Source organism: Tiliqua scincoides, chromosome 7 (genome assembly GCF_035046505.1).
Source record: "Tiliqua scincoides isolate rTilSci1 chromosome 7, rTilSci1.hap2, whole genome shotgun sequence".
Classification (NCBI taxonomy): domain Eukaryota; kingdom Metazoa; phylum Chordata; class Lepidosauria; order Squamata; family Scincidae; genus Tiliqua; species Tiliqua scincoides.
Window position 1 is genome coordinate 77,942,224 of NC_089827.1, and position 288,358 is coordinate 78,230,581.

At 45.1% G+C, this 288,358-nt stretch overlaps 4 protein-coding genes across 6 annotated transcripts; 3 read left to right on the forward strand and 1 right to left on the reverse strand.

Moving 5' to 3' along the window:
• Nucleotides 1-388: 388 nt before the first annotated feature.
• On the forward strand, nucleotides 389-54,324 carry TBC1D30 (TBC1 domain family member 30). 3 transcript variants are annotated; one of them, XM_066633473.1, is made up of 14 exons: nucleotides 389-448; nucleotides 7,204-7,368; nucleotides 23,184-23,245; nucleotides 23,661-23,726; nucleotides 28,450-28,575; nucleotides 31,226-31,411; nucleotides 33,201-33,369; nucleotides 34,029-34,197; nucleotides 37,721-37,826; nucleotides 50,334-50,440; nucleotides 50,872-51,011; nucleotides 51,497-51,697; nucleotides 51,900-51,956; nucleotides 53,419-54,324. In XM_066633473.1, the coding sequence occupies exons 2-14, from the start codon at nucleotides 7,218-7,220 to the stop codon at nucleotides 54,189-54,191; spliced, it is 2,313 nt and encodes a 770-aa protein (XP_066489570.1). In that variant the 5' UTR covers nucleotides 389-448; nucleotides 7,204-7,217; the 3' UTR covers nucleotides 54,192-54,324. The 3 variants fall into 3 exon arrangements, with proteins under 3 accessions (XP_066489570.1, XP_066489571.1, XP_066489569.1); XM_066633472.1 differs by lacking the exon at nucleotides 389-448 and adding an exon at nucleotides 548-626; XM_066633474.1 differs by lacking the exon at nucleotides 51,900-51,956 and having other exon boundaries at nucleotides 398-626.
• Nucleotides 54,325-105,003: 50,679 nt separating this feature from the next.
• WIF1 (WNT inhibitory factor 1) lies at nucleotides 105,004-141,291 on the reverse strand. Its single transcript, XM_066634516.1, has 10 exons — nucleotides 141,150-141,291; nucleotides 140,257-140,396; nucleotides 121,302-121,410; nucleotides 114,921-115,061; nucleotides 112,658-112,753; nucleotides 111,029-111,124; nucleotides 108,808-108,903; nucleotides 106,810-106,905; nucleotides 106,543-106,638; nucleotides 105,004-105,729 (listed from the first exon to the last, which is right to left on the reverse strand). Exons 1-10 carry the CDS (start codon nucleotides 141,289-141,291, stop codon nucleotides 105,608-105,610), a joined length of 1,134 nt encoding a protein of 377 aa, XP_066490613.1. The 3' UTR covers nucleotides 105,004-105,607.
• A 21,375-nt stretch (nucleotides 141,292-162,666) lies between these two features.
• On the forward strand, nucleotides 162,667-187,658 carry LEMD3 (LEM domain containing 3). The gene is made up of 13 exons (XM_066634517.1): nucleotides 162,667-163,771; nucleotides 168,683-168,717; nucleotides 171,093-171,156; nucleotides 172,146-172,213; nucleotides 177,183-177,262; nucleotides 177,712-177,860; nucleotides 180,062-180,163; nucleotides 180,690-180,792; nucleotides 180,947-181,125; nucleotides 183,615-183,696; nucleotides 185,091-185,196; nucleotides 185,282-185,360; nucleotides 185,547-187,658. The coding sequence occupies exons 1-13, from the start codon at nucleotides 162,667-162,669 to the stop codon at nucleotides 185,708-185,710; spliced, it is 2,316 nt and encodes a 771-aa protein (XP_066490614.1). The 3' UTR covers nucleotides 185,711-187,658.
• Nucleotides 187,659-188,792: 1,134 nt separating this feature from the next.
• Nucleotides 188,793-231,443, forward strand: MSRB3 (methionine sulfoxide reductase B3). Its single transcript, XM_066634518.1, has 3 exons — nucleotides 188,793-188,838; nucleotides 189,479-189,814; nucleotides 231,335-231,443. Exons 1-3 carry the CDS (start codon nucleotides 188,793-188,795, stop codon nucleotides 231,394-231,396), a joined length of 444 nt encoding a protein of 147 aa, XP_066490615.1. The 3' UTR covers nucleotides 231,397-231,443.
• Nucleotides 231,444-288,358: the final 56,915 nt, after the last annotated feature.

Here is a 288,358-nt window from a genome sequence, read left to right on the forward strand (position 1 = left end):
TGGGCGTGGGGCGAGGCAGTCACAGAGGCCTCCTCAAGAGAAGGGAGGGAACGTTTGTCCCCTTCCGTCGGTGCTGGAACGTGGGACAGGAGCGCCCGGCACGCGTGGCGGCTCCCTGCGAAGCTCAGTGCTTTGCAGCGGTTGCGGCTGCGCGTGGGGCGGGCGGGCGGGATGCAGGTGCGCTGCCCTCGCAGGTGGCGGCTGGGCGGGCCCAGCCCAGAGCCTCCTCCTCGTCCCGGGGACGATGGGCCGGACCCGGAACTCTGGCCCTGCTGCTGCTGCCGCCGCCGCGCAGAGCGAGGCGCTCCGCTCCGGTCCGGCCGGCGGGCGCATGGAGCTGGGCCGGGCGCCGGCGTCGGCCTGGGGCAAGCTGGGCACCAGCGCCGACAGCCTGGCCGAGGACGCGGAGGCGGCCCGGAGCAGCGGGGCCGGCCGCGCCTCCTCGCTGGTGAGCGGCCTCCTGGTGGAGCTGTACAGCGCGGGGCGCGGCGGCGGGGGCGGGGGCCTGGACAGCTCCACCGAGGCCTCCGACGCCGTGCCCGGGGGCCGGGGCGAGTCCCGCTTCCTGCAGGAGCTGCAGCGCGCGCCCAGCCAGCGGCACCAGAGGAAGTACCTGGCCCGGAAAGGTAGGGGGCGGCGGGCTGGAGGGGCCGTCCCCGCAGCAGCTGCCGCCGGCACAGAAGTAAGTCCTGTGGGGTGCGGTGGGGCTTACTCTCAGGAAAGTGTGGGTAGGATTGCAGCCTTCCTTACAGCCCAAGCCTATCCACACTTTCCTGGGAGTAAGCCCCATTGACTCTAATGGCACTTACTTCTGAGTAGACATGCATAGCATTGGGCTCTCAGCCTGCAGTTCTATGTACACTTACCAGGGAGTAAGTTCCATCGGACACGATGGGACTTGCTTCTGAGTAGACAGGCATGGGACTGGGCTGTTCCTCCAGCAGGAAGGCCAAGAGGCACATCCGCATGGATGACCCACCTTTGGGCTCTTGACAAGTTCCAGAACTGATGGCTCCATTCTTTGGCCCCCTCAAGTGCTTGTACTGAGTCAGACACTGACTGCCCAAGAGAAGGCTTCCCTCTCTTTTGGTGCCCACTATTCTGCATGGTTGGTCTGATGGGACTGAGCAGCTCCCCAAACCCTCCTTAAATCCTGTTCCTTCCAAGCAGCTTGTCAGGTGACTGGAACTGTGTGTCATGTTTGCTCTTCTCTAAGCGGTGCACAGACCCACCTGTCATGCAGGATGCTGGCAAGCCAAGTGGTAAAAGATGCCTCACCTCCAGTGCTTCCTTCCTGCTCTCTGTTGCCAAGTCCCTGGAGTAGTCCTGCTGTGGCATGCAAAACTGGCATCCGGGTTTACTGAGAAGCCACTGCAGCTGCTCCTTCTTACTTTCAGGCTGGTCACAGATGTTGCCAGAGATGGAAAACAAAGCTAGAAGACAGTGGTGTGAAATTGGGCAAATATTTCTCTTATTTCACTCTTGTTGTTTTCCCTCATTCTTCCAAGTATGCACTGCAAAACTTTAGCTCTGCCAACAACTGATGCCAAATCTGTAACTCTTTACAAGGGATTATGATTTTAGGCCTGTGTATCAGTCTATGATATCATCTTGACTTTCATACTTGCAACATTGACATCGTGACTTGGCTTGTTACACTGGAACTTGCATAGCTAATGATACAGATTATCTTTATTTAGAATATTTACATACCACTTTTCAGCAAACAACATTCACAGAGCAAAAGGAAGAAGATGGTTCCCTGCTCCAAAGAGCTCACAATAAAAAAAAAAGCAAGAGAGATAATAGCAAAGAGCAACTGAAAAAGACACTATGCTTGGCTAAACAGGGCGGTTGTGGTCTGCCTGCTAACTATAAGAGAGCCACCACTTAAGAGATGCTCTTTGTCTAGTTTCCTAGTCAAGTTTAGGTGTGAGCACTTGGTATCCCCAGTCACAGTTCCTTTCCTCTCAGCTGATTACATCCATCAAATCTTGCAAGCAGACTGACATCTTCAGGCCATGAGGTCAAACCTTGGTGTCCCTTATGGTCTCCAAGGTCAGTCAGTACAATTATAGCTTGCTGGGGATTGGACAAGTTTCTGGAGGAAAAATCCATTACGGGTTACAAGCCATGATGCATATGTGCAATCTCCTGATTTTAGAAATGGGCTATGTCAGAATGCCAGATGCAAGGGAGGGCACCAGAATGCAGGGCTCTTGCTGTCTTGTGTGCTCCCTGGGGCATTTGGTGGGCCTGTGAGATACAGGAAGCTGGACTAGATTGGCCTTTGGCCTGATCCAGTGGGGCTGTTCTTATGTTCTTATGGTTAGCTTTGTTGATTAAAGGGTGGTGCTAATACTAGCAGGGTCATTAATTCAGTCACTCTTACGCATAATTCTTTGGAAGGGTAAACCAGGAAGCCCAGAAAAAGGCTCTGAGTTCCATCTCTGGCATATCCACCAAAGGATATTGGGTAGCAGAGCTAGGAAACCAGAAATGCTTTGAGAGCTGGTGCTGGTCAGTTGATAGTGAGATGGATGAACGATCTGGCAGCCTCCTCTACTGACATGAAAAGTACCTTTATCATTAATAGTTCCTTCAAAACACTGTATTTTCTTTTTCTGCACTTGAGTATAACTATAACAGCAATGGGTGTTTTTCTTGGCAGTTACATTAGTGATAATTATGTTCTTGGGAGTGTGTAAATCCTACAGGTGTTCTGTCATAGTCACTAATGATATGTGGCACTTGGCATATTCCTGTATTACTATCATGTGATGATATTTTATTACCACCTCTAAAAGGAGTTATTAACAAATGTGGTATACTGCTTTGCCTACTGAATGTTGATGTATAGATATTATACTGTGCTCGTTAAGAGGCTTACCACAAAAATCACCAAAAATTGTGGGAGGGAAGAAAGGTATTGCTCAGATCATTCCTGGATCAGAGTTTGGTGCACTGCAAAAAGATGTTTAAAAGCCATTTCTGTCCAATGTTGCATATACACAACAGGGACCAAATATGTACACCTGTGGGCTGGGCAGGAATGGGTTAAACCAAACTTTCCTTCCCTGAAAACACAGGAGAAACTACAACCTGTATCTTCGGATCCTGTATCTGCAGTTTAACTTATCTGCAGATTAGGTGAGGAGTGACCAGAAAACAAGAGTAGGTGTCTTCAAGTCTTTTGTACCTGAATATAACATACAAAGAAAACAAGTTATGAAATGAATGGTTTCAGATAAGATGATCTAATAAGGCAGTGGTTCTCAAGCATTTACTGTTGGGACCCACTTTTTAGAATGAAAATCTGTCAGAACCCGCTGGAAGTGATCTCATGACCAAGTGACATCATCAAGCAGGAAAATTTTTAACAATCCTAGGCTGCAATCCTACCCACACTTACCCAGGAGTGACTATCTTTGTTAAAAGCATATATATATAGTAAAAGTACAGATCTGTAACATTTCCCCAAATGCAGTCACATCAATGTAATATATTAAAAATAAAATATTGAAATGAATGGGGACCCACCTGAAATTGGCTTGCGACCCACCTAGTGGGTCCTGACCCACAGTTTGAGAAACACTGTAATAAGGTGTAGTGGCTAAGGCTTCAGAATCACAAAGTCACTGGTTCATATCCCACCTCAGCTATACATTTATTAGATGGCTTTGTACACTATCTTTCAGCCTCTGTGTGCCATCTGTATCCCAAGGGATAATAATGCTGACCTCCATTACATGGTTGTGAGGACTATTGAGATGTATCATCACCATGCCTTAGGTAGTTGTTCACTCAAGAAAGAACTCTAGGAGGTTTCCCCATATGTAGCCTCGACATCCAGCCTCTGATCTCTAGTCCTTGACTCAGTTAACCAAATCACCCAAATAAGACTTTGGGTATCAGCCAGCCCTTCTGATCAACTTCATTTGATCTCCTCTTATCTTCTGTTACATTGAAACTTATCCTAGCATTGAAATTTTAAAGACCTTTCCAGTGAGTTTCTTATTACAAAGAGGTATTAAAGTGAGACTTGGAGGCTCTTCCCCATTTCTGTGTGCTCTTTGCAATCCTGTTGAATGCTCCTCCTCCTGTCCTTAGCTGTTTTCTTCCAATCAACCTCTACTGCCCTTGCTTCTTCCCCAGAAGCAAAAAGGCCAGAGTTTTATCACAGCACTAAGTGTTCATAATGGTCACTTACATTAAGTGCAGTTATTATTGTCAGTTACTGATTACAGATAGGACTCTTTTTTATTTGGTTTTGCTCATTTCCCAAACACTGACCAAGCTGTTCCTAGAACAGAAATTCAGGCTGGTCTCTGACACCTGCTTTTGTCCACTAGAGGGCACCTCGTGGATACATGTTATGTAAAGAAAATGTATTCAGTGTCAAGGGCAAGTTTGCGATGTTAAAATAGTGAAGAAGAACTCTGTAGCAGGGTTCCAATATGTGCACGATTCAGTTCCATTATAGTCTCCATTTAGTGCTTTAATCCCCTCTAAAACTTTGGTAAGAATGTCAAAAGCTCAGCATGCCTGTGTGTCTTGGAGAAAAATGTGACTAATAGCAGCTGATGAAAGGATTTAGATTGGAAGTGAAGGGGGAAAGCAGTTCAACCTCCCTGCCCTCCCATCTTGGCTCCAATCCAGATGACCCCTTCCCCTGCAGCTGCTTTTAGCAGGAAAAAAAGACACCTCCAATCTTTCATCAAATTTGTGAACCTGTTTTCACTTGGGATGGAATAAGTCCCATTGAACTTACTCAGACTAACTTCTAAACAGACATGCATAGGATAGCATTATAAGGGCCCAATCCTATCCAACTTTCCAGCCCTGGTGCAGCTGCAATTCAGCCCCTAGGCAAGGGAACAAGTGTTCCCTTACCTTGTGGAGGTTTCCATAACTACCCTCCCATCACAAGATGCAGCGCAAACCCCATTGGCACGGCTGCACCAGGGCTGGAAAGTTGGATAGGATTGGGTCCTAAGTAAACAGTATGTTAGATATTTTTATCTGTTTCTTTATGACTTATGAAGTGGTTTGCCCCCTCCTGAAAAAGCCCTCTCTGGACCCCTCTATATTGGATAATTATCGGCCAGTCTCGAACCTCCCATTTCTGGGTAAAGTGATCGAGTGGGTGGTGGTGTCTCAACTCCAGAGGATCCTGGATGAAGTGGATTATCTGGATCCCTTTCAATCTGGCTTCAGGCCTGGCTTTGGGACGGAGACGGCCTTGGTTGCCTTGGTGGATGACCTACGCTGAGGACTGGACAGAAGGAGTGCATCCTTGCTAGTCCTTTTGGACCTCTCAGTGGCTTTCGTCACCATTGACCATGGTGTCCTTCTGGGGTGGTTGACCAAGGTGGGGATCGAGGGCACAGTTTTGCAGTGGTTCTGATCCTTCTTGGCCGCCTGGTCCCAGATGGTGGTACTGGGGGACTCCTGTTCGGCACCCTGGCCCTTGAGGTGTGGGGTGCCACAGGGTTTTATATTGTCCCTTATGTTGTTTAACATTTACATGAAACCGCTGGGAGAGGTCATCTGGGGATTTGGAGTTGGGTGCCATCAGTATGCTGATGACACTCAGCTCTATCTCTCCTTTCCACCTGACTCCAGGGTGGCTGTCTCTGTCCTGGAGCATTGCCTGGAGGCAGTTGGGATCTGGATGAGGGCGAACAAGCTGAGATTAAATCCGGACAAGACAGAGGTCCTCCTGGTGCAGAAATCCACGATGCGGGTGCTGGACTATCGCCCTGCTCTGAATGGGGTTGCACTCCCCCTGAAAGAGCAGATTCGCAGCTTGGGGGTTTTCCTGGATTCGCAGCTCCTCCTGGATGTCCAGGTGTCAGCTGTGGCCAGGGGTGCCTTTGCCCAGCTTCTGCTGGTGCACCAGCTGTGGCCGTACCTGTCTCAGGCGGATCTGGCCACAGTGGTCCATGCCATAGTGACATCAAGATTAGATTATTGTAATGCGCTTTACGTGGGGCTGCCCCTGAAGACGGTCCGGAAGCTACAACTAGTGCAGAATGTGGCGGCTTGGATAGTTGCTGGGGGTCGGCAGTTTGACTCCGTCACACCACTACTCCGGAGGCTGTACTGGCTGCCCATTCGTTTCCGGGCTGAATTCAAGGTGCTGGTTATGACCTTTAAAGCCCTAAATGGCTTGGGACCAGCGTATTTGAGAGACCGCCTTCTTCCATATAATTCGGTCCGTTCTCTAAAGTCACCAGAAGGGGCCATGTTGGTTGTGCCGTCATTGAGAGTGGTGAAGGGAATGGCGGCCAGAAACAGGGCCTTTTCGGTGGTGGCACCTGCACTATGGAATTCCCTCCCCTTTGAATTGAGAGCAGCTTCCTCATTATTAACGCTCCAGCAGGGCCTGAAGTCTTTTTTATTCAGGAAAGCCTTCGAGGCACTATAAGGGCTGTTTTTATAAATTTATAATTTATGTCTTTTACTGCGTGCTTTTAGTCTGCTGCTATGTATTTTATCTTAATTGTTTTTAAGTGTTTTGTATTTTAATGTTTATTTGTATTTTTTAACTTGATTGTTAGCTGCCTTGGGTGCCCTCCAGGGAGAAAGGCGGAATACAAATCCAATAAATAAATAAATGAAGAATTTAAAGCTTTACCAAGTCCTCTTATGACTACCTCATAATAGGCAATCATGACCAAATGTTTTACTGTAGTCAAATTCTGCAAACACTTTAGCATTTTTATGCCACTTGGGGATATTTACAGAGTAATACACAGTTTAAACTATTTTTAAAATGGATTTTCGGAGAATGTGTGTCTCAAGATTAATAGTAAGTAAAAAAAAAATGTATAGAGCTATAGACAACATTCTAAGGTGTAAAGATTCCTATTCATCAATTGGCTGTTCTTTGGATTTGATTATACATTATTGATGTGATGAACTATGTTTGGTTTTGCTATGGTGCTTTGGGAGCTTTTGGGCAGATTTGTGAACTGTAAATAAATGATAAAAGCTGTTATTGGTTATTTTTCCATGGCATGCTTCTTAAGTTATGGCATACTACAAACTTGCAAATGAGGGTTGGATGACATTTTCCCAAGAGTATGAACTTATAGGATAAGACCTTTCGGAGGAATAGGACTGCAATTATATCATATTATATCAAGAAATGTATTCTCAAGGTAACCAATGGACTAACTTTTTTCTCTTTGTTGATAGATACTGGTGAATTAATGACGGTGATACGAGAGTTGAAATACAGAATTTTTGTGCTGTCTGCAAAATTGCTTCGCCTTCTGAAACAGAAGGACAGACTTTCACACAAAGTGCAGAAGAACTGTGATATTGTGACAGCCTGTTTGCAAGCAGTTTCACAGAAGCAGCGTAAGTATTGCTGTGTGCTTGGGCGCACCGCTGGGTAGCATGTATTTATTTCAAAATGTCATGTGTCTGTTAATAGCATTTTCAAAATTTTAAGTTATTTTGGTTAACAACTTTGGTTAATAAGTTAAGCAAAATTTTAAGTTATTTTGGTTTTGGTGTGAAAAATAGTTTGGCTTCTGTTACTATCTGGGTGGATAGAAGAGGTAGGCAAGTGCCATTCTGAACTGAAGCATTGGCTGTTCAGTGTATGTATCATGTATACAAAGCTAGCTTTGTAGGCTCTGTAGCCTATTGTTTTCAAAGAATTTCAACGCATGGACTTATTTTAAAATGGATTTGGTTAGAACTAAATATCTGCTTCTGAAATGTCTGACTACTTACAGAGAGGTTCTTGTACTTTTGTTTTGTTTTTAAAAGGAATTGTCTAAATGTACACATCACAATCTGTACACAGCACAATCCCATGCATGTTTGTTCAGCAGCAAATCAAGATTTCAAATGAAGACGAAAATAAGGTTTCAATGATTTCACTTCCCAGTAAGAGCGCAAAGGATTGAATCTTATTTATTTTCACAAGTTCTGCTATATTTGATACATAATGCGTGTTATGTGTGTCGCTATAATGCTACTATAATGTAGGTTATCTTTCATCATCTTTCTAAAGCTAATATTCTTTGTCTTGTATCTTTTTCATTAACATGCAGCATGGCAGTGTGTTATCCTCAGGTATAGTAACTGAAAATGCATGAACACTGCACTAAAGTGATCTTTCAAGTGCATGTAACTTAAAAAGATCTATGCCAGAAAGGGCCCTTTCTGGGGAAATGGGTAGGAAGAGTTATGCGTGGTTTTCCACATCTAAGTGAAATAGCTGTGTGGAATCTCAAAGCCTCCGATTCTGGGAGGCTGTACTTATTTCTGACTTCGAGTGCCTGAACTTTGCATGCTTTAAATCGTGAGTTCTTAACTGGGGATATTCATATCCCTTGGGGGTATGGGAATCAAATGATGGAAGTCAAGCTTGCAACAATATAAAAGAAATTGTTGTTAAATTAGTTTGACTGTCACCATTATCAATACGGTTGTTGCGTTCTGCTCCTAACTTTCCATATGTAAAGTACCATATTGACATATTATGAAGTTCTACTAGTACCTAACAGGACTGGTGGTGATGACCATTTCAACAGTCTGGCGAAGGAGGTCTGGGGACTCATTGCACAATCCAGTGTGGGTCTGTAATCATAAAAAACTTAAGAAGCCCTGCTCTAAACATTAGGTGTTGTCAGTCTTTGCTGTATTTGCTGGTCCTAAGATGACAAAATAACTTACTCCCCAAATATAATTGATGCAGATGTAGCCTGGCCATTGGCCTGGTAGTGTTCACTCTGGTTCAGTGGCATTGCTAGGGGGGTGCATGTGGTGCGGGCCGCACCAGGTGACACGCTCTGGGGGGTGACGTGCACTGGGGGGGGTCACGCTAGAATCGCAGTGCTTAGGAGTAATACCATGTTGGATGCAGAATTTCCAGCAGAATGCAATGCAAAAAAACTAGAGTGAAATATCTCCTTTTATATCAAAAGTTATAGTGAAAAAACGAAGAACAAAAAATGCATGAAGCCCTATGGAAAGTGAAACTGAGCTGTATCGTGTGTTTACTCCCGAGTAGGCAAACTTCCCTTAGTCCGTCAGAAAGGGCAGGCTGAGAGGAATTCAACAACACCAGAATGGTCCTGATCAGACCATTCATCAGAATGGTCCTGACGAACAGGCCTTGCTGAGGGAGAGTCAGCATGGCTTCTGTAAGGGTAAGTCTTGCCTCACAAACCTTATAGAATTCTTTGAAAAGGTCAACAGGCATGTGGATGTGGGAGAACCCGTGGACATTATATATCTGGACTTTCAGAAGGCGTTTGACACGGTCCCTCACCAAAGGCTACTGAAAAAACTCCACAGTCAGGGAATTAGAGGACAGGTCCTCTCGTGGATTGAGAACTGGTTGGAGGCCAGGAAGCAGAGAGTGGGTGTCAATGGGCAATTTTCACAATGGAGAGAGGTGAAAAGCGGTGTGCCCCAAGGATCTGTCCTGGGACCGGTGCTTTTCAACCTCTTCATAAATGACCTGGAGACAGGGTTGAGCAGTGAAGTGGCTAAGTTTGCAGACGACACCAAACTTTTCCGAGTGGTAAAGACCAGAAGTGATTGTGAGGAGCTCCAGAAGGATCTCTCCAGACTGGCAGAATGGGCAGCAAAATGGCAGATGCGCTTCAATGTCAGTAAGTGTAAAGTCATGCACATTGGGGCAAAAAATCAAAACTTTAGATATAGGCTGATGGGTTCTGAGCTGTGTGTGACAGATCAGGAGAGAGATCTTGGGGTGGTGGTGGACAGGTCGATGAAAGTGTCGACCCAATGTGCGGCGGCAGTGAAGAAGGCCAATTCTATGCTTGGGATCATTAGGAAGGGTATTGAGAACAAAACGGTTAGTATTATAATGCCATTGTACAAATCGATGGTAAGGCCACACCTGGAGTATTGTGTCCAGTTCTGGTCGCCGCATCTCAAAAAAGACATAGTGGAAATGGAAAAGGTGCAAAAGAGAGCAACTAAGATGATTACGGGGCTGGGGCACCTTCCTTATGAGGAAAGGCTACGGCGTTTGGGCCTCTTCAGCCTAGAAAAGAGACGCTTGAGGGGGGACATGATTGAGACATACAAAATTATGCAGGGGATGGACAGAGTGGATAGGGAGATGCTCTTTACACTCTCACATAATACCAGAACCAGGGGACATCCACTAAAATTGAGTGTTGGGCGGGTTAGGACAGACAAAAGAAAATATTTCTTTACTCAGCGCGTGGTCGGTCTGTGGAACTCCTTGCCACAGGATGTGGTGCTGGCGTCTAGCCTAGACGCCTTTAAAAAGGGATTGGACGAGTTTCTGGAGGAAAAATCCATTATGGGGTACAAGCCATGATGTGTATGCGCAACCTCCTGATTTTAGGAATGGGTTAAGTCAGAATGCCAGATGTAGGGGAGAGCACCAGGATGAGGTCTCTTGTTACCTGGTGTGCTCCCTGGGGCATTTGGTGGGCCGCTGTGAGATACAGGAAGCTGGACTAGATGGGCCTATGGCCTGATCCAGTGGGGCTGTTCTTATGTTCTTATGTTATGTTCTTATGATCCAATGAATGCAGCCCCCAAAAACACATGAGAAGGAAGTCCCTCCCTCCAAGCAGATGAATGTATTGAGCCCTATGGAAAGTCTAAGCCTCTAAGCCTCAGAGTCACGTTTACTTGTGAGTAAGCAAATGTGCCTTGGCTGGTGGTCAGCCCAGGCAAAGGGGAATGTGAAGCCACCAGAATGGTCCTGATCTGATGGAACTGGAGCTCAACAAATGCTGCAGAAGGCAGCCCCCCCTCCACTAAAAAGGATCAAAACAGAGGCTTCAGCTGATAAGGTGAACCTTTCTGAGACTTGCAAACCCAAGTGGATCCTGACAGTGATCTGGTTTAAACAAGTTCTTAAATTGAACTGGGCACTGGGTAGGGCTGAAAACCTTACTGATTTTGCGGGGGGGGGGGGTGTTATTGCAGGCAGGCTACAGAGGAAATTCACTTGGTGGAACAAGGCTGGCTTCTGCTTATTTAATTATTTGTTTTACTTTAATTATTTATACTTATTTATTTTAATTTGCCTGATGATGTTACTTCCACCATGACATCACTTTTGGTGGGTCTTGGACAGATTGTCATTGTAAAAAGTGGGTCCCAGTGCTAAAAGTTTGAGAACTGCTGCAATAAGGTGTTAGTAAGTTGACACACTGTGTGTGTGTGTGTGTGTGTGTGTGTGTGTGTGTGTGTGTGTGTGTGTGACACCACTAGTGACCAAATCACTAAAATCACAGTTTGGAAGAATAATACCATCATGTTATATATCAATCAATGCGTAACTTCATGCAGAATGTATTCTATCTGTGTTATATCAAAAGCTACTGCCAAAAAACCAGTGGGGGCAGAGTCATGGTACATCACCACACCCACCACCTGGGGTGTTGCCCCACCCACTGCATGGGGGGTGACGCACTGGTATCCTGAACCGGGTGACACGAATCCTAGTGATGACACTGCTCTGGTTCTTAACTTATGGTGGTTTTCCATGCCTTTTTTTGTGTGTGTTTGAGTTCACATATTAGAGTACGACAAACATGCACTAGATCAGTTGCCAAGGGTGCATGGATATGTTTGCTCTGAGCAAAGTGCAACTGATCTTTTGTGGTCTTTTTTTCCCTTCCTTGTCAGATTTATACAGGGATCTCAAAACAAATCTCCATGTGTCTTCATACATGAATATCTGTATCCATGAAATGGTAACATATGAAGCAACCCTAACATTATATACACATTCCAGTCCTATCCCACTTTCCATCGCTGATGCAGCCTTGTCAGCGGAGCCCTTCTATGAGCTCCCTTCCACTTGTTTGGATACAACCCACGATGGTCCTGCACACCTGCAAATTTGCCTTCCTTCCCCAGTTAAACCATGTTGCCAGTATGAGTGGGGAGGCACCAATGGAAAGAAAAGGAACTTAATAATATTGCTGGGGGGATCTGCCACCTGGGAGATGACCCTCCAAATACCCCATTCCTCAAGGAGATGGCAAAGGCAATTCCCTGTTTTCTCCTTTTCGGTAGCCACCCATGCCTTTGTGACATAACTGCCACTTCAGTCTCATCCTCATTTGAAAGTTGTTTGCATTACTAGAGTGTGAGATACTAACATATCTCACTATGGGAATCTCAAAGGCAGAAGTGTGAGATACTAACATATCTCACACCAAGGAAAAGGGGTAAAGTCTGCCTCCTTAACAGGGAGCAAAGGGTCAAGAATGTCTTTATTCAGCATGTGGTTGGTCTGTGGAACTCCTTGCCACAGGGTGTGGTGATGGCATCTGGCCTGGACGCCTTTAAAAGGGGATTGGACAAGTTTCTGGAGGAAAAATCCATTATGGGGTACAAGCCATGATGTGTATGTGCAACCTCCTGATTTTAGAAATGGGCTATGTCAGAATGCCAGATGCAAGGGAGGGCACCAGGATGAGGTCTCTTGTTATCTGGTGTGCTCCCTGGGGCATTTGGTGGGCCGCTGTGAGATACAGGAAGCTGGACTAGATGGGCCTATGGCCTGATCCAGTGGGGCAGTTCTTATGTTCTTATGACTGTGGTTGTCTATATGTGACCAACCACCATCATAGCTACTTTCTGGAAATAACTGCATTGACCATGCAGGACTTCACCGTAATCCTATGCATGTCTACTCACCAGTAGGTCTCATTGAGATGGTGAGATCTGCTGCCGAGATCTGCCCAGATAGGATCAGGTCCTTAATGAAGCAAAGATGCATTTTCCAAGCATTCAGGCAACCATGCTCGGTGTGTAAAGGCTTGTCCACCCATAGGCCATGTTTCCATACACATTGCTATGGTTTAGTGGGCACTCTCCTGTTTGATATTATAGTCAAGTGTCTGTTGTTCTGTGAAGCATGATGAATAACAAGAAAAAGCTAAATATGAGACTTCTATAAATAATACTTAAAGCTTTCATCTTAGAAAATTGCAGGCTCTTTGTTCTGAATGATGAAAGGAAAACAGCTCAGTTACTGTGAAGTTCCAGGGCAGGGAACAGCTGTTTGATCATTAACACTTGCAATGTACTGATTTATGGTGAATTGGGAAGTGCTAACTGATTTGAATTTGGATACATCCTGATGGAGAACAAGCACAAAATTAAGTGTAAATTGGCTGGATTTAACTCATAGTTACAACATTCCTATTTGCCTTTGAGATTCCCATAGTTACACTATGACTATATATAATGCTTTCAAATTCCTATCCCCCTGTCCTAATCTTGATCACGACACTGTAGAATCAGAAGGTATATGCTGGCAGTATGCCAGCCATTTCTTTTGAACTCAAGATTACTCTGAGGTATCTTTTTTGTATATCAAATCACTGCTTGTGCTGTTTGGCAAACAAGCACAGTGTGACTAGAGCCGCTGTGGCAGAAACTGCAGCCTTCAGATATATCAATTTTCTATTCTAGTCACTGCACCAAAAACAGTGAAGTGAAAAGTGTTACACATATAAAAGTGACTAAAATTGTTAGCTTCATCACATCATCATCATCATATCAAAAGGGTTTTGTGACTCAATCCAAGATTTCTCACAGCAATTTTTATCTTCTGATTGTGTAAATATTCTTAAAGCAGGTAATTTAAAAGAAATATTTCCTAGGCCAGGTTGAAGGGTGTTGTGTTTATCTTTCCTAACTGGTTGTTGCAATTAATCAGAGCTGAAAGGTAATTTGTGAATTCCCACATTGTTGCTTAGACCTAATAATACATTTTGTAGACATAGTGTAATGGTGCTGCACTTGTTAGACTTGGATAGTAAACCTTTATTGTATCTGACATAGCTGTCTGGACCAATTAAGCTGGCTATCAGCATGTATAAAGTGCTGCTTTAAACCAGCTCCTAAGCAAATAATGACATTTAGGTGACAAGAAAAAATATTTCAGAGTGTGGATCAATAAGACATTGCATACTTTGCACATAATCTATTAAACAATTTACAAGTAGGAGCTGTGAATATAGGGATTATTGATAACTATTTTCCAAGCAGTACTACAGTACTTTCCTATCTTTATTGGGTAATATTTCTAACAAGGGATTGCATAGGATTAAAGTAGCCTTTTATTGTTGTATATGTTGTATATGTGTGGCGTCTGACACACAGCAAACTTGTTTGTGTCACCTAAAATGTCCTGCATGTTAACAGTGGCGTAAGGAGCATGCTGGTTGCATGGCAGCTATAATATTGTTACAGAATTGAAGTGGGGTGTGAGCACAGAACATTACCGGAAGCAGCCTTTAGCATGTTGAAATTGAGAAATGAAAGAAGCCTTTGGCATTTACGTATGCAGTTGGCAGAGATTCCTCAAGCGCTCGTGCAAATTCCTCCACTTTTCTCTGATCCCGGGTCTTGCTCGTATCAATGCGAGGTCTTCCTTCCCTTTTCGTGTGATACAGTCGCTTTGTTTGCATTTTCACTCTGCTGCACACCAGCGAGTGGTCGGTGTCACAGGCAGCACCCTGATAGCTGCGTGTGATCTTGATGCTGGGAAGGCTGGAGCTTCTGGTGAGAATCAGGTCGAGCTGGTGCCAGTGCTTTGATCTTGGGTGTCTCCAAGAGACTCTATGTTGGGGCTTCGTGTTGAAGAACGTGTTGCTGACACAGAGACCGTGATGACAGCAAAACTCTAGCAGGCGTTGGCCATTTTCGTTCATCTTCCCAGTGCCAAACCGACCTAAGCAAGTGGGCCACGAACTGTTATCAGCACCAACTCTAGCGTTGAAATCGCCGAGGATGAACAATGGCTCTTTTATGGGGATCTTCTTGATAGTGGTGGCCAGGTCATCATAAAATCTCTCCAGGCCCGGTTGATGCAAACGCATCCAACAGATGGGAACATTTCAAGAATGCCGTTTACAACACCGCCTTGTCCATATTTGGCAAGAAGACCAACAAGACAGCAGACTGGTTTGAAGCCCACTCTGAGGAGTTGACACCAGTCATTGAGGAAAAGAGGAGAGCTCAAGCAGCATACAAGGCCTGTCCCAGTGAGCGCAACCTGCAGGTCCTCCGAGGTGCTCGCAGCAAAGTCCAGCAGACTGCCAGTAGATGTGCTAATGACTACTGGCTCCAGCTCTGTTCCGAGATACAGATAGCAGCTGACACGGGCAACATCAAGGGGATGTATGATGGTATCAAGCAGGCCCTAGGTCCAACACAGAAGAAAATTGCCCCTCTGAAATCTGCAACAGGCGAGGTCATCCAGGATCGGGCACAGCAGATGGAATGCTGGGTGCAGCACTACTCTGAGCTATATTCCAGAGAAAATGTAGTCACCGAAGAAGCGCTGAACAACATTGAGTGCCTGCCTGTGCTGAAGGAGCTTGACAGTGAACCAACCCTAGAAGAACTTCACGTGGCCCTGGACTCCCTTGCCTTTGGCAAGGCACCTGGAAAAGACAGCATCCCTGCTGAAGTCCTAAAGTGCTGCAAAGAGATCATCATCACTGAGCTGCATGAAATCCTTTGTCTCTGCTGGAGAGAAGGTGGAGTACCTCAAGACATGAGGGATGCAAACATCATCGCGGTGTACAAGAACAAAGGTGACAGGGGTGACTGCAACAACTACCGTGGCATCTCTCTCCTTAGCATTGTAGGAAAGTTGTTTGCCCGAGTTGCACTAAAGAGGCTCCAGGTACTTGCAGAGAGCGTTTATCCAGAATCACAGTGTGGATTCCGAGCCAACAGGTCACCACTGATATGGTATTCTCCCTTAGACAACTGCAGGAGAAATGCAGGGAACAACGACAGCCACTCTTTATAGCCTTCATAGATCTCACGAAGGCTTTCGACCTGGTCAGCAGGGATGGCCTCTTCAAGATTCTCCCCAAGATTGGATGTCCACCCAGGCTCCTCAGCATCATCAGATCCTTCCACAAGGACATGAAGGGCACTGTTGTCTTTGATGGCTCCACATCACACCCCTTTGACATCCGAAGCGGCATGAAGCAGGGCTGTGTTCTTGCACCAACCTTGTTTGGGATCTTCTTCGCTGTCCTGCTGAAGCAGGCCTTTGGAACTACAACAGAAGGCATCTATCTCCGGACCAGATCAGATGGAAAGCTCTTCAACCTCTCCAGACTGAGAGCAAAGTCCAAAGTCCAGCTGAAATGTCTGCGTGACTTCCTTTTTGCCGACGATGCAGCTATTACTACCCACTCTGCCAAAGATCTCCAGCAGCTTATGGATCGTTTTAGCAAGGCCTGCCAAGATTTTGGACTGACAATCAGCCTGAAGAAAACACAGGTCATGGTTCAGGATGTGGACTTACCTCCCTGCATTACAATCTCTGCGCATGAACTGGAGGTTGTCCATGACTTTGTGTACCTTGGCTCAACGATCTCCGACACTCTTTCTCTCGATACCGAACTAAACAAACGCATCGGTAAAGCAGCTACCACGTTTTCCAGACTCACAAAGAGAGTCTGGTCCAACAAGAAGCTGACGGAACATACCAAGATCCAGGTCTACAGAGCTTGTGTCCTGAGTACACTTCTGTACTGCAGCGAGTCACGGACTCTTCACTCACAACAGGAGAGGAAACTGAATGCTTTCCACATGCGCTGCCTCCGACGTATTCTCGGCATCACCTGGCAGGACAAAGTTTCAAACAACACAGTCCTGGAACGTGCTGGAATCCCTAGCATGTATGCACTACTGAAACAGAGACGCCTGCGTTGGCTTGGTCATGTCGTGAGAATGGATGATGGGTGGATCCCAAAGGATCTCCTCTATGGAGAACTCGTGCAAGGAAAGCGCCCTACAGGTAGACCACAGCTGCGATACAAGGACATCTGCAAGAGGGATCTGAAGGCCTTAGGAGTGGACCTCAACAAGTGGGAAACCCTGGCCTCTGAGCGGCCCGCTTGGAGGCAGGCTGTGCAACATGGCCTTTCCCAGTTTGAAGAGACACTTGGCCAACAGTCTGAGGCTAAGAGGCAAAGAAGGAAGGCCCATAGCCAGGGAGACAGGCCAGGGACAGACTGCACTTGCTCCCGATGTGGAAGGGATTGTCACTCCCGAATCGGCCTTTTCAGCCACACTAGACGCTGCTCCAGAACCACCTTTCAGAGCGCGATACCATAGTCTTTCGAGACTGAAGGTTGCCAACTAACTATGCAGTTGGCATTGTATGCCAGCATCAATGTTTGTGTTACCTGGAAACAGTCACATCTGAGAGCAACAGGAAAGCTTCCAAAGTGTTCTTCTCATCCCTGGCCTGTAACAAGTGCTGTGCTTGCTGAAATCATCCACTCTGGCTAGTGCTGGAAGCAGCAGGAAGTGAAGGTCCAGAACAGAGTTGAGAGCACCTTTTCTTGGTCAGGTCACATGACACACAACCATAGTGCTAAGAAACACAAACATTTCTAAGGTTGATGGAAAATTTATGAGTGACAGAAAGAGACCGAATATCTGCAGTCTAAGAATTAATACAGTCTTCATTGTTGAGGCTGCTAAGTGGAACCATGACTCATCTGTGGTCATTCTATCAGTTTTACAGTGTGGTTATTCTAGCCTTTCTGTTGACTTTTGGTTGATTTGTATATAAATATTCTTTAATCTTCCCTGTATAAACATATGCCATTGGTCTGTTGAGATCAGAACCACCTCCTCGGACTGTAAAAACTCTGGCATTTTGGGTTGGAGTCTTTCCCAGCCCTAATTTGAGAGACCAGGCATGAACCTTTTGCAAGTAAAACACATGCCCTATCACTGAGCTACAGTTTCTTTCACTCTTGAGAACCATCCTTTGTGCCTGTTTTGTCCACCTCTTATCAGGAAAACACAGAATGGTAACCTTTACAAACAACATTAATTCAGCACTTTGCATATAAATAGCAACAATCAACTAGGAGAAGCTTTACAAGAATAAATCCCAATCAAGAACTAATAAAACTTGCAACAATCAACATGAAGGCTAATGTCTACTGTTTGTACAGCTGAGCTTACTGTTCACAATGGAGTGATAGGACCTTTACTTACCTTCTCAAATATACTAGCATAATGAACATCTTGAACCAGGAAGTTTAGTTCCCCATTTATTTAGTGGCCTGCTGGTGTGTAGGAGCAGTGTTGCAAGCTATTGTTACATCCCACCACAAGTATGGTGCTTACATAGGGCAAAAATGCTCGCTACTGTATTTGCTGTATAGTTAATGACAATTTTTTTTACAGACTTGGGTGATTGATCAGCTTAAATTGGATCAGCAGAAATGGAGAGCAATCACTGTGATGTAAAGTGATAGCAATAGTGATAGCCTGGCTAAACCCTGCTTGAAATTAGTCTCCAAAGGCTGTAGTGGATGTTTCTCCTTTCTGTTTACCTTGATCGAAGGCTCAGTTCAGCATTTTACAGTGCTTGCTGTGGTTTATAACAGGAAGAGGGTTCAGAACAAGTGCAGATGTCATCAGCTGGTAGCAAGCAGTGCAGTAAATAGAATATGGTAGATTCAGGCAAGTCTCCTTGCAGGAATGCAGGTGCCATAGCTGTGTGTTGGGTGTGACGACCAGTTATTTGAATGTTGTGACATATCCTGGTCATGCAATGGCTGACCTAACCAATAGGGGGTGATTCTGGTGTGTGAAATAGCCAGGTTCACATAACTGATTGGCACCCCAAAATTCCACCTTAAAATGGCTTCACTGTTTGAATCACTGCTCCATGTGGTCATCTCAATCCACCCTCTGGACTGTATTGTATATAAAGGAAGCCCATCACAGAGCCAGAAATAAGCAACTCCTGAAAAGTCAGCTGTGATATGGGCCTGCGCTTTTGAAAGGCTCATGTATCCTCATATGGGAACGTGTAGCAGGGAGCCATAAGAGCAGCACTGCTGGATTGGTTCAAAGATCCATCCAGTCCAGCATCTTGTTTGGCCACCCAAATATTGGAATGAGCCAGTAGCCCTCTCCTGCTATTACTCAGGGGCATACCTGCCTTTGAACCATGAAGCAGCGTACAGCCATGGATAGTCATCCCCATTGAATGTACTGAACCTTTTTAAGGCCACCTGAGCTAGTTGCAACATCACCACACCTAGTGACAGTCAATTCCATACAGTGCTTTGTTTTGCCCATCTGCTGCCAATAAGTGTCACAGGAAGACCCTGGGTTCTATGATAAGGAGATGAAAGCTGCTCTGTCCATTTCTCCATCCCTATGATTGAGGTTAATTAATCCTCCATCATATTCCCACTGCTCTGCTTAGTCACCTGTTTTCTAAGCTGTGAAGGGATCTTCTTGGAGTTCTTCACAGTCTGCTGGGTTTTCACTTCACTGAATAACCCACTCAGCCCCCCCCCCCCCATTGGAAGAGGAAGTGTGGAGGAGAGAGGTGGGGCAAACTCTTCTCCACTCTTTTTCCTGGCCTCTTTTCTTCCGATCCAGGGAGGGGGGGAGCAGAGGGATGTGTGGTGGGTGGGGAGGCAGGTGAGGCAGGGCCTCCCCACCAGCGTCCTTTGAAAAGCGCCACTGCCGATGGAGGGTTGAGGGTGCTTGGTTGCCTCACCTGGCGGTGCTGCTTTTCGAAGGACGCCAGGGGGGGCTGCCCCACCTGCCTCTCCCCACCGCCGGCCCCTGGTCAGTAGGGCAGTTGCCTGGGGGAGGGGGAAGGCACTGGGGGGCTCGCCAGTTTGGGGATCTCCCCTGGAGATGCCTTGGAGCGCCCCTTGGAGGAGAAGAGCGGCTCTTGCAGGGCGCCAGTGGGGCGGCCCCTTCTGCCCGCCCCTCCTTTCCCCCCCCCCGCCGGCTGGCTGGCTGGCTGGGGGTGGAGCCAGAGCCGGAGGAGGGGCTGCGCGCGGCCCGCAGTGCAGAGGCCCCACTCGGGCGGGAGGGCAGGGAGGCAGCGCGGGCCATGCGGCAGGAGCGGGCGGCGGGCGCGCTGCGGCGCGGGGGCCGCGGCCTGAAGAGGCCGAGCGCGGCGGGCGGCGTGGGCGCCGTGCTGAGCAGCGTCCTGCGGAAGCGCAGCTGCATCTCGCGCGCCGCGCCGCGCCTGCTCTGCACCTTGGAGCCCGGTGAGCAGCGGGGGAGGGCGGCAGCGCGGCCCTTCCGGGACCCCTCCAGGCGAGGCGCGGCCCGATGGCGCCCTCTTGCGCGTGCCGGGGTGGCACGCAGGGAGCGGCCCCAGTCCCTGTGCCGGCGGGGCGCGGGGCCCTCCTGGAGGTCGGGGACGGGTCTTCCCTTCCCGGGGGCTGCGCTGCGGCCACCCCAGAGCCGGGAAGTCGGGTGGGACTGGGCCCATCTCTCTGTCCAGCACTTGGTCTCAAGGGGGCTCCTTCCCCGGGGGTCGGCAGCAGAGCGCGGGAGGGTCTTCGTCCTCACCTCGGCCAGCGTCCGGCTGCATGGAGTGCCGAGGGGTCCTGGAGTGCACATGTCCTCAAGAGATGACTCTCCTGGAAGGACTGCAGCCTGAGCTGGTGTGAATTCAGAGCAGAGATCCCCAGCAGTAAATCTGCTGTCCGCTGCCCTGAAGTCCCAGCGCAGGATGTCCTGCTAGATCCGAGCGACCAGGCACACTCTTGTCCTCTTCTTTAGCCTCGTGTCCTGGAAAAGAACTGAAATCGGGTCTGGTAGTAATGAAAACACAGGCTCAGATCTTTATGAAGCCCCTCAGAACGTCATACGCACAGTCGGTGTGGATTTTAAACCGTTTAATTCGCTTTGGGTCCTCAAGGCACACCAGAAATGCCTCCTTTGATGCCTGGATCTGTCAGGCCTGATTTCAGCACTCGGTTTTGGACAGCGACACTGTTTCTGTGGGAGAGATGCTGCTTATAGTGGACGCCCAGGATGCAACCTATAGAGTCTGCAGAGCGTTTCCTTCTCATAGTAAATGCAGGCTTGCCAAAAAACAGACAGCCTCTTGTTCTTAAGACCAGCTCAGCCATTTTAATCTTCATGAAGAAAAAGGTGTGACGGATCCACAATCTAGTTCTGACTGGGGTAGTAGCTTTTCCGTAGAGATGTATCTTAATTAGGTACCTTGACACTGTGCATTCTGTTTCTTTGCAAATTCAGTACTGGGCTGCAGTCCGTACACAACGGCCTGAGTAGGCATGCTAAGAATTATATTGTTACTTGGTTTTTAGGAGAAAATCCTAAATTCTGTGGGACTTGTGTCTAAGTAATTGTGGTTAGGACTGTAGTCTAAATGCTGTTTATGATGAAGTGCATCGAAATAGCCACTTTAATTGTGGTACTCAGACATAACCAACCAACTTTCCATGCAGATGCAGCTGCAATGTAACGTTCCCTTCCCTTGAGGAGACTTCCATGACTACCCCCCCCCCCCCAAATGCAGCGTGCACCCTGTTGGCATGGCTGCATTGGCACAGGAAAATTGGTTAGAATTGGGCTGATACATTGTCATTGCTAAATTAAAACTATGTTTTGAAAAACCATATTTGAATATTTTGAAGAAATCATCTGAAGTGCGTGTGTTATTTGTAAATATAGTTTTTATTCTTCAGGTATGAATACATTACTGTAAAGGTTTCTGCTGATTAGAGACGTTAGTGTATGAATAGGGCATTGCCTCCCCCCTCCCCCAACTGTTGCATGTGTCTCACCCTGCTTTCAGAGCCCACAGCAAGTGGCATTTTTGCAGGACACCTAATTGGAGAAATTAGCAGTACTTGGAGTAGAAGCTGGATCTGACTTAGCTGAAGCATTTCTGGACAGGGATCACTATTACATATTGAAACACCAGCTGTACTTCATTGCTCCTGTCACCCGAAGTGTGAGTCATGGCCAGGCCAGTCATGAAGCAACCTCATGTTGCTTGCATCAGGGGCAGGTGGCAGGGGGTGGTGAATTTGAGGTACCCTTCACCTTGACTCTGCTGCTGCCCCTCCCTAGCCTGTACAGGTGTGCATCATTTAATGGTGGGGATATGTTACCTGATCCCCACTGTTATGCGATTAGGTCAGTAAGCAAACATTCAGCACAATCTGGTGCCTTTGTTGTGTAAACAGACACTCCCTACCAGACACTAGCTGGCTGCAGGGGCTACTGGAGACAGATTGCCTCTTCTTTGCATTAACAGCCTCTTTGTGTAAACAAATACTCTGCTGCAGGCTATGGGAGGCCTGACTGCCTCATTAACAGGCTCTTTATTGTGCTTTGAACACATCCTATATGTGAGCCATCATTAAGGGAAGGTTGTTAAGTGTTGCACGCCTGTACAGTATAACTTTTGTTCCCGTCTAGAGAATAAATTTTCTTTAAGCAGAAATGTAATGGGTTGATGCTGCTTAAGACTAGAGTTAATTTCTATGCAGTGTCCTGAAGGATCTCCTCAGTGTTTGGGGCACAGCAGTGTTTACCGCTTCTCACCCCCTCTCCCACACACTGACAAAGCAATGGAGTGAGAGGTCTGTACATTTCTTGTATTCCTTGTCAATTCTCCCCTTTGCACATTCGGGCTGTATGAACTCCAGAGCTTGTGCAACTTGGACAAGTAGAAGGGGGCAGCTGGCTGAAGACTTGGAAGACATGTACAGAACTCCTGTTTGCAGTATCCTGGTATGATGCTTGTGCAGGAGAAGGGAACAAAACTGACCTTTGTTGCACTTAAGGCTTGTTCTTCAGACACTAATTGCACAGGAAAGGTGCAATCAAGCCTCTAATACAAAGTAATATCTAATTTTGCATTTTAAAAAGGACTCTTAATGTTTTTTACACATTCGTATGATAATGTTTATTCAGTGTAATGGTTTCTCAAAATTGAGTGTTGGGAGAGTTAGGACCCACAAAATAAAATATTTACTCAGCGTATGGTTGCTCTATGGAACTCCTTGCCACAGGATGTGGTGATGGCATCTGGCCTGGATGCCTTTAAAAGGGAATTGGACAAGTTTCTGGAGGAAAAATTCATTATGGGTTACAAGCCATGATGTGTATGTGCAACCTCCTGATTTTAGAAATGGGCTACATCAGAATGCCAGATGCAAGGGAGGGCGCCAGAATGAGGTCTCTTGTTGTCTGGTGTGCTCCCTGGGGCATTTGGTGGGCCGCTGTGAGATACAGGAAGCTGGACTAGATGGGCCTATGGCCTGATCCAGTGGGGCTGTTCTTATGTTCTTAATGGCTAAATCAGTATTTTAGGATTTTTTTTGTTTACTGCTCAGGTGTGGACACGAAGTTGAAGTTTACCCTAGAGCCATCTCTAGGTCAAAATGGCTTTCAGCAGGTAATTTATTTTTTTCTTTTAGATTTGAAAGGCTGAATAGTGTCTTCTGAGTACATTTGCAGTCTGCTTTGGTCTGGGAAGGAAAAATATATGCTTTTGTGCAAATTTATTGGTTTCATTTGGAAACCTTAACAACTGTTTCCTTTTCTGTAACAGCAGGTTGTTTGGTATGACTAAGAATTCAAAAGCATTAACATCAGTGGGCTTTTTTGCATTTTCTGTTATATGAATTATTAAAATGCTCCCCCCCCATTCTTCATTCTTCCATCGGATAATCTCATTTTGTATTTAAGTATTTCATGCCTACAAGTAGGTTGTAAGGTAGTGAACATAAATGATGGATGGGTATTTAATTTTATGTCTAATTGCATCTCTGAACTGGAATAATTAACCTTGTCTGGATGGTTGCTTTTAGTGGCATGATGCCCTCAAAGCAGTGGCTCGGCTGGCAACAGGGATACCAAAGGAGTGGAGGAGAAAGGTAGGTAGAGCTGGGCACCTTACAAAATACATTGTGGGGGGGGAGGGAGAGAGAGAGAGCAGGCACAAAGTGATATGTGAATTTTAGTGAGTGGATAGGTCACAGTCAGATAAGCATTTGGCCTCTAGTGTGAAGATGTGAAAGTGCACTTTACACCAATGGTGTCAGGGCCTGCAGAAGTTTTTATGCCCTGGAGTATACACTAGTGAAACTATCCCAGACAAAAGTATGATGGGTGTGAATGAGGCAGTGGAGAGGGTGAACTTAGGTTATGTATTTGAGGCTGCAGTCCTGTCCATACTTACCTAGGAGTAAGCCCCATTGACTACCATGGAATTTACTTCTGAGGAGATATGGATTGGGAAACAGATTGGAAAACATACTCGTTTCTATTGTGTAGCAGTGGAGGATATGAGTAGTAATGCCAAGTTAAACATAGTTACTGGGAAATGGCAAATTTTTAAAACAAAATTACTTTGCTTGGTGTTTCACCTAAACCAGGTGTCAGCAACCTTAAACACTCAAAGAGCCATTTGGACCCGTTTTCCGGAGGAAAAAAAACCTCAGGAGCCACAAAACCCTTTTGACATCTAAAATGAAGATAATACTGCATATATAGTTGTTTTTTTTTTTTAGCTTTATGCTCTTATAGGTCCCATTTTTATAATATAGCCCCCTCTTGTAGCTTTTAGTTAGTTTTGTCATACATTCTTGTCCTGTGTTTTCAGATGCCTGGTCCTCGATGGCATTTTGCCTGATTCCAAGGCCATTCTCTGCCTGGAGAATTATGCCCACTTTAAGCAAATTAGCTCCCCTTCTTTCCCCCAACAAATGACCCTGGTTCTGCCCTGCACTCCTGCTGGACCCCACCTCCAGGGTAGCTCGCCTGTTCAACCTGCAGAGGTCCTCTCGCCTGCCAGCAGCCTCCCGTCACTACAGCAGACCCTGGGTCCTCAGCAGATCTTGGGCACAGCAGCCACACACCAGACTCCAGTGTCTCCAGCAGTCCGTTAGACACAAAGTCAGTCAGAGCATCCAGGGCAGAGTCCAAAGTCAATAAGCCAAGTCACAGTCCAAGGTCAGATTCCAAAGTAAGTAAGTCAAATCAGTCAGAGTATCCAAGTCAAAGTTAATAAGCCCAGTCAGTCTTCTCTCCAACCTGCACTACTTCTACAACCCACACCCCCTTCCTGCCTCAGGTGCTCCTTATATCTCTGAGGGCCCTATTGCCTTCAAGTGGCTGCAGCTGTGCAGCACACTCTGCTGGATGCCCAGGCCTTACCCTTAAAGGGGCCACTGCTGACACCACATCTACCTCCTTGCCAGATCTTCCAGGATTCCAATACATATGGCAGTTATGACATCTGCTTATCTTACATGGATACTAAAGAACTCCCCCCACCTTCCAGAGGCACCCTGCTGGAAGGAAAAAAGGACACAGACTCCAGAGGTGGGGAAGAGAAGAAGCCAGAGCTGGGGGGGGGCAGCCACAGACCAGGTTCTGCCCTGCCTGCCTGCCTGCCTGCCCTCCCTCCCTTAGGCTGCAACCCTCTCCACACTATCCTGGGAGTAAGCCCCATTGACTACAATGGGACTTCTGAGCAGACAAGTTGGTTGGAGCTCTCAGGTTGCAGTCCTCTCCACACTTTCCTGGGAGGAAGCCTCACTGACTACTTGTGAGTAGACCTGCACAGGCTACAGCCCTCCACACCTTCCTGGGAGGAAGTCCCACTGACTACAGCTTACTTGTGAGTAGACCTGTACAGGAGGAGGCTGAGGCTACAGCCCTCCACACCTTCCTGGGAGTAGCCCAGGGACTACATCGGGGCTTACTCTGGAACAGACCTGCGCAGGCTCCCACTCACCCGTCCTTGAGCAGGCTCCAAGGCTGCCATCCCAGGCACCCTTTCCTGGGAGTAAGCTTCATCCGCTGTAATGGGGCTTACTACTGAGTAGACACACAGCATGTCTCCTCTGCTGTGGAGGAAAAGCCTCTCCTTGCACTGAGTGGGGACCTGCTCAGGGAAAGGCGGGCTGCAAGGGCTGGCAATGGCTGAGGAGGAGGGAGGTTCAGGATTGGCTGGTGGTCAGCCAGTGAAGGGCCCTGAGCCATTCCAACAGAAAAAGCCAGGAGCCTGCTGGATGCTGATTGGCTGAGCCTGCTGGAGAGTTGGGGAAGGGAAAAACAGGGAGCTGAAGCCCGCAGAGCGGGCAAAATTGAGAAGGGAAACCAATGCGGGGCAGGTGGGGGTGAAGGGAGAGGAGGGCAGTGAGCTCAGGGGGCAGAGGGAAGCAGCCTGCCCTCCCAACACAGGTGCCTCCTGTCACCCCCTTTGCCACTTTCACCAGAGGAGCCACAGCAGACAGCTGAAAGAGCCACATGTGGCTCTAGAGCAGCAGGTTGCCAACCCCTGACCTAAACCTTATAAATTAGCCCAGTGTAATTAGCCCAGTATAATTAGCTATACAACCATTTCTATTTGAAAGTTACACAATTGAATTTGGTGGACAGTTTTTGTTGTTGTTGTTGTTTTGGTCTTTTATTCACATAAGTTGAAGCACTTTCCTGGACAGGTAAATGAAGAAGCAAGCTGCAGGACCAAATGTGCCCCTTAAATGTTGCGAACGGCACTTGAATGAAGGAGAAGCATGGAAGGTTTCCCAGTGACTCACATGCTACAAAATAGATGTGTCCCATCTGGCATTTTTTACACAGTGGGCTTCATGCTCTGCTCACAGATAGCTGCATTTCTTGTGGAAAAGTAATTTAAACGACAAGTCCCTTGACATAGTTATTGTGTATAAAAGGCTTTGGGCTGTCAAAGGATCAGTTTGCATGACCAGCAAACTGTAGTTTGTTTTGGTCCAGAATGCAGCTTGAAGTCTCCAAGCTCTGCCCCCCATTCTGTTGTGATCCAACCTCTAGCAGTGATGTGGGCACGACTCGGCTGAAGAAGGACCTGCTAAAGTCCATAAAAGCACACAAGGCAAAGATACTGGTTTGGGTTTGTGGTGACACTAACAGCCCAATCCTGCCTGGGTTGGGCGGTGCGCCTCTTCCATTGGCATTGACTGCTGTAAAGCGCCAGTCGTAAAAGGCGCTTTAGCCGTGCATTCAGTTGCGTGCTGCCGAAATGCTAGTGCGAAGGTTGAAGCCTCCCACTGGAGCCGGTGGTCCACTGCTGCTTCCCACTGCCCACTGCTGAAGGTGGCGGGTGAGCCGGGAGGGGTTGGGGAGGGTGAAATGATGCAGCAGTGGAGGAGGATGAGGTTGGGGGTGGGCAGATTGTGGGCAGGTCCAATAGCAGCAGCCAAGTCTTAACCCCCTTCCCAGTCCCGACTCCATGGCGTGGATCCATGTGGACCTGCACCAAATATTTAGCTAGCTCAGGTCTGAGCAGACCACCTCATACCATGGAGGCTGACCCCCAGCAAGGGAATGATTGATTCCTTACCCAGAAGGGATCTCCGCAACTGCCCCCCCTCCGCAGGATGCAACAGTAGCCATTTTGGCACTACTGTGTTGGTGGAGGGGGAATGGATAGGATTGGGGTCTAAGTCTGAGTCCAGCTGCCAAAGACCTCCTAAACCTGAATCTAGCATCCAAAGACTTCTCAGAATAGAAACCTGCAGGGTAGATATTGAGGATTGAGCATCTCTACCCCAAGGGCCTTGCACTCCCTGTTTGCCATTGCAGACACCATTCCCGATGAGACAGTGGAGAGGTGCTGGCCTGCCATGCTCCAGGTCAAAGGGCTGGCCCTTTAAGCTTTTCCTTTCCCTAACTAGTGGGAGGGGGGAGCTGATGGGATTGTCAGGCCTGTAGAATATAGAAGAGCTCAGTTACCACCAAGCTCTAGTCAGAACAAGTGGCCTTCTCCTTGGGGCTTGTCCAAGGTTCTGAAGTTCTTGTGTCTGATTGTCCTTGACTCCTGCTTTGCCTGCTGTGAACCCACTGCCCTGCCCTGTTGATCCATTCCTCATGCTCCTCACTCCAACCCACAGTGCTCCCCATTCTCTTCCATGAGCTCAGCCTCTCCTGGACTGGACAGTCGCCTCCTGAACTCAGTGCAAAGGATGTCGGTTGACATCCTGGTTTGTTTAAATGATGGTGTGACTTGGCTGAAACCAGGATGTTGATGGCATAGTGACTGGAGAGAGAGGGGAGGAGGGAGCTTCAAGCTTCACAACTCAGTCTGTCCAACAGGCACAGTGTGAGGATGAAGGGGAGAGGAAAGAGCCTTTTCTTCCTGGTCAAAGTTTCTTAAGGCAGTTCCAGAAAGGGGTGTATAGAATTCACACTCCAGCATTTGATGTATCTTCATTGTACTTTGCATCTCCTATTTAATATGGAAGGGATAGCATAAGTTTGTTTTGAGTTTGACTATTCTTGTGTATTTTCTCTCTCTCTCTGTGCTTTTCTCTCAGGCATGTATTCACACATGCCTCTCAGGCATGAATTCACACAAGTCAAATGAGCCTAAGTCGAGGGGCAGCTGTATATTATGGTAACTTCTGTTTCTCTTGTTATACAGAACTGCTGGCTTCAACAGAAAGCCTTGCGTATTTCTTTTTACTATTAGACATTGATCCAATAACTGTGTATCCATCAACATAAAGCTTCTGGATTGATACTGAAATGTACTAAACTGGTAGATTATCTGTACACATTGGTATGCATAAAGTGTCTATTAAATAAACTGTGTTTGCCACCTCTTTTAAGGTCTGGCTCACCTTGGCAGACCACTACTTAAGGAGTATAGCGATTGACTGGGATAAGACTATGCGCTTCACTTTCAATGACAGAAGCAATCCTGATGATGACTCCATGGGTATTCAGATTGTAAAGGTACTGGGCAGTTGAGTTCACTGTAATCACATTTTGTGTGTTGGATCCAAAGAGCCACTTGGAGGCACCCCAGAGCTTGGGTATGTCCCACCCACCTGCTGTATTGCAGGCTGCTTTTCAAACCTTTCACAGGTGCAGAAGAGGTTTGCCATACAGCAGGGTGATAAGAACTGCTGATTAAGAATTTCAAGTTTAAATCCCCCTTGGGGCATACAGAATTAGTCAAGTAGTTCTTTGGTTCCAGGCCTGCATGTTCATGCAACAATGAAAGATACATCATCTGTTTATCCAAACTGATTTCTCACAAGTGTCTATATTAGATCTACATTGTCACAACTTGATTTCCTCCTCGCTGTTGCTCACAGTTTCCTTTATTTTTCCTGTTAATGACACACTTAACTTTCCATTTTGTAGATAGTGTTTGCTCATATGATTGGTTCTCAGAATGTTGAACAACTGATAAGAGGAGGCAGAGCAAACAGAGGAAGGAAACGGTGAAACCTTTATTTCCCAGATTGTCCTGCTCAACATTTGCAGAAGCAGGTTCATGATTCTCCACGTAGGCTCCCACAATGACAAAACAAACTTTAAATAAAGATTCCCCTTAAAATACCCACTCATGGAATTATTATGCTCCTTAGTAATACAGTTGAGTTGTTTGTTTTTTTTCTGCATTCCTAGCACTTACCTTTAGGTTGCAATCCTATATACACTTGCCTGGAAGTAAATCCAACTTAATTCAGTGGAGCTTACTTCCGAGTAGACATGCCTAGGATGGTGCAGTTAGCCATTTTAAGGCCATTTCACACATGTAAAATAGTCCATTAGCATGTTTGATCCAGACTTTTCTTTGAAGGTTTCCTGTATCATTTATTTAATATTTTGTCAGTGACTAACAGCTGCTTAGAGTTTACCAGTCTCTGATTTTTTGATGAAGCAGAACACCAGCATGTATACTAATGGTATATTCAGGTTGACTAGGTTGAATGCCTATTGAATCACATTCAAAATAGGGCTCCCCCCAGATAAGTTAGTGGATTCTACATACAGTCAACCCACATCTTATGCAGGGGTTACATTTCAAGATGATTTGCTCTTCCAGACAGTAAAAAACGAAGTTCTGTTGGAACCAGTCTTTTTGACGTATGTGGATGGGGAGTTCTTTCTGTGAGGAAGAAAATTCCCTCATATCATCCCCCAGACCTGTAGTGTGAACTGGTTCAGCTCTGTTGGCAACCTTCAGTCTCGAAAGACTATGGTATCGCGCTCTGAAAGGTGGTTCTGGAACAGCGTCTAGTGTGGCTGAAAAGGCCAATTCAGGAGCGACAATCCCTTCCACACTGGGAGCAAGTGCAGTCTGTCCCTGGTCTGTCTCCCTGGCTATGGGCCTTCCTTCTTTGTCTCTTAGCCTCAGACTGTTGGCCAAGTGTCTCTTCATACTGGGAAAGGCCATGCTGCACAGCCTGCCTCCAAGCGGGCCGTTCAGACACTAACAAACTACAGCTCAGACACTCACAGCTCAGACACAGCTCAGACACTAACAAACTAGCATAGGACAGATACTGGTTTATCCCATTAGTAAGAACTATGCCTTAGGATCCAACCAGAAACCTGTGATTAGGATCTCAAGTGGTTTTTATTTTAGGTGGCATAGAGCTGCTTTGAATATTCTGCACATGATCCTTTGGGAAGGAGTAACCCTTTTGTGCTCTTTTCCCAATTTAAGTAACCCCTTCTGCTGTTAGTTCTGTGGTGGTTGTGGTGGTGAAGGAAAAAGGACAGATACATCAGCTCTTTCTGTCTGCTCCTGTCCATGGAAAGTATCATAGCAAGTTTGTAGGAGAGGCAGTGGGGGGATGTCATTCTTCTAAGCAGCCTTTTGCTAATTAGTAAAACAAAAGTGTGGTAGGTCTACAACAAGGAACTTTCACATTGCATCTGTTTTGGGGCCCTTACAGCACAATCGTATGCATGTCTACTTAGAAGAAAGTTGCATTGTATTCAGTAGGGCCTGCTCCCAGGAAACTGTGCATAGGATTAGCAGCCTCAGTTTTATAATGGATGCAAAGTGCCTGTGTGTCTTCCTGGATATCTCTCTGAAAATACTGTCCTAATTGGTAACTGTAAATTATGGATCTTGTTCATACAGTTCGACGTTAAAAATTAATGTTGCATCTGCTTGCCTGTTCCTCACTAATGGTTTATAACCTCTGAAACAATGTAACTCGTGGGAAATAAAGATGTTTGGGTTTGGATTTTGTTTTCTACTCTGATGCAAATGCTGCGTGTTTCACTTCTTCACTTATTAATCTAAAATGCAATAATAAGTGATCGCATGTCAAGAAGAAGCACATCTAAGTGTTTTTCTGTCTCAATAAACACTGAGAAAATGGGTTCTTCACTGATACAGTTATGCTGTCTAGGCTTAGCCAGTGCAGGGGGCACACTTGCTGGTGGAGCTTGTGCAATGGTCACAACATACTTTGCTGTGGAACCGAAATGAACAACCATTTTTTTCACCTCTTAAGGCTGCTGTACCATTGAGAAGAGAGTGGTAGGTAGATGGAGAAAAAGGTGTAGTACCTACTCACCCTTTTAGAACCCAATCTTATTGGCACTCGATGCTCCAACCATCTTTTTCTTTCCTTAGGATCTTCATCGGACTGGATGCAGTTCCTACTGTGGCCAGGAGGCAGAGCAAGACAGGGTAGTGTTAAAGAGGGTGTTACTAGCCTATGCAAGGTGGAACAAATCTGTTGGCTATTGTCAAGGCTTCAATATCCTGGCTGCTCTCATCCTGGAGGTGATGGAAGGCAATGAGGGAGATGCTTTAAAAGTGAGTCAAGCCTACTCAGCATGTTTTTAACCACATTACATGTTGTTGACTTCAAATTAGCTTTTAAAACCCCCACAAAACTCAGCATGCTGTGTGTCGTCGTTTTAAATAATAACGCCAATTTCTGTCTTGGAGATGATAATTCTTAGCAGTTGTTTGGCACTTTCTGAGTGTGCAAAAGTTTCCTGAGTACTGTATTGGTGTAATCCTTCACATGAACCCTGTAAGGTATAGAAATATTATCCCCATATTGCAACTGAGGCTGAGAGGGATTGGTTAGCCTAAGGCCACTTAGTAAATTCATGGCAGAGGTGAGATTCCTAAGTTGCAATGTAGGCTGCAATTCTATACATGCTTACCTGGCAGAAGGTTCCATTGAACTCAGTGGGATATACTTCAGAGTAGAGATGCATAGGATTGGGCTATTAGTCTTTTAGCTCCTGTGCCACACCAACTCTTGGATCAGAGAACTGATATACTTGTAAATTTACTTGCTCGCAGCTGCATTTATAACCTAGGGAGGCAGATAAATATACCAATGAATAAAAACATTCAGATAAATAAAAAACAACTGATTTCCATGACAGATAATTTATCTTCAGTCCTATAGTAAAATCCCTTTTGAAAGTTTGGTACCAGTTAAAGAGAAAACTCGGTCATGTTACATCCCCTCTGAAATAGACCTGTATGGTTAACAATTGATAACAAATTCATTCAACAAGGGACAGATTTCATACAGGAATAGGAAATTACTGAATAAGATCAAAGTAGACATCGGTACTTTGGACTGAGCCTCTGGGCGTCCAGTAAGTTGGGAAAAAGAGGCATGAGAAAAGGTAACAGTTCAGTTGATACTATATAATCCAAATATGGCCGTATTTTCTGGATTATATTGGATTTTCATTGGACGTTTCAGAAAAACAGTTCATTGACATAAATGGAATCAAGATCTATATAAGGGTATAACATAAGAATATGAACCGTATTGATAAATTTTTCCAATTGTGGATCAAGTAGGTAGATGGATATGTTACATGAGTAGTTCATAGAATTATATATGACTTAAGTCAGGGGTGTCAAACCCGTTTCATACAGTAGGTTAGATAGCAATCATGGTACCTACTGAGGGCTGGAAGTGATGTAATTAAGCAGGAAGTGACATCATTAACCTGGTGAAGACCAGAAATAAGCACTTTGTTCTCACTTAGGAACTCATTAGCTGCATAGTGAGAAAGAGAAAGTATAATTTTCAGAAAATATAAAGCCGATAATTGGGCTTTTTCAGCACCTTGTCAGCTTCTCCCTTTCTCACCCCTCCTGGCCTACCTCCTTCCCACTGTTCCTTTCCTTCTAAGGCTTCCTTCCATCTCTTCCTCCCGGTGCCTTTGCAGAAGCGCTGCTAATGACAGGGTAGCCCACATGATAACTGGGCTGTCCCAGTGCCTCCCTTCCAGCAGCGACACTTCTGTGTTTCACTTCGCAGCTCAGCACCTGAGAGCAGCTGATTCTGGTGCTGGGAGAGCCCAATTATCACAAGGGCTGGATAAAGAGCTTCTGCAGGCCATATTTGACCCACAGGACACTCCTGACTTAAGCAGTATCTTATTAGATCTTGGAATGCATGCTTGTTACCTTTGGCATAAATTGTTTTATGTTTTTATATTGCACTTCATTTGTAATTTTAGATTTTAAGAATAAATATATTTTTAAAAGAAAAAATAGGTGTATTGTACTCCATTAGGTATATATGGCACTTTGTAATTATTGCCTTTTTCTACTTTATTTTCAGATCATGATTTACTTAATAGATAAAGTGCTGCCAGACAGCTATTTTGTCAACAACCTTCGAGCACTGTCTGTGGACATGGCTGTGTTCCGAGACCTCCTCAGGATGAACCTTCCTGAGCTCTCCCAGCATTTGGATGCTCTTCAGAGGGCTGCCAACAGAGAAGGTGGAGGTAGGTTTCTGTACAAATGCCATGCAATTGGTTTCCCTGCTCATGAAGTGAAACCATTACTGTGACTTTAAATAATGTTTGAGGCAAGATGAACAAACAAGAGTCTTTAAAACCCAATAAGCAATTAGACCAGCAGTGCCAGAAATTTTAGAGAGAGAGTGGATGGCTTTTTCTTTGTGGTCTGTGGGCCCAGTCCTATCCAATTTTCCAGTGCAGGTGCTGTTGTGCCAATGGGGTATGCCCTGCTTCCTGTGTTGGCGAGACAGTCACAGAGGTTCCCTTACCTCGGGGTTGCACTGCAGCTGCACCAGTGCTGGAAAGTTGGACAGGATTGGGCCCTATGTTGGTTTTGTTAGTTCAGCATCTTTGGATCTTCACTGATGAGTGCCATGAGGATCTTGTAGTGTAGACAGTGAAGGAGGCAACACAGGAAGGAAGAAGAAAGGCGAGAATAATGAGATGAACCAGCTAGTGAAAGCAGGTATATAGATGCAAAACTAACAGGAATCAGGGCAGTTTCCTGCTCTTCTTTTGTCCCTGCAAAGGGTGGATTTAGAAACATGGTGCTGTATTTTCCCCCCCTTTTTGCTGGATTAAGAAAAACACCTTTAAGGAAAAACTGTAGATGACTTTCAGTGTGGTGTTTTTGTTTGTTTCAGGTGGTTATGAACCCCCACTAACAAATGTTTTCACAATGCAGTGGTTCTTGACCCTGTTTGCTACATGTCTTCCAAATCATACAGTTCTAAAAATTTGGGATTCTGTCTTCTTTGAAGGGTCAGAAATTATACTGAGAGTAGCACTGGCTATTTGGGCAAAGCTAGGAGAGTAAGTATACTTTTCTACTATGCTTCAAGATTTCCACACTTTATGTGTACTTGGACAAAGTGCTTTTTGAAGTGGTTTTAAAGTGTTAAATATTCTGTTCCCCTTCCTTTTATAGAACTGTCCCCCCCATGTCTGTCTTTTTTCTTTCCCTGATCCATTTCCCAGACCAGTGCAATGGCAGAGCTGTGTGTAAGACAAGTGCCAGGAGCTGAATTGCTCCTTTCAGTGGTTAATAGAACCACAAGGAGACAAACCATTGCGCAGAAGGTTAACATGGCCATTTGTGCATAGTAACAAGCACTGGAGCAACAATCTCCACATCCATATCTGATGGGGCACAAACCCCCCCCCCCCCACAAATGGAAATGGCATAGTATTTGCACCACAACCTGTCAATAAATCAATCATGAAAGCTTAAGTAACAATCTGCTAATTATCTCCTTTATTTTCTTAAATATCTCCTATATTTAAGGGGATGGAAAAGTATGGTCTGTTGGTACAATACTAATAAATATTCTAGTGACTACCAGTTGATTTGAAAAGCTTATAGTTCGGACTTTGAAGATCAGTTCCATCTCTTTCGGGGAACATGAAAAGCTCTCAAACAAATTACCAAGTAAACGTGTTCAGATTTACATATGTTTTGTTTTCTTAAAAGGATACTTTGAACAACTCAACTTCTTTTCCCAATTAGTTACATTCAAAACAAAAGACCCTGTCCTCACAGAATTAACAAGTTTTTGTCATTGACTTCAAGGGTAATTGTAAGCAGAAGCCTGTTAATTCAGCTGGAAAATGCTTTGTTTGATTTTTGTGGTTGCTTCTGATCTTTTCTTCTGACACCCACATTTTTTCCCTTCCTACAAGGGCATTTGGATGCAGAAATTGACCCTGGAATAAAAAGGAAAAACAGCTAGTAAATAAAATCTGCTTTCAAAAAATTAAATTTAGTACTGATGATAATACCCATAGATCACGACATAAATTTTATCATAATAAAAATACATTTCTGCAGTAGATTTTGTTTTGTATTTTGCATTTGGAGAAATAATTTATAACTCTGTCTGTGTTTAAAATACCCAAATCCAGTATTCCAGTCATTGTCCCCCAACATGAGGTAGTGCAGTGGATAATTCCTTTCCTGTACTATGTTGTTAGAGATCAAGAGGAGGTTGCCATTCCAGGCAGTGAAGATTCACAGAATCCTGAAATGCCTTGACATTTCAAGTCAGGATGTATTTCTTTGGATCTGCTAGTGGTGTGCATGTAATTACACCAGGCACAATCCTGGTGATTTTCCCTTATTCAGATCTCATTTAAATAAATGGGACTTCTTTGCCATATGACTTAAAGCCCAATCTTAAACTTACCAGCCATTGTCAGGTCAGGCCTTGTGTAAGATGTAGGCCAACTTTATATTAAACTAATATATTGAGGTAAAGTAAGTTGGCATACTGATTACTGGTTGAGAATACATTAAAAATGGCTTTAATCTGGCTGTGCCACACTTTCTCTTCTTTTATAAAATAAAAGTTTTATACTTTTCCTGCAGTAAAGTCTTTTATAAGTCTTTTGAGTCAGGCTGGTGCAGTGGTTCAGGAGTTGGACTTAGACCTGGAAGATTCCTGCTCAAATCTTTACTCAGCTATGAAACTTCCTTGGTGACCTGGGATCAGTCACTCTCTCTGCTTCACCTACCTCACAGGGTTGTGAGGCCAAAAAGGAGGGAAGGAACCTTGTACACCACCCTGAGGTCCTTGCAGGAAGGGTAGTATAAAATTGGGAAAAATAAATAATAAAGTACTTCTTTATTCAGTTTATAGCTTGTCCTTAACATTTTCAAGGTTTTAACTGTGTTTAAACTTGCACATCTTTGGCTGCTGGCAGTCAAATGAAAGAAGAATCTTTGCTGCTTCTGGAAAAAATTAAGACTTAGGTTTGAGTGTCCAAGAAGGGTTTCATCCTCCTTCGATAACTAATGAGAGAAATTATGTTAATTACCAAAGTCAGTCTGCTGTTTATTCAACAGGCCATTGTCAGAGCAGCCATCAAGCTGTTGCTTACCTTCAGAAATCTAGCATTATGGTTCATAGAGTAAACTAGCAAGATGAAATGGAGGATGCAGCATAAACTCTAAGTAACACTTTGTTCTTTGTTTCCTTTAAGACTTATGTATTGTTACCTTGAATCACTGGCTTGCTGCCCTTTCTTTGACCTCCTAAGAGCACCCTAAGGAGTTCAGCTGTCTAAAGATCAATCCGATGCTATCTAAGAAAAATAGATGCTTGGAAAGAAAAAAATTCCTCTGTGGAAGTCAAAAGAAGGGCAGAAGGACTTCAAACACTGTTCTCTCACTGCACTGGAGCTTTGTAAATATACAGTTACACTGTCTTGAAAGTTTTGAATCCAAACTTGAGTAATCTTGAGAGTGTATGTTTGTGGAGATGTTTGCGATCCAGCTGTCTTTTTAAGATAAACAGCTAATTCTTTTCCATTGTGTAGTTTTGGGGCCCCATTTTCTCACGTGCTTCTTGATAACAGAAGGTTCCACTGCAGTTAGAACAGGCACTAAGTTAAGGAAATCACTGAGCGGAAACTAGACCTGTCTCTTCTTTCCTTTGCTTAAGTCATTGTTATTATTATTAAGAATATTTATTCTTAAATAAAATTTAATTGTATGAATATTGTAAAAAAAAATTTACAAAGTAGTTCAACACACAAAAATCAAATAATTGTTCCCTATCCCAAAAGGGCTCATACTCTAAAACGATGCAGAACACCACCAGGAATAGTCACTATTAAAAAAAAATACACTGTGCTGGAGAAAAAAGGAACAGTTACTCTTCCTCTGCTTTTAAATCCTATCAAACATATGGTAACCCATCCCTCCTCCATCCTGCTCAGTGTACTGGATTTGCTCTCTGTTCCCAGCATACCTGATCAGTTTGCTCGTAGTTCATTGATAATTGCTGATAGCTGATACCTGCTGTAGTTAACACAGGGTGAAAGTAAAAGATGCTGAGAATCCATAGTCCTAGTAACAGTTACTAGGAAGTAATAAGTGCCACTGAGCATAGTGGGTCTTACTTCTGAGTAAACGTGCATAGGATTGCACTTTGTGGAGGTGGGAATTTCAGCATGTGCATTTTGTCATATATGAGATAGCAAGCTACACCTGTTGAATTTTTGTCTTCATGGGTCCAGGAGCCCTAAAGTTGGAAGGTTGGCCTCCCCTGTACCAAAAGAATATACTTTGTTGGACAACTTGGACTATTTTCAAGTTAGACATTCCTAAGATTTTGTTCTTTCATTTTGAATGTAGCTTGTTGCTGAAGTGTAGCTGAATACAGTGAAAAACTATCCTGTGGTCCACTTGTACATTTGTGAATATCTGTCCTTTATTTCATTAGTATTGAGCTGCTTGAATAGAGGCTTTTTTTCTATAACAGACGTGACCTGCTATGCACTGACTCTGATTGTAGCATGCTGTTTAGATGATGGAAATATCTGTGTTGTGATGCAGGCAGATAGATGGCTGTGAAACTGCAGATGAATTCTATGGCACCATGGGAAAATTAACCCAAGAGATGCTGGAAGACAACCTCATTGATAGCAATGAACTCATGCAGGTTAGTAAGCACTAACTAAATAAAGATGCAAACAGGGTGGGATAGCCTTGCTCCAGCTGGACATATTAAAAAAATACAGTAGTTTTCAAATGCCCTGCCAAATTCTATTGAAGCAGAGTATTCTATTATTAATTTAACCCAGCCTTGTACAGTTTGCTTTCCTCACAACTTTGGCAAGAACATTAAAGGCAGAAAGAAAGCTTGTGAATAATGCAGCATTACTGTGCTGTTACAATAAAATGTGGTGGCTGCCCACATGCAGCTTGAAATAGGCTTGTACAATTCTTCACATGTCAGTCTGTGTATAGAGATGAGTGCGTTGAATGTCAGCTTCAAACAGCTGCCTACTCTGTTATGAATTTCAGTTGTTAGCTTGATGTGTGAAATGGAGAGATGACATTTGTCCTGACTGGAGTGATCCACTTTGGGATGGGCTATGAACTCGCAAATGTGTGACTGCTTTGTCCATGTATAACCAAAGGCAAATCGTAGCTGGTAGTATAAATTGCACAACTTGTGCCCCATCAAGGCAAACACATCCAGCAACCATGTGTGGTGGCTCACTAAGGAATTTATTAAGTCACCTGTTTTATAGCCTAACTAGGATTGCAAAAGCACAAACTGTCAAGGACCTGGCAGGCCATAAAATATAGCTGGTTGTGCTTAGTTTGATTGTGACCTGCTGAAGAGAAGAAAAGGGAGCAGTATGTGGATGCAATATGAATAATGAGTTCATCTTGCTGGTTTCTTCATCCTAGGGCCCAATTAATGTGAGGTGGTGGTTGTTTGCAAGCAAATACTAAGCATGCCATTGTATTACAGATGGGAGTATTTTGGAGACATTCTGGAGGAGGGTGGGGGTCAAGTGCAAAGTCTAGAATCCATTCATTGCAACCAAAATAAATCAAGCATTAAAGCCGTAGTTTTTATTCAAAACAGCAGCCTCTGGAAATCCACAAAAGTAGAAAATTTAATGGTACCATTTCATCTTGAGTTTTGGTATGGAACAGATTGCTGTTGACCTAAAGGGTATCAATTATTTCTAGATTGTCCTAGAATTCTGTTCCCTAGGGAACCAAACAAAGCCATGAAACAGGTGAGAGTGATCAGACTCCATTAAGGAGGAAGGGATGTTGGGTTGGATGTAGTGTTGGTTGTTTTTTTTTCAGTCTCACAGCCCTTGCACAGTGTTACTATTGAAGAACTCCTTTTTGTCCTCATGCTTGCAGGTGTAGTACCGATATGCAAATTGGAAAAGACACTTCATGTGGCAGGAGTTTGGGGCACACCCCTGGCTGTGGCAAGCCCCAAGGAGTTACATCTCCAGAATGTCTCACATTTAGTTGCTTGTGCTCACACACCAGAGCAATGGGGTATTTATCCCTTTTTGGTCAAGACATATAGCATTGGTTTCTATGGCAGCCTGTTTGTATTAGGTACAGGCCAAGCATGTTGCTCACTATTCATTCATTCATTCATTCATTCATTCAGGAATATCTCTTTATTGAGAGACATTGGCCAGCATTAATGCTTTCTGAGAATGCAGCTGGCATTGGTCTTTTTTGCAAAGCAACTGTTTATCATTATTTATGCCCTTTGTTCACTGTTTTGCTTTTATGTCATAGTAGCAATAAAAAGCAGTCGAGTGTTTCCGAATGAACACACACACGATTCTTTGGATTTTGGAGAGGCAATCAAACAGGCGACAGGAGAATTCAAAGGACTTCTTACGTTTACTCTCGTTTGCAAACGGGACCCTCCACAAACACACACACACACACGTGGAGAGACCCCGAACAATTATAATGATGCTGGTTTTATAGGGTAGACTAGGTAGGGGAGGAGGGACAAAAGAGCACACAAAGAGAGCAAAACACATCCATGGCAAGCATGGGAAAAATAACAGACCAACAGTCCCACAAACATTTGGCTTGGTTATCAGATCAACATCTTGATCCTCAGGATGTTCAGGAGGGCAATTCGATACACATCGGCAATTTGTTTACAGAGATATCCATTACAAAGGATCTGGTACTCTATGCATCCCTTTTATTAGTTTATGGCTCTTGTTTATGACTTTCTGTTTACCCTTGTGAATCTATACCACAGTTAGCCTGTTCTCTAAGAGGAATTTTAGATGCTGGCTTTTGGTCAGAGAAGAGCCTTATCGGTGAACTGGGCATCTTGGGATATTTCCATATTGTGAGCTGGGCATATTGGTATCAGTTTTCCCTCCTGATAAACAACAAGGTAAACAGAAAGTCAAATTAGCTTGGTAAACTTGGGCTGAACAAAACAAAAAATACATCAACACACATTTTACTTTGATAGGAATCATAAATCCAGAACACTTTTAGGTATACCAGGGTGGTGTAGTTTTAGTTCACTTTCTACAGGGCATTCTGAATACACAAGGGCAAAGAGTGAATTTAAAGTGCAAACATAGCTACTTGTCTGGGTGTCTGGTCTGTGAGCAGCCTGTACACCCTGGAGAGTGACTCTATGTTTGGGTGCTCAGGAGAGTAACTGTTTGCTAGCCAAACTCTCTTCGTTTTTAAGGATATTGAAAGGTTGCTTACATGTAGGCAGAATGTTTGGAGATAAATGTGAAAGTCAGGGTATGAATGGAGGGAATTCCCTTAATCACCCAGGATGTAGGTAAACAGGGCCAGTAGTGTCAGCTAAAATGCATATTAGCCCTTTGGTGCCAGAGCCTGTCTAGCAACTTTCAAGTGAGGTTTACCTAAGTTAATGCTAAATACAGGTATAATCCAATGTTTTGGTACAAAATACAGAAGTTACTGAAATTGCATTCAGGAAAGCAAACACAAACTGAAGATACAATGGAAAATAATAGAATGAATAGAAAATAAAAATACTACATTAAAACAGCTTCATCCAAAGAAATCATACATGCTCATAACAGCTCATTATTTATCTGCCATGAGTCCCTTCAGCAGGTCCAACTCCAACATATCTTTCAGCATCAGGTGAGCAAGGTGTTCTTCATCTTCCAGCAGCTGTCTTCTAGGCGACGTTGTGTGTAGTCAGGGACCTGACAAGTTGGTACCTCCCATGTTGAATCTCCATCTGGGGATGTATGGCGAGGGACTGGTGTATCTTCGATCTTGCCCTCGCTTCTTTCAGTGGGTGCACACAGGTTGAAGTCTCTTTCACAGCCAAGTTGCCTCCACCATTTGTCTCAGTCCAGAGGAGCACAGGCAGGAACCATCTTCAGGTCTGAACCATCGTTGGTTGGAAGTTAGGTCCATGTAGTGCTGGACTTGCGTGAGCTTGTCCAGTGGATGTGTTGGTTGGAGTTAGCTGCACTGACCCTGCTTTGGAGCTCACTGCAGATGATAATGGTAAAGCACTCATGATTTCTGAGTATAAAGCAGAAAAGAAAAGTTAGCAAAGCAAAACACATACTCAAGGGGTCAATGTGGTTTCTTAAGCAGTGAATTTCAGGGTACACTTTCTTTGGAACACATTTGAGACATCTCAAAAGGAGATATTGGAAATGGAAAAGGTACAAAAGAGAGCAACTAAGGTGATTGCTGGGCTGGGGGCACCTCCCCTATGAGGAAAGGCCACAGCGCCTGAGCTCCCTTAGCCCAGCAAAGAGACACCTGAGGGGGAACATGATTGAGACATACAAAATCATGCATGGGGAGGAGAAAGTGGACAGAGAGATACTCTCCGTGCACTCTCACATAACACCAGAACCAGGGGACATCCACTCAAAATTGAGTGTGGGGAGAGATGAGCTAGGACAGACAAAAGAAAATATTTGTTCACTCCGTGTGTGGTAGGTCTGTGGAACTCCCCGCCACAGGATGTGGTGACGGCATCTGGCCTGGATGCCTTCAAAAGGGAACCGGACAAGTTTCTGGAGGAAAATCCATCACGGGCCACAAGCCATCATGTGTATGTGCACCCTCCTGATTTTAGAAATGGGCTATGTGAGATGCAAGGGAGGGCACCAGGATGCAAGTCTCCTGCCACTAGGTGTGCTCCCTGGGGCATCCGGCGGAGCTGCTGTGAGATACAAGAAGCTGGACCAGATGGGCCCACGGCCTGATCCAGGGGGCTGTTTCTCATGTGGTCACAGACACAATGCTGGACATTTTGTTGGAACATAATACAGATTAGTGACAGAGGCTTATTTAGTTGTGTTTCTTAGATTGTGCCCCTACATTCAAACAGTTAAACACAACTAGCATAGCTATTAGAACTTGGAATAAATTAAAGGTTAAAGTTATTTTTAATACTTGTTACCACAACTTTTTAGTTAACTTGATCTTAGATGTTCAGGTCCTTTCTTTGTTTTCTCACCCTCCTTTATCTAGACACTCCTGTTGATATCAAACATTCAGATACTGCACCTACTTCAGACTCTTTTAGTTGCTTTTGTCTCAAAGATAAGATGCAACAATTTACTAAACATAGGAAACTTAAAACATTGTGAGAATAGCAGTTCAGGGAGTGCAATATTGGAATAGAGGCAATTTGATAGCTTTAAACCTGCACACAGACATTGATTTACAACAGACAATAAACAACAATACATATTTTTGGGGAAGGGGGCTTCCTGTATTTTTATCTAACCTCCTCGAAATACAATTGCGTGATTTGGCCCCTCCCACTATTGGCTATGTCTGGTACTTTTCCTTTGGTCAGTTTCTCTTAGCTCAAAGTTCCTTTGGTCAGGCCATGTGGCTCTTGATTCAATTTCTCTCTCTCTCTCTCTCTCTCTCTCTCTCTCTCTCTCTCTCTCTCTCTCTCTCTTTTTCTTGAACTGTTTAACCTTAAAGGGCTGGTGTTGTTACAGAACTCTGTACATGGCCTGCTTGTTGGTTGGTTTGCTGGAGGAACTAGAGAAGAGGTAACAACAGTACAGGAATACAAATACAGTACAAATACAGTAGCAGAAAGACACTGTGCTGACTTTGCTTACATTCTTGTTGAGCACAAAAGGTTAGGTGTTTTAACACATTCTCCACAGAGAAAGTAAACCAGTTGTCCAGGGCTACCTCTGATTGAGTGCAATTTCTTACCATTAAGACAGAGGAAAACTGGAACACATCATGAGCTTTACACACTACAGTCAGCCAAATCTGATTTTTTTTTCCACTTTTGCTTTTGTTTCTTTTCTTATTCACAACTCTTTTGATTCCCTGGGAGCTGGAGAGAACCTGGGTTTTTCCTTCAAGGAGGACTCAAGTTGGTTCTGCAAACACTTGCACAGCTCATTCCTCTTCGCTCCTTCCTTTTTTTTTTTTTTCTTAACATATAAGTAGAATTAAGAGAATGCAAAATATTAATTGCACCACAATAGTTTTTACAATGGGGTGAAATCTTAACATTAAGGGATTATTTGCTGAGGGACTGTAACCCTTGAAAATATTCATCATTGATGGAACAAAACGTTTTGTCATAAGAACATAAGAACATAAGAACAGCCCCACTGGATCAGGCCATAGGCCCATCTAGTCCAGCTTCCTGTATCTCACAGCGGCCCACCAAATGCCCCAGGGAGCACACCAGATAACAAGAGACCTCATCCTGGTGCTCTCCCCTACATCTGGCATTCTGACTTAACCCATTCCTAAAATCAGGAGGTTGCGCATACACATCATGGCTTGTACCCCATAATGGATTTTTCCTCCAGAAACTCATCCAATCCCCTTTTAAAGGCGTCTAGGCTAGACGCCAGCACCACATCCTGTGGCAAGGAGTTCCACAGACCGACCACGCGCTGAGTAAAGAAATATTTTCTTTTGTCTGTCCTAGCCCGCCCAACACTCAATTTTAGTGGATGTCCCCTGGTTCTGGTATTATGTGAGAGTGTAAAGAGCATCTCCCTATCCACTCTGTCCATCCCCTGCATAATTTTGTATGTCTCAATCATGTCCCCCCTCAAGCGTCTCTTTTCTAGGTTGAAGAGGCCCAAACGCCGTAGCCTTTCCTCATAAGGAAGGTGCCCCAGCCCCGTAATCATCTTAGTCGCTCTCTTTTGCACCTTTTCCATTTCCACTATGTCTTTTTTGAGATGCGGCGACCAGAACTGGACACAATACTCCAAGTGTGGCCTTACCATAGATTTATACAACGGCATTATAATACTAACCGTTTTGTTCTCAATACCCTTCCTAATGATCCCAAGCATAGAATTGGCCTTCTTCACTGCCACCGCACATTGGGTCGACACTTTCATCGACCTGTCCACCACCACCCCAAGATCTCTCTCCTGATCTGTCACAGACAGCTCAGAACCCATCAGCCTATATCTAAAGTTTTGATTTTTTGCCCCAATGTGCATGACTTTACACTTACTGACATTGAAGCGCATCTGCCATTTTGCTGCCCATTCTGCCAGTCTGGAGAGATCCTTCTGGAGCTCCTCACAATCACTTCTGGTCTTTACCACTCGGAAAAGTTTGGTGTCATCTGCAAACTTAGCCACTTCACTGCTCAACCCTGTCTCCAGGTCATTTATGAAGAGGTTGAAAAGCACCGGTCCCAGGACAGATCCTTGGGGCACACCGCTTTTCACCTCTCTCCATTGTGAAAATTGCCCATTGACACCCACTCTCTGCTTCCTGGCCTCCAACCAGTTCTCAGTCCACGAGAGGACCTGTCCTCTAATTCCCTGACTGTGGAGTTTTTTCAGTAGCCTTTGGTGAGGGACCGTGTCAAACGCCTTCTGAAAGTCCAGATATATAATGTCCACGGGTTCTCCCACATCCACATGCCTGTTGACCTTTTCAAAGAATTCTCTAAGGTTTGTGAGGCAAGACTTACCCTTACAGAAGCCATGCTGACTCTCCCTCAGCAAGGCCTGTTCGTCTATGTGTTTTGAGATCCTATCTTTGATGAGGCATTCCACCATCTTACCCGGTATGGATGTTAGGCTGACCGGCCTATAGTTTCCCGGGTCCCCCCTTTTCCCCTTTTTAAAAATAGCCGTGACATTTGCTATCCTCCAATCTTCTGGCACCGTGGCCGTTTTGAGGGACAAGTTGCATACCTTAGTCAAGAGATCTGCAACTTCATTTTTCAATTCCTTAATAACCCTTGGGTGTATGCCATCAGGGCCCGGTGACTTATTGATCTTTAATTTATCAATGAGGTCTGAAACATCTTCTCTTTTAACCTCTATCTGACTTAACTCCTCGGTTAGGAGGGGCCGTTCGGGCAGCGGTATCTGCCCGAGGTCTTCTGCCGTGAAGACAGATGCAAAGAACTCATTTAATTTCTCTGCCATCTCTAAGTCTCCTTTTATCTTCCTTTTTCCTCCCTCACCATCCAGAGGGCCAACCGCTTCTCTGGCGGGTTTCCTGCTTCTAACATATTTGAAGAAGCTTTTATTATTCCCCTTGATGTTGCTGGCCATGCGTTCCTCATAGTCTCGCTTGGCCTCCCCTATCACCTTCTTACATTTCTTTTGCCACAGTTTATGTTCCTTTTTATTCTCTTCATTAGGGCAAGACTTCCATTTACGGAAGGAAGCTTCCTTGCCCTTCACAGCCTCTCTAACTTGGCTGGTTAGCCATGCGGGCACCCAATTACCCAATTACCTTAGGGTAATTACCCAATTGTCCAATTACCTTAGGGTTATTCTTCATGTTCCCTCCCTCTAGGATGAGGGGGGGTTTGTGTGAAAAGAAAGCACATTTGATAAGAGTACTTTTACATGTTTAAAAACAGAAAAAAAGGAACCATGGTACCAAAAATGGTAATGAGCTCAATATACAAAAATAATAAAAATTGTTGCAACAAATATCAGGCCTATTACAGAAAGGAAGTCATGTGGGCTTCCGATAGACTTCACTATAAGTCAAAAACAAACAAGAACAAAGACCGACAAAGTGCTTCTTTCATACCACACACACACATCCAACAAACATATAGAACATTTTAGTATTTATATGTATATAAGCAGAGAACATAAGTTGAATTAAAAGAATTTGTCATGACAATCTTTCCATTAGAAAAAGAAATACTTGATTAGTGTTAAACCAAACTAAAATATATACAGATATAGGTGTCAGGGCTTAGATCCTGTAAAGGAAATGAGATTAAGTAAATTTTTCCTCTGGAGGGCAAATGCTGTTTTCTTTGTCTTTACTTGTTGCTGAAACAAAAAGGGTTAAAACAAAAGATAGCCATCACAAAGTTAGGCATTAGAGGCTTTCCTTTTTTTTTGGCTACTATTTTGCACTCTGTGCATTCCTTGAGGCACAAAGGCTAGGAGGGGTTCTCCAGCTTTCCCTTCTTTTGGGGAGGGGGAACACACAGACTTCCTGCATTGCACACCTGTGAAATCCAAAAGTTATTAAGAATGATTAAAGGTTGTATTTAAAGAGAAACACACTTTTGACAACTATCTAGGTTGGTTGCAGCTGCAATTAGTCTTTTTTTTTTTTTAGTTACTTAAATAGGTAGGAAGCAAATCATGGTTATTATTGTAGCTGGAAACTATACTTTGGGGTCTCTCTAAGTCACTCTGAGCATTTTTAGCTTGTATTCTAGGCCCCTGGGATCTCACTGACTCAGTTTTGCTGATCTATGTAATGGGCACATGTATTGTTTTGCAGGCTGTGTTTCTAAGCAAACATGCAGTGTAGTTTGCTTAGAAGTTTGCTTTTTCAATGCACTTAGTAGTAAGTGCCTTAAAAAACACTAAGTTCAAATGAGCCTGATCCTGAGCACCCATGAACAAAACAGCAAATTGTCTCTTGTCTCTCAGACAAGGGAAGACAGAACACATCATATGAAATTGCCAAGCAGATAGAAGAGAGGGATGTCAGGAACACTGAGGGGAAGGGGCAGGCAAGCAGAACACTGAGTACTTTGGAGGAGAGAAGGGAGGGGGCCTTGTTGAAACTCAGGAAAGATCCAATGTCTAATGCCCTCCTGAAACTACTGAGACCTGGTTAACAACATATGCCAGAACCACCATCCAGAGCGCGATACCATAGTCTTCCAAGACTGAAGGTTGCCAACAATACCAACTGCTGGCTCTTGAAATTCTGAGTTGGCCAGTAATTCGCCCATTCAGAAGGCTGGGGTTTCCCCTTCCCAGAGACTCAAAGTTATCCAAAATGCATTTCAAAGGGTTTCTTCCTTCAGGCTCTGAGTGCCTCATCTTAATTGTCACACAGGCTGGCCTCCTGTGTCTCAGCTGGACCGGCTGCCCAAAACAGTGACTCACTCATGGCCAATCCTTCAAAACCTGGGGGTTTGCTGCCTTGACACACACACACACACACACACACACACACACACTCATATTCTCATTCGTATCTCAGTCACACAACACTCAGTCAGGCAGAGAACCACATGGCCTTGCTCTGAAGCCATGGAGATGGGCGCACACACACAACACAGCAAAATGTACAATAATATACAATATGTACAGTAATTCAAACACAATCACCCTCCCCACTGAGGCTTCACACTAAAACCTCCCACAGAGAATTCTCACCTAAGCGCGCTGTACTTTCCCGCGGGTGAAGTTCCGTTCTCCTGGGCTCTTTCTTGCGCAGAAGGAGACGATCAGATCCAGAGTCAACCCAGCGCCAGGACGCACAACAAGGGGTTCGGGAGCCGACTCACTTTACCTTCTGGCGGTGCGCTGTCCCCTGCAGTGACTTCGTCTCGATCCCCGCAGAGCCTTGCCTTCCAATCCGAGTCACAAGGCACCAAAACTGTTTCCGAATGAACACACACACGATTCTTTGGATTTTGGAGAGGCAATCAAACAGGCGACAGGAGAATTCAAAGGACTTCTTACGTTTACTCTCATTTGCAAATGGGACCCTCCACAAACACACACACACACACACGTGGAGAGACCCCGAACAATTACAATGATGCTGGTTTTATAGGGTATACTAGGTAGAGGAGGAGGGACAAAAGAGCACACAAAGAGAGCAAAACACATCCATGGCAAGCATGGGAAAAATAACAGACCAACAGTCCCACAAACATTTGGCTTGGTTATCAGATCAACATCTTGATCCTCAGGATGTTCAGGAGGGCAATTCGATACACATCGGCAATTTGTTTACAGAGATATCCATTACAAAGGATCTGGTACTCTATGCATCCCTTTTATTAGTTTATGGCTCTTGTTTATGACTTTCTGTTTACCCTTGTGAATCTATACCACAGTTAGCCTGTTCTCTAAGAGGAATTTTAGATGCTGGCTTTTGGTCAGAGAAGAGCCTTATCGGTGAACTGGGCATCTTGGGATATTTCCATATTGTGAGCTGGGCATATTGGTATCACGAGCCTCCACATCTGTTACTTCATACTTCAGTTTACAATAGCTACAGCAGTGCTGTTTAAGTAGCAGGAGTCTTGGAACAGGGGCAGCACAGAAACCCGTTGTGCTTTTTTCTTCACACACTCCCGTGCTGCCAGCTATACAAGTCAACATAATTTCCAATTAAAATCAGATTACCAAATGCATTTATTTATTTAAAGCCTTTATAACCCACCCTTCAGCCATCAAAACTGCTAGAGTAGCTTACATAAAATCAAACAATGAGGAATTTATTGCAACACAAAAAGCTGGTGTTTGGGGATGTGCCTCATTGGCTCCTCTTCTTCCTCTTCATGGGGCAGTTCATGGTTCTGTGGCCTTTGTGTTGGGTGTAGTTCAGCTTCAGATTTGTTGCATCAAGTTTCTCAGTTCTTACAACAGAACTGGTGAGTTACTGAACAAAAACATCTGAGGGTCAAACCAGAGGTGCAGCAGAAGATTCACGACTGGGATTTCTCTTGTTTTATGTATGTGGGGGTTACTAATTGGTGGTTTATGTGGTTGCTTTGAGGATGGGGGAAGAGGTGCTGGGTAAAGGGGAGTGCAACTCAATCCTCTTGTGCCTTTTCCCTGATCTAAGTTGCCTTTCTGTTACCTCTTTGAGGAAGTGGGAACATATTGGGGAGAACATACAGGTAGGGCCAGCCCATCCATGATAAAACTGATGCAGCTCATGTTGATAGAAAGGGGGAGGGGAGAAAACTTGGGGTGTCATCTACCCTGCTGTGGAGGGAACTGGCTCCATCCATTTGCTTGACCCCTCACCTCACTCTTTCCTCACATTCTCTTGTCAGGAGGAGTTCTGTGGATTCTCTTGTATGTTGTTAAGCAGGAAATCCCACATTTCTAACAGAAAATATCCTTTATGCTTGACTCTGTCAGGTATCCGTTGGTCCACTGGGTCAGTACTGGAGAATATCTTAACTACCAATTAGTAAGGAAAATCTTCAGTTCAAAGTCAGCTAATGTTTTGGATTGTGAATTTTCTTCGAATGAACAAACTCAGCCTGTTGTGATGTTGCCTTAGTAAGACGATTTTCTTCATAAAAATGGGCCCCAGGATACCTGTCTTGAATTTCCAGTTTGGTTGAATGACTTCTCCTAGCCAAGGAGGGACCTTTCTTTTCCTTCTTTTGTTGTAAAGGTAACATGTGCCCAGGCAAACACAAAGACCATTCTGCCTCCTAACTTGGACTTGGCTTTGAATAACGGGTTTTGATTCCTTGAGCTAACTATACAGTCATGTGTGTGTCTCAGTTTCATCATCTGGAGGCAGCTGAGATGACCATTAGCTAGTTTTAGAAATATTTTCTTTCTTGTAAAAGTATATGCTATGGGATATCTGGTTTTTAGAATAAACACAATTCTGCTATTTTAATTGTAGTGTGCCTGCTGGATTAAAACTCTTCAAAGCCTATACCTGTTTACATTGTTGCTGTGCTTATACCACAAGTTAACAGATTTTGGTGGATTTTTATAAGAGAATTTGGGCTGTCCTTAGTGGTCAGACAGTTGGAGTGGTCCCAGAGAGTATGTTTTTTGAATGTTATTGAGAACCAATTGAAGATGCTGATCAAGGAGGATGGTCCAAAACTAAAACCATTCCTGCTTGATATTGGGTTCATGCAACAGGGGCTTTTGTTGAGAGTGCCAGCTAGCTATAGGAAGGTGTTTCAGTATATAAAATTTAAATAATAAAGTATATGTTCAGAAACACTACCAGCTGTCTTCATCCTTGCAAATATTTACTATCGATATGAACAGTTTCTTTAAAAAATAAATCAGAAATTTTCCGGCATGAAGGGTGTTTAAAGACATGCATTCTAAATATAGCGGAAGGGATTTGGACACATATTCTTTCCCCTAAAAAGAAAGGCTTCAGAATGCAGTGAATGCCGTTTCTTTATCCTAATGCTCTTGTTTCCTCTTCTGTCTGGTTTGAGAATTGCCTCGAATATGCTTCTTGGTTTAAAGGCATGCTTCTTTTGAGTCATTGTTTGTCTTTCCCACAGGAAATATCTGTTGCATCATTATCAAAGCTTTCACATTCTGCCTGTATGGAAATACATTGTCTAATCTTGCAGTCGTGTGAAATCCATCCTGCACTTGAATTTTTCTCTGAAACGACTTGGTTGAAAATGCTGCATTCCTTTTTCTTTCCTTTTTTTTTCTAGACTGTTTACTCCATGGCCCAGTTTCCTTTCCCACAACTAGCAGAATTAAGAGAGAAATATACATACAACATTACTCCTTTTCCTGCCTCAGTAAAATCAACTTCAGGGTACGTTTATTATTATTATTATTATTATTATTATTATTATTATTATTATTATTATTATTATTATTATTAAGTCTTTTGCAGTCCAATCCTGACCAGCTTTCCAGTACTGATGCAGCTTTGCCAACAGGGCACATCCTGTGGGGGGGGGATCATGGGGGCCTCCGTAAGGTAAGGGAACTTTGTTGCTGGAACAATGCTAGAAAGTTGGTTAGGATTGGGCTGTTGGGTTTAAATCACTTTGTGAACTATTTTGTTGTTGTTGTTGAAAAGGGCATATGAATATTTTTTGTAATAGTAATAATAATCTAGGCAAGAGAATGGCTTGAATACATTACAATCAATTATGTATCTGAGCCTGATGAACTGTTTAGCTAATTATGACTCCAAGACCTCTGAGATCACACTGTACCTTGTATGCTCTTGTTTTACAGGCGGCTGGGAAAAATGAGAGACAGTGATGAGGAAAATGACTTTGATGATGAAGATTCCATAGCCAATGCTATTGGTTGCCTTGGACCATTCAGTGGGTTTCTGACTCCAGAACTACAGAAGTATCAAAAGCAATTCAAAGGTGAAGATTGATGCTTTTTGGGTACCTTACAGTAGTGCTGTGAGAGCTGCTTTTCCATGAGTTCAGCTCACAGCACTGCTACACTGTGTGAAGACAAGATGTGAGTACTTAAGAGCATTGTGCATTGGGGAGATAGTGGGGTTTGCTCCTTTGCACCCACCTTTCTCTGCACTTTGAGAATGCTGCTGCTAAATTAATCTGGGATTTATATCAAACTGAATACATGGGAATATTATAGTTATGTGGATTTATTTTAAGAAAGGACCAGTAATTTGGTTGTTTTTTTGTTTTTGTTTTTATGATGTTGTATCATACATACCTGCTGCAAGTCTTTTAAACTTTCAAATTTAATAACCATCTATTTGCAAGCTTGGGCAGTTTCAGGGTATTTAAATCCATTGTTCATTTCACCTGAGTGAGAATGTACCATTACTGAATTACGTTCTCATGCATTTCTTTTTTTTCCCCCTTTCCATTTTTTATAGACCACAATGAAGAGCAGAGCCTAGGCTCTAGTAACATTGCAGAGCTAAGTCCTGGAGCAATAGATGCCTGCCAAAGTGAATACCACGCTGCGTTTAACAGTATGATGATGGAACGTATGAATACGGACATTTCTACATTGAAAAGACAGTATTCTCAGATAAAGAAGAGGCAGCAGGTTCATCAAGTGTGCATTAGAGCAGGTAATGGCTTGTGTTTTGGGTAGGTGCAAGGCAGGTTCAATTGTATGGAAGTAGCAGCACATGGTGTTTGTATACGCTCATATATAGAAGTAGAAGAGAATGAATGAAACTGCATTAGTAGCTGAAGGGATCCCATTTGGATATCTCTAAACAAGCATGGCATTTATAAAGATGATGGTGACTTTTGTTTTTGTTTTGCCAGGGTCTGAAGATGACGACCCTGGGATAATGTTAGATCTCAGGGACCAGCTGAATAATGGTATTTAAAGATATCTCTGCTAACTTGGGTATACAGCAACTGGTTTCACTGATTTCACTAACAGCTATGGCATCCTTGGATTTGGGATAAAATATTCCAAGTTTCCAATTAGTTAGCTGATGTGTCTATATCATCTTATATCACTTTATATATCAATGATGTGAATTAGCACTGAAAGACTTCCATTATAAATCCAGCTAATGTATATATATGGAAAAAGCATATGCATCTAGTCATGACTGAGGGTGATATTATCTGTGATTGAAAACTGTGCACTCAGACCCGAGGGCCTTGCTTCCTCACAGTGGCATGTGAGAAATTTCATGCCACAAGTGCCGTGCTTCCCAAGAAAAGGGTATGATCTTTCAGGATGGTTGGTCCTCCATCTTTCAAGGGCAGTAAATTTTCTATGAAATTCAGTTTTCACTATCTGGAAAATATAGTGTTTTACAAACCAGTTGTGCTTCCCAAACCAAAGTAATGAAGATGGCCTCCATTTCCCAGGATTGCCAGAACCTATTTTCACTCACCTCTGTCAGTTGTCTCATATCTCTCATTTAGCTCTCTGTCACCTTTGTCTGTCCCTGGACAGAATGATGGGCAATAATATGACTTGTCAATTTGCTAAGTGTACATTGTATAAACTTGAAATCTTACCCAGTTGATTATTGAAAACATGGTGTAGTTGGGTAAGTGGTAGAGAGTAAAGATAAGAGTCTAACATGGGACTGGGATTAAACAAATTTTCAGTAGTAGTAAATTAATCTCAGTACTATAGCGGAAACACTGTGTCTTCCTTCTACGGTTATCCTCTGAAATAACAAACAATTAACAATTTAATCTTCTAATTTGTTAGCCTCTATAATGTCACATACTTGCTTACTTGTTCTGATGATCATGTTCTGATTATCCTAGTCTTATAAAGAAGTCATGGATCCCTTTTATCAGCTTTTATGCAATGCCTTTCTTGGGATTTGTGGCAGAGTAAATTTGTTAAGAGATTCTGTCAGGCAAGCAGATTGCTCTTCTTTTGTGGCATTTATGTTTTTCAGTTACTAGTAAAACTGTACAGCCTGTTTCTCTGGCAGCTTTTAAGAAAGGAAGTGGCATGAGTTGAAATTTATACTCTCATCTTGGGTTCTGTCTGAATCTAAAGATGCAGGAAAGAGCAAGTGTGTAATTGATCTTCTCTTACAAACAGTTCTACAAATCTTTCTCTGTGATCTTTAAAAAATGATGATTGATACTGGAACATAATCAGAAATGGCACTGAGTTTTTGTGTGTGTGTGATTATTTAGACAAGTCTGAGTTCATAATTTTGGCGTTCTACTAACAAACACAGTATATAAACTGTGTTAGATTATAGATACTCAAGGGCAGTGAATTCAACATAATCAGCTACTGTGAGAAGATTCAGTATACATAACATCTTATTTAACTGCATATTTATTTTTTCTTCAGATAAAGGGCCAGTGACTAGTCTTCTGCCCTCTCAGGTAAACCATTCTCCAGTGATCAACCATCTTCTATTAGGAAAGAAGATGAAGCCAACAAACAGGTCTGCCAAAAATGCCATTATTCATATCCCAAGTCATGCAGGAGGCAGGATGTCGGATGAAGATCTCAAAGCCAAGCTCAACTCACCTTGGCGCACACACATCAGGGTGCACCGAAAGAACCTGGCGAGAGCCAAAGACCAAGTGGGCTACGGAGATACCATTGGCCTGATAGCTGAGCAGAGCGAAGGTGGGAAAACCAGCAGTCCCATTGCAAAAGAAGAGTCTCCAAGCAAATCTGAGCCCAGGGAAGGAGAAGGGAGCGATTCCGAAGCCAGGACTTCCAGGAAAGCCGATGGACAGTCTCCTGAACCAGCGTTCAAAGATGCCAACACCAACTTATCAGCCGTTCAGCTGAAGCTGGAAGCCCTGGAACTTATCCAAAGTGACAAAGATAATACTGAATCTGTATCGAGTTCGTTCTGTGAAACGCCTGTATCTGAATTGCAGAATTTGCCCACTGGGAGTGGGACGCTGGCGAAATCTCCCCAAGCCAGCAATCCGAAAACACAAGTCTTTAGCCCTTTTCCTAGTGTCAAGCCTCTCAGAAAATCAGCTGCAGCCAGAAATCTAGGATTGTATGGCCCAACCGAAAGAACCCCAACTGTACATTTCCCACAGATGAGCAGAAGCTTTAACAAACCCACTAGCAGTAGTAGTGGGTCTAAGAAACGATGATGTGTATATTCCATGGGCATATTTCTGTTATGGTTTAGTTATGCATATTTATTGGGTCCAAAGGAGTTTTTGAATAGTTTCAGTTGGAATTATGGAGAGGTGGCAACAAATGCATAAATCGTATTATCAAAAATCCTGTGGTTTTTTAATATTGTAGAATAGTTATACGACTATATACGACGTATAACTATAGTTATACGACTATACGACAGCACACACAATTTTCACACTAAGAAAATAAACATTGACTTGCAGCGTGGGAAACTTTTTCACTTCTTAAATGTTGCTTTTAGGAAAAGCTGTGGGAAGCTTCTCTTTCTGCTCTCTTCTGTCCTGCAATCACTGATGTGCAGAGATAATTTCTCCTCAGTGTTTTTCACCCCTCTATACTTTTTGTTGGATCTGCCACCTATATGGCGAGGTGGTTTTTTTTAGTAGGTCCTCTTAACTGCCTAGAAGAATTGCACTGAATTGGAAAATAATTGAGGCTGATTAAAAACATTGCTTACAATTGTATCACTGCACTAATATATTTGAGTAGCTGAGATGTAGGTCGTGCCTGTTTCTTTTCCAGTGCCACAGCTCCTTCATTTTTTGTTTTTGATCTAATTATTGGTTGGTGAGGGCCCAGTGCCAGGGTGGTGGGCAACTGCTGATGCCTCCTCCTCTCTCTCCCTGAAGAGGATTCAGCCCAGTTGACTGCCCCACTACAATTCTGCTGAGAACCAGTTCCTCCAGCATTCTATGCACAGTGTGAAGAAGATTGCCATGGGCTTTCAGTCCACTGTATACCTCCCCCCCTACTGCAGGTTCACACACACCCCATACACTTTTTTTTTGGGGGGGGGAAGCACAGTTCAAAGTAATGTGTTCAAAGTAACGGTTCAAAGGGAGGGCACCAGAATGAGGTCTCTTGTTATCTGGTGTGCTCCCTGGGGCACTTGGTAGGCTGCTGTGAGATACAGGAAGCTGGACTAGATGGGCCTATGGCCTGATCCAGTGGGGCTGTTCTTATGTTCTTAATGTGTGATTTGACCTTTTGCCTTTTTTGTAAGGGAAGTCACTTTTTAATGTAAATGAGCTGACGTTGCTTTGGCAGTGTATGCTATACCTAATGTGTGAGCTTCCTGATTAAACTCATTTTTGCCCTGCCCAGCCCACAGGTGTACACATCTGGTCCCTGTTGTTTATATGCAATGTTGAGCAGAAATGGTTTAAAGAAGATTCATAAGTGTAACCTGGTGATGTGAGATTTCTTTCAGTGTCCAGTACTTCTAACTTTTGGTCGGTGATGAAGATGTTTAATAGCTTCCTCCTGATCAAGTTCCTCATGCTCACATTTGTTGATCTGTTGATTGTCAAGAGTAAAAAAGACTGAAGTTGGCTTCTATTGTAGTATATTATGTAAAAAACAAAGAAATCAGATTGCCAGCATTTGCCAGGTGTCAGGGAATGTGGAGTCTTTCCCCTTCCTTAATCCCATTTTAGCAAAACAGAACATACAGTACAGGGATAGAACAAAGTTAGTGACCATTTTACCTCCAGACTTCGCCCCCCCCCAAACACAGCTAAAACGGCTGCAGTTCTAATTATTTTTAAAAAATAACGTTGCTATACAATAGGATTTCAGTGTTTGGTATTAATAGTGGGGTCCAATAACAGACTGAGGCCGCAATCCTATCTACACTTACCTGGGAATAAGCCCAATTGACTATAATGGAACTCACTTCTCTCTCTCTCTCTTTTTTTTAAATATATTTTATTCATTCATTACAGATACAGGAAAGGAAATAGGCTTAACTTTGGGTAGGGTACAACACAGGTTGCACATAAGGGTTGGCCCCAGATTCCAACATACACCATTCAGTTAACGCAAAAAACCCCACAATAATCATCAATACAAAGGTTCACATATTTATCAATATAGAAAAATTAATTTTTACGAAACACTCAATTTTATCTAACTAAATTTATCTACCCAATCACAAAAAAACTTCCAATATTTTCTTACTCTATCTAAATCTCTCTCTTTCATTCTTTCTGTTAAAACTTCCATTTCTGCTACTTCATAGATTTTATCTATTAAATCTTCTTTAGTTGGTACATCTATAGATTTCCATTTTTGTGCAAACAATATTCTTGCCACTGTAACAATATTTACAATAAGGTGTTTCTTAGGTTGATCTTTAATTTCTGATGTCACATTTAGGAGGAATATTTCTGGTTTGAATAGTAATACGCAATGTAATATCTCTTGCAACACTTTATGTATCATTTTCCAATATTTCTTTGCTTTTTCGCATGTCCACCACATATGATAAAAAGTTCCTTCTAGCTCATTACATTTCCAACACATCTTTGATAACCCAGAGTACATTTTCGCTAACTTCTCTGGTGTTAAATACCATCTATAAAACATTTTATATAAATTCTCTTTAAAAGTCACTGCTTTAGTTATCTTAATATTTATTTTCCAAATTTGATTCCAATCATCCATTAATATATTATATCCAAAAAATTTTGCCCACCGCAGCATTGCATCTTTAACTATCTCATCTTCCATTCTCATCTCCAGGAGAAAACTGTAATGACAAAGAACGATTAAAGGCATTTGGACTACAGATAACAAACAGAGTAAAATATTTAGGAATTACAATTACAAAAAAGACAAGTACATTAATGGAAGATAATTATATCAAATTAATGAAAGAAATAAAAAAAGATTTGGAGAAATATAATAAACTGCAACTATCTCTAATGGGAAGAATAGCTTTGTTGAAAATGAAAATATTACCAAAATTAATGTTTTTATTTCAGACTATTCCGATTATTTTGAAGAGAGCTTTTTTTGAAGAAATGAACAAAATTACTACAAAATTTGTTTGGCAAGGTAAAAAACCGAGAATAAGACTGAAATTATTGCAAGAAGATTAAAAAAAAGCAGGATTTGGATTACCAGACTGGGAATTATATTATCAAGCAGCAGCCTTAAACTGGATAAAAGATTGGGGACTTGTATTGAACGAAAAAATCTTAACATTGGAAGCACATGATTTACAAATAGGCTGGCATGCGTTCCTCCTTTATGATAAAGTTAAACAGCATGGATATTTTAAACAACATATTTTAAGAAGATCTCTAATTTGGATATGGGACCAGATAAAATAAAAGATATATTTTAAATTACCTAGATGGATAAAACCGCTCGAAATAGCAACTAATCCAAACTGGATTTAAAAAAATCAAAATAAACCATACAGTGACTTGCTGAATAATAAAGGAGAGATTTTAAGTAAGTTTGAGTTAGAAGAGAAAGGAATAAAGCTGGACTGGTGGAATGAAATGCAAATAAGAACAAGATTACGAGAAGACCAAAAAATAGGTCTATATGAAGAAGATATAAGTTTTGATAAAATATTTTTTATTTATGAGGGAAAGTATATAAGGAACTCACTTCTGAGTAGGTGTGCATAGAATTGGACTCTGACTGGGTCAACTTGGAAATGTTGTCACCTCTCTGCAACAGTTTTGCATCTGTCAGATGGGAGTAATACAGTCCTGCTTCCACAGGTTGTGAAGATAAAGGTGAGGGCTGCAAATGAAGTAAAGGCTAAATAAGTGCTTCCATAGCCGCAGAATGCAGGTGGCAGTCAAAGGGGTCATAGAAAAGAATCTCTTTATCCTACAACTGTATACTTCCACTCAGCTATGTGAAGGAAGAAAACACACATGTCTACAGTACTGTACTCAATTTACTCTTTCACTTGGTGGATTTTGCTGGTGGATGGACTGTTTAGGTCAGGGATGCCAATAAGTCAATCCCGATCTACCAGTCGATCGCCAGGCAAAACGAGTCGATCGCCAGGCAAAACACATTCTTGGGAGTGAGCCCCGCCCTGGGAGTGAGCCCCTCCCTGGGAGTGAAGCATCCCTGGGAGTGAGCCCCGCCCTGGGAGTGAGTAGTCCTGGAGTGAGTAGTCTACTGGGGCTGACTCATGAGTAGTCCTGGAGAGGAGCCACTGGCAGGCTTCTCTCCCATCCACGCATCCCTGGGAGTGAGCCCCGTTGACTCTCCTGGGGATGACTTACCTTTCCCCTGTTTTTGCACTGGTATGTATGGAGATCTGCCCCCCCCCCACTTCCATCTGTTGGTTCTGTGTGCAAGGGGTTTTGCACTGGTCTTGCTGTGATGCCTATATAGAGATCTTCCCTCCCCCACACCTTTCCCTTGTTTTTGCACTGGTCTGTATAGAGATCTGCTCCCCCCCCACTTGTATTGGAATCCAGGAAGATCTGGTGGGGAGGTAGATGTGGTGTCAGCAGAGGCCCCTTTAAGGGTAAGGCCTGGGCATCCAGCAGAGTGTGGCAATAGGCAATAGGGCCCTCAGGGATATAAGAGCACCTGAGGCAGGAAGGGCTCCACTTATTTATGTGAGTCAGCCTTTTCCTACATGAAGATCATGAAGTCCAAGTACCATTCCACCATGACTGATGAACATTTGGAAGTATGCTTGAGGCTGGCTGTCAGCAGCTACTGTCCGGCTGACTGCTGGCTGTCAGCAGCTACTGACTATGCATCCTTGGCTGATTTACTTCAGTGCAAGTCATCAAAGTAAACTCAAGTAATTACAAAAAATGTTTATAGTTAATTATGTTGTGTTGTGCAATATTGGCTCATGCGGTTATGCAAGGTACACCAACATACATTGTACACATAAATGTTATATGTTATGATGGCGCGAACATTGTAAAAAAACTCTGGTAGATCTCCGGGCCTTGCTGGGTTTCAAAGTAGCTCTCGCGCCAAAAAAGTGTGAGCACCCCTGGTTTAGGTGTTCTACAGTCCATTGCCATTAAATGCACCACTGCCCCATGTGTGTTGAAATTTCTATACTAAATGGTAGCTCTTGGGGGTCCCATTCTAGATAGGGACCATCTGCTTTTTGTGTGTGTGTGTGTGTATTCTGCTTCTGTCATCTAAAACCCTCTAGACATCTGTAGTAGTTACAGGGAATGTGGTTACAAATATGTTTACATTGTAAGAGACCAGAAAAGCATGTACAAACTAATAAATGTCAGTGAGATAATTAAAGTAGCCCGAAGCTAAAGAATCATGAAAGCAGTTCCTGTGCTGAAGTGTTAGAAGTAGGCTTTGGACTTGAGTCTCTATTCAGGAATTGCATCTGTTGCACAGGAGCAATTTCTGAGCTGAGAAAGGCTCAAAAACAAGTCCTTGTATAGGGTAGAAAGTGGGTTTGTCTGCTTTCCAGAAGAAAAAGTAAATAAAGCACTCCTGTGTGGTGCAAGTCCTTGGCTTAAGGATCAACCAAAGACCTCCTGGCATCTGAGGAAGCCTGTGAAGTGCTGCCCCACCTGACATGCCGATGTGTCAGCATCTGCTCTGTTGATGCTTGCCTAATAGATGGAGCTGGGATGCTTTGTCCCCCTTTCCCACCTCACAGTGGGAGAAGAAGGGCGGCGGCGGCAGCAGCAGAGGCAAATGGGTGGACAGAGATGACCCCCCCATCAATCTGCTGCCTGACAGCCCAATCCTATCCCCTGGGGTTACCTGGGGTTAAACCTCATTGACTCTAATGGGACTTACTTCTGAGTAGGCAGGCATAGGATTGGGCCGTAAGGTGGCTAACTCGGCCTCATGATTGGACTGACCAGCCATGCTTGGTCTTGTCTGAAGTGGCTCTTTGGGTCCCAGTCATTGATTACAAGGATCAGTAGAACTTCAAGAGCTATTTCCCATGTAATATATACCCATGTAATATATACATACACACACACACACACACACACAAATTGTATACACATATATATATATGTATATATATATATACACACACACACACAAATCGTATATATATATATATATATATATATATATATATATATATATATATATATATATATATATATATATATATACAAATCGTATACAAATATACAAATATATACATATTTGTAATATACAAATCATAACATTGAGTGCTAGAAGCAGTGGCCCAAAGTCAATTCATATTTTTGCTTTCAGTTTCAGTCTCTCTAGTTCCCTCCTCCAAATAAGGTCATCATCTTGTGTATCATCTTGTGTATCTGTCAAACCTCACTTTTGACACGTCTGGCTGCATGCTTCTGTTCTGAGCTTTGCACGTGCCCATGAGGCAGGAAAGAGCCACTCTGCGCTCCGATGCATAGACTGCTGCCTGGGTACTAAAGCCTCCCTCTCCCATGTATAGCATTTAGAGTTACTGGATTGGGTTGAGCACCTCTAACTTGACCCTACTGTCTATGTCGGATTGCTCTGTGTCCATTGGTGTTGACATTTGAGTGTGGATGCGTTCATGAAATAACCAGGCCCATTCTCTTCCTGGCCCGTTTCCTGTTATGCTGAACTTTAAGATACTTGGGTGTTAAAACTTTGTGTCACAAAAATTCCAATTGATGTATACAGTGTACTATAGCTTTTATTGTACAATACATTATAAATTCTATACAGGATGTACAAAATGGTGTGGTGTGGAAGAAATTTAATTTTTTTTGTCTCTATCGGTATTTGTTGGCATCCTTCAGTCTTGGGAGACTGGTATGGGGCTCTGAATGGTGATTCTGGAACAGTGTCCTCTCCAGTGCGTGAAGCCTGGGTAAAGTAGATATGAAGGATAGGCTGTTACCGATGCAACAAATCCTCCCTCTCCACGTCGCTGGAATGGTCCAATGGAAAGGCAGAAGCCAATACAGTTGGTTCCAGCAGCGTTGCAGGAGTTGCCAGAACGTGACTGTGTTCAGCCATGAACTGCCTCGGGGACTCCGGCTCCGGATTTTGCCTTGAGGTTGACTCCTGAAGCCTTTTCCATAACTGGATGTAGCCACAAGGCAGTGGAGGTTTGGGATCAGAGTTTTCCTTCTCTCAGATGAGCTGCCTTCCCAGGCTAAGGAGTCCCATCTACCTGGTGGCTGTTTAGTTGCCTCTTACGACAAGTACAGCCAAACTGAGGGCCTATTCTTATGGGTATATGGGTATACAGTAGTGGTTAACATTCCAAATTTTCTAGTGTTGTAAATAGGATGTTGTTACCAATGAATTGTTTAAAATACCTTTATTGTCTTCCCCCTAATTTCTTACAATGAGGCAAGATCACTCCTACCCAACCATTCTCTATAATAGCATATCCTATACCTTTCTAGGCAGTGAAAGGTGCCGGCATTTGAACACAAATAATCTCTTACAAATGTGGATCCAGTATCAAGTACACCAGATGTTGTGATATTGCAGATAATCTTACAAGGCAAGCCTATGGATGTCTATTTAAAAGTAAGTTCCATTGAGTTCAATGGGCTTACTCCCAGATAAATGGCATAGGGTGGCAGGCTTAATGTGCTTAAAATACAGTAGCAATGAGTTCCCACGTAAGTGTCTTAACTCCGTGAGAGCTTCTGAAATTATTCCTGTGGACACATGGCATGAGAATATCACATTGGAACGAAAACAACAAAATCTCATGGCACCTCACCAATCTCAAGGTCCCTCACCAAAGGCTACTTCAAAAACTCCACAGTCAGAGAATTAGAGGACAGGTCCTCTCATGGATTGAGAACTGGTTGAAGACCAGGAAACAGAGAGTGGGTGTCAATGGGCAATTTTCACAATGGAGAGAGGTGAAAAGCGGTGTGCCCCAAGGATCTGTCCTGGGACCGGTGCTCTTCAACCTCTTCATAAATGACCTGGAGGCAGGGGTGAGCAGTGAAGTGGCTAAGTTTGCAGATGACACCAAACTTTTCCGAGTGGTGAAGACCAGAAGTGATTGTGAGGAGCTCCAGAAGGATCTCCAGACTGGCAGAGTGGGCAGCAAAATGGCAGATGCTCTTCAATGTAAGAAAGTGTAAAGTCATGCACATTGGGGCAAAAAATCAAAACTTCACATATAGGCTGATGGGTTCTGAGCTGTCTGTGACAGATTAGGAGAGAGATCTTGGGGTGGTGGTGGACAGGTCGATGAAAGTGTCGACTCAATGTGCGGCGGCAGTGAAATAGGCCAATTCTATGCTTGGGATCATTAGAAAAGTTATTGAGAACAAAACAGCTAATATTATAATGCCGTTGTACAAATCTATGGTAAGGCCACACCTGGAGTATTGCATCCAGTTCTGGTCACCACATCTCAAAAAGGACATAGTAGAAATGGAAAAAGTGCAAAAGAGAGCAACTAAAATGATTATTGGGTTGGGGCACCTTCCTTATGAGGAAAGGCTATGGCGTTTGGGCCTCTTCAGCCTAGAAAAGCTGTGACATGATTGAGACATACAAAATTATGCATGGGAAGGATACAGTGGATAGAGAGATGCTCTTTACACTCTCACAGAACACCAGAACCAGGGGACATCCACTAAAATTGAGTGTTGGGCGGGTTAGGACAGACAAAAGAAAATATTTCTTTACTCAATGTGTGGTCGGTCTGTGGAACTCCTTGCCACAGGATGTGGTGACGGCATCTGGCCTGAATGCCTTTAAAAGAAGATTGGACCAGTTTCTGGAGGGAAAATCCATTACGGGTTACAAGGCATGATGTTTATGCGCAACCTCCTGATTTTAGAAATGGGCCAAGTCAGAATGCCAGATGCAAGGGAGGGCACCAGGATGAGGTCTCTTGTTATCTGGTGTGCTCCCTGGGGCATTTGGTGGGCTGCTGTGAGATACAGGAAGCTGGACTAGATGGGCCTATGGCCCGATCCAGAGGGGCTGTCCTTATGTTCTTATGTTCACCTTTAAAGCTTAACTGCAGTACACGCTTTTGTGGATTCAGGACTTGTAGCTGTTGAAGTGAGTGTATGTTGTGAGTGTACCATGCGAGTGTACCATGAAAGTGTATGTTCTAATAGTTTTTAGAACGAAGACTATTAGAATTAGTCATAAGACTCTCTGTTTTGCTGCAACTGACAAACAAGGCTGCCCTTCTGGATGCTGTCATGGTGATAAGTTATCTTTGCCATGTGCTCAAAGGCAATCCTGTGAACACTAGCTAGATAACAAGCAAGCAGCTTGTATTTGAACTAGTTGCTTCCAAACCACATGACCAAGTTTTGTCTGGTATTAAAACGTACCTTCCATACTAGCGTTGTCCACTGACCAATACAATGAGGACATCTCAGTAAGCAACATAGTCCTGAAGAGTTAAGAAGTGCCTCTAATTATGACAAAGTCTCTTTCTTGCAATTATGATGCTTCATGGATTCCCCTAAAGGAGAGAAAGACGTCAGGTGTAGAGAGACACAGGGATGCTGTATGCCTGGCAAACCAGCTCTAGCTCTGTGATTGCTCCTTTGTGACTAGTTAAATAACAGCTTTGTTCTAGAAGTGCAACCAACACCACAGAATGGTAGGGTTTCCCCTATTTTTCTTTTTTGTCACTTTTGGTCATATGCACATTGCAGCTGAACTTGCCTGTCATATGTCTGGATGTTTTTTTACTAGTTTTTTCTAGAAAATCTCTCTCACTACTTCTATTGTTGTGTCCTGGGCTTTAATGTTGGGAGGTTTCCCTGGTGAAAAATCTGTATGTGCTCTGCATAGAGGGAATTGCACTCCTGGTAGTACCCCTGGGGCTGAGCGACTTGCTGTTGTCAGCAACAGAGGACCAGCCGTCCCTGAGCGCTCTTGTGAGCCAAAGAATTCCCCTATGGAGTCTGGAAATCTTGGCATACAATAAAACACACTTGGTGCATTTGTTTATTTCACATAATCAAATGTAGACTTCAACTGCTGTTCTGGTTAAATTCATCACTCTTGAGTCTAGGGTGTGTGTGTGAGATACTACGAGTACACTTGATCTTAGCCAAGGCACGATGTTTTGCATCCAGGAGGAGAAATGTACTATTCCACTGCCCAACCCTTTATATGCAAACACCTGTGGAGCCTTTTTTGTTACAAAGAATCCCAGAGGTGCAAGATGCTACTGTCTCTAAAGCAAAACGAGGGGGGGATCTTATTAAGGAAGAACAGCAATGACTTTTCCACGATCACTAGATGCCACTCTTGGGCTAAAAATAAACCAATTTGCAGTGGAGAAAAATGCATGTTGGTGAGGAAAAACCCAAAGACACAGTTGAGTAATAGCTTTATTGGGATCCCTTAAAACAGCTCAGATTAATGAGCAAATGTCCGAGTTCTCCAGATCTCTTCCTCAGGCTGGACATTAAGCAAAACAGGGAGCGGGGAAATTCAGAGGAAGGCATGATGGAAGGCCTCCAGGGTCTGCAGATTGTAACTGTCTTGGGATGGAGGGCAGGAAGCTTGTGCAGACTTAACAGCCATCTCCTATGTGTGCCTGTCCAGAAATAAGTTCCACTGTGGACAGAGGGGCTTACTCCTTAGTCAGTGTGGGGAGGATTGCAGGCTGGTTTTGATTCATCTCTGCTGGGTGCAAGGCAAGTTTCAGGTTGCACTGAGGGCTACTGAGACAATGGAACAAATGTGTGTGTTTTTCATTTTGTTTTTGAATACCGGGTTGTCTCCCAGATGTTGCGGAGACCCAAGGGACCTGCCTTGCCATCTCCTTCCTAGGGCAGTCTTCTGCACCTCACTCCAGAGTCGCTCCTGAAGGTCAGAGGCCCTTCAAGAACAGGATGGGGAAGCCTTCAGGGGACTGCAGGGGGGTGTGCTGGAAACTGGATGGCAGCACCTTCTGACAGCATTGGTTCCAGCTTCCCTTCCAAATCAAATAGCAGTCACTGGCAGGGGGCATTTCAGCAGGAAAAATGGCAGGGGTAAATTGTGCCTCCCCCGGGGCAGGTTGCCTGTGTCAAAGTTGTGTGAGAAGCATGGCTTAAGAATTTGACACTTTACTCAGTAACGAATACAATGAATTCAATAATGAAAATCAGGTGAGTTTCCTCTTCCATTTAGGTGGGAAAATGCATAGGAGTTCTCTTTGTGACTGCATTGCACCAGGGGCGTGCGGTGGGTGAGGAGACAGATGAGGCAGAGCCTCCCTTCTGGCGTCCTTTGAAAAGCACCACCACTGCGCATGGGGCGCAAGCACTCATAACCCATGAGCTGCACACATGGGTTGTGTGTGCTTGTACACCTCACACATGGTGGCACTTTTTGAAGGATTCTGGTGGGAAGGCTCTACCTCCCAACCCACTGCACATCCCTGCATTGCGTAAAGTGATCTCTTTTTCTTTTCTTGTTTATGCCCACAAGAACCTTTAGGAAGTAACTTATGAGAGACCTAGTTACATGGTAAAGCACTGTGTCTTCTGATGTTGTTGTACCTCAGGCTACAGGGACATGGTTGTCACTCAGTGGCAAATCACCTGCTTTGCAGTTGGTGTGCAGAGAGGGTCTCCACTTTACTCCCTGGCATCTCCAGCTCAGGCCACCACTGAAACGTCCCCTGTATGTGCTCTGCTGTCTGGACAGACAGGTGGAAACTGCCATGACAGGGCTTCCGCCACTGGTATGAAATAGTTGGAGAGCTTCTCTGGCTTGAGACGCTTCCTGCGAAAGGTGCACCTTTAAAGCCTATATTAACATTTCTGCCCAACATTGCATCTATGCAACAGGGACCCAATGTGTGCACCTGTGGGCTGGGCAAAAATGGGTTAATAGGCTTTGAATAATAGCCTTGAATAATACCAAGCTGCTCACAGCACCACTTGGACTGTGAGCATACCAGTAAATGTTGTCAAGAACAGTAAATGATTGCGGACCCGAATCAGCACACTTTGTAACCATTCATAGAAAGAGATGAGAACTGGGAAGTGCTTTCCCCTTTTCTCTCCTGCAAAGACTGCTGGTTTCTATTGCAGGCAAACAAAGACGACAAAAAGCAAAGATGATTTTTGTGTGCATGTGGTCTTTGTAAGTGGAGATATTTGAGAAAGCACCAGATAGCGATAGCAAACACAAAGAAATGGAATTTCTTTCCACGTCTAATTGCTCTCAGATTTTCCCTGGATGAGTCAGCGTCTTTTTTAATGTTCCTTCAGTGCCTTGGTGGAACATGGTGTTTATCTACGATCCTGATCCAAATCATTCCCCTCATGCCCACCCCCCACTGAACCAGCATGGCTCAGCCACTGGCACAATCTATTCCATAATAAGTGAACCGGTGCGCGGACACCCTCACAAAAACCACACCGAGATGAGAAGTGACTTCTCACCTACTCCACCCAGCACAAAAATGCCCGGCCTATTATTCTCTTATATTTTCCCCATATGTCGTCTTTTTGCCGGCATCTCTCACAGCTGCCTATGTTATTGTCATCATCTGGGAGTTGGGCCGAGAGCAATAATCGGCTCCCTTTTATGTTGGTGAGACAGTGAGAATGTGGAGAAGGCATCCACCTGAGACCAGGAGCGATTCCCCTCTGGTCCCAGCACTTCTTACCTGGCACTTCCTGTTCCTGACCCAGCCTTGATTGTTCTGCTACTTGACCTACCTGCACTTAAGGATGTGTTCTCCTTGCATTCTGCTTTGTGGGCAACAAGGTTCTTCTGTTTTCTTTCTTCTTCTTTTAAGAATAACAACAGTATATGATTTGTGTCAAGCCAATGGACCTTTGAATTGGAAATAGTTCTCTCTTTGATTGGTCAGATTTTAACTTTGTTCAAAAGAACATGATGTTCACCGTGTGCGTCCGACAACCTGGCGGACCTCAAGTAGCAAGTACAACTTGGAGTGACTGCCTCGCATTGTCTGGCCTTCGCCTCAATGTCAAGAAGATGAAGTACATGACAATGGACCTCAATGAGCTCAGGACAATCCACACAAAGAGCATTGACCTGCCATGAGCTGAGATGTTCTGATAACTCGGCTCTCAACTATCACAGCTGATGGCAGCCTGAGTCACAAGCACTGTGTGAGTAAACGCAACCTGGACAAAGTGACAAACAATGACCGGTGTCCTTTGCAACAAGAAGATCAGCAACCATCTCAAGTCGAAGATCTACCAGACGGTCATCCAGCCAGTTGCACTCTGTGGAATGGAATGCTGGCTGACAACAAGAGAAGCCGAATGTCACCTCTGTGTCATGGAGACAAAGATGCTGTGCTGGATCAGTGGCATCGCTTGTTTTGACCACGCCCGCCATGACAACATCTGTCAGTGGTATGGCATCACTCCAATCACTGTCAAGTTGAGAGAAGCCTGGCTTCAATGGTATGGTCACATTCTGCATGCCGGTAGCAATATGCTGGCGCAGAAGGACCTTCAGTTGGAAGTCAATGGCAAATGACCGAAAGGCCGACTGAAGCAGCGCTGACTTGACATGCTGCAGGGTGACATGAAAATCACCCCCCCCCTATAGCCAGGCCAAACCCATGACTGAGAGAAATAGTGACTATGATCCAAAACAGCGGACCCCACCACCACACAGGACAAATGCTAAAGGAGAAGAAAAATAAGCACAACTTCTGCAAGGTCGCTGCCTGTCTTTCTCAGTCAAAACAGCTGATGCTTTGTCCTGGTTTGAACATTTACAGCTACTTTATACCACTTCAAGCCCTTGAACTATCAAGCTCAACACTGTTGACACTGATCGGTAGCAGCTTTCTAGAGTTTCAGACAGACGTCTTTTCCTACTCATACCTAGAGATGCTAAGAATGGGAACATGGCTGGCCCATCCATGAGGCCAACTGAACCAGTTGCCCCAGGCAGCAGACTGGCTCTTGCCTTCACTGGAAGGAGCAGAGGCATCCTTTGACCCACTGCAATTCTTAGGACTTAAATAAAATTTCCCCAAGGACAATGGCAATCATTAAAAAGGTACAATCTGGTGAGTAATTTAGAGATGATGAAAATTGCCAGCCTATGAACTTAGAAGCAACCCCCCCCCCCAAAACCCTTTCATCTTTTTATTTGCTTTAGAGCTGATACATGGTGCAATTGTAAAACTCCACAGCAGTGCGCTGATCTTGTTAAGTGATCACTGTTTTAAATTTTAAAGGGTACGGTCCTATAAAGAGGACATTTCTGAAATACACATGAGCATCTTTGATAAGACGATTAGACTCAGATCAAACAATCAAAACAGCATGTGAAATATGCTGAGTCCAAGAAGAGGAGACACTCTTTTTTTCATGTGTAAAAGGAAATGCCACTTGGCCCCATCTTACCCCCGGTAAGCTGACATGAGAGAAAGATGCCAACCATTTGCCATGACTTCAGCACTAAACAATCTCATTCTTTTATGAACACATGCCTCTGGTATTCAGTGGATTATGTTCTGATTAAAATCCAGCTATTTGTGCAGTTTAGTGCAAATTCCTGGTGTGATTCAATATTTCACAATGGCATCAAATTCCCTAGTTAATGATTCCACTCAATTAATTGGGAGGCTGGAATGGCCCTAAAAGGCTGCTGCAAAGTGAATGGTAGAGATCAGATAGGACAAGGAAGGTAACCTGGCTCAATGGCTTGCGGGCAGGAAGAGGAAAATGAATGATAAACTGAGGCTGCACTACTATACATACCTACCTGAGATTATGGCCCATTGAACTAGGGAGGATTTACTTCTGAGAAGACATGAATAGGATTATGCTGAAAAATTATCACTCATGGTTAAAAAGTAAAGGATCTATACCGGGGCGGCCAAAACACAACTCGTGAGCCACACACAGCTCTTTAACATTTAATGTGAGGCCCTGGCTGAACTTCTCTTTGCACCACAATTAATATTAAAGATACATTTTAAAAAATTCAAGTTTTATAATTATTTTCCCGGTATAAACTGAGGGTCCACTGGTTTAAAATGTTAGTTTAATGTTCAAGGTGAATAAATATATTTAAGAACTTAAATGCTTCTTAAATATTGCGGCTCTCAAGCATCTGAAGTTCATGCTGATGTATGTTACAGCTGAAACTCCAAATCTATCATTATTAGTTCTGACTAGTCAAAACTAGAAGCTCTGGGTGACATTGGAGCGGTGGTATAGCTAGAGGGGGTAGAAAGCATTACGTTTTTCAGGGAGCCTTACTGCCGCATGTAAGCTGCCCCTCCCCTCAGGAGCTATTCTGGATGGTGGGAGCAAAATGGAAGCATTTGTATTCACCTCTGTTTTGCTCCCACTGCCTGGAAAGGCTCCAAAGGGGAGGGATAGGGGCCGCTTGCTTGCTGTGGTGAGGCTCCCTGCAAAACATAGTGCTTTGCAACCCCCTCTAGCTTCACCACTGCATTGGAGGTTTCTAGTATTGCCTAGGAAGAACTGGAAACTACCAATTCTGTCCTGAGAAACTCATTCTGATTAGTCGGAACAAGGTGGTCCAGGCAGCATTCAAGTCTCAGCATTCAAGCATTCAAGTTTCTTGGGAACAAGAAACTAGTCCCAACTAGAAAAAACCTGAGAAGCCATGGACTTTTTCAATAGCCTGAGAATGGGTTCTGCCCAATTAGCATGGTACTACTTTTGATTAGGACAGACTAGTAACCTTGGACACCACCCAGACCTTTTTGTACTGGCTCAGTGCAGTCCAAATGCGGTTCTTCCTTCTTCCTGTAAATTTTCCCCTCCTGCTCCTTGTCCTTCTGTTCCCTGCTCCTCTACTGCTCTTAAGCCTTCTGCTTCCCTCTTCTTGTAAGAAAGTAATGAAAAGCTCCTGCACTTCATGATTCACCATGGCATCACTGAAGAAAAGCCAGTCATAACTCTCTCTCTCTCTCTCTCTCTCTCTCTCTCTCTCTGTGTGTGTGTGTGTGAGGACAACAGTTTTGTAACCACAATTTGAGAGACATGTTTTACAAGGTTGAAATCAAAGCCACTGTATTTGACTTTTCTGAACACCAGGAGTGATTTGAGAACCTCCACTGAAAGATCAGCTTATTAACAAGGACATGTAGTAGTCACATGTTTCCAGTTACATTAAGCACCGAGGCTAGTAGGGGCTCCCCCTTTCCCACATCTAAAGAGATCCTGTTTCATATTATGGGGAAGAACCTGATATGGAACGATAGATCTAACAGTGCCGTTTTTTGAACGATGAATGCCTAATACGTTTCACATTTCTGAAGTGCCACTGCTGGGCAGTGCTGTGATGAAAGGCTGACAGGTGCAGCCACTTTGGAAGCTCAGGGGAAATCTCCATTGGAGTGACTAAGCCCAGTGGCATGAGCCAAACTGCACATTTCTCTTCTGACTGCACTCTTTTCTGTTTCTGTTTCAATTTATTTGCTTAAAACCATAGGTCGTTGCAATAATTAAAAGAAGAACAACAAAATATATAACAATAGCCAATAAAAACACTCATCCTTAAGATTTATGGAGTTTCGCACAGATCTTTTTTGCGGCTTTGGCAAACTTTGCTACTTGATAAGTGATATTAACATCTGTACCCGCAAGCAAACTACATAGCTGAGCAGGCAAGGGTCTATCATGCAATAATCTAAGTATACCAGCAAGAAATTGATTCCTAGGATGTTCATACAAGGGACAATTAAATAAATAGTGAAAGATATCATCAATAACCCCTAGTCCACATAGACAAACTCTTGGATAAAAAGGGGTATTATTATATTTCCCCTCCAACCAGGCCGATGGCATACATTGAAAGCGGAGAGCCGTAAATGCTTTTCGTAATGGAGCAGCAGTTAAATTTATAAAATAATTTTCCAAACCAAAAGATGTTTTATAAACATGAAACCAAAATGCAGATGACATTTGGGGAATAGTACATAAATCCATCCTCTTAGAATAAAGGCTAATTTTTTCTTTGAGCAACTTCTTGATTTCATTAGTAATAAGAGTAGGAAGGGACTCTACATTGAGTCCATATTCATCCATTATAGGTCTAACCAAATTTGCCCAAGACTCTTGTGCAGGATTTTGAAGTTGTTCTAAAAAACATTTCTTTGGAAGGCGGGAATCATTCATGGAGTTCAATTTTAACCACTACCTGATGAGTGCAATATGACAGCTAGCTTCAATTGAAATCAATCCCACCTCAGCTCTTAAATATACAATTGGCGTTGCACGGGGAACAGATAAAAGAGATCGTATAAAAAAATTCTGGGCCAATTCCAAAATAGGGGACTTTGTGTATCCCCAGACCTCAGCCCCATAGGTTATTTGAGGAATTATTTTTTTGGCAAACACCTCAACAGCTGGAGCAACTAAACTTCCCCTGTGAACTCTAGTAAATTGAAGTAAAGATTGAGTAGAATGAGTTGCTTTCAAATTAACTGCATTAAAATGGTCCTTCTATGAGAGTTGAGCACTAAAATGGAGACCAAGATAACTAAAAACACCAAGCTGTTCTATAGGTTTTCCATCAAGGTTCCATCTATGAGTTTTTCTGTTCCTCCCAAAAACTACAACTTTAGTTTTGGCATAATTAATAGCCAAATATTCTCTTGTGCAAAACTGACTCAATTTGAGCAAAAGCCTCCGCATACCCACAAGAGTGGTAGAAATCATTGCAATATCATCAGCATATAAAAGAGTTGATAGCTTAACATCCCAAATTGAAGGTGGAAAAAAATCTGGGCCATTCAATTCCTTCACAATATCATTAATATAAAAATTAAAAAGAAAGGGAGCCAACAGGCATCCCTGCCGAACTCCTCTGTGTACAGGAATTGCCTCAGAAAGCAACCCATTCGCTCCTAATCTGACTCTAAGACTGGTATTTGAATGAAGCATCTGAATTAAAAACAACAATCTTCTATCAATATTAGTCGCAGCCAATTTTTGCCACAAATGGTCTCTATTAATAAGATCAAAGGCCGTGCTAAAATCCACAGAAGTGACATAAATCTTCTTTTTACCCAACTGGGAGTACTTTTGAATCAAATGATGGAGTACAAAGCATTGGTCTATAGTGGATTTTCCCTTTTGAAACCCAGCCTGTTCTTCTGCAATTATTGAATTCTCAGCGGCCCAATGCTCTAGTTTACTCAATAAATATTTAGAATACAATTTAGAAATTATACTAAGAAGACTAATAGGCCTAAAATTCTTTGGATCAGCCTTAGAGCCCTTTTTATGGATAGGGACAATAACACTAACTTGCCACCCCTGTGGTATTTTCCCAGACTGATTTATATAAGAAAACAACTTAGCAAGAACTGCGCTCCACCAATTAATGTTTGACTTAAACAATTCACCGGGAAGCATATCCTCTCCTGGCGCTTTGTTATTTGGCAGGGAAATGATCAGATTTTTTACTTCGTCCAAGGTGACTGGATCCCACTCAGGGAAGGATGAAAAAAGGTGATAATTTAAACCCAAATACAAACGTGGGCTATTCCCATAGGAAGAGGAACTGAAGAGCGATGTAAAATGGGTACGCCATTGTGTAGAAGTTATTTGATTATCTAGGGCTCCAGAATATCTCTTCATTCCCCTTGACACTATTGTCCAGAACCTGGCCGAATCTCTTTCCAGAGCTGCCAAACCAAGCTCTAGCCAAGTTTTCCTTATATACTCTTCCTTTTTCATCCATATCAAATTTTTATACTCTCTACGCAGTTGGACAAAAGAAGAAAAATTTTCCCGTGAATCCTCTTGTCTCAATCTCCTTATTGCCCCAGCCAAGATACGTTTTTGGGCAGCACATTGAGCATCAAACCATCCACCATAAGACTGAATTTCTGTATGGACGGGCTTAGAAGTGACTACAAAAGGTTTAATTTCTTGAACAATTTTTCCAAAAGCTTCCAAGGGATCTGGGGGAAAAAGAACCTGACCTCTTAAAGATAATAATCTAGGGGACAATAAAACAGAAGTTATTTTTTCTTGTAAATTTCCAGTCCAACGCAGCCTTCTCTCTCCCTGCACTACTAAGTTTTCTTCAAATAGTTTCTTTTCTGAGACTTTACTAATAGGCAGGGAGAGAAATAACTGTATTGGCATATGATCACTTTCAGGTCTAATAAGTACCTTAAAACTTTTGAAATGGGATAACATCGAGTGAGAAACTATCATATAATCTATCACACTTTTACCCCTTGGCCCAAAAAATGTATACAAGCCCGAATCTGGATCTAAATCTGTTCCATTACAAATATAAAGCTGATATTTGTAAGTAAGACTAAAAAGGTGTCCAGCTCTGTTTATCCCCAAATTCCTTGAAATCCTAGTGGGAAGATAAGTTAGATCTTCAGCTGAAAGGCCCAATTTTGCACCCATAACATAATTGTTTTCCCCTATTCTGCAGTTGAAGTCTCCTGCCAACAAAATTAAAGGATCATTATGCTGGTCAAACAAATTGGAGAGAACCAAATCTAATTCAGAAAATAATAAATTACCATCGCACCTTAAGATCTCTGGAGGGCAATACATATTCAACAAGAAAAGATTAAAACCTACAGGCCAAGAAACCTGTAAAGTTAAAATGTTGGAACTAGTGCCCATATTCAACTCTGCAAAAGTTGGATTTCCATCAACTGAAATTAAAGTAGCCAAGCCCCCCCTTGGTCGTCCTCTTGATTCCGATTTTGCAGCAGGGTGGAAACATACTGCAAACCCAGGGAGCGAAGGGAAGGCGGATGAGGAAACCCAGGTTTCTTGGAGAAAAATAATTTCAAAGTGAGAACAAAAGTCTTTAAAATCTTTCTCTGACAATTTAGAGCACCAACCAGCAATATTCCATGAAATGACTCTAATGGAGGATCTATAAGAATATGGAGGGGAAGACAGTCAATGCTGATCATTCCTTTCTGTAACCTCGCATGTATGAGAAGCCAAACTTATTTCAGTAAGCTTAGAATCTTGCTTCTTACTATTTATCAATAGCTCCTTCCAGAGCATTCCCACTTTCTGCGTGGTCTTTCGTTGTTCCTGATGAGGTAGAGCTCTGAATGCCTCCAGTGCCTCCCTAGTCAGCTTGTCCTCATCCACATCCGGTTGCGGCAACAGGTCCATAAGCTGGAAGCTTGTATCACAGCTGCAAGAACCAGGTTTTACAGGTGACCTCATTGTTTGTAAGGAGTCATAGGACAGATCTTGGGAGGCTTTATCAAAGATTGAAGGCTCTTCAGAGCTGGGCAAAGACCTTAAGGAGTGTTCCTTAGTGTATTCTTTGTCTGCCCCCTCAGTTGCAGGCTGTGGCTTATATGGTGAGAGAAGCAAGTCTGGGGCAAGGAGAGCTGTTATATTATCAAAGTGAGGATCTGGTGCCATCAGCAGACCTGGATGATTAGTTGTTATCTCTGTTTCTCCCACTTTGGATATTAAAGGGAGACTGGGGCTCCCCTGCAGCTCTCCAAAGCATATATCCTTTGCCATAGGATCTTGGACCATATTAGCAACTTCTATAACAGAGTTTGACAGCTTTTTGGAAGGTGGGCTCAGACCTATAGAGATATCAGACTCCATCAGCTCACTCACCTCACTTGTCATCTCAGATACCAGATCTTTTCCTTCATGCCTGCGATTAGGTTGTCTGCTTTGTTCCAAGAGACTACTAGTCTTATCTTCAGATCCACCAATTCATCATGCCCATGTGCTTGATATCTGACCTTCTCAATAGCTTGTCTTGCAGGAGAAATCCCATGGCGATCTGGATTACGTGTTATTGGCATAACTAGCATATTCCCAGATATGAAGTTAACACCAGCACTTTTAGCTTTTCCCCCGATTAATGTTCTGGTGCCTAGCTCTTTAAAGACACGCTGAGGGAGGATATCAAATCTTCTGAGCCACTGTGCTGAGTGAAATAACCGCAGAGGCACACTTGCTGAGCCGAAATCAAGAAAAAGTCTTTTGTACGTTAACTGGGAGGGTAAAAAATGAAAATGCTTTATGTCCGAAGGGACAACCTGGTGGTTCAAAAGTTGGGAGAGGGTCAAAAGTATTGTTTCTTTAGATTTCCAAAGATGGGCAACTCTTCTGGGGAAGTGGATTAATATCTGATTATTTTGGAATATTTGCTGCACTTTTCTTTGTTCTTCATGTTGTGCTCTGCTACAGCCTGTTGTCTCTGATATGGAGGAGAATGATTTAATGGTGTCCCCGGCAGCGTTAATTACCGGCGATTGGAACCTGGCAGCCTTCAAAGATAGCTGAGCTGGATTCTGAATTAAGGCTTCTAATTGCCCTTCTATTTTGTTTAGGTGACCTAATATCACTAGCAGTGTCTCTGCAGATATAAAGCAGATATCTCCCAATTGCTGAAAAGTACAACCAGAGGCAGGCTGCTTTATCTGGACGCCATTAGACTTTTGCTTCTGTCTGGGGGAAGATTGTTTTCCAGCTCTTCCAGTTTTCCCCCTCACTTCAGTTAGACACAAATTGATATTTGGAACCCCTATTACTGAGTCATCTATAAGTTCCACAGGTTCAGTTGCCAGGGCAGTGAGACTGTTGTTTATACTCACAGCACACACAGGTCCAGAGGGGGTGGAGGAGGGGAAGAAGCTTTCCATTCTCAGTTGTTTCTGTTTTCTCTTCTTCTTCAAATTTCACCCTTCTGGGCGGTCGAGGCATTCTGTGCACGGGCTTTTCCTCAGTCTTTTCCTCCCTTTGCCAGGTGTCCAGGTCTTGTTGGTCATATTTACTGTTCGATTTATCCTGACCTTGAGCAGGAGATACTGCCGCTGCTCCCATTTTTATTAAGAGAATCCATCGCACTCTTTTCAGAAGGTTCTTTCAGACCTTGCACTGACAGCAGCTGTTGGATGTGTGAGAACGACCATGCACACTCGGTTGCTTCGAATCACTCAGCAGTTTGCTGCGTACAACTCACTGGAAAGGCCCAGGGTAGAAAACCTCATATTAGTGAAATAGCTTATCGGTGAGTAGTCTCTGGCTAGTCCAAATGGGCCCAGGGACATTTGCAGATGTGCTCTCCATAGAGATAACCAGCTTGCTGCTGCTCTGCTTTTCCGCTTGCTGCCACACATGGAATTGCAGCATTCCTTCCACACTGCAGCAGATAGAGGGCATTTGAGGGCACAATGAACTGACCTGCCCACGTTTCCTGTTTCTGTGTCTGTTGGGTTCTGCTGTACCTAGGCGTGAAAAGGGATGAAACAGCCGTGCTGCTCTTCTCCAAAAAGTGGGGTTTCTGCATGAATAAATGTGATGGTTTAAGAGCAGGAAAAATACAGGTGGACAATGAATAGGTGAGGACAGTAGTGTAGCCATGGGGAGTGTGGTGTGGTAAGTACTGCAGGTGCCGCAATGTGCCATGTAAGCGGCCCACTTGCCATCAGAGCTTTTAGAGGCAGTGATCGCAACACACAGGCCTGCCCTCTGGCCGTGCTATTGGGTGAGGAGGCCAGGCAAACCGCCATGAAGAAGAAGTAAACAAAGTGTCAGTCCCAGGAGGGGAAAAAAAAAACCTGCTGCTTCCAGACAAGGTGTTCAGTTGGAAATAGCAGTGTGTTTCCCCTCACTTTTCATGGGGAATTCACATGGTGTCAATTCTAATTCTGCATTTCCTCTGCACTGAATCAAATTCTTCTTAGATGTCAGAAAACAATCCAATGTTGTGTTTTTCAATTGAGCAAAATAGTAGCTTGATCTCCAGAGGTCTAGACATCTCTTGTTCTTGTTGGCAACCTTCAGTCTCAAAAGACTATGGTATCGTGCTCTGAATGGTGGTTCTGGCACAGCGTCTAGTGTGGCTGAAAAGGCCGATTCGGGAGTGACAATCCCTTCCACACTGGGAGCAAGTGCAGTCTGTCCCTGGTCTGTCTCCCTGGCTGTGGGCATTTGCCTCTTTGCCTCAGTCTGTTGGTCAAGTGTCTCTTCAAACTGGGAAAGGCCATGCTGCACAGCCTGCCTCCAAGCGGGCCGCTCAGAGGCCAGGGTTTCCCACCTGTTGAGGTCCACTCCTAAGGCCTTCAGATCCCTCTTGCAGATGTCCTTGTATCGCAGCTGTGGTCTACCTGTAGGGCGCTTTCCTTGCACAAGTTCTCCATAGAGGAGATCCTTTGGGATCCGGCCGTCATCCATTCTCACGACATGACCGAGCCAACGCAGGTGTCTCTGTTTCAGCAGTGCATACATGCTAGGGATTCCAGCATGTTCCAGGACTGTGTTGTTTGGAACTTTGTTCTACCAGGTGATGCCGAGGATGCGTCGGAGGCAGCGCATGTGGAAAGCATTCAGTTGCCTCTCCTGTTGTGAGCGAAGAGTCCGTGACTCGTTGCAGTACAGAAGTGTACTCAGGACGCAAGCTCTGTAGACCTGGATCTTGGTATGTTCTGTCAGCTTCTTGTTGGACCAGACTTTCTTTGTGAGTCTGGAAAACATGGTAGCTGCTTTATCGATGCGTTTGTTTAGCTCGGTATTGAGAGAAAGAGGGTCGGAGATTGTTGAGCCAAGGTACACAAAGTCATGGATAACGTCCAGTTCATGCACAGAGATTGTAATGCAGGGAGGTGAGTCCACATCCTGAACCATGACCTGTGTTTTCTTCAGGCTGATCGTCAGTCCAAAATCTTGGCAGGCCTTGCTAAAACGATCCATGAGCTAGAGGAGGAGGTCTAGACATAAACAAGTGCAAACAAGGCACCTGGTAGGAAGAGCAGCCTAAGAGCAAGGCAGAGAGAAAGCTCCATCTTGCTCCACCCTCCCAGGCAGGCGTTGTGAAGTACTAGGCAGGGCAAGGTCTGGGAGATCCCATCCCACCTTCTCCAAATGGAATAAAATAAAATAAAAAATGTGCATGGATGCAGGAAGTGGGCTGTTCCCCAACCCTTGCTAAGATAATTGCAGGTGTTAAATAGGTGAAAAAGTCCCATTGTGCAAACAGAGGAATGATTGTAGACGGGGAGGGCAGGAGAAAGGCACAGATGGCACAAGTTTGTCGTTGAATGAACTACTGGTGTCTGCTGTTGGTGGCATAGCTAAGAGGGGCAGGGGGGTACGTTGCCCCAGATACCATGCCTTGAGGGAGTAAATATGGACTTTGGATCTAGAATCGCTTTGTGAACTTTTAGTTGAAAAGCGGTATATAAATACTGTTAATAATAATAATAGAATCGTCCTCCAAATCTTGCGATCTGTTGTTGCTGCTTTCAAGAATCTGCCTCGGTGTTGGGGACATGCCAACAGCAGCCTTGGGTGCACTTGAACTTCCTGTAGCTTGAAAAGAAAAGGAAACTAGAAATTCCACTTAAAATTCCAGCCTGGCTTGTTTGCATGATTGACAGCTCAGAGGAATTCCGGATGTTTAGCCCATTCTTTTGAACATATCATTTGATCTCATTTTAATTTCCTTCTCACCTCAACTCCACAAACCTTTATTAGGCATAGAAAATTTCCTTCTCATATCACCTGTTCCCTGTTTATTGAATGAAGACTTGCAGGTGGACATATCTGTTTTGTCATTGGGTCAAAACGGTTTATAGGAAATTGATGTTCACAGCTAGAACAAGATAAATGAAAGAGAAGTTCCATTTAGAAGTGGAAGTTCTAAAGTGGAAGTGGAAGAACTTCCACTTGGAAGTTCCATTCCAAGTTAGAATGATGCAGATTTTAATTATGCAAATTGTAATGCAAAAAATGCACCACTGTGTGTAACAAATGGATCAGATCCTTTAACTGCAGTGTGTAAGTTTTAAGTCTTACCTTAAGATGTATTAAGTCTTCCAGTAAAGTTTCAACAAGGTTAGCCCTTTGATCTAAAACTTGCCCAGTGACTCATACAAGAACAGGAGTTTTTAAGATTGCACCCACACCTATTTCTCATTAATTCTGCTTCCCTTCCTCTTTGCACAGCTGCCTTTGGATGTTGAGACTTTCTTTCTTTGTCAACCATGTTCTTAATTACCAGGGGGGGAGGACGCACCAAACCATAACGAAAAAACAATGATAGAAAAACCACAAAGGTACATTTAAATATTTTTATCCAGGCAACCACTAACCAAATTACAGTGTGTTTTTAACCCCAATAGCAGGGGTTTCTCCAAACCAGCAGGGCCTTTAAAAAATGTACTATATGTCTTTATTTTTTCATTCATTCATTTTGAGTGATCTGCTGCCAATATGGGGGCAGGGAGGGGGCCCAACACCATGCATTGTGGGATCTATGGAGTTTCTTGGGGTCGTTGTGCAAAATTTGTTCCTCATAAAAGATCTATGGTTGTCTGGAAAGATGTTTTGAGCTGTTCCCCCTGCCTGACCTATTGCCAGAAACATTCCCCTCCCACTACGGTGATGGTGCTGTCTGTTTCTTGTCGCAATGATTATCTTGTCCCACCTCCATTTTAAGAATCAAGTTCTTTCTGTTTGGGACTTAGGAATCAGGGCTCACTGAGAATGTGCCCTGGGGCTTCTGGCATGGTCCAAAAGCATTAGAATAACCAACATAATTTTTCTATTATTACTACTAAATATTGAACACACACTGTATTATGTTTGTAACTACAGTGTACCCGTTTTAACACATCTTGATTTCACAGATTTTGGAAATCAGGCATTGTCCAGTTCTTTAAAACTAGTCATATGTGTTTTGGGCACATACTGACATGTGGCATGTGCCTTGTCATAGATTTTATTTATTTATACAGGTATTTATATACTGCCTTTCTTTGGTCGTCAGATTTCTGCTCAGACTTTAATCCAAGGCGGTTTACGTAGGCAGGCTGTTCTAAACCCCCGTAGGAATTTTTACAATTGAATAGTTCTAGTCTTTCATAGAACTCCTTGTTCCAGCTGGATTCCTTCCTGGTCTGGCCTGCCTCTGGCACTTCACCTCCCTCACTCCACTTGACGGCCTCTCTGCCACCAAGGGTCAGCTCATCAGTATATCAGCATGTCGTCAGTTCTCGGGTACTTCCGGTTGTTTTGAACTGGCAGCCTCAGATCTTCAGGCATACAAGGCGGCAGCTCTACCAACTGAGCCAGACCTCCTGCCAGTGAGGTGCAGTGAAATTTAACAGACTTTTGGCATTAATAGGCACCCCTTCCCTGCTATTAGTTCATTAAATCAAGAGGTTTCTATAACTGATTCATGATCCAGGCCACTACTGAGAATGGTCTGAATTAATCATGGCCAAATACTCCATCCCAGGACCATCTGTAATAGTCTAACAAAGTTACCTTTCATTACTTTTCAGAGACCGAAGGGGTAGAAAGAATCATGCTGCAAACTTCTAAAATAATTCTATGTTCATGTAAGCAGATGCTGTAGTATTAGGGCACAATCCTAACCAGATCTACTCAGAAGTAAGTTCTATTGTGTTCAATGGGACTTACTCCCAGGAAAGTGAGTAGGATTGCAGCCTTACGGCCCAATCCTATTCCTGCCTACTCAAACGTAAGTCCCATTAGAGTCAATGAGGCTTACTCCCAGGTAAGCGGGGATAGGATTGGGCTGTCAGTTACTTAAATTCCTACAGGATTACAAGGGGTCCTGAAAGATTTCGCAGATTCCCATGTCACAAAATAAGGAGAGCACCTTTGAGCATGTGCAGAATGTGTTTCCACAGAGTGATTGCAAATAGCCCTCATCTGTGATTAGAATGCATGTCTTCCTGGTCAAAAGGCATGACTTCCATGTAGATGCTGTGAACCCTCTTGTTTTTGAAATTAAGCACAGTGTAGAGATATCTAGACAGTAATGCTGAAATTCTGCTCCAGATAGTCATGCACAAATTCCAGGGAACCCAGTGAGAGTGGTCATATGTAACTGTAAACATTTGTATCTTAAATCATTGTGCATGATGTGTTGGGACTCCTTGACAGCAATCGTATTTCCCCTTGAATAAGGTAATAATTCTGTGGAACATTCCACCTGGTGTCACATGGACTCTTCCCTAAAAAGGAGAAAACAAGTGCGTTTGTAGGAGAAGCATAATGTTCTGGGGCAGCCTGCATTTGATCCATCCAAGCATGAACGGGCTCATTTTCTGTTGTGGTGAGAGACTAAAATGGAAACTATTACTTTCACAGCAAAGCATTTTAATGTACTAGCGATGATTGGGTATTTTCTACAAACTCATTTGAAAGGTTTTGCTTGTTTTGCTCCAGGAGACAGAAAATCCATGCAAAGGCTCTGCCTTTGTGATGACCACGTACCCTTAGCTAAACTCACGCATGTTCTACATGCAGTCACAGGAATAAACAATAATTTGGGACGATTATGGGTTTTTTATGGGGAGAGAAGGTAGAGATATTATTTACCGTATTTTTCGCTCCATAAGACGCACCTGACCCATAAGACGCACCTAGTTTTTAGAGGAGGAAAACAGGGGAAAAAATATTCTGAACCAAATAGTGTAATAAAATATTTAATAAACTATAACAGAATAACATTTGAACCATGTAAAGTGAACAGCAGTCAACAGTGGCATTAAGAACCATTATCACTGTCATTAACAAATGGAGAGACTTAAAGGTTTGAGTACTCTAGTTTTCTGGAAACCCCAAGAACTCATCATCGATAGAGTCAGAATTTATGAAGCTCACAAAAGCAGGTGCACACAAATAGGGGATCACATTATCTTTCTGCTACAATGATGTTTTGCCAAATCCCAATCCACTGGGCCTTGTGCCCACTTAAGGCTGATCAGTCCCCCTTGTGCAACTCACCAGTGCAGCAAGCAAAAGTGAGTCCAGTTCCAGTCCACAGATTCCAAGTAAATCAGTCCCATCAATCAGAGTTGCCAAATCAGAGTCCAGAACCAATAAGCCAAATTACAGTCCAAGGTCAGTCAAACCCATCAGGGTATCCAAGTCCAGTCACAATCCACAGTCAGATTCCAAATTCAATAAACCCAATCAGTCTCCTCTCCTACCTCCAACCTGCACTCCTTCAAAACCCACAAACCCTTTCTGCCTCAGGTACTCCTTATATCCCTGAGGGCCCTATTGCCTTCCAGTGGCTGCAGCTTTGCAGCACACTCTGCTGAATGCCCAGGCCTTACCCTTAAAGGGGCCACTGCTGGCACCACATCTACCTCCTCGCCAGTTCTTCCGTGATTCCAATACAAATGAACAAGTGGAAAGTCCAACCACAACTTGAATTCTCAAGACACAACAAACCTCTGGATTTATGGTGAGAACCAAGCCTTACCTGGGGCTTGTGCAATAAGCAAACACTGGCATTCTGACCAAGGAGATGGGGGGGGCTTACATTCAGATGCTGGATGAGGTGAGTGAAAGCGCCCCTCCCCTGCTGTGTGAGTGAGTGTGTGGGGGGGGCAGAGCATCTGCGTGTGTAAGAGAAGGGGGCAGCCTGTGTGTGTGAGAGAGGGGGGAAAGTGCTTGTGTTGCAGAGAAGTTGCGATGCTCCAGGCTTGGGGTGGGGGGAAAGAGAAGCTGTGATGCTCCAGGCTTTGGGGGGGGGGAGAGAGAGGCTGTGATGCTCCAGGTTTGGGGGGCAGAAGAGAGAAGCTGTGATGCTCCAGGCTTGGGGGGAGAGAGGATGTGATGCTCCAGGCTTGGGGTGGGGGGGAAAGAGAGGCTGTGATGCTCCAGGCTTGGGGGGGAGAGAGAGGCTTTCCTGGGAGTAAGCCCCCCTGACTCTAATGGGACTTACTTCAGAGTAGGCATGCACAGGATTGGGCAGCGAGACTGCCACCCCACCCACGCTTTCCTGGGAGTGAGCCCCACTGACTCTGAGACTTACTTCTGAGTAGCCTCTGACTGCCCCGGGAAGCAGAGCAGAGGGAGCGGGCAGGGGGCGGGGCCAGGGCTGGGGCGGAGGTTTTGTTTTTTGTTTTTTTTTAGTATTTGCTCCATAAGATGCACACACTTTTCCCCCCACTTTTTTGGGGGGGAAAAGTGCGTCATGGGGCGAAAAATACGGTAGTTTGTTCCTTTATATTTAGATTTTTACCCTACTTTTTTTGGCTATATGACCTAAAAGTAGTTTATATTAAAAACAGACAAAATACAAAGCAAATGTAAAAGATATATTGGCAACCTTCAGTCTTGAAAGACTCTGGTATCGCGCTCTGAAAGGTGGTTCTGGAACAGCGTTTAGTGTGGCTGAAAAGGCCGATTCGGGAGAGACAATCCCTTCCACACTGGGAGCAAGTGCAGTCTGTCCCTGGTCTGTCTCCCTGGCTATGGGCCTTCCTTCTTTGCCTCTTTGCCTCAGACTGTTGGCCAAGTGTCTCTTCAAACTGGGAAAGGCCATGCTGCACAGCCTGCCTCCAAGTGGGCCGCTCAGAGGCCAGGGTTTCCCACCTGTTGAGGTCCATTCCTAAGGCGTTCAGATCCCTCTTATAGATGTCCTTGTATTGCAGCTGTGGTCTACCTGTAGGGCACTTTCCTTGCACAAGTTCCCCAAATAGGAGATCCTTTGGGATCCGGCCATCATCCATTCTCATGACATGACCAAGCCAACGCAGGCGTCTCTGTTTCAGCAGTGCATACATACTAGAGATTCCAGCACGTTCCAGGACTGTGTTGTTAGGAACTTTGTCCTGCCAGGTGATGCCAAGGATGCGTCAGAGGCAGCGCATGTGGAAAGCATTCAGTTTCCTCTCCTGTTGTGAGCGGAGAATCCATGACTCGCTGCAGTACAGAAGTGTACTCAGGACGCAAGCTCTGTAGACCTGGATCTTGGTATGTTCCGTCAGCTTCTTGTTGGACCAGACTCTCTTTGTGAGTCTGGAAAACGTAGTAGCTGCTTTACCGACGTGTTTGTTTAGCTCGGTATCGAGAGAAAGAGTGTCGGAGATCGTTGAGCCAAGGTACACAAAGTCATGGACAACCTCCAGTTCATGCGCAGAGATTGTAATGCAGGGAGGTGAGTCCACATCCTGAATCATGACCTGTGTTTTCTTTAAGCTGATCGTCAGTCCAAAATCTTGGCAGGCCTTGCTAAAACGATCCATGAGCTGCTGGAGATCTTTGGCAGAGTGGGTAGTGACAGCTGCATCGTTGGCAAAGAGGAAGTCACACAGACATTTCAGCTGGACTTTGGACTTTGCTCTCAGTCTGGAGAGGTTGAAGAGCTTTCTGTCTGATCTGGTCCGGAGATAGATGCCTTCTGTTGCGGTTCCAAAGGCCTGCTTCAGCATGACAGCGAAGAAAATCCCAAACAAGGTTGGTGCAAGAACACAGCCCTGCTTCACGCCACTTCGGATGTCAAAAGGGTCTGATGTGGAGCCATCGAAGACAACAGTGCCCTTCATGTTCTTGTGGAAGGATCTGATGATGCTGAGGAGCCTGGGTGGACATCAGATCTTGGGGAGAATCTTAGAGGCCGTCCCTGCTGACCAGATCGAAAGCCTTTGTGAGATCTATGAAGGCTATAAAGAGTGGCTGTCGTTGTTCCCTGCATTTCTCCTGCAGTTGTCTAAGGGAGAATACCATATCAGTGGTGGACCTGTTGGCTCGGAATCCGCACTGTGATTCTGGATAGACACTCTCTGCAAGTACCTGGAGCCTCTTTAGTGCAACTCGGGCAAACAACTTTCCTACAACGCTAAGGAGAGAGGTGCCACGGTAGTTGTTGCAGTCACCCCTGTTACCTTTGTTCTTGTACAGCATGATGATGTTTGCATCCCTCATGTCTTGAGGTACTTCACCTTCTCTCCAGCAGAGACAGAGGATTTCATGCAGCTCAGTGATGATGATCTCTTTGCAGCACTTTAGGACTTCAGCAGGCATGCTGTCTTTTCCAGGTGCCTTGCCAAAGGCAAGGGAGTCCAGGGCCACGTGAAGTTCTTCTAGGGTTGGTTCACTGTCAAGCTCCTCCAACACAGGCAGACACTCAATGTTGTTCAGCGCTTCTTCAGTGACTACATTTTCTCTGGAATATAGATCAGAGTAGTGCTGCACCCAGCGTTCCATCTGCTGCACCCTATCCTGGATGACCTCGCCTGTTGCAGACTTCAGAGGGGCAATTTTCTTCTGTGTTGGACCTAGGGCCTGCTTGATACCATCATACATCCCCTTGATGTTGCCGGTGTCAGCTGCTATCTGTATCTGGGAACAGAGCTGGAGCCAGTAGTCGTTAGCACATCTCCTGGCAGCCTGCTGGACTTTGCTGCAAGCAGCTCGGAGGACCTGCAGGTTGCGCTCACTGGGACAGGCCTTGTATGCTGCTTGAGCTCTCCTCTTTTCCTCAATGACTGGTGTCAACTCCTCAGAGTGGGCTTCAAACCAGTCTGCCGTCTTGTTGGTCCTCTTGCCGAATATGGACAAGGCGTTGTTGTAAACGGTATTCTTGAAATGTTCCCATCTGTTGGATGCGTTTGCATCGGCCGGGTCTGGAAGAGATTCCTCAAGTGCTCGTGCAAATTCCTCCACTTTTCTCTGATCCCTTTTCTCTGGGTCTTGCTGGTATCAATGCGAGGTCTTTCTTCCTTTTTCATGTGATACAGTCGCTTTGTTTGCAGTTTCACTCTGCTGCACACCAGCGAGTGGTCGGTGTCACAGGCAGCACCCTGATAGCTGCGTGTGATCTTGATGCTGGGAAGGCTGGAGCGTCTGGTGAGAATCAGGTCGAGCTGGTGCCAGTGCTTTGATCTTGGGTGTCTCCAGGAGACTCTATGTTGGGGCTTCGTGTTGAAGAATGTGTTGCTGACACAGAGACCATGAAGACAGCAAAACTCTAGCAGGCTTTGTAAAATGTAAATGTAAAAGACTGCAAAAATAATAGTCTATTATTTTTAAACCTATTGAAACTCAGGACAAAGCAGCTTAAAATAATGCAGTAATTGGTGCCAATGGAAATTTTGTTTCTATAAGAAGAGCCCTCTTGGCTCATATGAGAGGACCATTTAGCCCAGCATCTTGTTCCTCAAAGTAACCAGACAGATGCCTCTGGGAAGCTGTATGGCTCCATTTTGCTCCCCCTGCCAGGAATGGGTCTGAAGGGAGGGGGCCGCTTGCCCGCCCCGCTGAGCCCCCCCAGCTACGCCACTGATGGGCCACCATGACGTCGTTTGCCTCACTGACACAAGACATCATGGCTAGACACCCGCTGAACTAGAATAAGGAGCGGAGCCGACTCTTGGGACCTGGGAATTTTCTGAACTGAACTGCTAGGCTCCTGGTCTGAACGTGTAAGTTTCACTTTTCCATCTTTGAACTGTACTAATACATGCTGATGCTTGTGGAGAAGGCCTGGGTTGCATTTCCACTACAGCTTTAATGCACTTTCAATGCATTCTGTGGTGACTTTAGTTTGTTAAGGAATCTAAGAGCTGTTAGAGCTTCCCTTCACAAACTATACTCCACAGAACGTATTGGGGGAATAGAAGTGCATTGAACGTAGATTAAAGCTGTTGCGGAAATGCGACCCTGGATGGGCTGAGACAGAGGCACCCAAATTTGTAACACATTTTGTTTTGTCCTGTAGTTTGTTCTGTCATGGCCCAGGCACCCTGGAAGCCCAGGCCCCAGAGATTTTGCCCTCCTTCCCATTAAAACTCCATTATGAGTATTTGATGAGTGCCTTCATGGTGAGGCAGACGACACTAATGGAGGTGTACCTGTCCAGGCATGAATCTCCACAAACTAAGGGGGCAAGAGGAACGAGGACGTTGCATCACCAAGGGCCTGCATAACCATTTGCCAGCACTTGTTTGGTGTACACTTGTAAATTACTGTCGTTATAATTACCTGTTGTTGTTACATGGAAACAGAGGACTGGTTTTGTGTGCATTTGTAATTGTAATTTGTTCTTGTATTGGAAGGTGGGAAGCACACTGTGTAGGATTTATTTCAGAACATTTTCTAATAGGTAACATGGCAGTTTAAAAACAAACCCTTACTTGTTCCAAAAAAATCCCAAACTCTTTCATTGAGCTACCAATTCATCCAGCCCCTCACTGCTGAAGGAGCTGTAGAGTGTCTCTGATTCTTTTTGGCAGTAATTGTGCAGATCCAGCAGTGCCAACACTCTCCCCATTAGCCCACCGACTCTGTTCCATTCAGACAGGCTGCCTGGGGTCAATCAACAGAAAGTAGGAAGAGAACTTTCCTATTCAAGCCGGACCCACCAATTGTGTAAAATGCCTGTGGCTGATGTGTCTGTTGGTGGACAGATCTGCAAACTGAAACCAGGCAGTAGTAGTAATTTTCCACCCACAGACACTTATGGGGAGAACAGAACACATCTGGGTGTGAATTACTCACTCAAGTGAGGTATTTTATATATGTAAAGAGTTGGATTAGAGCATCTTGGGGCTTAGTTTTTCCTTAGGAACATTTAAGAATCTCAAAGCTGTGGAATGTGTGGTTCTCTCACCTCACTCTCCTTCCTTTGCTCATATCCCATGTCGCCCTGTCAGGGGAGTGACACTGGGGAGTGCCTGGCCAGCTGCCATTAAGCTGAAATGTGTGGTGTGTTTACCCCATGCTTATGCTTGTGTTGTCTTTTTGTCCACTCACTCCCTTCCCTGGTTCCAACCAGGGTAGGCTGTCCTGGTTTCCATGTACATTGACACTTTGTCACATGGAATAACTGCACACCTGGTGGGGGCCTACAACTAATCCTCTTTATCCTGGAATGGCCTGTCCAAGCACCAGATCTTCCATGGCCCAACACCATACCGACAGTGACACCAATTCTGCACCCCCACCTGTGCAGAAGACACGTTCTCCAACAGAGACCCAGACTAGCAATAGAGGTGACCAGAACATCTGTTCACCCCAAAAAACCACACCGACCAGAGCAAGGCAGCCCCCGACCATGCCCACAAAGAGCCACAGTGAAAGACACACCTGAAGTAACAAAACAACAAAACAACAGCCACTAAGTCACGAGGGCAAAGAAAAAGGAAGAGGAGGCTTCCCTCTCTGTGCCAGACCTGGTCTCCCAAGGATCCATCCCTCATATCCACCACCCACCCCTCTTCTTGAACTGATTCCATAAGGAACAACCCTTATAAAACTGTGCCATGCCTCCCATTTATTTCCATGATCCTGGTGCAGGAGAGAGCCCCACTAGATTGTGCTCCACATTTCATATTTCATAGGAGAATAATGAATTATTTCATATTTTCATATTCATATATTTCATATTTCATTGGAGAAGCCTCATCCATCAGGGACTGTTTTTGCCTGCAGTTCTCTTCTTCATTTTGATCACTTGAGTTTCTCTACAAATCCACTGGAGACTGGTTTGCCGTCGCGGTATGGACTTGCAATTTCTCCGTCTCCCCCAAAACATAATTGAATGTCCGTTGGAGGTGTCTCCCCTCCCCATCGAGACTGTTAAAGTGAATTCTCTGTAATGCCAACATTAGTTTACCATAGGAAAAGAACAATAATAAGGATCTGGAAATATAAGCTAACCGCATGTGCTGCGCCTGTCTCCCCACCGAAATGGAAGACTAGCTTGTAGGACTGTCAATTGCAGCTTTACATAACTACAGGCTTCCATTTCATTTTCCAGCCCTCGGCTGCCTAAGTTTATTCTGTGAAATGTTTAGCCCATTCTAAGGGCACAATCCTATCTTGTGCTGGAATAAGCAAGCCAGGAGGCTTGCGCTGTATCCAGCTTGAGATAGGTCTCCACAGTGGCTCAGCCAAAGGTAAGGGGAAACTCTTCCCTTTACCTCTGGGTAAGCCACTGCAGCCCCTATGGGTCTCCTCGAACTTGCACCACCTCCTGAGGTGGCACAAGTCTGAGGACAACGGAGTGGATTGAAGCCACTCCGTGCTGCTCTGGAAGAGGGGTTGGGATCTGGCATAATAGCTGGATCCCAGCCCCACCTCCCGCTCTCCACTCACCTGCCACCGGGACTGCCCTCCCCCCACCCTCAATTTCTAGGGAGAGTCTAGCAAACGGTTACACACACATACTATATGTAAAGTCCCTAGCAGCCTTGGGAGCACAGGATCCTAATTATTAATAATTAATAATTTTTATTATTAATAAATGAAAATATTTTTTCTAGATCTTTCTTTTTGGTCTAGTCACTTTAGTGGGTCACACAACAGATTGTCGTTTTAAAAAGTGGGTCCCAATGCTAAAAAGTTTGGGACACACTGCACTAGAAGAGAACTTTGTGACAGAGTCAGTTCAAGTAAGTTCAAGACTAAATGCCTGCTGCTTGAATGAAAATACCTTCACTTGTCTTCTTAAGGTCTGTTCAACTGGGGTCCAGTGAGCTTCTTTGGCGAGTGGGGTGCACCCACAGAATCCTGAAAAGGCCCTGCTCTGTGTTGTTCTTTACAAATGAATGGTTAAATTGATTTGAGGGAAATGGCTTATGTGGAAGAAGGCAGCCTTTATGGTGCCCTGGTCCCAGGTGGTATATGGTTCATTGGCTAATCATTTGCACCCTGAACTATACTTAGAAGCAAATAGGATTGTAGTAGAGTTATTCTTTGACACTTGAGACTTAAGAAGGAAATACATTCCACGCAAGGTGTTCAAAAGTCTTTTGGTGATCCTGTTAATCTCCGATCATTTCACGTTCCTGAGATCATACAGGCTGGCCTACCATTATAACCTCTGCCTGACCTGATGTCAATGTATGGATTGTCTGGGTTCCAATGATATGCTTTCCTTGCTAAGAAAAAAAGGGGGGGGGAGCGGAGAGACATTAAATAGAGAGAAGGCGGTGCAGTTTGCACACCAACATTTTCACAAGGAGAATCCATATATTATAGAAGGACTTGTTTCTAAATCTTGCAGGAAGTGACAATTTTCTAGGCCACTTTCCCAAGTGATGCCAAATCCTACAGCCTCGAGCAGGCAGACTGGGGCTAAGAGGTTGGGATGGACCTGAAAGATTTGCAATTTATGTAGGGCAGCGGATGTATCATTTCCCTGCTAATCTAAAGGGAGGGAGTAATGGAGGAATTGAATTAATGGTTAAATGACATCTTGATAAAAGGCAGGAATGGCCAAACTTCTGACATTAGGGGTCTTGCACAGCTAATAACTTTTTAAAAGTAAGAATTTCAGGAGCAGGTCATGTTTCAGTGTTGATGTAGTAGGTCTAATATCTTCCACATTCAACTCCTCTCTTCCCCTCACCATATAAAAATCTGGTGGTTTTGCATCCAAGGTGTTTAGCTGCTTTGCAAATGGAAAAGAATGACCTTCTAGGAGAGTCAATTCTGGCTCCTGGATTTCTGGATGGGAGCTCCTGCCAAATTAGTAGATCCCGTGTTAAAAAGAAAATAACAGGCTGAAGAAATAAAACGTGTTTTAAATTACACGATAGAACTAAATAGATAGATGGAAAGGGCTGGTTGCAAATGATTTCTGTTAACAGAAATGCATGTATTTTATTTCCTGTACCTCCCTCATCCTTCCTGAAATACAGAGTGCAGATTGGCTTCCATTCCTTGCCTTCTCCCCGTGCTAAAACACCACCCAGGTTGAGATCTGCTTTTCAGTCCACAGAATCCTGTGTCCTTGGACCATTCTCTAGGTTTGCACATGTCTGGAAAAACTTGGCTTTTATGACCCTGACATGAAAGTACCAGAGCAAACTGGTCTTTTTATTTGTGCTTTCAAACAACAACTGAGCATTTGTGAAATTCCAGTTCTCCTGAAATTGCTTCGGTGTTCTATCAAAACTGTAGTGATTTGGGATTCACTGTACCCGTCTTAATTAGTAGCATAATTTCAGATGTATCCTGAACATATTTCAAAATGTATCCTTTTGACAGGCTGCTTTAGAAAATGATACATTTGCTTTAATGTCAGTATGGAAAACAGAAGTTTCAGGTGGTTCTCCTCTGTTACGAGTTCAGCACTGGCCTTGGCTTGCTCAGTTCTGATTGCAGCAGTGCCTGCATTGAAAACATCTGGGAACCAGTATAAGCACTCCTGGAAACTGTGTTTGTACAATTCAAAGTGTCCCACTTTGAAGCGGGGCAAATGTTTCTGCTGACAGCCAGCGAGGCACCAAAATATTTAGAGATGGAAATTCTGAGTTAACCCAACCTTTGACACTTGTGGCTGCAGTGTGTGGGCCAAGTCAATCTGTTCCTGTTGCCCCTCCCTATCCTTCCTACCTTTGGGTCATCGTAGAATTGAGTAGTCCCATTGCAGGGCTACTTGCTTTACCCAGGGGAAGGGGACAAAAGTCTCCTTCTACCGAGGAGGCAGCGACAGCTGCCTGGGGAATGCTAGATGCAGCCCCAGCCAGTGGCATCGCTATTGAGGGTGCGGGGGGTGCGGACAGCACCAGGTGACGCACAGGGGCGGGGGTGATGCGGGGGGCAGGGGTGACGTGCTAAAATTGCAGCATTAGGAGCTACCGTGTTGTGCCATACACCGTTGGGTGCAGAATGTCCAGCAAAACACAGTGCAAAAAATGGAATTGAAATAGCTCATTTCCTTCAAAGGTTATGGCAAAAAAACCAGAAAGAAAAATGCATGGAGCACTATGGAACGTGAAAGTGAGCCATATCAAGCGTTTACTTGCGAATAAGCGTACTTGCCATAGTCCTTCAGAAAGGGCAGGCTGAGAGGAATCCAACAACACCAGAATGGTCCTGATCCAATGAATGCAGCCCCCCAAAAACACCCAAGAAGGTCTCTCCCTCCCAGCTGTGAGTCTATTGAGCCATATGGAAAGCAAACAAGCCTCACAGTTGCATTTACTCGTGAGTAGGCAGACTTGCCTTGGCTGGTGGTCAGGCCAGGCAAAGGGGAATGTGAGGACACCAGAATGTTTCCAATCTGATGGAGCAACAAATGCTCCAGAAGTCAGCCCCCCCCCCCCACTAAAAAGGACAAAAAAAGAGTCTTCAACTGGTAAGGGGAAAGTTTTCTATTTCGCAGTTGCAAAGCCAGGAGGGTCTTTATCTTGATATGCCTGAAATAGAAGAACTTTAAACTGGGCACTGGGAGGGCTGGAAATCTCCCTGATTCTTTTGGGGGGGGGGTGTTACTGCAGGCAAACTACAGAGTAAGCTCCATTGACCACTATGGGGCTTACTTCTGAGTAGACATGCATAGGCTTGAGCTCATAGGCTGCAATCCTACCCACACTTTCCTGAGAGTAAGCCCATTTGACCACAATAGGACTTACTTCAGAGTAGATTCACTTGGAACAGGACTGGCTCCCCCTTATTTAATTATTTCTTTTATTTTAATTTAATTATTTATAATTATTTATTTTAATTTGCTTGATGATGTCACTTCCGGCCATGACATCACTTCCAATGGGTCCTGGACAGACTGTCATTCTAAAAAGTGGGTCTCAGTGCTAAAAGTTTGAGAACTGCTGCAATAAGGTGTTAGTAAGTTGACACAGGGGTGTGTGTGTGTGACTCTACAAGTTTTCAAAATCACTAAAATCAGAATTTAGAGGAATAATACCATCATGTTCTATACCATCATTTCATGCAGAATGCAGTGAAACAAACCACATTGAAATATGTGTGTTCTAACAAAAGGTACAGCCAAAAAACCAGTGGGGGCAGGGTGATGGTACATCACCATGCCCACCACCTGGGGCGTTGCCCCGCCCACTGCATGGGGTGACGCGCAGGCTTCCCGCATCGGGTGATGCAAATCCTAGTGACGCCACTGGCCCCAGCCATTTTCAGTGCCGCTCAGCCCCGCGTGCCAGGCAGCTCAGGATTGGGCTGCCCGTCTCTCAGCCACGATGCTACACCAACTCTTAGGTATGGAGGACTCTTCCATTCTGTGAGTCCCCATCTACAGCCTGAAGTGGTACAGCCTATAAGTGGGTTCCCTCTTCATCTGTTGTTTGTGAGGACACAGTGTTGCTGACATTCCCTCTTCTACATTGTTCTTAAAGGTAGAGCAGCCCTGTTTTTGTTTCACCTGTTGACCCACCTGACAATTTGGAGGGCTCCCTTTTACAGTGAAATAATTTTTGAGACTCCAAGCATCGTGAAAAAAATGAAGAGAGTGGGCAATGCTGCTTCATTAAGGAGACCTTGATGGCTTGAAAATGATACCTTTAATTCACGTCTGCCAAAAAGACTATCATCTTAAACATTCCAAGCATTTTTGGGGTTCTTATTCTGGGAAGGGTTGGTCGATTTGAGTGGAAGAGAGCAATTATATTCCTCCACGGACTCCACCATCCCACACTGTCTTTAAAAAACGGAACACATTTTTGCTTCCCATCAGAGGCCACACTCAAATCTTGATAGCATATATTGTAACAGATGGATATTTTTGTACCAAAATGTAGCCGTCACCGCAAACCATATCTTGACATTTTGTTTACAACACTGTGACAGCCTTGAAGTTTTCCCTTTTTCCCTTTGAGTCCTGACAAACCCAAGATTGTTATATTAAAAACCAGGACAGAGAAGACTGTAGGGTGATTGTAGGCCCTGCTCTGCAAAATAGCCAGTGCAGACCGAAGAAACCCCATTGCAGGCCCTGGGGCTTTCCCCGGAGGAAGGGGATGAAAGTCCATTTCCCCCAGGAGACCATGGCTGTGCCATGTGCCAGTGGTAGCCATTTTGGTGCCACTGTACTTGGCGGTGCCACCAGGGACAGGATTGGGCTGTTAGTGGGAAGAGAATATCTAGATTGGAAAATACAGAGGTGTTCATCCTACTCAGAGGCATTTGGCAGCATACATACTGTAGGTTTGCTCAGCTCCTCCTTCAGCAGGAGCTGGGTACACAAAAATGTAGGCCGGTGAATCTTTCTGCACCACTAACCTCCATGCTGGAAAAAGCCGCAGTTATGGATTTCTGCACAACAGGTTTCTGTTAGAAACATAGGAATGGAGTCCATTACGAAAGTGGCAACCTGCAATGGGACCATCTGTGCTGCTGAAGCTCAAGTTTCCCAGAGGGCAAAGCTACTGGACTCCAAAGATTCAGTGATGTTGCAATGGCAGTGAACAGTCACACCTTCAACCCAGAGTGTCCTGTTTTGTGCTTATTGTGGATGGTGAACCCCAGCACAGAGTTTTTCTTGTAGGCAGTAGCTTAGCCGAGGGTGGTGGCACAATAATACAGCAGACGCCACAATGCACCGTGTAAGTGGCGCCTCCCACTCGCCATCAGAGCCAATCAGGGCAGTGAAAGCAATGCTCAGGCAAGCTATGTGGGCATTTGATGGGCCACTGTGAGACAGAGGAAGCGGAACTAGATGGGCCTTTGGCCTGATCCAGCAGGGCTCTTCTTAGGTTCTTATGTTATGCTGTTGCTGCCTCAAATGGCTCCAACGGTGAGTGGGAGGGGCCACTTACAGTGCATTGTGGCACCTACTGTGCCCTCTGGCTGCGCTATTACTTACAGGCAAATGAATTCCCAAGTCTATGGGGGAAGTTGCATTGCCTGTCTGAGCGGGAAAATAAGGAACGTTATGGAGCCTCTCTCCCGAGAAGTATTCAAGTGATCTGAGCACATGAGCCAATTCGAGGGTTTGGTGTAATTCAGTCCCAGAATTCTCTGCCCCAAACATTCTTAGTGGGTGGATCACAAAGGGGGGCCAGAGGAAACTTTGTTCTCCTTCCTCTTGCACCAACACCCCACCACCACATTCCTAGCCAGGCAGAATAAATCCTTCAGCAGCATTCTTTATCCCTGGCTGTTTGATTTCGTTCCAGCAACTTCAAACACAAGAACCATCCAGACTGCTTAAAGTCGCCGTGGCTGAGATTCCACTGTCAAGGGAACTGGCGAGAGCGACAATGCAGCCTGACGGTCAGGAGGGAAGGCGGGAAGGGAGACTCTCGCCCCCCTGCACAAGCCGCGCATGGAACCTCCCCAGCTCTGCTGCTTCCAGTGGGCCCGACGCGACATTTGCAAATGTGCTGCAAACAAAACAAGAGAAGCGACTCCTGAATAGTTTGACTGCTTTGCTCAAAGGAATGTGATGGGAACAGGAGCTCAGCACAAAGACACTTCCAGGAGCATCTGAAAGTGGTTGCTGTAAACAACAGTGTGGGGATGTGAAGGGCTTCGGCTGTGAGTCGGAAGCATTTTGCAGCACTCCTTTGTGGCGCTGGTGTTGCCTTGTGATTCCCAAAGGGCTGGCTCACTCCCTTGGGCTAAGACAGGCCCAACACTCCAGCAAGCGAGGCAGATCATTCTTTTATTATTAAGGATGTTTCCAAACCAAAACTAGTTCACAGAGCAGCTTACAGGGCCCGATCCTGTGCTTTGCACACCAGCTTACCACACACTGTTGCAAACGTGCCATAAGGCACATTTGTGAGCAGTACCACAGGCCCAGCACTGGAGCCTGTGCTGGACCAGTTCTGGCAATGGGCCCACATTCCGCTGTCTGATGCTTGCCCAGACTGCCAGGCAGTGGAGAGGTGAGTGGGGGTGTGAGGGAGGTGGGGGGAGGTGTTCTGGGATGGGGAAGGGTGGGGAGGAGGCACGGTGGGGGAGGGAGTAGGGCAGGAAGGGGCAGGACTGGTGGAGCTCAGCTCCTCCAGATCCAGAGCCCCTGTTGGGCCATGCAGCCCAACATGGGATTCCTTGAATCTGCATTACCTGGAGTTGCTGCAGAATTGAGTAGCTCTAGCCACATTGCGGGGCTGCTTTCCTTACTCAAGGGAAGGGAACAAATGTCCCCTTCTCCTAAGGAGTTGTTGGTGGCTGCACACAGGATACTGTGGCAATCATTTTTGGCACCTTGGCAGCCCCATGTGTCAGGCAGCTCAAGACTGGGCTGTAAATCAGTAAATGATTCCCTGCCCCCAAAGGGCTCACAGTTTTAAAAAAGTTGCAGAAGAGACACCAGCAACAGCCACCAGAAAAAATGCCACATTAAAGTGAAAAGTGCTCTCCCCTAAATAGCACACTGCTTGAAAAGATGTCTCTTTGCCCTGTTAGCAGGGGTTATCTTTTTGTTGGGCACCAGAAACTTTGGAGGCAAAAAGCAGGAGCTGGATCCTTGCCTTCTTGTCAGAGGAAGCACTGCCGAGCACAGACCACCCACTGCCTACTGCCTTGAGTCCATCACAGGAAGGGACCCCCAAGAAGTCACCAAACTGTATATTGTATTCTTGCCACACAATCCTATGCACATCTACTCAGAAGTAAGTTCCATTATGTTCAATGGGGCTTACTCCCAGCAAAGTGTATATAGGACTGCAGCCTGAATTCCTTATACCAGCAATTTTCAACTGGTGTGCCACATAAGATCCATGGGTGTGCCATGGGAGTTTGGAGCTCAGTGGTTGAAATGGCTGAAAAACTCTTCCGGATTCTGCATCTCTGTTTGTAGGGCAACAGCCTGTAGTAACAAATTGTCTGACTGCCTTCCTCCACTGGTGGAGACACACAATTCGTTACCACAGACAGTTGCCCCAGAACCTGGAAGAGTCTCCCAGAAGCCAGAAATGACATCACAAGAGGTGAAAACCATAGCGGTCAGTGTGCCATCAGAAGAAAAACTGCTGAACTAGATGAACTTTGAGGTCCCTTCCAATTTAAGTGTTAGAGAACACTTCCCTGCTCCTGGGGGTGGGGGTGCAGGGGACTGACTCAGGCCCCCAGCAGCCTGATGCTGACAATGACAACGGGGAAGTGAGCAGCTTTCCTGTTCAGCTTCCAGGTGTCCAAGCATAAGGGTGAGGGTAGCTTTAACTTCCTCCTGCTACTATTTGTGGACAAAGAGAAGCTGCTGGTTTCCAGCCCATAATTAGCATTCTGGTATCTTTCTGCACAACACAATTCACTTTGGGAGAATAAAAATCCAAAAGGAGAAACCCCAGATGAACTTCTCAGGAGCATCCGAGTTACAAAACTACTGAGTTTAAGACCTTGTTGAAAGCTGGTTGCTCTCATTACATGCGGTTGCACCGGGCCATTAACGTTCAACTACTTCAGTGTTGCGAATATATTGTGCTGCTTTCTGATTTTGTTTGTGGTTTAGCCATCACGCTTTTCAGGCTCTAGTTAAACGACTTACTGTACAACTTAATGCCTTTCAGCTGTCAGTCAGATCAAAGCGATCCCTAGAACAAGCTGCCAATGACAAAAAGCCAACACTTGTCCATGCCCAGAGTTTGGCTGTGAGTGGGAAGCTCAGTTTGGCAGAAGGTGCAAGAGGGAGTCATGGAACACTCTTTGATGTGCTTCTGATGCCCAGCAGAATAGAGCTTGTGCATGCGTGTGTCAGCAAGGCCTTTGTATTCACACACCTCCTCTTAAACCTCCTTGGAATCAAAGGCATGGAGGCTTGGCTTTGGCTTCTGCTCATAAGAACATAAGAACAGCCCCACTGGATCAGGCCATAGGCCCATCTAGTCCAGCTTCCTGTATCTCACAGCGGCCCACCAAATGCCCCAGGGAGCACACCAGATAACAAGAGACCTGCAAGGCTTCCTGGGAATTGTAGTTAAGAACATCAGAACAGCCCCACTGGATCAGGCCATAGGCCCATCTAGTCCAGCTTCCTGTATCTCACAGCGGCCCACCAGATGCCCCAGGGAGCACACCAGATAACAAGAGACCTCATCCTGGTGCCCTCCCTTGCATCTGGCATTCTGACATGCATCTGGCATTCCACTGGGGCTCATTTGATGCCCCCAGTGGAAGCATACTGTGCACATTTCATGCACAGGGTAGTTGTCATTTAATAATGCTGGATCATGGCTCCTGATCACCATGGGGTTTCACTCCCACTAGCCTAGACAAATTGGCTGTACCAAGTCGCAAGCACAAGAGCCAAGCTACTAATTACAGGACTGGGCAAAACTACCCCATGGTCACAGGCCAATCTAACCCAAGTGCCTTCCCAGCTCCAAGTCAAGTGGCCAGCTACACCCTGGCCATGAGCAAAGTCCATCTACAAAGTGTCCTCACAAACTTTGTGTTGGTCCTAAATGGTTTCCCTTGATGTTCTACCTAATTTTAAGTTTCTGAGCTGTGGTGATTCCTGCGGGCCAAATTACTGGTAGATGTGATGTTGGAGTCATATGCTTGGGGCTTCCAACATCTTTTTCTTTTATTTAAAAAAAGAAACACAAAACAAAACAGCAGCCAGGAGGGTCCATCTGAATATGTTGTGTGGGAGGAAATTTAACCCTTTCTTCCCATGTTATTTCCCTGCTGAAACCCTCGTGTTCATTTTTTGTGTGATGTTTTTCTCTGGTCTCAAATGGGACAGGGAGGTGCTCACGGAGTGCCGGCAACTCTTTTTGGTTGCACCCAGTTGTTTCATTTTAATTATTTACCTCTGCTAATTAAAAGAAGCCCCCCCCCCCCCCCGAGGACCACATAAGGAACAAATAAAACTGGTAGCAAATGCAAGAGCAATCAGAACCAAATGGAAAGATGAGCAGGGGGTATTTCATCTCCTGCTATCTTTTCTAATTTTGAACATTCCTGTGAAAACTTTTGAAATAAGTGAGTGAGGTTCTTCCATGTCATCCTCTTCCTCGGGTTGAATTAGCGATCATTGTCAAATCACTTAGCAAGTGAACATTGTCTATGTTTTCAATAAGATGTGTTCTCCCCTGTATTTCCACTGCCTTAGTGGATGTCCACCTTTGATTTTGCTGTTTATTTTTCCATTTGCTGCCAGAGAAAATGGATTGGCCATTCCCGGGAAAAACAGAGCCATCCAAATGATCAAAAGGAGTTTCCGTCTAAATACAGAGCAACAAACTGTTTTCTCCTAGTTCTGAAAATCCTCCAGTTATTGTGCAGGACTTGCCTTACGTCCCTCTGTGTGCCTGTGGGTGGTCTCAAGATACTCAGCAGGTTTTGGTGGAAACACATCACCAGGGGGAAACATAGAGCCAAAGAATTTATTACTCTAGTACTGAACGCTTTTTAAAAATGAGCAGCAAAGACTCGGACTTTGCCATTGTATATTGGGTCTGTATGCAGATTGTCCACGTACATAACCCCAAGTGCCGTTTTTAAAATTATATTATAAATCCAGGCATGATATAGAATGTGTATAGTATAAATAGAGAAAAAAAACAACCACATCTAATTTATGAAATAAAGAAGTAACATTGAACCACCATTGCCACATTGCCACAAGATGTGGTGATGGCATCTGGCCTGGACACCTATAAAAGGGGTTTGGACAAATTTCTGGAGGAAAAATTCATTACGGGTTACAAGCCATGATGTGTATGTGCAACCTCCTGATTTTAGAAATGGGCTATGTCGGAATGCCAGATACAAGGGAGGGCACCAGGATGCAGGTCTCTTGTTGTCTGGTATGCTCCCTGGGGCATTTGGTGGGCCACTGTGAGATGCAGGAAGCTGGACTAGATGGGCCTATGGCCTGATCCAGTGGGGCTGTTCTTATGTTCTGATGTTCTTTCCACAAGAATGCTATAAAATGTGGTTTACCATCCAGAACCACTGATGGAAGGCTTTATGGCTGGATAGTAAACCACATGCGTGGTTTGATGCGTGGCTTTATAAGCTGATGTTTCACAGTTACAATCATTCCATGGCTGCATTTCAGAGTAGTGAGATGCATGTAAGAAAGTTTATCAGTGTTCATGCATTCTTATTTTAGTGTTTTATTCAATTTGAAAAGTTGGCGAAACCTACACATATTTTGTATGTGCTTTTGGGGTGGGACTGGCTCAGGTCCATGACCACCAGGGGCTTGTCAGTTCAGATATGGTCCTGCACACCATGCTGGATACATGGTGTTAACACCTGGGCTGGCTGTGGAGGATATTAACATCACTGCTTTGCCATGAACATAAGAACATAAGAACATAAGAACAGCCCCACTGGATCAGGCCATAGGCCCATCTAGTCCAGCTTCCTGTATCTCACAGCGGCCCACCAAATGCCCCAGGGAGCACACCAGATAACAAGAGACCTCATCCTGGTGCTCTCCCCTACATCTGGCATTCTGACTTAACCCATTCCTAAAATCAGGAGGTTGCGCATACACATCATGGCTTGTACCCCATAATGGATTTTTCCTCCAGAAACTCGTCCAATCCCCTTTTAAAGGCGTCTAGGCTAGACGCCAGCACCACATCCTGTGGCAAGGAGTTCCACAGACCGACCACGCGCTGAGTAAAGAAATATTTTCTTTTGTCTGTCCTAACCCGCCCAACACTCAATTTTAGTGGATGTCCCCTGGTTCTGGTATTATGTGAGAGTGTAAAGAGCAACTCCCTATCCACTCTGTCCATCCCCTGCATAATTTTGTATGTCTCAATCATGTCCCCCCTCAAGCGTCTCTTTTCTAGGCTGAAGAGGCCCAAACGCCGTAGCCTTTCCTCATAAGGAAGGTGCCCCAGCCCCGTAATCATCTTAGTTGCTCTCTTTTGCACCTTTTCCATTTCCACTATGTCTTTTTTGAGATGCGGCGACCAGAACTGGACACAATACTCCAGGTGTGGCCTTACCATCGATTTGTACAACGGCATTATAATACTAACCGTTTTGTTCTCAATACCCTTCCTAATGATCCCAAGCATAGAATTGGCCTTCTTCACTGCCGCCGCACATTGGGTCGACACTTTCATCGACCTGTCCACCACCACCCCAAGATCTCTCTCCTGATCTGTCACAGACAGCTCAGAACCCATCAGCCTATATCTAAAGTTTTGATTTTTTGCCCCAATGTGCATGACTTTACACTTACTGACATTGAAGCGCATCTGCCATTTTGCTGCCCATTCTGCCAGTCTGGAGAGATCCTTCTGGAGCTCCTCACAATCACTTCTGGTCTTTACCACTCGGAAAAGTTTGGTGTCGTCTGCAAACTTAGCCACTTCACTGCTCAACCCTGTCTCCAGGTCATTTATGAAGAGGTTGAAAAGCACCGGTCCCAGGACAGATCCTTGGGGCACACCACTTTTCACCTCTCTCCATTGTGAAAATTGCCCATTGACACCCACTCTCTGCTTCCTGGCCTCCAACCAGCTCTCAATCCACGAGAGGACCTGTCCTCTAATTCCCTGACTGTGGAGTTTTTTCAGTAGCCTTTGGTGAGGGACCATGTCAAACGCCTTCTGAAAGTCCAGATATATAATGTCCACGGGTTCTCCCGCATCCACATGCCTGTTGACCTTTTCAAAGAATTCTATAAGGTTCGTGAGGCAAGACTTACCCTTACAGAAGCCATGCTGACTCTCCCTCAGCAAGGCCTGTTCGTCTATGTGTTTTGAGATCCTATCTTTGATGAGGCATTCCACCATCTTACCCGGTATGGATGTTAGGCTGACCGGCCTATAGTTTCCCGGGTCCCCCCTCTTTCCCTTTTTAAAAATAGGCGTGACATTTGCTATCCTCCAATCTTCTGGCACCGTGGCCGTTTTGAGGGACAAGTTGCATACCTTAGTCAAGAGATCTGCAACTTCATTCTTCAATTCCTTAATAACCCTTGGGTGTATGCCATCAGGGCCCGGTGACTTATTGATCTTTAATTTATCAATGAGGTCTGAAACATCTTCTCTTTTAACCTCTATCTGACTTAACTCCTCGGTTAGGAGGGGCCGTTCGGGCAGCGGTATCTGCCCGAGGTCTTCTGCCGTGAAGACAGATGCAAAGAACTCATTTAATTTCTCTGCCATCTCTAAGTCTCCTTTTATCTCCCCTTTCCCTCCCTCACCATCCAGAGGGCCAACCGCTTCTCTGGCGGGTTTCCTGCTTCTAACATATTTGAAGAAACTTTTATTATTCCCCTTAATGTTGCTGGCCATGCGTTCCTCATAGTCTCGCTTGGCCTCCCCTATCACCTTCTTACATTTCTTTTGCCACAGTTTATGTTCCTTTTTATTCTTTTCATTAGGGCAAGACTTCCATTTACGGAAGGAAGCTTCCTTGCCCTTCACAGCCTCTCTAACTTGGCTGGTTAGCCATGCGGGCACCCTCCTGGATTTAGTGGAACCCTTCTTTCTTTGCGGTATACACCTCTGCTGGGCCTCTAGTACTGTTGTTTTAAGCAGCCTCCATGCATTCTGGAGAGACTGGACTCTTTTTACCCTCCCTTTCAACCTCCTTCTAACCAGCCTCCTCATTTGAGGGAAGTCCGCCCGTCGGAAGTCAAGGGTTTTTGTTAGAGATTTGCCTGGTATTCTTCCCCCAACGTGCACGTCAAAACGGATCGCAGCATGATCACTGTTCCCCAATGGCTCAGTAACGTTTACATCTCTAACCAGGTCCTGCGTACCGCACAAAATTAAATCCAGAGTCACCTGTCCTCTGGTGGGCTCCGTGACTAGCTGATCTAAGCCACAGTCATTCAGCACGTCAAGAAATCCGGTTTCCTTATCGTGACCAGAACACAAATTGACCCAGTCAATATGAGGATAATTGAAGTCCCCCATGATTACAACCCTGTCCTTCCTTGTCACCTCCCTGATCTGTTTCCTCATTTCAAGGTCCCCATCAGATTTCTGGTCTGGAGGACGATAGCACGCCCCCAGTATTACATCGCTGCACAAGCCTGGTAATTTAACCCACAGAGATTCTACGGTGGAGTCGGACCCACCTTCAATCTCTACTTTGCTGGATTCTATCCCTTCCTTAACATAAAGGGCCACCCCACCTCCAACACGCCCCTGCCTGTCCCTCCTGTAGAGTTTATAGCCCAGGATTGCGGTATCCCACTGATTCTCCGCATTCCACCAGGTTTCCGCATTCCACCAGGTTCCATGGATAGATCACTACCTGGTGGGATTTAGATTTATTGGACTTTCTTTTCACTGTAGGGGTCGGTGACCTATTCCAAAGGTTCTCTCCCAGAGGCTTATGGATCCAGATGGCCCTGGGGGAATTTTCCTGCTGCTGTTAGGGCTCTGGTAACCCTGGACAAGCTCTGGAATGGGGAAATAGCTTGGGGCATTGATACAATTGCACTTGAGCTTCATCTGCCTAAGTGTAGAGCTAAGGCTGGAATTCTGTCCACACTTTCCTGGGATCAAGCCCCATAGAAAATAATGGAACTTGCTTCTGAGTAGACATGCATAGGATTGGGCTCTAAGTCAGCTCCCTGAGCAACTCTAGGCAGATGTCTTGAGTGATGATGAAAGCTTGAAAGAAATCCAGCTGAACACAGGCTAAGGCCCCTTTTAGGAACTACTCTACAACAATGATGGGCACAAAGGTCTAGTCCCTGCCATCACTGTGCCCTCAGAGAGTCATCCAGCAGAGCCGTTCCAAGTTGTGCAAGGTGCTTGAATTGGAAGAGGTGACCTAACTCTTCCTTAATGTTTATCTTGATAGTTTCAATCTGACTGTTGATCAGTGGTGTCGCTGGGAAGGTGCAGGTGGTGTGGAGGGAACCGAATTGCACGCACGGGGAGGTGACACCAGTACTGGCCAAAATTTTAAAAATCTAGATATTTTGAATAATACCATCATGTTATATATCACTTGATGTGTAATTTCATGCAGAATGCAATGAAACAAACCACATTGAAATATCTTTATTCTATCAAAAATTATAGTCAACAAAACAGCAGGAGTGGGGCGATGGTGCATCACCACACCTGCCGCCCGGGGCGTGGCCTGCCCACTGCATGTGAGCATTGCCTCTGCTTTGCTCTTATGGCCTGGAATGGCTCCGAGGGGGGAGGGGCCTCTTGTGTGCTGCAGTGAGGCTCCTTGCAAAACTTAGTTCTTTTCACCCCCTGGAGCTATGCCACTGCTGCAGCGCCTTTCCTTTGCCCAAGCACATGCTGAAGGTGGCTTGCAAAGCTTCATAAAACAAATTTACAATAAACAATAAAAATAAATGATAACAATTGAAAGCAATTAAAAACAGTTGGGGGACGGCTATCCAAACCAGAACAGGCAGTAAAACGAAACAGGAGGCACAGAGGGCAGATATCACCCATCATCCAAATGCCAAACAGAAACGTTTTGAGCCCTTACTGAAGAGCCATGAGGGTTGGGGTGGTGAAGTCCCCTGGAAGGGAATTCTATAACTGTGGGACCACTGCAAAGAAGGCTGGCCCTTAGGTGGTCGCAGTCCAATGCTATGCACATTCAATGAGAAAAAGTTTCTCTGTGGCTCACTCCCAAGAAAGTCTGCATAGGATTGCAGCCTTAATCATGGCTAGCTGTAGCTGGAGGTCCTGACGGGAAGACTGAGAGCTGGTGCCTCTGTTGCACAGATGTCAGTACTTTTCCTGAACTTCTTAAATTGGAACTATGAAAAAATGGCCTTATGGTATATGTCAGCAGCGAAGGCTGGCAGCTCATCAGTTACAAAAGGGAACGAGACATTAAAAACAAATAGAAAAAAAGCTGCTGGATAATCAGGACTCAGAACAAACCAGAGCACAAAACGCAAGGCACTCGCACAGTAGCCAGAACTGCTCCATAAAACACGGCAGCCAACGCTCTGTGAAGGAGAAGCTGTGCCAAGCCTCAGCCCTTTGTTTAGTAGCCATGGGACAGCCTCTGCGCAGTAGCATACTCTGGGGTGGTGGTGCGGTAAGTACCGTGGGTGCCACAACACATCATTGTAAGCGGCCCCTCCCACTCACTGTTGGAGCCATTCCAAGCTTAGGCAGCAACACATAGGCAGGTCTCCTTTGGTGGCGTGTGTCCAAGGGCAGCAAAGGGGCAGGGAGGCTTGAAATGGAGGGGATGACACTGCAAGCATCTGATGAGGTGAATCGGAGGTCATAACGAATACTTGTGCTGAATGAAGGTGTCACAAAACTCTGTTGTTTCTACTGGAGAAACAGAATTGACACATTCTGTTTGTGGGTCCCCTGGGACTGAAAGTATAGGGTGCCGTGTGAGGCACTCACCACTCTCACACAGTGGTGGCACTTTTTGAAGGACTCTGGTGGGAAACCTCTGCCCACCCGCCCACCTCATGTCTCTGATACGAGATGGAGGTGGGTTCTTGCACTGCAGCAAGTTGTCCCCTTGTGCGGCCGCCCTTATGGCCAATGTCCTTCAGCCTCACTGCAGGACAGCGTAACACCGGGCTGCTCATGAGCTCCTTACTCAGATCCATTGTGTCACCCTGTGTCACCACAACTCAGCACACAGAAACTAAAGCAGCATCTTTATTTAATACATAACAATCAGTATAAAAATGTTTATTACATAAGAGCTGTTTTGTGTCCAATATATTATATTGCTATATGCCAATGCAAAGACTAAATTCATACTCCTCATTCCACTTTGTCTCCAATATATTATATTGTTTCAATGCCACAACCACATTGTATTCAATATAGAGCATCCTGCAGAAATGGTAATTGGTTTTAAAAACAAAACAAAACAAAAAAAACAAACTTTTATTACACAAAACATCTAAAGAGTCACTTTGCCAAATAATTAAATGCTCTACTTGCTTAAACTACCCCAGGTACAATCTGGGAGAAGTTGCATATTCCAGGCCAGTATTTTCCAAATTCCCCCTTTTCAGTTTGTCAATTTGTTCAGAAGAATTTGTTACAGGAAAAAAAAAATCAACCTGATAAAGAATTGAAATACAGTACAAAAAGAAACTGGTCAAAAGCACTGAAAACAAGAAGCCTATATAACTGTGCTAGAGAAGTAAAACTTAAAAGGAATAGTAAATCTCAGCTCAGTGGTTTATAATGAAGCTCGTAAAATTCAGGTCAGTAATCTTAAAATGTAAGGAACAGCATTTCACCAGTCAACACATGAAAGGTTACTGAAGGCTGCGAACTTTGTGTAACATAAAACGTTGCAGATGTTGGAGTTCACCAGATATAATTGGATTCGGGTGGCGTTTGTCTCTCCTCCGTCCTCTTCGGTGAAGGCGTGTGCTGCCTGTGCTTGGTGCCTGTTGGCCTCAGGGCATTCAGAAGGTTGGCTCCGTACCCTGCAAAACGATCCAGTTCAAGAGGAACGAAAACGACCATTGGCTGCATGGGGACACTGGGAGGGTTAGTCCAAGTCCATGCACTGACAAAGGAAGTGCCAAGTGCCTGAGATTTCACTACAGGAAAAGAAATAACTTCCTTATGAGAATTATGGATCTCCCTTGTCCAGCAGCGTAGCTACGGTGGGGGGAGGGCAGTACTGCAGGCACTAAGGTGCTGTGTCACTGGTCCCCTCGGAACCGTTCTGGGCAGCAAGGGTGACGCTGCCATCACTGCCCAGAATGGATCCGATGGCGAGTGGGAGGGGCTAGTTATACGGTGCGTTGCGGTGTATGCAATAGGTACCGTGCCGCCCCCTGTAGTTATGCTACTGGCCTTGTCTGCTGTTTTCTGCGGCACGTGATCACTACTCTGCAAGTATCACCAGAACACTCTTCCTCCATGGTGAAACCGACGCAAGCTATTCATCTGGGCAGATTCTGGTTTACTGCATTCACTTGTTTGCAGGACCCGGGGTCATCACAATGTCCTGGTTCATCCATTTTTCAGATGTGTTCCCAGGACTTGGTGAGTGATGGCCTTAGCATGGAGTGGGATCCAAGCAGACATGACATTAAATGCATCTTTGCCTTTCTATCTGTTTTCCAGTTACCCAGGATGCAAACTATTCTTCGTGGCATCAGGACAGGAACTGCTAAATCACATATGCAGCCAATGCTCAATAGTAACTCTGCATGATGGAATTTGAATGGACTGCTGGGAGAGGATGTCATTATACCAACATCACTTAAAGCCATCACGGTACCACTTACTTTTATTGCAGTGCCTTCCGTGCCAGCCTTCTTGACACTGGCACTTGTTGGGCTCGGCACAGCTCCCATATAATCCACAACCAGGTTCACAGACCGCTGCGATAAAAGATTGACTGTCAATGTTTACACCGAGATATTTTCTGTTGAAGAATCTTCCCCATTTCTCCATTTAAGCATTTCTACTGCCTGGGCAACGTGGCCTCAGGGTGACTGTCACAAAATGCTGAAGTGGCTGTTTAAGAAAGATCAAGGTGATGCAGTACTTACGCTTTGAACAAAGGTCTCCTTGGTAGCCTTTGGCACACTTGCATTTATTTTTACCAGTACATTTGCCTCCATTTCTACAAGGCTGATGGCATTTGCCTAGAAATGCAATGGATGAAAACAGCATCTGTAACACCTTTGGTTAAACCTGGTCCAATGCTGAGACTGGACTGCTTACAAAACAGCAGGTATTATGACCAGTGAGAAGGAAATGAATGAAGTGACCAGTCCACTACCATGGTCAATAAACCCTGTATGATGATGTCAGGGGTTAAGCCTGGGGCTAACCCCATGCACGGCACATGCTCTATCCCTGAGCTACAATCCTCCTGTAGTCTCCTACTCTGCACAGAAAACAATTATGTGCTATTTGGGGCGGCGAAGGCCTCACATTTGAAAAACCCACAGGGTACCTAAAACCTAAAATGAGCACTAGAGAAGCTCTAGATCTCAGCCAAAGTTTCCACAGGGCTAACGACACACTATGTGCAAACCATACGAGAGTCCCAGTGCTACTTTCTTTTAAAGGAAAGCAACATCAGGAAGGGGGAATGGAATTCCCATCTGCCAATCCTCTGATCCAGCTCCTCTCAAAGTGGTCTTTTTTTTTAAAGAATGAAAACGTAATTAGCCTCTCTGCAACATCGGTTTCTAGTCTTTTCGCTCCAATAGCTTAGGGGTCAAACGAAACATGGCTATAACCACCTCACTGGCCCAGCCAGATTGGGACTGACTTAAAACCCCAATAGGGAATAGGCTTAAACTCTCCACCCCCCTCAGCAGTCTTGGATTGCTCCCTGCATGCTGTTTACACAAGAAAAAGCAGGCACCCACCAGGGCCAATGATGCAATCGAGGTTACATCTAGTTCAGTCCTAGATTGACTATTTTTCTGTAAAGTTGTGACTAAATTATTTCTTATCTATCTGCACATTGGTCCCTCTTAATCTAGATACATCAACGGTTTCCAAACTTTTTAGTACCAGGACCCACTTTTTAAAATGACACTCTATCAGGACCCATGTAGGTTTATGAGATTTTTTAAAAGGAGATCTAGGAAGAAATAGTATCTTTATTTATGTATAAGTAATAATAATCAGAAAAAGACCCTCAGACATTTATCTCCCTATATTTACACATGCTTGCAAACTGCAGGAGCTGAGCTCTTTGCAGGGTAATTAGCAGCTACAGTATCTGATTTTTGAATAGCCTCAGGGCTTGAGGCAATTTGTAATCTGATCTTTTCACTATCCTTTGGCAACCCACCCAAAATCAGGTTGTGACCCACCAGTGGATCCTGACCCACAATTTGGGAACCACTGAGCCACATTATATTGTAGGTCACATGGGTGAATCCTTATTGTTTTTCTATACGGAATTCATCACAGTGATTGATTTAGTGCAGGGGTGCCCAAACCCCGGCCCGGGGGCCACTTGCGGCCCTCAAGGCCTCTCTATGTGGCCCGCAGGGAGCCCCTAGCCTCCAATGATCCTCTGGCCCTCCAGAGATTTGTTGGAGCCCACACTGGCCTGATGCAACTGCTCTCAGCGTGAGGGCAACTGTTTGGCCTCTCAAGTGAGCTGTGGGATGAGGGCTCCCTCCACTGCTTGTTGTTTCACGTCTGTGATGCAGTAGGAGCAGCAAAGGAAAGGCCAGCCTTGCTTTGTTCAAGGCCTTTTATAGGCCTTGAACTACTGCAAGACCTTGATTCATTCATATAAGTTCATCTTTAATATATTCATTTATGTAAATTTATTCAAATTTGAAATGTAAATTAATTCGGCCCCCCACACAGTGTCAGAGAGATGATCTGGCCCTCCTGCCAAAAACTTGACACCCCTGATTTAGTGGATGCAGCATCTGATGGTCACCTACATCTTTAGCGAAGACACAAAACACAACCATCAGCAGCCTGTTCTGGCCATGTGTAGTTTTGTCACTTTAGGACCCTCAAGCACAATATTTTTGGTTTAGTTAAAATGATAGAAAACTGGGACTCACTATTTTCACACTGATCCCCCTCGAGTCCTGCAGCACAAATACATTTTCCTGGGTAAAAACATGTGCCTCCGTTGAAGCAGGTGGTTGTGCAGTTTGCTGAGGAAGATAATAATAATAATAATAATAAACTTTATTTCTATCCCGCCCTTCTCCCTAAAGGGACCCAGGGCGGCTTACAACATATAAAAACAGATTAAAACATAATTTCACAAACAGATAAAAACATATTAAAAACACATTAACAGAAACCATAAAAACTGTAGTCAGATAAAAGTCAGAATAAAAAAAAGAGCATAAAACAGCAGTTTTATGATGAAATCAAAGAGCAACATCAGAAGGACCTGTAGCTTTGATAAGGCACCACAAAGTTTCAGGTCTTTCTTATAAGCGGATTAATTCAATGACCTCTCAGTAAAGGTTGCTAGAAGCCCATGTGTGTTCAGGTGAACCTTTAGACCTCTGGCATCTCTTTGCATGCAAGGAATTGTCTTTTCCACAGAAATGAATGGAGAAGTCCCATAGGCAGCAAAATACTGTATGTGCTCTGGGTGCACGAAGAGGTTCATTCTCTGCTTGTGGTGGGAGTTGGGTGGGCCTTGCTGGCAAGATGTGAGGGGACATCCAAGAATGCTTACAGAAATTGCAGGGGTGCATTGTCTGGACCAAACACAGAGTGATGGTGGCAGACTCATGTTTCTGCTCATGTGTTTGGCCTGGAATTCACATGAAATGTAGGGGCAGGGTGAGGCCTTAACACTAAGTGGGTACCCAGGAAAATGGACCCTTCTCTGGTACCTGACTTCTCTTCAGACCACTGCTCCAGGCTCTCTGGAGCCAAGGGGGAGAAGAGTGCCTGGGGCTACTAACTGTAGGGAGAGAAGGGGTGAGCACATAAGCAATGTGTGCAAGGGGAGGGGAGATTCAGTGTCTCTCTCCCACAGATTTTTTTGACTGTTCAAGTAAGACACACACATCTTGTCTACATGTGAATACAGTGGACGGGTGAAGGACAGTGCAGTTGTGGCCCTCTGATAACAGCCCTCTGATAACAGCCTGGGTGGCGAACTGGGTGGTAGAGAACTATGAGTGTCCCCACTCCTTCTTCACCCTGCAGGCCTAAGACCAGAGGGCAGAAGGCTGAGGTGAAGAACCTTGGTTCTGGAGCCTGTGACTGTGACTGAGTTGCCCCCAGAGGAGTCACCTGCTTGCAGACCACCTCAACTTTGTCACCTTTGACTTGACTTTACAGTGTGTAAGAGGTGAAGAGGCTCTAGGACAGGGGTGCTCAATAGGTGGATCGCGATCTACCGGTAGATCGCGAGGCAAAATGAGTAGATCGCGGAGTGCCGATCCCCCCCCTTCAGGTGCCTCTGGGAGGAAACGCTAGGAGTAAGGCCCATTGTACTCAATGGGGCTTACTCCCAGGTAAGTGTGGCTAGGATTGCAACCTCACAGCCTAATCCTAGGCATGTCTACTCAGGAGTAAGTCCTGTTATACTCAGTGGGGCTCAAGGTACACCAACATACATTGTATACATAAATGTTATATGTTATGATGGCGCGAGCATTATAAAAAAAACTCTGGTAGATCTCCGGGCCTTGCTGGGTTTCAAAGTAGCTCTCGAGCCAAAAAAGTGTGAGCACCCCTGTTCTAGGACAACTCCCTGTCCATTGTCTTCATGGATCCTGACGAGCAAGACCAGTCAATAAAAGTGACTGATCTGTGCTGGCAGGAAAGGAAAACTTCATTCCTTGGTGTTTCACCTGTTTGTGTCTCAAGAACAGAAACTATTCTCCATGTAAATGATATACTAAAAATGGCCTCAAAAGTGAGCACATTCAAATCCAGTCGGTATGGTGAAAGGTCAGACTTACTCGCACAGTTTCAGCCTTGCTTTGCTCACTTCAGCTGCCTGTGGCTCTCACTGGCCTGCATGGTTCCCCATTAAAATGCAAAATATGTGTTTTCTGTGGTCAGGAACTGAAAGGAAATGGCAAGGGTTGTTTTTTTCCCCATCAAAGTGTGCATGGGGAGGAGGGAAGCGGGAGATCTGTGCAGACTGCTCAGTGGCTTGCCTTTCAAGAGCCCTGGGATCTGGCCTGTTCACAGCTCTGCCAATTAATACCTGGGGGGTCAAGCGGCAATTAAAGCATTAACAGCTTAGCCTACCGATTACAGTGGTGAAACTTGTAGGTCTGCTCATAATCCTTTGCAGCATACCTTTATCACAGTTGATGCCATAGAAGCCAGGTGGACAGATGCACTCTCCCGGCATGACGCAGAGCCCCCCATTCATGCAGTGCAGGGTACACAGAGCTGATGCAAAGAAAGGGAGAGGGAATCAAACTTGCAGCAAGAACCTGGGACGAAGGTGGAGATTAACACATCCACGCTGGCTAGAGGAAAACCCGGAATGCATCATACATCTCTTTATTATCTTTCAGCTCTTTCTTGTTAAGACAAGTCCACACGTCTCTTATGCAAATGAAGCAGTGGATTCAACGCCTTGGAATACGGTGGTGTCCACAAGCTGCTAGCCAAAAATTTGCCCTCCTTTACCTGATGATGCTCCAACCTCTGATTCCCTAGACCCTCACCTTTCCTCCCCACTTCCTTTCCTGCTCCATTCTCTTCTTCAGTTTCCAATCCGGGAAGCAGAAGGAGGAGGAAGAGCAGTGGAGACAAGTGGGTGGGCAGAGGTGAGCTCCCCCCGCCAATCTGCTTCCTGAAGTGATCAGCCGGCCTCATGGGTGGGCCAGCCCTACAAGGTGTTGGTGTGGCATTTTTCTGGCATCAGAAGTCTATCCATCATCTAAAGGGGGTTAGAACATGATGTATGTTGACTCTTCCATGTCCCTCCCACGTCCCTCCCATGTTATGCCTCAATCTCCTCCCTGTTTTGCCCTCTCTGCCAGTGGAGTTGTGCTGGCATCCAAGTGAAATATGAGCTATGACAGCACAATGTTTTTCTAGCACTTCGCTGGCATTCACGGCATGTCTGTTGGCCAGCAAACTTCTATGCCAGCAGGGCTGTCATTTCAACACAGAAATACACTGGTGTATCTGGAATATAGGGTTGGGCTGTAAGCCTGCAATCCCAGACACACTTACAAGTGAGTAAGTTCCCTTCAACACAAAGGGTCTTATTTCTGAGCAGGCACACATAGGCTTGCACTGTGAATGCGTGAGTGGCCCACTAATAGCATTTTTCAAATGTATGGGTTCCTGCAAGTTTTTGCCTGCTGAATGACAGTAGTTTGGTCTACAGGATTTGACCAAAAATTTCCCCCCAAAGCAACCAAGGGACAAATTAGAAGCAGTGAGGATTTCTTCGGCACAGAAACCAGAAACCCAGGATTCATCCTGTATACAGGGCCCAACGGAGTGATCACAATGAGACCTTGAGCTCTCTGCCACACAGACTCTTGGAGGCCTCTGCACTGATCTAGATTTGATTTTTTTAAATCAAAAATGGGAAACTGTCTTCAGTGACAAGAGCAGAGTTGAAGCATTGCAGTGCAGTGTTTTTCAGCAAGTGCGCAATGATGGCAACAACATTTCTACTTAATGTTTTGCCAGATGAAGGCTCATCTGGTTGGTGGTCAACTCGTTTCCATGTTTTAAACTCTCTCATGGAGACTTCTTTATCTTTTGTATAAACAAGCCCTGTTTTCTTAGAAGCCACAGCTCATAAAATATTTTTCTTCTGTGTTTAGATTTGATTTTTGGAAGCATCTTCACCACATCTGAAAACCTCTACAAAACAATGTTTTGAAAGGCAGAGACCGCTTGGTTCTGCTTACAGAATAAATAAATGCGTGCAGTAATTGAAGGAACCTTTGCGATTACCTTTTTCACAGTGAGGCCCATAAAATCCATCTGGACATTCACAGACATGCCTTTCATTGCAAAACCCTCCATTTCTGCATCCTCCAGGACATTCAGCTTCAAAGAAGAGATGAATAAAGACAAAATGAATTGCAGGTGTTCTGAATAATTTGATTATTTGTCTTTCGGGAAGAACATCGTATTCTATTGATGATACAACAGTAAAAGATATCTAGGCAGCAAATTCAACTTTCCAAATGGTTAACAGGGGTAGTTTGCTTCGGTGGAGATATTCTGATAAAATGTATATGAAAATTCAAGGTCAAACTCCTTTAACTACATAATCATCAGTAGCTTTTCAGGAAGTCTGACATGGCTAAGTAGCTAGAGGCTCAATCCTTTCCAACTTTCCAGCACCTGTACAGCGGCACTGCAGCCCTCAGGCGAGGGAACAAATGTCCCCTTACCTTGTGGAGGTCTCCATAACCACCCTCCTACCACAGGATGCAACACACACCCCATTGGCACAGCTACGCCAGGGCTGGAAAGTTGGTTAGGATTTGGTTGTAAGGCTGCAATCTTTTGCATATTTACTAGGTACCAAATTCCATTTAACTCAGTGAAGCTCTACGTCTAAGAAGATATACTTAGGATGGGGCCGCACATCCCACTGAAGTCAAGGAGATAAATTAGTCACCATTAACTTTGGTACTGCTGCTTTCATAGGAAGGAACAGCCCATTCCTATCCTCTACCACTAATGACGATACAGCCATGCCAATGGGGTGTGCGCTGCATCCAGTGGTGGGGGAAGTGAACAGGAGGCTTGGGAGAGGTAAGGAGAAATATTATTCCAGCTCTATTCCAGAAATAATATGCTAGTTATTTAACTGGCATTAGTCTGCAGCATGAAAATGGACGGGGCAGATTCAAAAAGAGAGGATAGGATCCTGGCACAAGTCAATGCCACTGGGATCCACCCCCTGCCCTCTCCCTTCCTGTCCATGACAATGGGCCCACCACCAACATACCAGCAGCGGCAGCACCTCTGAAAGCCACTGATGCACACACCATGCCATTGCCCATTTGTGCAGCAGCCCAGAAGTGTGAAAAGACAGGCCATTTTTTGCACTGTTGGAATGCAAGTTCTGGCAGTGCAAGGCCTAAACAGTATTTGGCCTTGATAGCCCAGTTCTATCCAAGGCCTATGCTAGTGGAATGCGTGTTCTGCCAGCACAGGCTGTCACATAAGCACCATAAAGAATGTTACAGCAGTGTGGGGAGGCCAGAGTCTTCCTGTGCGCACTGGTGGAGCGACAGAAGCCCACCAGAGCAGGTAAGCCCAGTGCAGGGAGAGGAAGGGGGCAGAGGAGGGTGTGTAGAGGAATGAATGGGGTGGGAAGATGGAGGAGATGGGGCAGGAATGGGCAGATAGGGTCCGAGAGGAGGTAGGCTCAGCAGTGGCATTGTATGCCCAATCCTGTCACCCTTTGTGGGCCTGATTCGCCTGCACAGATCAACACTGACTTATTGCTAGTATAGGTCTGAGTTGAAACACTGCAGCAGTTGGGGCCTACCCTGAGGCAAGGGGACAAATGTCCCCTTACCCCAAGGAGACCTCCAGCATTTGAAAATCCTGTGCTGGTGCCACTGCATTAGCTCCTTCACCCTAAGGAGACCCTGGCGGCAGCCTCAACACCTGCAGGATGCAGTGGTTGCCACTTTGCGCTCTGGGTGCTGCGGCATTCAGGATTGGGCTGTTAATATAGAGCTGTCTGTTATGCCTGACTTGAGCTGAGTTGGGGCCAAAGGAGGTTTGAATGACTGGAAGGCCATTTATTTGGATCCAAGTCCGAAATGTTTAGGAATCCCAGTCGCTAGAACAGCAAGTGCCAGATAGCAGGCTGAAGATAAATTCTGTCTTTGAACATCTCGCTCTAATGTTTGGATTCCCTTCTCTTATCTACGCTGATTTGGATTTTCAGACGGAGAAGGAAAAAGTGTTGTCCAGAAATTACTTTATAAGGAAGCAACAGAGGCAGCAATTGTGGTAATAAGGTTTTATCCATGTGAAAAAGTAGCCATATTCCAGTTGACTACTAGAAAGAAAGAAGGTGCTCACATGGATGATTCACTCAAGCACAATCAGCCTCTCATGCTGGGCCCTCAGAGTCACTTTGGTAAATGTTGCCTAAATGTGTGTCCTGACGGGCACTTGTGAGCTGTGGCTGAAACGCCCAGCATGCGAGGGCCTGGCACAGAACACAACTCTCTCTCCAGGGTACCTTGCTGGCATGTTTTGAAGAAGATGGCATTCTGCGGCGTTTGAAGGATGATGTTGCCCTCGGAATTCATTATAATGACTGTGACTTCAAAGGCCGCCACGCCGTCTTGTTTCCCAAGACAGGGAAATCCAACCTGCACAACTAAAAGAGAGGAGGGGAAATTTTAGCTCTTCAATAATATGTTAAGAGAACCTTCTTTTCTGTGAAAGGTGGAAGTGCTGTACGAGGATTAACTGCACATGAGAAGTATGTTCTCTCCCCCTAAACTCAATAGGACGTGCACCCTGGGACGTGTGTTTACAGCTGCAGTCGAAATTCTCTTTTCTAATGCAATGCTGCCCTGTTCGTTTCATTGTACATGTTTTGTGAATGCAGAACACAGTCATAAGAATAACAGAACCCCAGAACGTCAGATTTGGGAGGCACTTTGGAGGGCATCTAGTCCAACCCCCTGCTCAAAGCAGATGACTGCAAAAGCTTCCCTCACAAGTGGCCACCCAGCCTCTGCTTGAAAAGCTCGAAAGACCACTACTCCAGAGTCCACTACTGCAAGAGGCAGGCTGGTCCTGTGCTGGACAGCTCTTGCTATGAGGTCATTATTCCTCATGTCTAGTCTCATTCTCCTTCCCTACACAGCGACCCCTCAATTTAACAAACTTCAATTTAACTAACTTAACAAACAACAGACTTTTCTGCTTCATTAAAAAAATAACTAGCCATATATGTGTTGTGCTTATGCATCTCCACTGATCTGAATGCATTTGGATTTAATGGACTTCCAGCATTAAAGGCCTCCTTTCCCCTGTTAGTCCATTCAATCAAGAGTTCATTGTTGGTTCTAGTCCAAGGTTGACAGGAGCCACAGAGAGCAAGTTCTCCCCTTCTTCTGACAGACCTTCGGATACTTGAAGATGTCTGTCATAAAAACACTTAGTCCTCCAAGATAAACGTACCGACTTCTTTTAACTATTCCACATGGAGCTATGTACACTTCTAGATCAGTGTTCACAACACCATTAAGCTTGTTCTGCCACAGCAATGTTGCTTAGGATTGGGCTGTGAGTCCAGGCTAGTTGCCACCATGTTCCTTCCTCTATTTTCTGAATAATAAAGTTGTTAGCAAGGAAAGTCAAGAATTCATTGGACCTCCCACTCTGAGCTGAGTTAGATTTCCAGAAAACTTAAGGATGCAGCAGCAGACCCAGTGCTGGGCAAACGGGACAAATGCCCTGCGTACTGAGCATCATACCTCTAGGACTGTGTGGGAAGCCTTATTGAGGCTCCTGCCACGGTCGGAAACTGTACTTCAGGTTTTCTGGAAGTTCAATTTAAGGCTGTGGGGAAGCCTCAGAAGGCTTCCCTAGTCGGTCTCAAAGTCATGTGAGGCTCTGACTTTCAGAAGGCGTTCAACATGGTCCCTCACCAAAGGCTGCTGAGAAAACTCCACAGTCAGGGAATTAGAGGGCAGGTCCTCTCCTGGATTAGGAACTGGTTGAGGACCAGGAAGCAGAGAGTGGGTGTCAATGGGCAATTTTCACAATGGAGAGAGGTGAAAAGCGGTGTGCCCCAAGGATCTGTCCTGGGACCGGTGCTTTTCAACCTCTTCATAAATGACCTGGAGACAGGGTTGAGCAGTGAGGTGGCAAAGTTTGCGGATGACACCAAACTTTTCCGAGTGGTGAAGACCAGAAGTGATTGTGAGGAGCTTCAGAAGGATCTCTCCAGACTGGCAGAATGGGCAGCAAAATGGCAGATGCGCTTTAATGTCAGTAAGTGTAAAGTCATGCACATTGGGGCAAAAAATCAAAACTTTAGATATAGGCTGATGGGTTCTGAGCTGTCTGTGACAGATCAGGAGAGAGATCTTGGGGTGGTGGTGGACAGGTCGATGAAAGTGTCGACCCAATGTGCGGCGGCAGTGAAGAAGGCCAATTCAACCATTTCATAAACAGCTCACAAGAAACTGGGGTGGGTTTGGGGGGGGGACCAGAAGGATGCAGCAGCTTCAACCAAACTTATGTGTTCCAAACACAATGACTAGATGGAGATGGCTGCTTTCAATACCACCTTTATAACTACAAAGAGGCAATGAAAGGCAGTAAATCTGGAGTATTTTAATGAGGAGGAAGGCCTGGCAACCCAACAGCTGTGGAATGCCATTCGGTGGTCGTTACATCTGAAGACTGCTTGCGATTAATACTGACACTTATCGGGTTCCTTTATAACTAGCGTCTCACTGGTGCCTTCCAAAAACTGCTTCTGTTGCTTGCTTTCCTCTCTACACATCTTATATTATAGCGCATTGGAGATTGTATGGAAAATAATCTGCTAATAAAATGCATTTCTAGAAAAAAACCATTAAAGTTTTTTTAAAGTGCATCTGTGTTTGTGGGCGATGGTCTCATGGGTGATGTTCTTATGGTTTTCACAAACGGGAGATAGAAGCATTAATCAAAGCATTCAAAAATGCTTCATTGTAAGTGCCCTTTTGGCATCCGTTTTAAATCACAGCCTGAATCCTGCTGCATGCCATATGCAGTTACTTAGTGTGAGCTTATTATACACTGCAGACTGTAAATATATTTGTATGTCTGCACATGCCAGCCATATGGAAACACCAAGTCTATATCTCCACAACAGGCTTGGAACACAGTCACCAGGACAACAATTATGGCAAGCCGACTTCCATTCCATTCAGACCTCCCAAAATGATAGTTAGCAGAGCTCCTTGAAGTAAGAAGCCCTCGCCCTTTCCCAGGGCTGGTCATGAATTGGGGCAAGTTCTACAGTTCAGTGCAGAGAGCATGCCTTGTATGTAGGTTCAATCACTGGTATCCCCAAGAGAGACCTGGGAAAAGGCCGTGATTTGAAACTGTAGAGAGCCAGTGCCAGCCGGCCCTGACAATACAGACATCCCCCTATATCCGTGGATCCCATACTGTGGTTTCAATTATCCGTGGTTCTCAAATCTCCCTGTCACATTCATGACACACCTGTCTGCAAATGCAAATGTCTCACAGCTGCTACAGGAGGAGATAACAAGAAGTCCACTGCCGTCCACTTCCTGTTAGAGTTCTCACTGTCACCTCCTGTAGTGTTTCTCTAGCAGTTTCAAGTCTAGGTTTTCGTAAGAACATAAGAAGAGCCCCACTGGATCAGGCCATAGGCCCATCTAGTCCACCTTCCTGTATCTCACAGCGGTCCACCAAATGCCTCAGGGAATACACTAGACAACAAACCTGCGTCCTGGTGCACTCCCCTGCATCTGGCAATCAGAGGCAGCCTACCTTTACCTTGCACATACCTACTATGACTTGTAACGCGTGATGAACTTTTCCTCCAGAAATTTGGCCAATCGCCTCTTAAAGGCATCTAGGCAAGATGCCATCACTACCTCCTGTGGCAAGGAGTTCCACAGACTAATTACACGCTGGGTAAAGAAATGTTTTCTTCTGTCCTAACTCTCCCAACACTCAACTTTCGTGGATGTCCCCTGGTTCTGGTGTTATGTGTGAGAGAAAACAGCATCTCTCTCTATCCGCTCTATCCAGCCCCTGCATAATTTTGTGTGTTTCAGTGTCTCCCCTCAGGCAACTCTTTTCTAGTCTGAAGAGGCCCAAACGTTGTAGCCTTTCCTCATAGGGAAGTTGCCCCAGCCCCGTAATCATCTTAGTCGCTCTCTTTTGCACCTTTTCCACTTCCACTACATCCTTTTTGAGATGTGGTGACCAGAACTGGACACAATACTCCAGGTGTGGCCTTACCATAGATTTGTACAACGGCATTATAATATTAGGTGTTTTGTTCTCAATACCCTTCCTAATGATCCCAAGCAGTTAGCTGTTTTGTCCTCAATACCCTTCCTAATGATGCAGCCCTGAAGTTTGCACATTCTTTTCAGATGTGGGATATGCACTTACTGAAACAACCCCTCCTTGACATGTCTAATCAAATGGCTGCAAACTCAAGTCATGATTTGCATGTGTGAAGCAGGCACCACAGATCAAACACCAGCAACAGAACTTCACAGCATCTCACTTCTGATCAAACACAACACGTTTCAGCACAGGCAATTCCCACTCTCTGCTGAGGGTCATCAACAAGCATGTATGAGTGAATCAGCCCTACCTTTTGATCACCAAGGGCAGTAGTTCTCAGACTCTCTGGGAGAGTTTGAGAGCCACTAAGTACTTGCGTGGGCGGGGGGGGGGAGGCCACCCAGGGGGCTGCAGGGGCTTGGGTGCACTTACCCAAGCCTCCTGCAGTCTCCCCAGGCTGCGGAGAGCCCGGCGCAACCTGCAGCAGGGCTCCCCACAGCAGTGAAAGTAAATGCGGAGTGATCGTGCCCCGCCTCTGCTAATGCAATAATAAGGTTAACACTTTTCCCTTGGTTGCTTTTGCTCTTACTTTGCTGAGAACTTACGAAAGACAACGAGATATTTGTATATTTCATTCAGTTTTAAATTCACTTTCAACTTTGCTCTGGTCTTTAAAAAAAAACGATACTTCGACCCTCTCCTCGTCCTCTCACAGTGTCTCCAGAAACGCATCTTCTCAACACCCTCACAATATCCTCTCCTGGCTTCCTTCTCTCACTCATGTCTGCTTTATGGATTCCTACCCAGCCTCTCAACCTGAACCTCACGCCTTTCTGTCTGTTGTCCAGCTTGATCTTCCTCAGTCAAGCTTTGGTCTTCTCAGCCTGGCTGAAATCATTCATACCAAGGTTTTCAATGACACCTCCAAGCGAGTCAGATGAAGAAAGAACACTGGTCTTCCCATTCAGCACAACCAATGTTGCTCTTTGTGATTAAAATGGTTGGCAACCTTCAGTCTCGAAAGACTATGGTATAGGCCTACAGCACCCGGTATTCCTAGGCGGTCTCCCATCCAAGATTGGGTCGTATACAAAGATTCCACTCCTCCAATGGACAAGGCTTCCTCCAGAAGATGGAATTGTGGAGGACGTTTCCTCCAGTAGAAGAAGGAGATCTGTGAATACAATCCTTTGGATGTGACTACGGTCAGTGGTGCGGATACACAACTCAAAGCACTGAGAAGCCGAGGTCTCTGCACCTGGGAGCTCAGCAGCCCAGATATGCTGTTGGGCCACCACACAGCAGTCAAAGCGGGACTTTGAGAGGTAGCTCATGGTTTTCTACTCCAACTCTCATGAAACCTTTAAACCATATCCAGTTTGTTTCATTCCCTTTCCCCAGTGGTTGCCAAATGATGCATCTTCCTGTGCAATGTCTTCAGGCTCTGCCGTTTTCTAAAAGTTGGGTCTATGCAAGGCCAGCCTTCCCATGAAGCTGACTGAAACATCTGCACTGAATGGCAAGCTGGGGATGGCGGCAAACTGACGCTGGGCTACTCTGCTTCCCCCTCCAGCCTGGTGCCAACAGAGCCACTTCTGTCAGGGGGTAAGAAGATCATCTGGGCAGCATCACCCCCCCTCCCTCACAGCTGTGGGCCAGGTCATGGAGAGGTGCAGCCCCCCTTCCCTCCTCTTGTGCTGCTCTTAGGACAGCCTCATTGTCCTGCATCAGTCCTGTTCAGTTGGACAAGGAGGAGCACCATGGATTGCAACTGTGCTGAGAGCACAGCAAGGGAAGTAAAAGGGGTGTGTGAGCTCAGCTTCCTCTGCTCTCCTTAGTCACCAAGGGGAGGGGGCATGCACAAGACAGACGTTTTATGGGGTGAAGGGCAGCAATTCTGGATTGGTTCAGGCAGCACTCAAGCATCAGCCAGGCACATGCCTATGCTCCAGTCATCATTTGTCTAGACCAGTGAGTTTCAACCAGTGTGCCACAACACATTGGTGCGCTGCAGGAGTTTTGAGCACAGTAGTTGAAAATTGCTGAAAAACTCTTCTGGGGTCTTTAGCTGTTTCTAGGACGATTATAGTAACAAACTGTTGGCAGAGGAAGAGGGACAGATCATAACTACTGACAGTGTCTCCCAGAAGCTGGAAGGGACATCACAAGAGGTGAAGACCATAGAGGGGACCATAGAGGTCAGCGTGTCATGAGAAGACAAACATTGAAAATCACTGTTCTAGATGGCTGTACTCCCCATTGCTAACCTTCCGTCACACCACCTCTAAGACTAACAAGGTTGGCTTGTATAGAGAAAATGTCTTAAAAGACGCTATTCACAAGTCCTTTTAGAGGTGGTGTGACAAAAAATTCATTACCTCTGCATTACAACAAACTTTTCTCTGTATGTAACAGCTAAGTGTTACCTTTATTATCTTATTATATTATGTTTATTACTACTGATATTAATTAAATGTAACGACATTATTCTCTTTATTAACTGAAAAGGTGTTCCCTTTACAAGAACAGTGTGCTTGTACATTTGCCCACATGCACCACTAACCTGAGACTTTCTGAGGTACTGTTCCAAGCAGAGGGATGTTGACAGTTGGGTCAGCCATGATACCTTTATCCAAGGAGCGCAGGGACAGGAACTCATAAAAGTACTCAGCCTATAAGAAAACCATAAGAACATAAGAAGAGCCCCGCTGGATAAGGCCATAGGCCCATCTAGTCCAGCTTTCTGTATCTCACAGCAGCCCCCAAATGCCCCAGGGAGCACACCAGATAACAAGACCTGCAAGGCCTCCTGGGAATTGTAGTTTAAGAACATAAGAACAGCCCCACTGGATCAGGTCAAAGGCCCATCTAGTCCAGCTTCCTATATCTCACAGCGGCCCACCAAATGCCCCAGGGAGCACACCAGATAACAAGAGACCTGCAAGGCCTCCTGGGAATTGTAGTTAAGAACATAAGAACAGCCCCACTGGATCAGGCCAAAGGCCCATCTAGTCCAGCTTTCTGTATCTCACAGCAGCCCCCAAATGCCCCAGGGAGCACACCAGACAACAAGAGACCTGCAAGGCCTCCTGGGAATTGTAGTTAAGAACATAAGAACAGCCCCACTGGATCAGGCCATAGGCCCATCTAGTCCAGCTTCCTGTATCTCACAGCGGCCCACCAAATGTCCCAGGGAGCACACCAGATAACAAGAAGACCTGCAAGGCCTCCTGGGAATTGTAGTTAAGAACATAAGAACAGCCCCACTGGATCAGGCCATAGGCCCATCTAGTCCAGCTTCCTGTATCTCACAGCGGCCCACCAAATGTCCCAGGGAGCACACCAGATAACAAGAAGACCTGCAAGGCCTCCTGGGAATTGTAGTTAAGAACATAAGAACAGCCCCACTGGATCAGGCCATAGGCCCATCTAGTCCAGCTTCCTATATCTCACAGCGGCCCACCAAATGCCCCAGGGAGCACACCAGATAACAAGAGACCTGCAAGGCCTCCTGGGAATTGTAGTTAAGAACATCAGAACAGCCCCACTGGATCAGGCCATAGGCCCATCTAGTCCAGCTTCCTATATCTCACAGCGGCCCACCAAATGCCCCAGGGAGCACACCAGATAACAAGAGACCTGCAAGGCCTCCTGGGAATTGTAGTTAAGAACATCAGAACAGCCCCACTGGATCAGGCCATAGGCCCATCTAGTCCAGCTTCCTGTATCTCACAGCAGCCCCCCAAATGCCCCAGGGAGTGCACCAGATAACAAGAGACCTGCATCCTGTGGCCACTCCCAGGTATCTGGCATTTAGGGATAAGCTATTTCTAAAACCCGGAGGTTGCATATAGTCATCATGGCTTGTAACCAGTGATGGACTTCCATAAATCTGCCTTCTAATGTCTTCCAGGTCAGGTGCCATCACCACATCCTGTGGCATGGAGTCCCACAGATTAATTATGCACTGTTTCCTTTTGTCTGTTCTAACTCTCCTGCCAGTCAATTTGAGTGGGCAACTGCTGGTTCTAGTGTTGTACAAGAAGGAAAAGAACTTCCCTCTTTCCACTCTATCCAACCCAAGCATACTTTTATATTTCTCAATCATGTCCCCCCTCAGACGCCTTCTTAAACAGACCCAAACAATGTACGCTTTCCTCATAAAGGATGTGCCTCAACCCAGTAATCATTTTGGTCACTCTCTTCTGCATCTTTTCTAGTTCCACTATGACCTTTTTGAAATGTGGCAACCAAAACCTGGAGAACGCAGTACTCCAGGTGTGGCCTTGCCATTGATTTGTACAATGGCACTATAATATTGACTGTTTTATTCTCAAGAGAGATTTATTCTCTGTTAGTCATCATGTGACTCTGATGAGGACAATATAATTAAGAAAAATAATGTGTTTTTAGATTTTACAGCCATTGGAACTTATTTTATTGATATTGTAAAAATATTTGATACTTTATACAATCGCAAACAGAAGACCAGAATAAAGTCTGCACAAGCACATTTGTGAAGGACTGATGAACTGTGTACATGCAGTGTATACGGAGGTATGATCTTTACAGTCCGGTTATATCCTTTCCTTCACCACAGCATGCAGCTGTGCCAAAACGGACAGCACTGTGGAGGGGCAGATGGGGAGACTTGGGAGAGGCAGGGGGAAATATATTCCCTTGCCCCTCCATAAGCCTCTTGATTGCCAGTGGGTCTCCTCAGACCTGTGCCAGAGGAGACAAAGGGGGCGTGCTGGCTGCTATCAGAGGGGACAGCATCCAGTGCGTGTCACTTGCGCTGGGAACCACCCCCTCCCTCCTTTGTCACGTCCCCCTCCCCCTGTTCTGCCCTCCCTGCCAGCCGACCTTCATTGGCGGGTGTTCCATTTCCTGCTGCAGAGTGCAGGGTCACTCTGGTCTCTCCAGAAGCGGGTGGCTTTGCACTTTTAGAAAGCTGTTTACAACAGCCATAAAGCATGCGCCACTGCAGGAACGCTAAGGGGCCGTTAGCTGTTGTTCGGCTAGATCTGAACGTTCCCAGATCTGCCATTCAAATATTGATCCAAAATATTCACTCGAAATGTTAACACAGTCGTGCCTTTGATTGCTCTGATTTTTGCACAGATCAAATACAAAGTTATAAACCGCCAAATGTAAAATTTTAACGGCCCAGTCCTATCTCCCTCCCCCCACCAGCATAACTAGCGCTGTGCTGGTGGAGGCTGCTATATGAAGACCTGCCAGAGCACATCCTTACCCAGGGGATTGGAGGGAGGCGAGGAGGGGCAGGAGGTGGGTGGAATGGGGTGGAGCTGGCAGAGCGGGGTGGTGATGGTGTTGGGAGGAGGGCAGATCTGGTCCAGGAAGGGGATGGGTTCAGCGGTAGCAGCTCACATCAAATCCTGACCCTTTCCTGGGCCTGGTCTACCGTCACTAAATGGCTGATGCAATATTGCCGGTGGTCAGAAAAGGGGACTGGCTATTTTGTGTAGCTGGGCCACTGCCGCAAGCAGCAACCGGCCGTGTTCGTGCAATCAGCGGTTTGCAAAGAAGTCCCAGCAACAGTAAGATGATGCAGGGGGTGGTGGTCAGGGGGAGTGGGCAGAATGGGGAGAGGGAGGAATGGGGTGGAGACTGGGGCAGGGAAGGGGTGTGTTGAGACGGGGGGGGGTGGTTTCTAGCTTCAATCCGAATTCACTCAGACTTGGGCCGGTGAGTCACCTCATGGCAAATAGAAGGGGAAGAAATGGAAGCTGTGACAGAGTTTATCTTCTTAGGCTCCAAGATCACTGCAGATAGAGATTGCAGCCATGTAATTAAAAGACACTTGTTTTTTGGGAGGAAAGCTGTGATAAGCCTAGACAACTTAATGAAAAGCGGAGACATCATCGTGTCAACAAAGGTCCATATAGTCAACACTATGGTTTTCCCAGTTGTAATGTATGGCTGTGAGAGCTGGACCATAAGGAAGGCTGAGTGTCGAAGAATAGATGCTTTTGAATTATGGTGTTGGAGAAGACTTTTGAGAGTTCCCTGGACTGCAAGGAGATCAAATCAGTCAGTCCTACAGGAAATCAACCCTGACTGTTTCTTGGAAGGAGAGATACTGAAGTTGAAACTTAGTCATCTCATGAGAAGGGAGAAAAGACCCTGGTGCTGGGAAAAATGGAAGGCAAAAGGAGAAGGGGACAGCAGAGAATGAGATAGTGTCACGGGGGTAAAGAACATGAATTTGGACAAACTCCAGAAGTTAGTGGTAGACAGGGGGGCCTGGCGTGCTGTGGTCCATGGGGCCAGGAAGAGTTGGACATGACAACGACAAGCATACATGTGTGCTCTCTCTCTCTCTCTCTCTCTCTCTCTCTCTTTCTCTCATGCACACACACACACACTTTGGCCATGCTTCAAACCAGTGAGCCTTTGTTCTTAAGACTCAGAAAACAGCTTTGAAGTTTCGGCTAAAACTCCTCTACACACTGTTACCAAAGAACAACCTTCTGATTATGATCTCATGAAAGTATAATCAATAACTTACATAGGTGAAAAGTGTGGCTAGAAGCAAAGTTCTTGTAATTGGACCTTTATTGGTTCCACGTGTTTCTTGACTGGTTTAAGCTTGCCCTCCTGTACAATAAATATCTTTCCCCTGAATTTAAACTCCCTTAAAAGCTATGAAACATCAGCAGCTACGGCCGGCCACGAACTTACTCAGGCCATAAAGGAGACTTTTGTGGCATCTTTAAGGCATGCCGGACACATGTTGAAATCTAACCTGCAATAGACATCAACCATGGACAGAAAAAGTGAAATGCAAAATGCATATTAAAGAAGTGCAAAACCATTTATATTTACAAAACAAAATTCACCTATCATTTCATTTCTGATATTATATGATGCATATATTGAGATTAGGGGCCTATCTATATATGTGACGGAACAATCCTATGGGCCAGTTATGATAGCAGAAATTGCCTTCCCTTGCCATAAATGCAGTGGTGCACAAATAGTACACCAGTGCTGGGTGGTCTGGAGCTCCTGACAGAACTATTTGGCAACTTCACGCAGCCACCACTGAGGAGCCTGACCCCGCTGACCCAGGTAAGTTGGCAAAGAGGTTTGCAGGTGGTTAGGGGGAGATTTAGGGTGGAGAGGGGAAAGACAGGGGGCAGGGGGCAGCGAGCAGCTTGGAGGGGTGGATCTCGGCAGCAAAAACACAGGCCAGATCCTATCCCACATTTTCCAACCCATCTCACCCCTTTTTTCCCCTCAAACTTATACCAGCTACATATCTGGTGTGGGTCAAAGGAGACCCATAGGCGCCCAGAAGGCCTAACCAGAGGTGAGTCTTTTACTCACTTTTGATTGGCTTTCTGGTCGTCATCCCCACTGGACACAGCACACCTTCCATCAGCACAGCTGGATCATGTACAATAACGGGGAACAAGATTGGACCATTGGCGAAAACCCAACAAAACTATTTAGATTGTTCCTCATTTTTGGAAGTAGATTTTAATTTCAAAAATGAATCAAAAGCTTCCAAGTCCCAACATGCATTACAGATAAGATCACGTGAATGGTTAAAGATTAACTTTAACTTGGTTAAACTGATGGTTAACTGATCTTTTCTTTGCTAAATTTTTAAATTAACAAGATGCAGAACCAGCATTGAATCTTGGAGAATAATTTTGTGCAATGACGGCAAATATTTCACAGTTCTTCTGCTGTTTTCCTAAGGGCCCAATCCTTTGGTTGCTCTGCGCTACCAGAATGTCTGTTCTGGCACTGCAGGGCATTTTGCAGCGGTGCAAAAGCTGGGCTAGTGTTGTGCACTCCTGGGCTGCTGCCACAAATGGGGTGTGTGAAGCAGTGGCACCAGAGGCCCCTAGCGGTGCCAGTAAGTTGAAAGCGGAAGCAGGGCAGGGAAGGGGAGGAGAGGGCAGGGGAAGTTTGGAAGAGCACTGAGGTGAGAGCAGAGGGGGAGGGGGCAGGTGGTTCTCATCAGCACCAGCGTACGCCAGATCTCAGGCCTTCTTTCCCAACCCACTCCTTTTCTCTCCTTGGACATGGGCCACCATAATGGCTTCATTGGTGCCACTGCTGAGCGACAGAACTGGACAGTCAGTCTCTTTATGTGAATTAAAATATCTGGCATGAAAGCCACACGATGGTTCCAACATCTTCAGAAAAATGAATGTTACTGACATTCATTGAAAGTTAAAAATGATCTACAGCAGAGTTTCTCAAACTGTGGGTCCGGACCCACTAGGCGGGTCACGAGTCAATTTCAGGTGGGTCCCCACTCATTTCAATATTTTATTTTTAATATATTAGACTTGATGCTACCATGTATGTGACTGCATCTGGGGAAATGTTACAGCTCTGTACTTTAAGCAGGCTACTATGTATATGCTTTTAACAATGACAGTAAATGGGTAAGCGGGGGTAGGATTGCAGCCTAGGATTGTCAAAAATGTTCTTGCTTGATGATGTCACTTCCGGTCATGACAGCACTTCCGGTGGGTCCTGACAGATTCTCATTCTCAAACAGTGGGTCCCAGTGCTAAACTTCTGAGAACCACTGTTCTACAGTATATAGTCTCTTTCTTCCTATAAATCTGTTCCCCCCCCCCCCGAAAGTGTCTGGTTGCTTGTCTGTCAGGAGCAGCCTCTGCATCTAGAGCAGACTGTGCTTCAGAATAGGGAAGAGGTGAACCAGCTCCCCCTGCATTGGTCATGGTCTTCATTTTGTCTTTCTTTCTCAATCCCTCTCTCTGCTTCCTTCTCCTGCCCATCCAGTCGCTGTCATTTCCTGAGAGTCCCCATTCACAAGAACTGAGCCACAGATGTTGGGGACACAGGCTTTATCTGCTGTCCCTCGCCATGAATTGAAGGGACTGTCCAGGATACCTTTAAAAGTTGATTCCACCCACAAGATGTGTTTCAGCAAAGGATCACAAAGATGGAAAAAGCCGGCTTCTCCAGGGGAAAGCTCCAGACATGAAGGACCATGTATATGAAAGGCAGACCATTTATTTGGTGCCAAAAAGGACCTTTTGAAATCTCCCAACAAGTCTGGAGACTCTGTTTCTCTTGGCTGGTGAGCAGCAGGAAACTGAGGGGCGATCACAGTGACTCCAACCTTTCGCCAGCCCTTCTGCATTTTGTGAAACTTGACAGGCAGCCTCTGGCACGACTGGCGACCAGAAGAGCAGCCAGGAGTTGTCTGAATTGATGTCTATTGCGACTGGCTTGTGTGACATTGTCCCCCATATTGAGTGCTGACTGAGGAGGGCCAGGGAAGGGACAGTGCTAGTGAAAGCCCCCAGCCACCCTCCTGCTGAGGCTCTCACTGGGGAAGAACAGCTGCTGACAAGGGACACAGGAACAGCTAGAGATGGATGTGAATATGGGAAGCTTCCTGATCAAGCAGCCCAAGTCAATCCATCCCCCCTCCTGCGCTGATGCTGTAGGGCCGGCATGGTCCATGCAGCATCCTATGGGAGTTTTTGCAATGCTGCTGGCACCCTCAGGATAAGTCCTAGCCAGTGCAATGGGGTAACTCGGAGCTGCAGTTGCTTAAGGGCCGGTGCAAGTCTGCACTGCCTTATTACGGCGGATTGGGTCCAGGACAGGGGTTAGGATACGGCGCTTGCCAATGCCCTTGCAGGTCTGATCTGCCCACCCCCCACCTGCCCTGTTCTGCCTCCTGTATTGCTCATCCCTGATCCAATGCGCAGTCCTTCTGGATCTGGTGCCGGCGCCACCAACTTCTGGACTCTCACAACGTGCTTTATGGCACGTGACAGCCTGTCCTGGCGAAGCACACACACCACCAGTGCAGAGAGGAGTTAGGACTGGACCATGAGTCTGCCCAGTCCTGTCAACTCTGACTGGCAACGGCTGTCTGGTCTTTCCCCACCACCTCTAATCTGAACCTTCTAACTGCAGGTGCCAGAGACTGATGCCAGGCGCCAGAGTCCTCTGCATGTGCTCGCCACTAAGCGATGCCCCTTCCTCAAGCATGCACTGATCCACAATCAAGCACAGGCATGCGTTCTGTACAGACTGGTTGTTACTGTTAGAACAAGCCAGTCTAGGCCACTCTTTTCTGCCCTTAGCCCTGCCTTCAGCTCCACCGGGTTCCATCCCAGAACCTAAGATGATCAGAAGGCCTTGTTTGATCAAGCCAAGGGCCCATCTAGTCCAGGGCCCTCTTTTCAACAGCCAGATGCCTCCAGCAGGCTCACAAGTATGGCAGGAAGGCAGCAGCCGCCCCCTTCGTTTGTCCCTATCCCTGGTATTCAGAGGCAAATTGCCTGTGTGATGTAGAGGTGCCCATTTCACCATCAGGACTAATAGATCGAGCTTCCATGAATCCGTCTAATGCCCCTTGAAAGCCATCTAAGCCACAGGCAGTAATTATGCCATCATTAATTATGTGTTGTGTAAAGAATTACTTTCTTAGCATGTGTTGCCTTTATGACTCTCATGTGCCATTCATGAGGTGCTCTACCCAAAATAAAGTACACTGTCTCTGGACAGTGTAGAGGTTCCACTGAACTGTCGTGGCGACCAGCTGAGACAGACTTCTCTATCATTACATTTTTGACAAACCACATAGCAGAGAATTCCATGAGGTTGTTCCTGGAGTCCTGAGACAAAGGCAGTGTTCTCCCAGCATCAGGACCTAGGACAGCACACGGTGTGAGCCGGAGACAGGATTAAGTCTAACCATCAGCTCTTAGGTTAGAGATCAGCTAATCTTGAATTTGCTCCAGCATTGATCAGAAGATATCAAGGGATGAAATATACCTACAGGGAAGCTGGTGTCTTCTGAAGAAAATCAGCCCTTGTGAAAAGGGCATGCTTTGTATAGGGGGTGTGCTCTTTGGCAATGCTGGTGTGTCTCCTGATGCTTCAGGGGTTGCGTTGACTATACCAGGGGTCGGCAACCTTAAACACTCAAAGAGCCATTTGGACCCATTTTCCAGAGGAAAAAAAAACCTCAGGAGCCACAAAACCCTTTTGACGTCTAAAATGAAGATAATACTGCATATATAGTTTTTGTTTTTTTTACCTTTATGCTCTTATAGGTCCCGTTTTTATAATGTAGCCCTCTCTTGTAGCTTTTAGTTAGTTTTGTCATACATTCTTGTCCTGTGTTTTCAGACACCTGGTCCTCTATGGTGTTTTGCCTGATTCCAAGGCCATTCTCTGCCTGGAGAATTATGCCCACTTTAAGCAAATTAGCTCCCCTTCTTTCCCCCAACAAATGACCCTGGTTCTGCCCTGTAGTCCTGCTGGACCCCACCTCCAGGGTAGCTCGCCTGTTCAACCTGCAGAGGTCTTCTCGCCTGCCAGCAGCCTCCCACCACTACAGCAGCCCCTTGGTCCTCAGCAGGTCTTGGGCACAGTAGCCACACTTCAAACTCCAGTGTCTCCAGCAGTTAGTCACAAAGTCAGAGTATCCAGGGCAGAGTCCAAAGTCAATAAGCCAAGTCACAGTCCAAGGTCAGATTCCAAAGTAAGTAAGTCAAATCAGTCAGAGTATCCAAGTCAAAGTCAATAAGGCAAGTCAGTCTCCCCTCCAACCTGCACTCCTTCTCCAACCCACACCCCCTTCCTGCCTCAGGTGCTCCTTATACCCCTGAGGGCCCTATTGCCTTCAAGTGGCTGCAGCTGTGCAGCACACTCTGCTGGATGCCCAGGCCTTACCCTTAAAGGGGCCACTGCTGACACCACATCTACCTCCTCACCAGATCTTCCAGGATTCCAATACATATGGTGGTTATGTACCTGCTTATCTTACCTGCTTATCTTACATGGATACTAAAGAACTCCCCCCACCTTCCAGAGGCACCCTGCTGGAAGGAAAAAAGGACACAGACTCCAGAGGTGGGGAAGAGAAGAAGGGGGGGGCAACCACAGGCCAGCTTCTGCCCTGCCTGCCTGCCTGCCTGCCCTCCCTCCCTCAGGCTGCAACCCTCTCCACACTATCCTGGGAGTAAGCCCCATTGACTACAATGGGACTTCTGAGCAGACAAGTTGGTTGGAGCTCTCAGGTTGCAGTCCTCTCCACACTTTCCTGGGAGGAAGCCTCACTGACTACTTATGAGTAGACCTGCATAGGAGGGGGCTGAAGCTGCAGCCCTCTACACCTTCCTGGGAGGAAGCCTCACTGACTACAGTGGGGCTTACTTGTGAGTAGACCTGCACAGGAGGAGGCTGAGGCTACAGCCCTCCACACCTTCCTGGGAGTAGCCCAGGGACTACATTGGAACTTGCTACAATGCGACTTCTGAGCAGACAAGTTGGTTGGAGCTCTCAGGCTGCAGTCCTCTCCACACTTTCCTGGGAGGAAGCCTCACTGACTACTTATGAGTAGACCTGCATAGGAGGGGGCTGAGGCTGCAGCCCTCTACACCTTCCTGGGAGGAAGCCTCACTGACTACAGTGGGGCTTACTTGTGAGTAGACCTGCACAGGAGGAGGCTGAGGCTACAGCCCTCCACACCTTCCTGGGAGTAGCCCAGGGACTACATTGGAACTTGCTACAATGCGACTTCTGAGCAGACAAGTTGGTTGGAGCTCTCAGGCTGCAGTCCTCTCCACACTTTCCTGGGAGGAAGCCTCACTGACTACTTGTGAGTAGACCTGCATAGGAGGGGGCTGAGGCTGCAGCCCTCCACACCTTCCTGGGAGTAGCCCAAGGACTACATCGGGGCTTACTCTGGAACAGACCTGCTCGAGCTCCCACTCACCCGTCCTTGCGCTTGGCCTTGAGCAGGCTCCAAGACTGCCATCCCAGGCACCCTTTCCTGGGAGTAAGCTTCATCCTCTGTAATGGGGCTTACAACTGAGTAGACACGCATAGGAGCAGGCTCCACAGCTGCCATCCCAGGCACCCTTTCCTGGGAGTAAGCTTCATCCGCTTTAACGGGGCTTACTACTGAGTAGACACACAGGATGTCTCCTCTGCTGTGGAGGAAAAGCCTCTCCTTGCACTGAGTGGGGACCTGCTCAGGGAAAGGCGGGCTGCAAGGGCTGGCAATGGCTGAGGAGGAAGGCGGCTCAGGATTGGCTGGTGGTCAGCCAGTGAAGGGCCCTGAGCCATTCCAACAGAAAAAGCCAGGAGCCTGCTGGATGCTGATTGGCTGAGCCTGCTGGAGAGTTGGGGAAGGGAAAAACAGGGACCTTAAGCCTGCAGAGCGGGCAAAAGGGAAACCAATGCAGGGCAGGTGGGGGTGAAGGGAGAGGAGGGCAGTGAGCTCAGGGGGTGGAGGGAAGCAGCCTGCCCTCCCAACACAAGTGCCTCCTGTCACACTCTTTGCCACTTTCACCGGGAGGAGCCGCAGCAGACAGCTGAAAGAGCCGCATGCGGCTCTAGAAACGCAGGTTGCCGACCCCTGGACTATACTAAGGCAACTGCCTTATATGGAGTCAGACCACTGTTCCAGCAAGCTGTGCACTGATTCCACACCAGCAGTGGTCCAAATGCTTTTCAGACAGAGGTCTTTCCCCAGCTCACCTGGAGATGCCAGGGACTGCATACAAAGCATGTGCTCTGCCCATGAGATACAGCCCCACTAGTCCCCTCAGTGATGGCTTCCGAAGTCTCCTTGGAGACTTGTCTAAAGATGTCTCAAGACTCCTCTTTTGTGGAAGTGACTCATGCCTGGTCCTGAAACAAAACACCACCTGTGTTCGCCTCCATTTTGCTCCCACTGCTCCGAATGGCTCTGAAGGGGAGGGACTGCTTGCACACCATGGTGGTGACAGCAAGGTGACAGGATGTGGTGGAGGTCAGGTTGGGGAGAGGAGGACTGCTTCCTCTTTCTCAGCATTGGTGGTTGCTGCACCGATGCTCATCTGAGAGAGACAGTGGCCTCAGGACTGGCCACGGCGAGGTGACAGCAGTAGAGTTGTGGCGAGACAGTAGGCAGGTGCACACGGGGACCCCTCACAGTCTGCTGCCTGTCACACCACACTGCCTGGAAGCATCCTGGCAACTGAGGAAAGTCCTTTCCCTGTCCAAGCAGCAGCAACTACTCCACTAGTGCTCACCTGGGAGGAGCAGCAGTGCTGATGGCGGTGGCAGGGACAGCAGCCGCCACCAGGTAACTGTGGAGGGCTGTGGAGGTGGGGGCAGGTCAAGGAGGACCCCCCAATGCCCAGCAGTGAGGGTTACTGCCACCATTGTACAATGGGGCAGTGGAATCGTGATGAGGCAGCTGCCAAGGCCTGGATGGGCACAGGACACCAATCCACCGCCTGAGGCAATCACCTCACCAGGCCTGCAAAAGTTAGTGCTTTCCACCCCCTTTAGCTATGCCACTGGTCGAGACCACTATAGATACTGGCCTGCGATCTGGTTGCCTCCAGTGGTATGGTATCTAGAAGAACAAAAAAATATTGACAAGCAGTCCTAGAGGACTTCTCCGCAACAAAGCAAAGGCCAAGCCTGCTCTGGACTCTTTGGTGACGCCTGCACTCCCTTCCAGCCCGTTCTGTCAAGCTCTCTCTATCAACAAACAGTGCCTTGAAGTGTTCAAAGGCCCGGCCCGCTCTCTTTCATCCAGACCTCTTCCTCTGCCAAGCTGCTGAAAATAAAAGGAGCAGGCTAATGAAATTCTGCAGGGTAAAAAGGAAAATAAGCGGACTGTAACGAGATGCTCAAGTCACGTCAGCCCAGCGCTCCCCGTCTCCTCCTGCAGCCTCACATGTGCGTGGAAGAATTCAGAGTTGCAGCCCTGCAAGATCTTAGGTGAGAGCCCCAAGCAGAAAGTCAACATTTACTCAGCACCACACTCTGGAATCTCTCAGTCAGCAAAGGGAGAATTCCCTCTCTCCCCGGGAGCCGCTGGCCCAAGCTCAGGAAGCGTCAGCAGCACATCAGAAGCTGCCGGAATCACCTTCTGGGGTGGACATTTCAAGCAAATGCTCTAAAGTGGTGGGGCTTACTACCTCCAGTGACGCAAATACCACATGCATTAAGCGGACAAATACCACAAACCAAAGTCTGTGATCACAGGTTGAAACATCTGTCAGTCTTTGGTAATTTGTCTAACCAGATTTACAGCACAAGGCTGATATTTTGTGCGACCACCCCCCCAGTTGTTCCTCACAGTTACCCTCAAAGCTATATAATGGTTAATTTGAAATGCATATGTACTGAAATTAATTAGCATATGCCCGTAAACAGGACCTCACATTTTCCCTGGGGAATGCTGATAAAACTATTTTTAAAGTTAGGCTCTTGTGACGTCACACCCCCTTCAATTTCTTCATCCTTCTCAGCATCCACATCTTCAGAACTTGTTTGGAAGACAACACTCCTCCAAAGTGTTCTGAAGCCAATTAATTTGGGGCTTCCTCCCAAATAAATGTGCAGAACATTCGTTTGCTGGTCTGCGTCTTATAATGCTGTTCTTCTGCGGTTCACACAGCTTGTTTCCATTTAGCTTTGCACCAAGTGCGGTGCTATCTATCAGCTCTCATTGTGATGCTGCTCAGGTTTGGCTGTGTGATCCTTCACATCCACACACGTGTTGTCCACAAAGTGCTATTCTGAGGAACTTTCTAGGGCTAGTCTAGAAAGAAGAACACTGCTTAGAGCGCCACGGGTCAGAGGGCGGTGGAAGCACCAGAAAGAAGTACAGTCTGTCTCTAACCGCCCTTCATTCTCCTGCAATGGCCTGCCATCGGCCACCGCCATATCTTCTGTAACCTGCCACTATATTATTGGTGGCTGCACTCCCCTCCCCAGACTCTCTCAAGGTGTCAAACACATCACCTTTCAGTGGGGATGACCTTCAAACCACACGACCTTCAGACCACGCACACACTCCAACACAGCACTCAATTCCCGCCTCGCTTCACAATCAACTCTCTGCCTAAAACCTCTTCCTACGTTTCCATCCTCATCATGCCACAACCCTTACGCACCTCTCACCAAGACTTGGTATTTTCAAGTATTGTGCAATGAAAAACCAACAAGCAGCAGCACATATAGAAAAGCTGGGGAAATTATCACTATATAAAGTCTAGCTCCAGTTAATTAATTAACTGACCCTGGCCCCAAAAATAGTTCACAGAGAATTTTTCAGTGAACCAGAATTGAACCCAAACTGAAAATCTCTTCATTGCCTCGAATCTGAACCCAACCCTACTTCCTCAACACAACAAAGTTGTAACTGGTTCAAAATAAGTTGCTCAATAATTAAACACTCAATTTTCAATTGTAGGATTCCTGTTTTCTTATTTGTGCCACACTATCCCTTTACTGTAAACAAAAAGGTGTGATGTTATGGCACATTAAAACTATCTAAATCAATTCAAAACTCCGGTAGTTAAAAATGACTGAAATGTTGATGCATCTGAGTATTCACTCCAACGACAGATGAGATCAGAAGGACAGCACAGTTCTTCATCCCCAATGGCTTCAGACAGGAAGAGGATTCACAATTCTTCAATTGCTTCTCCTCCCTTGGGGTCACTTCCCTTGGCCAGCACTTCCCCATGCATTCAGCCAGCTTCTCCTTGGTTATCCTTGCCCTACTGCTTTGATAGGGCAAAGCAAGTTCTGCAGGCTGTCATGAGGAGAGGCCAACTCATTGGGGAGTCACAATGCTTTAAGGAGGTGGAGCGACCCCCCCCCCATCTTGGCAACAGGATCACATCCATGACCACAGAACTGGATTCTGTTGGGTGAGTCCAGTGCCCAGCCCGGGAGCCACTCACTCCATTTTTGGTCCAGTAGAGTCACCTTCTTCTTCTCATCCCTTACTCCTTGCTACTGTAAGCAATGGAGGAGTCATTCCCCTGGAGGCTTGAGATAAGAATAGGCCCTCAGTTTGGCTGTAGTTGTCGTAAGAGGCGACTAAACAGCCACCAGGTAGATTGGACTCCTTAGCCTGGGAAAGCAGCTCATCTGAGAGAAGGAAAACTCTGATCCCAAACCTCCACTGCCTTGTGGCTACATCCAGCTAGGGAAAAGGCTTCAGGAGTCAACCTCGAGGCAAAATCCGGAGCCGGAGTCCCTGAGGCAGTTCATGGCTGAACACAGTCACATTCTGGCAACTCCTGCGACGCTGCTGGAACCAACCGTACTGGCTTCTGCCTTTCCATTGGACCATTTCAGCGATGTGGAGAGGGGGGATTTGCTGCATGGGTAACAGCCTATCCTCCATACCTACTTTACCCAGGCGTCGCGCACTGGAGAGGACACTCTGTTCCAGAACCACCATTCAGAGCGCAATACCATAGTCTTCTGAGACTGAAGGATGCCAACAGAAGGAGTCATCCAACCAGTGGGCCATCTTTTCCATCCCTTTCCATCTCCAGTCCCCTTTTCCATCTCTTCATAATCCATGCTTGGGGGCAGAGCTTGGAAGCGGTACATCAGATCAGCTCTGCTGAATCAGGCCAAAGACCCATCTAGCCCAGCCTCCTGATTCTCACAGTGGCCAACCAGCTACCGCTGGGGAAGCCCCAAGCAGAGCAGAAAGACCCTTCTCTCCCACCACTGGTCCCCTGCAGCAGGTGTTCAGTAGCAGCCTGGGCCTGAATCTGGAAGGGTGATGGCCTTGGCCCACCTCTGGCTCTGGTTGGAGCAAATTGCTCACTGGAGCTCTCCAGGGTTCTGCAGTCCTGATCTGAGTTGCCTCACATGACCTTCTACCTGTCAGACCTCCAAGGCTCCTGCCTGGAGGATGAGCCAGGACAAGACAGCTGCCTGGTGCTGGTGCCAAGATCTGGCCCCGACAGCGACAGAACAGCCGTTGTCCAAAATTGCCCTCTAACGTTTCACATGATGCTACTGTGCTACAGGAGACTCTCCTCACTGCACAGAAAGTCACTGCTGCTGCTGAACATGAAGAGAGGCAGTCCCACCAAAAGGTATCCTAATGGCCCAATTCCATCAGGGACTCATGGAGGAGGATCTCACAATCCACCACTGCAAGTCCTGAAGTGATGGCATGAAAGTTGGGGAAAGCACCACCAGTGCTCAGAACCTCTGCTGGAGCAGGTAGGGCAGCAACGGAGGTCGGAATTAGGAGGAGGATCAGGGTGGAACAGGGTGAGGAGCAGTCTGGGCTGGAGAGGGAAGATCTTGGAAGCAGTCTTGCATGCTGAGGTCTTATCCCTCCTTCTCAGCCTAGACCCGCCCCCTCAGTCTTCTCGGACATGCACCACCTCGTAAATGGCTGGCATTGGTCCCAATCGGAGGCCAGGCAGCCTAAGAGGACGTAACAAAGACTTTGACTTGCATCTCCTGGGTCTGCTTCGTGCTTCCCCAAAGCATGCAGCACGTGCTCCATCACAGCACTGCATGTGATAAGCTGGTAGGATTGGGCCCTAATGGCCCTTTGTACCTATGGGAGTTGCAGGTGCAGGATTTAGGCAAGGAAGGCTTCCTTAAGAGAGATGCACTTGCAGAGCCTGCACTGAGGAGCCTTTTCCTCCTCTTGCAGGGCATCCGGTTCTTGTGGCTGCACAAGCCACTGCTTGCACGGGTGCCGCTACTGTGGCTGCGTCTGGCCATTCTGTGCACTCCCAGGGCTGTACGTTATGAAAACAGCTACCAAAACAGGCAAAGCAGTTGACTGCTTGTATATTTTTAGTCAAAGTCCCTTTTTTCTTTGTTTTGTAAAGATACGTACAGAAAAGAATCAATCCCAGGAAAGATTTTATTTGCCAAATGCTTGTGCTGTTGTGTGCACACACACAAAGTAATCCTGCAGTTTACATATATGCCATGTAAATGACTATGCAAACCAGATGCAGCTTACAAGGTGCCTTGTAACTCATCTCTGCTGAGCAATAAAGCTTTCTTGGCAAAAGTCGGAGAAACGTACTGCTGTTTTCTCTCAGCAGCCACAACAGATGGCTGGCACATGCCTGCACTGCTAAATGAAGTGGGATCTCAAGAGCACGATTCTTTGATCTGCGGTGGCATGTCCACAACACCAGGACGCAAAATACCACAGCAGAGCAGAATCAAAACATTAAACCTTCAGAGCTTTGCTTTTGAGATGAAGATCTCTTCATTTCTTTTCTGCCCTTTTAAAAAAGAAACTGTCCCCAAGAGCATATTTATGTTCCACATTGCTATTGCAGCCTGGAAGTCCAAAAAGAGATGGCTCCTGTTCGGTGACAAGAAAACACAGTGAAGACACTGCTCAGAGACTGAGTTACGCACAGCTGGATCTGTCACACCAGTGTTTCTCAGACTGTGGGTTGGGACCCACTAGGGGGGTCACAAGTCAATTTCAGGAGGGTCCCCAGTCATTTCAATATTTTATTTTTAATCTATTAGACTTGATGCTCCCATGGTATGTGACTGCACTGGGGGAAATGTGGCAGACCTGTACTCTCAACAAGCTACTATGTATATTCTTTTAACAACGATAGTTAATGGGACGTACTCCTGGATGGGTAGGATTGCAATCTAGGATTGTTAAAAATTTCCTGCTTGATGATGTCACTTCCAGTCATGACATCATTTCTGTTGGGTCCTGACAGATGCTCATTCTAAAAAGTGGGTCCGGGTTCTAAATGTGTGAGAACCACTGTGTCATACCATCCAGGACAGTCTTAAGACTGCAGCTACTGGTGCACATCTACTTGTGTGACTATGAGCTACAAGCCAAGCTGAAAACATAAGAAAGAAAGAATATTGGGGAAAATGGCACCTGCTGTGTTAGGGTCGCTCCAAGGGTTGTGACTCGAATCGATGACTTATGAGTACAAAAAATGGGAAAGGGATGGATACAAAATTCACCCAAGTGCGTTTAATATCATCGGAGTGTAATTTATGCACATCTAGCAAACCATTTTCAATCTTTTTCTTCTCAAGGCACATGATCTCTGTGGTCTTTGCCTTTTGTGATGTCACTTCTGCCTTCTGGGAGACTCTTCCGGGTTCTGCAGCTCTGTTTCTAGGGCAACTTTCTGTAGTCATGAATTGTCTATCCCTCTTTGTCCACTAGTTCCACCAGCAGAGGAAGAGGAAGAGGGACAGTTTGTGACTACAGAAGTTGCTCTACCCAGAAGAATTTTGCAGCGATTTCCAGTGGCTGTGCTCCAAATTCCCACAGCATACCTGTGGACCTTTTGTGGCACACCAATGCCATGGCACACTAGTTGAACATTGCTGATTTAGCCGTTTCTTTGGAAGAGTATGGGTACTGAAGCCCAACATCATACTTTTTTTAATGTCACAGCACTTACGAAAAAAAATTGACTTTCTCTGTTAACATCAATAGCGGACTATAAGTAATAGTCTCTTCAACATCAGCAGGAATGTCTGGGGTCCTGACAGTGGCATAGCCAGAGGGGGTGCAAAGCACTAAGTTTTTCAGGGAGCCTCACCACAGCGTGCAAGCGACCCCTCCCCTTCCCCTTTGGAGCCAGGTGTATGCCTCCATTTTGCTCCCACAGCTTGGCATGGCTCCAAAGGGGAGGGGGAGAAGCCCCTTGTATGCTGTGGTGAGGTTCCCTACAAAACTTATGTCTTTCTGTGTCTATTTAGATTGCATGCTTCCAGGTAGGGTTTTGTCATTCTCAATTTTAGGTTTGTACATTACTTTGTCTCTTAGGCAACCAATAAATATTCCTATTATTTTATTAGTTTTATTATTAGTTTTATTATTTTATTATTTATTATTACTAATAATAATGCTCCCCACTGTAATTTATCTCCTGAACCCCCCTACCCACAGCACTCAGTTTTTCATCTGCTGAAACATTATTTAATCTTAAAAAACGCAATTTCTTCTCATCTGTCATGAATATTTATAGCAGGGGTGCTCAATAGGTGGATCGCGATCTACCGGTAGATCGCGAGGCAAAATGAGTAGATCGCGGAGTGCCGACCCCCCCCTTCAGGTGCCTCTGGGAGGAAACGCTGGGAGTAAGGCCCATTGTACTCAATGGGGCTTACTCCCAGGTAAGTGTGGCTAGGATTGCAGCCTCAGCCTAATCCTAGGCATGTCTACTCAGGAGTAAGTCCTGTTATACTCAGTGGGGCTCAAGGTACACCAACATACATTGTATACATAAATGTTATATGTTATGATGGCGCGAACATTATAAAAAAAACTCTGGTAGATCTCCGGGCCTTGCTGGGTTTCAAAGTAGCTCTCGAGCCAAAAAAGTGTGAGCACCCCTGATTTATAGGATCACTCTTTCAAAGTGTACTTTCTTTGAAGAGTGTGTAGGTAGATTTCAGTTCCGCCCCCACCTGATGATATTTTCCACATCCAAATTGTGAAGCTTGGGGTTTAGGGATGGGAGTTTCATTGAATGAACACTGCACAGTTCAGCCTGCTATACAATTGCTTTATTTATATTTCTCCTGACAGATTAGTTAAGGCACCACTCTGGGGAGGCTTTTTGGCACATCTCTGAATGCGGTTCATAAATCTGTTTTATAAACTCAACATTTGCTCAAGCAAACATGTTGCTCCCCCCCCCCCCGAGTTCTACTGCTGTTTCCTAATCTAGGATTGCACCTACCCTTCCAGTTGCTTGCCAGGTAAAATTCATGGAGTGAATATTGACTGGGATTGCAGGCATCCTTTGTTGAGCTTTTCGGAAATCGTGAGTGAAGGGGGCCATCTTCCCCTCCGAAACAATCAGAATATCCTCTTCGAAGCCTGTAAAACAGAAACCAATTAACTAGAAACAGGTGGAACATGCATCCTACTGGAAAGGGGGGCGGGGAAGAAGAGTCACCCTGCAGACAAATGTTCACATGTGGGCATCTGCACCGGCAGCACTTGTGTGTGCAAGGGACTCCGCGTGTCAACCACCCACAGATCAGCACAGACCCATCCAGCCAGTAGCATGGCTGGAAGGGGTGCAAAGCACAAAGTTTTGCAGGCGCCTGAAGGTGCCACACAAGGAGCCCCTCCCCGTCCCTTTGGAGGTCACACACAACCCCATCCAGCCAGTAGCATAGCTAGCGGGGGTGCATAGCACTAAGGGCCCAATCTTCTGCAACTTTCCAGCGCCGATGCAGCTGTGCCAACAGGGCATGTGCTGCATACCATGGTAGGGGGCAGTTATGGAGGTCTCCTCAAAGTAAAGGATGTTTGTTCCCTTACCTCAGGGCTGCTTTGCAGTTGCACCTGCGTTGGAAAGTTGGACAGGATCGGGCCCTAAGTCTGGCAAGCACCAAGTTTTGCTTACGCTTCTGTTTTGCTCTCTCTGCTGGGAATGGCTCCGCAGGGGAGGGCCCCCGACGGCAAAGCTTAGTGCCTTGCCCCCCCCGCTACGCCACTGCACCCAGGAGGGCGACTGGTAGCCGCGGCTGCGTGCACCGAACCCTGTGCCCGCCGAGCCCGCTGGCGGGAGCGGGCTTCCTCTGCGCCGCCCAGAAGTCCCGCGGTGCCCCCCCCCCCACTCACCGATGAGCGCCCGGGCTTGCTGCGCGCCGATCCACAGGTAGAGCGTGTCCTGCTGGCGCGGCGCGGCGCTGGCCAGGCAGCAGCCCCAGCGCAGGGCGCCGCACAGCCCCAGCCCCAGCCAGAGCGCCGCCGCCCCGGCCATGCTGCTGCTCCGGCCCCGCGAGCTCGCTCCGCACCCAGCCACGGCCCGCTCCGTCCGATGCAGGCGGGCTGCAGCCGCGGCACTGGCGAGTAGACTCCCGGGAGGGCGAGCCCCCCACCCACAGGCGCTCCCGAGCAGCACCGCCAGGGGGCGCTGCGGCGCTAAGGAGCCTCCCTCCAGATCCCTTCGCAGAGAGGCAGGTGAGGCAGAGCCTCCCCACCGGAGTCACCGCGCCGCGAGAGGTGTGCGAGCGCTCGCAAGCCGTGCGCTGTGCGCTCTCCGTGCTCCGCGCGTGGGTTGGGAGTGTTCGCACATCTCGCGTGGCAGTGGGGCTTTTCAAAGCATTCCAGTGGGGAGGCTCTGCCTCACCAGCCCCACCCACCGTGCAGCCCTGCTGTTTAGGCGACCCTCCGTCCTCACTCCCCTCCTGTATCCCCCACGTGCTGCTCTTCCACTCATGCTTGACTTGCTTGTGTTGTTTAACCGATTTGCTTGCTTCCCCCCCCCCCCAGTGGCACAGCTAGCTGGCGCATAACATTAAAAAGATGGCAGAGCAGCTTTTAAACTGATCCCTGGGGGAAGGCCGACGGGAGCCAAGGGTTCTGGACTCCTCATCCCTATGGGATGAGGATGGGGAGGTTAGAGAACAACAAGACAAAGGCAGAGTAGGAGAAGAAATTGGGAAAGTAGTGTGATGGGATGTGATAGACGGTTTGGCACAATGAGAGGATGCGGGGACAAAGGAGCGATTAAGCAGCCCATCCTGGGGCATTCCGTGTATAAATGCTTTTATGCGAATGCCCGAAGTCTCCGAGCAAAGATGGGAGAACTGGAATGTCTGGTGACAAGGGAAAACATTGACATAGTGGGCATAACGGAAACCTGGTGGAATGCGGAGAATCAGTGGGATACTGCAATCCCGGGCTATAAACTCTACAGGAGGGACAGGCAGGGGCGTGTTGGAGGTGGGGTGGCCCTTTATGTTAAGGAAGGGATAGAATCCAGCAAAGTAGAGACTGAAGGTGGATCCGACTCCACTGTAGAATCTCTGTGGGTTAAATTACCAGGCTTGTGCAGCGATGTAATACTGGGGGCGTGCTATCGTCCTCCAGACCAGAAATCTGATGGGGACCTTGAAATGAGGAAACAGATCAGGGAGGTGACAAGGAGGGACAGGGTTGTAATCATGGGGGACTTCAATTATCCTCATATTGACTGGGTCAATTTGTGTTCTGGTCACGATAAGGAAACCGGATTTCTTGACGTGCTAAATGACTATGGCTTAGATCAGCTAGTCACGGAGCCCACCAGAGGACAGGTGACTCTGGATTTAATATTGTGCGGTACGCAGGACCTGGTTAGAGATGTAAACGTTACTGAGCCATTGGGGAACAGTGATCATGCTGCGATCCGTTTTGACGTGCACGTTGGGGGAAGAATACCAGGCAAATCTCTAACAAAAACCCTTGACTTCCGACGGGCGGACTTCCCTCAAATGAGGAGGCTGGTTAGAAGGAGGTTGAAAGGGAGGGTAAAAAGAGTCCAATCTCTCCAGAGTGCATGGAGGCTGCTTAAAACAACAGTAATAGAGGCCCAGCAGAGGTGTATACCGCAAAGAAAGAAGGGTTCCACTAAATCCAGGAGGGTGCCTGCATGGCTAACCAGCCAAGTTAGAGAGGCTGTGAAGGGCAAGGAAGCTTCCTTCCGTAAATGAAAGTCTTGCCCTAATGAGGAGAGTAAAAAGGAACATAATCTGTGACAAAAGAAATGTAAGAAGGTGATAGGGGAGGCCAAGCGAGACTATGAGGAACGCATGGCCAGCAACATTAAGGGGAATAATAAAAGCTTCTTCAAATATGTTAGAAGCAGGAAACCCGCCAGAGAAGCGGTTGGCCCTCTGGATGGTGAGGGAGGGAAAGGGGAGATAAAAGGAGGCTTAGAGATGGCAGAGAAATTAAATGAGTTCTTTGCATCTGTCTTCATGACAGAAGACCTCGGGCAGATACCGCTGCCCGAACGGCCCCTCCTGACCGAGGAGTTAAGTCAGATAGAGGTTAAAAGAGAAGATGTTTCAAACCTCATTGATAAATTAAAGATCAATAAGTCACCGGGCCCTGATGGCATCCACCCAAGAGTTATTAAGGAATTGAAGAATGAAGTTGCAGATCTCTTGACTAAGGTATGCAACTTGTCCCTCAAAACGGCCACGGTGCCAGAAGATTGGAGGATAGCAAATGTCACGCCTATTTTTAAAAAGGGAAAGAGGGGGGACCCGGGAAACTATAGGCCGGTCAGCCTAACATCCATACCGGGAAAGATGGTGGAATGCCTCATCAAAGATAGAATCTCAAAACACATAGACGAACAGGCCTTGCTGAGGGAGAGTCAGCATGGCTTCTGTAAGGGTAAGTCTTGCCTCACCAACCTTATAGAATTCTTTGAAAAGGTCAACAGGCATGTGGATGCGGGAGAACCTGTGGACATTATATATCTGGACTTTCAGAAGGCGTTTGACACAGTCCCTCACCAAAGGCTACTGAAAAATCTCCACAGTCAGGGAATTAGAGGAAAGGTACTCTCGTGGACTGAGAACTGGTTGGAGGCCAGGAAGCAGAGAGTGGGTGTCAATGGGCAATTTGCACAATGGAGAGAGGTGAAAAGCGGTGTGCCCCAAGGATCTGTCCTGGGACCGGTGCTTTTCAACCTCTTCATAAATGTCCAGGAGACAGGGTTGAGCAGTGAAGTGGCTACGTTTGCAGACGACACCAAACTTTTCCAAGTGGTGAAGACCAGAAGTGATTGTGAGGAGCTCCAGAAGGATCTCTCCAGACTGGCAGAATGGGCAGCAAATTGGCAGATGCGCTTCAATGTCAGTAAGTGTAAAGTCATGCACATTGGGGCAAAAAATCAAAACTTTAGATATAGGCTGATGGGCTCTGAGCTGTCTGTGACAGATCAGGAGAGAGATCTTGGGGTGGTGGTGGACAGGTCAATGAAAGTGTCGACCCAATGTGCGGTGGCAGTGAAGAAGGCCAATTCTATGCTTGGGATCATTAGGAAGGGTATTGAGAACAAAACGGCTAGTATTGTAATGCCGTTGTACAAATCTATGGTAAGGCAGCACCTGGAGTATTGTGTCCAGTTCTGGTCGCCCCATCCCAAAAAAGACATAGTGGAAATGGAAAAGGTGCAAAAGAGAGCGACTAAGATGATTACGGGACTGGGGCACCTTCCTTATGAGGAAAGGCTAAGGCGTTTGGGCCTCTTCAGCCTAGAAAAGAGACGCCTGAGGGGGGACATGATTGAGACATACAAAATTATGCAGGGGATGGACAGAGTGGATAGGGAGATGCTCTTTACACTCTCACATAATACCAGAACCAGGGGACATCCACTCAAATTGAGTGTTGGGCGGGTTAGGACAGACAAAAGAAAATATTTCTTTACTCAGCATGTGGTCGGTCTGTGGAACTCCTTGCCACAGGATGTGGTGCTGGCATCTAGCCTAGATGCCTTTAAAAGGGGATTGGACAAGTTTCTGGAGGAAAAATCTATTATGGGGTACAAGCCATGATGTGTATGCGCAACCTCCTGATTTTAGAAATGGGTTATGTCAGAATGCCAGATGCAAGGGAGGGCACCAGGATGAGGTCTCTTGTTATCTGGTGTGCTCCCTGGGGCATTTGGTGGGCCGCTGTGAGATACAAGAAGCTGGACTAGATGGGCCTATGGCCTGATCCAGTGGGGCTGTTCTTATGTTCTTATGGGTGCAAAGCACTGAGTTTTGCAGGGAGCCTCACTGCAGCGTGCAACTGGACCCTCCCCTTCAGAGCCATTTTGGGCAAGGGGGAGCCTCCAGGCTAACACTCCCCCCTCCATATGCAGTATACCCATGCAGAGAAATAAGCCTGCAAGCAAGGTGATCAACCAGCTGTTGTATTTTGGCTTGTTCTTCTCCCTCCTTGGGAGTCCTGGAAAATTGGGGAGCTGTTTGATACACTGATGTACTGGGGGGGCCAAGGGGGCAAATATCCTAGGGTGCCACACCTCCGGGGGAGCCTCTGGCAGTCCCAGCCCCATCCACATTGCCTCCAAATGCCCTCCAAAGGCCTTCTGAGGGCCAGGGAGGCTGCATGTGGCCTCCTCTAGAGGGCTTTTAAATGTCACTTTTGGTTTTCATCAGAAAACCAGAAGTGACGTTTAAAAGCCCTCCAGGGGCCTCTAGGGCAAATCAAAATATGTTCATTTCTTAGATGAGTCTTATATGTTTTTCTGAGGGATTTGAGCAGCTAAGAGCAATGTATAAAGAAATAGATGGAGTCCATGTCCTTTAAAGGGCTCAAGACAGAAGGGAGCATTGGAATTATGGTACTATTGTGGTATTATACCACAAACAGAATTTTGAACATATTCCATGCTGTCACAGGTCGTTGTTGGAGCTGCCAGACCAGCAGAGGTGGAAGCCTGGAGCAGTGAAATATATCCTGGAGGATAAATTTCATATATATCCTCCAGGATATTATATCCATAATATAAATTGTATTAAAGAGATCATTGGGTAAGTACCAGAGCTGTGGAGTAACTTCCATAAATACGTTGGGATATAACATATTATCAGGGTTGCTTACATATTAGTTGCAGCTCAGCTTAAGTTGACTCCGGGCCCAAACCTATCCAATTTTGCAATGCTAGTGCAATTGTGCCAGTGAGTGTGGGCTGCACCCTGTGGTGGAGGAGCAGTTACTGGGATCTTCTTAAGGTATGGGAACATATGTTCCCTTATCACAGAGCTGCATTGTAGCTACACTGGAGCTGGAAAGTTGGATAGTATTGTAGTAGTAGTAGTAGTAGTAGTAGTAGTAGTAGTAGTAGTAACTTTATTGTCATTGTGCTACAGCACAACGAAGTTTATGCACCTTTAAGATACAAGCATAAATATATATTACAATTCCAACAATCACACTCTACACACTCACCCACACGTTCTATTCACATGCATCATAATATAAAAACAGTATAACAGACCATAATGCCCAGGAGATTGGTAACAACTATATCGCCTTATTCAACATAATTATGGCTGTGGGATAGAAACTGTTCAGGAATCGTGTGGTGCTACTCTCATAGTTCTGCATCGTCTACCCGAAGGCAACAGTTCAAAGAACTTATGAGCTGGATGGAAGGGGTCTCTCAGAATACGATGTGACTTTTGCAGACAGTGAGATGAATAGATGTCCTCCAAAGCTCGTAGATGAAGGTTGATGATGTGCTGCGTGATCTTAATAATTCTCTGCAGAGCTTTTTTGTCCCCTGCAGAGCAATTTCCATACCACACCAAGATATCATAGGTTAGGACACTCTCAATGGTGCAACGATAGTAAGACACAAGCAGCTGCTGTGAAAAATTTAACCTCCCAAGCTTCTTCAGAAAATAGAACCGCTTTTGTGCCTTTTTTATCAACATGCTAATAGTCCATGAGAGGTCCTCTGTGATGTGAATACCTAGGAATTTGAAACTAGCAACTCTCTCCACCTCCTCACCATTTATGTATAATGGTGTGTGTACATCCCTCTTTTTCCAGAACTCAATTTTAAGTTCTTTAGTTTGTTTGATGTTAAGTGAGAGATTATTTTCTTTGCACCACAATAACAACTCCTGTACCTCCTTCCTATAAGCAGACTCATCATTCCCGCCAGCAAGCCCCTCCACTCTAGTATCATCTGCAAATTTTATAATTTCATTGGTGTTATGCGATGGGGTACAATCATGTGTATACAGGGAAGGGGCTCAGCACACAGCCTTGGGGTGCTCCTGTATTTAATATCAGAGTGTAAGAATGATAAGAGCCCATCCTTAACTGACTGTGGCCGTCACAGCCCAAACCAGCGCAAATTCCTACGCAGTGGTGCAGTGGAGCCAACTTAGGCCACACTGCATCTGGTGTGGGAATTTTGCAGGCTGGAGGTCTTCCCGAGGTAAGGGGGCGTTCATTCCCTTTCCCTGGGGAAAGCTCCAGTTTGTGCAATAGCTGTTGGCATCCTTTAGTCTCGGAAGACTATGGTATCGCGCTCTGAATGGTGGCTCTGGAACAGTGTCCTCTCCAGTACGCGAAGCCTGGGTAAAGTAGGTATGGAGGATAGGCTGTTACCCATGCAGCAAATCCCCCCTCTCCACGTCGCTGAAATGGTCCAATGGAAAGGCAGAAACCAATACGGTTGGTTCCAGCGGCGTCGCAGGAGTTGCCAGAACATGACTGTGTTCAGCCATGAACTGCCTCAGGGACTCCGGCTCCGGATTTTGCCTCGAGGTTGACTCCTGAAGCCTTTTCCTTAACTGGATGTAGCCACAAGGCAGTGGAGGTTTGGGATCAGAGTTTTCCTTCTCTCAGATGAGCTGCCTTCCCAGGCTGATGAGCCCCATCTACCCGGTGGCTGTTTAGTCGCCTCTTACGACAAGTACAGCCAAACTGAGGGCCTATTCTTATCCCCAGCCCCCAGGGGAATGCAATACATCTATTTGAATCTACATGAGTTTGTCTGGCACAAGTCTGCGTGCACTCATGCCAGTGGATCAGGCCCGGGAGGGCAAATAGGATGTGAGGGGTGCCACTGTGCCAATCCCACCCTCCATGGGCCTGATCTGCCCACCTCACCCTTGTTGCTGCCTTCTCCTGACCCATTTTGTCCCCTTATCATCATTCTTTCCCTTCACCCACCCCTGCGCTGCTCATTGTGGAACTTACCGTGTCCAGCATGTGCTGGGTCTTCTGCTGACATACATGAGCCAGTGCAGGACTTTTCACCAGCAACTGCTATGTCCTTACCAAGTACTTTAGGGCACTTTTGTGACAGACTGGTGCAGTCTATGCTGCACTGGCCAGCACATGGAACAGGATTGCACTGTCAAAGCTGGAAACCAGCACAGTCGCTAACTCTTGAATGTTGCTGAAGGAAAGTATGGACTGATATGTTGTTACACAAGATTTCTGCATATGGGCATTTGTGGGAAAGAATGATGCGTACAATCACATTTGTCAGTGCAACCACCACCTGTGTATTCAGTATTGAATCTGAATGCAACCAGGAGAACTGATTACAGTCCATATTTTGACTTTGATATGATTCTGTTGGAGTGTTATGAATGTTGGTTGCCCTTATATCTATGGACAAGGCTTGATTTTTGTTATGTTGGAGACGTGTGTTTCTATGTATATACCAAGATTAATAACTGGGAAAAATAACTTCCCTCATTGCTGCCATTTATTTAATAGTCTGTGGAACTCCTTGCCACAGGAAGTGGTGATAGCATCTCGCCTAGATGCCTTTAAGAGGGGATTGGACAAATTTCTGGAGGAGAAGAAAAATCAATCAATCACAGGTTATAAGTCATGATAGGCATGTGCAAGCTCCTGATTTTAGAAGTAGGCTACTTCAGAATGCCAGTTACAGGGGAGGGCACCAGGACGCAGGTTGTATCTTGCTGTCTTGTTGATCCCTGAAGCATTTGGTGGGCCACTGTGAGAAACAGAAAGCTGGACTAGATGGGACTTTGGCCTGATCCAGCAGGGCTCTTCTTATGTTCTTAGGATATCTGAACTCATGAACAATTGCTGTTGGTGTAAGATGGCCCTCTGGTGGTTGATATTCCTAATAGCACAAGAATGAGAAATTACCGTAGATAATTGTTGACCCCTATAAGTTGACCCCACAGATAAATCGAGGGCAAGTTTTAAGCCAACAATCATGGAATTTTCTATGACCCTTGTATAAGTCAGGGGTTAAACTTAGGGGGGTGTCTGACTATAGTTTTGTCTGATTTTACCCGAGGCCAGATCCTGAAAAATAACCTACCACTAATTGTTACTTAAGAACTGTAGTCTCTAATTTATTAAAAACATAGTAAAAGATCATAAGATACATTTTTATTCTTTTTTAAATTCTGGTCTTCACCATCTTTTTGTAAACACTATCAGAGTAAGTGCACTGTAAACTACATACCAGTGGTTCCCAACCTGGTATTCATCTACTCCCAGGGACACTCAACAGGACCTTTAGGGGTACTTGGAAAAAGAATGGAATAATGACAGAAAAAGGCAGGCTGTGCTCCAGAATGCATGGCCTGGAAGGGAGGTAGCTAGTTGGCTGTGAAAGCCCCACCAATAGCTAGTTTTTGGTCATCAATTCATGTATGAACCAGTGACTGAAAACCAGCACAGTAAAAAAGCTGAAACATAATATGGAAAGTGATCAATCACCCAGAATTTCTCAGCACACTTCTGGTGCAAATAGTGCAAAGGTAGAGTGTTCTGTTCTTCAAACAGATAAAAAGAGAAAATATGTGATGAATACATGAAGCGTGGGCTTTCATATGGAGGAGATGAAGGCTTGTATTATTAATTACAAACATTTTGCTAATATGAAGGGTACAATTTATGGAAATGGGCTGCCAAGGGTTATGCAAGTGAAAAAGGTTTGGAACCAACATGAATCAAATCCACCTGTAAGGTGTCTGGCTCTACATACAACATACAACCCATAACATAACTGAGAGTGTGCAATTCAATTTACAGCAGAGCATTTGCAAGCATTTGCAAAGCAGAACCAGGCTGCAGAATAAAAGGTTAACTTTGGCTGGAATGTCCCTGGAAAGTAACTGCAGGAACTAAGGAGGTGCCTGCCTGAGCTGAGCAATAGCTCAGCTGAGAAAGGAAACTGTTCAGAGTTGAAAGGCTCTGCCCTCTGAAAGACCCCGAGATCAGGCCAAGTGAGAATTGGAGCTGGATTACTTGGCAAAAATTTCATGTACTATATCTACGTACTGAGTATCTATGGTAGTTATTTTTGGAAAATAAGAACATAAGAACATAAGAACAGCCCCACTGGATCAGGCCATAGGCCCATCTAGTCCAGCTTCCTGTATCTCACAGCGGCCCACCAAAAGCCCCAGGGAGCACACCAGATAACAAGAGACCTCATCCTGGTGCCCTCCCCTGCATCTGGCATTCTGACATAACCCATTTCTAAAATCAGGAGGTTGCGCATACACATCATGGCTTGTACCCCATAATGGATTTTTCCTCCAGAAACTTGTCCAATCCCCTTTTAAAGGCGTCTAGGCTAGATGCCAGCACCACATCCTGTGGCAAGGAGTTCCACAGACCGACCACACACTGAGTAAAGAAATATTTTCTTTTGTCTGTCCTAACCCGCCCAACACTCAATTTGAGTGGATGTCCCCTGGTTCTGGTATTATGTGAGAGTGTAAAGAGCATCTCCCTATCCACTCTGTGTATTCCCTGCATAATTTTGTATGTCTCAATCATGTCCCCCCTCAAGCGTCTCTTTTCTAGGCTGAAGAGGCCCAAACGCCTTAGCCTTTCCTCATAAGGAAGGTGCCCCAGCCCCGTAATTATCTTAGTCGCTCTCTTTTGCACCTTTTCCATTTCCACTATGTCTTTTTTGGGATGCGGCGACCAGAACTGGACACAATATTCCAGGTGTGGCCTTACCATCGATTTGTACAACGGCATTATAATACTAGCCGTTTTGTTCTCAATACCCTTCCTAATGATCCCAAGCATAGAATTGGCCTTCTTCACTGCTGCCGCACATTGGGTCGACACTTTCATCGACCTGTCCACCACCACCCCAAGATCTCTCTCCTGATCTGTCACAGACAGCTCAGAACCCATCAGCCTATATCTAAAGTTTTGATTTTTTGCCCCAATGTGCATGACTTTACACTTACTGACATTGAAGCGCATCTGCCATTTTGCTGCCCATTCTGCCAGTCTGGAGAGATCCTTCTGGAGCTCCTCACAATCACTTCTGGTCTTTACCACTCGGAAAAGTTTGGTGTCGTCTGCAAACGTAGCCACTTCACTGCTCAACCCTGTCTCCAGGTCATTTATGAAGAGGTTGAAAAGCACCGGTCCCAGGACAGATCCTTGGGGCACACCACTTTTCACCTTTCTCCATTGTGCAAATTGCCCATTGACACCCACTCTCTGCTTCCTGGCCTCCAACCAGTTCTCAATCCACGAGAGGACCTGTCCTCTAATTCTCTAAATCTTACAAGCATTTTGAATCTCAAATCATAGGAACAGAGAAACCTGCCTTACACTGGGTCAAGGCTCTAGTCCATCAGTATTATTGATACCTGATGGTGGTTGTGGCTCTCTAGGGTCTCAGAAAGGAATTTTTCTCTGCCAGATCGGGAGGTGCAAAGACCTGAACCTGGCATCTCTGCATCTCCCTATCACTGAGCTGCGGCTCCTCCCTTAGATAAAATTAACCTATTTTGTTATTCAGCACATTTCTGTACATTTCACTTTCTCCTGAGAGATGTTGCAATATTTTCAGGAACTTAGACATGGTTTCCTATGTGGGACCCTTCCCCAAGAAGCTTTTACTTTAGATCAGGGGTCTCCAAACCCCAGCCCGGGGGCAAGATGCGGCCCAAGGTGAGCCTCTATCTGGCCCATAGCCAGCTTCTTATCCCCCAAAAGCCTCTGGCCCACTTGGCAGAACATGACTGGAGCTGTGCTATGGTTGCATCTGGAGGGTGTTCTAAGGGCCAGAAAGGATGAATGAATGAGCCCATTCATTCATTTATTCACTCATCTAAGTTTCATCTCTAATTTATTTATATAAATTTTATATTTAAATTTCTTTTCCGGCCCTCAACACCAAATCAGATATTTGATGTGGCCCTCTGGCCAAAAAGTTTGGTGACCCCTGCTTTAGCAACATACAAGGGATACAACAGAGGAAGGGATATCAAGGCAGTGTTGAAATGGGGAAGAAAGTACAGTACAATTGATTCCATTTTGCATACTTAAGCTTAGTTACAGTAGGAAAAGGGGACTGCAGCATCCTGGCACAGGTGAGTTCTAAAAAGGGATGAGCTATTAAGAGGGAGACAGTCATCTTGCTGAGGAGGAGATCTGGTTGGATATCACCTGAAAGGTCCACATATACTCCCTTCAGGTCCCCGATGGAAGCCAGGTAACCTACTAATTGAATGTGTAAATTAACCCACAGACAGTGTTGCTGAAAATTAAAATCAGCAGATTCACCAACTGGATTTTAACTTTGGTGAGACTCTGCCAGTTCCCCCATTCCACAACTCAAGAGTCACCTGTTTTAATCCCATGAACTACATAACTCCACAATACATACCTGCAATTAACAGCCTTAGCAGCACAAATGGAACTTTTCAGTGACTCACTGATGAATCCTTTCCCAGCCTATTGCTTAGGAAGAACTTTCATAAGTCCAGATGAGCTTGTGCTAAAAGAAATTCATGGGTGTTTAAGGTGCTACTTGACTGTTAGTTTTGCTACTACAGACCAACATTGCTACTGCTCTCGAGGCTGTAGAAAGCCAATTACTACTACTGCGGAAAAATCTGACAATAAGTGTGTGGTTTGGTTTGCACTAGTATAGAGTTACCAGATGTTTAGCCTGATCTTGTGCCTATTTTACTTGGAAGTAAATGTCACCAAGTTCACTGGAACTTACTCTTCACTTAATACCTGCAAAATCATTGCCCAAGCAGAAAATTCTTGAAAGTCTTTCTGTTCCAGAAAGACTCAGTGACAGGCCTGCATAAGGGAGGCCAATTGGGAGCCTGAGAGAGATGGGAATGTTGCAGTTTCGGTAACTTGCTACAAGGGGCAGCCAGTTATAGATCTTAAGACACTCAGCTCCAGCCCAGGCAACACTTAGTAACTTTGGGCCCAATCCTATCCATTCCAGTGCCGATTAAGCTGTGCCAATAGGACATGCACTGCATCCTGGGGGAGGGGGATAAGAGAGTCACAGAGGCCTCCTGAAGGTAAAGGAATGTTCCCTTGTCTTGGGGCTGCACTGAAGCTGCGTCAGTGCTGGAAAGTTGGACAGGATTGGGCCCTTTATTGGTGTTATAAATTACTGCTTACTCCTGAACTTAATGGCAGTGATGTGCCTCAATATCACACACTGTCTGCTTCTTCTGAAGACTCATTTTCATGACTGCGGTGCAACCCAAGCAGTAAAACCAAACTCTGACCATGTGCAAAGTAGATGTTTGAAACGGTTCTTTGTCAAACAAAAAACAATTTCCCTAGTTGTCCAAGGCTCCCAAATGCATAAGAAAAAGAAGAATGAAGCTGATGAGTTTTCTTCTTCTAAGCACAAATATCTGTCATTGGTTATGGATGCAATATGATTCCACAAACAATTCCCAAATGTGGCACTAGGGGGTGCTGTTTTCTTCATTAGTACAGCAACAGCGGTTATGGGCAAGCAACCTCTTAATTGTTTTGTTTCTAACACCCACCCATGGCAATTCACCTAGAACCAGACCACTCACATATCCTTTTTTCCCAGCCGACTGTTATTGTCCTCACAATGGCCTTGTTACGGAGTTTCTTCTAACTGTGCAGACAGTTTCCAGAAGTTCCTGAAATGAGAGACCTTCAGCCCCCAAAGCCAAAGCCAAGCAATCCTTATTGTGAATGCAGAATTAACATATTTTGTGGGAGAAAATATCTTTCTATAGCACAGACATCCACAAAGTCCTTGGTAACTCTGTGTTCTAGGATGTTCTCTTGTTCTAATGGCCAGCCCTGTTCTACATTGAGTATTCCTTTTATTTTCAACAAGACGGCTGGTCTCTCTCATGATGACCCTTAAAGCACATTTGCATTGGAGTAAGTTCTGAGTAACAGATTAAAACGCTGGCATCAAAGGTTCTGCAGAACTTCCCTGAAATGGGCAAAGTCATTAGAAAATACTGGAAGGGTATCAACTTTATGAGCAAATAGACAGTCCTCCCTTCTCTCTGCAGACTCTTGGATTCCCTGATCCCACATATGGAGAATGCATCATGCTGTATGTGGTTTAGCTGACCAGGGCCCTCAGGGGTACATTAATTCATGTAGTGGGGAGAGACATTTGACTTCAGTGTGCTGCATGAGAGGTAATTGTCATGGCTTTCTCTGCCAGTGCAATGAACAAAACTTTGGATTTCTTTCCTGTGTCCATATAAATTCATCTGAGATTGAATTAAATTAAAAGCACAGAGTGGTTGTCTTGGAAAACCTGCTGATGTAAACAACTTTTTAAATGCCTTTCCAAGAAACAACAAGCCAAGACTCCTGGCTGGGGTTACACATCACCATGTTCAAGTCCCTTCTAGAAGCCCACCTCACTAACTAGCTGGATGGGAGGATGAACTGGTGCCAGGGAAATCTGCACGTGCATGCTTTCATTCTTTGCCTGATCTAAGCCCTTTTAAAGTGGCACAAAAGTCTAGACATGTCCTAATAGCTTGCTAATGCCTACGCATTTGCAGTCAGACTTTCTGGAAGGACAGCTTCTGTGGAGCCAAGCACTTCCTTTCCTCTGGTCTAGCAGAGGTCTGTTGGCTTTCTTGAATTGCAAATCAATGGCAAAGTGAAAAGTGTTGCCCTTGGAGCAAAAAGTGGTTTCCAGGTAAAAACAGACAGGGGTTTGGAGGGCAATTGATATTACCAAATATCACTCAGTAAGAAAATGCTTCTACTTTCCTTCCCTGCCCCCACCCCCACCACCTGCCTTGATAATCCTGTATTTCTGCAACAGTGGTTTGAATTGCTGGGGCCCAGAGCTTGTCCTGAGCTTGTCCTGAGCCATTCTGGGAGACAGGGAGGGCTGCAAAAGACCAGAATCATGAGAGCAGAGATTTTCAACCACTGTGCCAGGGCACATTAGTGTGCTGTGAATGGTTCACAAGTGTGCCACAGGAGTGCCATTTATTTGTAGGACCTTTGGGGGAATGTGAAGCCTACACTGGCATTGCAGTGTGCCTTGTCAATTGTCAATAAACTGTTGGGTGTCCCTTAAGAACATAAGAACAGCCCCACTGGATCAGGCCATAGGCCCATCTAGTCCAGCTTCCTCTATCTCACAGCGGCCCACCAAATGCCCCAGGGAGCACGCCAGATAACAAGAGACCTCATCCTGGTGCCCTCCCTTGCATCTGGCATTCTGACTTAACCCATTCCTAAAATCAGGAGGTTGCGCATACACATCATGGCTTGTACCCCATAATGGATTTTTCCTCCAGAAACTCGTCCAATCCCATTTTAAAGGCGTCTAGGCTAGACGCCAGCACCACATCCTGTGGCAAGGAGTTCCACAGACCGACCACGCGCTGAGTAAAGAAATATTTTCTTTTGTCTGTCCTAACCCGCCCAACACTCAATTTTAGTGGATGTCCCCTGGTTCTGGTATTATGTGAGAGTGTAAAGAGCATCTCCCTATCCACTCTGTCCATCCCCTGCATAATTTTGTATGTCTCAATCATGTCCCCCCTCAAGCGTCTCTTTTCTAGGCTGAGGAGGCCCAAACGCCGTAGCCTTTCCTCATAAGGAAGGTGCCCCAGTCCCGTAATCATCTTAGTCGCTCTCTTTTGCACCTTTTCCATTTCCACTATGTCTTTTTTGAGATGCGGCGACCAGAACTGGACACAATACTCCAGGTGTGGCCTTACCATCGATTTGTACAACGGCATTATAATACTAGCCGTTTTGTTCTCAATACCCTTCCTAATGATTCCAAGCATAGAATTGGCCTTCTTCACTGCCGCCGCACATTGGGTCGACACTTTCATCGACCTGTCCACCACCACCCCAAGATCTCTCTCCTGATCTGTCATAGACAGCTCAGAACCCATCAGCCTATATCTAAAGTTTTGATTTTTTGCCCCAATGTGCATGACTTTACACTTACTGACATTGAAGCGCATCTGCCATTTTGCTGCCCATTCTGCCAGTCTGGAGAGATCCTTCTGGAGCTCCTCACAATTACTTCTGGTCTTTACCACTCGGAAAAGTTTGGTGTCGTCTGCAAACTTAGCCACTTCACTGCTCAACCCTGTCTCCAGGTCATTTATGAAGAGGTTGAAAAGCACCGGTCCCAGGACAGATCCTTGGGGCACACCGCTTTTCACCTCTCTCCATTGTGAAAATTGCCCATTGACACCCACTCTCTGCTTCCTGGCCTCCAACCAGTTCTCGGTCCAGGAGAGGACCTGTCCTCTAATTCCCTGACTGTGGAGTTTTTTCAGTAGCCTTTGGTGAGGGACCGTGTCAAACGCCTTCTGAAAGTCCAGATATATAATGTCCATGGGTTCTCCCGCATCCACATGCCTGTTGACCTTTTCAAAGAATTCTATAAGGTTGGTGAGGCAAGACTTACCCTTACAGAAGCCATGCTGACTCTCCCTCAGCAAGGCCTGTTCGTCTATGTGTTTTGAGATCCTATCTTTGATGAGGCATTTCACCATCTTACCCGGTATGGATGTTAGGCTGACCGGCCTATAGTTTCCCGGGTCCCCCCTCTTTCCCTTTTTAAAAATAGGCGTGACATTTGCTATCCTCCAATCTTCTGGCACTGTGGCCGTTTTGAGGGACAAGTTGCATACCTTAGTCAAGAGATCTGCAACTTCATTCTTCAATTCCTTAATAACCCTTGGGTGTATGCCATCAGGGCCCGGTGACTTATTGATCTTTAATTTATCAATGAGGTCTGAAACATCTTCTCTTTTAACCTCTATCTGACTTAACTCCTCGGTCAGGAGGGGCCGTTCGGGCAGCGGTATCTGCCCGAGGTCTTCTGCCATGAAGACAGATGCAAAGAACTCATTTAATTTCTCTGCCATCTCTAAGTCTCCTTTTATCTCCCCTTTCCCTCCCTCACCATCCAGAGGGCCAACCGCTTCTCTGGCGGGTTTCCTGCTTCTAACATATTTGAAGAAGCTTTTATTATTCCCCTTAATGTTGCTGGCCATGCGTTCCTCATAGTCTCGCTTGGCCTCCCCTATCACCTTCTTACATTTCTTTTGCCACAGTTTATGTTCCTTTTTATTCTCTTCATTAGGGCAAGACTTCCATTTACGGAAGGAAGCTTCCTTGCCCTTCACAGCCTCTCTAACTTGGCTGGTTAGCCATGCGGGCACTCTCCTGGATTTAGTGGAACCCTTCTTTCTTTGCGGTATACACCTCTGCTGGGCCTCTATTACTGTTGTTTTAAGCAGCCTCCATGCACTCTGGAGAGACTGGACTCTTTTTACCCTCCCTTTCAACCTCCTTCTAACCAGCCTCCTCATTTGAGGGAAGTCCGCCCGTCGGAAGTCAAGGGTTTTTGTTAGAGATCTTGTTAGAGATCAAGTTAACATCTTGTCAGTGTGCCATGAAATGAAAAAGGTTCATTAAAGGAATTCAGGTACTGCATGAGAGGAAATCCAGGTACTATAGCTTGGATTGGGAATTCAGACTGGTACTGGTCTATCATGGGCCTGCACCATCTCAGAATGCGTGGATAATACTATTTCACAGTGGTAGCATGCTTTCTGGGTGTGCTCACGACCACCCTCCCAGGTCAGTAAGTATTATGATTCCATATTGCACATATTGGGGCATATATTGCACATTATTACATATTGCACATACTGTATTGAGGCTGAAAGGGAGCAGCTTGCCAAAGGGCCACCTAGGGAGTTCATGGCAGAGAAGAGATATGCACTGGGAACTCCTGATTCATACTGCCATCTCTTGCAGCACATACCTAGGCATGTCTACTCAAAAGCAAGCCCTACTGTGTTACATGGGGCTTACTCTCAGATAAGTGTGTATAGGATTGTGGCCACAGCCACTTCACTCTACCGGCTCACAGAAGTCTCTTGCATGAAAATGCTCCCCACCCCGGCTCAGCTGACCTTTCTCTATCATGTGTAAGTTTATTCCATACTGAAAGCATTGGACACAGGGCACTTAAACAAGGAATCCATGAGGAACTCCATGTGCATTCTGAAATGCCCATGCCACCCCGTGGGGATGGGCACTAAGAAAAGTAACTGAGAAGCCAAGGTCATGCAGAAAGCTGTGATGTTCACAAGCAAAGGAGAATTTGTCCAAATTAGTCACCTTTTAGGAACCACTAAGGCTGCAATCCTACGCATGCTTACCTGAGAGTAGATCCTAATGAACTCAATGGAACTTACGTCAGAGTAAACATGCATAGGATTGGGCAGTAAATGAATGAAATCTTTTATAATGAAACTAAATAGACTCCCAAAAGAAGTGCACAGACAATCTTTTACACTCCTAGGAACAAGGGCTTGGATCAGGCAGGACTTTAAAGGTTAAAAACAGCACTTGGGGTTGTGCCCAGAAATCAGATGATACGGAGTGAAACTCTCCAGGTTTATGGTGGTCTCTTCAGCCAGTATGGTTCAGTGGTTAGAGTTCTAAATCATGGCTTTGGAAGACCTATGTTCAGCCGTGAAGGGCACTGAATGATCCTGGGCAAGTCACTATCTCACTGCCTAACCTATCTTACAAGGTGGTGGTGAGGATAAAATAAAAGGGGAGGGGCACTTGGATGCTGCCTGGAGCTCCTTGAAGGAAGGGTAGAATAGTTGTGCAGGGCTGGCCAAGACCTCCTGATCCTGGGACAGCATGCCAAATGCTGCCCCCTTGTCCAATGTTAGATATTAGATAAGGAACTGATAGTTTTCATGAGGAGCTTAGCTGCTGCTTGTGGAACAGTCTTCAAAGGCAGCCACATGTAGAGGTAGAAAGAATCTTTATGTATTAAAGGCTTTAGAGGTAAAAATATGGTGTTCAATAATTGCTACTATGGTGCAGTCATTATGCTATTATGACTTATGAGATGATTAGCAACAAGAGCATGGCTTGTTAGTAGACAATTATGTGGAGCAGGAAGTGTGGTACAAAAATGTGACAGACAGACAGACAGACAGAGTTGGAAGATATCCAGAAGGTCATCTAGTTCAGTGTCCTGCCAGTAGTATGAAATCCTACCAAAGGCTCCCAACTTTCTCAGTGCTACAACATGCCTTGTCCTCTGTGGTGAGTTATGACATGGGAATGACTTACTGTGAGAGTGGGGAGGCCTCTTCGGGGTTGGGTCAAGTCAGTGATCCACTCTGCTGATCTCTGCAGGCCTCAGAATGGCCCGTAGAAGCTTGAGAAAACCACTTCCAGTTTTTGGAAGCAAACTGGAAGTGGCTGAAACCCACAGAGGTCAGTAGAATGGGTTGCTGGCCTGGTGTGACCCAGAAAAGCCCTCCCCCATCTCCTGGTGACTAATTCGGTGAAACCGCCCTGTGAGTCAGACCATTTCCCAGATGTGACAGGAAGACTCTTTAGTGGCATCTGAGAGGTACAGTAAGGACCTCCTGACGTATTAAATTTGGGCATTAAATTTGATTTTGTTGTATGGGAAGGTGTTAAAAAGTTTTGAAGCTCAACAAAAGCTCCAGAAGGCAGTTCCCCCCTTCAGATGCTTGAGTGACTGGTAAAGTGAAACACTTTTTTCCTAGGCTCATAAACCTAGGTGGGCCCTGACAAAGTGTCATGTTACAACGTGGGTCCCAGCGCTAAAATTTTTGTAAACTATTGCTCTAAAAAGAAATGACTTAGGGCCCAATCCTATCCAACTTTCCATATCTGGTATAGCCACAATGCAGCCCTGTGGTAAATGAACACGTTTCAATACTTTGAGAAGGCCCCAGTGACTGCCCCTCCAACACAGGATGCAGCATACTCCACTGGCACAGCTAAACCAGTACTGGAGAATTGGGTAGGATTGGGCCCTTATTCTAGTATAGAGATACATAGAATTGCTGAAGAGAATGGAATACTGCCCATAATATTTGGCGGTATAAAGGGAGAACTGAATGACAAGTAGTGTCCAGTTGCTCAGATGTAAAATTTGGTCCCCAAACCACTGTTTATATAAGTGCTGAATATTACACTTCAGTTATCTTGCATCACAGTACATTACAATTTGCCCCACACACTGGGGGCTCAGCTTCTAAGATGAGAGGCCATCCTCTAGGCTCCCTTCCATCTCTAGACCTTCTCAGACCCTCCCATCTCTAGATTCCAGTGCCTCTCATCTTACCTGCCTGCCTGCAACATACACTCTGGTCTGGAAGCTAATTGTAGTTGCGTATGAGATGGCTGTGATGACTTAGGGCCCAATCCTATCCAATTTTCCAGCACTGGTGCAGCTGCAATGCAGCCCCAATATAAGGGAACAAATGTTCCCTTACCTTAAGGAGGCCTCTGTGACTGCCTCCCCACAAGATACAGTGCATGCCCCATTGGCACAGCTGCACTGGCACTGGCAAATTGGATAGGATTGGGCCCTTAGAGCTGAAGAAAATACACTCTGCAGATGTTCAGATATTGTTCATTTTTTAATTCAGTTCCAGCCCTGGTAAGCTCAGGATCAAATGAGAGAGGTGAACAGCAAGGCGGCCATGTTTCATATGACACCCAACTATTTAAGGGGGTGAAAGCCAAAGCAGATTGTGCAGAGCTCCAAAAGCATCTCTCCAAACTGCATGAATGAGTGTAAGTAAGCGAAAAGTAATAAATGTAAAGCAGTACACATTTGTTGTTGTTGGCAACCTTCAGTCTCGAAAGACTATGGTATCGCGCTCTGAATGGTGGTTCTGGAACAGCGTCTAGTGTGGCTGAAAAGGCCAATTCGGGAGTGACAATCCCTTCCACACTGGGAGCAAGTGCAGTCTGTCCCTGGTCTGTCTCCCTGGCTATGGGCCTTCCTTCTTTGCCTCTTTGCCTCAGACTGTTGGCCAAGTGTCTCTTCAAACTGGGAAAGGCCATGCTGCACAGCCTGCCTCCAAGCAGGCCGCTCAGAGGCCAGGGTTTCCCACCTGTTGAGGTCCACTCCTAAGGCCTTCAGATCCCTCTTGCAGATGTCCTTGTATTGCAGCTGTGGTCTACCTGTAGGGTGCTTTCCTTGCACGAGTTCTCCATTGAGGAAATCCTTTGGGATACACATTGGGGCGCATATACACTGATGGAGTCTGAGCTGCATGTTATCAACCAGGGAAGAGAGATTTGGGTCCTGGACATGCTCAGTGAAAACATTGAGCAGCAGTGAAAAAGGCAAATTCTATCGAAGGGATCAATAGAAAAAGAATTTTAATGTTAGGGGTCATTAGAAAAGGTATCAAAATTGCTTATATTGCCCTTATATCACTCACCAGTGCAGCCACATTAGGAATACTGTGTACTACCGTGAATACACATTCACATGCAGCTGGTTAGGGCTGGGCCCTCAGGGCAGGCAGGAGGAGGTACCACTGACTACACACAGCACACAATTAGCCTGTGGAATTCATGCCCACAAGATGTGGTGTTTGCCATGGGCCTGAAAGGCTTTCAGTGGGGATTGGACATTGATGGACGGCGCACAGGCCTATCAATGGCTACTGGTCAAGATGGATGTGTGCCTGCACTAAGATAATATCTGGACTTTTGGACTAGATCCCAGTGTGGACATAAAACTGCTGGGACCTTTCCTAGAACGCCTCCTCAGGAGGGGGCGGGGGGGAAGAGTCTTCATTCAGCAAGGATGTGGACAGCGGGCGGCTCCGCCACCCTTCACAGTGCACCGCTTGGTCTTGAGCTCCTGCTGGCTGGTCGGCCTTTCCTGTGCAGAGTGCAGAGGTGCCAATTCACGCCCCGGCGGTGACATGATGTCACCGTGATGTCACTTCTGGGTTCACCGTGGAGGAGGGGCGCTGGTGGGTTTGCGCCCCCCATTCCTTTTGCTGGGGAGGCTGCCCTTTGCAGGGGGGTCCATTCAAAGGGGGGTGTCCACAGGAGGAGGGGGCTCAGCCGCCCAGCGAGTGCCTGCCTTGCACCGCGGCGGCTGAGCCCCCCTTCTCCTGAGGGCACCCCCTTTGTCTGCGCGTGCGAAGCCACCACTGCTGCCTCCTTGAGCAGAGCAGAGCAGAGCAGCCTGAGGCGGCCGCGCCCCTCGGGCTCCCCCAGCTGCGCCTCTGCGGCCACGCGAGCCCGCCCGCAGGGAGCTGCAGCGCTGTGACGTCACCTGCGCGAGCGCGCGCCTGCTCTTGCTCCCCTCAGGCCAGGCCAGCCCAGCCCAGCCCAGCCCTCCCCGCAGCGGCGCTCGCAGGGTGACGGGCGGGTCTCGGCCACTGCCTGGTCGCGCGCGTCAGTTCCGGCCGGCCCGGCGGGGCCAAAGAGGGAGGGCGGCGAGGCGAGCGCTCCGCGCAGCCGCCACTTCCGGCTCTGAGGGGGACGCTCCTTCAGTGGGGCCTGTCAGAGGCGAGGGCGGGCCGGGAGCCCAGCCAGGCCGCCTGCTCAGAAGCGCGGCCCGTGACGGTCAATGGGCCTCCGCGCAGCAGCCGCGCCCCAGGGACCAGGACGGCCCCTCAGGGCCCCGCACATGGCGCCCTGCAGGCGGCGGCGCGCGGGAGCCGGAGGTGTGGCGAGGGGCGGGGCGCGGCGGGCGGCGCGTGGGTCGGAGGCGGCGGGCGCGGGGAAAATGGCGGCGGCCGGCGTCGCGGCGGCGCCGCCGAGCGACGAGGAGCTGTTCGGGGAGCTGCGGCGCCGCGGCCTGGCGCCGGGGCCGGTGACGGAGAGCACGCGGCCCGTGTACCTGAAGAAGCTCAAGAAGCTGCGCGACGAGGAGCGCGCCGGCCGCGGCCGCCCCGGCCCCGCAGACGCCCCGGCGGCGAGCAGGCTGGCCCGCGGCGACCCCTTCCCCCTGCGCGGGGCGCGCGCGCTGCTGCTGGGCTTCAGCTCGGACGAGTCGGACGCCGAGGGCCAGGCGGGCGGGCGCGGCTCCGGCTCGGCCTCCCGCCGCGACTCCGGGCCCAGCGGGAAGCCCGGCACCTGGTGGGGGGCGGCCGCCGAGGAGGCGCGCGAGGCCGCGGCCGCGCAGGAAGGGCCGCGGCCGGAGCGCGGCAAGAGCCGGGCCGTGAACGGGAGCAGGTTCCTCTGCGGCGCCGGCCGGAGGGACACGTACTCGGACTCCGAGGAGGAGGAGCGGGAGAGCGAGAAGGCGCCGCGGCAGCCGCCCGCCCGCCACTCCCTGGCCAGGAGGGCCGCCCCCGCCCGCAGGGCTCCCGCAGCCGCGGGCGGCCCGATGGAGGCGCTGGAGCAGGGCGCTGCCGGGGGCGCGCCGGCCGAGGACGGGGGCCTGCAGCGCGGCAGCGGCCGAGAGGAGGAGGAGGAGGCAGAGGGGGCCACGAGGGACGCTGAACGCCCGGGCTGCGGCCCCCTCCCGCCCAGGCACCGCTGCGGCGCCCCCAGGCAGGTCACCCCGCTCCTGACAGACTCTCTGGGCGCCGGCAGGAAGCCGGCCAACAACCACGTGCTGCCCGGCGCACTCGCCAACAGCCTGTCCCCGGGGCCCGGGCACGCCAACCACGCGGGCGCCAACCACGCCTGCCCCGCCGGCAGCTACGCGCCCGAGGAGGCCCTCCTGCGGCAGTTCAAGAGGGAGGAGGCGTCCCCCGCAGGGGGCTTCAGCGCCCACTACCTGTCCATGTTCCTCCTCACCGCTGCCTGCCTCTTCTTCCTCGTGCTGGGACTCACCTACCTGCGAGTGAGGGGCTCGGGCGCCACCGGGGGTGCGGGCGCTGACAGTAAGTGTGGGCTGCCACCTGCTGCGTGGCGCACTCAGAGGTGCTCAAGGCCTGTGCCAGCTGGTTAGGAAGGCAAGGGGCCTACTGGCCGCTTTGGCTTCTCAGCCCTGCCTTCGTGCCTCTGTGCTGACAGTAAGTGTGGGCTGTGTGGCAGGGCCCTCTGCCACCAGCTGCGTGACACACCTGAGAGGTGGCTCAAGGCATGTGTCAGGTGGTTAGGAAGCCAAGGGGCCCACTGGCTGCTTTGCCTTCTCAGCCCTGCTCCTGCCTTCATGCTGACAGTAAGTGTGGGCTGTGTAGCAGGGCCCTCTGCCACCAGCTGCATGGCGTACCCAGAGGTGCTCAAGGCCTGTGCCTGGTGGTCAGGAAGCTGAGGAGCCTACTGGCCGCTTTGGTTTCTCAGCCCTGCAACTGCCTCTGTGGGAGATGGAAACACTCTCTGATCTACTTTAGTAGCTTGTAGGTAGGTTTAGGGCCCAGTCTTCTCCAACTTGCCAGCACCAGTGCAGCCTCAAGGTGAGGGAACAAATGTTCCCATATCTTGAGGAGGTCTCCATGACTGCCTACCCACCACAGGATACAGTGCACACCCTGTTGGTACAGCACCACCAGCGCTAGAAAATGGGATAGGTTTGGACCTTAGTCTGTTCTTATTATCTTGCAGCCATATATTTCGTTAGAATTTCTTGATGAGAATTTCCTTCTCATAATGTAACTTTGAGAAGGGCTGTGTCGTGGAGTTAGTGCACTGGACTGTGCTACAGGGGAAAGTGTGCTAACTTCACTTGTTCTTGTGACAGAATGGTTTATTCTTCTTCCCACATTTAAAGTAGAAGACTTGATGCAAAGCTCCTTCTCTGTGGGCTGAGTGATGGGGGGATGAATAAATTTTTAAATGGTGTTTTGCACTCAGATACTCAAATACTCAAATGCTAATTTCTGTCCCATGGGAGGGTGTTTCAAACATTAAATAAAGCTATATAGAAGATGCTTTCATTTAGAAATGAATGTTTCATTTAAAATGAATGAACGAATGCATAGTTTAGGTCAGTGATTTTTAACCAGTGTGCCCCTGGTGTGTTGTGAGTGGTCCACAGGTGTGCCATGGGAGTTTGGCTTATTTATTTGTTCAATAAATAAATATCTTTTATTAATAGGGCCATTGAGGGATGTGAACCCCCCACCAGCAGCATGGTGTGCCTTGATAATTTTAGTGCCTTGTCAGTGTGCCGTGAGATAAAAAAGGGTAAAAATCACTGCTTCAGATTATAACATAATAGCTGCGTTCCAATTTGTATATAATGCATTTACTGTTCCAATGACATGGAAATGCTTCCCATGTTGTAATTTGTAGCATGTAAAGTGGCCTAGAGTAGTGGTTCTCAAGCTTTTTAACACTGGGACCCACTTTTTAAAAGGACAGTCTGTCAGGACCCACTGGAAGTGATGTCATGGCCAGGAGTGACATCAAGCAAGCTGCAATCTCATGCACGCTTACTCAGGAGTAAGCCCAATTGACTATCATTGTTAAAAACATACATATAATAGCCCATTAAAAGTACAGATCTGTAACATTTCCCTAAACATTTCCCTAAACGTAGTCACATCATGGTAGCATCAAGTCTGACATATTGAAAATTATTGAAATGAATGGGAACCCACTAGAAATTGACTTGCGACTCACCTACTGGGTCCCGACCCACAATTTGAGAAACACTGGCCTAAAGATTTAGACAATCTTATCCATGGCTGCTCAGCAGTGGGCATCCTTCAGTCTCAGAAGACTATGGTGTCACGCTCTGAATGGTAGTTCTGGAACAGAGTGTCCTCTCCAGTGCGCGAAGCGTGGGTAAAGTAGGTATGGAGGATAGGCTGTTACCCATGCAGCAAATCCCCCCTCTCCACGTCGCTGAAATGGTCCAATGGAAAGGCAGAGGCCAATAAGGTTGGTTCCAGCGGCGTCGCAGGAGTTGCCAGAACGTGACTGTGTTCAGCCATGAACTGCCTCAGGGACTCCGGCTCTGGATTTTGCCTCGAGGTTGACTCCTGAAGCCTTTTCCATAACTGGATAACTCCACTCCACAAGGCAGTGGAGGTTTGGGATCAGAGTTTTCCTTCTCTCAGATGAGCTGCCTTCCCAGGCTGATGAGCCCCATCTACCTCTTACAAGTTCAGCCAAACTGAGGGCCTATTCTTATCCCCAGCCCCCAGGGGAAAGTAGTAAGCCCCATTGAATCCAGTGGGATTTATCTTAGGTAAGCGTGTATGGGATTGCAACCTTCCTTTAAGATTTACTCTTCTGAAGATTCTGCTATGTTGTCTGTGTATAATTTTACATCAATGTTTTTCACCAGAAAAGAAAGTTGGCTAGTCTGAGAGCAAATGAGAGCAAATAACTTAAATGGAATGGGAATTTAATAGTGGGGGTTCTGGAGCAGGAAGAATCAGTTGTTTGCTCTAACCAGGAGCTGTGCTTTCTTTAGAGCACCAACACTCAAACTTGTGCCCGGAATGCAGTCCCCGTCTGGACTGTGCCCAAGCGTTCTGTTTGGGCACTGTACGGCATCCTCTTTCGGAGGACAGGGATGCTCTGGGCAGTTGTGTCATCTGCCTGGCATCCAAAAGGCTGCGTGACCTGATGTCTGGGCAGATGTGACTGCCCAGAGCGTTTCTGTCCTCTGAAAGAAGAGGACATTGCATGGCGCCTGAGCGGAACCAAAAGGTCCAGTCACTGGGTGGATGGATGTGCACAAACTCCGAATTCATCTCCCAGGCTTGGGTTTGTGCATCCTGCTCCCAAGCTGACAAGGAAAATGTATTGAATCCTATGGAAAGTGAAACTGCTACACATGCGCTTTTATTCATGAATGGGCAAATGTGCTTTGGCTCCTATCAAAGGCCAGGTGATGGGGAACACAAGGCCACTGGAATGGTCGCACTCCAATGAGAATGGAGCTCAGCAACTGCTCCAGAGGTAGTCCCCCTCCCATAGTAGAAAGGATAAAAACAGAGACTTGATCAGCTTGTAAGGTAAAAAAATATTTTTTTGTTAAAGCTAGGTGGGTCCTGAAGAGTGACATTTTAAACGTGTGTCCTGGTGCTATAAAAATTGGGAACCAGTGACATATATTAATGTAATTATATTTTTCAACCTCTCATCAGAACCATTTATGCTAAAAACATGTTTTAAAAGAGGTTGCAATTCTGACAGCTCTGGAAGCCAGGAAATGTCTTGTCCGCAATTTTTAAAAGCGTATGGTGTACAGATAGTAATTTCAAGCTTGAGTTAGGTTGAATTTTGTAAGGTGTATATCTTGTTAATTTGAAACTTTCCCTTTTAATTATAGGGACTTTGAATATTTGAACTTTTATTCTCCAGTAGATGAGAACTTCTGTACAGGGGACACCCGTTACCGCAGATCCCCACCTCCTGCATTCACCCCCTCAGGAGGTGAGGGAAGCTTTGCTCCCCTCCCCTCTGGAAGGTCCTCTAAACTCAGCAGAAACTGCAGTCCATCTGTGGCCTCTACTGGGCTCAGAGGACCCTCTGGATGCAAGAGGAGCTCCTCTCCCTTCACCTCTGAAGGGTGGGGGAGGAGCAGGCATTTGCTTGTATCCACAGTTTCAGGTAACCATGGGGGGTTTCTGGAATGGAACCCCCATGGATATGGTGGCATTGTATAAAAATTATAGGGTGAAATTGATGGGGCAATTCCATACATCGTGCACAGGCAACTATGGATTTGTCATTGAACCTATATGACATAGGTTTATACACATTTGTATTCACAATTTATTTTAAAAAGTTTCTCAAAAATAGATCCAAGGCAGCTAAAAACAGTATAATAAAAATAAAGGTAAAAACCCACCAATTTGTTATTTAAAGGAGGGAGTTCTATAATTCTGGGGGCTACCATAGAAAAGACCTGTGAATCACTGCTAACCATGCCTCATAAGGAGGCAAGAAGACCCTCCTATAGAATCTTAAGGGACTGGCAACTTCAGATGGAAGAGACAGTTTTTCAGGTCTGTCCCTAGCTGTTTATGGCTTTTAAGGTTATGACCAGCACCTTGTAACACACTGGTAGCCATTGTAACTGGAAGAGCAATGGTGTAATGTAATCATGTGTCCAGCACCTGTCAAACCACTTGCAGCTGCATTTGCACCAACTTGAGTTTTTGTAGCATCTTTAAGGGCTGCCCTATATAAAGCATATTGTAGTAGTCCAGTTATGACAAAGGCATGGTGAACTATGACCAGATCCACTTGAGAAAGAAATGAATGCATTTGGTGCACCATCCAAAGCTGTGCAAAAGTGCCCTAGGCTATAGCAATAAGCAGGCATCTTTCAGCAAGACTGGGTCCAAAAGTATTCCCAAACTGCAGACCTGATATTTCAAGGTCCAGAACCAGCAAAATCCAGAACTAGTTGGCACACCATCTCTGAACTAGTAGAACCCTTGACTTTTTTGTCCTGATTTAGTTTTGTTCTGTTTGCTTGTACCAAGCCCTTTGCTGACAATTTACACTTTAGGGAACATGAAGTTCAATAACATGTGTACAGTGATAAGGTTACACAGGATCCAAATTCAATTATCGTGTTAGCATTGTCGAAACAAATGTTATATTACAATATTTGTGTTAAAGAAATATATGAGTTGCTTACTCCTATGTAGTTATGGTATGTCTAATTGTTCCAGCTTTTTAGGCATTTTAAAATGTTAACTTTATAGGATTCTGCTGTAAATGCAGTATATTATATTTACTGAGAAGTAATTTTCAGTGGAGCTTACACTCAGGTGTGTTTGCAGCCTTTGTCTTATAGTTTGATTAAATTATTTTATTATCTTATTTCTTATATTAGCATTGGAATGGAACTAAGAAATTTTTCTTTTCGTTTCCATTAATAGAAAAAAATCTGTTCACTGGGAAGCTTAATATACAAGTAAGTACATTTTTGATGTTCACTTTGAAGACCTGCCTTTTGACTCTATGACCCTGACCTTCTGACTCTATGACTTGGTTCAGATATAGCAGGAGATCATGGCTTCCTGTTAGAAGAATGAGCTTTTGAGAGCTACAGGTGCATGCTGTCCACCCCCCCCCCCCAATTCAAGAAGAAGAGACTTCTGGTTTTGATTATAGGACAGTTCCAGATCATGGCTTGTTAACTAACTGTGGTTTGAGTAAATCACAGTTAGTATGTAACAGGGAACTGTGTTTATTCAAACCCTAGAAGTGCAATGTTAAAATTTTTCTTTTGAGAAGGAGAGATGGTCTTATGTGTGAGCCTGTGGCTCTCTGAGGTTCATTCTTACAGAGAAACCATGGGTTCCATTTCTTCCTATAATAGCAAACTCCAGTCTTACCAGAAATGAGACAGAAGCCGGACTTTTATTTTCACTGTTGAGTAGCATAGTACATCTGAAGTACACTAGCGAGTTGATTCTGTGAGATGGTGATGGGAGGAAGGGATTAGGCTAGGATGGGCTAGGAAGATTTAAAATTCAGCAAACAAGTACTGCAGCTTTTGATCCAGTACATGTTGATGCTGAAGAAAGCTCCATGGAGTCCAGTGGAAATTATTCTAATGAAGATGTATATGCGGCAGTGTTTTGTTGTGTAGTCCCTGAACAAGTCTGAACAAGATCTGTATGGTTAAATAGAGCTTTGGCCTATCTAATTCTTAAGTGACTGCACTACAAAAGACAAAATGTTGTGTTCTAGATATTCAATATATAAATTTATGCTCTTGGCAAAGTGTTACTGGCTTTGGGAAGTTCAGATTGGTGCATGCCTCTGGAAATATTTTAAGGCTGAACTCAAATTGCTTATGTAATACTGTTCTTTTAAAATATTCAGAGGAGCATACAAAAGAGTGCAACAGAAATTTTTTAAAAGTAATTCATAATTATCATTAAGACATTAAGCAGCAGTGTATATATAAGATATAAAACTTAAAAGAGCAGAGCACTAAACATTAAGTGCTTATTTTAGCTTAAATGTCTGTTTCAAAGCAGAAAGAGGGAGCTTGGGGATCTCTCCAGGGTGAGCATTCCAGAGTTTTAGGGCTCTTATTGAAAAGAGTTTTAGGGCTCTTATTGTCACTTGTTTCCATACATCATACATCTATGATTTATTATTTATTTATGGAATTTATACCCCACCTTTCCACACTGCTTAAGGGCCCTCAAGGTGGCTTACAAAATATTTCAATACCATTAGATAAAACAATGCACAATGGATGGAGAATAATACAGTGAAGAAGAAAATAGGTAGGGGTTTTTTGTTGCTACCTTCGACAAATAGGGTTCTGAAACCGTTTGCTCAAGAAAATTTAAGTCTCCATCACTGACTTAAGAGGCGGGACACACACAACTTCTGATGCTGTTTTGCTTGCGATATCAGTGATTTTAGTTCAGCCGTTCCCAGTGAAACTCTCTACTGTTGAACCTCCAGTCTTTGGCAAGATTCATTAGCCTTTACATGGTAGACCATAAATATCACCCCTGTCCAAGCAGCATTCAGCATTTATTAGATTATTATACCACTTTTCTAAACACCCAAAGCAGTGTACAACAGAGAAAACGCATAAAGATATAACATTAAAATAAGTTGTTAAAATAAAACCATAAAAAACAATTTAAATAACAATAAAAGAGCAGATTAAAATGTCAGCAGCATAAAAGTGTATAAGGAGTCCTGAAAAAGTGCCTCTCTCCCCAAAGTCCAGGCCAAACAGATGGGTCTTCAAACCCCACTGGAAACCATATACAGTTGAAGCTGTCCTCGGGTGTTCTGGAAGCTGATTCCGGAGACGTGGTGCCACAACCGAGAAGGCCCTACACCTCACTGCCATTCCCCTGGCTTCAGATGGTGGAGGTGCCCTAAGAAGGGCCCTCTCTGATGACTGCAGGGAACATGCAGGAATATATGGGGGAAGATGGTCCTTAAGGTATCCCAGTCCTATGCCATATTTCATGTAGTCTTTGATGATTGCACTCTTCTTTGAGCTAGTTCTGAAGTAATACTGTTGAGAATGCTCCTGCCGTAGTAACTCAGTAACCACATAAACCATGTAATCTAATCTGCCCACCAAGCACAGAGCATTCTTTCCCCAGTCTCCTGGTTGTTGAGATTGACTGTTAAGGAGTAGGAGGTAGAAAGTGTTGCCTGTGAATAAGGTCTCAGAAAACTTGAGATGTTACTTTAAAATATCTACTATGGATAGGATAATTTGGAAGTCTGTGTTAATCAGAAACTGAACTTTTGCAGTTTCATTATTTTTGTGCATTTTCTAACTGGTTTCTTAATTTACAGGCAAATGAAACTTATATGATGAACAGCCTATACAAACTTCATGATAAACTGGCACAAATTGCAGGTAAAGTCTTTAATATGAAAAACTGTTGGGTCTAAAAATGTGCAAAAATAAAGAAACGAGAGATACATTGAGATACATTGTGAATACAGTTAGTATTCACAACGCTGTACTGTAGATATGATATTCCAACAATAAGTGTAGAGGGAGCAGGGCTGTGCACTATTGGCTCTGCCCCACCTATGTCTAGGGTTCATTCTCTGCTGAATGCAGTGAGGTGAAGCCGGCTCTCTTCAAGACAAGTTTGTCATGTGGCATAGAGAGGAGCCACTGTGTGAGAAGTGTAGCACCAAAATGCCCCTTGGTGTATGGGGCTAGTTGCATGGTTCTTTGAATCCAGGCTTTTTTAGGGCCCAGTCCTGTCCAAATTTCCAATACTGATGCAGCTGCAATGGAGGTCCAAGGAAAGGTAACAGACATTCCCTTACCTTTTGGAGGCCTCTGTGACTGCCCTCCCCTCTGCAGGATGCATCACTCACTGTTTGGCACAGCTGCATCAGTGCTAGAAAGTTGGATAGGACTGGACCCTTAATTTCACAAACTTGTTTTTGTGAAAAAAGATTAATCAAAATGTATGTTCCATACTCGGGCAGAGTTGCTAAAAAATTATTCTCTGGATAGTATCTGGTGCAGTGTGTGCCAGCACAAGCTGCCTACACCGCTACTCCTCTATGAACAATTTGAGTAGTACGTTAAATGTGAACATTCTAAAATATGTGTTCAGCACATCATTGAATTTAAAACTGATACAATTTTATTCATTATCTCGATTAAGATTATTTTTGTGGCATTCAGTTTATGGTAGATATTCACAGATTTACAGTTAAAAATTTTCTTCGTGTAATATTTTATCTTTAGTTGCTTAACAGTATTACGATGTTCCTAAACCTAAGTGATTTTTTGTTTTTGTGTACGCATAATATAAATATATATTTCAAAATATAACATTTAAAATATATAATAATGAAGGATAAATTCTTAATTCTTATCAGGAGATCATGAATGTGGCAACTCAGTGAAGAAAGGGCTTTCTATTCAGGAAGCAGCTGCATATTTAAAAGTAAGTGAACATTCATCGTTTTGAATTAGCATTCTCTTTGTGTATAAATGTTACGTGTTTCACTTGTTTAAACTATTGCTTTCTAAAAGTATTGAATTTGATTCAGAGCACTGCATTCGTGGAAACAACATGGCTGAAAGCCATTTCCAACCCATTCTTTGTTGTTGAAGCCCCTTGGCTCTCCTGAAAACTTGCTGTTGGGGGGCAGTTGACAATGGTGTGGAATACTACATAGGGGGCTGCAGAGAAGAGGAGGGAAAGCCTCGAAATCGGGAGGGAACTGTGGTATTCTCCCCCTTTCCCTGTAGCCCCTCTTCACAGCATACGTAACCTGATTAGATTTTATTCCTTAACCTGGATTAAGATTATTTTTGTGGGACTTGGCTGATTTACAAACAAACTTTATTCATGCGATATCTAAAGATTGCTTTCATCAGATACTTAACAGTATTACTTTGCTCCTAGATGATTTTTATTTAATGTCTTTGACACTTTTTGGCAATAAGAATTCTCCAAAGCAATTTCCCTTTGTCTTTAGGAAGTTGAAATTTCAATGGAAATATGCTCAATATCAGTCCTGTTGGCCATATTATATACTCATGAGTAGTTTAGATAGATCTGTTTCTTGAATTGGTGCAGATCTGCTGCTCCTGCCAATTTAGACTTCCTTTAAAAAAAATTAAAATCACAACTCATACATTTTGTGTATCCCTCCATAGCTGTTTCTGACACCTTTTCTTTGTTCTCCTTGCCTGCCAAGCAGCTTAGGGAAGCAGTTGGGTGGGCAGGCTTTCTTTCTCTTACTTTGGGGTCCATCACATCAACCCTGTTGAAACGAACAAGATGAGCAGAGCGTACTGGTATGCTCCCCGAGAGAGAGGGGGCTCCACCTCTTTCTCCTTGCCCATCTGAACTACTCTCATAGAGAGTTTCCAGACCCCTCCCAATCTTTGTGGCCCTCCTCTCAACCCACTCTAGCTTGTCAATAATTGTCTTATAATTGGACAATATGCAAAGTGAAGTCTGACTTGCTCTGAGTACAGGATAGGGCAGAACTATTTCACATTAACTTATACCTCTGCTAATGCAACTCAGGACTGCATTACCTCCCCCTCCCATCTGCATCACCCTGCTGGCTCCTGTTGAGCTTGTGGTCCACTAAGAGATCCTTTTCACCCATGCTGCTCCCAAGCCAGGTTTTCTCCATTCTGAACTTCTACTTCTGATTTTTTTTTATATCCATGTGTGTGTCTTTTCATTTGTCTCCATTTTGTTGATAATGGGCCCAAAGATCAAGCTTTACTTGATTATTTTGAATCCTGATCTGGTCTTCCAGGATGTTTAACTATTTTCTCCTGCCCTGCCTTGCCCTGCCATCTGCAGATGTCATAAGCATTCTCATCCAGGTAACTTATAAAATGTTGAACAGCACAAGACCCAAGGCAGAGCCCTGTAGCACCCTACTCTATACCTCCCCCCATGAACAAGTGGTGCAGTTTGGCAGGTGAGGCAGAACCACCCCATAGTAGTCCATGGAAAAGCACCACAACTGCCCTACCTGCTCACACTTGAGAAGGCTTTCCTTATACCTGAGAAAGTTGGTGTAAGGAGAGCCTTCTCAGGTGTAATTGGGCAGGGCAGCTGCGTTGCTTTTCCATAGACTACAATGGGGTGGTTCTGCCTCACCTGCCACACCTGCACTGCATGTCCCTCCTCCCTCCCTGTTGATGTGGAGCTATTTAATAGCATTCAATGCACCACCTGCTTTGAATGCACCTTACAGTAGTTCCATCTAAGCCACATTTTATCCTCCAGGATCTCCTAAGAATCTTCCTTAAATTCTTTACCGATATTTAGGTACATGATGTTGACAGTGTTCCGATAGTCTGCCAGTCACTAGTATCAGAGGAGGTGATGAGATGAGTCTGGCACAAATTGTTCTTGACATGCTGGGTCCTGGAAATATTTACAAAAATTTTTTTTAGTGTTCAGAGTCGTTCTGCTCAATAATCTGTTCCAGAATTTTCCCAACCTGTGGTTTCCTTCTTCTTTTCTAAAGATAGGGACAACATTTATTAATCTCTAGACCTCCTGCACCTCACCTGTTCTCTAGCAGTTCTCAGAGCCACTACTTACAATTTTTGAGATCTCATCTGCAGCTCCTTCAATACCCTGGGGTGTAGTTAATCTTGTCCTGAGGACTTAATTAATTTACTAGATGTTCCTTTACCATCCTTTTACCTACCTGCTGCTCCCTGCTGCTCATTAGTGCAGCTGTTGTTAGGTTGAGCCACCCTCCCCTTGTGGAAGAAGACAGACACAAAATAAGAATTGAGCAGCTCTGCCTTCTGTCATCTGTTACTACTTCCACAAATAAGACTACTGCTTCTTTGACATTTCTCCTCTTATTGACAGTGTAAAAGTCAGTGTCTCTCTCTCTCTCTCTCTCTCTCTCTCTCTCTCTCACACACACACACACACACACACACACACACACACCCCTCTTTTGCTTTTGTTATCCATTAACAACCTCAATTCATTCTGTGCTGTAGCCTTTCTGACATAATGCCTGCAAATGCAGACAATATTTGGGTGCTCTTTTCTTTAGCTGTCCTTCCTTCCATTTCTTATATACTATATGTGCTTCTTGCTTCTTGACTGTTCAATAAGTGTTCTGGGCAGCTAGTCACACTGGTTTCCTTAGACATCTCTCAGTTTTCCTTTCATGGGAACTGTTATTTTGCTGTCAGTATCTCACTTTCCAGAATATCCAATCCCTTTTCAGGGATTCTGACTTTGGAACAAAACTTAAATTTTCCTCTGAAGGTGTTAAAATTGGTTTTCCTGAAATCCAGAGTACACATCTGATTACCCTTAGCTTTTCTTTCTGTTGATATCAAGAATTTCAAGATGGTGAGGTTATTTTCTCCTAACGTCCTTGTGATTTTTACTTATTTGACCAATTCCTCTCTGTTGGTAAAGATGGGCAACCCAATCCTGAGCTGCCTGGGGCACACAGCTGAGCCGAAAATGACTGCCGCTGCATCCTGCGCGCTTTGGGCAGCCGTCAGTGGCTCCCTGGGTGAAGAGGACTTTGTCCACTTTACCTGGGTAAGGAGTAGCCCCGCAATGAGGCTACTCGATTCACCACTGACCCAAAGGTCAGCGGTGAATCTAGAGCCTCCGTGTAAGGCAGTGAGCCCAACACGGAGGCTCTGGATCCGGTGGAGCGTCACTTCACTGGTCCCGCCTCCCTCCTTCCCCACTCCTTCCTCCTGGAATGCCTCCCCCTACCCTCTCCCCGCCTCCCTGTAATGCCGTCTGCCTCCCCCTCCCTGGAATGCCACCTCCCTGCCTCCCTCCACACCCCTGCTCACCTCTGTGCCACTCCGTGGTCCGTGCGACCACCGAGCTACAGAGGTTGGGTGCATGTCTGGCGGTAGCCCGGTCGTAGTCCAGTGCCAGTCAGCGCTGGGCTGCCACAGATGCTCACCTGGTGGTAAGGCCCGCAAACGTGCCATAAGGCACGTTTGTGACAGTGTGCACCAGCAATGAGCCAGCGCACTGAGCCCAGTGTTGGGCTCTAAGTCCAGAATAGCCAACCCCTTTGTTCCTTCCTCCACTTTCTGAATGCTGAATTTGTTAGGAAGTCAAGAATTAATTGGACCTCTCATTCTCAGCAGACCTCTCAAGTTAAGACTTCTAGCAGATGTCAGATGGTTGGCCCCTAATTACCACTATATCTTACCTCTTGGTAGACTTGCAAATCTGTTGGCATCATCCATTACTTCTGCTTGGCCAGGTGGCCATTGTAGACTCCTGCAGTGGAATCTCTCTTATTCTCCTCTCCTTGTATTCCTTGCTTTCCAGCTCAACTTCCTGGATTTTGTGCAGGTGTATCCTTTGCATATCAAGCAAGTTCCCGTCCCTTTCGCTTGATCAGTTCTTTTTGAACAAGTGATACTCTTCAAGCACTATATTCTACACATGGGTATTTTGCCCCTATTGGGATGCCTTCCTATTAGGCTTTCGTCATGCTTGTTTCCTGTACTCTGTAGATTAGTACAGTACATAGACGTGAAAGGCCACAGGTAACAGCTCCTAGCATCCCAGGTGCAGTTTCTTCCCCCCTTCTGCTTCCTTCGTCTCTAGCTGCGGTGTCTCCAATACCTCCCTTTATATTCAGTTCTGCCTTTGTATTTCGTTTGCAGTAGTTGAAACCCAAAACCTGAAGGTGGTGTGCTCTTCACACATACTTAAAATGTTTGAAGGTTAAGAGTCTGTGTCGGTCCATTCCTTTGCACTTCCTGACCTTTGGTGGGATGCACATTTGGATGCTCATTCCAGGGTGCCTCAACCTGGTTGCCTTGGCAACAGGGACAGGATTCCATTTTGCCTTTTCAGGCAGTGGCAGGTTGAAGAACAAAGGGGGTGAACACAAGAATGGGAGCTCTGGTTTTCTTTGGAACAAGGTTTTTTTGTTTCGCCTCTTACCTGGCAGCTTTGGGCACAACACAGACAGTGCTAATATTGGCCCTTAGATACCTGTCACTGATGTATGCATTTTGAAACATACCTTTGTCTTTTGGTACCATAGTAAAAATATGTTTGTACTTACGCTTGTTTACTTCAGGTTCTTCTTTTGCCACACATGTGGATGCATTTCCCTTATTTATGTTTGTCCTGTTGTTTCAATGGATTGAGTGGTCCGAAAGCAGTCATTGCTTGAGCTGTGGGTGCCTTTTGCTTGCTACTGTATTTATATTGCAGGGAGAATGGGTGTATAAAGTGTAGCTGAGGTTTATAGTTTAGTGTTAACTTTGCTTTTATTTAAAATAGTTTGAATGAGATTGTCACATTTTCATAGCATGTTAAAAATAATTATTCTTGTAATACTCTGGTCGCTAGAATAAAGTGGGGGTGGCAGGAGATCTTCAGCTTTATCTTCACTTGGTTTTTCTTCTCTTAGAGTTTAGGTTCAGAATATGAAAATGAATTTAACAAATCCCTGCAATGGATTCTAAGTAGTGGAGAAGATGTTGGTATAAAGTAAGTCTTTCCTTTTAATAGTATTTGTTCTGCTTTTCATATGGAAGTTTATTTCAGATGATCCTCCAAGTCATGGTTTGGCAGCTAGTGTTTGAGCAATGGGTTTCTGTGCTCCTTTCTCACTTGTTGTTTTTCTTTCTGTTTAGTATGAACCATGATCGGCCATGATTACAAACTGGTAAACAATAAAGAGTTATTTCTCCAAAACAAGTCAAAATGTCTCTTCAGACTGATTTGGAGGGAAAGCATTAATCATAGCTTGCTGGTTTAGATGTGGCAACAAATCATAGTTAGCATTAAAAGGAAATTGAGAGGAAATATGTGTGTGGGGGGGGCGGGATGTAACACATGAGGCAAAGATTTGTTCTGTGATCTCCAATCCATGATTTGGAGATAGTCTGAATTGATCCATAGATGTCAAGACAGTAAAGTGTGTGTTTTTTTAATAGGTGTGTTGGCAATAACTTGAATGAGGAGTCCATAAATAATACAACTGATGTAAAATACCTGATATCAACCAGACCACAGATGTCTTTCACATGCCGTTTTCGCCGTGCATTTATTACTGTAACATGCAGATCATTAATTCTGCTTATAGGTGAGTGGGTTTTCTGCAAAACGTATTTGAACATGTGTGGTCCTAGGAAAGATGCTAGATAATTATAAATTTTATATACACACACACACACACACACACACACACACACACACACACACACACACACACACACACCATATATATACCATGGAAAAGAAATAGGCAGCTATTTTCTGTTTTGTTTTTTTTAAAAAGTGTCAGGTGAGCAAGATGTGTGGTTAGTGATAGAGATGACATCTGGGATCAGCCATGTCAGGCTCTGGCCGAGGGCCCAGACCCATCTAGGTTAGCCAACCCCTGAGCCTTTGGTAGTGGTGGCAATAGTATTGCCAAATGCATTATTTAGGGCAGTTGAAGGTGCCATGAGGGGAACCCGGGGCAGGGCTTTAGAGGCCTATAGAACCTACTACCAGCACTGACTAGCAACATTAAAACGCTATCAGTGCAAGGACTACTGCAGCTTATGGTCTTGTGTGTGCTCCCTGAGGCATCTTGTGGGCTGCTGTGAGATATAGGAGGCTGGACTAGATGGGCTCTGGGCCTGAACCAGCAGGGCTTTTCATATGTTCTTACCTTTCTTTTATACAGGGATAGCTAAGTGAATGCAAGTATTTGTCCAGTGCTAGGAATAAAAACACTGAAAGCTCTGTGGGTGTTCTCAGTTTGCATCAACAATTGTTACTGCCCTTATAGTAGTACAGGACAGATCTTGTCATCTGCTGATTTTTCATCCGTGGATTTGACTTAATGCTGGTCCCTTGACCTGCGTTGAGGCCCAACCTGTACCCTCCAAAAGCAACCGGAGGTATGTTCCGATCACGTGCGGAGGGTGTTCTAAGGCTGGAGGAGGCCTTGGAAGGCTTTCTAAAGCCTCTTGGAGGGAATAGAATGTCACTTCTGATTTTTCCTGAAAAACTGGAAGCGTTTTTCTAAGGCCTCTCGGAGGCCTCAGAACACCCTCTGGATGCAACCAGTGCACAGCTCCGGTTGTGTCCGGGGGTCTGGCGTGCCCTGACGTGTGGATTTGATTATCCATAGGTTTCAGCATCTGTGAGGGTTCTAGGAACTAACCTCTTCAGATGCTGAGGCACAATTGTAGTTGTTCACCTAAACCAGGGGTGTCAAACTCGTTTCATATAGAGGGCCAAAGTTAGCATTCAGGGCTCTAGCTGAAGGCCGGAAGTGATGTCATTAAGCAGAAAGTGACATCATTAAGCAGCTAATGGTCAGAAATCAGACCCTGTTCTCATATAAAAACTCATTAACTGCAAATGACAGATGAGAAAGTATGCAGAAAGTAAGAGAAAGATTTGGGAAAGCCCAATTTTCAAGTGGGCTGCCATTTCAGCTGTAATACCTCAGCAGCTGAGGGCCAGATAAAAAAACTTCCAGGAGCTGCATCCGGCCCCCGGGCCTTATGTTTGACACCCCTGACATAAACAGTGCTGGGCAGAAGTACTGATGTCATTTAAAATGTCAAATTTTGATGAAACTAATAGCTGTGCCATGATATTATTAGGACACTTATTTCCATGATGCCATCATCATTGGCATCCTTCAGTCTCGGAAGACTCTGGTATTGCACTCTGAAAAGTGGTTCTGGAACAGCGTCTAGTGTGGCTAAAAAGGCCAATTCAGGAGTGATAGTCCCTTCCACATGGAGCAAGTGTAGTCTGTCCCTGGTGCGTCTCCCCGGCTACGGGCCTTCCTTCTTTGCCTCAGTCTGTTGGGCGAGTGTCTTTTCAAACTGGGAGAGGCCATGCTGCACAGTCTGCCTCCAAGCGGGACATTCAGAGGCCAAGGTTTCCCACCTGTTGAGGTCCATTCCTAAGGCCTTCAGATCCCTCTTGCAGATATTCTTGTATCGCAGCTGTGGTCTACCCGTAGGGTGCTTTCCCTGCACAAGTTCTCCATAGAGGAGATCCTCTGGGATCTGGCCATCGCCCATTCTCACGACATGACCAAGCCAACGCAGGCGTCTCTGTTTCAGCAGTGCAAACATGCTGAGGATTCCAGCTCGTTCCAGGACTGTGTTGTTTGGAACTTTGTCCTGCCATGTGATGCCGAGGATGCACCATATTTAATGGTTAATCTTATTTTTCCTAGAATGCTTTTAGCTTCTGTTTGTTTTGTGTTCTTTATGCTTGAATGTAAAATATTGGTACTTATCAAACCCTGTGATCTTATATGATTTGACACAGGTGTAGGAATTGTTTGGGGAGTCCTACGGTATATGAAATATCTGTGGTCTAAGGAGGAGGAGGAAACTAGACAGATGTATGATATGGTTGTAAAAATTATAGGTAAGTTAAAATATATGTACTTTAGTCTTCCCTAGAACTTTCTGTGTCTTGCTTCTGTGATGCAAATTAATGTCATTTGCAAAATCTTAACTTGAACAGGAATATTGAGAATATTTCATTCTGGTAGATCTTTTGAATATGTTCATAAATGTAAGCGGAGGAATATTCTGAAGAGTGTGACAACACTCCCCAAGTTGAGTCATGGCAGTGAAGGAAAAGCCTTCCCAAAGCCCTGCTTGGCCCACACCATCTGCCTTCTGTTGACAGCAGCTATGCTTCTCCTCATAAAATACTGTGCCTATGCTGTGGATTTTCCCTGAGGGTCCTGGGCTGTCAGCTGCCAACCTGGCTCCCTGTCTTTTGGGTTACATCAAAAAAACTTTTTGTACATGGAGCTATTGTGTGCTCCCATTTCCCTCTCAACCCCATTGAAGGAAATCCATTTTGGTTGTACTGTCCCTAAATACTTCATATATAGCCCTTCATTTTGATTTACAGTATGTCTAACTTAATGCAATACTTTCAGATGTTCTAAGAAGTCACAATGAAGCATGCCAGGAGAACAAAGACCTGCAGCCATATATGCCTGTTCCACATGTACGGGATTCTTTGATACCACCTCAAGACAGGTATGGGCAAATGATGAAGTAGAGTCATTCAGGCAGTTTAGATGGAGAACCAGTTTCAATTTTGGTTTTCAAATTTGGTAAAAAAAGGTACAAAGTTCTTAACATTATCGGCAGATGCTGATTTTGCTTCAATATTTATTTCTATATATTTAAGGAAAAGAATGAAGAAAGTTTGGAACAGAGCTGTTGATTTTCTTGCTGCTAATGAGTCTAGAGTTCGAACAGAAACTCGAAGAGTAGGTGGTGCAGACTTCCTGGTTTGGAGATGGATTCAGCCATCTGCAACGTGTGACAAAATGGTGGTCGTGCCATCAAAAGTATGGCAAGGGCAAGGTATGCAACAATTGATGTGCACTTTCCCCTTATAGTTTGAAATGAATACTAAACTCACCTGTCGCTTTAAGCCGATGGTTGGGACATCTCAGTTTTAGCTAGAAAAGCTATAATATACAGTCCTCTATACTTACCCGGGAGTAAGCTCCATTGAATTTAGTGGGACATGCTTCTGTGTAGTCACGCGTAAGACATTATAACCGTTAGTTGACTTAAGCCCAAATCCCACCCATCTTTCTAGTGTTGATGCAGCCACAGTGCAGCCCTGTGGCAAGGATACACACATTCTCCTACCTTGAGGAAGAATCCATTACTACCCCCACTGAAGGATGTGGCGCATGCCCTTTTGTCATGGTGGCCTCAGCACTGGAAAGTTGGATAGGACTGGGCCCTTATTCTCCGTTGTGACTGATGATCATATCTATCATAAACAGTAATGGTCTGTAGTACCGTATTATAGCAGGCTCTCAAATCATCTGTACTCTTGGGGCTCTTTACACTCCTAAAAGGAGTCTCACAGAGCCCTGCCCGTGCATATGTGTAGTCTCAGGGAGATCAAGCAAATGTGCAGAGGGGCACAGCACTGAGCTCAAAGCCAGATACCAGTGATGAGCCAGAAAGGAGGGGAATGAAGAAGGAAAGCTATGAACAGGGGAGGCGGGTGGGCTAGATGAGCAAACCAGGCAGGAGGCAGATGGGGTCCACTTACAGAGTGCTCATGGAGCCCCTGAAGGGGTCTCAGGGAGCCCTAGGACTCCTAGGAGCACACTATGAGTAACACTGTATTATAGAATAATTGTGAAAAACAAGTCTTTTTCATCTGTTATTTCATCATAAATTATGTTCCTTGTCAAAATCCTAAGATCTGAAAACTACCCAGTTGAATGCGTCATAGAAATTTCAGTGGGTGGGTATGTTTGACTCCCACAGTAATCGTTTAGGGAACTACCTTATAGCCAGTTCTGATAGGACAGAACAAACTCAGAGCACATCCTAGGAATGGATGTTCGTATCTGACTACTTAACGTTCTCAAATCCACAAGTAGCTTAGCCTTATGAAAAAAGGTGTTTAGGCAGTAGTTACTGACTACAGGAGGAGGGGGTGATGTTTGTGATAGAATGACAAGGCAGGCCTGCAGTGGTATGGTATGGTTTGGTTTGATATGGTATGGTTTGTCAGCTGACTTGCTTACAAGTGTTCTCAAAATGATAAATTTGACCTGTGTGGATAAGGCACATGTGGTCTCCTGGTGAATTCCAAAGTTAATTGACTAAAAGTTAATTATTATTTAAGTAGTTCATCTGGCCATCCAGACTTTTAGCAAATTTAGAGGCTGAATTATATGTCAGCAGACTCATTTGCTTGAACCTGGATAGTTGATAATTTTATGAGTAAAAAGCAGGAGTGTGTGTCTTAAAACAAAATTAGAAGAACTGAACTTTCCCCATGGCTACCATTTACCTCCCACCACCTTGCTTCCATTATTGGAGTTGGTTAGGGAGATGGGTGGTTGGAGCCCAGCTATGGGTAGGGAAAGGGCTAGTGCCTTTTTTTGCTCTAAACATTGGGCTCCTTCTCCCTGTGTGCATGAGTGATTGAGGCAGGCATAGGTTTAAACGAGTCTGCTACAGTTGTGTAATTTGAGCTTACTTGGAAATACGTACTGTTGAGTAAAGATATGATTTTTGAGTAAATACAGGATAGGACTGAACTGTACAATTCCACTTCCCTTTAAAGTGCTCTATATATTCTCTAGGGATCATAATCCTAACTCCTTGCTTTTCCTTAGCTGTTTTCTAAATACAGACTGTCATACCCCATTAAGTTTTCCATCTTCTTCAGTTTCACTCCACTCTGGTAATTCCTGAAGTTGAATGCAGCCTCACTGATGTCTCTGTCTCTTAACTTGCAGTTCTTTTTGTGCTTCAGATTAAGGGTGTATGTAGAGTGGGACCCGAGTCTGTTTACCAGCCACTGTGAAAACAGTTGTGCCCTTGTACAGCCAGTGACATTGATGCAACTTTTACTAATATTTGCAGTTACTTTTGTAATAGAATTGTGATTCTAACTATACAGCAAGATAGACTTGCCTTAGCTGTCAAACACAGGTCACACAGAATTAGTGCAGCTGTGTAGCTATAGGATTGAAAGGCCAATGTAGTTAGTACAAAGGATTGTTTCATTAAATATTTTGTAATAGCATAAGCTTGAGTGTACACTTCACAAAGATTTTCTGTTTTTTATAACTTGTATTTTCATATTATCAACTTTGTTGCATTCTGGAATAAGATACTAGTGTTTCTTGGAATTTAGGATATCAGGCACAGTATTGAGTAATAACTGCAAGGTTTTGTTATGTTTGGCTGCATGATAGCTAAAGCATTATGTGTTCTGTGGCATACAGGAAACAGATTAGTATTTAAATGATGCCTGACCTGTAACGATAACTCTTTGCTACTTAAACAGTTCTGTCTCTGTGTTTTTGTAGCATTTCATCTAGACAGAAGAAATTCACCACCAAATAGTCTGACACCATGCCTAAAGATTCGCAATATGTTTGATCCAGTTATGTAAGTATTCATATAACTTACAGTATTTGTATTTTTGTCCTCATTGCAGGTAGAAACTGGGATTGGATCTAGATGCCATAGAAACATGGGAGGAGACAAATTTTAACATATATAATGACTGGGAAAGGAGAGGTGTTTCTACAGGTTTAACTTTGCATTTTTACTCTTGACTCTCCTGTTACTATGTCTGGTTGGAATCAGCATATTGCAGTTGAAGGAGAGAGCTTTCCTCCTATTCAAACTGTCCCCTTCTAATGGAGGGGACTTTAGAAGAAATCCATCTTTCAAAAATGGATAACTTACATTTATCCAGTGCCACAGGTTTCCTGATTTGAGTTCTTTTGCCTGGACAAGGAAGAAGCTGCTTCTATTAAGGGTTTCAATCCTACTAGGAGTCTGAAAATCATCCCTGTTTTGTGGATTGAGAAACAGTGGAGTCTCTGCAACAGCTCTTACAGGGACATAGCCCAGTAAGGCTGGCACACTTTGTTATGTTTCCTGCCAAGCCCTGAAGTAGAAGGACTTTCTATCCCAAGACCTTAAGGTTTGGCACGGAGAGGCGTATTACATACTTGACCTCGTCTGACTAGTGTGAATATCAGTCACTTGGAACACTGAAATTTGTATGAAATCTCATATAAAATGGGTGTTTTGTTTCTCTCTAGCTGCCAAGCTATTCAAATTATTTAATATAGGTAAATAAAATACTGTAACGTAGTTCTGTTTTTGCTCGGATGTGTGACAAAGGAACCACTGTTTAAGAAATAGCCCTCTACAGCGTAGGCCATCAAAATAATGTCTCATACCTTTAGAATTGCAGATTTTTCATTGGTTTGATAGAGAACTAACATTCTGTTCTCATATTCCAGATAGGTTCGTTGAGATAAATTTTGGGTTCTAAGGAACCTGTGGGCTCACCTAGTTCAGATAGTAGTAGTAGTAGTAGTAGTAGTAGTAGTAGTAGTAGTAATAATAATAATAATAATAATAATAATAATAATAATAATAATAATACAGGTATTTCTATACCGCCTTTCTTGGTCCTCAGATTTCTCCTCAGACTTTATTCAAGGCGGTTTACATACGGAGGCAATTTAAATCCCCGTAGGGATTTTTACAATTTGAAAGAAGGTTCTATCTTTCAAGAAACCACAACATTCAGATGTTTCTTTCTTAATCTGGTCACACATTCTGGCCTCCATCCTCCCACGCTCAGAGCAGATGGAATAACTTGGCTCAGCTTGTCAGCTGCTTCAAGGTCGCACGGTGCCGGTAGCCTCGAACTGGCGACCTTTGGATGTTATCTTCAGGCAACCTTTAGCACTTTTGAATAAAACCCCTTAAAGTACAAATATTGACATGTAAGTGTTATGATTTTATTGTATGTGTTTTAGGGAAATTGGTGATCACTGGCACCTGGCAATTCAAGAAGCAATCTTGGAGAAATGCTGTGATAATGAGGGGATTGTTCACATAGCTGTGGACAAAAATTCACGTGAGGTAAAATAACCTGGTTTACTGAAGTTCACTTTATATGTTCAATTTTCTTTCTAGATTTAAGCTAAAGCTTTGTTTCTCCCCTCAGGGCTGTGTATATGTCAAGTGTCTGTCTCCAGAATATGCTGGAAAGGCTTTTAAGGCATTACACGGGTCTTGGTTTGATGGTAAGAGATCTATTGACAAATAATTCAGGAGGTTGGGATTGTTGACAATTAATTCACTTAGGTAGCAAGATGGAAACATGCGAGTCAGACTATTTCTGATCACCTTTTTAATAAGTATAAACTTGTACACTCTCATGTTTGTTCATTAAATCAAAGTCTTATGTGTTGAACTATTCTTCCCTACAGGAAAATTGGTAACAGTAAAGTATCTACGGCTAGATCGATATCATCATCGCTTCCCCCAAGCTATTACTTGTAACACTCCACTGAAGCCATCAAATGCACACATGAACTCAATGTCGCATCTTCGTCTCCGGACAGGCACAACTAAGTCTCAAGGAAACTCCTGAAACGTTTTACTGCTACTAGAACTGTTAACTTGCAGCAGGGAAATATTCCTGCCTGACCCTGTCTTCCACTTTTAGTACTTTTTGTATGTAACATTTTCATTAAACAAGTTCCAGAAGTCTCTCTTTTTTTCCCAGAATGACTGAGCAAAGAGGCAGTAATACTGAACTTAGAAGAGCAATTGCGCTATGAAGTGCTTTGGGGCTCAAGCAAACCAACACATTAAGTTTTGCATGACAAATGTTGAATTTAGTAAACATTCTCAGATGTGGCTGTATTTTTGCACCAACAAGTGTTTGATAAGAATCTAAAAGCATGGAGATGTACTTTATTTCCATAGTTTCCCGTGAAATCTTGTGGGTATTTTGTAACAAAACCACCTACAGTTTCTGATGGCAAGTAAGTAGATGTGTTCCTTTCTCTCTGGTATTTGGTTTCTGTTGCTATCAGCGCTTCACCTTTGTCCTACCTTAGGAAAGAGAAATTTTGTCTTTAGTGAATGCCGAGAAAAACCAACTGAATGCAAATGTACTGGCTCTGTATATAAATGGTAAATGCTGGTGGTGGTGGCAGCAGCAAAAGTAATCTTGTGAAGATGTCTGCATTAAAGCAGTGAATAAGCTTCATATTTTATTCATAACCTAATGTTTTATATATTTTGGCTGTGCAATTACATAAAGGTCAAACAGCCAAACACCTTGAAGTATTAGATACAAGTTAAATATCTTTTATAGGTTTTATATAAAAATATCTGGTTATGACTTTTTTGTGAATGGTCTGATATTGTAATTGTGATGATGGGTTCAAAATTATGTGAGCAATAAAACAATTGGCAGGTACTCAAACATTTTGTGAAAAGCTGTTATTTATTATGAAAGGAAAGCTGTGGCAATGTATCTCCAGGGAATAAACTTTCCTTGTATGGTTTTGCTATAGTAGGACATGTGTAAAATTAAAGACGCGCATATTTTGGAAACTAAATCTTGATTGTAAGAGCTTAGAAATGCAGTACATTTACATGAATAGTTGTGTATGTTTCAGTATTAAATTTGTGCATTGTCTGCACCTAAAACTAAAAAATATTGGGACTTTGAAAATATAAAATCATTCAATACATTAACTCCTATTGATGCAGCATAATTTGAAAGTCCAGCTAGATATTGCATATATTAAAAGACAGGAAACCAACCAATTTAAAATTCATTTATTAAAGCCCAGTTTTATTGTAGATATGGATTGGCAGCATGAACTTGCACAAATAATGCACGTTTTCTTATGGTTGAGTGAATATGATGCACATTACTCTGCAACAGAAAATCCTATTGTGCCTTTACCTTTGTGCTTTTTGTGGGCAACATGTTTAATAATGGAGGGTTTCTTATCTGGAAAAAAAACAACCTTGGTCTGTTTTATGTCCTGGACGCTAACAAATGAATACATGTAATATAATCAGCCATGCAAAATTCTACTTGCCAAGAACAAGTACATATTTTTGACCAGCAAGTAGATTTTGCCAAGTCTGAAAAGTTTTTCATGAGATTTACTATATACATATACATGTATATTATACATATTTGTATATGTATTATATGTATATAATCAGATTTTGCTGTATTTCTGCATCATAGTGATTTATTGACCTGATCTTAGTAACCATCTTGTGACCTGTTGCAAGTGAATGTAAAACTAGTTGTGGCAGCTGAAAAGTTTGCCTTGGGATGCAGATGCATCTTCCTTGCTTCTAAACTCTTTGTAAACACTGTACATTTATTATAGTTATCTGTACTATTCTGCTTATTTTACGTAAAAATGTTGACCAATATTCCTCCCTGCAAGACAGATGGGGATGTGTATAATACCTTGGACATTTGAGAAAATCAGATGTTTGTAATTTGTCCTGTAAACACAAAAGCAAAACAAAACTAATTAAAGATTTATTAGGGCTTTTTACACACTTGTCGGTTTCTGTAGCTCTTTGACAATCTGCATGGGTGGCACTACTTCCATGTCCATCTTGGTGGGGGAAGGGGGGCATAGCAGAGAGTTTATTAAAGGTCGCAGTGCTCAAAGCCATCTACAACAAGCAAGCTGTGTATTCTGCCAGCTTCTTCTCCAAGAGTCTGGCTGAATCTTCTGCTTGCCACTGTGAGCAGCTCTCAGAAGTAGATTGGTATAATGGGGGAGATCTTGGTGTTTAATAGGATTACTTCTAACACATTTTTCAAATACCTCAATAGCCAATTAGAAAACTCAGTGTAGTTTTAATGCTATTCTGAAGGAATTGATGCACTCTAGTGGGCCCTTAGTGTCATTCTTTTATTTATTTATTTATTTATTTTTAAAAGGCCTTTAAAGGAGCTAAAATCCTGTGGTTAAAAAGGCCGTGGATCTGTTCCTGGGAAGCCAAGCGGAGCACTGTCTGGTAATGGTGCTGCAGAAGTCACACAGGAGGAAATGGGAACAGCTTGGTCCTATGCTACCAAGAATGCACTGCTACTGTTGGCTACAATGACCGTCAATTAACGTGGAATGTGGAGCAAACCAATGGTTGATAAAGCAGCACTGTGAAAGATCATACAGTATTGAAGAGGACAGGCACTCCTAGTCTTCAGCTGAGCTACAGAGCCCAAGGCATTTGTCTTTAAATCTAAAATCACTCTTAACCCAAATTTTTATATATCCCTTAAGGTGAGTCTACCGCAAATTATCTAGGGCTGCAGAGGACAACCCCCAGTAGGCCATGTGCCATTTTTTACATAAATCTTGAGTGTAGCACTCCACCTTATTTTGGTCCTTTCCAGACCGGTTTGGTGGTTTTGCTGCCCAGCCTCTGCTCTGCTACCTTTGTCCTTTTCCAGCCCCAGGGTTCCCTTTCTTCGTTTTGAGTCCAGAGGGGGAAGCAGCTTGGAGCCCTGTGTCAACTGGAGTAGCTGTGACAGGTGACTTTCTGACTGTCACTTTTTATTTGATTTGTAATCCACCTTTCTCCCCAAAGGGCACCCAAGGTGCCTAACAATTGAATAGATAAAAAAGTACCTTTGAAAAGTACCATTGCCATGGTAGGTGTCCAAGCACTCACGACCCATGCACGCGGCTCCCCCTCCTTTAGAGCCGTTGCAGTGCAAGGGTTGTGAATGCTTGTGCACCTCCCATGGCTGTGGTGTTTTTGGGGTGCTTTCCAGTGTGGAGGCTCTGCCTCACCTGCCTCCCCATTCACTGCATGTCCCTGCTATGTGACCCATCTGAAATTGGCTAGTGACCCACCTAGTGGGTCCTGGCACTCAGTTTGAGAAATACTGTTCTAGAATCTAAATCCTATGGGACCTGCAGACATTTTAGTGTTGAGCTCTGTGGGGGGGAAAGCAAAGTGTGACAGAATCTGGGACAAATGCCACCTGCAGGACCCAGCTAAAAGTGGCTCCCACTCCACAGTTTGGGAAAGGCTGTCCTGGAGCCTTCGCATCGCTCTGTTTAGTCCTCTTTTTCTCCCAGTGCAGGAAGCTGTGAGACTTAGTGGGTGGTGCGGAGGGTGACTGTAGGCATGGCTGCTGCCCCACAGAGTGCCCCTAGAGAAGGGCATGTGGGGCTCCCTCTGCAGGCTACTTGAACACGTCAGGCTGGGAAACGGGTGTTTGGAGGGTCCTGGCGAGTGCAGCAGGAAGAAGGGGGCCCTCTGAGGCAGGGATGTGCAGCTGGTGGGGAGGCAGGTGAGGCCGAGCCTCCCCACCGGAGTGCGCCGGAAAGTGGCGCCGCAGTGTGAGGGTGGGGAGGCGGGGAGCGGTGCTTCTCGAAGGCCTGTGGTGGGGAGGCTCGGCCTCCCTCTGCCTCCCCTGCCCCCGAGGGCGCCTGCTGGGGGCTGCCCCGGGTGGTGGGCATCCCCGGGGGCCCCGGCCTCGGCAGCCGCGTCCTTGGCGGGCGGCGGGAGGGGCGCGCTCCTGGGCAGGCTCCGGCCGTGCTCGTATTTGGAGCCGCGGCCGCCGGCCAGCGCCAGCCCCTTCCCGGCATGCCGCCTGCCGGAGAGGCCGCAGCGCCCGTCGGCCGGCCGGAGACTCCACGCGCGCTGCTGCGCCTCGCGGGCTTCCTGGCGGCCGCTGCGCTCGTGGCAGGTAAGGGCCGGCAGCCCCGCCCGGGGCAGTCCCGGGGCCCCCGGCCCGCTCCGGCGGTGGGCTTGGCCGGGGAGGCGGTAGCGTAGCTGGGGGGAGCCTCGCTGCAGCCCTTCGGAGCCGCTCCGGGCGGCCCCTCCCCGCTCGGGAGCAGGTGGACTGGCAGCAGTGGCGTAGCCAGAGGGGGCCAGGCCCATGTCGCAGCAGGCAGGCAGGCAGGCAGGCAGCCAGCCCTCCCCTTCGGAGCCAGGCCCCGCCTGGAGTGGCTGCACGGGGGCCCTTGCAGGCTGCGGGAGTGCAGTGCCCCTCTGGCTGCGCCACTGGGTGGGCTGCTGGTTTGCCTGCCACAGCCTGCGGGCGGCATGGAGAGTTGGGGGGTCTTTTGACATAGATCTTCCTCTGCAAGATCCTGGCCTGGAGGGACCGGCATTCGCGTTCTTCTTGGGGACTGGGCAGGGGGTGTCGCTGATGCTCCCCAAGCTAAGACTTCCCAGTGGGTCCCGTTTAATGGCCCAAAGTGTGAGCCAGTGGCATAGCTAGAGGGGGTGCAAAGCACTCAGTTTGGCATGTGCCTGAACCTGCCATCTGACCAGCCCCTCCCCTTTGGAGCCATTCCAGGCCTAGACCTGTTTTGCTCCACCGCCTGGAACGGCTCCAAAGAGGACGGGCCACTTGCATGGTGGGTTCAGGCGCTTGCCAGACTTAGTGCTTTGCACCCCCTCTAGCTATGCCACTGGTGTAAACCTCTGGCTAGGATGCAAAAATAAAGTCACTGTCTGTTTGCCCACTCTTGATGTTGAAAGTCTGTTTCAGCTGCTCATTGGACATGGGAAGGTAATATAAAAATAACCTGCTGTGGTTACACATCAGTCTACTACTTATTTTTAATGCTCTGGGGCTGTGGTGTACAAATGAAAGTTGTCTGTGTTTCTACAACCATTTTTGCTCCTCTGTAAATAAATATGCAGAGCAGCAATGGTGATTCTTGTTCAGATTTCAGAAATGAGTAATCCACATTTTATCTTTAAAATTCCAATCAATGCATAACAAAAGACCATGTATACACATAGAAAAATGAATTATTGTAGCAAATAATAGAAAAATACTAGTTCTTTTTACATGGTCTTGAAGTTGGTGTTCTCAGATTGTACATCAATTATAGTCTTGGTGTCCTCACTCCAGTTTTTATTGTTGCATCTTTGCTTCAAGAAACTATAATTGCTTAGAATAATTAGGAACCTTTGTATATTTTTATATACTTTTTTAATGAGATGAAAGCAAGTAGACAAGTAGTAGACAAATATTCTGTAGACTAGTATTTTCCAAACTAGGATTAAAGTTGGAAAGATGCTCCATTTTGTGCTCAGAGATAAATACAGTACTGTATGCATTATCTTAACCAACACTCAGATGGTTGGCAGGCGTCTTCTGAAATCCCTACTCACTCAGCCCCCAAACTCACAGATTGGCCTTGGGCAGATAGCTGTGTCTCAGAGGAACTGCCTGCACAGCACTGCTTTGAGGTTTGAATGCTGCTTCGAGCTTCTTGGAGGAAGAATAAAAATCCAACAAATCAATAGAACTTACTGCTCTAATTGAGAACTCAGGGCACAATCCTATCCAATTTTCCAGGGCTGGTGCAGCCATGCCAGTGGGGCGGGCACTGCATCCTGTGGTGGTGGGGCAGTCACAGAGGCCTCCTTAAGATATAGGAGCACTTGTTCCCTTTCCTCCGGGCTGTGTTGCAGTTGCACAGGTGCTGGAAAGTTGGATAGGATCAGGCCCTCAGTGTGTATATGACTCCCTTGCATGTGTAGATGGAACTTGTGTTGAAGTGCATGAGGTCACTTTTGCAGGCTTGGCAAGTAGAGGTTTGTGTGTTTTGGAAACAACTGCCTGTAGAATATTTCAGTACTGTTTTGTCCTGGTTTGTCATTCCAGCTCGTTTCTTGTAATCTGGGCAGCTCAAACCATTCAGGGCTCGTAAATAAATGATAGGTGACATACAGAGTGTTGTCTTTTAGGGGTTTTCTATAGCATTTTGACCTTTTGGTTCTCTTCATAGTCATATGGTGATCAGTTTCTGGCACACAATCCATATATGGTAGATATGAATCCTTCCGCATTCAAACATAATGCCAATTGCATTCACTCATGTGCTAAGAATCTCTCATATGCATACAAATCTTGCTGACGTTCTGTTGTTACAGAACATTTTTTTAAAAGCTGCATCTTTATATAGTTCTGTCATCATGCTGCAAGTATTTATTCCTGGTGAAGATTGTGCAGACACAGAGGGTAGGCTTGCTTGTGGCAGGGACAGCTAAGGGGGGGAAGTGGCGGTGTTTGTGCACAAAAATACACGACACAAGATTCCGGTCCATGAGAGCAAGCCACTGTCACCCACAGGGAAAGGCAGGCTTGGCTGTCATAACACACATAGCAGAGTACAGTGCTTTACTTTTTCCCTGTTGGGAAGAATAGCAAATATTCATTTGTATGGAAGAAATTAAACCAGTTTCATGGGGGATGTCACTGGCAAGGCCCCTAAGCCTCCAGCCCAGGAGAATTAAGCCCATTCATATCCTTACAGTATCCTTCCTATATTGGATTGTTTCTATGCTGACATGTACAATATTTCAAAAGTAATTATGTCCTCTTTTCTATTTTATTGTGGCTATTACAATCACAGGCTAAAAGCCTGTTTGCCGTTGTGTAAATTATACTGGTTAAATGTAAAAGAGCAGAATTGGTTAACTTAGGAAAGGGCTTTTGTGTGGGAATGTTTAAATCAGCCTTATTCTAATCTTGCCTAAGATGGTAAGGAATTAGAGTAAGCTTAATTAATTAAGGCAATTTTAAAGGAAAATAGGTGTCTCCAGTAACTGGTTTAATGGTTGGCAACCTTCAGTCTCGGAAGACTATGGTATCGCGCTCTGGATGGTGGTTCTGGCACAGCGTCTAGTGTGGCTGAAAAGACCGATTCGGGAGTGACAATCCCTTCCACACTGGGAGCAAGTGCAGTCTGTCCCTGGTCTGTCTCCCTGGCTATGGGCCTTCCTTCTTTGCCTCTTTGCCTCAGACTGTTGGCCAAGTGTCTCTTCAAACTGGGAAAGGCCATGCTGCACAGCCTGCCTCCAAGCGGGCCGCTCAGAGGCCAGGGTTTCCCACCTGTTGAGGTCCACTCCTAAGGCCTTCAGATCCCTTTTGCAGATGTCCTTGTATTGCAGCTGTGGTCTACCTGTAGGGCGCTTTCCTTGCACGAGTTCTCCATAGAGGAGATCCTTTGGGATCCGGCCATCATCCATTCTCACGACATGACCAAGCCAACACAGGCGTCTCTGTTTCAGCAGTGCATACATGCTAGGGATTCCAGCTCATTCCAGGACTGTGTTGTTTGGAACTTTGTCCTGCCATGTGATGCCGAGGATGCGTCGGAGGCAGCGCATGTGGAATGCGTTCAGTTTCCTCTCCTCTTGTGAGCGAAGAGTCCATGACTCGCTGCAGTCCAGAAGCATACTCAGGACGCAAGCTCTGTAGACCTGGATCTTGGTATGTTCTGTCGGCTTCTTATTGGACCAGACTCTCTCTGTGAGTCTGAAAAACGTGGTAGCTGCTTTACCGATGCATTTGTTTAGCTCAGTATCGAGAGAAAGAGTGTCGGAGATCGTTGAGCCAAGGTACACAAAGTCATGAACAACCTCCAGTTCATGCGCAGAGATTGTAATGCAGGGAGGTGAGTCCACATCCTGAACCATGACCTGTGTTTTCTTCAGGCTGATCGTCAGTCCAAAATCACCTTTGCAAAGATGATTCAGCAGGCAAGAGGCGTGCCATTTCCCCACACATGGGTTCTCATGTTCTCATGTACAACTGCTCTAGGCAGATCAGAAATGGTATGAACAGAGGGAAAACTCGGGGATAAGATATGGGAGAGAGGAGGTTCAGAGATAGAGAGGGGGAGTTTTGAGGGTGAAACAGGGGAGAACTGGGCCCAGGAAGGGGACAGGATTGGAGGTGGCACTGAATGCTGTACCCCTCCTGGTGAGGTCAGCAAGGGGGAAAATATCCCCTTACCCCTGAGCTGCTCCCACCCTGTGCTGGAGAGCACAGGCACAGGCCATTGCAGCCTGGCTGTAACAGCACAAGTTAGGATTGTGCTGTTAGCCACATAAAACTGAGAAAGTCCCTGCCAGAACAGCCCAACCTATTATTGTCTAGTGAGCTGGCCTGTTGTCTCTAAAATGAGGGCAGTGCTATAGCAGGCCTCTCACGGTCCAGGTCTTTCTCCTGGCTCAGTGCCTTAACATCCCCAGTGAGTCAGAAATGCACATTCCTAATTTAGCTCTTATGTATCCTACACTCAAGGTCTTAACACTCCAAGAGAGAGCAGGCTACAGTTCCCAGGCAAAAAAAACCAGATGTCGAGTACAAGTTGCACACATTCACCTGACTGGCCTAATAAACCAAGGACATGGGCATATGGGTTCTAAGGGCAACTGCACTCTGATAGCCACCAAATCCCCTTCCCCCAGCTCTAGGAACTTAAGCCTCCAGACTCTGGTTTGTTTCAGTAGTAAACTGAGGACCAATTCCTATCCAACTTAATGTTTTATATTACTACAAAAGCTACTTAGGTATTCCAGAGAATAATTACACACACAATACTAAAACAATAAAGCTAAGCTTACTTGTCCCTAACACTCCCCTGGAACTTTCCGAGTATAAGCAGAGGGTAGCTCTTCTACCTGTCATACCAGGGCTGATACAAACAGCCACCCACGATGGAATAGCACAGAACAAGCTCCAAGAGTAGCCAGCTTCCTCCCAACTGCAGGGCTTTTTACACCTTAAACTTAACTGTCAGCCAATCAGAGATTTGGTCCAGTTGAAGCTTCTGGAAATGATCTCATCACCTGAGGCTATTGTCCTCACTCTGACTCCTCACAACTGGAGAATCACAGCTGCACCTGATTCCCAATTAGCAGGATCTTGGGATCCAGCCTGTTGTCCTGCCTCTCACCTGATTGAAGTCAAGATGAGGCGCTTCTCTCAGCTGCCTCCCCCCCCCCCATGACTGACCAGGTTCACCCAGTGAGCATCATAGCTGAGGTGGGATTTGAAACAAGATCTCTTCAGTTTTCATTGACGCTCTAACCCAGAAACTTTTAATGTTTTTCTTCCCATGACACACTGGCCTCTGTGGTCTTTGCCTCTTGTGATGGCACATCTGGGAGATTCTTCCAGGTTTTGTGGTTTTGTTTCTAGGGCAACTATCTGTAGTAATTAATTGTGTGTTCCTCTGCCAGCAGAGGAAGAGGAACAGACAATTTGTTACTACAGTCAACTGCCATAGAAACAGCTGCAGAACCTGAAAGAAGTTTTCAGCAGTTCTCAATGTTGTGCTCCAAACTCCAGTGCACACCTACAGACCTTTCACAGCACACCATTGTGCCACAGCACACAGGTTGAAAATGGCTGCTCTAACCTCTGTTATGCAGCTGTGATGCACCAGATGGGCAAGTTACTGGCCTTCTTCAGCCAGATTCCTTGTTGTACAAAGATTTAGTGGTCATTCCATTATTTGTGCACTTCTGTCAAGCTCTTTTAAACTTGAATAGTTCTCATCACTTTGTTTTAAAACAAAAATTTCTTCTGCTCTCTCATATGACTGGCAGAAATTCTGTATTGCAACCTTAATGCTGTCTCTGGCATAGTGTGTGATGGGTAGTGGTTGAGTTTTTCAAAAGCTAATTTTTAGATAAATAAAAATAGTATGTCCCATTTGCACTCTGAATTGTGAATGACATTCTACCACCCCATGTGGTGCCTTCGTATGTGGGCTGGGCTTAAGATGTGTCATGTCTGTCATCATTCTTAGTTAGCCCTTCTTCATAGGATGTAGCCCCAAGTATCTTAAGTGTTACTGCTACTTTCTCTGTTTGTGCTTACCTGGAAAGGCTGAATGCAATGGACAGAGCCAAGTAATCCAAGTGTAAATGAAACCTTGATTTCCTCATGTAACTGCCACTTTTGCTACACCATTTAGCTTGCAAACCAAAAGACCGCATGGCTGTGCGGTAGGAAGTGGCGTCTTTGCTTTCCACCACTCTGTTACCTGAATGCTGGTAGCATAATAAGGCCAGACCCCTGAGATGGAGCAACGCACCTGAATTTCCGGGCAAATCAGGACACATTGTTGGAAATGATCGAACGGTTCACTATGCAAGGACATGGCTACCAGAGACCAGTTGTACTTATTTTGGGCTGAATCATATGCTGAATGCAGTCCATCCTGCACATTTTTGCTGTCAACACATTATTGCTGTCAGCCTTTTACATTTTTCTATAAATTGTATTGTGTAGCTTTAGCAACTCAAGTATCCCTTTCACTCACTTCTGATTTTCCTGGCACTTTTTTTTTTGCTCTCGGTGATAACCACTAGGTGGTGCTCTCCTACTTAGCTAGTGGCAAGAATAGCACTAACCATAAATCAACCAGCAAAGGCATGCTGGAGGCCTCTACTCCTGGGGCACCCAGTCTTTTAACGGTAGAATACATCTTTGTTCTTTGCCTGACCTGAAGAGTGACATCACTGCCTTTCTTCCTGTTGCTCTGTAGCTGCTTGACTCGCAGGCTTTGACACAAGCCAGATGGCTGCGACTGGTAGGCGCACAGGCTGCCTGGTACTACAGTTGATGAAACAGAATAGGAAGATGTTTTATGATCAGCTGCGGGGGCACAATAAGACTGCAGCTTTGCTGGGTAATTACATTTTCACTGCACACGTTTATTCCTTGTGGTGAAGGTTGCTAGAAAAAAAAATCACATTTTGATTTGCAGTATTTGGAATGCAGAGCCCTTTGATCGTTTATTAGTCAGCAGTCTGCTCCAAAAGAATGTTTGCTTTTTTTTTTTCTAAAAAGGAAACAAAAAAGCAGTTCTGCAGTCACTCGTGAAAATGACATGTTTATGTTTAATGGTGCTCTGGGGCTGTTCATTCTGGTGCTTCCCCTTTCCTCCCCGCCCCACCTTTGTTCTCCATTTAGAAGCACCCAAATGGTTTGGTTGTGTAGTTTGCTGAAGTTGGGGACCAGGCATGTTCACACACACAGTTATTCTGTCAGATGCATCGCAAAGTGTTTTGGTGACACATGTGTCGTGAAGCGATAATGCTTGCTTTCCCCTCTTCTTGGGGTGGGCAGAGAGAGACTTGTATGCCTTTGTGTTGCAGAACTAAATCACGTGTATAGTTTTTCAGAAGGTAAGACGGTCTATTTTAGTTGCTTCACAGACCTTTGTCTCTGTGTCTGAGGCAGTGAGTGGTCAACCCATGGGCGAAACTGCATTTATCCTACCTTGTTAACTAACCATTTCAGTTCCTTTATAGTTCCACACAGCATCTCTTGCTCCTCTTCTGAGAAGCTCAGGGCTGTGCACCCCGACTGTTTATGAAGACACTTCTTGTCAGATCCTTATTTTGCTTAGGGGGAAACTATTGAAAGGATTCAACAGTTCGTGCAGCATTAGGTGTCTCATTATTCTAATGGGATCCAGGACATTTATGCAACTCAGTTATATTATTGTGTATAAGGGACAGTTCCCTGTGTTCTGTGGAGTCTTCATGTAGTCATTTCCCAGTCATCTTTGAATTACCATTTTTGGTTGTCCTGTTTTTAGTACCAGGCAACGAAGTCACTGTTTTGCTAACTATGTTACAAAATGTGATCGACTCTATGTTGGGCTTGTAGCATCAAGCATAAGGCCAGTGGCAAGGAATGAACAAAACTCGCTGATAAATAGGGATTTGGGATGCTGATCTTAGATTTTCATTAAGCAGTTCATAACGATCAGTTTTGCTGTGAATGTTCTCTAACAATTTTGATGTTTTAATTTTGTTTTCATCTTTTTTTTTCCTTACTCAGCTCTTGCCCCTGTTCTTTGCCTCTGGTTGTGTTGGTGAGAATATTACAGTGATGTCTGCATTCAACCTCCTGCATTTGGTGACAAAGAGCCAGCCAGTGGCCCTGCGAGCCTGTGGGCTTCCCTCAGGTCGAATGGGTGCTGTTTGTGGTGATCCTGCATCTGGAGGTCCCTCTTAGTGACCTGGGTGTCTCTGCTACAGTAAATACGATGCGATGGTTTGCTGAACTCTTGGCCATCAAGAAGGCCCGCTGGAGCTGGGAAATCTTTGTTTTCATACCTCACAGCTTTGCGTGGCAGTTGGAAGCTTTTATTAGCTTCTTGGCTTTCATAGGTGATGCCATTTTTTTAAAAAAATGTGATAATATCTTTTCAGTCCGTAAACAATAAAACTTTTAAATAATAGTTGCCTTAAAAACTTCACCTAAATGCTATATTTTTTTAGTTAATACCACATCTCAAATAAAATGCAAAATATTCTTCCATCAGGGTGGCTCTTAGAAAATTGTGGAAATGTAAAAACAATTTTTAAAGGGATGAAAGAACAATTTGGAAGACTGGGCAGGACAATAAGTTTTAACGGAGTTGCCCTCTAGGTGCTCAGATTCCTCCCTTTTTCTTGCCACCTGTACCCATTAACTCCTATTCCTATACATAATTGCAGTCATTTTATTAGGTGAAGTAGTGGACTTTTCTGTTGTACAATTGGAAGAAAAGTCACAATGTGATGGTTGGGGGGGAGGCCTATTATCAGCCACCTGCCTTCTTCTTCTCAACTTACCCTTCTTCTGGAATGAAAAGGTAATAATTGCTAACATTATGATAGTTAAAACCAGGTAGGGGACACCTTGGAGATCATCCCTCTCAGATGCATGGAAGGTGGTTGTTGCAAAACAGGTATTTGCATAAGGACATCAATGATGAAGAACCTGGGTGTGGTTCTTACAACACAGTGCCAGTTAGATAGACAAGCATAAAATAATCAGACTATCCAATGCAGCTTTGTAGAATCAGGGCCCAATCCTATCCAACTTTCCAGCACCAGTGCAGCCTCAACACAGCCCAAAGGTAAGGGAACAAATTACCCCATACGTTGAGGTGGCCTCTGAGACTGTTTCCCCACCACAGGATCGCGTGCACACCCCATTGGCATGGCTGCTGTTTTGGCAACCTTCAGTCTCGAAAGACTATGGTATCGCGCTCTGAAAGGTGGTTCTGGCACAGTGTCTAGTGTGGCTGAAAAGGCCAATCCGGGAGTGACAATCCCTTCCACACCGGGAGCAAGTGCAATCTGTCCCTGGTCTGTCTCCCTGGCTATGGGCCTTCCTTCTTTGCCTCTTAGCCTCAGACTGTTGGCAAAGTGTCTCTTCAAACTGGGAAAGGCCATGCTGCACAGCCTGCCTCCAAGTGGACCGCTCAGAGGCCAGGGTTTCCCACTTGTTGAGGTCCATCCCTAAGGCCTTCAGATCCCTCTTGCAGATGTCCTTGTATCGCAGCTGTGGTCTACCTGTAAGGCGCTTTCCTTGCACGAGTTCCTCTATGCACGATCTCCTCTATGGAGATCCTTTGGGATCCGGCCATCATCCATTCTCACAACATGACCGAGCCAACACAGGCGTCTCTGTTTCAGCAGTGCATACATGCTAGGGATTCCAGCACGTTCCAGGACTGTGTTAGGAACTTTGTCCTGCCAGGTGATGCCGAGGATGCGCCGGAGGCAGCGCATGTGGAAAGCGTTCAGTTTCCTCTCCTGTTGTGAGCGGAGAGTCCATTACTCACTGCAGTACAGAAGTGTACTCAGGACGCAAGCTCTGTAGACCTGGATCTTGGTATGTTCTGTCGGCTTCTTGTTGGACCAGACTCTCTTTGTGAGTCTGGAAAATGTGGTAGCTGCTTTACTGATGCGTTTGTTTAGCTCAGTATCGAGAGAAAGAGTATCGGAGATCGTTGAGCCAAGGTACACAAAGTCATGGACAACCTCCAGTTCATGCGCAGAGATGGTAATGCAGGGAGGTGAGTCCACATCCTGAACCATAACCTGTGTTTTCTTCAGGCTGATCGTCAGTCCAAAATCTTGGCAGGCCTTGCTAAAACGATCCATGAGCTGCTGGAGATCTTTGGCAGAGTGGGTAGTGACAGCTGCATCGTCGGCAAAGAGGAAGTCACGCAGACATTTCAGCTGGACTTTGGACTTTGCTCTCAGTCTGGAGAGGTTGAAGAGCTTTCTGGTCTGATCTGGTCCGGAGATAGATGCCTTCTGTTGCAGTTCCAAAGGCCTGCTTCAGCAGGACAGCGAAGAAAATCCCAAACAAGGTTGGTGCAAGAACACAGCCCTGCTTCATGCCGCTTCAGATGTCAAAGGGGTCTGATGTGGAGCCATCGAAGACAACAGTGCCCTTCATGTTCTTGTGGAAGGATCTGATGATGCTGAGGAGTGTGGGTGGACATCCGATCTTGGGGAGAATCTTGAAGAGGCCGTCCCTGCTGACCAGGTCGAAAGCCTTCGTGAGATCTATGAAGGTTATAAAGAGTGGCTGCCGTTGTTCCCTGCATTTCTGCTGCAGTTGTCTAAGGGAGAATACCATATCAGTGGTGGACCTGCTGGCTCGGAATCCGCACTGTAATTCTGGATAAACGCTCTCTGCAAGTACCTGGAGCCTCTTTAGTGCAACTTGGGCAAACAACTTTCCTACAACGCTAAGGAGAGAGATGCCACGGTAGTTATTGCAGTCACCCCTGTCACCTTTGTTCTTGTACAGCGTGATGATGTTTGCATCCCTCATGTCTTGAGGTACTTCACCTTCTCTCCAGCAGAGACAGAGGATTTCATGCAGCTCAGTAGCGATGATCTCTTTGCAGCACTTTAGGACTTCAGCAGGCATGCTGTCTTTTCCAGGTGCCTTGCCAAAGGCAAGGGAGTCCAGGGCCACGTGAAGTTCTTCTAGGGTTGGTTCACTGTCAAGCTCCTCCAGCAAAGGCAGGCACTCAATGTTGTTCAGCGCTTCTTCGGTGACTACATTTTCTCTGGAATATAGCTCAGAGTAGTGCTGCACCCAGCGTTCCATCTGCTGCGCCCGATCCTGGATGACCTCGCCTGTGGCAGACTTCAGAGGGGCAATTTTCTTCTGTGTTGGACCTAGGGCCTGCTTGATACCGTCATACATCCCCTTGATGTTGCCTGTGTCAGCTGCTACCTGTATCTGGGAGCAGAGCTGAAGCCAGTAGTCGTTAGCACATCTCCTGGCAGCCTGCTGGACTTTGCTGCGAGCAGCTCGGAGGACCTGCAGGTTGCGCTCACTGGGACAGGCCTTGTGTGCTGCTTGAGCTCTCCTCTTTTCCTCAATGACTGGTGTCAACTCCTCAGAGTGGGCTTCAAACCAGTCTGCCGTCTTGTTGGTCTTCTTGCCAAATATGGACAAGACGGTGTTGTAAACGGCATTCTTGAAATGTTCCCATCTGTTGGATGCGTTTGCATCGACCGGGCCTGGAAGAGATTCCTCAAGTGCTCGTGCAAATTCCTCCACTTTTCTCAGATCCCGGGTCTTGCTGGTATCAATGCGAGGTCTTCCTTCCTTTTTCGTGTGATACAGTCGCTTTGTTTGCAGTTTCACTCTGCTGCACCAGCTGGCTGCACCAGCACTGTAAAACTGGATAGGATTGGGCTCTTAGGCTGCAGTCCCATACCTGCAAGTAAGCTTCATTGAACCCAATGGGACTTATTTTTGTGTAAATATCCCTATGATTGTGCAGTTAGTCTCTGGTCTTACTTATTTTGGATGATGGTTCCTCTCTGCCATGACATCTCTCTCCCCGAAAGTAGAGGTCCATGATATCAGTCACTTAGTGACCATTCTTCAACTTAACCATATATGCACTTTTGGTAGTGATTATTCTACTTCATGATCAAGACATGGTCACTTGGTAATCCTTAACTGATTTTGGACCCTAGTCAGATAAGCAGGAGTGCCCAGCCTTGATTTATGCCAGGTCCAGTAGGAACAGCATGCTTAACTGATACTTTCTAGGATGAAAGAGGTGAATCCCTAAAAAATAGACCATGGGCTGACTTCTAACAGCAGTGACCCTAAAATATCTGTTGCTTTGTTTTGAGACAGGACAGGTGGAAAATCTAGGAATTTTCACAGCATGTAAACAACATCTTTAAATTCTACAACATCACTAAGATTTTTCCAAGGTAGAGGCTTTTTGAAGAGAAAAATAATAGTAGCAGAAAAATTATGAATGGAATCTAGTAGCTGAGGAGTGAATTGGGAGAAGAGTCATTGTAAGAATTCCATGGAGAGAAAAGAATCCTTGCAGCACAGTCCTCTGCATGTTCACTCAGAATTAAGTTTCATTAAATTCAGGGGGACCTACTTCCAGGTACATCCACAGGGGATTGCAATTTAAGGCATTTCCTAGGAGGAATGTTTGGGACAGGAGATGTGATAGTGTTCCTTGGCATCCTTCAGTCTCGGAAGACTATGGTATCGCGCTCTAAATGGTGGTTCTGGAACAGAGTGTCCTCTCCAGTGCGCAAAGCCTGGGTAGATATGGAGGACAGACTGTTTCCCATGCAGCAAATCCCCACTCTCCACATCGCTGGACTGGTCCAATGGAAAGGCAGAAGCCAATACGGTTGGTTCCAGTCCAGCAAGAGTTGCCAGAAGGTGACTGTGTTCAGCCATGAACTGCCTCAGGGACTCCAGTGTTAGAGTAGCACAAATAGTAGCAGAACTTTTAGGAGTCAAAGAATGGGAAGATATTTGCAATACTAGGTATTTAAATTCATTCTCTGTTTCCACCCTGTGACTTCATTGAAAATACAAGTTGAGCCTCATTATTCCTGTGGGTTCCTTTTGAAGCACTTACTCACTTGGATGGCAAAAAACTCACTATAGCAAATCAATTTAAAAAACAAAGTTTCTTTGCTCTGATGATTTAAAAACAGCCTTGCTGACCTTTGTGATGTAGGATAAGAGTCATTAAGAAGACAATCCATCAATCAGTCATCCTCCAAGAGCTTAGAAAGGAGCTTCATTCAGCCCCTCCCTTCACCAATGCAAAGTGATCACCTTTCTTTCACGTGCCCGGGGGGAGGGAGGGGTCGCCTGGAGAGAGAAGGACTGACTGATTGTCAGCCAGCTGCCTTATGGCTCTCTCATTAAGGAGGCTATTGTTAAAGGACTGTTCATTTTTTTTAAAACTGATTTTAAAGGGATGCATTTTTCCCCTTCTCCAGAGATCAGCACATTCCTTCTCATTTGCAGGGGCCATTCCCCTGAGTCAAGGGATTGAGTCAAATCTGTGTATAAAAAATCTGCGTATAAATAGGCTGGACCTGTATGTCGGAAGTTAGGAGCTTGCTGCTCAAAGTACATGGAACAAGGCAGGAATGTGGACGTGGGTGCCAGAGCTCAGAAATAGTAGGCTAACAACAGAAAGTGACTTACTAGGGCTGCAATTCTATGCACATTTACCTGGGAGTAAGTCCTGTTGGAACTCAATGGGACTTGCTTCTGAGTAGGCATACCTAGGATTGTACTGTAAGTCTTGTATTTTCCTGTGGCATGTACTTTCTCCTGTCTAGAGCTGCAATCCTATACATAGGATTAAGTCCCATGGAAGTAAATGGAACTTCTGAGCAGACATGTATGGGATTGCACTGTTGTAGGTATACTTTTTTTTATAAGTCAGATTGGAGTAAAAAGTGCACATTAATGAGCGAATGGAATTAATCATATTGTTTGCCCTGCCCATAATGTTGGTTTGTGTAGGCACAATATGACTGGGTATGCAGACTTGAGCAGGGTGAGTAAAATTTCACATGCCCTCTGTTTTTAACGTTGTATAGAATGTACAGGTATTTGTATAAAGTTGTATATAGTGTACACATTTTAATGCACACACTCCCTGATTTCACCCGCCCAGTACTTCTCCTGTCTCAGGCCTGCCTTCACCTCTACCCCTTCTTTAGATCCTCTTTCAAATGTTGTTAGTATTCAGATTGTTATTCTTTCTGCAGTAAACATTAGTTGCCACTTATAAATTCATTTTCATATCTGTATGGGCCAGATTCTTGAGTGTTTTAGTCAAGAAAAAGGGTTTATTCAGAAATGAATTGGTTTTAAATAAGTTCCTGATTTGTGACAATTTCAGCCTAGTAACAACTTAACAGTACTATCCTACCCATGCTTACTTGGTAGTAAGCACCATTGGGTTCAGTGGAACTTAGTCTCAGGTAAGGGTGTACAGTACTGGTTCCCAAACTTCTTCGAGTGGCGTCTTCCTTAACCTACAGGTTCAATGACCGTGGCTCCCCATTAGGGTGACAGTCCTATACATTATATACTGTGGTGGTTTTTTGTGAGGCTTCTGTGGCTGGTTTCTGCAGCTTCTGCAGGGAGACTTGGCTCACAGTTTGGGAACCACTGGTTTATAGGATTGCAGTTTCAGATCATTACTCCAAATTTCCAGTAGATGGCACTAATTATGTATTTTTTACTGCAGCTAAACGGACTCCAAAGCTTCTGAAGTAGAAATTTTTCTTGTGTAGTGAAACTGTTAATTTTGCCAAGTGGGTATAAAGTGTATAAATATAAATTAGTGTTTCTAAATGCACTTTCTATATGACACTTACACAGAGTTTTTGATACAATTTCCAATCATTTTTGAAATTCCTTATAGTTTTTTTTCAGTCCCACCCTTCATTTTTTGATAACTTTTGGAGAAAAGTAACTTTCATCAAAATTTAACATTGGTTTGGAAAGGGAAAATCAAATCTACCTTTACACGATTTTCTCGTTTGCAGAAAATAAAAAATGCAGACTGTATTGATGCAGATGATATTTTCTGTAGCAGAGCACCACATTTATATAGGGGAAAAACTTACTTTGCTTTGCTGTGAGAGCTCATTCATGTCAAAGAAATGCACTTTTTCTGTAACACTTGTTTTGCTTGCATCACTTTGCATGCAGTAGAAAGCTTTCTGTTCTTGCTTTTTATCAATCTAGAAGAGTAGAATTACTTGAATAATTTTTGGTTAAATTGGTGATGATGCTGTGGATGCTCTTTTAACACTGAAATGTTTGTTTTTTTCAAATAAAGCTTTATGTAAAATACAGTGCAATGTTAATTGCCATAATATTTAAATACCATTCACAAAACATTTCTTCTAAGTTCAGAGTGATAATCACAGTACATCTGTATAAAGGTACTGGGCATATGTTGATTCTTTATATTACTGCATTTTGTTTATGGTTTTAAATAATAATTGTATGAATAATTAGGCACACTGAATGTGAAAGTGGGTCTTGTTTTCACTTGTAAAGTCCTTTTTGGATTACTTTAAAATATGTATGCTTAAATGCTGTATGTTGAATCGTATAATTGAGTTGAGGTTATCCATTTCTTTGTGTAGGAGCCTTGTATCTTATTGAATAGTGCAACCCCAAGACCTACCAAAAGCATTTGGAATTTATGGAGGTAACATTGTTGACATGTCATTCAGCCTCTCAATCTTGATAGTTTTTTCAAGAAGTGTAAATGTCCAAGCTTCATCTGTCCAAGTTATTGGGAAAGTAGAAACATCTGCCGCTTAATTAATATAGTACTTGCCTTGGATTTCTGTTCAAACATTTTGTGATGAAGCTATGAACTACACTAAATGATGGGCACTCTAGTAATCAACCTAGTAGAAGGGTTTAGATTTAAGCTTTGTCCTGTTTATTTCATTGTATGAGTTTGTTTTAAAAATTGCCTTGTTGGTTGAGACCAAGATCCAAAAAGTTCAGCAGTCTGTTTCCAAAAGCAAACAGATGGTATTCTGTGGTTTGCTCCCTCCAAACTTTTGATTTTATTTATCTATTAGGGTTCTTAGACATTGTTATTGGTTACTTTTGTTTCACTTAATGGGGTTGGGGATTAAGCTATAAAGGCACTTGCACTAAATATTTCATGCTAGGTAACTAGTTCTCTTTTCCCTCCAATATATTTTTTTATGTGTGCATATTCTTTTATGGATAGAAGCTAATCCAGTAAAAGGTACAGTAGTTCTGTACTCATTTTGGTATTTCTCAAATAAAATGCAGTGAAATCTATACTCGGGTCTCGGCCTCTGTTGAGCTTATTCTAAAACCAGGAAAAGTTCTAGGTTCCTTTCTAAGAGGGGGCTGCTGCAGTTTTTCTCACTTTTGAAATAAAAATTCATCTCAGGTCAGCATTTCAATCTTGGTAAAAGAACAGCCAAGTGTCTAATGGTAAATGGTGAGTGCTGAGCTAATTTTTAAAGTCTGGAATCTCCTCTGTCATGCTTATTTAAAAGACAACTTTCAAATTTTCAGTGCCCTGGTTAACATCCTTTCTTAGGATGTTATGGAGATCTTAAACTTGTTTTACAACCTTGAAGAGAATTTTATATGGACTTTATAATAAACCTTTTGTTGACAAAATTGGCCTAAGGGAGAAATACCTGGTCTGATTTGCAGGCTTGCATTGGAGCAAAACTGGGCAAATGTTAGATGCCACCAAACCAGCCTTCTCTCCCAGTTTCTGCTCGTGTTCATGCTACAACTGGGAGCAAAGTGAAGAAGCATGGTAGTACAGCAAGAGAGCTGGCTAGCTGGCAGTCACCCATTCCAAAATACTTCCAGTGGTGGGGTGTTCCCATTCCCAATTAGCAGGGGCCCTCAAAGCACAGAAATACATTTGATGCCAAAGGAATTCATGGGGCAAAACATGGAGCAACCCCTGTGGGTCGTGCTTGTGCTTCTGTGCCTGGGCAGGCAGTCCTTGTGTTTCTTCCTTTGGGGTTAGAAATGCAGCTGTGGGTGGGAGATGAGCAAATCTGGAGAGGAAAAATGCCCTGGGGGGAGGAATTGAACAGCCTATAGCCACCCTTCATTCCTGATTGCATCCTCCCATGGCTAGCTGTAGTTAAAAAAAAAAAAAGTGAAGGAAGAGACTTTCAAAGAATTTCAGGTAACGTATAGTTTTCCCTCAGCCGAGAATGTGGGCGGATATATAGACATGGGGTTGAAGTATTGTAGGGGGTAAATTGGGAAGGTCACCTTTGTGTATTTGAATCAGTTTCAGGCTTCCTGAAGCAGAGGATCTTTGCTTTGCATATGGACTCCTACCTGCCTCGCAGCATGAGCCTATGCATGTCTACTCGGAAGCGAGTCCCATGGCATTCAGTGGGGCTTATTCCTGGGAGTACATGTATAGGATTGCATCCTTAGGTGGGAAAAGCTGGATAGAAGAGGCTATGGTGTTTGTTGTCTGAGCTTCTAGGCGCCTCACCAGGGAGAGTAGAGTGTAAAAACTGAAGATTTGGATATTCTCAGATCTGTCCTGGATGTGCAATTCATGGCCACCTTCTGTCTTTCTCTAGTCCTTCCTTCCTGCTGAAGGCCACTGAGCCATCTATGTCCCTCCAACACCAGGCACATCTAGCAGACTTCAGCCTTCCAGATTTGTGGCTGTCTGACTTTGGGTCAGGAGATGGCACCAAAACTATACTTGTGGCCTTGTCATGTCTGACAGTTGTTGGGAACTGCATGTAGACAAATACTTACAATTAAATCCAGATATGCTAAAAGTAGAGATGTTTGTTTCCAGTGAGTGTAAGAGGCTGTAATCCTAATTCTTACCCAACACAATAGAATTACTTCTGAGTAAAATAAATAACTGTTTGCAAACACCTTTAGTTAAAAGTAATGATGTTTATTGACTTGCAAGATGGAGGAGATCATGGCTCAAGTGGTTAGTTGGGTACATAAGAACAGCCCCACTGGATCAGGCCATAGGCCCATCTAGTCCAGCTTCCTGTATCTCACAGCGGCCCACCAAATGCCCCAGGGAGCACACCAGATAACAAGAGACCTCATCCTGGTGCCCTCCCTTGCATCTGGCATTCTGACATAGCCCATTTCTAAAATCAGGAGGTTGCACAGACACATCATGGCTTGTACCCCGTAATGGATTTTTCCTTCAGAAACTTGTCCAATCCCCTTTTAAAGGCGTCTAGGCTAGATGCCAGCACCACATCCTGTGGCAAGGAGATCCACAGACCGACCACACGCTGAGTAAAGAAATATTTTCTTTTGTCTGTCCTAACCCGTCCAACACTCAATTTTAGTGGATGTCCCCTGGTTCTGGTATTATGTGAGAGTGTAAAGAGCATCTCCCTATCCACTCTGTCCATCCCCTGCATAATTTTGTATGTCTCAATCATGTCCCCCCTCAGGCCTCTCTTTTCTAGGCTGAAGAGGCCCAAACGCCGTAGCCTTTCCTCATAAGGAAGGTGCCCCAGCCCCGTAATCATCTTAGTCGCTCTCTTTTGTACCTTTTCCATTTCCACTAAGTGTTTTTTGAGATGCGGTGACCAGAACTGGACACAATACTCCAGGTGTGGCCTTACCATCGATTTGTACAACGGCATTATAATACTAGCCGTTTTGTTCTGAATACCCTTCCTAATGACCCCAAGCATAGAATTGGCCTTCTTCACTGCCGCCGCACATTGGGTCGACACTTTCATCGACCTTCCATTTACGGATGGAAGCTTCCTTGCCCTTCACAGCCTCTCTAACTTGGCTGGTTAGCCATGCGGGTACCCTCCTGGATTTAATGGAACCCTTCTTTTTTTTGCGGTATACACCTCTGCTGGGCCTCTATTACTGTTGTTTTAAGCAGCCTCCATGCACTCTGGAGAGATTGGACTCTTTTTACCCTCCCTTTCAACCTCCTTCTAACCAGCCTTCTCATCTGAGGGAAGTCCGCCCGTCGGAAGTCAAGGGTTTTTGTTAGAGATTTGCCTGGTATTCTTCCCCCAATGTGCACGTCAAAACGGATCGCAGCATGATCACTGTTCCCCAATGGCTCAGTAACATTTACATCTCTAACCAGGTCCTGCGTACCGCACAATATTAAATCCAGAGTCACCTGTCCTCTGGTGGGCTTCGTGACTAGCTGATCTAAGCCACAGTCATTTAGCACGTCAAGAAATCCGGTTTCCTTATCGTGACCAGAACACAAATTGACCCAGTCAATATGAGGATAATTGAAGTCCCCCATGATTACAACCCTGTCCCTCCTTGTCACCTCCCTGATCTGTTTCCTCATTTCAAGGTCCCCATCAGATTTCTGGTCTGGAGGACGATAGCACGCCCCCAGTATTACATCGCTGCACAAGCCTGGTAATTTAACCCACAGAGATTCTACAGTGGAGTCAGACCCACCTTCAATCTCTACTTTGCTGGATTCTATCCCTTCCTTAACATAAATGGCCACCCCACCTCCAACACGCCCCTGCCTAGCCCTCCTGTAGAGTTTATAGCCTGGGATTGCGGTATCCCACTGATTCTCCGCATTCCACCAGATTTCCGTTATGCCCACTATGTCAATATTTTCCCTTGTCACCAGACATTCCAGTTCTCCCACCTTTGCTCGTAGACTTCGGGCATTCGCATAAAAGCATTTGTACACGGAATGCCCCAGGATGCGCTGCTTATTCGCTCCTTTGTCCCCGCATCCTCTCATTGTGCCAAACCGTCTATCACATCCCATCACACTACCTTTCCCAATTTCTTCTCCTACTCTGCCTTTGTCTTGTTGTTCTCTAACCTCCCCATCCTCATCCCATAGGGATGAGGAGTCCCGAACCGGATGCCCCTCGGCTCCTGTCGGCCTTCCACCAGGGATCAGTTTAAAAGCTGCTCTGCCACCTTTTTAATGTTATGCGCCAGCAGTCTGGTTCCATTCTGGTTCAAGTGGAGCCCGTCCCTCTTGTACAGGCATCGAGACCCCTGATCTCTGCCTTCCTAGCTGGCCCTGCGCGTGGAACAGGTAGCACTTCAGAGAATGCTACCTTTGAGGTCCTGGCTTTCAGCTTCCTGCCTAAAAGCCTAAATTTGGCCTCCAGGACCTCCCAGCTACACTTGCCCACGTCGTTGGTGCTGACATGCACCACAGCCGCTACCTCTCCCCCAGCACTGTCTACTAGCCTGACTAGACAAGAAGTGATGTCCGCAACCTTCGCACCAGGCAGGCAAGTCACCATGCGGTCCTCACATCCATCGCAAACCCCCCTCTCTATGTTTCTAATAATTGAATCCCCCACTACAAGAAGCCCCCAATCCCCCTCCTGCCGAGGAGTATCCCGAGTGCTTTCAGATACGGGCCCATCCCCTGGAGAAGGGGTCCCCTCTAGGGGATTGTTTCCCTCCTCTCCAGGATGACGTCCTCCAGTCCCGAGACTTCCCACCCGGGCAGCCGAGGAGCTGCACGCCTGAGGTTGGGACGAAGCCTGATCGTCCCCAGAAGTCTCCCCACGGTCCTCCTCTGCCTGCCTGCGCTCCTCCAGGTCGGCCACCAAGGATTCAAGGGAGTGGACGTGTTCTCTGAGACCCTGGAGCTCCTTGCACCGAGGACACACCCATGACTTATGCCCCAGAGGCATATAATCAAACATGTGGCACTTGATGCAGAACACTGGATAGCCCCCCCTCTGCTGCTGGCTGTCTGACTGCATAGCTTTTGTTGTTGTTGTTGTTGTTGTTGTTTTAGGGGTCCTTTTATAAACCCTACACTGGATAGCAGCCCTCTTCTCAAGGGAAGAGGAAGGGCAGTGTATGGGGCCCTGGCCTCCTCGCCCTGCTGCTGAACTCGCCCAGATGCTAAACTCTCGTGCCTTACCTGGCACTTAGTTCCCGAGGCACTGGGTTCCCAGAGGCCACACGCGTCTGCAGAGAGCCTCACGCGATGGCCCGCCTAGCTTTATACTCCTGGCTGGCTCCTCCCCCCTCCTTCCTTCCTGATTGAAAGGGGGCTGGCCTTCCCAGGTGAGTTTACAAAAGCTCAGGAAGGCAAACGGCTGCTGATGGGCGTAACCTACTCTGCAGGCTCCTGAATGGACTGCTTGGATTAGCTTAATGGGGCTCTTAATGGGTTGGGAATTGCCCCTTAGGGCAGGAAAGAACTAGATTCTTTCCCTCCTAGTTCTGTTCTCTTAGGCTGGACTGTTTTTGTAACCTCAAGCTAGTTTTTATTTGGGTTTGTTTAATTATTTATTGCTCTCTAGATCCTGTGTCCCAATTTACTGAACTGTTTAGGTTATGTTCTAACTTAGATTAGGTTTAACCTGGGTTAAGTATAGGTTTAATTTAAACAAGTAGAAAAACCTGCTTTCCACTTTATCCTCCTCCCTTCCTTCGATTAGGTACTACCTTAGATGCAGCTAACTTTCAACTTTGATTTAAATGCCTGACCCTTGGGCTCTTACTCACGAGTAGGACTCTGCTCTTACTCACGAGTAGGACTCTGCTCCTCCCTTATGGTGCTAACTTTCAATTTTGATTTAAGGTAGGTCAGCAATATGCACCCTTTGGTGCCTTGAGCTGCTCCTAGGGGTATCACTGAGTTTAACTTTCCAGATTGTGGTGCTGATTATGTTCTCAATGAGAAGACTGCTCATTATCTTAATGAGTGTTCGCCTGTGATGAAGTTCTCATACCCATCATTCGTGGCTCCATAATTTTGAGCCTGGCCTATTGTACTGCACTTTCTGTGATCCTGTCCTTGTAGTGCTTCAGAATCTTGAGCTGATGTCAAAACTAGTGCAGGTTGCCTTCTGATGGGAGGTGGGTCATTGTAAGCATGTTATATCAGTGCTCCAGTGCCTGCATTGACTTCCAGTGGAACTAAGAATGGCCCCTTCCTGCTCGCCTTCTGATGGGGACTGAAAACAGTTGTATTTTGCCAAATATTCTCCCTCCACTTGTGTTTTTGGTTGGTATTGCCTCTTTGAATTTCAATTTGGTGATTTTATATGATTTTTGTGTGTGTGTGTGTGAAGGCCACTGTGATTTTTATTTAATTTTGTTGCATTTTGATTTTTATTGTTCTAAGAATGTTGGAAGGTATCAGTAGAAGTTATGGTATAGAATGCTTACCTGAAATGTAAAAACAGCATGGTTTTTGATCTCTCTCTCTCTCTGAATGTCCAAGCAAGTTTAACTTGAGTCTCACAAGCATTTGGCTGGGATTGGGCAGCCTGCCACAAGCTGCTCTCTTACAACAATGTTGATACATTTGAATGAAGTCTTTGTCTTCAGAGTACAGAAAAAAAAATTAGCAGTTTGAAATTCGGCTTGAAGTTTTAACATTGCTTTAATGTTCAGTTTGAAGACTTTTAGAGCACTAAGCTGTGCACACACATGCTAGAAAGCACATATTCACACCAGCTCTCATAGAAGAACACTAGTAAGCTTAGCTTTCTCATATTCCTTGTTTTTCATTTTGAGATCGGTTTTGGGGTGCACATAAGTGTGACTAACAAATAGTAATGTTTTAACTGAGTTTTAGTGGACTAACTGCATTCTAGAGTTTAAAGAGACATGACATCAAAGCACTTCCAGATTAACACATTGCAAAGGTCAGATTCCCACAGAAAATCATTTCACAGCAGTTTTTAGATGAACACACACACCGTGACGTCAATAGCAAGTATGTTGCATTTCACGGGTTGCCTTATGAAGGCCTCAGTACATCATCCGATGGTTATGGATGAGGTCAGGTTTGTGTGCAGTGCCATTGGCTAACTGCTGGGGGTATATTGTATATGACAGATGTATGAGATGGCCTATTATAAAACAACGGATGTTTTGAACCCACCAATGAATTGTCTCCAAATGTGTTTCAAGGAGGGAACCCCAGAGTGTAATAAAAGTCAGCTAAAGGATGCGTACAGGCTTCCCTTCTTCACACTTCCTATGCTCGCAGTCTCCTTTGAGGCTTCTCTTCTTCACACTTCCTATGCTCACAGTCTTCTTTGGGGACGTGGATGGATTTACAATCTTTTGCTGATGGATTTACAATAAAAGCCTGGATCTGATCACTTTTGTCTACTGAGTTTGCTTTGGTACCTGGGATTACAGTGCAACATCTGAGATCTCTTGTAACATCTAGGATCCCTTGTAACATCTTGGTTTTTGCACCTTGCAACAAGAAGGTATACATTTTAAAAAAAACAAATATTGCCTTCTAACAGCACAGGTGGTGACATGCTGACGGGCAGGTTTTAAATTTGTACATAAGTACATAAATTCAAGATCACAGCCACCCAATGTTCCATCGTGACCTTCAGAATTCACCATTGACATGATGTTAGGTCTACCATCTATGCTCCAAAGTTTTTTCTGCAGAGAAGTGTGTTTGACTATGGAATTTCCTTTCTCAGGACACTCTGTGAAGCTCAAGTTCTAGGCTTCTTCTGGAAATAGATTGTTGAGAGATTCCCCCCCCCCATTAGCTTCTGGTGACCAGGGATGAAATGGGCTAAGATAAGATGGATATTTCTTGAAATTTGGGTATTGTGTTTAATGCCTTGCTTTGGTTCTGACCTCCTTGTACAGAGCAGGCCATAAACAGAATAAAACAAATTAACAGTGCTTTTGTAGCTGTAGATTTAGACTGAAAAAATCTTGGAGACTAGAACATAAATTCTAAAACTAAAGGTATACATAATATAACATTGCCACGTATGTTTTAAATTTTAAAATTGGTTCCCAGTTTAATACATTACTCTGTGTTTGTGCCTGCATGCATGCACGCAAAAGGCAGAATCTTTCTTCCTTTTGCTTCTAGGTATTCTTCGAAAGCCTCTCTGATGCTAGAAAATAGCACTGCCTGAGAATATAAGCCTCTATCACTTCTTAAAATACTGTAGATACTCACCTATAGTATGTGAAATTTTTGCCAAGTAATACAGCTCCAATTCTCACTTGGCCTGATCTCTGGGTCTATCAGAGGGCAGAGCCTTTCAACTCTGAACCATTTCCTTTCTCAGCTGAGCTGTTGCTCAGCTCAGGCAGGCACCTCCTTAGTTGCTCTAGTTACTTTCCAGGGACATTCCAGCCAAAGCTAACCTTTTCTTCTTCCTTCTGCTGCGGTCTGGTTCTGGTTCTGCTTGGCAAATGCTTGCAAAGCCAGTCTGTTTTTTGCCTCCTTCCCAGGCACCATTCAGTGCACCATTACTTAAGAATAACACCCATAGAAAGCAGTGGGTCTACTTCTGCGTAAAAAGGGTTGCAAATATCTCATCTCTCTGCTGTAAATTGAATTGCACACTCTCAGTTAACATAAGAACATAAGAACAGCCCCACTGGATCAGGCCATAGGCCCATCTAGTCCAGCTTCCTGTATCTCACAGCGGCCCACCAAATGCCCCAGGGAGCACACCAGATAACAAGAGACCTCATCCTGGTGCTCTCCCCTACATCTGGCATTCTGACTTAACCCATTCCTAAAATCAGGAGGTTGCGCATACACATCATGGCTTGTACCCCATAATGGATTTTTCCTCCAGAAACTCGTCCAATCCCCTTTTAAAGGCATCTAGGCTAGACGCCAGCACCACATCCTGTGGCAAGGAGTTCCACAGACCGACCACGCGCTGAGTAAAGAAATATTTTCTTTTGTCTGTCCTAACCCGCCCAACACTCAATTTTAGTGGATGTCCCCTGGTTCTGGTATTATGTGAGAGTGTAAAGAGCATCTCCCTATCCACTCTGTCCATCCCCTGCATAATTTTGTATGTCTCAATCATGTCCCCCCTCAAGCGTCTCTTTTCTAGGCTGAAGAGGCCCAAACGCCGTAGCCTTTCCTCATAAGGAAGGTGCCCCAGCCCCGTAATCATCTTAGTTGCTCTCTTTTGCACCTTTTCCATTTCCACTATGTCTTTTTTGAGATGCGGCGACCAGAACTGGACACAATACTCCAGGTGTGGCCTTACCATAGATTTGTACAACGGCATTATAATACTAACCGTTTTGTTCTCAATACCCTTCCTAATGATCCCAAGCATAGAATTGGCCTTCTTCACTGCCGCCGCACATTGGGTCGACACTTTCATCGACCTGTCCACCACCACCCCAAGATCTCTCTCCTGATCTGTCACAGACAGCTCAGAACCCATCAGCCTATATGTGAAGTTTTGATTTTTTGCCCCAATGTGCATGACTTTACACTTACTGACATTGAAGCGCATCTGCCATTTTGCTGCCCATTCTGCCAGTCTGGAGAGATCCTTCTGGAGCTCCTCACAATCACTTCTGGTCTTTACCACTCGGAAAAGTTTGGTGTCATCTGCAAACTTAGCCACTTCACTGCTCAACCCTGTCTCCAGGTCATTTATGAAGAGGTTGAAAAGCACCGGTCCCAGGACAGATCCTTGGGGCACACCGCTTTTCACCTCTCTCCATTGTGAAAATTGCCCATTGACACCCACTCTCTGCTTCCTGGCCTCCAACCAGTTCTCAATCCAGGAGAGGACCTGTCCTCTAATTCCCTGACTGTGGAGTTTTATGTTATGTGTTATGGGTTGTATGTTATATGTAGAGTAGAGCCAGACACCTTACAGGTGAATTTGATTCATGGTGGTTCCCAGCTTTTTCACTTGCATAATCCTTGGCAGCCCATTTCCATAAATTGTACCCTTCCTATTAGTAAAATGTTTGTAATTAATAATACAAGCCTTCATCTCCTCCATATGAAAGCCCAGACTTCATGTATTCATCACATATTTTCTGTTTTCATCTGTTTGAGGAACAGAAGACTGCCTTTGCACTGTTTTGCACCAGAAGTGTGCTGAGAAATTGTGGGTGTTTGATCACTTTTCATATTATGTTTCAGCTTTTTTACTGTGATGGTTTTCAGTCACTGGTTCATAGATGAATTGATGACCAAAAACTAGCTATTGGTGGGGCTTTCACAGCAAACTAGCTACCTCCCTTCCTGCCTTGCAAGGCGTTCTGGAGCACAGTCTGCCTTTTTCTGCCATTCTGCCATTCTTTTTCAAGTACCCCTAATGGTCCTGTTGAGTGTCCCTGGGAGTTCATGAATACCAGGTTGGGAACCACTGTTTTACTGGTATGTCGTTTACAGTGCACTTACTCTGATAGTGTTTATAAAAAGGTGGTGAAGAACAGAATTTAAAAAATAGAGACTACAGTTCTTAGGTAACAATTAGTGGTAGGTTATTTTTCAGGATCTGGCCTCAGGTAAAATCAGACAAAACTATAGTCAGACACTCCCCTAAGTTTAACCCTCGACTTATCCAAGAGTCATAGAAAATTCCATGATAGTTGGCTCAAAAACCTGCCCTCGACTTATCTGTGGGTAGGCAAGTATCTACAGTGAGTGGCAGAATTTTGTAAGGCCCAAGCCTCACTTACAGTTCGGAAACAATATTTATATTTAAGGTTCAAAAGCCAGGATGTAGGAAAATCTTGCTAATTTGGAAGTTGACCTTTAAGTGCACCAAAACCAAATAATTTGTCAGTTATGAGACAGGGCACATTCCTTCAAAATCTGGGTGAATGATCCTTTAGTGATTCTTGAAAGACCAACAAAGAAACCTGGAATGGAACCTTCATCTCCCTGCAAAGTAAAATTTCAGCTAACAATGAGGACCCAACAGCGGTCTTTCAGAGTTTCCTGTTTAAAAGGAGGGCTCTGCAACTGTTAATGAGAGAGCTCACAGCAGAAAACTGTGTGTGTGAAGAATGCTTAGATCAAAAGTAATTTCTAATCTGTGGAATAAAAGTTTCCTTTCAGTACCTTACGTTCAACGGCTTAGCGTTTAATGTCTGTAGTATTTATGTCAATCACATGTTCTTGATTTTACTCCTTCTGCCTGCAAATACTTAACTGAGCTAGTTGGTGGTGACCAGCAGAATTTTAAAAAAAATAAAAACTGGAGATGGAGTAAAAGGAAGAAAAAGAAACATCTTAAATTATTTGAAAGCGTATGTTCTTTAAGCTGCTTTTATGAACACTTCTTAGTAATGACTGAAGGTAAAAAAGCAGAAAAGCATCCAATGTTAGGAAATTGCAATCCAATACCATGTAATTTAAACCTGCCATTTCGTCTCTTGTACTAAATGACATACAGATGGATTGCTCTGGTCAGTCCACTTCGAGAGCACAATTGGTTTCTTTATGAGTGGCAATCTATTAAACTTTTATCAAGGCTGTTTATTTCTAATCAAGCATAAATCCTTCAGTAATGAGAAAAATCTCATCTTGAAAAATTAATTTCACATCCAAATTGAACTATAGAAGAACATTGTTATGTTAAAGTAATTTGAGAGATTTGTATCTCCGAAAAGACCTGTGTTGATTTGGGAATTTATTTTCTTTAAAACAGTGGTTCCTAAACTGTGGGTCGGGACCCAGTGGTGGGTTGCCAAAGGGTGATGGAAAGATCAGATAAGTAATAGCCTCAAGTCCTGAAGATTTTCAAAAATAAGATATTGAAGCTGCTAATTAGCCGGAAAAGAGCTCTGCTCCTGCAGCTTACAAGCAAATGTACATACTGGGAAATACTTGTTTGAGGACCCTTTTCTGCTTATTATTGCTAATAAATAAATAAATTCTTTCTTTCTAAATCTCCTTTTTTTTTAAAGGTCTGGTAAACCTAGGTGGGTCCTGATAGAGTGTTGTTTAAAAAAAGTGGGTCCTAAAAAGCTTGGGAACCATGGCTTTAAAGTACCGTATTTGCCGGCGTATAAGACGACTTTTTTGCCCTGAAAAACATGCCTCCAAGTGGGGGGGTCGTCTTATATGCCCAGTCGTCTTATACGCCGGCAAATGGGCCTCACGACCGGGAAAACGTAGCTAGGACTGTAGCCGCACTGTGTCACGAGACCATTAAGCTCGGCCTGAGGCGAGCAAAGGTGGGGAGACCTGAGGAGGGGACTGAGGAGGCAGAGGCGCTGGAAGGTGGGGGAGGGGAAGGCGGAGTAACGGTAGCTTGGCCAGGAGAGAGCCGCTGTTCTCGCGCTGGGCACTTAGCTCTCGCGAGACTTCATGGCTGCCGCCGCGGCTTGGCTCTCCCTGATGCTCCGTGGAGTCGGCGCTATGGCAGGGCTGAGGGGACTCCTAGGGTGGCGACGGTGTCGGCGCCTGCTCGGGGACCGCGGCGGCGGCAGCAACCCGGAGCTGGCTCCCGGCAGGCGGCTGTGGAGCATCAGTGCTGGTCCCAGCAGCAGCGGGCTGAGCGCCTTGGCGGCAGGGGCTGCCGGCGGCGCGCTCGCCTGGTTCTTCTGCCAGCGCTTCTATGAGCAGTCCCGCGAGCGGGAGTGGGCGGCGGAGCGGCGCCTGCCTCCAAGGCCCGGCGGCGGCAGGGGGCGAGGAGCAGGACCCGGTGAGGCTGGCCAGGGCCGCGGGCTGCTGCCCATCCCCGTGGCAGCCGCTGCCAGGGAGGTGACGGTAGGTGAGGAAAGAGGGTGGGAGGGACCGTGCCCCGCCCGGCCCTCCTTGCGCTCCTCAGGGGTGGGGCTGGATGGAGGATGCTCTTGGGAAGCAGGTGCAGGGGAGGCGCCACTCCATCGGCAGAGCCTCGCCAGGCAAGCTCAGTGTCCCTCAATGCATTTTCCTGCAGAGACGGTGCTGGGTGGCGGGTGCTTCATCTGTTGGATTCCTGCCTGCCAAGCAGCTGTGAGGCACCAGAAAATAAGGCCCTGAGCATCCCTAGCAGCAGCAGCAGCAGCTGTCAGGCAGGCAGACCTTCAACGTTGCCTGCCCGCATTTCCAAGCACAAAGATGCTTGTCAACAAGGATACTTTATCTGTTGGGTTCCTGCCTGCCAAGCAGCTGTAAGGCACTAGAATCCTACCAGAAAAGAACAGCATCCCTAGCATCAGAAGCAGCTATTGGGGAGCCAAGTAATTTTCCTCTGCAGTGCGGTCCCGGTCCCCCCCCCTCTCTGCACCTGGCAGCAGGGACATTGCTTGGGTCAGCGTCTCTAGGCACAGCTGCTGTATGAGAAAGGGAAATAAGAAGAGCAGGGAAAACTTCTTTCCAAGGGTGCATTGGCCTCGGCATAGCATAGCCTCTCTCTCTTTCTCTCTCTCTGTGTCCCCTCCCCCTTTGTTCTCATCACTATCTGTCACAGAGCCACTTCTTCAAACCGTGTCATTTTTCTATGGGGAAAGAACTTCTCTATAAGAAAAATACTTGAAAGTCAAGACCTGAGCGGGTTATCTGTTGTGATGCTCACACAAGTCTGATCTATTGTACTTACGTGTAGTAAGAGGTTGTGATTGGCTGCACTGGTCCAGCCTGTGTAGTGTAGGCACAGCCAAATAATCATACATGCACTCGTCAGATGTGACACCCTGCATGTAGTCTGTGTGCTGTTTCTGTGCTCTTACACAGAAAGTATGAAATGCTTTTTGTGTAAGAGACTCTGAGCCTAATCCTATGCATGTCTACTCAGAACTAAGTTCCATTATAGTCAGTGGGACTTAATCCCAGAAAAGTGTGGGTAGGACTGAGGCCTCATTTGAAGCAATGAAGCAATCAAGACACACTCACATGTTTAGGGTTCATGAAGGGAGCAAGACAGACTGGCGAGCTTCAGGGAGAGAGAGCTCACACAAGGGAGTTGCACTCACACACACAGCCAGCCTCCTCACCTTCTTTTATTAACCTCCCTCTCCACCCAGTACAAAGTCCATTAGGTACACACTGTAAGTTCCACTCTAGCCTAGTCCAAGGGTCAATCGGTGAACAATGCAAGTCCTCAGGGGATTTGGCACTTTGTGGATTCAGCCTGTTTACTCAGTCTGCTTCTGAACTCAGGCATCACCCAGAGCTCTCGGGCATCACCTAGTCTGCTTCCTGACTCTGACCTCACCCAGTCTGCCCTGTGACCCAGGCGTCACCCCGGAGTGTGCCCCGAGGGGGTGAGTGTGCTCACTGGCCTTTGTCACGTAAGCACAAAGGGTAAGGTCTGGGTAAGGTCCGGTATTCCCCTGATTATTTCCTTCACTCATTGTGGTTGGTGCTCAGTGGGGAAGTAGGGTGTGACCAAGGGTGTCCAAACATTTTGGCAGGAGGGCCACATCATCTCTCTGACACTGTGTTGGGGATTGGGGAAAAAATTAATTAATTAACATTTAAAATTTGAATAAATTTAACGTATTTGCCGGCGTATAAGACAACTTTTTTGCCCTGAAAAACATGCCTCCAAGTGGGGGGGTCGTCTTATACGCCCAGTCGTCTTATACACCGGCAAATACGGTATGCGTTTTTAACCTAACAGTTACACTTCGCAGAAATATATGTTGAAATGCTTCTTTGATAACATCTTATTTTCTTTCTACCAACCTAACTCCAGTTTGATTTTTGTTTAAGGTACCTTTGGCCTGTTTCCCTTGCCAAACCAACCTGTGTTTGAAGTTTGACCAAAGCCTGAGAGACATGCCTAAAGTTAGAATTAGATTAACAGCCCAATCCTACTGAAATTCCCCTGTGCCAGTGCATTGGGGCCAGCGTGCCTTGTGCTGTATCCTGCAGGAGAATTACGCAGTCTGGAGGTCTCCTTGAGGGAAGGTGACATTTGTCTTCTTGGCCAGGGGAAGCCCCAGCTATGACAGTGGGTCTACTTGGACCTGCTTCTGCTAAATCACCAGTGCATGTTCAAGTTGATCTGTGCCAGCAGATTAACCCTGGAGGGTAGGATACATCATGCGCTGCAGCTGCTGATCCCATCCACTCCAAGTTCTGATCTGCCCACCTTACCTGGCATGGAGCTTATCTGCATTGTGTTATACAGGATTGTGCTACAAATGAATGAAGGAGCAGAGCAGTTGCTTGCATTTTAACCCAATTACATTTTAGCCATACACAATCGTCCTGCACAAGCGCCTGTTCATACACAATGGCATGAATTAAATCTACGTAAAATGACTGTGAAGTGGAAGAGCTACAGTACTGTCAGTCATTTTAGGAAAAAAAATTGAGAACAGACTTCTTTGAAAGAATGAAATTTATTGTTATAAGCTCATTTATTTATTTTTAAAAAATATATCTCATTTTTCCATGAACTCAAGGACAGCTTGCGGTGGCAAGCTTACTATAAAACCTATACAAATTTAAAACTTATTCAGTAGATAGTTTGTGAAATGTCAAAATGGTGCTGTGAGTAGCCTTCTCAATGTTTACTATTTTTAAAATAAATTTAGGTAGCTGTTTCCGCTCTAAATAGAAAGCAACTTCTTAAGCCATTTCTGCCCAATGTTACATATTCACAACAGGGATCAAATATGTACACCTGTGGGCTGGTCAGAAATGGGTTGAGCTTCCAACCAAAACAGATCATTGGTCCATCTAACTTAGTACTGTATTGTTTACACCCTGACTGATAGTAGCTGTTTAGGGTCTTCAGCAGGGAACTTTAGTAGCCCTACATGAAGATGTCAGAGACTGTATCTAGGACATACAGTATGCAAAGCATGTGCTCTGCTTCTGAACTAATGCCCTTCCTCATGTAATATGGTAGGCAAGCACACATTCCATATAAAAGAGTGTCCTACATTAGCTGTTGAGTAGAGCTGTGCTGCTTGCCACTGTTCATTTTCTAAGATGATGATGCATATGACAGCAACAAAACAACATTCCACATGCCAAATACAATAGAAATGAATGTACAGGTCGCATCTGGTCATCCATGGATTTTTGCTCTGTGGATTTGGCTCAATATGGGTCCCATGATCTGCACTGAGCCCCAATCAGGGGCAACCTGTTGCCCTCCAAATGCGACTGGAGCAGAGCTCTGGTCGCTTCTGGAGAGCATTCTGAGGGTCAGGGAGGCCCTCCGAAAGCCTTTAAACATTTAAATACCTTCATAATGCCTTTAAACGCCACTTCCAGAAATGACATACTCAGACCTCCTTGAGATCTTGGAAGTCATTCTGAGGGTCACAGAGACTACACGTGGCCTCCCCAGCCCTCAGAATGCCCTCTAGACACGACCAGAGTTCTGCTCTGGTCATGTTTGAAGGGTTAAAGGTGACAAATCCACAGATTTTGGTATCCACATATTTCAGTACCTGTAGGGTGTCCAGGAACAGATTCCCCCATGAATACCAAGGCACCATCTGTACTATGAAATCGGTATTATGCCGGAAAACAAAAAGATGGACCAGTCAACTATATTTGCACATAAATAAGGAGTTAACAGGTTAACATAAGTTAGTTACCCAAGTGCATGGATGAGAATGGTCATTTCATTCCTTTCAAAGCAAATGCCATTCAGCTATAGCATTTCAATATGTATCTAATTTTTGCTCATGATTCCTGAAACTGATAGGCATGCATAAACCTGTTTATACCTGGGGAAATTCTTAACTGGATTGTAAGTGCATAATTTTGTGTGGAAGTACAAGGGCTGGGGTTAACAAATGAGACATCTGTTTTGTTTAAAGTCCCAGAGTTCAGGCATATGTTGAGTGATGCAGCGCTAAGCAGATGGCAACCAGTGAAGGTGTGTTCATGGAGCCCTTGAAGGGGTCTTGGGGAGCCCTGGGGCTCCTAGGATCACACTGAGAAATGCTGTTCTAGATGAAGCATCATTGCATTGTCTTCTTGCTAAGGATTTGTGTGATTTAATGCATTCACACTAATAAGCATTCACTCAGAATTCCATTAAACAACAATGTTTTGGTTAAAAAAAATTGCACTTCTTAAAAGTTGGTCCAATAATAACAGAGGCCCACACACATTTTGCTGTCTTAGAAGTTACGCCTATTCCTGGATATTTTTGGGGTGCTGATTCCAAAAATGGCATCCGTTTTGCCCTATCATGTCTAGTTTCGGAGATGTGGCTTAGTCCCATTACTGAATAGTTCAAGTAGTTGGCTTCCTCTTGAAGAAGCTGCTTGAATCCCCCCCCCCCAATTCATATGAAACCACCTTTAAGTTTTGAGAAGTTTTTCTGACCCTCAGTTTCACAGGCCTGTGTAATTATATTAACTAAAAACAGAAAGCTATGCAGTCCATTCTATCGCATTTCTCACAAGCTATGTTCCTGTAAGCAGTCTGCACTGCTGTGTGGACCTCACAGGGTTGTTGTGAGAACAGAAGGAGGGGCGCCGCTGTGTACACTGCCCTGAGCTCTTTGGAGGAAGGGTGGTATAAAAATGTGAAAAATAAATAAAATAAATTCTGCTGATGTGCAGCATCTTGGTTGGTTGGTTGGCAGCCTTCAGTTTAGAAAGACTATGGTCTAAGCCTACAGCACCCGGTATTCCCAGGTGGTCTCCCATCCAAGTACTAACCAGGCCTGACCCTGCTTAGCTTCTGAGATCTTGACTGCTTTGCAATGCCATCTCTGGATGCTTGGGAATGACATCATGCATCATTACTGAACTGGGCTGCATGGTGAAAGATAGGCTTATGCCGTATCCTGTGCCCCCTTCCCAAGCCTTTTCCCCCTGACTTGGGCTTCTAACCAGCACAGGATACAATGTGCTGCACTGGCAATGGTTAGGAATGGACTGCGAGTCACTTTCACCTTTAACAACTTTAATAAGGCCTCTTACATTAGTGTGCTTGGTGCAAAGTGTTTCACAATTACAGTCTACAAGTAACTTTGGGAAGGACAAAATTCTACCTTTTTCGTTTACCCCCCCCCCCAACTGGATTCCATTTCTCTGTTACATGAATATAATAATACCCGCTTTGAATGTCAGTCAAGATTTTTTACTGCTCATTCAGACATTGTCCATTTGAGGGCCTATGTGAAATAAATGTTTCAAATTAAGTTCATTGCTGTGTTCTGTTTTTATTGAATATATTATATGATACCTTACATTCAAATTTAAGAATTCCTGTTTTGACTCCAACCCTATTTTTCTTGTATTTCTTATATAAAATTAAGGCCCTTGACATTTATCATTGCAAATCTAAGGGCTCAGTCCTGTCCAACTTTCTAGCACCGGTGCAGCCCTGAGGTCAGGAAACAAAGGTTCCTTTACCTTAAGGATGCCACTGTGACTGCGCCCCCAATTGGATACAACACTCATGTTGGCACAGCTGCATCTATGCTGGAAAACTGGATGGGATTGCGCCCTAAATCACATATTTAGTTGCTTTTATTCTTGTTTGTGTCTTTTTTTTAAAACCAAAATACTTCTTTATTATTCTTTTTCTGCAATTTTTTTAATTCCTGAGTTTAACTCTGTATTGATTGCTGTTTACTTCCACTTGTTGGGATTCCAGGATTTTTTTTTCTCCGTTTGTACTGTACATTTTTAGCCTCTAAAATATATGTCAGAAAACTTAGATTTAGGGTCCTTTACTTATCTTGGTAGTATCCTGTAAGCAGTGTTCTCCTGAAACTGCCGCTCGAAACTGAGCTCCATGCAACTTAGAGCTCAGTGATCTGGAAGTTAGCTCATGACGTAATCGGTGAGCATTGGGAGGTGCTCAGCTATGAAAGGGGGAACACTGCCTGTAGGTTGTCTCTGTTTGAATTGATCCTACATTTGCCCGCTAATGAAATGGTTCTTTTTATGAAGATAGCGTAGGTAGCCTTTTCGTGTAATCCTCTTATTCTAATAGTTCTCATCCTTATATTAACATGTTGATTAAACTGAGTTAATATATTGATTCTTTCTCCTTGCGTCTTAACCAATACTCCCATAGTTCTTGTTGGCTAATATTTTTTTTAAATCTGTGATAGCAGTTTCAAGATCTTCTATCATCTCTGCTAATTTTATTCTTAATGCAAGCAGTGTTGGACTCATTGAAAGTGTCTTTATTAATAACAATATTCTTTTTTTGTTTGACGTAGTCTAGCCTTTTATATAAAAGACGGAGCTCAGCTGCAAATATTTATTTAGTATCACCCACATTATTTTCATGGTCCACCTTAGTACTTTCCTTTCTTGCTGCTGTGGTCTCCAGGTTATTTCTTGGTCTTTTTATTTTGCTTAATTATATTAATGATACTTGGGGTCCACTAATAAGCCACGCTATTGAAATGTTTGATCATTCATTAACAGCAAAATCTATACATGTTTACTTAGAAGTAAGCCCTTTTGTGTTCAATGGGATTTACTCCCAGGAAAGTATGCATAGGATTGCAGTTCAAGTTGCCTTTTCTTAGGCTGCAATCCTATACACACTTTCTGGGGGTAAGCCCCATTGAACTCAGTAAGGCTTCTCAGTAGACATACATAGGATTGAACTGTATGACAAAAAATATGCGATGCATAACAAAATTCTTGATAACAGAAGTGGAAAAAATTCTCTTATTTTTAGCACCAAACCCACTTTTTAGAATGAAAATCTGTCAGGACTGATTGGAAGTGATGCCATGACCAGAAGTGACATCATCATCAAGCAGGAAAATTTTTTAACAAACCTAAGCTGCAATACTGCCTATACTCACCCAGGAGTAAGTCCCATTTACTATCATTGTTAAAAGCATATACCTAGCAGCCTGTTCAAAGTACCAATCTGTAGCATTTCCTGAAATGCAGTCACATACCACAGTCAAACAATCAATTGCCAGCTATGCTGGTATTGCAACAGTAATTCTTATTCATGCATTAATGAGCAAGAAATTTCTCCGTCTCTTCTAGCAGCTGTTATACAGTATGTTATTTTCCTACACTGTATGTTAATATTTTGAATAATCCCAAAGCACAGTAGACACTGGTCAAGTAGCAGCCTCCAGCTAAAGTGCTTCAGGTTTGTAACAGGTATTTACAACCACCAAATTGATGATGCAAGGAGTCTTATCTGCTTTTATCAGCAGCAGATAATCCTTTAAAATGCTGTTAAAATTGCAGCCTCCAAGTAAAGTGCTTTATGTTAGCAGCCAATTTTATGTTAAATGCATTGATGATTGGACCAAGAGTTCCTTAACAACAGTTTGTACTTTTAAGCGCTCTGTAAAAAGATCTTGGATTGATTAATAGCCATTCATTTAGACTGCAAGTGCATTCAGATTAATGTGAGTCATGCTTGCAGCCGATTTTAAGAGAGATATGTTGACAGCGTGACATCATCACGCTGTACAAGAACAAAGGCGACAGGCAACAAAGGCAACAACTACCGTGGCATCTCTCTCCTTAGCGTTGTAGGAAAGTTGTTTGCCCGAGTTGCACTAAAGAGGCTCCAGGTAGTTGCAGAGAGCGTTTATCCAGAATCACAGTGTGGATTCCGAGCCAGCAGGTCCACCACTGATATGGTATTCTCCCTTAGACAGCTGCAGGAGAAATGCAGGGAACAAAGACAGCCACTCTTTATAGCCTTCATAGATCTCACGAAGGCTTTCGACCTGGTCAGCAGGGATGGCCTCTTCAAGATTCTCCCCAAGATTGGATGTCCACCCAGGCTCCTCAGCATCATCAGATCCTTCCACAAGGACATGAAGGGCACTGTTGTCTTTGATGGCTCCACATCAGACCCCTTTGACATCCAAAGCGGCGTGAAGCAGGGCTGTGTTCTTGCACCAACCTTGTTTGGGATCTTCTTCGCTGTCCTGCTGAAGCAGGCCTTTGGAACTGCAACAGAAGGCATCTATCTCCGGACCAGATCAGACGGAAAGCTCTTCAACCTCTCCAGACTGAGAGCAAAGTCCAAAGTCCAGCTGAAATGTCTGCGTGACTTCCTCTTTGCCGACGATGCAGCTATCACTAAAGATCTCCAGCAGCTCATGGATCGTTTTAGCAAGGCCTGCCAAGATTTTGGACGATGCAGCTATCACCAAAGATCTCCAGCAGCTCATGGATCATTTTAGCAAGGCCTGCCAAGATTTTGGACTGACAATCAGCCTGAAGAAAACACAGGTCATGGTTCAGGATGTGGACTCACCTCCCTGCATTACAATCTCTGCGCATGAACTGGAGGTTGTCCATGACTTTGTGTGCCTTGGCTCAACGATCTCCGACACTCTTTCTCTCGATACCGAGCTAAACAAACGCATTGGTAAAGCAGCTACCACGTTTTCCAGACTCACAAAGAGTCTCTGTGGGTTAAATTACCAGGCTTGAGCAGCGATGTAATACTGGGGGCGTGCTATCGTCCTCCAGACCAGAAATCTGATGGGGACCTTGAAATGAGGAAACAGATCAGGAAGGTGACAAGGAAGGACAGGGTTGTAATCATGGGGGACTTCAATTATCCTCATATTGACTGGGTCAATTTGTGTTCTGGTCACGATAAGGAAACCGGATTTCTTGACGTGCTAAATGACTGTGGCTTAGATCAGCTAGTCACGGAGCCCACCAGAGGACAGGTGACTCTGGATTTAATATTGTGCGGTACGCAGGACCTGGTTAGAGATGTAAACGTTACTGAGCCATTGGGGAACAGTGATCATGCTGCGATCCGTTGTGACGTGCACGTTGGGGGAAGAATACCAGGCAAATCTCTAACAAAAACCCTTGACTTCCGACGGGCGGACTTCCCTCAAATGAGGAGGCTGGTTAGAAGGAGGTTGAAAGGGAGGGTAAAAAGAGTCCAATCTCTCCAGAGTGCATGGAGGCTGCTTAAAACAACAGTAATAGAGGCCCAGCAGAGGTGTATACCGCAAAGAAAGAAGGGTTCCACTAAATCCAGGAGGGTGCCCGCATGGCTAACCAGCCAAGTTAGAGAGGCTGTGAAGGGCAAGGAAGCTTCCTTCCGTAAATGGAAGTCTTGCCCTAATGAAGAGAATAAAAAGGAACATAAACTGTGGCAAAAGAAATGTAAGAACGTGATAGGGGAGGCCAAGCGAGACTATGAGGAACGCATGGCCAGCAACATTAAGGGGAATAATAAAAGCTTCTTCAAATATGTTAGAAGCAGGAAACCCGCCAGAGAAGTGGTTGGCCCTCTGGATGGTGAGGGAGGGAAAGGAGAGATAAAAGGAGACTTAGAGATGGCAGAGAAATTAAATGAGTTCTTTGCATCTGTCTTCACGGCAGAAGACCTCGGGCAGATACCGCTGCCCGAACGGCCCCCCCTGACCGAGGAGTTAAGTCAGATAGAGGTTAAAAGAGAAGATGTTTCAGACCTCATTGATAAATTAAAGATCAATAAGTCACCGGGCCCTGATGGCATACACCCAAGGGTTATTAAGGAATTGAAGAATGAAGTTGCAGATCTCTTGACTAAGGTATGCAACTTGTCCCTCAAAACGGCCACGGTACCAGAAGATTGGAGGATAGCAAATGTCACGCCTATTTTTAAAAAGGGAAAGAGGGGGGACCCGGGAAACTATAGGCCGGTCAGCCTAACATCTATACCGGGTAAGATGGTGGAATGCCTCATCAAAGATAGGATCTCAAAACACATAGACGAACAGGCCTTGCTGAGGGAGAGTCAGCATGGCTTCTGAAAGGGTAAGTCTTGCCTCACAAACCTTATAGAATTCTTTGAAAAGGTCAACAGGCATGTGAATGCGGGAGAACCCGTGGACATTATATATCTGGACTTTCAGAAGGCGTTTGACACGGTCCCTCACCAAAGGCTACTGAAAAAACTCCACAGTCAGGGAATTAGAGGACAGGTCCTCTCCTGGATTGAGAACTGGTTGGAGGCCAGGAAGCAGAGAGTGGGTGTCAATGGGCAATTTTCACAATGGAGAGAGGTGAAAAGCGGTGTGCCCCAGGGATCTGTCCTGGGACCGGTGCTTTTCAACCTCTTCATAAATGACCTGGAGACAGGGTTGAGCAGTGAAGTGGCTAAGTTTGCAGATGACACCAAACTTTTCCGAGTGGTAAAGACCAGAAGTGATTGTGAGGAGCTCCAGAAGGATCTCTCCAGACTGGCAGAATGGGCAGCAAAATGGCAGATGCGCTTCAATGTCAGTAAGTGTAAAGTCATGCACATTGGGGCAAAAAATCAAAACTTTAGATATAGGCTGATGGGTTCTGAGCTGTCTGTGACAGATCAGGAGAGAGATCTTGGGGTGGTGGTGGACAGGTCGATGAAAGTGTCGACCCAATGTGCGGCGGCAGTGAAGAAGGCCAATTCTATGCTTGGGATCATTAGGAAGGGTATTGAGAACAAAACGGTTAGTATTATAATGCCGTTGTACAAATCTATGGTAAGGCCACACCTGGAGTATTGTGTCCAGTTCTGGTCGCCGCATCTCAAAAAAGACATAGTGGAAATGGAAAAGGTGCAAAAGAGAGCGACTAAGATGATTACGGGGCTGGGGCACCTTCCTTATGAGGAAAGGCTATGGCGTTTGGGCCTCTTCAGCCTAGAAAAGAGATGCCTAAGGGGGGGACATGATTGAGACATACAAAATTATGCAGGGGATGGACAGAGTGGATAGGGAGATGCTCTTTACACTCTCACATAATACCAGAACCAGGGGACATCCACTAAAATTGAGTGTTGGGCGGGTTAGGACAGACAAAAGAAAATATTTCTTTACTCAGCGCGTGGTCGGTCTGTGGAACTCCCTGCCACAGGATATGGTGCTGGTGTCTAGCCTAGACGCCTTTAAAAGGGGATTGGACGAGTTTCTGGAGGAAAAATCCATTATGGGGTACAAGCCATGATGTGTATGCGCAACCTCCTGATTTTAGGAATGGGTTAAGTCAGAATGCCAGATGTAGGAGAGAGCACCAGGATGAGGTCTCTTGTTATCTGGTGTGCTCCCTGGGGCATTTGGTGGGCCGCTGTGAGATACAGGAAGCTGGACTAGATGGGCCTATGGCCTGATCCAGTGGGGCTGTTCTTATGTTCTTATGTTCTTATGTCTGGTCCAACAAGAACCTGACGGAACATACCAAGATCCAGGTCTACAGAGCTTGCGTCCTGAGTACACTTCTGTACTGCAGCGAGTCATGGACTCTTCACTCACAACAGGAGAGGAAACTGAATGCTTTCCACATGCGCTGCCTCCGACGTATTCTCGGCATCACCTGGCAGGACAAAGTTCCAAACAACACAGTCCTGGAACGTGCTGGAATCCCTAGCATGTATGCACTACTGAAACAGAGACGCCTGTGTTGGCTCGGTCATGTCGTGAGAATGGATGATGGCCGGATCCCAAAGGATCTCCTCTATGGAGAACTCGTGCAAGGAAAGCGCCCTACAGGTAGATCACAGCTGCGATACAAGGACATCTGCAAGAGGGATCTGAAGGCCTTAGGAGTGGACCTCAACAAGTGGGAAACCCTGGCCTCTGAGCGGCCCGCTTGGAGGCAGGCTGTGCAACATGGCCTTTCCCAGTTTGAAGAGACACTTGGCCAACAGTCTGAGGCTAAGAGGCAAAGAAGGAAGGCCCATAGCCAGGGAGACAGGCCAGGGACAGACTGCACTTGCTCCCAGTGTGGAAGGGATTGTCACTCCTGAATCGGCCTTTTCAGCCACACTAGACGCTGTTCCAGAACCACCTTTCAGAGCGCGATACCATAGTCTTTCGAGACTGAAGGTTGCCAACTATGTATGTATGTTGACAAAAGGTATGCATGAGATTTCTTTATATTTTAGCAGCACCCGTTAATCCTTTAAAGTGCTGTGACCTGAGATCTTAAGGTGTTCCAAGCTGAGCAAAGACTGGCATAGCAGAAGAATCACTTAAGCATAGTACCTGATTAACAGCACTTTGTACTAGTGGGAGATTATCTTACTGCAATTGCCAGACCAAGTGGAATTCATACTAGTGTTCTGACTTTTTGAAAAGTCAAGTCCAGACAGTTGGTACTGAGAATGTTCTGTCCATTTTAAAACATCCATCAAGACGAAGGAGAAGAAAGGCGTCTTTCCAAACTTCCTGAGCGTAGCTTCATGCCTGTCTCACACCAGAGGGCACCCTTTAGCACAGCCCTCCAGCGCACTCCATGGCACAAGGTTTGGTGTACACTGCCTCCAGCGGGGTTATTTTTACACTGGGTTCCCAGAAATACTGCAGTAAATGCCCCATGCCTCTCTGTTGCCCTCCAGAAGAGAGGAGAGGTTAAATTATTGATAACCAATGACAAGGTTTTCCAATGTGTGTTAAACTGTTGTCCTGAGTTGTAAGGATACATCATATCAGGAGGCAGGAGGTCTGGTCTAGAGGGTAGAGCCTCCGTCTGCCTGAAGATAACATCCACAAGGTCGCCAGTTTGAGGCCACCGGCACCGTGCGACCTTGGAGCAGCTGACAAGCTGAAGCCGAGCAATTCCATCTGCTCTGAGTGTGGGAGGATGGAGGCCAGAATGTGAAGCCAGATCGGAATGAAACACCTTGAATGTAGTCGTTCTTGAAAGAAAGAACCTTCTTTGAAATTGTAAAAATCCCTATTTAATAGGGATTTAATAAAGCCTGCCTATGTAAACCGCCTTGAATAAAGTCTTGAATAAAGACCAAGAAAGGCGGTATATAAATACCTGTTATTATTATTATTATTATTATATGCCCATTACCTCATATCTGCAATACAGATGTCTTGTAAATATTCAGGTTGCATTCCTAAGCATATTTAACAGGAAGTTATGATTAAAAACATGTTTCGGAGCAGGATGTCACCTTCTTGTGAATGTTTATTTGAATGTTGAATCTTGCCAATGGTTGTGACTTTTCTGCATAGAGAAGGCTTTGGCTGCATCACGTGATCACTTTTCCAGTGGAGTCACTTGCCCTGAGAACCACAGGCTTCTTCAACCTGGATTTGAAGAAGCAATCAGCTGAGCCACTCCCATGCCTTAGGATCTGATGTGGTCATTGGAAAAGTGAATGCAGAAGCTGTACTTTGGCTGGTGGCCAAAGCAATTATTCAGGATTCAAACTGAAAAAGGTTCATTCTTTCCCTTTTGCAGGTTCATGTAGGGATAAAAAGAACTGTAAGGTGGTCTTTTCCCAGCAGGAACTGAGGAAGTGACTGACACCCTTGCAGTACCATGTTACTCAGGAGAAAGGGACGGAGAGGTAAGGCTAGATCAAAGAGAAATGGTCAACAAGCAGTGCATGCCATCTCTTCTTCTCTGGGCTGCTAGTTTTTCCGCTTTCTGGCTGACCATTTCAAGGAGCTCTGTGCTTGTTTACTAAAGTAGACAAATTTACAGCATGGAAAAGACGGGATCTTGCAGTGTGTGTGGCTGAGAGTGGGGGAAGGTCTTTGACTTTATATGTATAAAATGAACACAACTCCGTCTTAAGTCTCCCAGCTTACGTATGGGGCCTGTTTTCAGTTTAGTGCAATGTGTGTGGAAGTAATGACAGTTAAGCAACTCTTTTTTATGTTGGTCTTTGTTTCTTCTTCTGGAAGACCACACCACAGTAGGCAGAGCTATAAGGTAAAACAACCTTGGGCCAATAAGGCTGAAATGTTGAAGGTAGTCATTGTAAGTTCAGTATAGACATTTGGGCTGAAAAAAGAAGGTAGCGATAGTTTAGTTCCTTTCCATTCAGCTGCAGGTTTTTGAAGCACATGTGGAGAAAGTATTTATTGGCTCATTTGCGACTGGAATGTCAAAAATTTTTAATAACTGCCCTCATGTGGCTTTAGTTCTGAAAAGCAAACCCTAAATCCTGAAGGACAGTGAAAGAAGACAAGGGAGCTTGTTCCTTGGGCTGTTGTAGAGACTATAATTTCGCTCAATGATCTAGCATGAAGGCACCTTTTTCCAATTTCTATCCATTATGGTGGCCTGCTTATACTACGGAGTTTGGCACCAGGTCCCAGCTTAGACTTGGTGCAGTGAGAACAAGTGAAAAAGTAAGAAAGTCAGCAAAGCCCAGGCATACATGTAAAACTGTGGGCAAATGCATCCTTGAATTACATGAGCATTGGCACATGTGGGGCCTGCATCCACATGTTCACCCCATTCTGGAGGTTTTTTCATGGCAAAAACCCCTGCTAGTTCTTCCTCCGGCACTGCCAACTATTGTGTATCTCAGTAGCCAAAAGGGGAAGGACTTGCCCTTCTGGGAGCAGAAAACTTCCTAGTTCATGCCTGTAATGTGATTTGTCACATTAGCTTCATTGAGAGGTCTCTGTCCTTTGTTCAGTTGTATTATTTAATTAAGAAAGTGAGGTTCTCCAGAGGAGGGACACATTGTCAAAAATTTGACATCCCTCCTTGCTTCCAAGCAGAAAGGTTCCCCATAAATTGCTTGGTGGTAGCTGCCAGTTGAGTGCTCTCAGCCAGGATGGTCTACTGCAGTTAGAACCAGGGAAAGGATCCAGTGGGCTACCAGGCAGGACAATTGTTGCAATTGTTCCAGCAGTAGTGGGCTGTTTGCATCACTTATGGCTTGGGACAACTTCCCTGATGTAGAAGGTCCTGTTTGCAGGGAGGAGACTCCTTGGGGTCAGCTGGAACCAGGCTTGAAATCAGTTCTTCCTTGCTGTCTGCTTCCTTCATAAGAACATAAAAACAACCCCACTGGATCAGGCCATAGGCCCATCTAGTCCAGCTTCCTGTATCTCATAGCGGCCCACCAAATGCCCCCAGGGAGCACACCAGATAACAAGAAGACCTGCAAGGCCTGCTGGGAATTGTAGTTTAAGAACATAAGAACAGCCCCACTGGATCAGGCCATAGGCCCATCTAGTCCAGCTTCCTGTATCTCACAGCGGCCCACCAAATGCCCCAGGGAGCACACCAGATAACAAGAGACCTGCAAGGCTTCCTGGGAATTGTAGTTAAGAACATAAGAACAGCCCCACTGGATCAGGCCATAGGCCCATCTAGTCCAGCTTCCTGTATCTCACAGTGGCCCACCAGATGCCCCAGGGAGCACACCAGACAACAGGAGACCTGCATCCTGGTGCCCTCACATTCAGTGGCAAGGAGTTCCACAGACCAACCACATGCTGAGTAAAGAAATATTTTCTCTTGTCTGTCCTAACTCTTCCAACACTCAATTTTAGAGGATGTCCCCGGTTCTGGTGTAATGTGAGAGTGTAAAGAGCATCTCCCTATCCACTCTGTCCATCCCCTGCATAATTTTGTATGTCTCAATCATGTCCCCCCTCAGGCGCCTCTTTTCTAGGCTGAAGACCCTTCATCCCTCAGTACAGCAGCATGCCTCCTTTGTGGCCCCACCTCTGACACACTCATGTAGGATACGCCCACCCCACTGTTCACACAGAGAAACTGATCAAGCGCGTTGAAAATGAAATGTTCATCCTGGAGCTCTTGGCTGTTGCCCTTCACCAGTTTGTAGTATCTCTGAAGTTCCTCGGCTTTGCTCCTGCAAGCTGCAAATTCCCTGTGGTAGCCCATGTCCTTGAATTTCTCTGAAATGTAGTGGAACTGCTCAATTTTTGGCAAGAGCTGGCTGGATAACCTCTTCCTGCCAAATGTCAGTAAAGGCTCTCGACTCCTTGCTCCAGGAACAATTTCTTGGATGGTGAGGAAGCCCCTTGCTGGAACAGTTGGAACACCAGTTTCCTCCATCCAAAATTCAGAGTTTGCTTTGAATTTTGCTTTTCACTAAGTTTGCTTTTCACTCCTACTTGCCACAAGCAAGGGGAAGAAGATGGCTGATGTTTAAAGCAGAACACGAGCTTTGGCAAAGGGGCTCAACCAGGAGACAGTCTAGGGCAGTGATGGCTAACCCATGGCACACGTGCCACAGAGGGCACGCAGCACGTTTTTGCTGGGCACGCCAAGCCATGATGAGCAAGCCCCAGCTGCCACGTGCAAGCCTCTGCTCACCGCCCCTGGAAGGCGCCAGCAGCCTGGGCAAAACTGACAGCAGGGGGAAGAGCCAGGCCCCCAAGGAGGAGTCACCCCCAGCAGCCCAGTGGGAGTGCTTCCCTTCCTCCCTCCCCTGTCTGGGGTAAGGCGGGAGACTCGCACGCAGCGTGAAGGTGCGGGCTCAGCAAAGCTGCTGCTGCTACTGCAGGCTTTAAGGTGCCAGCCCTGCACGAAGTAGGTCGCATTAAAGTCATTGGGGCTTGCTCCAAGGAAAGCGTGGCTAGGATTGCAGCCTCAGAGCCCAATCCTACTGTAGGATTGCATGTCTACTCAGAAGTAAGTTCACTGTAGTCAGTGAGACTTACTCCCAGGAAAGTGAGGGAAGGATTGCAGCCTGAGCACCCACTTCTATGCATGTCTACTCAGGAGTCAGTCTCATTAAAGTCATTGGGGCTTGCTCCCAGGAAAGCATGGCTGGGATTGCAGCCTCAGAGCCCAATCCTGCTGTCTACTCAGTAGGATTGCATGTCTACTCAGAAGTAAATTCACTGTAGTCAGTGGGGCTTACTCCCAAGAAAGTGAGGGAAGGATTGCAGCCTGAAGGTGCAGTGAGGACATTCCCATGGTGGAGTTGGAGAGGAGCTAGGTTGGAGGGGAGCAGAGCTAACAGCATGGCATAGCTGGAGGGGAGCAGAGTGCTCGGGCCACAGTGTGGGAAAGACACCAGAAAAGACACTGCAGGGGTGTGGAGGACCAGTTACTCTCCCTCTACTCAAGAGGAACACCCACTTACCCAGCATGTAATTGCCCGGCGTGTACACAGCGAGCACAATTGCCCAGCATGTAATTAACCTGTGGAACTCCTTGCCACAGGATGTGGTGATGGCATCTAGCCTAGAAGCCTTTAAGAGGGGATTGGACATGGGCTACTAGCCCTGATGGGTATGTGCTGCCTCCTTATTATAGATGTGGGCCACTGTGAGATACTGGACTAGATGGGCCATTGGCCTGATCCAGCGGGCTCTTCTTATGTTCCAGTCGCTCGTACAGCCAGCCAGCCAGCACTCTGCACTGCACAGCACAGGCTGAGAGAAGCAGCACAGGAGGTGACATCAGTGAGGAAGAAGCTGGTGCTCACGTACCTGGAAATAAGCAGGAGTGAGAGAGCCCAGAGGGAGTGAAGGATCCTCTGAGAGCTCAGGCTGTGACCCCACCACCAGATCAGGTTGGTGCTCTTTTCTGGTGTTGGGTCATGGATTGATTCTGTCATAGAGAGCGATTGCTGTACATTGCATGAATGACATTCACACTTATTGACAGCTGTTCAGTGTGTCCAGTACACAAAAGGTTACAATGTCATTGCATAGCAGCAGGTTGCGTTTACTGGACATCACATGACCTGTGTAATGGTCGGTGTGCTGGGATAGGTTGGTGTGCAGGGTTCAGCTCTCTATGGCCTGTGCTATATGAGAGGACAGACATGGCACTCATTGTATTGGGATTGTCAGGGGGAACTTTGTATTGGCTGCTGTCCATAGGAACCAACCTGGGCTCCTGCTAATGAGAAAATGAGAGCTTGTATGGATGATCGAGGTCTGCATGCCTCCTTTGTATGGGAAATGTGCGCTACACCTCCACTATCTTATTTATGCAGATTCCCCAAGAAGTAGGTCCAACGCATGTACAGCGGAGGTGAATCAAAGGTAGGAAATGCACTCAGATGCCTTTTTCAGAGCAGGTCAAAAGCTGGTGGTCAGTGGAACATTTCCCCCTTGTGCTGGTGGTCAGCAAATTCAAAAGGAACCCCAGCTGAGAATCACTGCCGTAGACTGTTGATTCAGGGAATATCCATTTCTTTAGTGTTAACTAATAGTGTTAGCTATTTTTGGTATAGAGATAGATTTGTATTGGGTGCTTCATTTGTGTGTGTGTGTGTGTTTTTGTAGACTCCAAGTCTTGAACACCCAAAAATGAGTACAGCAAAAAAAGCAAAAACAGATAGTGGAAGATCATTCCAAGAGGCCTGGACAGAGTCATTTGGAGTGATTGAACGCAATGGGAAAGCGTTATGTATTCTGTGTAATGAAAGTGTTGTGTGTCGCACATCAAGTGTCAGACAGCACTTTGACACCAACCACAAAAGTGTTGCCAAACTTGGTGAAACTGAAAGAAAGGAGTTTCTTGAAGGGAAATTGAAGAAATATCATTCCCAGTATCTTAGTTTATGCAACTATCTTTCTAGAACAAATCATCTGACAGCTGCCAGTTTTCAAATTTCACTGTGCATGGCAAAACATGGTAAGCCCCTCTCTGATGGGTTTATTATCAAAACAGCCATGTTGTCTGGGAGTAATTCCCTTTTTCATGATTTCTCAAACAAGGATAAAATTATTCAACGCATCTCTGAGGTGCCACTTAGCAGAAATACTGTTAAAGATCGAGTCCAGTGCATGGCAACTGATGTTAGTCAGCAGCTCACTATTGACTTACAAAAGGCAGCCTGTTACTCCATGTGCTTGGATGAAAGTACAGATATAAATAATCATGCAAGGCTAGCAGTAATTTTGCATTATGCTGTTGGTGACATCATGAGAGAAGAGCTGGTGAAACTGATGTCTTTGCCTGAAAGAACACAAGGGATAGCTATCTACAATGCTGTGATGGAGGCTTTTTTGTCACAAGACATAAGACCAGAAAAAGTGGTTTCAATTACTAGTGATGGGGCACCTTCTACGATTTCTCATTTTTCTGGCAGGGAAAACCACCAAACGAAACCAGGGAACATGGTGTTGGCTTTGCAGTCAGAAATGCTGAAGTCCATCATCCCACCTACTGGGGGAAGTGAAAGAATTTTGTCCCTGCAGCTTCAGTCATCAGCAGGACCTGTCACTCTCATCAGTGCTTATGCACCGACTTTGTCGTCTCCAGCAGAAGCCAAAGACAAATTCTATGATGACCTGGCCACCACTATCAAGAAGATCCCTGTAAAAGAGCCATTGTTCATCCTCGGCGATTTCAATGCTAGAGTTGGTGCTGATAACAGTTCGTGGCCCACTTGCTTAGGTCAGTTCGGCACTGGGAAGATGAACGAGAATGGCCAACGCCTGCTAGAGTTTTGCTGTCATCATGGTCTCTGTGTCAGCAATACGTTCTTCAACACGAAGCCCCAACATAGAGTCTCTTGGAGACACCCAAGATCAAAGCACTGACACCAGCTCGACCTGATTCTCACCAGACGCTCCAGCCTTCCCAGCACCAAGATCACATGCAGCTATCAGAGTGCTGCCTGTGACACTGACCACTCCCTGGTGTGCAGCAGAGTGAAACTGCAAACAAAGCGACTGTATCACACGAAAAAGGAAGGAAGACCTCGCATTGATACCAGCAAGACCCGGGATCCAAGAAAAGTGGAGAAATTTGCACGAACACTTGAGGAATCTCTTCCAGGCCCGGTTGATGCAAACGCATCCAACAGATGGGAACATTTCAAGAATGCCGTTTACAACACCGCCTTGTCCATATTTGGCAAGAAGACCAACAAGACGGCAGACTGGTTTGAAGCCCACTCTGAGGAGTTGACACCAGTCATTGAGGAAAAGAGGAGAGCTCAAGCAGCACACAAGGCCTGTCCCAGTGAGCGCAACCTGCAGGTCCTCCGAGCTGCTCGCAGCAAAGTCCAGCAGGCTGCCAGGAGATGTGCTAACGACTACTGGCTTCAGCTCTGCTCCCAGATACAGGTAGCAGCTGACACAGGCAACATCAAGGGGATGTATGACGGTATCAAGCAGGCCCTAGGTCCAACACAGAAGAAAATTGCCCCTCTGAAGTCTGCCACAGGCAAGGTCATCCAGGATCGGGCGCAGCAGATGGAACGCTGGGTGCAGCACTACTCTTGAGCTATATTCCAGAGAAAATGTAGTCACCGAAGAAGGGCTGAACAACATTGAGTGCCTGCCTGTGCTGGAGGAGCTTGACAGTGAACCAACCCTAGAAGAACTTCACGTGGCCCTGGACTCCCTTGCCTTTGGCAAGGCACCTGGAAAAGACAGCATCCCTGCTGAAGTCCTAAAGTGCTGCAAAGAGATCAACACTACTGAGCTGCATGAAATCCTCTGTCTCTGCTGGAGAGAAGGTGAAGTACCTCAAGACATGAGGGATGCAAACATCATCACGCTGTACAAGAACAAAGGTGACAGGGGTGACTGCAATAACTACCGTGGCATCTCTCTCCTTAGCGTTGTAGGAAAGTTGTTTGCCCAAGTTGCACTAAAGAGGCTCCAGGTACTTGCAGAGAGCGTTTATCCAGAATCACAGTGTGGATTCCGAGCCAGCAGGTCCACCACTGATATGGTATTCTCCCTTAGACAACTGCAGGAGAAATGCAGGGAACAACGACAGCCACTCTTTATAGCCTTCATAGATCTCACAAAGGCTTTCGACCTGGTCAGCAGGGACGGCCTCTTCAAGATTCTCCCCAAGATCGGATGTCCACCCACGCTCCTCAGCATCATCAGATCCTTCCACAAGAACATGAAGGGCACTATTGTCTTCGATGGCTCCACATCAGACCCCTTTGACATCTGAAGCGGCGTGAAGCAGGGCTGTGTTCTTGCACCAACCTTGTTTGGGATCTTCTTCGCTGTCCTGCTGAAGCAGGCCTTTGGAACTGCAACAGAAGGCATCTATCTCCGGACCAGATCAGACGGAAAGCTCTTCAACCTTCAACCTTGGCCTGCCAAGATTTTGGACTGATGATCAGCCTGAAGAAAACACAGGTCATGGTTCAGGATGTGGACTCACCTCCCTGCATTACAATCTCTGCGCATGAACTGGAGGTTGTCCATGACTTTGTGTACCTTGGCTCAACGATCTCCGACACTCTTTCTCTCGATACTGAGCTAAACAAATGCATCGGTAAAGCAGCTACCACGTTTTTCAGACTCACAAAGAGAGTCTGGTCCAATAAGAAGCCGACAGAACATACCAAGATCCAGGTCTACAGAGCTTGCGTCCTGAGTATGCTTCTGGACTGCAGTGAGTCATGGACTCTTCGCTCACAAGAGGAGAGGAAACTGAACGCATTCCACATGCGCTGCCTCCGACGCATCCTCGGCATCACCTGGCAGGACAAAGTTCCTAACAACACAGTCCTGGAACGTGCTGGAATCCCTAGCATGTATGCACTGCTGAAACAGAGACGCCTGCGTTGGCTCAGTCATGTTGTGAGAATGGATGATGGCTGGATCCCAAAGGATCTCCTCTATGGAGAACTCGTGCAAGGAAAGCGCCCTACAGGTAGACCACAGCTGCAATACAAGGACATCTGCAAGAGGGATCTGAAGGCCTTAGGAGCGGACCTCAACAGGTGGGAAACCCTGGCCTCTGAGTGGCCCGCTTGGAGGCAGGCTGTGCAGCATGGCCTTTCCCAGTTTGAAGAGACACTTGGCCAACAGTCTGAGGCAAAGAAGGAAGGCCCGTAGCCAGGGAGACAGTCCAGAGACAGACTGCACTTGCTCCCAGTGTGGAAGGGATTGTCACTCCTAGATTGGTCTTTTCAGCCACACTAGACGCTGTGCCAGGACCATCTTTCAGAGCACGATACCATAGTCTTTCGAGACTGAAGGTTGCCAATACAAATACAATATGGTGGGGGAAACATCTGGTTTCATACAGTTCTTTGTTAAAGAAACAAAACATCAAGTCATTCAGTTCCATTGTATTATACATCAAGAAGCTCTTTGTGCCAGGGAAAGCAGCAAAAAATTTGATGATGTCCTCAAGGATGTCACAAAAATGGTGAATTACATCATGGCTCTGAATTTTTGACAGTTTCAAGCACTTCTTGAGGAGGTTCAGGCACAATATAATTGTTTACTTATGTACAATAATGTCCGGTGGCTGAGCAGAGGACGTGTCCTGGAGAGATTTGTAGCCTGCTTGGATGAAATTAGGCTGTTTATGAATGAAAAAGGGCAGGAATATCCACAGCTCACTGATATGGCCTGGCTTACCAACCTCATGTTCTTTACAGATTTTACACTACACTTCAATGTGCTGAACAAACAACTACAAGGTGTAGGGAAAACAGCAGAAAGGATGTTTTGTGATATCAAAACATTTGAGAGAAAACTGCAGGTTTTTGAAAGAGACCTTGAAAGTGGGCAGCTGAAATATTTTCCAAATCTAAAAATGCATTTAGAAAATTCTACAACATTTGCAGACAATCCTTCAAGCCATCAGGAAATCTACAAGGAATTTTCTAGCATTGTAGCAGCTGCAAAGGTGAATTTTAGTAACAGATTTTTACAGTTCCGTAAGTTGGAGACAACCCTGTGTATTCTTACTTCTCCAGATAAAGCTAAATTTGAAGAACTTGATCTTTCCTGCTTATACTGGTTAGATTTAGGAAATCTGGAAATGGAGCTATTGGAATTTCAAGAAAGCTGTATCTGGAAAAATAAATTCTATGACCTGCGTGAAACACTTGAGAAGATAGAAGGGATGACAAAGGATAGCACCGTTAGTTCTGAAAATGAAATCCTTAAAGTGTGGAATTCTCTGCCAAATAATTTTAAGTCAATGAAAGCACTTGGGATTGCTTTCCTTACTTTGTTTGGATCATCTTATGCTTGTGAGCAGCTGTTTTCAGCTTTGAATTATATCAAATCTGACACCAGAAACAGACTAACAGATGACCTGAGTGCTGCATGTGTTGCTCTCAAACTTACAAAATATGAGCCAAGGTTAGACAAATTATCAGCATGCATACAACAGCAAAAATCACATTAATGGTTCAAAAACAGGCCAAATGCAAACTGTTACCTTTCAATAAAAAGTTGTTTGTATCATTGAAAGCTCTGTTATTGTGTTTTTCTTTTAAGACAAAAGATGTTAATGTACGAGTTGTTTTTTCTAAACTAAAACCTCAGTATTCAGGTTAAATTGCCGTGTTGGCACTTTGCGATAAATAAGTGGATTTTGGGTTGCAGTTTGGGCACTCGGTCTCTAAAAGGTTCGCCATCACTTGGCTAGGGTGCCGTCTTATAAGAACATAAGGCGAGCCCTGCTGGGTCAGACTCACCTCGTCCAGCTTCCTGTATCTCACAGTAGCCCACCAAATGCCTCAGGGAACATTTGTTGCTTCTGGCATTCAGAGATGATCTTGCTTCCTCTGAGAGCTTCACACTCACAGTATTTGACAATCATGCAAGTCTTGCACCTATACTTCCAAAACCTGCATGGAAGATAATCTATTGATGGAATGAAAGGTCCGAGTGGTACTTGTCTTATTCTGTGGGAAAGTGCTCACAGATAAGGAAGCCAATGTGGTTTTGCATCTAAACCTGCATTTACTCCATTGGAAATGTTTCATTTCCAAGTGTATTTAAGGACAAGTGGTCTCGCCCTTAGTTAACTAATTTTTATTGGACCTTTCTGTATGTTGGAAAAGTGTTTGAAAGGACTCCTGGCTGCCTTCTTTTGAAATGTGAGCAATAGTGAAAGTTTGGCCCAAAGTGATCTGTATAAAAGGCGTGGGGGGAGCTCTGATTTTTAGACACTGAATTCTATATACCTTTATCTGAGAGTAACTTCCACTGAAGTCAGTATGACTTATTTCTGAGTAGACTTGCTGTTAATGAGCATACCGAGTACAAACATATGCCACAAGACACCATTGCATGTGTTTGTGTGTGTGTTTCTGTTTCCAGGACACAGGGTACTTCACAGTGTGTATTGTAGCATATACTGCTGTCAACTGCAATTCACTTTTCTTGGGGTTCATTTGTAAATGCCACAAAATCTGAATTTACCTCTCTTTTTGCTGATCTTAACCCAGTTTGTTCCCCTCTTTCTTTTGTTTTTTGTCCTTTACCAGGTCAGCCCTCCAAATATTTCGTTACCCTAACTAACCCCTCTCTTAGAAGGGCTTTTATGCTCAGGCGTTTTAATATTTTTCCCTCTTCGTATCATCTTGGCAGATTTTCCTGCATCCCTCGGAACTGCAGGTTATGCTCTTTCTGTCACCTCGAACTGGACACACTAGAGCATATCTTGATTCATTGCCCAGCACTTCGGAAGTTGTATTTGGACCCTTTTCTACAGCGTCCTACTAGGCCATTTATTGATCCCCTTTTTGTTTTGTTAGGCGACAACCAGGCTAACATTACTATAGCAGTTGCTAGTTTTTTATCTCAAATCTTCAAAATATCACCTGCCTGATTGTTGTATTTCTGTATATATGCCAATAAAGGTATTATTGAATTGAAGTGAATATACTGCTGTCAACTGCAATTCACTTTTCTTGGGGTTCATTAGTAAATACCACAAAATCTGTCTGGAGTATAACCAGTTACCCTTTCAAACAAGCCCCTTTTTTATTTTGTTTCGAAATGACAGTCAACTTAGAAAACATTTCCTTTGAAACATATTTTCAAATAAAGATATTGAGTTTATACAGCTTGAAGTCATGGGCCAGTTACTCCATTTTTCCAATTCATTCTTTGGTACTCCCAGCAAACTTGCATGTCCTGCCCTATACTAACAAACTAATCCCGTTTTCCACACAGCCCTTGCATGTACATTTGATGCTGGGTTTAGTGTAAGAGATCAGCACTAACAAATACCTGAAATACTGCAGTTAAAAGGATGTTTAGGGTTTGCATTTGAGAATGAAACGTCAGTGTTCTGTTGCGGATTAGAGGGCTGAATTGAAAGTTTTGAGCAATGTCATGCTTTGCCCTTGAACAGTAGCTTCTCTTCCTATGCATGAGATGTTTATGTGACAGATCACATTTTAATGTTTCTGTTTAGCCTTTTTTTTAAAAAAAAATAGTAATGCAGAAATTATGAAGTGTTAATTTCATAACTATTAAAATAAATTTTGTTGGCTAGTCACACTAATTCATTGTTAACAGAATTGTGGTTTCCTAATTGTTAAAGTGCTGTTGTGTTTTTTCCCCTCCTATAGTGCCTTTGAGGGAGAATACACATATAACAAAGCTCATGGAATATACAAATGTATTGTTTGTGGGACTCCTTTGTTCAAGTGAGTAGATTAAATAAGGCTACAAAATATTGATGAATTCTCATACTGTACTTGAGTGCCAGATATAAACGATATGGGGTACTGTTTGAAGTAATTTTTAATTCCTTCTGATGATTTGGAGGTAAACTAATGACTCAAACTCTTTTCGCTAGTGCACATAAGAAGAGCCCTGCTGGATCAGGCCAAAGGGCCATTTAATCCAGCTTCCTGTATCTCACATGGGCCCATCAGATGCCTCAGAGAGACAACACATGCACTTGTGGCCGCTCCCTTGCATCTGGCATTCAGAGGGATGCCATCCCACAAACTCATGCAGTCTTTCCTCTAAGCATTTGAGCCACAGTGATGGGGAGGAAAGAGAGATCAGTGCCTTACCCCTTCCTCCTGTACCTCATACAACTCGAGACTGATCCCTTGTATGCACATAGCTTTTTCAGGACCAAACTAGATGCAATGCAGAAGACACATGGAATGTTTCTGGATTTTTTTTTAAGCTTTGCTGCAGCCACTGCAATCTCCAAATTCTCTTGGAGCAGCAGGTGGAGGGAAGGGTGCTGAATAATTATTTTTCCTTTGACTGGTTTCCTGATCAGTCGCCCATAACCCAGCTGCTTTTTGCCACACAGGAGAAAGGATAACACAGCAGTGTATCTCAGCTGGGGAGAGATAAATGTGAAGCACCTGTGCCTGCATTCTCACATTGCAGCTTTCCTTGTCATTCCCAGAAGTGTTTGCAGTGAACAAAGCAGTGCTTGGGTGCTGTTCTAATAAGGAAAGGCTGTGGGTTGTGTGTGCATGTGGGGGTGAGCCTCTTCCAATCTAGGTGCTTCCACCTGGACTGCTGCAATCAAGATATTCCAACCTGTTTCTTTCTTTCCCTCCTCCTTCCAGAGTTCAATACCCCTGCTAATTTTACCCCTGCTAATTGGGTAAGAGGCACTTTTTCAAGTGGGTGCTCCTTTTTTTAGCAGGGGGAGAGTAACTGGCCCACCTCACCCCAGCAGTGTCTGTTCTAGTGGCTGTCTGCTGGTATTCATTTGCATCTTTTAGATTGTGAGCCCTTTTGGGACAGGGAGCCATTAGTTATTGAATTTTTCTCTGTAAACCACTTTGTGAACTTTTAGTTGAAAAGCGGTATATAAATACTGTTAATAATAATTCAATAGAAGTCATTTCTTCCATTGGCTGGCACAAGCTCTGTCTGCTTTCAGACCCCTTTGTTCCCTACCCAGCTGGCACTGGGTCCAGAGGCTAGTTTCACAAGCAGTGTCCCTCCCTCAATTACTACCCTCAGTGAAACCCATCATGAGGTGGAAGAGTGAAAGCTGACTGAGGCACCTAGTGATGTTTAGGATTCTTGTTTATTTAGATCCCTGAAACTGTTAGCATATTTTAAATAGTGTACTTTAAACAACCACTGGGGCAGGTGGGGGTGAAACAAGCAGAACTCATAATGGAAAAATTCCAAATTCAGCATGTTTCATTTTGGTGAGCTTCATCAGTACCTCAGAAGGAATTAAGAGGCTCTGTATACTCATCACCATTATTGTGTTCTGTTGGTGTTAGACACTTACATTGAGCTTGTGTGTTTTAGTGGCTAAGACTGATCTGTGAATCTGGTTCAAATTTTGCTTCTGCCATGAGCTCACTAGGGGCCCAATCCTCTCCAATTTTCCAGTGCCAGTGCAGCTGTGCCAAAGGGGCATGGGCTGCACCCTGGGGTGGGGAGGCAGTCACAGAGGCAACATTTGTAGCCTTACCTTGGGGCTGCATAGCTGCTGCACCAGTGCTAGAAAGTTGGATAGGGTTCGGCCTATCCAAGGTGTCCTTAGGCAAGCAACTCCCTCTCGGCTACTCAGTTGCAATATGAGAACAATAATATTTATTCACCTTCCAGGGTTGTTCTAAGGACATTAAGACAATATGTGTGAAGTGCTTTGCACACTGAGATAGCACTACACTGGGCATTTGTATTATTGGATTTACAGACATTGGTGACTTAAACTGAACTTCACATCTTGGGAATATGAGCCCATAGAGAAGCTGGTGGGAAATGTACCCCCCTCCCACTCTTAAGAAAATGTGTCCCTCGAGTGCCAGGGGACTAAACCCAACCCTGAGCTCTTACCACCGGTCCTCCACCAGTGCCGAGTGTTGCAAATGTGCCCTAAGGCACGTCTGCAGCCCTCAGCACCGGTCCAGTGCCGGTGTTAAAGAAAAGTGTTAACTCCGTGCCAGCCGGCGCTGGGTTAGTGCCGGTGGACCACCACTGCTCTGCTGCTCCACGGCTGCCTGAACTGCAGGGCGGTGGAGAGGTAGGTGGGGGCGTGGGAGGAGGAGGTGTTCCGGGGTGGGAGAGGCAGGGAGAGGGCAGGGAATAGCAACTGCTAGTCGGAATAGACAATTGGATGGACCAATTGTGTCAGTCGGCGCCAGGCTTCTTAGTACGCTTGTGAGTATTGATGGGCACTTGGATCTGGTTCAGGACAGGGAAGGGGACTTGCACCTGCTGCTTTCTCTGCTCTGGGTGTTCTGGTCATTCAGCATCTGGCATTGTGAGAAGCGGTTTTGGCAGCACCGGATGCCGATCGCTGGCTTTGAGTGGTGGCTCGACTTCTTAAAAACCTTTTCAGAATCTGGTCAGTGCTTTGCATGTTGCTTTGTGTATTCCTGTGGGGGTCTGACAAAGCAACCCATACAATTCAGGAGCTTTGAAAAGGGGAGGTTACCCTGGGGGGGGGAATATAAAGCTACCCTGACAAACACAATGCAGAGCAACTGTCCACATCCTCTGAAGGAGTCCCCTGGCTTCCACACAGGTCTTGGATGACTCTAGATCAGGTCTCCATTTTCCAACTTGCCAGATAATTTTTTTAGATAGTTTAAGTAGATTCTTCCTTGGGGATTTATAAAGCTGTTTGGCACTTAAATAATTCAACTTGTCTTGTAAAAGGCAACTGTGGTTTATGTTGCTTATATGTCTAGTCCAGGGGTGTCAAACTCGTTTCCTACAGAGGGCCGAAGTTAGCATTCAGGGCTCCAGCTGAGGAAGTGACGTCATTAAGCAGAAAGTGACGTCATTAAGCAGCTGATGGTCAGAAATCAGACCCTGTTCTCATACAGAAACTCATGAACTGCAAATGACAGAAGAGAAAGTACGCAAATCTTGATCATATTTCAAGATTTGGGAAAGCCCAGTTCTCATAGGGGCCACCTTTTCAGCTGTAACACCTTAGCAGCTGAGAGCCTGAGGGCCAGATAAAAAGCTTCCGGGGGGCCACATCCAGCTCCCTGGCCTTATGTTTGACTCCCCTGATCTAGTCTGTCCTTGTATGTCTAATATCTGTTTTGTACTTGCATTCTCACATGTTGGGCTACTCCTGAATAAATAGAATGTAAGCTGAGTTCATCTGCCACCCTCCTTGATTATTTGTTTTTTTACATTTTGAGGCTCAGATCCTATAATGCTTTCCTGTGAGTAAGCCCCATTGGGCTTAGTTTTCAATAGGCCATGTGTAGGGTTGCACTGCAAATTTGTGTCTTGAATTCAAAGGGTTACTTTGGGCATCCTCTCCAATAGGATTTGGCTTTTCAGTAGATCCCCTCGTTAGGTCACAAATTGCTTATGGCTGTCTTCTCAGTTACTTTGTGGCACTGAGGGTTAACATTGCTCTTGGAGAAAAACAACCCCCAGTTGACATAAGAAAGTTGCATGGCTCATTGGATCCTGGTCAGAGTTTTCATGCTAATACCAAAATAGCTAGATTGCAAGTAAGTAAAGAAGCGCTGGTATGAGAACGTCAAGCTGTCCATACCAGAAAGGCACGCTGGCCACCTTTGAATTAAAACTGATTTTTGTCCTCTCTTGCTTGTACTTTAAGCTGGATAATTCAAGAACACCAAATCCTGGAACGATGATATGTGTGTTAGTGCATTAAATTCATGTTGGACCAGTACTGAGAGATGCCATCATTAGAGTAGCATAGACATGCAAGTGTGTTGAACATTTTCGGAGCGGAGAGTAAAGACTAATAGAAACGGTCTTCTCCGTTGGCTCAGAGGTCTGCTGACCTTTGTGATCGTAAATGAAAAGTAAAAATCAATGCTAAAGTTTGGCATGTAAAACGCATTTCTAAAGTCAGAAGTGTTTGTTCATCCTGTGAAATATAAGGAGAAAATCATAACGTAAAGTTCAGGTAACCAAATTCCAGTGTTGGTTAGTTTCTGCTGGGTGTCAGACTGGCATCCATTAGGGTTGTGTTTTTCTTTGCCTCACTGCGATCTGTAAATCTCTAAGTGTGACCTGTGAACCAGTTAGTTTTGCTAGGAAGGAGAGAATCTTTCTTCGGCACTAAGATTAACAAACTTCAGTTTTAATAGACTTGATTTATGCGGTTTCATTACCACATGACATGCAAGATCAAGGAACACATGAATTTTCTCCTTTAGATGAAAGCGTCTGAGATTTTTTGGTTCATGTTGAAGACACAGCTCTGTCTTTATCAGCAGGACAGATAAAAGAAGCCATTGAAACCAAATATTACTCTTCATTTAATCTGCCCATGCCAGCAACTTGAGAAGCTACCAAACCTTTATTGGGGGGCAAGAGTTCCCCCCCCACGGTAAAATGTAGTGCATTGTTAAAACTCTTGTCCCACAAAACCCCAGTGTTTCAGTTGCCAACATACTCTGAGTGAATCACTAAGGAAATTTTCCCACATATGGTCATCTAAGGAAAAACGTTAGCAGGTTGATTGAGAAACATGAGCTCATCTCATTGGCTTTCCCTATAACCTTTTACAGGTGGCCTTCATATGCATGAGGGTGCTCTCTTCCTCACAACTCTTTACTGCTTTGTTTTCTAATACATTTCTGGCACAACAATGTACATTCATATACAGTCCCCTCTTTTGTGCTTACTGGCCTGTTGCAATGCAGGCAGGCTGGCAGCCTGGAAAAATGTAATACTGAATTTGTACTCAACCTTGTGACTTTGCCTGTTCTTTGGAATCTTGTTCTGAGTCCTTGTCTAGGTTGTGGTGCATGTCGGCACCAACAACATGGTCAAGTATAGCCAGGAGGTCCTGGAGGTCTAATTTAGGCTATTAGATAAGAAACTGAAAGCCAGGACCTCAAAGGTAGCGTTCTCTGAAGTGCTACCTGTTCCACGTGCAGGGCCAGCTAGGCAGGTGGAGATCAGGGGTCTCAATGCGTAGATGCTGATGGTGGTGTAGGGAGGAGGGGTTTAGATTAGTTAGGCACTGGGGAATGTTTTGGGACAAGTGGGGCCTGTACAAGAGGGACGGGCTTCACTTGAACGAGAAATTAAATGCAACTCCAAATGTTCAGATTGAATTCCATGCTATTTGCCTCTCTCTCATTGATCTTGACAACATCTGTGCCATTCTGGAAGCCTGTTTCTGCATGTTGCCACAAGAAGCATTGTACAAAGTTTGCCTCGATTCTCATGAGAAATCCTTTACGTGCTTGGTTTAGTTTTGATATTCACACAGTCATATTGTTCGTCATTGAAGAGATGGCTACTCAGATTTTCTACAAAAGCAGCAATAAGGAGAAGTGTTTGGGGAGTAGATCATGTGCTCTTCCATTCCAGATGTGTAGGAGCCAGGTTGTCATCCCTTAGTTGAGTACTGGCACTCTGCTTGTGCTCCAAATGGAAGCAATATTTGCACATTCTAGGTCTGATGCCCAGCTCCGTAAGTTGGGAAGCTGTCAGCTACTGAATTTTTGCCTGACAGCCCATGCACTGTTGCTCTGCACCGTTGTTAGCCATCACAGATGTGCTGTTTGTGACACCAGTGCAGCCCCACTAATGCTGAATCCAGCCCAACGGCTGCTGGAGCGGCCAAATACTGTGCCACGTGGTAGAGGGGCAGGGGGAGGGTGGAACACAGGTGAGGAGGGGGCAATTCAGGCCCAAGAGGAGGGAATATCCCAACCCCTCTCTTGGCTCTGAAAGCCCTACATGGGCTTTTGCTGGCCCAGTTTTGCAGATGCAGATCTGAGTAGCTCAACTGGGCAGGCTGGGGCTCAACACAGGGAGGCCTCTGGCCTGCCCAGTTTCAGTGCTGGATATGGCCCTGTTGTGAGCGTGCTTTGCCAGCGCTGAATAGGATTGGGCTGCCCATTTCTTAGCACAGCTGTGAAAAGCACAGGACTTGTGTCAGGAGAAAAATGGTAGTTCTCTGTGCTCCTTGGAAAGATGGACCAAAACATTATTTTTACAGAATAATGTTTGGATTAATACAGAATAATGCTTGGATTTAAAAAAGGTTGAATTTTCTTTAATTATTTTTTGTGTGATGTGTTAAATACATAACACTTTATGCACGTTTTTAAAGAATAGGCCTAAACTACAAGTTATGCCTCACTATCCACTTACTTAACTCACCACCGATAGCAAGGTCCACCTTTAAACATCTTGCAACAAAGGAAAAAGGTGCCAAAATCCCACTACCTTCGTGCTGTTCAACTGCACTGGTTGCAAGCTTCTTGCGGTTAAAGATAGCTTTAAAGGCCTGGCTTTCTTGCTCCTCCACTGTCACCCCAGAATGCATCAGTATGTAGACACTATACCACATTCAGCCATGATTTCATTCCATTAGATTCCATTATTCACCCCATCTAGTGCTGAATATGTTATAGTGTCTCTACCAAAGCATTCTGGGGTGACAGTAGAGGAGCAGGAAACCTAGAAGTGGGTCTTTGAAGCTGTTTTTCTACTTTTGGTAACTATAGCATCCACGGATTTTTTTATCCACTGAGGGTATCGGAACGGAACCCCAGTGTATAGTGAGGCACAACCTGCACATATGTACTTGGGAAACTTCTGAGCAAATCTAGTTGCTTTTCACATCCTTAATGCCCTGCTCTACACACAGGAGTACCAACTACCTCTCCCCATCAACAGCAATCCCTTGCTATTGGGACAACTGTTGGGACAACTATTCATGGCTGTTGGTGAACATAAAGGATTGGATCCTGAGGAAGCTGAAAATTTATTCTCCTGGGTATACAAAGGCTTTATTTTAGTTATCATTCAACATGCTTTAATCATTACCACCATCCGTTAGTGTATAGATTTGTTTTGGAAGTAGCAAGCATACACATGGGGCAACTTGATTTAAATTGTCGAACATAAGAACAGCCCCACTGGATCAGGCCATAGGCCCATCTAGTCTAGCTTCCTGTATCTCACAGCGGCCCACCAAATGCCCCAGGGAGCACACCAGATAACAAGAGACCTCATCCTGGTGCTCTCCCCTACATCTGGCATTCTGACTTAACCCATTCCTAAAATCAGGAGGTTGCGCATACACATCATGGCTTGTACCCCATAATGGATTTTTCCTCCAGAAACTTGTCCAATCCCCTTTTAAAGGCGTCTAGGCTAGACGCCATCACCACATCCTGTGGCAAGAAGTTCCACAGACCGACCACACGCTGAGTAAAGAAATATTTTCTTTTGTCTGTCCTAACCCGCCCAACACTCAATTTTAGTGGATGTCCCCTGGTTCTGGTATTATGTGAGAGTGTAAAGAGCATCTCCCTATCCACTCTGTCCATCCCCTGCATAATTTTGTATGTCTCAATCATGTCCCCCCTCAGGCGTCTCTTTTCTAGGCTGAAGAGGCACAAACACCGCAGCCTTTCCTCATAAGGAAGGTGCCCCAGCCCCGTAATCATCTTAGTCGCTCTCTTTTGCACCTTTTCCATTGCCACTATGTCTTTTTTGAGATGCAGCGACCAGAACTGGACACAGTACTCCAGGTGTGACCTTACCATAGATTTGTACAATGGCATTATAATACTAGCCATTTTGTTCTCAATACCCTTCCTAATGATCCCAAGCATAGAATTGGCCTTCTTCACTGCTGCCGCACATTGGGTCGACACTTTCATCGACCTGTCCACCACCACCCCAAGATCTCTCTCCTGATCTGTCACAGACAGCTCAGAACCCATCAGCCTATATCTAAAGTTTTGATTTTTTGCCCCAATGTGCATGTCTTGATTTATATCAGTTATAATGTCTTGATTATAACATTATCTTATCAATTATTATCAATTATCAATTATAAATTATCAATTGATTTACAATTGATCAATTATCAATTATCAATTATCTTATCAATTATAAATTATCTTATAAATTATCTTATAAATTATCTTATTAATACATTATCAATTATATTGATCATAATTATAATCAATTATTATTGATTATAATATGTCTTGATTATAACATTATAGCAATGTCTTGATTTATATCACTTCACCCTGCTTGTAAATGAGTTTAGAAAAAAGTGTATTTTGGTGAGTCTTGTGCCTCACTGAAAAACTTTCTCTCAGTTATAACCAGAAGAAACAAGGCCACTGATAAGATCTTTAAAGCTTGGTATGCTTTTTATATTGGGACCCTCTTTTGGAAGGGGTGAAATTCCTGGCCATGTGATAGTCTCTCTGAGTTTGTGGGCTCAGTAGATTCTTGTAAAGTAAACCTACCCATCTGAAGACATGGGTGGCAGAACAGCTCCATTGCAACAGTGTTCATTGGCAGTGGAGATGAGCTGTGTGATTAGTGCTGCTGGTATAATGTTTCACTTTCAGATATTTATTAGAATATCGTTCTAGCTGAAGAATTTTTGTTTCCCCATCTTACATCTCACCTTTGATCTTGTTAAGGGTTTCACTAAAAATGATTTCAGAACAAGTAGGCAACAAAGAAGAAGCAATTTTCCATATATATTTTCCCCCTTTTCCTTGCCTGACTGGCTCTTTCTGCAGCCATCAAGTGAAATATTCCAGTAAGCTTGAAGCTTGATTCCTTACAAATTCTTGCTTTGTACAGATTTATTTTGACATTTTTTTCTGCTTAATGTAGCACCATTTGCAGTAGCTATTACTAGAGGGAGCATATAGCTTCTCTAAGGGGGGGGGGAAGACACCCAGTGTTGTCTTCTAAATTAAATGGATCTCTATTTTCCATTTAGTTGGGTGCATTACCCTAGAATATACCCCTATTAAAGTAACATCTTTTATGAAGACTCCTGCTGTATCTTGCTGTGGCAGCTGTGAGTAATATACAGACACATCCCACTGATAGTTAATTTGTGATAGAAATCTAGCTGGAGCATGTCCACTAATTGGTCGGAGAGGCAGAGCTAGACAATGCTGCTTAGAGCGGTTTGTTCAGTGAGGCCCAGTCATTGAGTCAATGCTGCTTGCAGCACAGTGGCAGCGTCTTGAAAGTAATTACCCAACTTACGTTTTCCCACAGCTGAATTGAGAGCTTCAAAGGCCTCTGAGTTTGGAACTATTATTAACCTATATCTGGAACTTGATGTTCCCACAAAGCCTAATTTTGTTTCCTCTTTCTTCCTCCCCCTCATCATTCAACGTACAGCTTTCGAAATTCATTGATGATATGCTAAAAGACATGAAATACAACTTTTTTTCAGCAGAAATTAGTAGTACAACAATGAGCGTAATAATTGTATGCTTTACGTGTACTGTGGTTGTGTTTGCATACTGAATTCTCAAGAAGGTTAGATTTCTTTTCCCCCTTCCCATAAATGCCCATTTCCCTTAAGAATGTGTGCGGGAGGGGGAAGGAACAGAGACTTTCATATAACCCCTTTTAGGAAACACTCCTTGCAAGTATTGTATAGAATAAAGAGGGAAGCACACAAGTATTTTTTTAACAATTAAATATAAGTTTTACTTGGCTAAAATTTGTGGTTATGCCATCATATTTCTCCCTTTTCCAGAGTTTTCTGTGGCCTTTCTAAAAGGGGCATTAACTCAGGCATATGGTTTGACTGGTTGGAGGCCAGGAAGCAGAGAGTGGGTGTCAATGGGCAATTGTCACAATGGAGAGAGGTGAAAAGCGGTGTGCCCCAAGGATCTGTCCTGGGACCGGTGCTTTTCAACCTCTTCATAAATGACCTGGAGACAGGGTTGAGCAGTGAAGTGGCTAAGTTTGCAGACGACACCAAACTTTTCCGAGTGGTAAAGATCAGAAGTGATTGTGAGGAGCTCCAGAAGGATCTCTCCAGACTGGCAGAATGGGCAGCAAAATGGCAGATGCGCTTCAATGTCAGTAAGTGTAAAGTCATGCACATTGGGGCACAAAATCAAAACTTTAGATATAGGCTGATGGGTTCTGAGCTGTCTGTGACAGATCAGGAGAGAGATCTTGGGGTGGTGGTGGACAGGTCGATGAAAGTGTCGACCCAATGTGCGGTGGCAGTGAAGAAGGCCAATTCTATGCTTGGGATCATTAGGAAGGGTATTGAGAACAAAATGGCTAGTATTATAATGCCGTTGTACAAATCGATGGTAAGGCCACACCTGGAGTATTGTGTCCAGTTCTGGTCGCCGCATCTCAAAAAAGACATAGTGGAAATGGAAAAGGTGCAAAAGAGAGCTCCCCTGGGGGCTGGGGATAAGAATAGGCCCTCAGTTTGGCTGTACTTGTCGTAAGAGGCGACTAAACAGCCACCGGGTAGATGGGGCTCGTCAGCCTGGGAAGGCAGCTCATCTGAGAGAAGGAAAACTCTGATCCCAAACCTCCACTGCCTTGTGGCTACATCCAGTTAAGGAAAAGGCTTCAGGAGTCAACCTCGAGGCAAAATCCGGAGCCGGAGTCCCTGAGGCAGTTCATGGCTGAACACAGTCACGTTCTGGCAACTCCTGCGACGCTGCTGGAACCAACCGTATTGGCTTCTGCCTTTCCATTGGACCATTTCAGTGACGTGGAGAGGGGGATTTGCTGCATGGGTAACAGCCTATCCTCCATACCTACTTTACCCAGGCTTCGCATACTGGAGAGGACACTGTTCCAGAGCCACCATTCAGAGCGCGATACCATAGTCTTCCGAGACTAAAGGATGCCAATAGCTAAAAGAGAGCGACTAAGATGATTACGGGGCTGGGGCACCTTCCTTATGAGGAAAGGCTACGGCGTTTGGGCCTCTTCAGCCTAGAAAAGAGACGCTTGAGGGGGGACATGATTGAGACATACAAAATTATGCAGGGGATGGACAGAGTGGATAGGGAGATGCTCTTTACACTCTCACATAATACCAGAACCAGGGGACATCCACTAAAATTGAGTGTTGGGCGGGTTAGGACAGACAAAAGAAAATATTTCTTTACTCAGCGCGTGGTCGGTCTGTGGAACTCCTTGCCACAGGATGTGGTGCTGGCGTCTAGCTTAGACGCCTTTAAAAGGGGATTGGACAAGTTTCTGGAGGAAAAATCCATTATGGGGTACAAGCCATGATGTGTATGCGCAACCTCCTGATTTTAGGAATGGGTTAAGTCAGAATGCCAGATGTAGGGGAGAGCACCAGGATGAGGTCTCTTGTTATCTGGTGTGCTCCCTGGGGCATTTGGTGGGCCGCTGTGAGATACAGGAAGCTGGACTAGATGGGCCTATGGCCTGATCCAGTGGGGCTGTTCTTATGTTCTTATGTTACTGCTTATTGTTCAGTTATGGGTTTCTCATGACATAAACAGTTCTTTATAATTAAATGATCTCTCTCTCTCTCTCTCTCTCTCTCTCTCTCTCTCTCTCTCGATCAGAAACAAAGTTTGACTCCAATTCAGGTATGTTTATGTTTACGATATTAAGATGAATATGCCATTTTCATGTTACTCTCCAAAGAGTAATTTATCAGTTCAAGTACAATCTTAACTTTAAACAGTCTGGAACAGGCCAATCTTTCCAAACCATCTCAGGTTTCAGAATGCCTCGAACAGTACGATTATTGTTAATGGCACTGCTTTTATTCTTTCCATTGGTTTGAGTCTCTTTAATTTTATTATTTCATGGTAAGATGATTGCAAGGAAACCATGTCAGTTCTGCATTAAGCCTTGAATGATATGGGGCTGAGGGAAGTGGACTCTGGGAATGTTTAAAAGAATATTTTTCTTCCTGGAGGACAAAGCTGTTCCAAGGGCATGAAACCTGGCCAGCCATTACATCAGGGAACAGGTTATTTGTCATCAAATGTTCATGACTTAGGCATGTATACATGCACACCAGACAAGGCTGCAGAGTTCTCTCTAGTTGGTTAATTTAGATGGCAGATTCTAAATTCAGATTTATACGAAATACGGATGTCACAGACTTTAAAAAACAGAACACACAATTTTAATTTAAGTTCAACAGGGGAAATATATGTTTTGGCAAGCTTTCTTAAACTGGGGGTGGGAGAAGGTGATTGCCATTTATTTTAACAGCACATACTTTCATGTGTAATACAGTTGATTTTATGACACATGCTTTTCACACTGTAAAATCATAGTTTCTGTTGGGATGTTGGTTCCTTAAAAATTAGAGTTCTTTGATGGACATTTCCCATATAGATTTCCACTTAACTTTCTTGTAGATGAAAGAACACTGTGAGAAGCATCTTTCAGGTGTCGTTTCCTAGTGTCTAGTCTACATATATTCAAAACTAAGGAAAGAGTCATATGCTGTCTGCAGAGCAGACTTGACCCAATTCAAGTGAAAAATCTTTTTAATGTCGCTCCAGACACAGGCTGTGTGCTGCACAGAGAGAAGCTATTGTATGGTAGACATCAGACCTTTGGGAGAACATCTGACTCTTCTGGCTTTCCAAAAAGCATGTCTTCAGTTGTGTGCTGGGTGCTTCATTACCCACACTCTAATGCTGGGAGTAGCCTATGAGAGCAGAATAGTTTATAAGAACATAAGAACATTTATACTCTGGAATCCGTCTGTAGGTGATTACCACGCTTTATATCATGTGCCATCACATGAAACATAACTATGCACCATTGCTGCTCCCTGCAGCTCCCTTTTTTGGTACAATGAAGGTGTGCACAATCATGGTACCGTCATCAGGTCTGCTTGCTGTGTTACTGGCATAATGAGAGAAGCAACAAGCCCTTGAAAAACATCCATGCTTCTGCTGCACCTTCTCCTTCTCTACTGCCTGCACTGCCCTTGTTTCTGGTGGGGGCAATGATGGCATATGAAGGAGCTGCAGGGCCGGGTGGCCAGGGCTGTGACCAGCCCACCCATGACACTCACTAAGGCAGTGGCCTCAAGCAGCAGATGGGCAGGAATGCCCTCCTACACTTGCCCATTCACCTTCACTGCTCCTCCTGGATTGGAAAAGAGAAAGGCGGGCAGAGTGGAAGAGGAAATGTGGAGGAGAAGGATGAGCTTTTTTCCCCTGCCAAAGGAAGTCACAACTCCAAGCCAGACTTGCTGAGCTGTCTGGTCCTGGATAAGGGACGTGTGGTCTGAACTTTCAGGACTAACTGAAGGTTTGGCTTTCTGATAATAGACCCTCTCCAAATAACAACAGAAGTTCAAAGGTAGTGTGAGGGTTTCATTTACGATGGTACGGAAACAATGGATACACCAAGCACAAAACCCCCAAACTGTCCTATGGGTCTCCCAGCCCCATGAAGTTTCTCTCCAGGTTTATCAAAAAAGTAAGGTGGAAAGAGTAGGTGTAATTTTGGTGGCTCCTCATGTGGTCAGTGGAGCAGCAGGATTTTCTGCTCTAAGAGCCTGGAAATCAAGGCCCCAAACCCCCCAATGCCTGAGGCAGCATGCCAAGGGCTGCTCCCCCCCCCCCACTAGCTGGTGATGCATCAGCTTCTGCTACTCCCTGGATTGGAGAAGAAAGAGGGGACAGAGTGGAACTGGAAGCATAGAGCCATGGAGCTGCAGAAAACGGCCTTGCTTTGAAATAACAGTTTTTACTCAGGTCTGGAAGAATGCAACCTGTAAAAAGAACTTTTGTCTCTTCCCTTTTGGGGCTGGATGACAAATGGTCACATGAATTACTGTTAAGCTATTTCAGAAGCAGTAATGTGGCCTCCTTTTGGGTTTTTAGCTTAATGGACCACATGGACATAACCAGCTTCTTGATTTATATGGGCTTGATTTATATGGGCTATTTATATGGGCTATATGTATGAATTGAATACAACAGTAATTTACATGTGTCAGCAGAACCATGTAAACTGGTTCTGCTGAACTGAAATATACTACAAAAATATACTACAAAGGAACTGTTACTTTTAAAAAGTATCATGACCTATTTTCCAACACATTCTAAAATTAACCGTGTGTTAAAGGAGCATAAGAGGCGAGAGCTTGGTTTTAAATGTGTTTTTAAAGTTTACAAAGATTAATGTTGGGAAAGTATTGTGCGTCAATTTCAATGCAGGGGAGAGAATTACCTGTATTATACAGACCCACTGCATTTACTCTCTCTCCCTTATCACACTATTCCCACGTGACTGCTTATTTATATAGGCCTATAGCAACTATAATGGATGGCAGAGGATCAGAAGAATAGTGGTACTATTTCTATCTGCTGACTGGCATTTGAAAAAGGAAATGTACACAGGTATATGACATCCTGTGGAAACTGAAGCCAAAAGCTGGAGTTTTGCCTTTGAGTTTTCTTTTTTTCAATGAACTTTGAATTGGTCATGATGAAAAATGAGTGAAAGAAAAAGAAAATCCAATATAAAGGTAGGGATACAGCAAGAACAAAGGAGATTCTACTCAAATGTGAGATGCAAAAGATTTATCTTGATTCCTCACAGTATAAATAGCAATTTCTTCTTAAACTTACCACTACTTTTCAAAGAACTTGTTTTACTTACAGCATTTTTAAGAACTTGTTTTATTAAAAATAACTCAAAGTGGCAAGCAAAAGAGATGCACCAGTGGGAGCTTTTTTCCTGGTCAAATGGCAGCCATGGTGGGGGTCTGATCCACAGATGGATACCACAGTAGGGGGCAAAGGTTAAAGCTCCCCTCTCCATACCATGGGCCTAATCTGGATTGGGCCTCCCACAAGGCTATTTAACAAAGGAAAAACAAGCGCGCACCTGAAATATGTGTTTAGAGTGTAATTTAGTCATTGGTTCACCCTCAGAGACCTTTCTGTTTATTTACTTATTTAGTACCCCTGATCTTTCCAAAGGAGATTCATGCACTGCTGGGCCTGTTCTGCACCTCTGCAGAGGTGAAAGAGTTCATAATGGGACCAGGGCCAGCTGCAGCAACTGCAAGACTCATGATAGTGATGGCTTAGAATGCTCTCCCCCCCCCCCCCAAAGACTGCCAGCTTGATACTACAGTATTAATCTGAAAGTGGGAGGAAAAACTTTGTTGCAGGTATGCCCTTTTAGGATTCATTTTGATTTTTTTTAAAAACTAAATGCGCACAGGTATATATGGTTTAGAAGCAGTGCTGCATGGCTTTAGGGTGGCAAGCATTGGATCATGTACTAAAAATCAGACAGCATAGCAGTGTTGGTTTCTTGGACATAAGAACATAAGAGCATTAGAAGAGCCCCGCTGGATCAGGCCAAAGGCCCATCTAGTCCAGCTTCCTGTATCTCATAGTGGCCCGCCAGATGTCTCAGGGAGCACACAAGACAACAAGAGAACTGCATCTGGCATTCTGAGGTAGCCTACTTCTAAAGTAGGACATTGCAAGCACCAGATTCAACAAGGAAGGGCCGTGCCCACGATCCTTTTTGAAGGGCCCATCTAGCCAAACTCTGGATGTAGTGTGGTTCCAAACAGTCATCCTACTCATGGTCAGAAAGGCAAGGTACTTTATGAGGAATGAAAGCTTACGAGAGATTGATTGCAAATGGACACAGAGATTAGGATTAAGATGTAGCATAATCATCGTGATGGCAGTGAGAGGTGATCTCTGCAGGATAATTCTCTCCTTAGGGAAGTGTGAAGGTGGAAGGTCATCTAGGGTGAGGCTCAAACAGTAAGATGAACTATGGCAAGACTATAGATAAGGGGTTTAGAGGTAAGTTCAGAAAGTGGGTTAAAAAGGATTTTCAAAGGGCAAATGGCTAAATATAGTAAGAAAGGAAAGAGGAGTCTGAGATGACCTCCAGGTTTGCAAGCTCATACATTCTGGAGTTGAAGGAAGATGGGTTAATAATTTTTTTTTTATTTTTTTATTTTTATTTACTTACTTTAAGACATGGGTACAGGAAAAATCACAAACATATATGTACAGGGTAATACACAAGGGAAAAAACACCAGGAAATCGCAGAACTGTAGCCGATACTCTTATGTTTCCCTACCTATCATCCTTGAATAACTTATTGTTTATCTAACCACTCATACAATGGTTTCCACAATTTCTGTATTCTCTCTATTTCGCCATCTCCCAATCTTTCCGTCAATACATCTATTTCGACCATCTCATATAATTTCTCAATCCACATCTCTACAGTGGGAGTATCAGGGTTCTTCCACAATCTAGCATACACCAATCTCGCTGCAGTAATTGCATACAACAAAATATGTTTAAGATCATTATTATAACTTTCAGGAAAAATACTCAAGAGAAACAGTTCTGGTTGGAAATGTATTTCACAATTAAAAATAATTTGAATAGTTCTATATATTTTTTGCCAAAAATTTTTTGGCCTTAGGGCAAAGCCACCACATATGATAAAAAAAACCTTTCACCTCTTTGCATTTCCAACACTTATCACATGTGCCGGGATACATTTTTGCTAATCTATCTGGAGACAGGTACCATCTATAAAACATTTTGTATATGTTTTCTTTCATTGTTACTGCCTTAATTATCTTCATATTTCTCTTCCAAAGCTAGTCCCAATTATTCATTGTTATATTATGTCCAATATTTTTTGCCCATATAATCATTACCTCTTTTACCGATTCGTCTACCATTTCCATACTCAACAAATATTGATACATCCTTCTGATATAATTTTGCTCATTTGATAAAAATATTTTATCAAATTCCGTCTCCTCTGGGTAGATTCCTTCTTTTTTATCTTTCAACCATCTTGTTTTAATCTGTAACTCCGTCAACCAATCCAGTTCAATCCCTTTCTCCCTCAATACCTCTTTTGAGTACATAACTGCTTTCTCATCTAATAATTCATCATATCTCCTATTCTGTGAACCTCGCAACCACATTGGCCTAGTATCAATTTCTAACGGTTTCACCCATCTTGGAATCTTCTCGTAAACTTTATATCTGATTTGTTCCCAGACAAACAACAATGCTCTTCTTATCAGATGTTGTTTAAAGTAACTATGATATTTGGCTTTATCATAAATCAAAAAGGCATGTGGACCAACCTGCAAATCGTGTAGTTCTAATTTTAACTCTCTAGATTTTTCGGCTTCTGCCCAATCCTTTATCCAATTTAATGCCGCTGCATAGTAATAAATTTCCCAATTTGGCATTCCGAAACCAGCTCGTTCTTTCACATCTTGTAATAATTTCATCTTTATTCTAGCTTTTTTCCCTTGCCAAATGAAATTAGCCATCATTTTATTCAAATCTTGAAAGAACACCTTTTTTAATAAAATTGGGATTGTCTGAAATAAGAATAATATTCTTGGCAGCACATTTGACTTAACTGTTGCTATTCTACCCAACAATGATAAATTTAATCCATTCCATCTTTTTATGTCTTTCTTAATCTCCATCATTAACTTTAGATAATTATTTTCCATCAACTCACTACATTTATCTGATACAGTAATTCCCAAATATTTAACTTTCTTTGTGATATTAATACCAAATTCCTGTAGTTGCTGTTTCTCTTGTTTTCTCATATTTTTCACTAATATTTTCGTTTTATCATAATTTATCCTCAATCCTGCCATTTTACCGTATTCTGTCAGATTCTCTATCAAATATTTTAAAGACTGGGTTGGATTCTCCAAGATAAAAGTGAGATCGTCTGCATAAGCTTGAATTTTAAATTCTTCATTTTGGACCTTCACTCCCACAATTCTTTCATCTCTTCTTACTATATTGTTTAATATTTCCAGAGTTATAATAAACAGTAATGGAGATAGAGGGCATCCTTGTCTTGTTCCCTGCTGGATTTCTATCATTCTTGTTATGTCACCATTTATCTTTATTCTTGCCGTTTGTTTGGTATATATCTTCTCTATAACCCTTATAAACTTTGGCCCAAAGTTCATCTGGTACATTTGTTGAATCATAAAGTTCCAATTTACTCTATCAAATGCTTTATGCGCATCTACGAAAATTAATCCTAATTTTTTCTCTGAGTGTGCCTCAAAATATTCTATTATATTAATAATAACTCTCACATTATCTTTTAAGTGTCGTTTTGGCAAGAAGCCCGTTTGATCTTGGTGTATTATTTGCAGCAGAACTCTCTTTAATCTTCCAGCCAATATTGATGCAAAAACCTTGTAGTCTGTATTCAAAAGAGAAATTGGCCTATAATTTCTAATTTCTTTCTTTTCTGTTCCTTGTTTATGTATTAACGTAATTAAAGCTTCTGTCCATGAATCTGGAATATTTCCTGTTTCCCATATATCATTAACCAGATTCTTAAATGGTAATTGTATCGTCTCTTCAAATAATTTATAATATTCTGCTGGAATGGCATCTGGTCCGGGAGATTTCTGATTTTTCTGTCTTTTGATTGCTTCTGATAGTTCTTGCATGGAAATTTTTTGATCTAAAATTAGTTTCTGTTCTGATGTCAATTTTAGCATATTGTTTTTTAATAAATAATCCATTTGCAGGTCCGGATCTACATTATATTTCTTGTATAATTGTTGAAAAAAATTTTCAATAATAAGTTTAACTTCTGAGGATTTGTATTTCTCAATTCCATTTTCATCTATCAAACTATTTATAAAGTTCCTCTGTCGTTCTTTTTTCAGTCTGTGTGCCAGCCATCTTCCAGGTTTATTAGCGTTTTCAAAATAATTCTGTTTAATTAATCTTAATTTTCTCTCCATTTCTTCCGTTTGTATGATTCTGATCTCATGTTGAAGTTTCTGTATATTCGCAACGAATTCCTCTCTAGATGGATTTTCTTGGAACTCCCGCTCTTTCTTCTTTAATTTTAAGGTTAGTTCTTTGATAAGTTGGATTTCCTTCCTTTTTTTCCTTACTGAAAATTTCATCATAATTCCTCTAAAGTACGCTTTACTTGTATCCCAAATAATTTGTGGTTTCATTTCTGGATGATTATTTATTTTAAAGAACCAGCTCATTTCTTCTTTAGCTAAGTTCACAAAATCTTTATCTTTCATATCAATAACATTCAATCTCCAGAGCCCTTTCCTCCGAGATCTATTAAATTTTAAACTAATTGGATTATGATCCGCGAAGGTATTTGGTAATATTTCTGCTTCAAATGCTTCTGTTGTTGCTGTAATCCAACACATATCTATTCTTGACCATACTTTATGTCGTGTTGAAAAATAAGTATATTGCCTTTTCTCTGGATTTTGGAAAAATTACATAGAAAATTGGCTACTCTAAATGAATTTGACTTGATCTTGTTAGGTGATTTTAACTCAACGTTTGACATAAACCTAGACAGATCAGTTAAAAGGAAAAAAAAGGAGGTAATCTACCCAAATCTTTCTTACAAATGGCAGAAGAATTTAATTTGATTGATGCATGGAAGATGGGTTAATAATAAGAAGGAAAAGAAGAAAGTTGGGTGTAGTTTCTTTAGAGGAAAGCAAACACTTCCCACATGCTTATATTTGAGGCATCAGAGATGAACAGATGGGGAAAGAATGTAGTCACGTGAACGTGTGGGGCTGGGACTGGAAACAAGGCAAGCAATCTCAGATTGAGATGGTTTGATGGAGAAGAGGTTAGAAAGTGGAAGAAGGGAGGGCGTTTGAGGATGCACAAAGCTGGCCCTGAGTAGACACATATAGAGTTGCGCTCTTAAACATTTGCTGAAAAAGGTAGCATTAGACTCTATTTTCAAATGAATTTTATAAGAAGTGGATTTGGAAGGAGTTAGTTAATAAATTATGGAGTGAATTATGAAGAGACAGAAAAAGGTGAGGAAGGACAGGCACAAATAGTTTGAAAGAAATAGTGGTGACAAATCAGAGCAAAAGCTTATGGGAAGTTTAAATGAGAGAAAGGGAGAGTTATAAATGTGGTTAGAAGACAATCTAACCACATTTGTTAGAGGAACAAATGAAAATGGAGGAGAGACACATTAGAAGAGTGTGCTAAAACTGAGGATAAGTTGCAGGAAGCATTGACTACCATTTAAAATAAAGTTACCAACTGTGAGACCAGGTTTGAAGGGTATGAGCAAATATTAGAGACATTTAAAATAAAGCAGTGTCGTACACTTGGGTCGCACTCCCAGGGTTTTGGGTGCTCAGAGTTGTTGGTTCTAAACCCTAGAGCCCTCAAAGGTCCCTGTTTGGTAGTACTGCCACCACCCTGTAAGAGCCAGTGCCTCAGTCCAGGGAAACCAAGACCCTCTAGGCTTAACTGTATCCCTTGTAGGCACTGAGCACTTTCTTTACTTAAAGACTCAGTCCTCAAGTTACTAGTCCACAATGAGGATTTTTGGTAGCTTGCTGAATGGCTAGGCAGGATTCTGAACCTTTGTCCCCAACAGACAATGAACCAACATGGTAAAAAGATTTTCTACTTTATTAAATACATAAGGTTACAGAAAGGTTACAAAGGCAGCAAATGCTAGAGGCATAAAAAACTTCTAGGAAACATATCAGCATAAAACAACAAAGCTAACTGGCTAACTCTATTATTCTCTAACCCTCACCTGGGTCAGCTTCTTTTGTAGATCCTCAGGCCAGTTACCTATGGCTACATGGTCCTGGTGGGGCAGGATGTGCACCCACCACCTCTCTCACCCCGAGACAAGGAACAAAGATCCTGTCCTCCGGAAGTGGGGCTGGAAGCTCGCCCTCTCAGCTCTTCCCTCCCCCCTGGAGATCTGCAGCTGCATTCCATCCTTGATGGGCGTCTTTCTGGCTGCCTAGGTGCTACATAATCACCCTCCATTGAGTTGTAAATCCTGGCAGCCAGGACTGCAAGCCCCTTGCAAGCCCCTTCTGTGTTACTGGGTCTGGTTACTGGGCCTGGTGGTTCAGGCTTTGCAATGCTACTAGGTCTGACTGTACATATTCATGACAAGCAGGTGGAATTGAAAATGGGGTGAAACAAATAGAAGATGAAGCATAAGTTTTGAGAGTAAGCAGCAGCTATACCAAGAAGCTAACTTTTAATTTGGAAGAATTATGAAATGAGAACAGGAGCTGCAACCTGAAACAATGAGGTGTGGAAGAAGAAATTGAGCAGGACCATTTGATAGAGTGTTTAGGAATATTTGAGATATGGGTGGCTGCAAGTATTGGTGCCCATAGGGCAAAAAAGGCTAGATGAGCCTCAAGATGTTCTTGTGACAGCAGCAAGCTTAAATATTGGGAACAATGTTCTTTCATCAGTTTGGCGGGGAGGGGAGGGGACTGTATTAGAGAGAGGAGATGCAGGTACCGAAAGACTTAGATTCAGCTATTAAGAGGAGATATTCACAATTCTTACAATGGAAGAAAATAGATATTTTCATAGGAGTAATAGGCAAGGAGCAGAGACATTTCTGGAAGGAATAACTTCAGGAGAAATCTATGCCTCCTGTGACCCCATCAAAAAGAAGAAAGTTGTAATATTGTGGATCATTTTGTATTTGAAAGAATGATTATAGACAAGGGAGGGAGATATGTGATAAACTATTGCAGGGCAAAGGATAACTTTAGTCTATATCTAATGCCCCAAATAGTTGTAATATTTTATGACACTTGGAAAGTGAAACTGAGGTCAGGTTTAAGTATTAAGTTTTAAGAATACTTCTGTATCACTTTTCAGCATGAATAGTTCACAAAGTGGGATATATAGTAGAATAAAATAAAATCAGATTATATTGAGAGGCGAATTTAATTTTATTCAGAATAAAGATTGATTTAGGTACTTTGGTTAGAAAAACATCAGTGAGTAATCTCTGAAAACCCTTTTTTTAATGGTTTCAACCAAAAATATCCTCAGATATCGCAGTGTTTTCAGATGTCATATTACTAGAACTCCTGAGTTAGAATTCAGAAAGCAATGAACCTAGTATGAACCTGTGTGGGATATAACTGTTACTGAATGTTTATGTCTGACTCCTAGTGGGAAAGACAGCCTTAGTAATTTACTTTTACAAACTTCTAGTCAGAAGGAACCGTGCTAAATTCAAAAATGGGAGAGAAGTGGAATCATAGTCACACTGGAGGACTGGAAGAAGCTGTAGAGAAATACATTTACCAGATATTTAAAAGTTTGATTGCATTGGTTTTGTTGGCATTTATTTCCCACACAACTAAAAATATACAGTTTTATATTTGGGAACTATATACATTTAGTTCCCATGCAACTAAAAATATTTATACAATATAAATGTATAAAAACATTTATGTTCTTGAGACTGATATATGTTGGAGATGTCCATGACCAGAGCAGACATTTTACATGTTTCTTGGGAATAGCCAGTAATGATGGATTTCTGAAAAGGTTAAGTTAAAAGATATTAGTTGATGTGTTCAACCAGATGTGCCAAAAATATTTGTGCTGATAAGGGACCTCATCCCCACAGATGAGATAGAATTGGTATTCTGCCTGGTAACTGTCACAAAGAGATCAGTTGAGGAAAAAATGAATTTGGCTTATAGCTTTTGTGATCAAACTGACTGACAAGAAATGAATTGGTAGTTTCATAGAAAATGGAGTTTATTCATAGTTTATTGGAGAGAGAAATATCAAAGTGAAGAGTAAGGTTTTGTAAATTTATCTTTTCTATACTACTGCTTATAGTATATTGTATAGTTTCGTTCTTATGTTGTGGAGAAAGGAATGGGTGCAATAATGTGGATATTTTATTTATTTATTTATTTATTTATTTATTTATTTATTTATTTATTCACATTTTTATACCGCCCTTCCTCCAAAGAGCTCAGAGCGGTTTACACAGCTGCTCCTCCCCTCCTTCTTGTCCTCACAACAACCCTGTGAGGTAGGTGAGGCTGAGAGAAAGTGACTGGCCCAAGGTCACCCAGGAAGCTTTGTTATGTGGGATTGTAGTTAGTCTGTTCTCATATTCATACTATTTTAATTTTGCAACTTGGATGGGCTTACAAAATTTTGTTTTTAGATAATTTAAATCTTGTGCTTTTGGTTAGACTGGCAAGAATCTAATTTTTGTTTTAAATAGTTTGAATCTCTCATTTGAACTGGACATGTGGGACTTTGCTTTTTACACTTTGGTTGAACTTTAAAAGCAAATTTATATGTGGTATTTTGGTTGGATTTATAAGGCTTTGCATTTATCGTGTAATTTTTTTCATCCTTACATGTTTGGTTTTGCATTTTTGTGAATATTTTTTTTGTTTGTAAGAAAAGCATCACTAGTACTAGAATCTAGTTCTAGAATCTTTTCTAAATTCTTCATTGTTTGGGGCTGGGAATGCTTTTAAACACCCCAATATCTTTACTTTCCAGTGATAAGAGCCTGTGACACATTAATGACAAACAGATTTATTGTGGTGTAAGCTTTTGTGCACGGGAGCTCACTTGGTCAGATTCATGAAGTGTTATCCTCAGTTGGCAAGTGTAATATATGGGCCCAAGGTCCATGCATATGGAGTAGTAGTAGTTTTGTGGCATAAGAACATAACAAGATAAGAACAGCCCCACTGGATCAGGCCATAGGCCCATCTAGTCCAGCTTCCTGTATCTCACAGCGGCCCACCAAAAGCCCCAGGGAGCACACCAGACAACAAGAGACCTCATCCTGGTGCCCTCCCCTGCATCTGGCATTCTGACTTAACCCATTCCTAAAATCAGGAGGTTGCGCACACACATCATGGCTTGTACCCCATAATGGATTTTTCCTCCAGAAACTCGTCCAATCCCCTTTTAAAGGCGTCTAGGCTAGACGCCAGCACCACATCCTGTGGCAAGGAGTTCCACAGACCGACCACGCGCTGAGTAAAGAAATATTTTCTTTTGTCTGTCCTAACCCGCCCAACACTCAATTTTAGTGGATGTCCCCTGGTTCTGGTATTATGTGAGAGTGTAAAGAGCATCTCCCTATCCACTCTGTCCATCCCCTGCATAATTTTGTATGTCTCAATCATGTCCCCCCTCAAGCATCTCTTTTCTAGGCTGAAGAGGCCCAAACGCCATAGCCTTTCCTCATAAGGAAGGTGCCCCAGCCCCGTAATCATCTTAGTTGCTCTCTTTTGCACCTTTTCCATTTCCACTATGTCTTTTTTGAGATGTGGCAACCAGAACTGGACACAATACTCCAGGTGTGGCCTTACCATAGATTTGTACAACGGCATTATAATACTAACCGTTTTGTTCTCAATACCCTTCCTAATGATCCCAAGCATAGAATTGGCCTTCTTCACTGCTGCCGCACATTGGGTGGACACTTTCATCGACCTGTCCACCACCACCCCAAGATCTCTCTCCTGATCTGTCAGGAGAGATTTGTTTTGGATCATTTGCTGTCAGGTGGCGCTTTGCTTCTGAGCCTAATTATATGCAGGATAAGAATAGAGTGACTCATTCACAACAGCTTTGCTAATGAGAGTACTTTATACTTTTGTGAACGGGTCTTACCTTATATGGGTTGAATCCAAAGTATCTGAAAGCAACACTAAGAACAGCCCTGCTGGATCAGGCCATAGGCCCATCTAGTCCAGCTTCCTGTATCTCACTGCGGCCCACCAAATGCCCCAGGAAGCACACCAGATAACTAGGGACCTGCAAGGCTTCCTGGGAATTGTAGTTAAGAACATAAGAACAGCCCCACTGGATAAGGCCACAGGCCCATCTAGTCCAGCTTCCTGTATCTCACAGCGGCCCACCAAACGCCCCAGGGAGCACACCAGATAACAAGAGACCTGCAAGGCCTCCTGGGAATTGTAGTTTAAGAACATAAGAACAGCCCCACTGGATCAGGCCATAGGCCCATCTAGTCCAGCTTCCTGTATCTCACTGCGGCCCACCAAATGCCCCAGGAAGCACACCAGATAACTAGGGACCTGCAAGGCTTCCTGGGAATTGTAGTTAAGAACATAAGAACAGCCCCACTGGATCAGGCCACAGGCCCATCTAGTCCAGCTTCCTGTATCTCACAGCGGCCCACCAAACGCCCCAGGGAGCACACCAGATAACAAGAGACCTGCAAGGCCTCCTGGGAATTGTAGTTTAAGAACATAAGAACAGCCCCACTGGATCAGGCCATAGGCCCATCTAGTCCAGCTTCCTGTATCTCACAGCGGCCCACCAAATGCCCCAGGGAGCACACCAGACAACAAGAGACCTGCAAGGCCTCCTGGGAATTGTAGTTAAGAACATAAGAACAGCCCCACTGGATCAGGCCATAGGCCCATCTAGTCCAGCTTCCTGTATCTCACAGCGGCCCACCAAATGCCCCAGGGAGCACACCAGACAACAAGAGACCTGCAAGGCCTCCTGGGAATTGTAGTTAAGAACATAAGAACAGCCCCACTGGATCAGGCCATAGGCCCATCTGGTCCAGCTTCCTGTATCTCACAGCGGCCCAACAAATGCCCCAGGGAGCACACCAGATAACAAGAGACCTGCAAGGCCTCCTGGGAATTGTAGTTAAGAACATAAGAACAGCCCCACTGGATCAGGCCAAAGGCCCATCTAGTCCAGCTTCCTGTATCTCACAGCGGCCCACCAAATGCCCCAGGGAGCACACCAGATAACAAGAGACCTCATCCTGGTGCCCTCCCTTGTCAGCTGAACATAAGAACAGCCCTGCTGGATCAGGCCATAGGCCCATCTAGTCTAGCTTCCTGTATCTCACTGCGGCCCACCAAATGCCCCAGGGAGCACACCAAATAACAAGAGACCTGCAAGGCTTCCTGGGAATTGTAGTTAAGAACATAAGAACAGCCCCACTGGATCAGGCCATAGGCCCATCTAGTCCAGCTTCCTGTATCTCACAGCGGCCCACCAAACGCCCCAGGGAGCACACCAGATAACAAGAGACCTGCAAGGCCTCCTGGGAATTGTAGTTTAAGAACATAAGAACAGCCCCACTGGATCAGGCCATAGGCCCATCTAGTCCAGCTTCCTGTATCTCACAGCGGCCCACCAAATGCCCCAGGGAGCACACCAGACAACAAGAGACCTGCAAGGCCTCCTGGGAATTGTAGTTAAGAACATAAGAACAGCCCCACTGGATCAGGCCATAGGCCCATCTAGTCCAGCTTCCTGTATCTCACAGCGGCCCACCAAATGCCCCAGGGAGCACACCAGATAACAAGAGACCTGCATCCTGGTGCCCTGATAATGTGTAATAACACTGATATCAATGGGACTTTAGTATTCTAGGTTTGGTGTTCACAGAAAAACTGGCTAAATCTGTTTGCATTTAGTGGCCTTTCATGCACCAGACAAACTGCTTAGACGCACAAATGCATATGCCACTAGACCAGTGTTTCTCAACATTTGCGCTCCACTGTACCACTTCACATGGTCCACCTATTCAAAGTACCACCGGAAGCAACATCATTGCCAGTTCCTGCTGGGTTGGGAGGCCAGATGCAATGTGACAGACACCAGTAAGAGGTTCAGAGTGGATGGGAGGGTGTTTCCAAGTGTGGAAAAGCTTGCTTTGGAGCTCAGCCCATCGAGCCAAGCCTCTTACTGCTGCTTGTTGTGTCACATTCCTGGTCTCACTGCTGGGCTGCAGGGCTCCAAGGGTCCAGCAAGTACCACTAGGCACATCTCAAGTACCACTGGTGGTTGCCATACCACTAGTTGAGAAACCCTGCACTAGGCTCTTCATATTGTTGCAACCAACTAATGCTTATGTAATGTGTCATAAGAGATGAACAGCCAGGGTCAGCTTGAGTATCTGTAATGGGACAACCAGGTCTGCACAAGCTCTATGACAACATGCAAGTCCATGTTGCCCTGTGTTGACAGATCAGGCCTGGGAAGGGGGATAGGATTCAGCATCTATGGCTACCACCGATCTCATCCCCTTCCTGGACCTGATCCACTCACCCCATGCCCCCATTGGCACCCTCTCCCTGCCCTGTTATACCCCGTCCTTGCCCTCCCCCTGGCCCGTTCCACCTCCACACTGCTTGGCACAGAATTTACCTTTTGCAGTGCATGTTGCTCCCTGTGCCAGTGGTGAAGCAGGCCAGTGCATTGACCTGCCCAGCTGCTATCCTGATGCAAGTGCTTTATAGCACTTCTGCAGCACCAAGCACTGATGCAGCTGCGCTGCACTGGCCTGCACGCTACTCAGGATAGTGCACTTAGGCATCTTCTGGGCAGGCTTGCCGAAATGTGAATGCCATCACTGGAAATTAATTTCTTGCCCTGTGCACCCACAGGTTTTATCTGTCCAAAATGTTGGCTTGTAGAACATGGTATGGTCCCCAAATTTGAGAACTCAGGAAAGAATATATGGGTGAAAGACAAAGTTGAACAATCAACACTGTTTTTTGTTAGAACCAATGATTTCAGTTCTGGGATGCAGAAGGAGATCTGTCTTCAAACAGAGCCTAAATAATAGGCTTTCCCCCACTCCTTTCATGTATGTTTTGAGGCCAGACGTATTGCATAAGGGAAGGAAGTTTGGACTACACTTGGACAGGGTTTTGAACGCCTTCTGGGAGATCTTTGTCTTGCTGATTTGTGGGAACCAGGCCCCTTCTCTCTGAAACCAATTGTCCAAATGGCTCCTTTTTGCCCCTTGCAGAGATGTGTGCTGCGTGTTACCTCTTAATTAGTTTTATAGAAGGAATCCTACTGAGTACACCTGGTGTTATAGACAACTGCAGAAGGAGCATGTGCAAAGGTTTTGGCATGCTTGAGTTTCAGGTGTGGAAACACTTCACTCTTAAGTGCATACAGCAGTCTGTGCTGAAGAAATGCAATACTTTTCCACAATGGGCACACAAGTGTGCAACAGAACTAAAGCTTGAGAAGGACTGATGATAACCACAAAAAAAGATGAAAGATTAGAAGTTGGTTACAGATGGCTGGTCCTAATGTGCTCAAGCAGGAAGGGGTCTTCTCCAGTTTTCTCAGGCTCTAGCAAAAGTCAATCCCTTGCCTCACTAGAAGTGTGAGGAAGGAGTAGTTCCTTGGTATAATGAAAAAATAAATCTGTTGGCTTTTAATCATAATTGAGCAGGGTACAAATACACTAAATACTATGTAGGCAGGCTTTCTATTCATATATAAAAGAACATATTGAAGTCTGACCTTGCCTTGTGTCTCTGCACGTGATTTTACTCTTCATTAAATCTACTTTTTCTTACCCAGGCACAAGTAACGATTGCAAAAGTAAGTGAGGTTAGGTGAGCTGCAGAGGGCACTTGAAGTTTCTGTCGTTTAAAACAGGGGTGCCCAAACTCCGACACGGGGGCCACTTCCGGCTCTCGGGGACTCCCAATCTAGCCCGCAGGGAGCTCCAAGTCTTCAATGAGTCTCTGGCCCCCTGGAGACTTACTGGAGCCTATGCTGGCCCATTGCAACTGCTCTCAGTGTGAGGGCGACTGTTTGCCCTCTCACGTGAGCTGTGGGACGAGGGCTCCCTCCACTGCTTGCTGTTTCACATCTGTGATGCAGTAGTGGCAGCAAAGGAAAGGCCAGTCTTGCTTTGTGCAAGGCCTTTTATAGGCCTTGAGCTATTACAAGACCTTCATTCATTTATATGTTCAATCTCTAATATATTCATTTATGTAAATTTATTCAAATTTGAAATGTAAATTAATTCTTTTTTCCCCGACCCCCGACACAGTGTCAGAGAGATGATGTGGCCCTCCTGCCAAAATGTTTGGACACCCCTGGTTTAAAGCCCTCTGTTCCCAAATTTGGATTGGTGGTCAAAGTCAGAGTCAGCTGCTGAGTACTGCGTCGAGTTGGGCACTTTCAAGCTTGCTCCCTGTAACGACAGCCAGAGCCAGAACTAAAGTCTGAGGGCACCTGCCTCAGGCGCTGCAGCAAGGGGTGTGCATGTCAGCACCTCAGGCTCCACTCTAGTTATGGAGGAGGTGTAGGCGGCTTTGCATTCCCTGTTCCTTCTCCTGTGGAGGCTCCCCTTCAAGAAGCAGGAACAGGGGGTGCAAAGCCACTGCAACGAGTGCCCCCTCATCTGGAAAGAACCCAAAAATGACACCACTTGACACTTGTCACATAATGTCATGACATCACTGCCCCAGGTGCCAGGGCATTGCGTTATGGCTCTGACTTCAGCCAGTCGTTCTTTAACAGTTGCAGTTGTTTGTGGGATTGCAATAATTAACTGCCCCCCCCCCCCATAATTAGGCTACTGTTGAAGGGGGCACAGTGGACTGACTTTTCATCTTTCACCAACCCTCTCAAAATAGGCAAAGAGTAACGCTGAAAACAGCCCATTTGTGTAGTCACTGCCCTGCTGCTCTAAAAAAAAAAGGGGGGGGGTTTTCCGCATTAATGAGTGCGACTGTTTAAGTGCAGAGAAAATACAGGTGAACAAGGAGTTATGGATGTTTAGTTATGGATGATAACATTTAGTTAACTCTCTGCAAAGACTGAGGGAGCAAGACGTGACAACCCCAGAGTAAACATCCCACCTGGAAGGGCTCTTGTGGTGAAGTGATTTGCTGGTGCTTTTTTCTTTGAGACATTGGAACAATTTTTTCAGCATTCTCTTCTTCCCTTTTTATGAGGCCTTTGACCTTAACAGGAGCAGTTGGAAAAAGAACACTGCTTCATTTTTGTTGGAGCAAGGCTTATTTTTGTTTGTTCCACATGGAGTTGCTGGCTTGTTTTCTGAACTTGCCAGATCGTATGGGCTATACTCCTGCTGGAACGAGCATTCTGGTGGTGCAACACGTTTTTCAGTGGCCGCAGAAGGTGCTCCAGGAGTGCTCAGAGCCATATTGCCCTTAGAGAGGCCATGGAGGCCCTGCACGCAGGAGCAGGATAATGGAGTTGCATTGGTGGGGTGGGTGTAACAGGGAGGGCTGGGGGCATGCTGGAGGCATCAGGAGTCCCCCTTTGTCTCCTCAGATTTGCATCAGCTAAAAGAGGGGTGTCAAACGCATTTCATACTGAGGGCCAAATGGTATTCATGATACCTGCCGAGGGCCGGAAGTGATGTCATTAGGCAGGAAGTGATGTCATTAAACAACTCATAACCAAAAATTAGCACTTTTTCTCACTTAGGAATTCATTAACTTCAAATGACAGAAGAGAAAACATGCTATCGTATTGCAAGATATGGCCCAGTTTTCGTGGGGGCTGCCCTTTCAGCAGTGCCACCTCAGCATTGCACAGCAGCTGAGAGCCTGAGGGCTGGATAAAAAGCTTCCGCGGGCCGCATCCAGCCCCTGGGCCTTATGTTTGTCACCCCTGAGCTAAAAAGCTGGCACAGGTCTGAGAAGACCCATTGCTGTTTGAGAAGCTTATGGGGAGGGGTAAGGGAAAAGATTTTCCCTTTGAAAATATTCAAGATGAATATACAAATGAATGCCAGAACCATGAATGAGCAGCAAATGCCCCAATTTCATTCATTCCCCATTCATTTCACTGGACGCTGTTTTTGGTAGCAGCCGGAATAGGTGAGTTGGAAGTTGCCAGGAAGGGGAAAGAGAGCAAAAAGTCTGTGCCTGGTAAACTACTGCTGGGAGGTAAAACCCCACCCACCTCCCACAGGGGTCCCTGTTTCCTCAAGGCAGCTGCAAACCAAATTACAACGCAAAAGAAAAACGCTACTAGGACTAGTATTTCTCCTTAATTGATCTTTGTAATGCATTTTGAATGAGATCTTCTTCAAAGGAATGTTGAAACTAGATCAGTCACTGCATAGTAGCTATCAGCATAGTTGGCACATCTTTTACTGCCAGTAAAGAAAACCAAGGAAGAGGAGGTGACCAAAACACAGTTCACCATCAAGTATTGCTCACATGCCCTGTAGTGGTGCATGAAAGTTTGCCACCATGTGCACACCTTTCCTTTCTTACTTGTATGGATGTGCAAGTCTTTGTAGCTTGCGTGCATTGCATAAAAGGACTGGTGCTGATAAACCAATGAAGATACTGTGCAACAGGCCTGTGAGGCTGCTGAGAGAAGCATTTTGCATCACTTGTGCTGATTTCTTATGCGGAAATGCCATTGGTGCACATGTGCCAGCATCGCATGTGAGTTGGCCCCATCCCCTTAGGAGTTCTGCTTTCCTCTTGTGTGAGACTGGAGCTGGCCTTCTCAGCATAGCCTGGCATGTAATGTCTCTAACATTGAGTAGGCACCTGTCTCACAACCACATGCAACATGTCACACAGCAAATCACATAACCCAGGGTGTGTGGGCTGTTCCTCTTCAATGAGAGCCGTTTGTTTGGAGATGAAGTTCTGGCAGGTGGGGAATGCGTGTGTTGAATAATGAACTTGGCTGGAGAGGTGAATAGGCGGGATGGGGAGAGGTCAGCTGCAAGATAGGAGTGTAAGAGCAAGAGAGTGAGGTGGGTGGGCAAATGTAAGTTTGACAAAGGCAGAGAGATAGAAATCACTGAGCATTTCTAGGAGTTTGCTAGCGGGCTGAAACTGGAAGTGTAACCTTGCAGAGACTGGCCACGTTTCTTGGGGGGAGGGTGGAACCTTTGCCTGTACTTATGCACTTCTCAATATAAAGCAGATGTGAGAGAGACACCAGTGCTTTGCACCCCTGCTTCTGGAGCCCACACACAGGTCTGCAGCCATCACCTCTTTAAGGCTGTTTCTTTATATCCAAAAGTCATCTGTAGCATAAGGGAAATGAAGATGGAGCTTCTGTTAGGATAACTCTAAAAGGCTTGAAGGAAACTGTGAAATGTTTTGTTCCAGCTGCTGTTCTTCACAACATTTCTGGCAGTCATTACACATCACACATTCTTCAGTCTATTTAATCTAAACATTGCTATTTTAAGAGGCATCCAGAGCTGGACCCCCAGTGCAGCAGTGCAGATAGTTTGAGAGGAAGCCTCGTGCCATCTTCATTCTCCACGTATTTGTCCACAAGCAAGTCACACTGATTTCTGTAGACTCGCCTGCCAAGTAGCTATGCTCTGGATTGCAGCCTTATGCGACATGCGCTGCAGTGCCATAAACTTTAAGCATCAGGGCTTGGTCCTGACTGCGGTGGGAAACCTGTGCTTGGGCAGTACCACTTCAAGCTGCTAGTTGAGGCTCTGGTGACTGAATGCTTCTCTGTGGGGGAAGAATCCCTCTGTAGAAAATGAGATGTGAGGGAAAAGTGTCCTAGCTTACCAGTCTCCACATCATACTTGTTTTTAATCTGCTGGGAATCTTATGGTATAATCTTTTGGTATAAGCCCCCACCTTCAGTCTGTAGTGGGAAATCCAAGCACAGCAGTGAAATATTCACAGAGTTTGCTGATGAGGCAGCTTCCTACGCATTACACCAAAGACATTTTTTATATGTTAGTGAGAGTTAGTTCTTAAGCCTCAAGGGAAAAAAGTGCTACGCAGTTTTACTGCATTAAAAAAAAATATGCCGCTTTGTCAGTGTCTCACCTCAAAAAAGCAAATAACTCCTGTCATGTCAGTTTCTGATATTTAAAACCTGCAATTTTCAAAAGTGTTCTAAGCACTGCTTTTCTTTTTTTCAGATTGCTCAACTTGACATGTGAATTAATAAACACTTCAGGAAAATAGTTTCTCTTTCCTTAGGCACATCTACATTTTGGCAGTAATTGGCATCAAATGCCACCTTTAAAGCATAGCATTTAATTCTTTCACAAGCAAATACCCTGATATGCTAAGTGCCCCCAAAGGTGGGCTTGTGTTGCCAACTGTTGGCTCAGGTGAGAGCTCAATTTGTTCCAGAGCTTGCAACCTTTCCTCCAGGAGCAGATTCCCAAATTGTTATGCTTCTAATTATTCTCAGTATCTGCTACCCTGTCCAAGTATCGCATATACCTTCCTTACTTGCAGAACCACTTGATGCTAGTGTGACTAACCAGAAATGTTCTGCACCAGTGCAGGGCATCTATATTATATAGCCATAGTTAGACCAGTCTAGCTATGTAGCAAAGGGCTGGCTGTGGGTGCAGAAAGGGAGAGATGAAGAAGTGCCAGGCTAGTCAGCATCCCATCTGCCATTTCAGGGATCCAAGGACCACCTCCCTGGTTACAGACTCCTGTTCTGGGATGTCTCTCCTGTTCCATGGATGACCATTTTTCTGATTCAGGGTGATGTTTTCTACACGCTTGACCCACAGTCATGTTTGAAGTCCATCAGCTGCCAATGAGCTATCAATAGGCAAATGATTCAAGAAGGAGAACATCCCCCTGCCAGTCTGTCAGCTCCCACAGTCTGCCACTTGATGACATATTGGTAGCAAAGGTGGATGGTTCCTCTCTAGGCAGCCACTGCTACTATGCTGTTACTTCTCTGGGAGGAACACTGGTGATGCTGGTGGCAGAAAGGTAATTACCACATTAGGTAATGGGCCAAAGTGGGGAAAGGGTTGAGAAGAGAAGAGTCAGATCCTCTTGTCCTGCTTTTGCAGCTGATGGCACTGATGCTGGGAAATGTGTGCACATGTGTATGGCCGCATGGGTGGGCTGCCACTGCCCAGTGGCAAGCTCAGTCATTGGCCCATGCAGTACGCTCTCTCTGCATCCTGCATGGTCCCTTCATGGGTGACTCTGACCAGTCACGCGAAAGGTGGGTGTGATGCTGACTTTAGCAAGCCTCCTGGCTTGGCTCAATCCTGCCTTGCCTGGCTCCCACTCTGAGTCTCTGTGCAGTGAAATGCCAGCACTCTGGCTTGCCCAAGAGTGGCTCATTCCAGTCTCTCCCCTGGCAAAAGCATTCCTTCTAGCTGCAAGAACCTGACACTTTGTCTTGGGGAGGTGTGTGTTTTGTGTGTTCTGCATGCCTTGCCTTTCCCAAGAGTTCTATCATCCTTTCTTAGTCTGCTGCAGTCCCAAAGGTATTTCTTGGCAGTGCCTATCTGTGAGTGGCCCCTGTGTGCTTGAACTCTGTGTGCTGGGGGTCCCGGCAGTTCACTGCTTTTGCCTCCTTCCTGTCTGGTCACCCCTTTGTGCTGAACAGGCTTAGATGATGATGGAATTTGTGCTGGCATAGCAGGGACTCTGCCACTTACTAAGCATAGAATTGTCCCTTTCATCAGAAGCATTCAGTTTTGTGACTGTGGAAGCTGGTTATTTTTTTTTCTTTTAAATTGCTCAGATACTGAACTGTGTTACGTTTACAAAAATGAACACTATTTTCAGTTTTTAACTGAAATTTTTGAAAGCCACCTGGGTTTTTTTTTAGTGCCAAAAGGTGAGTTAAACATTAAAAAAAATTTTTTTTTCATGCTCACATGACACTTTTTAATGGATTCCTCTGCAAGTATTTTCCATGGAGGTCAAATGTAAATCTGTTCCAAGTAGAGACGTTAGAATCTAGGAAAGGTTCTAGGTGCAGATGCAATTTGTTGTCTTGTTATTTTTTGTCTTGTTATTTTTCATGGTTTTTAAAAAAGTGAATTGAACAAAAGCAAGCTAAATATAACTTAATAACAGATAATGTTGCAACTGCCTTTCAGAGCAGCAGTTCTAGCTTTAGTGGTGTAGTAGTAGTAGTAGTAGCTTTAGTAGTGAGTTGTTTTAGCAGTCAGCCTGGGTAAATGGGCTTTTGTTCCCAATCAGCAGGCAGAGCCAGGAGCACAGATATTGAGCACCACTCTTCCTCTAGTTTCTGTGCTAGCTTTATTTAGAATTGTAGGCTGTTGCCACCAGATGGAAGCAGCTCCATGCTCGATACTTAGAGATGTTCTGAAGTTTATTAGCTTTCAGCTAATGCTGCTTCGCATTGTTCCACTTCCTGACTCTGGTATAATCTTCATGTGAGTGCATGCTATTGATTGGAATCTAGCGGAAACTGGATTGGGAGCATACTAACGGCAATTCAGTTTGGATTTTTGTGTCTGGTATAACTAAGAGCCTCACTGTTGGCAACACCAAGTCTGTATAGTATACTTTTTCTTTGAGGAGTGTGGCACGTTTGCGACAGTGCGTGTAGGACTGGGCTGTCGGTTACAGAGCTGTAAAGTAATAATGGAAAAAACTCACCTGATGCTTGCAGAATGCTTGATGTGTTCAGCAACATTGCATTACCCATAGAGATAAGAGCCTTTGCAAAAATACTGTCTGTTAAAATGATCAGAATAACCCTAGTCCTTGTCCCTCCTGTGTTCTCAAATGCGCACATAGAGCTCATGTGCATGACGGTGAGCAGGACAGCCATAGTTTGTGTGTGTGTTGAGGGACAACTAATCAAATTCATTATTGTAGTTATGTGTTTATCTCATTCCTGAGAGGTTGTGTGGGACACTGCGCACTTATAATGTCAAAGCTACTTGCACATACAGTTGGATCCGCGCATCCAAGGGGGTGTCTATTCCTGGACCCCTGTGGATAATGGAATTCATGGGGCCTGAAAACTGGAAGTGTCTGTCAGAAGGCTCTGGCAGGTCTTCTGAGGCACAGGGAGGCTGCGTGTAACCACCCCGTGCCTCAGAAGGCCTGCCGGAGCCTTCTGAGAGGTGCTTCTGGTTTGGTAATGCATCGGTCAGACCTAACCATGATGGTCCATGAATTGGATTACTGCAACATGCTATACATAGGGCTGCCCTTGAAGACCATCTAGGAACTATAATTGGTGCAAAATGTGGCACCAACTACAAGTTACTGTAACTACGTGGCTTGTTTCAGTCAGGAGGTTTTCCTGCATCCCACTTGCTGCGGGTTTGTTTCCAGTTACAATTCAAGGAGCTGATGTTGAGTGTTAAAACCATGCACAGCTTAGGAGCAGAGTATCTGTTGGACCGCCTTCCCCATGTGTGACGCCCTGACTCTTGAAGTCATTGGTGGTGGTGGTGGTGGGGGGCTCCTGCGAATACCACCAAGGGCTGATTCTTGATGAGAGGCAACAAAGGAGAAGGCCTTCTCTTGGGTGGTGCCACAGTTTTTCCTCTCTACTGAATTGAGAACTGCCACCTCTCTGTTCGTATTTTGATGTGGGGTTTGAAGACCCCTCTGTTTCGTCTTCTGCTGTGAGTTTGGAGTTCTTGCTGTTGTTGGGCTTTGACATTTTATTGTTTTATCATTTTACTGTTGACTTCCTAATGTCAGCTGCCTTGGACACCCTTTTTAAAAGGGTAAAGGTGGGATATAAATGATTTAAATTAAATTAAAATACAGTAAATGTATTTCAATTGGAGAATCATGTATGTGCTTAATTATTTTGGTTGGCACACGCCAGTCATTATTGCTGCAGCAGCTTAAGGAGAAAGCAGTTGCATTATGTCAATTTTTTTTATTTCTTTGAATGCTTTAATATGATTTGTCTGTGTTAATAGTTTGGATTTCAGACTTAAGTACAGGAGGACCTATAGTCAGTATTTTACCATGGATGTTCTGAACTATACACATTTCTAGCATCCTGGAGCTGTGTGAATAATTTATAAACATGAGCAGTATGAGGAATTTTCACCGAACTATGTTTTTGAGATAGTAACAAATATTATTCAACCTTAAAAGCTTTTGGAGTGAGGGCGCTAGGTCACCAGTCAATTCTTAAAACTATTTGGAACATTTTTTAAATGGCTCTTCAGCACTGTAGCTTACTGTCATACTTCTACACAATGCCGTCTGATGCTTTGATGCCAAAGATCTACAACCGACATATGTTAAAGATCTATTTTTAAAAACGTTCCCTGTGATTTAAAGTAACACAAGATCAAGCGAAGGTGGATGAGATTAACACTTAATCTGGAGTGAGGTAGATTTGGTAGTTGTCCTCATCCTAACTATATAATTATATAATTAATTGTAGAATATTGTATTAACTGAAAGATTTGTTCCCCCCCCTTGCCCAAATTTTGCATTTTAATAGCTGTTGACTATGTTAGGATAAATCTGGATGACTCCTAATGCATTTTGAACCACTTCTGCATGCGGATAGGGTTTATTAATGGTACTGTCATGGTGATGGCTTTATAAGTGTTGTGGGTTTAAGTCTCTGAAAAGAACCAAAGTGGTATATTTTCATTCTCCAAGACTAAGTCACGCTTGTCAGTCTCACTTTTCAGAGCAAATCAAATGCATTATATGTTGCCATTAGCAGACTTTTAAAACATCTACAGAGAGCTGAGCTAAAGAAATGAATCCTATTGAACTATTTTGTAAGATCTCTTTCTGCATTCATTGGGAAGAGAGCGAAGCCTCGCCTCAACAATGTTTGTTTATCAAATGAAAGAAGCAGAAGCAGATTTAAGTTCTAAAATTTGAGATTCAGAAGCTCAGCTAAAATGTACACAGGTGGTTTTCCCCCAAACACGCAGCTACTCCTTCTAGTGAAAACCCTAAAACTGTGACCTGTAGGAAAGGACAGGTTCTCTGTGAAATGACCACATTCTTGTCCGAGTCTGGGCTTATACTTTCAGTTCATATATTTTTCCAGGGAATCCTGCTTCTGAGCACAGGTGGGAACTAGAGGTCCTCTTCAAAATGCTGCAACTTCAGTTATAGTCCAAGTTCATTCCCCCCCCCCCATTAAGCCTTGCCATGATGGCTTCTGTTTCATCCCTTTCTTCAGAGGCAGGCTGGCACTGCATATCAGTTTCTGGGGAGCAGCTGTTGGGAAGAGGCCTGTAGACTTCATGTCCTGTTTGTGGATGCCCGAGAGGCACTGGGAAGTGCAGATCTGTAGTCTTATTCCACGGGGCTCTTGTGTTCTTAGACCTCTACCAGCTGGTGCTGTTTTGTAGCACTCCACACTTTCCATCATGTCCTCCTTTTCCACTTGTAAATAGCTTTCCCAAGGAAATGTTTATAACAGTTGTAAAAAAGGGGGAAACTACAAAGCTCGCCATCCTTGATGGCCAACTGCCAGAAGGGGTGCTTTAGGGAGCAGGTTGGAAGCTACCAAACAGCAAATATGAGAACCGGGTGTTACATGAAAGCGTTTGAGTTGGTTGCAGTTGTGCTGTTTCTGAAAGTTCTACAATACCAGGAGATCTGAAAAAAATATCAAATGGGAAAGACTGTTCAAAAGAAAAGCTCCCTCACTGTTGAGAGAAGAGTGTTCTTGCAAGTTACTATGGACTCTGTGTTTCTTCAGTTCAAAATGTCATCGGATGCCTGTCTCCCCAACAGAGAAATCAAGTAATTAGAAACCTAGATAGGTTTGACCCGGAGTTGAAAGTACGTGATTGCTCAAGTTCAACTGTACAAAAATATAGAATACGGTTATTTGCAAAGGAAATAAATAAAATCACAATAATAAAATATGAAGTGTGACTGGATAATAAGATGTTACCTGCCTTAAAAAATGGATTCTGTCTGGGGCCACAGGTCCTTCCTGGTACCATGGTTGTTAGGATAAAACATAACCCACTGCCGTGGATCAGTCCAGGAGAAAAGCCCTAGCCCTGGAAGCTGGGCTGGGCTGGCTGAAAGTTCCAGTTGTGCCCCCCACAGGGGCTTGTCATCAAGGGTGCTGTAATTACTGCTCTCCTGACTGGCCTGTGCCTTCATGCTCTCTCTCACACCACCCATGAGACGACAACTTTGGGGGAGAGGAGGCGTTGGTGACTTCGAGATTATTGTAGTGCACTCTACATGGGGCTGCCTTTGAAGCAGTCTAGAAGTTTTAGTTAGTGCAGAATGTGGCAGCTCATGTAGTTGCTGGAGGTCAGCGGTTTGTCAAACTGCTGCTTCAGTGGTTGTACCGGTTCAGTTCTGGGCTCAGTTCAGGGTGCTGGTTTTGTCCTTTAAAACCCTTTATGATTTAGGACCAGCATATCTGAGAGACTGCCTCCTCCAGCCCGCTCTTTCCGGACATTGAGAGGACCCTTTTGAATGTGCTGCAACTGAGAGAGGATGGGGGGTGATGGCCAGAAATAGGGCCTTCTTGGTAGTGGCACCTGTTCTATGGAATTCTCTTCCCTTTGAGTTGAGAACTGCTGTTTCTTTAGAAGCCTTGTGCATTGAGTTTTATTAATTATTTAAAATTTTTAAGACTGATGGTTTTTTCTTGCAACTGTTTGCCACTGGTTGGCTGTTAATGTGGCGTTTTTATGTATTTTATCATTCTATGTATTTTATCGTTCTATTTTTTTAGTGTATATGTGTTTTTAATCTGTTGTGAACAGCCTTGGGTGCCCTTCAAGGAGAAAGATGGGATAATAACTGAATAAATGAACATAGCATTAAAGGTTGAACCCTTTGGAATTGGAAAGCACTTTTCTCACTTGGTTTATTATTATTATTATTATTATTATTATTATTATTATTATTATTATTATTATTATTATTATTATTTTCTTTGCTGTTCTGCTGAAGCATGCCTTTGGAACTGCAACAGAAGGCATCTATCTCTGGACCAGATCAGATGGAAAGCTCTTCAACCTCTCCAGACTGAGAGCAAAGTCCAAAGTTCAGCTGAAATGTCTGCGTGACTTCCTCTTTGCCGATGATGCAGGTGTCACTACCCACTCTGCCAAAGATCTCCAGCAGCTCATGAACTGTTTTAGCAAGGCCTGCCAAGATTTTGGACTGACAATCAGCCTGAAGAAAACACAGGTCATGGTTCAGGATGTGGACTCACCTCCCTGCATTACAATCTCTGCACATGAACTGGACGTTGTCCATGACTTTGTGTACCTTGGCTCAACGATCTCCAACACTCTTTCTCTCGATACTGAGCTAAACAAACGCATCGGTAAAGCAGCTACCACGTTTTCCAGACTCACAAAGAGAGTCTGGTCCAACAAGAAGCTGACGGAACATACCAAGATCCAGGTCTACAGCGCTTGTGTCCTGAGTACACTTCTGTACTGCAGCGAGTCATGGACTCTTTGCTCACAACAGGAGAGGAAACTGAAAGCTTTCCACATGCGCTGCCTCCGACGCATTCTTGGCATCACCTGGCAGGACAAAGTTCCAAACAACACAGTCCTGGAACGTGCTGGAATCCCTAGCATGTATGCACTGCTGAAACAGAGACGCCTGTGTTGGCTCGGTCATGTCATGAGAATGGATGACGGCCGGATCCCAAAGGATCTCCTCTATGGAGAACTCGTGCAAGGAAAGCGCCCTACAGGTAGACCACAGCTGCGATACAAGGACATCAGCAAGAGGGATCTGAAGGCCTTAGGAGTGGACCTCAACAAGTGGGAAACCCTGGCCTCTGAGCGGCCCACTTGGAGGCATGCTGTGCAGCATGGCCTTTCCCAGTTTGAAGAGACACTTGGCCAACAGTCTGAGGCAAAGAGGCAAAGAAGGAAGGCCCATAGCCAGGGAGACAGACCAGGGACAGACTGCACTTGCTCCCGATGTGGAAGGGATTGTCACTCCCGGATTGGCCTTATCAGCCAGACTAGACGCTGTGCCAGAACCACCTTTCAGAGCGCGATACCATAGTCTTTCGAGACTGAAGGTTGCCAACAATATTATTATTATTATTGACAGTATTTATATACTGCTTTTCAACAAAAGTTCACAAAGCGGTTTTCAGAGAAAAAAAGAGGAGCACCGACTTGAAAAAGTGCCTCTTACCCAATTAGCAAGGGCTTTTTAGAGATTTAAAGATAGTTTGGAGATAGATGGGAGAAGAGTAGTTCTGATGAAGAGTAGTTCAGATTTTCAGAGAACTTCACATTCAGAAAATGCAAAGGAAAGTAATAAACTTGTGCTTGTGAGTAGACCTAAAGGAAAAGCCTTCAACGAGGAGTGATTATTAATGTCAGCACTGCTCAGAAACTCCATCCATCCAATCCATATCCCATAAGTCGGAGACTACTTCCATTTTTTCCATCAGTCATTGAAAGTTGCCTTTTATTATTATGTGATGGAGAAGGGATGGCACTCTCTTTCCCAAGTGTGGTTGACTTTGATAGTGATAAATAAAACCAGAAGTGATAATTAGGGGTGCTTTATACTTCTAGAAGGCATAAGTGTTGGTGGAAGGTTACTTTACCTCCTTTCTGCTGGCTTGGAAGAAATTGAGGAATTATCTGCTGTTAGTATTGCAAGATATGTGTATTGTACAGTTATTTGGGTCTTTCATCTTTTTTTACCAAATGTATGGCCTGGCTCTGCTCAATTTGATGTTCTTGGTAGATACTTTTAGGCTAATTATGTCTACGTAGCTGGGTTGGAATCTGCACCTTCTTGCACATGGATTGTACTGACTCCAGTACAATGGAGTCAATGAAGTCTCAATGAAGAATGAGTACAATGGAGTACAATGAAGTCTCTGTGATGCTTACTTTTATAGCATTTGTGCAAGCTTTTTAGTAGTAATTTCTATTTTAAGAGCCCTTTTAAAGATACTCCCTTCTTCCACTCTTTCCTCCCACTTTAATTTTGTTTTAGCTGCATCTGAAAATAGGAGAATTCCCTTAATTTTAATATTTGTCCAGCACATGCAGATACTGTTTGAAGACTTATGCTTAGCAGAGATTAGGGATAAAATAAAATATATGGATTCCCGTGACATTTTCTGTGCATGGAATGTGATTACACAGTGGGAATGATGTGTATATGTCCGCACAAGGAAAGTTTATCAGTGGGTTAGATCCAAATGTTTCCTTACTCTGTTGGAAGGGGCTTTGTCTGGTGGAGGTACTCCTTTCTGGAATCTTTGGATCCAACCCCCTATCTTTGCCTCACACTAGACTATGTTTAAAAGTTGTGTACTTCGATGAGGCTTCTAGTCAGAAGATGAACTGGACAAATCCTTGGATTGATTCACGAGGGATCTTAAGTGTAATGAACTTTCTCCCAGAGCTCTTTGGGAATGAGAAGCCTTTGTTTAGTGCAACTGTGATGTGCTCAAGCTGTATTTGTTCTCAAAAGTGATCATCAGGGTGTCACACTGACCTTTAGTGGTTTTTGAGGAGTTACCCAATGAACCTTTGTGGTGCAGCTTCAGTTAGTGGAGATGGTTGTTAGTGGAGATAGTGGTTTCTGGCAAAGTAGCAGACTTGGAGCCTATACAAGTTTACTTGGCAGTAGATTCTGTTTTTTGGAATTTACAGTAGGTAGTCCTGACAGTAGGTTTTTGTTTTCTGGAATTTACTCCCAGGTAAGTGTTTTTAGGATTGCCGCAGTCAGGAAAGTGGTGCTATGATCAAATGCTCTTCTAGGGTTTGACTTTGAAATGCAAATTCTGGGGACTTTTGCTGAATGCTGACTTTCCTTTCAGAAGGGGGGGGTACCCTAGTATGCAGGCAGCATGTGGGGAAAGGATCCCAAGGGCTGTTAGTAAAGAGGAGAAATTGTAGATTTGATAGCAAAAGCAGTAGAGGTGAAGGTTTTTCCTAGTAGTTGACCTGTAGTCTTTTCCTGGGACATTTTTCACTTGATGCTGGGAGAGGAGAGATGAGACTTTTGCTGTCCCAGCTGTGTCTTCTGAGGTGAGGGAGTGAGAGGTGTGCAGGTCCTCTTCTATTCTAGAGATTATGAGATTGGACACCTGGACTGCATATGTGCCTAGGAGCATGATTTCATATTGTATCATCCATTTTATGATTGGTCTGAGGAGATATAAAAAAGATGAGCCCCGGTCTGTTGTGTGCCTTGCCACCAACCATTTTCAGGGGGGACTGCCAGTCAGAACTCCCCACGGGATCTCCCAGCGGCTGTGACCAGATGCTGCAATGCCTTTCTGACATTCCAGATAAGTAATTTTAGTCCTTGGTAGTTTCCATTTTTATTGTGACTTAATATGACTTTTGCCAACTCTTATTCCGAGGGCTCTGTGCTCTCTCTTAATTCTTTGAATAAATTTCTTAACATGTTCTTCTGAGTTGCGTGACTGTTTAAATGGAGATAAACCTAGCACCTTGCCTGAATTTTGTCACCTAAACTGGGTCCGGTATGTTACCAACATGGTGGTGGTGGCTTGGATTCCTTCCCCAGCCCTGATAATTACTTTGGAGTCCACAGTTCCTCCTTTGGGCTGGGAGAAGGGGGGAGAAAAGGGGCGGTGGCAGATATCAAAGGGCCATAGAATAGACCCAATGGGCAAAGGGGTGGATTCCCCTGTGGGAGATCTCCTTGGAGGGGTGGCAGAGGAGAAGCATGGCTGCAGGCTCAGGTTTACTTCCACAGACCTTTCACCCAAGGGGGCCAAGATGAGAGATGACCCAGCCTGCAGGAAGATATTCTTTACAGCAACCTTATCTTCACACCTGAGGCAAAAAGTCAGACTAGTATACCATCTCCTTAAGAACATAAGAACATAAGAACAGCCCCACTGGATCAGGCCATAGGCCCATCTAGTCCAGCTTCCTGTATCTCACAGCGGCCCACCAAATGCCCCAGGGAGCACACCAGATAACAAGAGACCTCATCCTGGTGCTCTCCCCTACATCTGGCATTCTGACTTAACCCATTCCTAAAATCAGGAGGTTGCGCATACACATCATGGCTTGTACCCCATAATGGATTTTTCCTCCAGAAACTCGTCCAATCCCCTTTTAAAGGCGTCTAGGCTAGACGCCAGCACCACATCCTGTGGCAAGGAGTTCCACAGACCAACCACGCGCTGAGTAAAGAAATATTTTCTTTTGTCTGTCCTAACCCGCCCAACACTCAATTTTAGTGGATGTCCCCTGGTTCTGGTATTATGTGAGAGTGTAAAGAGCATCTCCCTATCCACTCTGTCCATCCCCTGCATAATTTTGTATGTCTCAATCATGTCCCCCCTCAAGCGTCTCTTTTCTAGGCTGAAGAGGCCCAAACGCCGTAGCCTTTCCTCATAAGGAAGGTGCCCCAGCCCCGTAATCATCTTAGTCGCTCTCTTTTGCACCTTTTCCATTTCCACTATGTCTTTTTTGAGATGTGGCGACCAGAACTGGACACAATACTCCAGGTGTGGCCTTACCATCGATTTGTACAACGGCATTATAATACTAACCGTTTTGTTCTCAATACCCTTCCTAATGATCCCAAGCATAGAATTGGCCTTCTTCACTGCCGCCGCACATTGGGTCGACACTTTCATCGACCTGTCCACCACCACCCCAAGATCTCTCTCCTGATCTGTCACAGACAGCTCAGAACCCATCAGCCTATATCTAAAGTTTTGATTTTTTGCCCCAATGTGCATGACTTTACACTTACTGACATTGAATACCTTGCATACCAACGGGTAGTCACTTTGAATTGTGTTTTTTAAAAAATAGTACATACATGCCAAGTGCAGAGAAATGACTGTTGGAAGCAGGAAAATAGTCCTCTCTGGAATTTGCATTTTCTTAATTTTGTTGCATGCAAAGGCTATTCTAAAGACCTGTTACCTTCTTGTTTCATGTTTAGATTTTTCAAGAGTGATGGACTCTCAGATAGTTCTATTGAATGCACTGTGTTAATACTGTGAGTTCTATTGAATGCACTGTGTTATCACACGAAAAAGGAAGGAAGACCTCGCATTGATACCAGCAAGACCCGGGATCAGAGAAAAGTGGAGGAATTTGCACAAGCGCTTGAGGAATCTCTTCCAGGCCCAGCCGACGCAAACGCATCCAACAGATGTGAACATTTCAAGAATACCGTTTACAACACCGCCTTGTCCATATTCGGCAAGAAGACCAACAAGGTGGCAGACTGGTTTGAAGCCCACTCTGAGGAGTTGACACCAGTCATTGAGGAAAAGAGGAGAGCTCAAGCAGCATACAAGGCCTGTCCCAGTGAGCGCAACCTGCAGGTCTTCCGAACTGCTCGCAGCAAAGTCCAACAGACTGCCAGGAGATGTGCTAACGATTACTGGCTCCAGCTCTGTTCCGAGATACAGATAGCAGCTGACACGGGCAACATCAAGGGGATGTATGATGGTATCAAGCAGGCCCTAGGTCCAACACAGAAGAAAATTGCCCCTCTGAAGTCTGCCACAGGCGAGGTCATCCAGGATCGGGCGCAGCAGATGGAACGCTGGGTGCAGCGCTACTCTGAGCTATATTCCAGAGAAAATGTAGTCACCGAAGAAGCACTGAACAACATTGAGTGCCTGCCTGTGCTGGAAGAGCTTGACAGTGAACCAACCCTAGAAGAACTTCACGTGGCCCTGGACTCCCTTGCCTTTGGCAAGGCACCTGGAAAAGACAGCATCCCTGCTGAAGTCCTAAAATGCTGCAAAGAGATCATCGTCACTGAGCTGCATGAAATCC

Coding starts and splice junctions, on each gene's coding strand:
- WIF1 (XM_066634516.1), bottom strand. CDS start 141,291: ATGGCCGGGGCGGCGGCGCTCTGGCTGGGGCTGGGGCTGTGCGGCGCC. Junction 121,411..140,256: donor CCTGGCAAGCAACTGGAAGG/GTAGGTGCAATC, acceptor GTTTTCTTATAG/GCTGAGTACTTTTATGAGTT. Junction 112,754..114,920: donor CTTCAAAACATGCCAGCAAG/GTACCCTGGAGA, acceptor TCTTCTTTGAAG/CTGAATGTCCTGGAGGATGC.
- LEMD3 (XM_066634517.1), top strand. CDS start 162,667: ATGGCGGCGGCCGGCGTCGCGGCGGCGCCGCCGAGCGACGAGGAGCTG. Junction 177,263..177,711: donor GGAGAAGATGTTGGTATAAA/GTAAGTCTTTCC, acceptor TTTTTTTAATAG/GTGTGTTGGCAATAACTTGA. Junction 183,697..185,090: donor AATATGTTTGATCCAGTTAT/GTAAGTATTCAT, acceptor TATGTGTTTTAG/GGAAATTGGTGATCACTGGC.
- TBC1D30 (XM_066633473.1), top strand. CDS start 7,218: ATGACGGTGATACGAGAGTTGAAATACAGAATTTTTGTGCTGTCTGCA. Junction 31,412..33,200: donor ATGAGGGAGATGCTTTAAAA/GTGAGTCAAGCC, acceptor CTTTATTTTCAG/ATCATGATTTACTTAATAGA. Junction 51,698..51,899: donor TCAAGTGTGCATTAGAGCAG/GTAATGGCTTGT, acceptor TTGTTTTGCCAG/GGTCTGAAGATGACGACCCT.
- MSRB3 (XM_066634518.1), top strand. CDS start 188,793: ATGCACGCGGCTCCCCCTCCTTTAGAGCCGTTGCAGTGCAAGGGTT. Junction 188,839..189,478: donor GCCGTTGCAGTGCAAGGGTT/GTGAATGCTTGT, acceptor GAGGGTGGGGAG/GCGGGGAGCGGTGCTTCTCG. Junction 189,815..231,334: donor GGCCGCTGCGCTCGTGGCAG/GTAAGGGCCGGC, acceptor TCCCTTTTGCAG/GTTCATGTAGGGATAAAAAG.